We start from the raw sequence: 288,358 nt of genomic DNA on the forward strand, positions 1-288,358 counted from the left end.
AACCAGTAGATTAAATCTATGGATTTGAAACAGCTCCAACTTGCCTGTTAAGTCAAAAGGGAACCAACAACCAATCAGGCGAACATTGGTCCAGCCAGTTGCTAAAGTGATTTGAAATGTGGGTGAAGGGGCCAGGGTACAGGTCTGGAAGGGATTATGGTTACAGGAGACAGGTTGGTCAAATATTTCATATATTCCAGTGGCCCTGTGTTGGCCAGATATCTATTAGGCCCTTGAATCTGGCTTTCTCAGATTCATTATTGCAACTACTTTTACTTTTTAAAATTAAGGTATGGTTGATTTACAATATTTTATAAGTCTCATGTGTACAGCATAGTGATTTACAATTTTTAGATTATACTCCACTTACAGTTATTATGCTGTGTTTAGTCACTCAGTCATGTCCGACTCTGTTACCCCATGGACTATAGCCCACTAGGTGCCTCTGTCCATGGGAGTTCTCCAGGCAAGAATACCGGAGTGGGTTGCCATGCCTTTCTCCAAGGAATCTTCCCAACCCAGTGATTGAACTCAGGTCTCCCGCACTGCAGGTGGATTCTTTAGAATGAATATATGTATATCCGTTCCGTTCCGTCGCTCAGTCATGTCCGACTCTTTGCAACCCCGTGGACTGTAGCCTACAAGGCTTCTCCGTCCATGGGATTCTCCAGGCAAGAATACTGGAGTGGGTTACCGTTTCCTTCTCCAGGGGATCTTTCCGACCCAGGGATCGAACCCGGGTCTCCCGCATTGGAGGCAGATGGTTTAACCTCCGAGCCACCAGGGAAGCCCCTAAGTGCCCGTCAACAGGTGAACAGATAAAAAAGATGTGTATACATTCACATCTTTTTTATCTGTTCACCTGTTGACGGGCACTTAGGTTGCTTCCATATCTTGGCTATTGTAAATAGTGCTGCTATAAACATTAGGGTGCATGGGGATCTTGTTTTTTTTTTTTGGCCACGCTTCATGGCTTTTGGGATCTTTGTTCCTCAGCCAGGGATCAAACCTGTGCCCCCTACCATGGAAGCATGGGAGTCCTAACCCCTGGACTGCCAGGGAATTCCATATGTATATTGGACTGGTCAAAAAGTTCGTTCAGGTTTTTGTAATATCTTACGGGAAAATCCAAACGAACATTTTGGTCAACCCAATATCTTCTCAAATTAATGTTTTTGTTTTCTTCGGATACTCAGGGATGGAATTGCTGGGTTCTATGGTAGTTCTATTTTTAGTTTTTTACAGAAACCTCATAGTGTTTTCCACAGTGGCTAAACCAATTTATATTCTCATCAACAGTGTACACAGGCTCCCTTTTCTCCACATCCTCGCCAACATTTGTTATTTGTGTTCTCTTTGATGAGAGCCATTCTGACATTCTCACTGTGGTTTTGATTTGTATTTTCCTAGTGAATAGGGATGTTGAGCATCTTTTCATATGCCTGTTGGCCATCTGTATGCATGTCTTCTTTGGGAGAATATCTCTTCAAAGCTTCTCACCATTTTTTAATTGGGTTGTTTCTCTTTTTTTGATGTTGAGTTGTATGAGCTTTATATACATTTTGGATATCCATTCTGTATCAGTCTTATTATTTGCAAATATTTTCTCCCATTCAGTAGACTGTCTCAGTTTTGTCAATGGTTTCCTTTGCTATGCAAGTTTTTAAGCTTAATCGGATCCCGTTTGTTTATTTTTTGGCCTTTTTACTTTGTTTTAGGAGACAGATCCAAAAAAGATTGCACTGATTTATGTCAAAGAGTGTTCCACCTGTTTTCTTCTACGGGTTTAATGGTTTCCAGTCTTACATTCAGATCTTTTTAAAAAGAGATGTTTATTTTATTTAGTTGGCCGTGCCAGGTCTTAGTTGTAGCATGTGGGATCTAGTTACCTGACCGGGGATCAAACCCAGGCCCCCTGCATTGACAGCCAGGGGTCGTAGCCACTGGACCACCAGGGAAGTCCTGCATTCAGGTCTTTAATCCGTTTTGAGTTTATTTTTGTATATGGTGTGAGAAAATGTTCCAATTTCATTCTTTTACATGTAGCTGTCCAATTTTCCCAGCATCATTTATTGAAAAAACTATTTTGTCCGTTGTATACTCTAGCTTCCTTTGTCACAGATTAGTGAACAGTGAAGTCACAGTCGTGTCCAACTCTTTGTGACCCCACAGACTGTAGCCTACCAGGCTTCTCTGCCCGTGGGATTTTCCAGGCAAGAGTCCTGGAGTGGGTTGCCGTTTAGTTGACCATAAATGGGTGGATTTATTTCTGGGCTCTCTATTCTGTTCCATTGATCTATGATATATCACTGCTGCTGCGGCTGTTAAGCCGCTTCAGTCGTGTCCGACTCTGTGCAACCCCGTAGACAACAGCCCACCAGTCTCCGCCGTTCCTGGGGTTCTCCAGGCAAGAATACTGGAGTGGGTTGCCATTTCCTTCTCCAATGCAGGAAAGTGAAAAGTGAAAGTGAAGTTGCTCAGTCGTGTCCGACTCTTAGCGACCCCATGAACTACAGCCTACCAGGCTCCTCGGTTCATGGGATTTTCTAGGCAAGAGTATCACAACTACTTTTAATGAATGTGTTCATTATAGGCAAGCTGTTAGGGAACAACTTCTGCTTCCTCCTAGGAGGCAGTGCCCCCTAGTGGTCTATGCCTTGCACAGCACTGAGCTCTTGGGCTCTGCTGCTGCTGCGGCTGCTAAATCGCTTCAGTCGTGTCCAACTCTGTGCGACCCCATAGACAGCAGCCCACCAGGCTCCCCTGTCCCTGGGATTCTCCAGGCAAGAACACTGGAGTGGGTTGCCATTTCCTTCTCCAATGCAGGAAAGTGAAAAGTGAAAGTGAAGTCGCTAAGTCGTGTCCGACCCTTCGCGACCCAATGGACGGCAGCCTACCAGGCTCCTCCGTTCAGGGGATTTTCCAGGCAAGAGTACTGGAGTGGGGTGCCATTGTCTTCTCCTCTTGGGCTCTGCAGCACCTTATAAACCAGGGGGTTTTAGAGAACATCTGGGCCAATCATCTGATTTCCGACGTGGAACTAGAAACCCAGAGAGCTGTTGACGGGATCACTGTCCCTTGGCAGGTTAGCAGCAGCTCTGAAAACGGATCCAGATTAAGGTCTTCAAAACCCTGGAGAGTCACAAATCTGCTCAGAAAGCACAATTGTCACAAGTGGTTAGGGTGCCTCTGCCTTTTCCCCAGGCAGATTATTCACATATTCCAGTGGTCCTGTGTTGGCTGAATATCTATCAGGCCCTTCTATCTGGCTTTCTTAGATCTAGACATCCATATACTGGTTTTATATTTTAAAAATATAATTTCATTCATAGTCTATTTTCTAGGATGACTATTCATTCTTTGTCCCCCACTGTGGGTTAATCACTCTCCGCTCTCCCTCCTGGAAGCCACTGATCCTTTTACTGTCTCCATGGATTTGCCTTCTTCAGTGTGTCATATTGAAACACAGCAGGACACTGCGGTACTTCCCCCCACCTCCCATGTGTTCTGCCTGCCTTTTGTCTGTGGAAAACTTTAGTCAAAGGATAAGTGTAATCACAGAAATGAGAAAATGCAGAAACAAAAGAAAACAGTCAAAGGAGATCAAATAATAATAACAATAATGCAGTCATTAAGCATAGCCAAGGACGTTTAGTTCCTACTCAAGGGCCATCGATAATATTTTGAACCATTGCCTGTGAGCTGTCTTATAGGTACTGAAACCCCCACCAGGTGGAAGAAGTTAACTCCATGATGACTAGACTGTAGCCATGACATAAGCTGCCACAATTTTAAGAACTGGCCTCAAGGAAACGGAAAGAAACTGACCCTGGAACTGAAGATTAACTGAACCAAAAACAATCAAAATGACACTTGTCAGACCACCACATGACCAATTTCAAGATGATTGTCAGAGCTGACTCTGCTGTTTCTGCAGATAGCTCCCTCTCTCAGCCTGCAAAAGTTCTTACCCCGCTGCTTGTCGGTGGTGGGCAGTCAGCCTTTGGATAGACGTCTGCCCTTCCTCCGCAGCTGCCAGCATCTGAAGCAAAGCAAACTTTCCACAAACCCTGCCTGTTCACTGACTTTTGAGCACCAAACAGCCAGACCCTACACCTTTCAGTAACAATACAGTTGGAATCAGATAGCATGTAACTTAAGATCAGCTTCTTCCATGTAGTAATATGCATTGAATGTTTCTCCATGTCTTTTCATGACTTGACAGCCTTTTTATTGCTGAATAATATTCCATCATCTGGATGTATCACAGTTTATTTATCCATTCACCTATTGAAGGACATCTTGCCTGCTTCCAAGTTTTGACAATTCTGCATAAAGCTGCCATAAACGTGTGCAGGTTTTTGTGTGGATATAAGTTTTCAACTCATTTGTATAAATACCAAGGAGCGCAACTGCTGAATCATGTAGTAATAGTTTAGTTTAAATGGCTTAGACTCTGGAATATTATGCTGCCTTAAAAAGAATTCTCACATATGCTACAACTTAGATGAACCTTGAGGACATTATGCTAAATGAGTGTCAGTCACAAAAAGACAAATATATATGATTCTACTTTTATGAGATCCTTAGGGGGTTAAATCATGGAAAGAGAATGCAGAATGACGGTTGACAGGGGCTACGGGGAGGGGGATCAGAAAGCCATGAACAAAGGATGTAGAGTTTCTGTTTTATGAGATGGAGGAGGTGGAGTTATGAGATGGTGTAAGGGGTTATGAAGATGGATGATGGCGATGGTTGGACAACACTGTCAGTGTATTTAGTATCACGGGACTGTACATCCAGAAGATCCTCTGGAGGAGGGCATGGCAACTCACTCCAGTATTCTTGGCTGGAGAATTCCATGGACGGAGGAGTCTGGAGGGCTACAGTCCATAGGGGCACAGAGTCAGACACGACTGAATCTACTTGGTGCACACAAACACGTGCAACGTTTAAGACAGTACATTTTGTATGATGTGTATTTTACCACAGTAAAAGCAATCGGAGGGAAAAGTCACATAAAACAGAGTAATTGTGGGGAAAATGAATACATTTAGTTTTATAAGAAACTGCCAAGCTGTCTTCCAAGGTGGCTGTACTATCTCACACCCCATCAGGCAGTGATGAACGCGAGTTCCTCTTGCTTTGGTCTCACCGGTATTTGGTGTTGTCAGTGTTCCAGATTTTGGCCATTTTAACAGGTACACAGTGGGGTCTCATTGTCATTTTAATTTTTATTTCTCTAGTGACTTACGATGTGGAGCATCTTTTCATATGCTTATTTGCCATCTGCCCCTCTTTTTTGGGTCGTCCTTTGAGTCATCTTTTCAAGTATTTCCTCCACTTTTTAATTGGGTTGTTTGTTTCCTTATTGTTGAGTTTTGAGGGTTCTGTGTATTCTGGAAACAATCCTTTATCAGATATGTACTTTGGAAAGATTTTTCTCCCAGTCTACAGCTTGTCCTTTTATTTTCTGAACAGGTTTCATAAAGCAACTAGAGTTTTATCGTGCCTTCTTGTCTCTGTATATGTTTGTGTGTGTGTGTGTAACGGCCAGGATTTGGAAGAGGAATAGGTACAAGGAATGAATAAAATTTGATTTTGTACAGTTCTTGTACTAGGCTTATGTTGTGCCTTAGGGCTTATATTGTGATTTGAGAGAAAACCACATAGACATTAAATAACCAGACAGGCAGTGTGAGATTCAGGTCAAAATGCCTGGCACCAGGCAATGAGTAGAGATCAGAGGGATTGGAGAGTCCTGGGGATGGAGGGAGCACTCGGAGTCTGGGGGCGGGGCGTGTTATGCATGATGGGGGGAAGAGGGAGAGGAGGGTAAGGACAGACAGGGAGGGAAGAAGTGGGAGGGTGGTCCAGGCTGGGCCGGGCGGTGGTGCTGAAAGACACAGACCTGGGAAACCAGCTTAGTACTTGTTCAAGGAGTTGCCCTGGGACATCTGGGAACAGGCGGGGTGGGCTTGGACGCAGAGCGGACCCTGGATATTTGGCAAAGCCATAGAGCACGGGATAGCAGGTTCTGAAGACCAACTTCGCCCACATTATAATTTTGCTGTTCCCCTCACTCCCCACATGCCCCCTCCACCAGAAAGTCTCCCACTGAGAGAAGATGGAGACTTTCACCTTGCACAGTCATTTAGAGGGAAAAAAAGTAAAAAAAAAAAAAATCAGTCTAAATCTCATTCCCAGACACCTGGCTTCTGCCAGCTCTGACCACCTTGTCTCAAAGATGCAGCTAGAGCAGGGAGAGAGCACACCAGACAAAAATGGGAGCTTTTCTGCCTAGCGATGGGCTGGCATCTGGCAGGGCCCCCACTCTGGCCATAGCCCAGCAAAGCCCTGCGGGTTCCTGGTGCTTCTGTTACGCCTGCCCAGGTTGCTCAGGGTTGGCTGAGGACACAGCCTGACTCTGGTCCATCCCAACCGCTGGCATTTATGAGGTTCCTATGTGCCCAGAGCCAGTTCAGCACTCTGGGGGAGAGAGAGGAAGCAAGAATCCAGCTGTCACCAGCCTCCCACTCCCAAGGAAAAGACCCCCAAGAGCTTGCAAAAGCAAGTGGCTTATTTTAAATATCTGGGAGGGTGGGAGTTTCCAAGGAAGTCATGGTTCCGCAAAAAGGCCCAAATCCCAAGGGCAGGAATGCTGCTGTGGACTGAATTGCGTCCCACTAAGTTTGCGTGTTAAAAGTCCTAATCCTCAATGCGTTGGTGTTTGGAGATGTGTGCACCCAGAGCACTGGCCAATTAACCCAGTCCCCTCTCGACTGATTCCAGTAACTGCTACATTGGAAACCATTCAAATATGTCCCATTCCAAGGACAGAAGCACAACCATTCTTAAGTGATTCACCTGCCACAGGGCTAAGGCCTCAGCCCCATCTGCGGCCAACCCACCTCCCTCCACCCACACCCACCCCTTTGAGAGAGGAGTGCAGGAGGGAAATTGCACATCCTTCTTTTCTCTGGTCGTTCTGCAGAATGTGGAAGAAGGAGGTAGGCAAGGGAGCTCTAAGGCTTCCTTCTTCTTTTTATTTTTTTTTAAGATTTTTGATGTGGACCATTTAAAAGTCTTTAGAGAATTTGTTACAATGTTGCTTCTGTTCTATGTTTTGGTTTTGTGGTTGCCAGGTGCATGGGATCTTAGCTCCCTGACCAGGGATTGAACCCACACCCTCTGCATTGGAAGGCAAAGTCTTAACCACTAGCCAACCAAGGAGGCTCCAAAAGCCCCCTCCTGAAACTCACCAAGCCTTTTGGGGCCATGTGGACTGCCTGCTGTTGGGGGGTGGAGTTCCCACTGGAGATTCAGGCTGTCATGTGATATCTGGGTGGTGTGTGTTCTTATGTGTTGATTGGTGACACGTGTCTTAAAACTTAGAAGGACCATTTTGCACAGAATCTTCACTTTGTTGGTCTTAGGTTTCTGACCCTATTACCATTTACAAGGGCTTCCCTGGTATCTCAGATGGTTAAGAATCCATCTGCAATGCAGGAGACCCAGATTTGATTCCTGGGTCAGGAAGATCCCCTGGAGAAGGCTATCCACTTCAGTATTCTTGGGTTTTTCTGGTGGCTCAGTCAGTAAAGAATCCTCCTGCAATGCGGGAGACCTGGGTTTGACCCCAGGGTTGAGAAGATCCCTTGGAAAAGGGAATGGTTACCCAAACCAGTATTCTTGCCTGGAGAACTTCATGGGCAGAGGAACCTGGCAGGGTACAGTCCATGGGGTCACAAAGAGTTGGACATGACTGAGCAATATTTACTCATTCACCATTTAAAATTGACATTTAACTTTCCAAATCACTGTTGCTGCCTAATCACTTGTTACTAGTTCTACTTTGTTTAAAAAAATTTGTAATGTGTATTTATCCTGTGAGTAGGTCTGGGGAGGGGGGCTTCCCAGGTGGTAAAGAACCTGCTTGCAAATGCAGGAGACATAAGAGACACCAGTTCGATCCCTGAGTTGGGAAGATTCCCTGGAAGAGGGCATGGCAATCCACTCCAGTATTCTTGCCTGGAGAATCCCATGGACAGAGGAGCCTGGTGGTCCATAGTCCACGGGGTCGAAAAGAGTCGGACACGACTGAAGGAAATTAGCATGCAAGCACACGGGTCTGGGGTAGGGTGGGAATGGGGACACAGGGGCCTGTGTTTGTTGCAGCAACATGGAACCTGCAGGCCCCTTTTTACTGGTGTTGGAACTGAACAATAAACAAACAAAAACAGACTTTGTTCCAGTGCCATCTTCTCTGGGAGGACTTTCCTGACTGTAGTATTTTCCCTCCCCTCTCCCCACTTCTCTGGCGTTTCTTATTCACCTTCTCCGCTATGCTACTTGCTTCTCCATTTAGCCTTTAAGCCTTGGAGCATAGAGTGTACATTATTCGTTTCCTTCTCTGCTGGAATGCAAGCTCCACAGCGGCTGGGCTTGCTTTCTTATTTTCCTTATTTTTTCCACTGCTATTTCAAGTACCGTTGTTTAATAAATACTTGTGGAATGAGTGGCTGGATTTCTCTGAGGCCGGAAGTCCTGAGGGGCAGGCACAAAGCTGGCCTTGCTGTCTGCATGGCTTCCCTACCCAGCCTCTCACTCGCCGTCATCTCCTGACTTCTCTCCTTTCGGAAAATCTGAAGTTCATACCTCTCTCAGTGTTTGTGTTTTTAGACACATTCACTGGTTCCCTGCAAAGTCAGGACAAGGCAAGTTCTGTCGGCTTGGTTGAGGAGCAGAGAGAGTACGGATGCTTTTCTGTGATTAGCTGCATTGTGGTAACTGCAGAATTTTTCAGAGTGTGTGTACACGTGTGTTGGGGATTGTTTAATAAAGAATTTGTCTGGGGACTTTTCTGGGGTCTAGAGTCATCAATATTCTTTTAATTGCAAGTGGAAATTGCAGACTCACCAGTTTGAGCTCTCTCAAGTGCAAAAGGAATGTTCCCTGGACCAGCGTGAAGCTTCCCCTCCACACTCTCAGTGCAGGGGGCCTGTGTTCGATTCCTGGTCAGGGAACTAGGATCCCCCATGCCTCAACTAAGTAGGCGCACTGCAACTAGTGCGCCTGCAGGCTGTACAGAGCGTGTACTGCGGCTGGGGGAGCACGCAGTCCACAGTGAAGATCCAGTGCGGCCAACATCAATTAAAAAAAAAACTACCCACTTAAAAAAAAATTGTCTGGTTTTCATCCCTCAGCCTGGACAGAAAGTTTCTAAACCCTTGGCATTTCCCCAGAGATAGGGGTGTTTTTGTTATTCATGGTGGGTCCCTGGAGCCATGCCTGAGTTTATGCTGAGGTGACTCATGGTGGCCCCTGGATAGTTTCAGGATGGGGGCTTGACACTCCAGAAAGACCAATTATGTGATTAAAGGGTTGGGATTTTAGGCTATGTGACATCAATCTGACTTCCCAAACTCTGGAGAAGAGGCCTAGAGATTGAATCATTATGTAGCCAAGGACTCAAATCAATAATGCTTATATAATGCTGCTGCTGCTGCTGCTAAGTCGCTTCAGTCGTGTCTGACTCTGTGCAACCCCATAGACGGCAGCCCACGAGCCTCTGCTGTCCCTGGGATTCTCCAGGCAAGAACACTGGAGTGGGTTGCCATTTCCTTCTCCAATGCATGAAAGTGAAAAGTGAAAATGAAGTCGCTCAGTCGTGTTTGACTCTTCGTGACCCCATGGACTGCAGCCTACCAGGCTCCTCCGTCCATGGGATTGTCCAGGCAAGAGTACTGGAGTGGGTTGCCATTGCCTTCTCCGGCTTATATAATGAAACCCCAATAAAAACTCTGGACACCAAGGCTTGGTGCCTGGAGGGTGATGGATCCTGGAGACATGGAAACTCACTTTGGACCCTTCCAGACCTTCCTTTTCTCATATGTTTCTTCATTGGACTGGTCCTGATTTGTATCCTTTATAATGAAACTGTAACTAAGGACTTCTGTGAGTCATTCTAGAGAATTCTCAAACCTGAGGGTGTCACTGACCTAGAGCCAGACATCTTGGAATGTGAAGTCAAATGGGCCTTAAAAAGCATCACTACGAACAAGGCTAGTGGAGGTGACAGAATTCCAGTTGAGCTATTTCAAATCTTGAAAGATGATGCTATGAAAGTGCTGCACTCAATATGCCAGCAAATTTGGAAAACTCAGCAATGGCCACAGGACAGGAAAAGGTCAGTCTTCATTCCAATCCCAAAGAAAGGCAATGCCAAAGAATGCTCAAACTACCACACAATTGCACTCATCTCACACGCTAGTAAAGTCATGCTCAAAATTCTCCAAGCCAGGCTTCAGCAATACGTGAACCATGAACTCCCAGATGTTCAAACAGGTTTTAGAAAAGGCAGAGGCACCAGAGATCAAATTGCCAACATCTGCTGGATCATGGAGAAAGCAAGAGAGTTCCAGAAAAACATCTATTTCTGCTTCATTGAGTATGCCAACGCCTTTGACTGTGTGGATCACAATAAACTGTGGAAAATTCTGAAAGAAATGGGAATACCAGACCACCTGACCTGCCTCTTGAGAAACCTGTATGCAGGTCAGGAAGCAACAGTCAGAACTGGACAACTGGACATGGAACAACAGACTGGTTCCAAATAGGAAAAAGAGTATGTCAAGGTTGTATATTGTTACCCTGCTTATTTAACTTATATGCAGAGTACATCATGAGGAAGGCTAGGCTGGAAGAAGCACGAGCTGGAATCAAGATTGCTGGGAGAAATATCAATAACCTCAGATATGTAGATGACACCACCCTTATGGCAGAAAGTGAAGAGGAACTCAAAAGCCTCTTGATGAAAGTGAAAGAGGAGAGTGAGAAGGTTGGCTTGAAGCTCACCATTCAGAAAACAAAGATCATGGCATCTGGTCCCATCACTTCATGGGAAATTGATGGGGTAACAGTGGAAATAGTGTCAGACTTTATTTTTTGGGGGCTCCAAAATCACTGCGGATGCTGACTGCAGCCATGAAATTAAAAGACGCTTACTCCTTGGAAGGAAAGTTATGGCCAACCTAGATAGCATATTAAAAAGCAGAGACATTACTTTGTCAACAAAGGTCCGTCTAGTCAGTTCAGTTCAGTCGCTCAGTCGTGTCCGACTCTCCGCGACCCCATGAATCACAGCACGCCAGGCCTCCCTGTCCATCACCAACTCCCGGAGTACACTCAAACTCATGTCCACAGAGTCGGTGATGCCATTCAGCCATCTCATTCTCCAAGGCTACGGTTTTTCCAGTGGTCATGTATGGATGTGAGAGTTGGACTGTGAAGAAAGCTGAGCGCCGAAGAATTGATGCTTTTGAACTGTGGTGCTGGAGAAGACTCTTGAGAGTCCCTTGGACTGCAAGGAGATCCAACCAGTCCATTCTAAAGGAGATCAATCCTGGGTGTTCATTGGAAGGACTGATGCTGAAGCTGAAACTCCAATACTTTGGCCACCTCATGCGACGAGTTGACTCACTAGGAAAGACTCTGATGCTGGGAAGGATTGGGGGCGGGAGGAGAAGGGGACGACAGAGAATGAGATGGCTGGATGGCATCACCGACTCTGTGGACATGAGTTTGAGTGAACTCCGGGATTTGGTGATGGACAGGGAGGCCTGGAGTGCTGTGATTCATGGGGTCGCAGAGAGTCGGACACGACTGAGCAACTGAACTGAACTGAACTGAGGGTATCATGAGAACCCTCAAATTTGCACCCTGTTGGTCAGAAGTATAGAGGCCTGGGGAACCTGGAACCTGCAGCTAGTGTCTGAAGTGAGGGTAGTCTCGTGAGGGGGACTGTGCCCTCAGCCTGTGAAATGTGGCCTAAAAATGGGGAGGTGACCTCAGAATTGCATGGCAAGGGGAACCTCCTGTGGTCATCAGTGGTCTTTTAATTGCAAGTGGAAATTGCAGACTTACAAACTTGAGCGAGCTTAGGCACAAAAGGAAGCATCAGTTCAGTTCAGTCGCTCAGTCGTGACCGATTCTTTGTGACCCCATGAATCACAGCACGCCAGGCCTCCCCGTCCATCCCCAACTCCCGGAGTTCACTCAAACTCATGTCCATCGAGTCGGTGATGCCATCCAGCCATTTCATTCTCTGTCGTCCGCTTCTCCTCCTGCCCTCAATCATTCCCAACCAGTCCATTCTAAAGGAGATTGATCATGGGTGTTCATTGGAAGGACTGATGCTAAAGCTGAAACTCCAATACTTTGGCCACCTCATGCGAAGAGTTGACTCACTGGAAAAGGAAGCATAGTGACTCATTAAACAGGGGAAGCAGGGGCAGGGGGGAGATTCAAGAACAGACTGATTGGAAGCCTGGATGGATCCAGGGACTCGGATGCTCAGGCAGGGAGGCTCCCCACTAAGGCTCTTCGCTAGTGGGGAGCCTGGCCCTACTGACTCCTTTGGACCCCTGGGCTCCCAACACCGAGAGAATACATTTCTGTTGTTTTAAGCCACCCAAATGTGTGGTAAGTTGCTATGGCAGCTATAGGAGAGATCGTGGAAAGCTGGAAAGAGCACCATGCTGGTGGTCAGTAGTGTCTGATTCTTTGCAACCCCTATGGACTATAGCCCATCCATGGGATTCTCCAGGCAAGAAGACTCGGAATGGGTTGCCATTTACTTCTCCAGGGGAATCTTCCTGGCCCAGGGATTGAGCCTGAGTCTCCTCTGTCTCTTGCATTGATAGGCAGATTCTTTACTGCTGAGCCATCGGGAAACCCAATGGCAGCCACAGGAAACTACCTGCTATTCCAGTGGGTTGATCTGAAGTGAATTTTTCCCTACCTGCCACTCACTTCTTACCACCAGTGTTAGGACCCATGTGTGAGAGTGAGGAGTGAGTCTGTCCTTCTTTCCAGGACAGACCTCGGCTCTATAGGCCTCAGGACACCCTCTGCTCTAATGAGCAAGCAGTGGAAACACCCAGAGGAGGGACCAGGGAGACACAGGGAGCCAGTTACCCAGGGAGCCAGCTGGCGGCATTTTCATACCTTTTCTGGTTTCCCGCTAACTGTGGACTTAGATCTCTCTCAGTTTGTACAATTCATGGGACATTTCCGGACTTACAGTGATGAAATGTACTTTTAGTTTGTGATTCCGTTGCAAAGGATACGCTGCTTCTTCAGAAGGGCAGGCTGTTCAGGTCCTCAGAGAAAGAAAAAGGCCAGGGTTAGAGCAGCCACTAGGTGGCGAAATCTCTTTCTGCAGCTAGACAGCAGGTGGACTACAACCCCTGCCACTGGGGTTCTCATAGGATGCTACCCAGATAGGCAGGCCGAGGCTGCACCTAGAAACTTACATTCAAGAAAATGGTGACTCTGATACTTGATTGGTGGTTATTACATGCAGAGGGACTGCCCTAGTGGCTCAAATGGTAAAGAGTCTGCCTGCAATACAGGAGACCTGAGTTTGATCCCCAGGTGGGGAAGATCCCCTGGAGAAGCCACTGCAGTATTCTAGGACTTCCCTGCTGGCTCAGATGGTAAAGAATCCGCCTGCTGCAGGAGACCCAAGTTAGATCCCTGAGTGGGGGAAGATCCCTTGGAGAAGGAAATGGCAATTCACTCCAATATTCTTGCCTGGAGAATTCCCAGGACAGAGGAGCCTGGTGGGCTATAATCCATAGGGTTGCAAAGAGTCAGACATGACTGAGTGACTAACATTTCCACTCTCACACACGCAGAAAGGGGGTGATAAGAAAGAACTCTAGAATGACATGCAGGTTTCTGGTCTGAGTTAGTAGAAAATGCTCAGAGGAAAAAGGTATGGGGGAGGAGGTATGTTCTGTGCGACATTGAAGTAACAGTTGGTAGGAAGTAGAAATAAGGGTAATTCTCGAGTGGAAGGAAATTAAAGGCAGAGGATGGTCTGTAGAGGTGGGATGACCTTCTCTAACATTAGGCCCAGCAGAGTGCAGTGTCTAGAGGAGGGGCTGGCAAATACTGTCCATGGGTGGAATTGGCCTGCCATCCACCTTCTGTAAAGATAAAAACTCATTTACATCTTGTCTATGACTCATTTCACACTACAAAAGCACAGTGAGGTAAGTTTTGGATAGAATTCATATGGGCTGTGAACTGAAAATACTTCCTTTTGGAGAACAATTCTGCTGACTCCTGGTCTAGTTTCTCCCTTCTTGTTAGTCATTCAGCTCCCCCTTTTGTGGGTCATTCATAGCCTATTTTTCTTTTTTCCTTTTTTGGCCATGCTGAGTGGCTTGGGAGATCTTAGTTCCCTGACCAGGGATTGAACCCAGGGCCACAGCAGTGAAAGCACCAAGTCCTAACCACTGCATCACCAGGAAACTCTTCCCATAGCCCAATTTTCTTTGGGCTTTCCTTTTTCTTGCTGATTTCCAAAAAAACCTTTTATAATAATATTAATCCCATTCCAGTTTTAGTCACTGCAAATACCCTCTGGGTTTGCCACCTATTAGTTTTGACTGTGATGGCTGTTGAACAGAAATTCTTATCTTTGATAGAGCTAAATCCATCCTTACCCTCCCCTTGCAGTTGGTGCTTGGGGGTGGGGTTTAAAAGATGAATTAACTTTAGGATAATTTTAAAAGGAAAAAAATTCTGAAGCTATGCTTAGAATACGATCACATACAGAAATTATTTCCTCCAAGCTGCAATTTGTAAAACACTCATCTTAATTTACCTCTACTTATCAATACCTAATTTAGGGATTCTTTTTCCTTTTTTTCCAAGACTACATGGTAAAGAAGGAAGGAAACCACTTGAATTTATTTCTAAGTTTTTCTACATAAAGTTTTAAATTTAAAACTGTACATGGCTTTAAATTTGCATAAAACTGTCATCCAGAAAGAAGACTGAATAAAAGACTTATAAAATATGTATATTGCAAATCCTAGGAACCTAGAGTTACTACTGCCTTGACAAAGAAACCAGATTTTTTTTCTTATACCACAAATATTTATGAAACAGTAGGTGCTGTGTGCGGAGAAGGCAATGGCAAGCCACTCCAGTACTCTTGCCTAGAAAATCCCATGGATGGAGGAGCCTGGTGGGCTACAGTCCATGGGGTCGCTACTAGTCGGACAAGACTGAGCGACTTCACTTTCACTTTTCACTTTCACACATTGGAGAAGGAAACAGCAACCCACTCCAGTGTTCTTGCCTGGAGAATCCCAGGGATGGTGGAGCCTGGTGGGCTGCCGTCTATGGGGTCGCACAGAGTCGGACACGACTGAAGTGACTTAGCAGCAGCAGCAGCAGCAGGTGCTGTGTGGGGTTTTCTTTGTTGGATTAGACATAAACATAGAAATACAGAAAGTAAACACAAGACCCCTCATGATCCACATTCAAAGGGATTTAGGGATGGAGCAGATATACTGATGGACAACAAGGCCACGGAAGGCTAAAGAGGACAGTGTCATTTGAACATTATGGACAACGGCCAGGAACGTCCAAAAAATTCTGTTTTGCTGCCATGACCTAAATAACAAACTTTACAAGGTTGGGTAGAGCCCATTAAACGTTTAAGAGTCTCAGTCTTTTTGAATCTAAAATCTAGGTAATGAATTAAGCTTGTGCCAGGTGGAGATGGACTCTTAGGAGAAAGTGCTGTGTCTGGCCCCTGCAGTTTAAGTCACATGTTATCACAGGCAAGAGGATTAACCCTTCTGAAGTTGCCTCCTTCAAACTCTGATTATCACAAAAAGGATGGAAGATGGTATCAAAATTATCAATTATAAACCCAGGAGCACAGTGAGAAAAGCCAGTCTGGGACTTTCTAGAAATAATACAGTGGAAGAGTTCGTCCCACACTGGGAATTAGGGGGGTGCTCTGTCTTCCAGTGAACCTGGCCACAGACCAACTTTTCCCTCCTCTCCTTTTCTCAGACGAATAGAATCCTTTTCTCTCCCTTGAGTTTCTGTGTTTAAACAAGAAGTCCATCTTCTGTACCCATCACCACCATTGTTCTGTGAGGGGGCTTTCAGCGGTTTTCCTCAGGGTGCAAGTCTCAAGGCTGGGCCTTCTTGTCTGGCTCTCAGACACACAATGGGGCTGTTGACAGAAATGTTTAAGTGGCCGTGAAGTCTGGAGCCCAGATGCAATCCACCTGCCCGACCAGATCAAAGGTGATGGGTGCAGATAGAAGGCCAAGAAGTTCGACCTCCAGCCAGGTTCTCGTCAGCCTTAATGGATGCGCTAACAGAAAGCAGGAGGGAGAGTTGAGCTTGTTGAGGACAAAGGAAAACCTGACAGCTCAATCAACTCTCCTTTTGTTAACAGGGAGCAGATCACAGGCTGGGGCCAGCAGGCTCCCAGACAGGATGCTGCTGGGGAGGACCCTTGGGGTGTAGAATTTCCTCTGGGTGGGAGGCTCACTCCAGGCAAAGCCCCAATCTATACACACTGGGCTTTGGGAAAAAGGGCGCTCCTAAGCTCCTGTGTCTTTGATGACTTTTGGTTAGAAGATACCGTGTCTCAGACAGAGATGACATTCCTGGCTCCCAGGACAGTGAGAGCACTATAAACCCCTCTGTGCAAACGATTAGCATTTTGGGATCTCAGGGGAAAGAAAAAAATCCACTTGTGCATTCCAGACTCATGGGGGAACGGAAACAGATGAAAAACCAAAACCCAAAACTGTTGCCTTGCAGGTCTGTTAACAGGGGCAGTCGGCTGGAAACAGGCACTTATTTCTCTCCCAAGAAGTGGAATAAAATGTAGACATCTCTAGGCTTTGATATAATTTAATGTATTCACCCTCAGGCATAGAGGCCTATATTGTGTCCCCTTGAGAATTATTTAAGCAGGTTTTAACGTTACCGTTCCTTCCTGTGCTCAGTGGATGGTTCCTTGCCCTGCATTCACCGCCCTCCACACGTTCCCACTTGGGTTCTGCCTCCCCCGAACCTACCCTGCTTTTGTTGTTCTTAACAGCCGGTCCCCTTCCTTTCCACCTGTCTGTATCATCTATTTTCAGGTTATGGCTCAGGCCCTTCCTCCTGCAGCCCTATTTAGATATTCTCAAACAGCTGAAAAAGAGGGGCAGCTTCTAATAGTTGCTGGCAACATTAATAACGGGATTCATGCTTCTCTGGAATTAAGCCAATGGCTTTAAATTTAGATCTAATTGCAAAATGGTGTAATATAAGGTCAGCAATTATTTTACTACTTACAAGACAAAAACACATAGTTTGATTTCTTTTCCTTGTATATATATATATATATATATATATATATAGTTAATATGTGCTTCAGTCACTCAGTCGTGTCTGTTTGCAACCCCATGGACTGTAGCACACCAGGCTCCCCTGTCCATGGGATTCTCCAGGCAAGAATACTGGAGTGGGTTGCCTTTCCCTTCTCCAGGGGATCTTCCTGACCCAAGGATCGAACCCAGGTCTCCTGCATTGCAGGCAGATTCTTTACCATCTGAGCCACCAGAGATCTATTTAATGGGTCCTTTAAAATGACAACCTTATAAACAGTAGTCTTTTAACGGCCTTTATTGTTGATGAATGGCTTGGTATTACACCGTGGTGAATGTTTCTCCTCATGAAATATTTGGGTTTCCAGCTGAAGGACACTGGGACCCCTCCCTCCACCACACACAGCAGAGCCTCACTATACGCGCGTCAAATACAGCAAACGCATGGAGTGTGTAGTCAGACTCAGACAATTTATTTTACTGAATTGAGATTCGAGTTCAACTAAGCATTCTAACAGGTAACAAGATTCAAACATCAGAGGAAAATCTCTTTGAAAATCACAAGCAAGCAAGCTCACACAGAATCTATGGGCCACCAGATGAACCTCCATTTTATTCTCAACACCCATCCGTGTGGAGTGTCTTAAGGTGAGGTTGCCAAACACAGAAAATGATACGACAGCACAGTTCCCCGGGGGTAATTATTCTTTGGATGGAAAACACCATTTAAATCAAAAGCATTTAGAGATGCTGCTTTAGTCTGTGTAACCCCTAACCTCGGAATAAAGTCTCATAAAGTCTCAGTGGGAGCACAGACTGCTCCTTGGACACCTCGTTCACCGCAGGAGAGAACAAGCAACAAAAATCGTGAAAAGACAAAACCCTGAAAGAGAAATAAATAACTAAATAATTTACTTACAGGTAGTTCTGCTGCATTCACTGCACGTAACCACAGAGTTCTAAAGCTGATTTTTTTTTTTTTTTAAAAGCTTGGAAAACGCAGTTGCCGGTTTGTTTCCTGCTAAGTGGCGCATGCTTCTTAGAAGAAGTATCCTATATAGGCCTGAGTTTCAGATTTAAACACTGGGTACTCTAGCGCTTTCCCTCCTGGGTGCACAAGTGTGGTGACAGGAGAGCAAGGCGTCTCTCCAGCTTCCAGGGTGGGGAGCTGCAAAAAGCCAGTGGTTTAGGGGGAGAATGTGCAAAAGCCACTGGGACCAATCAGTCTGTTTATGCTTTTACTGTGATGTCCTTGCAGGGACTGTAAAATCTTCAGGAACATTCTCTGGAGGTTTAAAAAGGAGCAGCACAGGTAGGACAATGAACAGAAGCATTTACTTGAGGAATCTTTCCACCAGACAGAGAGCTAACACAGAACACTGCTCTCTGCGAGGCTTTCAGCAAGTTCCCTCCCACCCATCTGATTTCGCCTGCTTTCTGTCACTAAAAGTGTTCACCCTTTACTGCCTTCTTGGCCAGCCCTTAACTGACATTATTTCTTTGCTTCCAGAATTAGGCCCCTCCTGTGCCTGCAGATGTCACAACAGGGCAGAGTGAGCGCCCACCCCCGCAACAGCATGTTTTAAATTTGGGTGGGGGGAGAGGGGGTATGTTACCTGGTTTATTAGAAAACTGATCTTGAAAAGTACCTAGAGAAAAAGATGAGTGAGATTCTGATGCAGCCACAACTACTTTCAGATTGCAGTTGGTCGTGTCTCTGGCCCTTCTTTGTGTGCTCACGCTGCTCGCAGGTACCTCTCTGAACAGAGAGAAGGCACTGGATATCCGTTCTTGAACGGACCGTCTGTGGAGGCTCAGCAGCGTCCTCTGTAAAGGGACACTGAGTAAGTGTCTGAGGCTCTACAGGTCACATGTAGTCTCTGGTGTGTATCGGTTACTTTTCCTTTAATGACCTTAAAAACACTGAAAACACATTCTCAGCTCAAGAGTCTCCCAGATTTTCCCTGTAGGTGATGGCTTGCCAAGCCTCTGCTGGGATTTCTCTGATGGGGTACACAGCTCCGAACTGTGCAAAGTACAAGGCCACTGTGCCTTGGGACCCTAATCTGGGGACTCCTTCTGGAGACTGAGATAGGTCCTGGCAGACAGATGTCAAGCTTGGATCTTCCATGCTGGTCTCTGCTTCACTCCCCAAACATACAGAGCTGGACCACATTAGCACCCTTTATCTAAAAAGTGGCTGTTTATCGTAGGAGGTCTTAAATTTACGCCCATTTAAACCTACCTATGCTAGCTTATCCTTGTCGTGATGTGAAAGGCAAAATCACATATTCCAGGTGCTGGGAAATTTTCATCCTGCAGGTTAGGGTCTTACTACTCCACATGGCTGGTGGGAGAAAAGCTAACGTGTAAACTTACTTTCTGTTCATCACTAATGCCACCTACCGTCCACAGGGCAACCCCTCTAAGAAGTCAAGGAGAAGCATGCCAGCTCTCTCTACCTGGGGTACTCATGACACAACTCATGTGTGGCTGCATCTTGAAAAAGAACGGTGTTTACCAGGAACCAAGGAATTAAACACTTGGAGATCAGCATTTCAGAGGCTGGATTTTTTCGAGAGATACCTGTCTTCACCCTCTCTAAGACAAGTCTCCCTACACACGAGATGCTATGACACCAATGAGCTCCTCCAACATTCTTGATATCTGAGAGGCAAACTTTCTACCAACAATTTTTCCAGCATTAGAATATTCACTTTGAAGAGCAGGATCAGAGGATTCGCATTTCTTTCATAAATCTGTAATCTTTTAAGTTATCAACATATAGTATGTCAGGTTTTTAAGTAATTACTAGACAAGATGAATATCCAAATTTTCTTCTAAATTAAATAAGGGCTTAAGAACCTGAATTATTTCTCTCATCAGCAATTCTTTTAAAAAGTAGCTGATGACTCTCAAAATATAAATCTGTTACCAACTAGATGGATTTATCTGTTCTGGAGTTAAGAAATAGTCTAGGGGTATGCATGCGTGTGTACACACACACAGACCATCTAAAAAATTATGTATGAGAATGTCCAAAGTTTCTGAACTAAATGAATAGGTGAAAAACCACCCATCTCACAGACACCAATCCAGCTATCCTTTTTAGGTTTTTGTTTGAAATTTCAAACATGTTTTCCTCAAAATGTGAGTTGATTCTTCTTTCTCTTAGTCCTGTGGCTTTACAATGGCCCTGCCAGCACCACCTCAACCACAACAGTCAAGCCAAGTCTCTGAAATACGAGAGCAGGAGGGATACCAACTTGTAGGTGGAAGAAACCAGAGCACAATTAAATAACCACAAATGAATGAAAATACGGACATGCCAGCTGGCAGACACCAGCTCCAGTTCTAACAACATTAAAACCAGTGGAACTATGAATTTTCCAACTCAGGCAAAAACATAGTGTTCTAAGGGCGCTGAAAGATGGGATGAAGGAAGTAATGCCTGTGGCTGGTATTGAGGACTCATTTTTTTTCTAAATGAAATGCAACTGTAGACTCTGAAGCGTGTGCTTTTAAAAGTGACAGCACTGCACTCCCTCACTCTCCCCCATTGGTATTTCTCACACACACACACACACACACAGAGCACTCTGGTCATTTTCACATTTTTACACACACACACACACACACACAGAGCACTCTGGTCATTTTCACATTTTTACACACACACACACACACACAGAGCACTCTGGTCATTTTCACATTTTTCCACACACACACACACACACACACACACACACACACGGAGCACTCTGGTCATTTTCACATTTTTCCACACACACACATACACACACACACACACACACAGAGCACTCTGGTCATTTTCACATTTTTCCAGGTCTCTTCCTATCAATTTAAAAAACTGTTACCTCTTGGTGCCTATACGTATCTACTGTGGATATAAATGGTTCTGGTTTTTTAAACCTGCAAAGAAAATAAACAGTAAGAGCCCTGAACAATAAATAAATAAGCATGTCCCTCTTTAGGTGAGAGCTTTCAAGACAGAAACAGGGATGATCGGTCCAGTGAGAACGTGTTCTGGTTCTGTGAAAGTGTCACCCCCCAGTTCCACCTCCCCTGACAGAGGACAGCCTGCTATTTCCCTCCAGTATCAAAGTGCATCTGTTTAAAATTGAATATGCCTTAGAGAACAACCAAAAATCTTTGTAATTTTTGGCAGATAGTCTACGCAGCAAATATGAAGTGATGCTCCCTTTTCCTGACTCCTCCATTCAAAGCTGTACACAGAACAGCTGAACACAATACTTCGAGGACAGCGGAGTTTACCAACAGTGGGGTTTGATTTTGTTTCAAGGAACAAACAGGAAAGGAAAAGCAAAACTAAGTGAGAATGAAGAGGAGAAACCCTGAGGCAAAAATGGCTTTTCCTGTAGAGTCTTCTGGGGGCTCAGAGTCCGGTTCATAAGGTGCCAGCTATCTTCTGGGACGGAAGGCCTTCCTCCAGCCAGACGGTGGCGGCTGAGCTGCTGCGCGGGGCCCGCCGGTGGATGCGCCGCAGCCGCAGCAGGTAGAGGAGGATGGCGAGCAGGACCACCAGGAAGCAGCCGGAGAACAGGTAGTGGTTGTACACAAAGGAGAAGCCCCGCCAGTGCGCATGGTTGGCCCGGAAGGTCTCCTGCTGGATGTCTCTGCCCCGGGGAACAAGGACACACAGGACGGCTAACTAGGCAGGCAGCAGATGCAAGGTGACGGTGCCCAGGGGCAGGGCAGTGGGGACCTGGTTTAGGACTCGGCTCTGCAGACAGAAACTGTCACCCTTGTCCCAGTTCCCTCACCTCTAAAATGGGGGATAATGTGGCCCAGCAGACGGTGGTTCTGAGTATGAAGACGGTAACACAGGAAAGTGTATTCATAAGTCTGCAGCTGTTACCAACACTCAGGTTTGGATAACAAAAATCAGAGAAAGTTAGAACTGTGTTTCACTAATACACAGAAGCCAATGTGGAGTCAAAGCACGTGTTTGTGATCAGTAAGAAGTACTTCTCAGTTTCTGCTGTTAGCCCAGCTAAATGTGCTGCTGGGAAAGGCTTAATTAAATGAAAGGAAAACCAAAACCCAAACCGGCTAACCCCTCACTTATTTCTGAACCAGGGTTCTGATGTGGGGGTCAGCTGACAGCCAGGTCTGATTGTGACAGGGGAGGAAGACTTGTCTTTATGTCATGACTCTGGCTGCAATGCAGTATTTCCACTGAACGTGAAGGCAGACAAACACCACCACAGTGTCAGAAGGACATGCGAGTCTGCTCCGAGTACAACCCACAGATCTTCCACATCACACTGGGGTGTGCTGCAGACACCTCAAAATACTATCACCAGGTATCAACTGCACTGAAATTCCAGAAAGTATGAACTCTGCTGCCAGGTCTTACTATCTAAGGTTCTAATAAGGAAGAACATACACTACAAATCATAAGTTTGTCTTCTGTAATGTTTGGTAAATATATTGCAATATAACAGTTTCCTCTATAAACTTACGCATTTGTATTATGCACTAAAAGCAACATTTCAGGAAGGGGTCCAAGGCCATAGGGTTAAGGACCCTGGAATGGACCCCTCTGTGTCGGGGCTAGGGAATAGACAGCTGATGACAATAGGAGGGGAGGATGCACCAGTGTGGAAGACCAAGTCAGACGCCCCCCTCCCCATGCCCCCAACCCCACCATGCTCCCAATCTGCCCACAGCCAGCATCAACGCCCCAAATGCCCATACCCATGGCTACCAGGATCCCTCAGATGCAGAGAAGCACCTTCGGCTGGATTTCTGTTACCAAATTCCCAGCCCTACCTCAAGGGTAAGAAGCGGGTCCTGTAGAGGATTGCTCCGAGAGTCCACTGCACCTCCTTGTCGTAAACCTGCAAGGCTGTCTTTAAATTTCTGTAGCTGATGGGAAACGAGAAGCCCCTGTGGAACACTTCAAACATCCAGGCAGATTTGAAGCACTGATACCTACAAATGGCACAGACATGAAGGGGACTGAGTCACTGGTCCAAACACACCTGTGTGGTTGGTCTTGCCCTCAGAGATCGACGCGGGTGTGCAGGCTTCACAAGGCTGGTGCTCTGAGGGCCGAATCAGCACCTCCAGTTGATTCGCTTGGTTTATACTCCCTGTCCCACATCTTTCACCTGTCAAATCGATTCGCCCATGAAACCTGATCTCTATATAATTTAATATGTGGTGCCCATGAGAGACTTTTCCCCTTCGGCTTTCCATCATTTAACTCCTTTCTGAATAAATACTGAGCAAGAGTCACCTTCTTTGAACTTTGGTTTCTTTTTTATATAATGAGAACATGGGACGGTCCTTTTTGGCTCTGATAGTCTATGATTTTAAATATTTACCAGATGCTTGCTTTTTGCCAAGTACTGGGCTAAGCAAGTAATACGATATCATCATAAATAAATAATAACATAGCTAATGTGGTTAAGCAAAGGATTTTTAAAAAGCAACAAATACCTATAAAACAAAACAGAATATGATAAATGTGCCAGAGTCATAATGAGGGCACTGGAGGCTCGGAGAGGGGGACGGAGCCTGGCTGAGTGGACAGAGGAAAACAGGACAGAGGAAAACAGCTCTGACCTCTGACCTCTGGGCAGTGCATCAATGGCAAAAGATGCACAGAAGAATCCCAGGTGGAAGCAAGACCAAAACGGAGCCCAAGACTGCAAGACATATTTGGATGAGTCTTTGCCACCCATCTGAAAGGACCCTGGGCAGATGCGGAAGAGCAGGGACCGATGAAGACGCAAAGGCAGACTGGGGCCGAGACCGGACACACAGTTTCTTCAACATACCCTGGGCCCTCTGTCCATGACTTACTTGAGCCTGTGGAGGTCGGCGTGAGAGGCATACAGTCCTCTGTCAAAGCGTTCCCGCAGGATCGACCACTTCGTGGCACAATAATCCTGAAAGAAATTTCACCCCAAGTATAACCCTAGGAAAAGTTTATTAAATTTTTTTCATTAAAAAAATAGTGTTGACCAAATTCATATTCATAAGGAACATATCCTTCCAGTTAGAAACACAAGCTTAATATATGTCCATATCCCACGAGGACACAGCACATGCACTCTGTGAACGCTTCACTGATGAGAGAGACGATGCTTGATTTTCATCTTAAATTTTGGTCAAGATCACTGTTACAGAGAGTTTCACTGCCTACAACCAACCTCTTCCAAAGCTGCTGAGTTTCTCCCCCCGTGACTGCAAGTGACTGGCACAGATTTTTGGAAAAGTGAAGTTGTACCTCAGCTGGTTCAGATTTAACACCTAGGTCCATGGCTACGTGGTATTCTGGGAACTCCATGTGTGTGTTCAGTTGCTCAGTCATATCTGACTCTTTGTGACCCCATGGACTACAGGCTCCTCTGTCCATGGATTCTCTAGGCAAGAAAACTGGAGTGGGTAATCATTTCCTACTCCAGAGGATCTTCCTGCCCCAGGGGTCAAACCTGGGTCTCCTGAGTCTCTTGCATTGGCAGGCGCATTCCTTACCATGTGAGTCACTAGGAAAGCCCCTGGGCACACCAGGATGATTACAAGAGATGGGAAAGAGGTGCCACCTTTCCTGATGTCACTTGTACGGAGGTATATATTAAGAGCGAAGACTTACTGAGTACTGTGTCAGCATCTTTTCTGAATGTCATGCTTAAAACAGCTCCTTGACATGGCTGTTATTCTAACCTCTGTTTAAAGGGTGAAGAAACTGGGGATCAGAGAGGCAGTGACACTCAAGACAGGGGACATAGAGAATACGGTGCTCAGCCTGGGGTGAGAGGGTTCGGACACCTGTCAGGCAGAGGAAACACCACGGCCGAAGGGAGCACTGACGGGAGGGAAACAAATAAATGTCTGATGTGATTAGAGCGTAAAGTGCTCGGTGGGGAGATGAGGCTATGGGGTCGGGGGAGGGGCAGGGGCGGACACACTAAGGTATTTGAAATTCATCCTGGAAGCAAGAGGAAACGCTGAAGACTCTGAAAAGGAGACCAGGTGGCTGCATTTGGGTTTCAGACAGAACACTGGGGAGCGGTGTGGAGAATGAATGATGGGAGGGAGACCAGAGCAGGAGGACCAGAGGGAGGCTCCTGCAACGATGCGAGTGACAGAGTCCAGGACTGGGACATTGAGGATGGGACAGAAAGTAGGGGGAGCAGGGGCTGAAAAGTTATTTCTGACATATAATAATATGCTTGATGATTGCTATAACGGGGTGTACGGGAAGGGATGGATGAGTGACAGGGGGAGGAGAGGGGGACTGGATGGCTTGTGATGCCATGATCGAGACAACACAGCAGAACAGAATGGGGCGACAGGAGGGGTTGTTTGGAATTGGAGGGCTAGCAGGCACTGGGCAGGGATCACATGTGGAGCCTCTTTCTGGGAGGCAGAGCAAACCATGAATTCAGATGAGACCAGCCAAGAACCTACAGGTCAAAGGACCAGGGAGGAGACTGCCCAGGCTTCGAGCCTAGGGGGCTGTCAAAAGGCAGGGAGAACAAGAGAAGAGGGGTGCTGGCAGCAAAGGGCAGGAAGCTGTGAGGAGCTGTTGGACCAGAATTACACTATTACGTGTGGGAGCCACGATGGCAGTGCAGTCCATGGAGTGGGACAGAAATTGGCTCACAGCGGGTGTTCTGGCTTCTGCTGTGATTGTTCCTCTCACCTAACCAAGGCCCAGCCAGGGCTGCTAAGAGACCGCACACAGCCTTTTGCCATCTCCCATGTCCTGCTCCAGTCTGGGCCTGTCGCTGCCTACACCGGCTCCCTGGACAGTTACCTTGGCGGCTCTAGTAAATGCTGCAGCGTCGTAGTCTCCGCCCATCCGTAACACATCTTCCGTGCAGTAGTAGAACTCGGAGAAGCCGTAGAACTCGCTGTTCTGGAAGTGAATTGGAGGCTGGTAGACCCCGTTGAGGGAGGTTTGCGTCTCATTTGTTTTGTTCATGAAAGGCTGGATGGTCTCCCGGCACAGGTCAAAGTTCCCCGTCCCCCGCAGGTACAGAGTCTGTCCGTTTTGCTGGATTTCGTCTTTGATGTCCAGGGGTAGGCAGGGGTCCAGGAATGGAGTGTCAGGAGTTAGTCCAGTCTGTTTCCCCAGGAGCCTACAGGACCAAGAGAAACTTCATCACGAGACTGATAGAAAACTGTGTGAAGAAGAAGGTGGCTGCAAGTCAGCGTTTCCCAAACTCTGTTCCATGGAACACAAAAGGGTTTCAGGAAAAATCAAGTTAGAGAAACACAGACTTGCACCCCTCCAGGAGACTCATAACACACACCTGAGTACAGCAGACACCTAAACGGGGGCCAGTGAAACTACAACCCTGTCAGATCACTGATGCTTTCTGTGCCCTGTGACACAGTCTGATGTCCTTGGCTGTTGAGGGTCCACAGTTAGTAAGCTCTTCCGTGTCTCTTGTTCACTGCAGTCCAACACCCACTCACTGTGTTATTCCCAGCCCCATTTTGGCCACAAATGCCTGTGATTTTAATTACATATAGATGAAATGTGACTGTTAAAAGAAGGTGCTGGTCCTGTGAAAGCTGCGTCAGATACCTTAGAAAAATATGATAAAGGCAAACTGCTAGAAAACTGGTGTCAAATTAGGTATTAGCAAGATTTTTTTTTAAAGTTTGGAAAAATTAGTAAAAATCTAGATAGAAAATAGTGTCAAACTGCTTCACAGATGTCTTTAAGGTCTTGGTATTCTTGAAAGAAAGCCAAAATAGTATCAAATGAGTGGGTGCAGTGCCTGCCAGAGAAATGACAGATGCAGCCTAAGAAAAGCTTTTAGTCCAGAGCGAAAGATTGGCAACTGAATACACAAGTTAGAACAAAATGCTTGAGGTTGATTCTATTTTTACGATTCTCTGCTCTAACTGAATTTTTTAAGTTAACCAACTATTTATCCCAATTGCAGCAGATAACAATTTTACTGTACTATGGGCTCTGAGAAGTCCTGTAGAAATCTTAACATTGTTTACTGAAATGCTCTACACTTACTACCTCCTAATGAAATGTCCAGATCTGGCATCCTACTGTGTATCTTCACCGCTAAAGAAAAGCTCAAGTTATTAGTGTTTGACACCAGGAAGTCCCATGGGCCTAAAAGGTATTTAACTGTTAGGAGGGCACCTGAATTTCACATTCAATCACTGAAATTAAGTCAAGTTTTTACCTGACACTCAACTGACCTAAGATCAGGGCAACTCAAAATGGAAGTGCATGTAATAAATTAATGTCTTTGCCATTAATTTAAAATATTTGAGTAATTTAAAAAATCAATCATCATTACTAATGGCAGAGAGATAAATATGCATTTGAAGGCTCAATTCATGACATATGTAAAAAGTGATGACTAATATTTATAATGATTATATAAATCTAGAATGAGCTAAATGTGTATTTCATGCTACAGGTTTTACTTGCTCTATGTTTAAATTAAGAAGTACCATTCCACAGCCCTCTATACAACCTTCTTGACATTAAAACCAATTAGTAAAAATCAGAGCTGCAGAAGAAGGTATTTCTCCAAAGTTCTAAATTAAATGTCACTTATAAAATATTTCTATTTTAAGAATATTATTAAAAATAATTTTACCAAAGTATGTTATAATAGCCATTTTTAAAAAGAAACTGGGACTACTTACTATCTCTTACCTAACACTATTCAACTAACATCTAAAGCAGACAAAGAACAAGTTTTACTGCTTTTCCTATTCACACATGTGAGTTTCTGGAAAATGAGGAGCTAAATGGCTCTGATTTGGACTTTCTTAAAGTTTAGGCCTCCACAGGTTTATTAAGATTAAACTGTAGTCAATATTTTATAATAACTATAAATGGAGTATAAACTTTAAAAACTGTGAATCACTATGTCGTACATCAACTATACCTCAACAACAAAAAAGGTCAAATTGATTAAAGAAATACACTATCATTTAGCTCTATAAATCAGGATTTTCCCCCTCAAAATTGTTACATCAAAACAAACAAAACAAAGCATAGTAATTAATAACTCTTTACATCTCAGATTTCAGAATTTTTTAAATTCATTCAAATGGCTTTTCTGTTCTAATGGACTAATTTTAAATAAATATTTGGTATATACTTAAATTTATAAAATAAATTTAAATTGATAAGGTGCTTCTGATATTTTCTATACCAGAAATCTTCATAAACTCATTTTAAAAAGTTTTACTGCTAAAGATGCTTAAAATGACAAACTTTGACTTTTGGATCATTTCTTTCTCATGAATAACTTCCTTCCTATGGTCGTATTTACCACATAACCGCCCAGGCTGGTTCCCACAACATTAGGCCATCTCATAACTCAACGCCACCACTGCATCCTGTGGGCCACCAGGAAATCCGAGTGGCCCAGGTGCTGAGTTTCCCCAGGACTTGGCAATCTGGAATAACACCACCCAGGGCTTAAAAGTATTTAATATCCTGAGAGTGAGACCTCTAATCCAGCAGTGAAGAACTCTGGATCTGAGAGCAAGAGCCTCCTTCGGAGCCTGGTAGGCTGGGGCTGAAGGCAGGACCCTGCTGCCCTTGCATTTCTTCCCCAGCTCAGTAGGCTGGGCGGTAAACAGCTAACAGTGGTGATGTTCTTCTGCTGACTGAGGGCTCCCTGCTTCGCCTGGGTATGTCTTCTATGAGGACAGACCTAGATTTCAAAGTCATGGCTGAGCAGTGGAAGGTGCTTTACCTGTTCTTCTGAACTGTGCTTGAAAATATTCTGTCTTCATACCTCTGTCGAGCAGCATTGCCACCAAACCCAAGAAATGTGGCCACATAGACTCGGTACACATGCTCCGTTTGGTGAATGTCACACCCCAAGTTAAATTCAGCCAACAGGTTCTTAGCTACTTCTTCCTGCAGACGTAAGGCCCACAAACTTAAGTATTTTAAGCAAAAATAATTACTTCCTTCTAAAAAGAGGGATCCTGAAAGAGTCTCATCTAAAAGGAGCAAACATTTTGCTCCTGCATTTCCCAAGGATCCTTCTAAGCATCTTTCCTACTTCAACATGACAACCCTGACTTAAAAAATTTCAGGTGAGCTGCACATCTGTGATACCGAAATGACTTTGTAAAAAGGACATTAACAATGTGATCTAGTAAATCTACCGAGGAAATCCTACACTGTGAAAATAATCTTCAACATTGAAAAGTCTCTATACACAACCATGTCCTTTGCAATTCTGTGACAGAAAATACTGGATGGCATTGAAATGTACAATTCCAGGGAGGGGTTAGTTATTATGGTAGCAGTTTATGGAGGAACATGCTTGTGCACTGTTCAATAAAGGATAAAACCCTGGACAAACAGTAAGATTATAACAACCATATTTTTAAAAACTATGAAGAGGTAAAAAAAAGAATGAAAATAAATACACCAGAACAGTATCATTTTTTTTTTTTTTGGATGATGCATCCATGGGAAATTTTTATTTCTGATTTTTCAGTATTTTTTTCCAAATTTACTTTTCTGAGTTTCTTGCTTTGAGGGGAAAACGTGACTTTTTACCGATAGTGTAATAGTTTCTAGAGGCATGCCTGGATGGGAAGTAGGAAACACAAATTGTAATACTTGAATTTACAGGGCATTTTTCTAAGGCGCTTAATAAACACGTCAAAAACACATCAATAATGTTTACTGAGTTGAAACAAGGTGTCTGGCAGGGCGTTAAATATACTAGATGTGCTACCTCAATCAGTTTTGTAATAATCCTCTGTCAGAGACACTTGCGTTCACATTTATAGCTGAAGAGACCTGCTCAAAAAAGTGAAGTGACTTGCATGCTGCTGCTGCTGCTAAGTCACTTCAGTTGTGTCCAACTCTGTGTGACCCCGTAGACTTGCATAAGGTCCCACAATTAGAGAGGACAGGGTGACAACGTAGCCCAAGCTTGTCCCGCTCCACTCTTTTCTAACCACTCACTCTGCTGATATTAATCTACAACTGAACGCAACAGTGAAAGACACAGAGCAATTCAGGAACCCACCTGGACCCCCTCTGCTCTACACAAGGCTGCCCAGCCTACTGGGAAACGAGAGGCAGGGGTGCAGACAAACGACAGAGTGACTCACACGTTGAGAAACCCAGAGCAGTGGATACAAACCTCAGCCTTCACCAGGAAAGTGGAAAGCTGTCTGACCACACGTCCTTGCCCCCACACATAAAAGCAATTTTTCCCAATTACAATTTAAGAAATCTGATGCTATTATATTAAGTTTTACGATACCTGCTGAGAAAAAAAGTGACTGGAAACAGAAATAAAAACTCGTGTGTGGCTGACATACACACCAAAGGAAAATTCTACGTAAGTTCAGAAAACAAACCAGCTGACTTCAATGAACAAACACAAACGGCTTAACGGAGGTTTGCCTTGGTTTCCTCCCATCTCCTGTCGCCTGGGTTGAGAAGGCGGGACCCTCGGCAAGCACAGTAAAGATGTGTTCAGACTCAGAAAACAAAACAAAAATGGATGGAGACATGTTAAATGAAAACCAAACCAAAAGGAAGGAAATTTGTACAGATAATAACCTGCTGTGAGGAGGCAAAGCTTACAGTTTTGGGTACTTCGTATGCTATCTGGGTTGACACGCCTCCCATGTCTAGAATACCAGCTGTTCTTTTACGAAGAATGGCTTCACTGCTTTCGCTACCAGGGACGTTAACTTCCACGACTGCCTCGTCATCTGGAAAGAACAAGAAACACCCACTGGAATGGAACAAATGCAGGGAAGCACGACCTTGCAAACAGTCATCCTGCTTTCCAGGTGGGTCCCAGGGCATCCAGGAGACCCAACCCGCCCCTCCCTACTAGGACCAAGTTCACTAAGGGACAGCAGTGCCTCCCACGCTGCTCCTCCACACCCAGCTGTGTCACCAGACTCAGCTCCTTCTCTACGCTTTGCATGAAACAGAAAAAGACAGAAGACTCAGTTAGACACATCCACTGGAAGCACAATACTTACCATCTTCAATATGCTCAAATCGTCCAAGGACAAAATTAATGCCGATCCAAGCATAGACACCTAAAGACATTGTAAGAAGAGTAAAGCTTAAAAACAGTTTATGCAATTCTGATCAGTGCAATCTGGGCAGACATTTATTTTATCCCGACAAGCTGTGAAAACATTATCTGAAGAAATACACTTTTACTGGTGTATTTTATCTTTTTCCAGTGGTTTTCCAAGAACTCTCAACTTCTAATTTTGTAGTTTCATACCATTTGCATGTTTTGAAAATATAATTCCCTAGGCCCAAGTGTTCCTTTGAAATTTGGAGACTTAATCTGGTATAGAGATCGAACTGACCTTCTTGTTCTGACTCTCCCATTCCAACTCACGCTATTCTCTACTGGACTGATCTATAGAACAAAGTCCAAACTCCAGGGTCCAACAATTCAAGACCTGTCCAACTTTTCAAAACTGAATAAATTTGACGTGTAACACTGTGTAAATTTAAGCGATACAGTGTGCTACTTTGATGCATTTATATATGATTGCCCTTGTAGCAATATTATCTTCACAACATTACAGTACAGTATCATTGTCTCTATTCACTATACCATGCGTTAACCCTCTATGGCTTATTTATCTAGTGTCACAAGTTTCTACCCTTAAACATCATTAATCTTATCTCCTACCCCCATCCCCTGGTAACCAACATTTTACTCTGGTTTCTGACTTTTTCAGATTCTACAAATAAGTGGTGTCACACAGTATTTGTCTTTCTCTGACTTACCTCGCTTAACATAATGTGCAAAGTCCAGCGGATCTACCTTACTCAGACGGTAAAGCGTCTGCCCGCAATGCGGGAGACTCAAGTTCGATTCCCAGGTCGGGAAGATCCCCTGGAGAAGGAAATGGCAACCCACTCCAGTACTCTTGCCTAGAAAATTCCACAGATGGAGGAGCCTGGTGGGCTACAGTCCATGGGGTCGCAAAGAGTTGGACACGACTGAGCGACCTCACTTTCACTTCACTTTCAATGAAATTAGGGGTGCCATATGACACAGCATTTATATTTCTGAGAACTTACTTTATTATTTTCCATAGTGGTGGACCAATTTATATTCCCATCACTAGTGTATAAGGATTCCCTTTTCATCCAATTCTCATCAGAACCTGCTGTCTCTTGTTTTCTTGAGGGCAGCCATTCTAGCAGGTATGAGGTGATGGCTTACTGTGGTTTTATGTTTTCCTGATGATTAGTGATATTGAGCATCTTTTCATGTGCCTGTTGGCCATTTTGACACCCTCTTTTGAAAATGTCTATTTAATTCTTCTGCCCATTTTTAAATCAGATATTGTTGTTATTGTTATTAAAGTTGCATGAGTTCTTTATATATATTTTGGATATTAACCACTTATATGAAAGATGATTTGCAAAAGGTTCCTCCTATTCTGCAGGCTATCTTTTTATTTTGTTAATTATTTCTTTTTCTGTGCAGAAGCTTTTGAGTTTGACATAGCCCATTTGTTGATTTTTACTTTTGGTGTCTTATCCAAAAAAATCATTGCCACAATGAACTTCTTCTCTTACAGGAGCTGTGCGGCATCAAGTCTTATGTGTAAGTGTTTGATCCATGAGACAGGGGTCCAGTTTCATTGCTCTGCATGTGCTTCTCCAGGATTGTGAGTATCATCAGCTGAAGAGACAATTTTTTATCCATTAAGTTTTCCTGGCTCTTTTTTATGAACTGACTGTCTATGCCAGGATTTAATTGCAGGCTCTCTATCCTGTTCCATTGGTTGCTGTGTTAATTTCTGTGCCAGGACCACACTATTTTGATTACTAAGGCTTTGGAGTAGAGTTTGAAACTCAGACACCTGACTGGCTTTGTTGTTTTTTCTCAGGATTGCTTTGGTTATCTGGGGTCCTTTGCAGTGCCACCCACAATTTAGGATTGTTCTATCTCTGTAGATAATGTCTTTAGCATTTTCATGGGGACTGCACTCAATCTGTAGATGGCTTTCAGTAGTAGTAATATTAACTCTTCTGATCCAAGAACACGGAACATCTTTCCATTTGGTTATGGCTTTGATTTGTTTCAGTAAAGTCTTGGCAGTTTTCATTGTACAGATCTTTCACTTCCTTGGTTAAATTTATTCCTAAGTATTTCACATTTTTAATGCTTCTATGGGTGGGATCGTTTTCTTTTTTAGATGCTTCATCATTAGCATAAAGAAATGCTAATGCTAATTTTGCATCCTCTTTACTGAAATAGTTGATAAATACAACAATTAATATTTTTGACTGATTCTTTGGAATTCTTTGTATATGAACATATTATCAGCAAACAGCGTTAAATTTACTTCTTCCTTTAAGGATGCTTTTCTTTGCCTTACCTAACTGCTCTAACTGGGACTTTCAATAATATATTGAATGGGAGTAAGAACAGTGGGCATCCTTGTCTTATTCTTGATCTTTGAGGAAATGCTTTCGGTTTTCTCCATTGAGTATAATGTTAGCTGTGAATCTGTCATATATGGCCTTTATTATGTTGAGGTCTGTTCCTTCTATACCCAATTTATTAAGGGTCTTTTTTTTTTAATCATGAAAGGATATACTTTGTCAAATGCTTTTTCTGCATCTATTGAGATGAAGTGATTTTCATCTTTCATTTTACTGATGTACTACATTTACTGATCTGCATATTTTCAATCATACTTGTATCCCAGGGATAAATCCTACTTGGTCATAGTGTATAATCCTTCTAAGGGATTCTTGTTTTAAAAAATAATTTTATTTATTTTTGGCTGTTCTGGATCTTCACTGCTGCACAGGCTTTTCTTTAGTTGTAGTGAGTCGGGACTACTCTTTAGTTGAGGTTCATGGGTTTCTCACTGTGGTGGCTTCTCCTGTTGGAAAGCACAGGCTCTAGGGCATGTGGGCTTTGGTAGTTGCAGCTTCCAGGCTCTAGAGCACAGGCTCAATAGTTGTGGTACACAGACATGTGGGATCTCATGACATGTGGGATCTTCCTGGAGAAGGGATGGAACCCGTGTCTCCTGCATTGGCAGGTCGATTCTTTACCACTGAGCTACCAGGGAAGCCCTAAGGTGTTCTTGAATTATCTGGAGAAGCCTTTCCTTCTCCTTCATATCTGAAGGATAATTTTATTGGGTAGAGTATTTTTGTCTGGCAAGCTTATTTTTCAATACTTTGAATATGTCATTCCACTCCTTGGCCTCTGTAGAGTTTTCCCAGAAAAATCTGGTGACAGCCTAAAGTAGGTTTCTCTGTAGATTACTGTCTTTTTTCCCTGGCTGTCTTTAAAACTTTTTTCATCACTCTTTTGACACTTTTAATATGTGTCTCAAAGGTCTTTTGTGTTGAAATAACTAAGTGTTTCCGTTAGCTCTGTGGACTGTATATCCGGCTTCTTCCTCAGGTTTCAGAAATTCTCAGCTATTATTTCTCTGGATGCTCTCTGCTCCCCTCTTTCTCTTTCCCTTCTAGGATATCCATGAGTCTTAGTGGCTTTCCTAATGAAGTCTGATAGCTAAGGGGTTCTACACTTTAAGAAAAATCTTAGTTCTCTCTCCTCTTCCACCTGAAACATTTCTATATTCTTACCCATGAGTTCATTTATTCTCTGTTCCATCTGATGTGCTTGACTTCCAAAGCTTTCTAATGCATTCATCTCATTGACTGAGTTCTTCAGCTCCACAATTTGTTTGGTTCTTTTCCAGAATTTCAAACTCTTTGGTAAATTATTTTGTTAATTTTATTCCTGAGATCATTGTACGGTCTTTCTGAGTTTTCTTGTAGCTCGCTGAATTTCTTCCTAACAGCTATTTTGAATTCTTTATCAGTCAGATTGCAATAGTCCATGTCTCTAAATTTAGTTGCTAGAAAACTGTTTTTTTTTTTCTTCTTGTGATATCAAATTACTTGATTTTCACAGTGTTTGATGCAAAGTGTCTCTGTCACAGCATTTGAAGTAGTGAATGACTTTCTTATTTAAGTACAGCTTTGTTTACGTTCATTCTAACAATTCAACACAATGGTAATTCAAAGCCTTTCTTTGTTTTCTACAAGGTGGTGCTACAGCTCAGCTTTTGGTTTGTCTTACCTTAGCTGCCTCATCACTAAGGCGGGGAGCATGAACACAAAAAAAAGCCAGTGGAGAGGGAAAAAAAAATGGATGGTGACACAGCTGGGGAGATGTATGCTTCACACCTGGGTCTTCGGTTGTGTTAAGAGAACAGGATCCTTGAGTCGGGGAGGACATCCCCAGAGGTCTGTGGGCTGTCTTCTTGCAAGAATCCCACAGCAGACAGCAAGAAACTGGTCCCTTCAGTTCTTTCTGCCTTCTTCTCCTCTCTTGCTCTGCTCACAGTAGCTGTGGTCTCTCCAGCTGTACTATTCTCAGTCAGGTTAATTCACCATCCCAACTCATCACCTTCACCCCCCACCACCTCTGCCAGAAAGGTCGTGCTGGCCCAGGGCCACTCCTGCTGCTGCTGCCTCTGCCTGGCTCTGCAGACTCCTCTGGGGTCCAATCTACCCACTTTCTTGGGCACAGATGAACTGATCTCTTGAGTGTCCTGGTGTGCCATGCATAGGCACATTTTTCTGGTTATGGATGTCTGATTAGTTGCAAATCAAAGGGGAGAGAAAAGGAACCATGCATGCTACCATGATGCTGATATCACCAAGACCCATCTAACCTATAACATTACCATGACCTTTCAAAAGGGCCATCATCCCATCGGATTAAAGTATTTTTATTCCTCTGTCCAGGGTACAGCTTTTCTGACCTGCGTTGACTTAAATCATTTTTTCTGCCTAGAATGAGCTTCCTATCCCTCTCTCAGAGCCCTAACCTTACCAGGCTTTGGCATGCTGTGTTTATAATTATCCCTTGATGCCCAGTTCAAATGTCACTTTCTCCGTGACGCTTCTAGCTAGGAAAAAAAAGTCCCCTTGCTTTCAATTCCCATGATAGTACTTCCTTACTTCTGCACGGCATAAGCAGCTGTTTACCTCGCTTGTCAATAAACAGTTCAATGTCAGTATGTGAATTTCATCTAATTTTTGGCGAAATGAAAGATGATTTTGAAATAAATGCTTTTTGGTCTCCATCTCTAACAAGCTATTCCCCAAACAATTACACTGACTTGCCATTTCATTCTCAAGCAGAATTATTTCTTTGAAAACAGAAGATCTTCTCAGTGTATTAAAGTGAAGAATAATTTCCCTTTCTAGCAAGTAAATCAGTAGAAGGTTTCAGCAGCTCGATAATTATCATAATTTCAGAAAGCTGTATAACTTAGGCAAGGAACACAAACCTTTTCTAGCAAAATGAATCCAAAATATGTTTCGTAAATGTGAAGACAAACTTAGTTATTTTTTAATGGCTTAACATTTGGATTATAAAGACTAGTCATGTAAAAAACTAATATTTCCACTGAAAAATTATATTTGAAGGCTATGGTTTCCCAAATTTTAAGATGTTAAGAATAATTTAATAAAGTGTACAAAGTGGAAGACTGGGAGGACTTACAGGAACAGCTTCCCAAATTTCAATTTGAAGACTAATATACTAACCTTCTTGTTTCCCTGAAATTACTTCTGCATGAGAGTCAGAAAACAGGAAGTCAAAGTGCACAGGGATGTCAGTCAGAAGGTCTTCCAGAATGGCTTTCTGCTGACTGTAACACAATCCAAAAATTTACATGTCGATATATTAAATCCTAAGTTTTTCTTTTAAAAAGAAAAAACAAAAACAAAAAACCCAAACCCTATGGCTCTGGTATATCCTGTGTGAAAAAAGTAAAATTTAAAACCAAAAAAATTCACTGAAAAGACTGTTTAAGAAAGAATTTTCAGAAGCTGTGTAAATTATGTGATTCCTAGATGTAGAATTACAACTGCAACAATCCTTAAACTAAGAAAATAAAAAATCAGGGCTTTTTAAATGACAACTTTACAGTTTTACTCTTCACAGTCATATGGAAATACATTAAAAGGTATTTTGTGAGTTCTGACTATACGTCTGGTACTGTTCCAGATTTGAACAAAGAATTTGTAATGTCTTCCTTTTGATGACAATGATGATGGAAGAGGAAGACGAGGAGGCGGGAGAGAAGGGGTAAAAAGGGAGAAAACCCACCACAGCCAACACCACCACTGGCCTGGCAGGCCCCACCCTCGTGGGGAGGATCACCTTTCAGGGAGGATTCTCATTCCAGCCGTGCAGAGAATGTAGAGAGGAGTCTCTTTGTGTTTTGCCCGTGGAACATGCTCCGCAGCAAAGTTCAAGAGTGGAGAAATGTAATCACTGACTTTCTCTGGAGAAGTCGCAAACTCTGAAATGCCTACAGATAAAGGAGAAGTCCTTTAAATTAAAATCGAACATATACTGGGTTGGCTGTAATTGACAGGGATACTACAAGTTCAGTCTCATGCTCTCTTCTTAGTTATCAAACACAGACCTAACTAAGCAATTGCTATGTGTCTGATACTTGGGATCAACTGCATGTCAGCGCATCTCTGCCCCTAAGAAACATACTCACGCTGGCCTCAGGCAAGTTCACTCTGTCTCACAGCTGCCATCACCATCTGTCTCAGATCTCTGAATCTTTTTTTTTTAATTGTTCATACCATTCTTTTATTATGCTTTTAATATTCATGGGAACAACAGTGATGACCACTTTCATTTCTAACAGATCTCCAAATCTTAATCGCAGCCATCCAGATCTCTTCCCTGACCTCTGATCATACTAACTTTATACTGATCATACTGAAAGTTACTGATACCTGTAACTTTCCACGGGACACAGCTGTGTCCTTGACCTCACAGCAATATAGGCAAATCCAAACTCAACTTCCACTGCAATCCTGCTCTTGCTGCCTGCTTCTCACCTTAGCAGCCCCAGCTGAGGGCCCTCATCCCCAATAGATGTTCTGGGTCTCACTGATCACCTATCCTTGGTTCTGCTCACATTATCTCACTTCTCACCATCTCTTCTGGATACCACCAGCCTTGGCCAGCCTGCTGCAGCACAACCTAATCTCCAGTCCTGGCCATCCCCAACCACTCTCTATGCAGAAGGTGTTTCCTGCTCTGAGATACTCCAGTGGCTCAATGCCCTCTGAATAAAGCTCAGCTCTAGAACAGCATAAAACACCCTGTGCACTCACCCATCCCATCTCCTGCCACATTCCTTCCATTTGGTTCCAACTACACTGCATGACATTTCCATAATGCTTCGTATTCAGCCTGAGGGCCCCTGCACCTCCACCAGGAAGAACCTTCTCTTTGACTACCCACCTCCTATCTCCCTGTTCACCTAGTTGACTCCAGCTCACCCACTGAGCTACATCCTCCCTGGAAGTCCTCCCTAACAGAACCCTCCCTGAAGGTGAGCTCTCATTATATTGTATGCTCACCCTCCCCTCTCAGTATATACTCATTCTACGCCACTGAAACTTCCTATTTACTTGTCTGTCACATTTCAACTGGAAGTGTCTCGAGGGCAGAAACTGTTTTGTTCAAAGTTAGTCTCAGCACCTGACACAGTCCCTGGTAAATAGGAGGTGCTCAGCAAATATTTGCTGAGTACGTAAGTGTTCCAGCTGTGATTTAACCTATAACATTAAAGCTGAGGGGGACTTTAGAAATCCAAAATTTATTTCACAAATTAGGAAACTGCGGACTCCAATTAAGTGATCTGTCAAAGCAATGAGCAGCAAACAAACCGAAAGCCAGATTTTTTTTCACTCCATATGCAAGATCATTTCAATGGACACCAAGCCCAAAATTATCCAGTCACTCAGTCGTGTACAACTTTTTGCAACTTCATAGACTGTAGCACACCAGGCTTCCATGTCCATCACCAACTCCTGGAGCTTGCTCAAACTCATGTCCATCAAGTCGGCGATGCCATCCAACCATCTCACCCTCTGTCACCCCCTTCTCCTCCTGCCTTCAATCTTTCCCAGCATAAGGGTCTTTTCCAATGAGTTAGTTCTTCCCATCAGGTGGCCAAAGTACTGGAGTTTCATCTTCAGCATCAGTCCTTCCAATGAATATTCAGGACTGATTACCTTTATGATTGACTGGCTTGATCTCCTTGCAGTCTAAGGGACTCTCAAGAGTCTTCTCCAACACCACAGTTCAAAAGTATCAATTCTTCGGCTCTCAGTTTTCTCTATGGTCCAACTCTCACATTCATACATCACCACTGGAAAAAAAAACCACAGCTTTGATTACACAGACCTTTGCTGGCAAAGTAATGTCTCTGCTTTTTAATATGCTGTCTAGGTTGGTCATAGCTTTTCTTCCAAGGAGCAAGCGTCTTTTAATTTCATGGCTGCAGTCCCCATCTGCAGTGATTTTGGAGCCCAAAAAAATAAAGCCTGTCACTGTTTCCATTGTTTCCCCATCTATTTATCATGAAGTGATAGGACCAGAGGCCATGACGTTAGTTTTCTGAATGTTGAGTTTTAAGCCAACTTTTTCACTCTCCTCTTTCACTTTCATCATGAGGCTCTTTAGTTCTTCTTCGCTTTCTGCCCTAAGGGTGGTGTCATGTGCATATCTGAGGTTATTGATATTTCTCCAGGAAATCTTGATTCCAGCTTGTGCTTCATCCAGCCCAACGTTTCTCATGATGTACTCTGCATATAAGTTAAATAAGCAGGGTGACAATGTACAGTCTTGACAGACTCCCTTCCCGATTTGGAACCAGTCTATTGTCCCATGTCCAATTCTAACTGTTGCTTCTTGACCTGCATACAGATTTCTCAGGAGGCAGGTCAGGTGGTCTGGTATTCCCATCTCTTTCAGAATTACCACAGTTTCTTGTGATCCACACAGTCAAAGGCTTTGGCATAGTCAATAAAGCAGATATAGGTGTTTTTCTGGAACACTCTTGCTTTTTCGATGGTCCAGTGGAGGTTGGCAATTTGATCTCTGGTTCCTCTGCCTTTTCTAAAACCTGCTTGAACATGTGGAAGTTCACGATTCACAAACTGTTGAAGCTGGGCTTGGAGAATTTTTAGCATTACTTTGCTAGCGTGTGAGATGAGTACAATTGTGCAGTAGTTTGAATATTCTTTGGCACTGCTTTTCTTTGGGATTGGAATGAAAACTGACCTTTTCCAGTCCTGTGGCCACTGCTGAGTTTTCCAATTTGCTGGCATATTAAGTGCAACACTTTCATAGCATCATCTTTTAGGATTTGAAATAGCTCAACTGGAATTCCATCACCTCCACTAGCTTTGTTCACAGTGATGCTTCTTAAGGCCCACTTGACTTCGCATTCCAGGATGTCTGGTGAGTGACCACATAATCGGAGTTATCTGGATTGTGAAGCTCTTTTTTGTATAGTTCTTCTGTGTATTCTTGCCACCTCTTAATATCTTCTGCTTCTGTTAGGTCCACACCATTTCTGTCCTTTATTGTGTCCTCTTTGCATGAAATGTTCCCTTGGTATCTCTAATTTTCTTGAAGAGAGCTCTAGTCTTTGCCATTCTATTGTTTTCTTCTATTTCTTTGCACTGATCACTGAGGAAGGCTTTCTTGTCTCTCCTTGCTATTCTTTGGAACTCTGCATTCAAAGGGGTGTATCTTTTCTCCTTTGCCTTTAGCGTCTCTTCTTTTCTCAGCTATTTGTAAGGCAGAGGAATAGGACAGGGAGACCACTTTTCCCCCACAAATTTATCAAAAGATCATTTGAATGCTGAACAACTTCCACAAAACAACTTCTGAACACTGTCGGAGGACACCAGGTACCCAGAAATGCAGCCCATTCTCTTTGAAAGGAGGTAAGACAAAATATAAAAGACAAAAAGAGAGACAAGAGTTAGGGATAGAGACCTGTCCTGGGGAGGGAGTCATGAAGAAGAAGTTTCCACACAGTAGGAAACTCTCTCACAGGTGGGCCTGTGGGGAGCTCTGGAATCTCAAAAAGCAACGTAACTGGGAGGAAAAAAAAACCCCACAGATACACGCCTAACCGCAACTGCGGAAAGGAGAACTTTCCTACGAAAGGTTCTAACCTAACAACATAATAGGCAGCCTGGCCTGCTCACAGAACAACGGAGACGGAATACCAAAGGAGAGCCAGCAGGCTGCCTACCAGCCCCTCCCAGCCCAGAGGCAGAGAGGCAGGCTTGGACAGCCAGAGCTGGAAGGCAAGGGGCTGCTACAATCTCAGCCCCAGGGATGGCATCTTCCACCAAACTGTGAGCAGGCTCCTAGCTGTTAACCATGTCTTCCTGAGATCCTGGATGGCTGACATTCGCCAGGAGGGTCATAGCCTGAGATCAGCTCTCTAGAGGAGACATACGGCACACCTGAGACAGTACTCTCGCGGCACACTGGGGGAAACCAAGCAAACGGGACTGGGGAGGTGATTAAGACGCATGGCCTACTTGGGACAGTGTGCTTGCCAAGTACCTGGTTGCCTGAGTTGCTCAGACCTGGGAAGGGCACGAAAGACACGCCCAACCCACAGAGACTGAGCCAGAACTGTGTCTGAGTGCCTCCTTTGGAGGTTCGGGTCAGCAGTGGCCGGCCTCAGGGGCTATGGGTATGGCAGACCTGGTATGGCATAAGCCCTCTTGGAGGAGGTCACCATTAACCCCACCACAGAACCACCAGAACACACAGGACTGGGGAAACAGACTCTTGGAAGGCATGACTAAACCCTTGTATGCACAAGGACCCAGGAGAAAGGAGAAATGACCCCACAGAAAACTGACTCAGACACGCCCATGAGTATCCAGGCGTCTCCGGGGGAGGGGTGGGTCGGTGTGGCCTGCTGCAGGCTGGGGGCACCGAGTGCAGCCGTGAGTGCACGGACCTTCTGAAGGAGGTCGCCATTACCTCCATCACCTCCACCACAGTTTGGCCTCAGGTCAAGCAACAGGGAGGGAACACAGTCCTTCCCATCAACAAAAAACTGGATTAAAGATTTACTGAACACAGTCCCGCCCATCAGAACAAGACCCAGTTTCCCCCTCAGTCAGTCTCTGCCATCAGGAAGCTTCCATAAGCCTGTTATCCGTCAGAGGGCAGACGGAATGAAAATCACAATCACAGAAAACTAACCAAACTGATCACATGGACCACAGCCTTGTCTAGCTCAATGAAACTATGAGCCATGCCATGTAGGGCCACCCAAGACGGACAGGTCATGGCGGAGAGTTCTGACAAAACACGGTCCACTGGAGAAGGAAATGGCTAACCACTTCAGTATTCTTGCCGTGAGAACCCCACGAACACTATGAAAAAGCAAAAAGGTATGACACTTACAGACGAACTCCCCAGGTTGGTAGGTGCCCAATATGCTACTGAAGAAGAGTGGAGAAATAACTCCAGAAAGAATGAAGAGATGGAGCCAAAGCAAGACCACCAACCAGTTGTGGATGTGACAGGTGATGGAAGTAAAGTCTGATGCTGTAAAGAACAATACTGCATAGGAACCTGGAATGTTAGGTCCATGAATCAAGGCAAATTGGAAGTGGTCAAACAGGAGAAGGCAAGAGTAAACATCGACATTTTAGGAATCAGTGAACTAAAATGGCCTGGAATGGATGAATTTAACTCAGATGACCATTATATCTACTACTGTGGGCAGGAAGCCTTTAGAAGAAATGGAGTAGCCATCATAGTCAACAAGAGTCCGAAATGCAGTACTTGGATGCAATCTCAAAAACAACAGAATGATCTCTGTTGTTTCCAAGGCAAACTATTCAATATCATGGTAATCCAAGTCTATGCCCTGACCAGTAATGCTGAATAAGCTGAAGTTGAACAGTTTTTTGAAGACCTCCAAGACCTTCTAGAATTAACACCCCAAAAAAGATGTCCTCTTCATTATAGGGGACTGAAATGCGAAAGTAGGAAGTCAAGAAACACCTGGAGTAATAGGCAAATTTGGCCCTGGAGTATAGAATGAAGCAGGGCAAAGGCTAATAGAGTTCTGCCAAGAGAACACACTGGTTATAGCAAACACCCTCTTCCAACAACACAAGAGAAGACTACACATGGACATCACCAGATGGTCAACACCAAAATCAGATTGATTATATTCTTTGCAGCCAAAGATGAAGAAGCTCTATACAGTTAGCAAAAACAAGACCGGGAGCTGACTGTGGCTCAGATCATGAACTCCTTATTGCCAAATTCAGACTTAAATTGAAGAAAGTAGGGAAAACCAATAGACTATTCATGGATGACCTAAATCAAATCCCTTATGATTATACAGTGGAAGTGAGAAATAGATTCAAGGGATCAGATCTGATAGAGTGCCTGAAGAACTATGGATGGAGGTTCATGACACTGTACAGGAGGAAGTGATCAAGACCATCCCCAAGAAAAAGAACCTGAAAAAAGCAGATATTTATTGTTTACATACCAGGTTTTATTTTCATGACCACAGGCTTTCGGTTTTTATCCCTCATTTGCCTGATATCCAACAGATCGTGAGGATTGCCATTGTGCCGTGGCCAGCAATAGACAAATATCCGAGACCCGCTGCTCCCACAGTCCACCACGATGCCATAGTTCACGTTGGGGTTATTGGTGTCTGTAGCTTCAATGTCAGTAACTCGTGCCAAGTACCTTGTTTAGAGAAACAAACATACTTTTGCTGAGACAGAGACTATCCATAATGCAATACACAAATACCAAGTCAGTGATCTCTAAGCTATGTGGCACTGTCACCAGAACATTTTGACAACTGTCAAATGATCAAAAAAATCAAAAGAAAACAAAAAAGTGACCACAGTAAAAGTAACCTAAACCAGATACACACTCATCTTTGTTTTAAATAAGTTCAAACAAGTTCTGAAAAGCAAAACTCTCTTTTTCAACTATCGACAGTAACTGAAAAATCAACTTTAAATGGTATCACAGGAGAAACTTATGCTCAAATCCTCTTATGATGTGCATTTGGTGGTTAATAATTAAACAGTTTCAAACAGTTTAGTTTTTCATGCCATGCTGTATTGGGTACAAAATCTGTTTCCTCCAGCCACATGCTCCTTAAATTCCAACCTAATCCCCAAAGTCTTGAAGTCACAGGATGAAGGTATGGCACACCATCTAGAAAACACATTTTTTCCCTCCTACCTTTGAAACTTCTTGTCTTTGGAGAGCCGTCCATACTTATTTCGGATTATGACAACAGAAAAGTATAAAAGTGAGACAGCAGCAGCCAGAAGGCTGATGACGATAATTTGGCGCAGGTTGGTGTTCAGAATTCGGGGACACCCGACTGGAGAGATGCTGAAATGCCAGGAAGCAGGAAAAAGACAGGAGATGCCAATCCTGAAATGCCAAAAGATAGGTTTAGCTAAAGCAGTTTGCTCCACAGAGGCCTCCCCTCACCTCCACTGATCCAAATACAAGACCTTCAGCAGGAGCTGCCCCTATGTTCCTGCTGGAAGGCCTTATGCAGACCAGCCTCTTCCACATTGCTATTGAGTTATGTAAAATAGCAAAAATTATAAAATCAGATGAATGAGAATTAAGTCCTGATGATTATGACTTTTCTGTGTTCCCTTCCTTTCTGGGGAGTATTAGGTAGTTTTTATTTTTACCCTGCCTCATTCCAAAAATAGAATTAGAGATAGTTTCTAAGAATTTAGTTCAATAAAGTAAATAAATAAATGCATAATAAAGCCAGGTTTAAGGATGATGAATTTAGAGCACAAAAAAGCATGTAATAAGGAACGCCTGCAAAGGTGCTTGAGCATGCTAGCGGCCAAAACTTTGCCCGTTACAGTGGAAACATAAGCAGTCCAGGCAGAAGCAGATTCTCTAACACTGAATTCCAAGGCAAATCTCTCCCTGGTGACTGCATGAGAAGATGGGAAATAGTATCTTTAACAACATCCCTGCAACAGTCAATAAATATGTTTTGTGTACTCTGTGTTTTTAGAAATATTCCTGAGACATTTCTCCAATTAAACTTTCTTCTCAGTTTATGTCAGGAACAGGCTTTAAAATTATTTTGCTGCCTTTGGGACAAATTCTATTGTTTTACAGTTAATCGACACTCTTCCCTTTAAAGAGTGTTTCATGGACTAAAGTATCTCACAGAAGGGGGAGGTGGCCTGCTGACCCAGTGGAATCTTCTATTTGTAGTTTCTGGTTACCGTATGGGTTCCTGGGCCACTCCGTGGAGTTCATCACCCCTTCCCATATCTCTGAGGCCTACTGATCTCTCTCCTGTGCTTAATTCAACTCCTCCCAGATCCCAGCATGCCTGCCCTTTATGATAACTTACACTAACCCCTGTCGAATCCACCTGGCATGACCACTTTCCTTCTGTGGCAGGCACCCCACTGGGGCCCTGGAAGAACAAAGGTGTTCAACAGAAGCGTAAAACAACTGAACACGTTTCACTTCAGATTTAGACTTTTCTCCCCATGGAGACCTGTTTCTGAGGCACTGAAATCTAGGGTTTTACAGTGCCAGGGATTTGGCACCATCACTCACCTCCCCATGCTGATGGGTCAGAGGTCAGGCAAGGCTCTGGGAATCAGTCCTCACACACCATCACCGCAGTCCTCCTGGCGTTAGAGCCCTCCTATTCTAGGAAGTGGGAAAAATCACAAAGATGGCACATTCCAACTAAACATCTACGTTACTTATCAAAGGGGTGCTTATTGTATTATTTTAGTTTTTAAGTTATGAAAGTATGATAACACATTTACAGGAGACTTGGAAAACACAGAACAAAGTTACATAGAGTTCCACTATATATTCAGTTCAGTTCAGTTCAGTTCAGTCGCTCAGTCGTGTCCGACTCTCCACAACCCCATGAATCACAGCACGCCAGGCCTCCCTGTCCATCACCAACTCCCGGAGTACACTCAAACTCATGTCCACAGAGTCGGTGATGCCATCCAGCCATCTCATTCTCCGTCGTCCCCTTCTCCTCCCGCCCCCAACCTTTCCCAGCATCAGAGTCTTTTCCAGTGAGTCAACTCGTCTCATGAGGTGGCCAAAGTATTGGAGTTTCAGCTTTAGCATCAGTCCCTCCAATGAACATCCAGGATTGATCTCCTTTAGAATGGACTGGTTGGATCTCCTTGCAGTATAAGGGACTCTCAAGAGTCTTCTCCAACACCACAGTTCAAAAGCATCGATTCTTCGGCGATCAGCTTTCTTCACAGTCCAACTCTCACATCCATACATGACCACGGGAAAAACCATTGCCTTGACTAGACGGACCTTGGTCGGCAAAGTAATGTCTCTGCTTTTTAATATACTATCAAGGTTGGTCATATTAGTAAAATATAAATTGTAGATAAACGAAAAGTAGATAAATTAATGGAGAAGGCAATGGCAAGCCACTCCAGTACTCTTGCCTGGAAAATCCCATGGATGGAGAAGCCTGGTAGGCTACAGTCCGTGGGGTCGCTAAGGGTCAGACACGGCTGAGCGACTTCACTTTCACTTTTCACTTTCACACATTGGAGAAGGAAATGGCAACCCACTCCAGTGTTCTTGACTGGAGAATCCCAGGGATGGGGGAGCCTGGTGGGCTTCCGTCTATGGGGTCACACAGAGTCGGACACGACTGAAGTGACTTAGCAGCAGCAGCAGCAGATAAATTAAGATTTTCAGTTGGAGTTTCAATACCAAACCCCCAAAAATTAAGAAAATGAATATATAGAAAAGTAAAAGGAAACAGGAGACCTGAAAAACACCATGGACCAATTCAACATAATTAAGATTCATATAGTTTTTGCACAACAGTAGGATACAAATTCTGTTCAAGTTCTCAAAAGGGTGTTTAAATCTAAGCATACGTAAACTGATCCATGATCCCAGCATTGGAGCTCTTAGCAGGGTTTATTTCAAGCAACACACTTCTAAGTTAATTTCATGCTGTCAGAGATACAGGCCTAAATCAATAGAGATAATAATAGTCTGGCACTAGTTAATGCTTTCTACCCAAAAGCGAGTCAGTGACTCCAAAATACAGGTCACTAAATGGTCTAAACTACCTAATGGTGCTGCTGTTAAGGGAGATGAGGGGTGGGAGTAGGAGGTGGGCAGAATGACTAACTGAATGGGAATCTGAACTATCCACGCATCTGGTTAATCTAGTAGATCCCTCCTTCATGCACAAAGTCCCAGGTAAGGCACCACGTGCCTAGTGAGTTCTGTCACCTTCACAGTGGCTGCCACTCCTCCACCCGAGACCTCACATCACAGACAGAACACGGGTCTAAGCAAAGGCTTCCTTTCGACTTAATGGATCCAAACGACAAGAGACAGTGGGTCTCTTTCTTTGCCCTGTGGCCCTGCCTCACTGCCCCCAGGCTCTCAGGACAGCTGTCTCCCCTCGTCTGCTTCTCAGCTCTTGATCAATTCCTTCTCAGGACTCTCCAGGTCTCGGTGCCTCTGCACATTCCATCTGTGCTGTTCCCCCTAGGTTTTCTGTCTTGGCTCCAATCTCTCCTAACCCTAATCTCTGTTACTGGTCATCTTCACTTACTGCCTCAATGACCCGAGAGCTGACAACTATACTTTCTCCACCCCAAGCTTCTTCTCTAAGTCACAGATATGTATTGTCCAGCACCTACTGATAACTCCATCTGAACATCGTGCGGACCTGTGAGAAACATTTCTGAAACTGAACCCTTCCACTGTGGTCCCATTCTGCTCCTCCCATGTTCCTCCTTGCTATCTCAATCCCCTAAACACTCAAAGCAGAAAACTAAGGAGCTGGGCCTGACCCCCTCCCTCTCCTTCATCCTCCAGAGCCAATTTCTTACGAAGTCCTTCCATTTCTTTTTTTTTGGAGTCAAGGAATACGACTTTCTTTGGAAAGTCGGCTGACCAAGATGGCAGACTAACATCTCAGAGTCTTCGAGTCCTTCCATTTCTTTAACCTCAGTTTCTCTAAAGTCTGTCTGTCCCTTTTCTTGTCACTTTTGCCTGAGGTCTCTTTCTTATCTCTTATTTCTACCTGGCTTATCCGGACAGCAGCCTAACTAGTCTGTCTCCCACCTGCAGTCTCAACCCAGCAGCTACCCAATCCCTTGCTAATAGCTTCAGGCAGATTCTTCATCCTAAACCGACAGCCACCATCTCTGCTCAGGTCCAGGAGCCTGGTAATCTTGTGCTGGAACTCCTCCAACGGTTCCCCTCCCATGTAAATAAAGGCCAAGGCTGTACCCTGACTTCCGGTCCGATGGGATCCTCCCCCTTTCTCACTCCGCCCCAGCCACACTGGCGTCCTCGCTGTCTTCATGCATGCCAGGTGCTATCTGGTCTTAGGGTCTCTGAATGCGCTGCTCCTCCTGCTTATAAATAACCCATACGGCTTATTTTTTTTTCACTCACTGCAGACTTTTACTCGATGGCACCTTCTCAAGGAGGCCTGCCCTGGCCACCCAATCTATAACTGCAAGCTCTCCATCCAGCTCCCATCCCTGGGTAATTTTTTCTCCTCAGCGTTTACGTATTTACTATCTTCTCATACAGTGCCAGGCCCTGTTCAAATGCTTACAAATACTCATCTATTCCTCCTGTCAATCACCAAGGTAGGTACTATTTGCATAATATTTTATAGATGAACAGACAGGCTAAGTAATGTGCCTGAGGTCACATTGCTAATAAAAGTGATCATAAATAAAAGAGCTGAGATTCAAGTATGTGAATCCATACACCTATCCACATAGTCTTCTAACAAACTGGGTGTGTGTGTGTGTGTGTGTTTGCATTTCTCTTGCCCATGTGTCTCCTCCTCCAGAATGCAAGCCCCACAAGGGGCCAGATTTAGGTCTGCTTGGCTGGTGGCTGCATTCCCAGCATGGCAACCCCTAGGAAAGAGCCTGGCAAGAAGTCAAGCTGCAGAGTTCTGGGATTCAAAAAGGTTACGAACTTACACATCTTTCCAAAACAAGCAGGAATTATGATAACCTCCCAACTTTTTCCTCTCACACAGGAAAATTCCTGTCTTTAGGATGGTAAAGGAAGGCCCACTTGATCTAGCCTTATGTTGTTCCATACAGCAGCCACTGCCACGTGTGGGTAAAATAATTAAAAATTCAATTTCTCCAGGGTCCAGATATAGAAAACAAACTATGTAGTTACCAGTGGGGAGGGAAAAGGAGGGAGAGGCAAGAGAATGGTAGGGAATTAAGAGGTACAAACTACTATGTATAAAACAGACAAGCTACAAGGATATATTGTTCACCACAGGGAATATAGGCAGTATTTTATAATTACTATAAATGGAGCATAATCTTTAAGAATTGTGAATCACTGTGTTGCACACCTGAAACTTACATAATACTCTACGTCAACTCTATTTCAATTTAAGAATTATATAATGGGTAAATAATAACTGCTATATGTAACAATCTTTATGTGTATAGATGCTTTTTTAATGAATGAAATAAAATGTATTTAAAAGGGAGGGAAACAGTTCAGTCTGTCAGCTGCACGAGTCACATGTCAAGTGCTGCAGAGCCTCTGCATCAGAAGGCTTGTTCTGGCCCCTGTCTATCTTTCTAGTCTTATCCTCTGACTGACAGACTAGCCAGACCAGTACCCTGTACTCTAGCCGTTCTAAACACGAGACGAAGGTCACTGGAATGCTTCCATCCCTCTACGTTTGTAGAAAGGCTCTCTGGCTCTGGTCCATCTGTTGGTGCTCCTCTGTGCTCCTCATGCTGCTGGTTCAGCACGATCCCTCTGGGAGGACTTCCCTAGTCCTCATGTCCTTAGAGTACTGGCTCTGTACAGTAGTCAGCTACGATGCTACGCTTATGCTTCACTTTCTCATTACATGGTAAGCCCCTCAATGGCAGGAACAGCCTCTTATCCCTCTGTTTCCCCAGTGACCAGTGCCTGTCACACAAGTGACGAGCAACTACTGCTTGTTTCACGGGTCGCTGGGACCACGAGATATAAAGATTAATCAGATATGGACCCAGCCATTGAAGAATTTACAATGAAGCAGAGGCAACAAAACATACACACAAAGATGTTATAAAATAAAAAGAATTAACAATGCCTACCTGAGGGCATTATTACCCTGACAGGGTAAAATCACTGTAATTAGTTTGGGTTTTGATATGATGTCCATATTGTACCATGTACCCTAAACTTAGGACAAACAGTATGTGTGATTTAAGAGTTCACAAAAAAGAGGGAAAAAATGCCAATATAAATATGTTTTATGTATTTTTATATCTACTTTTAGTATTTGATTACTACAGCATACCTTTTATTAGAATACCAATGGCTCAAAGATTTAAATATCAAATAATCCACAAAAATGTAAGATGAAAATGCAGTATTTATGTAATTCCAGAATAGGTTAAGACTTTTCTTCAAGTGACATCAATGTCTCAAACTATAAATAAAAGACATCTACTTATGAATTTAAGACTTCTGAGAGTTAAAAATGAGCCCTTCTCAAACACACAAAGCTTGGGGAAATTACATGCAATGTACATGACACAAAGTAAATATCCCTTACATATAAAAAGTACAAAAGAGAACACTGGAACAGAAAAATGAGCAAGGACAATTGGAGATGAACAGAAGAAGAACTCTGAATGGTTGACAGAATCTAACTTCACTAGTAGGAGAAGGCAATGGCACCCCCCTCCAGTACTCTTGCCTGCAGAATCCCAGGGACGGGGATCTTGGTGGGCTGCCATCTATGGGGTCCCAAAGAGTTGGACACGACTGAAGTGACTTAGCAGCAGCAGCAGCAACTTCACTAGTATTTCAAGAAATATAAGTAAAAACAAGGTTTCATCACTATCAGTTGGCAAAGATTGAAGTCTGATGATACTGTGCTAACCAGCCGGAGGCGAAAAGGTTGTGAGCACCCCTGGAGAGAATCTAAATATGTACTCACCTTCTGGGGGCGTACAGTTAACACATGTGAAAATTTTAAACATGCTCACCCTCTGCTTTACCCGTCATAGCAATTTGTCTTCAGGAAATAATAAGATAAATTCACTAAAACACATATAAAGATGTTCATCACAGTATTATTTAGAATAGCAAAACACTGTTACTAAGTGACAAAAGTGCCTTTTGGGGGCAGGTTACATTAAACACAGTCCATGTATGCAATGGACTATGACGTGACTATTAAACGTGCTGACACACAGAGCGAAGAGGAGAGGACATTTCAAAAGAGAAACGCACTGTAAGGATGCACCACAGCAAACGCAGGAAATGTTATTTAATCTGGTGTTTGTCTTAGGACTTTTTTTTCCCCAAATATGTGATGACTATGAGGATAAAAAGATATTTTTTTAAGTTACAAAATTTGTGTTTAAAGACAGAGAGAAAATAGGACAGCTTATAAGTTGCTGAAATAATTACGTTTACTTAGGACAATATTTATTTAGTATTACCCAGGAGACAACAATATGGTAATGTGATCTTCAAACGTAAACTCCAGTTGTATTTGCAGCTAAGAATCTTGGCACCACAGTTTAGGAAGGCCAACTCAGCAATATTACATAAAACTGCCATGTTTTTAAGACGCCTAAGCTGTGTGAGACCTATCACCAAAGAGATGCATTAACTCGCATGATTTCAGCTGATGGGGCCCCGCTCAGCTGAACATTTTTTAACAGAATGAGGTACACTAGGCCTGAGTCAAAGTCGTTCTCAGTCAGTCTCTCTCTGACAGCCCTAAGGGAAACAGTGAAAACAATACCAGTCAATTGCAAAGTGAAATGGCTCCCATGGTGAAAAATGCAGGATGCAGTGATACAGATATTAGCAAATACTGAAATCACAGGCAAATAAAACTGCAGACAAAGGAGGATCCAGAAGAGCTAGACCTCTGAGTAAGATGCTGAGATGACACGAGAGTGCTGCAAAAAAGAACGATATGAGTAGCAAAGGATTACAAAAGGGTTTGGAAAAATCAAAGATCATCAACAGGCAGAATTCTGTAAGGAATGACTGTGTCAGTGAGAGGCCGAAGTGAAGGATGAGGTGTGGCACTCAGCTGTGGGAAAAATACATCAAAACGACTTGATTTGTTCATTAAGAAGAACGTATGGTAACAAGTGTTGGCAAGAATGTAGAAAAAGAGGAACTGTGAGCCTTGTTGGCGGAATGTAAATTGGTGTAGCCACTAAGGAAAACAGTAGGGAAGTTCCTCAAAAATATACTGAAACTACCATATGATCCAGCAATCCCATTTCCGGGTATTTTTCCGTAGAGAACAAATACACTAACTTGAAGAGGTATATGCACACCTATGTTCATAGCTGAATTATCAGCAATAGCCATATATGGAAGCAGTCAAAGTGCCCAACAGATGGATAAAACACCTATGGTGTATATACACACAGTGAACTATTACTTGGCCAAAAAAAAGAATGAAATCTTGTCATTTGTGACAACATGGATGGACATGGAGGGCATTCAACTTATATGTGAAATCTAAAACACAAATAACAAAATACAGAGACAAACATACAGAGAGCAAACTGGTGGTTGCCAGAGGGGCAGGGAATGGCAGGAGGAAAGAAATAGGTGAGGAAGATTAAGAGGTAAAAATTCCAGTTACGAAATGAGTCACAGGGATGAAATTTACATATGCAATTCAGCCAACAATATTGTAACAAATCTGTATGGTGACAAAGGGTAACTAGATTTGTGTTCTTTATACATTTTTGTAATGTACAGGGTTATCGAATGGACATATACAGGATTCCCTATGCTGCGCACCTGGAACTAACACAGTGTTGTAGGGCAACTATACTCCAATTTTTTTTAAATAAGGGAGAGGGGGAAGAATGTACATAGCTGCATTTATAATCTACATTTTCTTCATATTTATTTTACATTTTTTTATTTTATTTTTCAATAGCAAGTCCTAACCAAACCTCTTCCTTACCTCTCACCATTCACTTGCAAACTTCTGGTCCCCATTTTAAATGATCTCTTTTCTGGTCACACTTTTCCCTGCATCACCTCTGTAGCTTCCTGGATCTGCAACTCTACCTTCCTTCAAGTTTCAGTTCCACATCCGGGGCTTTCCCTATTATCGCAAACTCGTTTAGTCTAAGTTTGGGCTCACCAGCCTTTGACACAAACTACTACCCCTTTCCAAATTCCCCAGGTCTAAGAGGAGTATCACCATGAACTGGTTACCTGGTTCTCAGCTTTGATTCTCAACTATCTGTATGTTGTAAGTTTATGACGGTCATCAGGTCCCACCAATTCTTCCTCAAATAGTCCACACATCTAAAATGACCACAGCAGACACCGCTAGCTCAAGACAGATCTCTACGTGGAACACCTTTCTTTGGAAACACTTCTTTGTAAAACACTACCTTCACAGTATAACCTGCTCAAGACTCTCCCAGAGCTTACGGGTCAACAACTTCCCTGTGTGGCATCCCTGAGACCTTTCATCCATCAAACAGTCTCTTCTTTAAAAAAAAAAAAAAAAAAAAAAACTTTTTTATATTGGAATATAGCTGATTAACAATGCTGTGTTAGTTTCAGGTGTAAAACAAAATAACTCATTTATATATATACATTATCTATGCTTTTTTCAAATTCTTTTCCCAATTAGGGTGGCACAGAATACTGAGCAGAAGTTCCCTCATTTTATTTCACCAACCTGTTCTCTGCTCGCTCCAGATAACATCTCTCTACTCCTCCAGTGATGCGGGGTGCTCCTCTCCCACACAAGCTGTTCTCATTCTTGCCTCGGGCCTTAACTTAAGTCACTTCCTACTAACTCTTATGTCCTGCTCACAATATTACACTTTTCTCCAAGCACAGGTCAATATTTTTCTTTGCCAAGATTTGACTTGTAATACTTGTTTTCCCACACTCAATCTTTTCTGTATTTGTGTGTAGTCTATTTTAAGTAAACACGCTGAATAAAAATGTAAAGAACATAAATACCTAGATCAACTTTCCTTTCTTCTTTCCAGGCTATATACCCAGGGGTTGAGATCATGTAGTCCTATGAGGCTTGGAAGAATGTAAACCATATTCAAAACGCAACAAATACAAGTGATAAATCAATGTTAAGGTGGACAATGAAATCACCAAACTACTTAGACAAATTAGTGCTCCATTTTATAATTCTGCTAATGTGTCAAACAGAATGAACCGACCTGATACCAAGACATGATAACATTAAATGTAAGATAACACAAAGAATGATTCTCTTCAGCCTCTCCAAGCCTATAAAATTACTTTCATTACACAAAACAGAACACACTAAAGACTTCAATATGACATTAAACTAGGGATTTGAGTCTCTCATTTAGAGTGCTTTAATAACCTAGTGTATCTTCTAGCATGCTGCTACTAAGTCGCATCAGTCGTGTCCGACTCTGTGCGACCCCATAGAGGCAGCTCACCAGGCTCCCCCGTCCCTAGGATTCTCCAGGCAAGAATACTGGAGTGGGTTGCCATTTCCTTCTCCAAAGCATGAAAGTAAAAAGTGAAAGTGAAGTCGCTCAGTCGTGTCCGACTCTTCGCGACCCCATGGACTGCAGCCCACCAGGCTCCTCCATCCATGGGATTTTCCAGGCAAGAGTACTGGAGTGGGTTGCCATTGCCTTCTCCGATCTTCTAGCATGGAAGTTCCTAAATTGTAAGGCATCTCTTTACTTTCCTACTAGTGACAATGTTCTCTGAAAACGCTTTCACACTGGTGTTCCTCTAACTGGGGTCTGAGGAGCCCTCCAGGTTCTGAGACAAACTCCAGAGAATAAGCGAACACATTTCAAAGGTGTTCACGCGTTACTCAAGTTTGAGAAATATAGGTCTTACCATCACTTTATCGCCCAATTAGCTCTATTTTCTCAATGGAGCTACTTAGATTTAGATTTTAGAGAACTCTAAAGCATGAATCGTGGTAAAAGCAGAGCAAAGCAAAAACGATGCTGACTTGTAAATGTCATGACCAGGTGGCAGGTAAAATCCGCAGGGTCCTGAGGGCAGCATCCTTCTCCCCAAGCAGGTCCCTCCCCAGTGCAGGCCAACCCGCGCCCACTACGTGTCGGAGGGGAAATCAACGCGGTCACTGGAGCGGGCGCAACAGCACGGTTGCCAGCTTTCTCCCGCCAGGGGCTGGGGGGAAAGCACCTGCAGCCCAGGGTCACGGGCGCCGACGGCGGGCGCCCGGAGGCGGCCGAGCGGCCCGGGCGGTGGGGAGCCGCTGGCGCGGGGAAGGCCCCCGGGGCAGAGCGGCAGGTCCGCGGCCTCGCCGCCCCGTCGGGCCCCGCTCCAACCGTCCCCACTTCGGCCGCCCACCCTCCCCCTCATCCGCGCCTCACCTGCTCGGCTACGTCCGACTCGGCGGCCGGGGCTCCCGGGAGTGGGGACTCGCAGGTGGCGTGCATCACGGCCACCGCGGCGAGGCGGTGCCAGCAACGCCGACACGACTTCCCGGGGGGGCGGGATAGCTTCCCGGGAGCTGCGCTGCTTTCCGGTAGCCGGCCCGCCACTCCTCCGCCACCCGAATCACGTCACCCGGAGCGCGCACGCCGAGGGGCGGGGCTTGCGTCTGGGGGCGGGGCCTGTACGCGGTGACTGGCATCCGCGGAACCACGCGGAGTCTGCTGCGAGCACACAATGTCAAAAGTGAAAGTGGCAACACGAAAAGTAACACTTACGGTGGCTTGGATACCGCGGATCGTAGCCCTTAGGTTTTCAGCAAGTATCAGTGTGCTGATGACACATTCATCTTTCCTTTGTGCTCTTTATTATTATGGACAGCAGCACTTGAAAACTTAATTAGGCACTTCTGCTCATCTGTTGACATTTTATTTTACAATTTTGCCAGTAACTATCTCTGTTTTACAGACGGAGAAACGAAGCACAAACTCATTCAGTGACTCTCTTAATTAAGGTCCACGTAATTAGTAAGAACCAAGATTTCACTGTTGTCAGAAGTTTCATATACCAGAGCATCTGTTCAGTTCAGTTCAGTTCAGTCGCTCAGTCGTGTCCGACTCTCCGCGACCCCATGAATCACAGCACGCCAGGCCTCCCTGTCCATCACCAACTCCTGGAGTTCACTCAAACTCATGTCCACAGAGTCGGTGATGCCATCCAGCCATCTCATTCTCGGTCGTCCCCTTCTCCTCCCGCCCCCAACCTTTCCCAGCATCAGTCTTTTCCAGTGAGTCAAGTCGTCGCGTGAGGTGGCCAAAGTATTGCAGCTTCAGCTTTAGCATCAGTCCTTCCAATGAACACCCAGGATTGATCTCCTTTAGAATGGCAGAGCATATTCTAGGTTAAACAGAGCGCCCTCAACACACGTAATGGTTTTGAGAAGAAATAGTGAAGTAAGTGAACAATACTGGTTCCTGACATTGACCCCAAGACCTGGTACTTAGCTCAAGGACACATTATTTAGCTTTCTAGCTTGAGCCTCAACCCCCACTCCTCCCCCCAAAAAACCCCAATGCCTTGAAGTCACAGAGCTGGAGACAACCTCGAGAATTGCGGCTTTTTATCCTATTGTCCTCTTAAAAAAAAAAAAAAAGTGGTTTAGGGAAACCACTGCCCAGAGATAGGAAGCGACCAGGCAGCCTAGTCACTTTAATTTGTTATTATTGTTATTGTTCAGTTGCTCAGTTGCGTCCGACTTTTTGTGACCCCATGAACTGCAGCACTCCAGACTTCCCTATTCTTCACCATCTCCTGAAACTTGCTCAAACTCAAGCCCATTGAGTCGGTGATGTCATCCAATCACCTCATCCTCTGTCAGCCCTTTCTCCTGCCTTCAATCTTTCCCAGCATCAGGGCCTTTTCTAATGAGTCCACTCTTTGCATCAGGTGGCCAAAGTATTGGAGCTTCAGCCACTTTAATATATTTTTTTAAAATGAGAGTCCTAGAAACGTCTACTCATTAACTGTGTCAAGTAAAAGAAGCTTAGCCAAAACTAGTAGCTATATATTTTAAGCAGAATCCTTGGTCCAGCACCTGCTTAGGTTAAATCTTGTGGTAACATTTCATCCCTGGATTCGGATACTGTTCATGGAAGAAGGATAGCAGTGACCAAGGAGGCTTGTGCTTTAGAAGTAATACTATCTTTTAATTGTTCCTCCATACTAGAATCATAAAGCCACAGAATGTTCCAACAAAGGGGCCATAGTTATAATCTAGAGGAAACCTCCTCCTTTTTCTGTTAAGGAACTTGGAACCCGAGAGATTGAATATCCTGCCCAAATGCCCCGAGGCAGAGGGGGAAACAAAACCAGTTGTTCAGACTCCTGCTTCAGTGCCCTTTTATGGCAATTGGTTGTTATTTTAAAAAATGACCAGTTTGGACAGATTACACATTAGAAACCTCTGTGACTTCTACCCAAGATTTGTTTCGAGAAGCTGAGGTAGTTGGTCATGAACATGCTATGATTTTAGGGCCAGGCCCCCTCGAAATTATGTGCCTTTCAAAGTCCTTACAATTTGAGATACCGGTTCTTATTACAGTAGACTCTCTCTTAAGAAGTCCTCTACTAAAAGCCAGAATAGTATTATAACATCGTCAATATTCGTTGATGGGGCTTCCCTGGTGGTTCAGTGGTTGGACTTGCAACGCAGTGGACTCAGGTTTGATCCCTGGTCAGGAAACTAAGATCCCATGTGCTGGGTGACAACTAAGACCTCATGCCACAACCAGAGAGATGCCCGTGCGCCCCAGCAAAGATTCTGCAGGCTGCAACTAAAACCTGAGACAGCCAAATAAGTCAATGAAATAAAATAAAAAGTTTAAAAATATTTCTTGAAAATCCATAAGCAACAATAATCTGATAAGAGCTAGGAAGAAGTATAAAGAATGAAAACATAGAACATGGTACACTAGTTTCCTAGAACTATCATAACAAGTTACCCCAACTTGGGTGGCTTAAAACGATAGAAATGTATTCTTTCACAGTTTTGGAGGCTCACAGTCTGAAGTTAGGGTGTTGGCAGGGCCATGCTCTCTGTGAAGAGAATAGGAGATGATCCGTCCTTGTGCTTTCTTAGCTTCTGGTTGTTGCCAATAGTCTTCGGCATTTCTCGGTTTATAGAAGCATCCTCCAATCTCTGTCTTTGTTGTCACATGAAGTTCTCTTGTGTGTCTCTCCAGATTCCCCTCTTCTTAAAAGGACAGCAGTCATATTGGGTTTAGCCCCTCTCTCCCCTCCCCCGCCCCAACCAATCCAATATAGTCTCTGCATTTGTTTTCTTCTTAAGTCTTTATTGGATTTGTTACCACATTGCTTCTGTTTTACCTTTTGGCTTTTTGGCCACAAAGCAATGTGGGATCTTAGCTCCCTGACCAGGAATGGAACCCGAACCCCCTGCATTGGAAGGCAAAGTCTTGACCCCTGGACCACCAGGAAAGTCCCTATAATCTCTTCTCAACATGATTATATCTGCAAAGATCCTATTTCCAAATAAGGTCATGTTCATAAGTTCCAGGTTGACATGAACTTTTGGGGGACACTATCCAACTCAGTATATGAGAGAACCAGCCCTGTTTTGGTCATCTGGGACGGCTTCTTTGAGGAAATGATGTTTGAGGTCACAGCCTCCAGATAAGTAGGAATTAATGGTACGAGGGATGAAGTCTGGGGCTCTGTGAAGTAGTAGCTTCAGGCAATGGATACGGCAAAGAAGTTCTGAAGGAGGGAGAAACACAACTGTCAGGTGAGCCATGGACTTATTCTTGCTTATTAATAGAAGAAACAAAAAACTAAGTCAATAAGAGCCAACTCTTACTGAGTACTTTATGCCTGCCACAGTTCTCAGGGCATTAGAGAACGTTTCAGAGATTTTCCTGGTGGTCAGGTGGTTGAGAATCCACGTTGCAATGCAGAGGGCTTGGGTTCCATCCTTGGTAGGGGAACTAAGATCTCACATGCTGTGAGGCACAGCCAAAAAATGATTTAAGGAAAAAAAAAATGAATGACTTAAAAAAAAAACCTTCAAATAGAATGGAAATGAAAATACAATACATCAAAATTCATGGAATATAGCTAAAGCAGTACTCACAAGATATTTGTAGCTTTAAATGCTTATTTTAGAAAAGGGAAAAAGTTTGAAATCAATTATCTAAGTTTCATCTTAAGAATTTAGGATAAGAAAAGAAAATTAAAACCAACACAAGTAGAAGAAAGGAAGAAGTTTTTAAAAATAGGTTAAAATTAGCAAAGCCACAATTTGGTTCTTTGGAAATATTAATAAACTCCTAGTGAGACTGATCAGGAAGAAAAGAAAGAAAACACAAATAATCAAAATGGAGAATAGAAGAACATCCTTACAGATCCTACAAAAAATTTTTTTAATAATAAGAGAACATTATGAACAACTTCATGCTTATAATTTCAATACTTTAGACGGAATGGGAAAACTTAGAAAAACACAATTTATCAAAATTGATGTGAGAAAAATATCATATGAATAGCCCTGTATCCTTTATGGTTCCCAGATGGTTTCACTAGTAAATTTTATCGACTATTTTAGAAAGAAATCATACCAGTCTTATATAGACTTTTTCAAAAAATATAAAGGAGGGAATACTTCTTAATTCACAATATAAGGTCAGAATAATCTGCATTCCAAGAGATTAAAAAAGAACAAAAGTTACATGCATGTCAACATCCTTTTTTCTAACAAAATATTGGCAATTCAAACCCAGCAATATTTTTAAAAAGTAAGATAGCTTAACCAAATGAGATTTTTTTCCCCAGAAAGGCAAGGCTGGTTTAACATTTTAAAATGATCTGTGTTATTGACTACGTAAATACAATAAAAGAGACAATTCATATAAGTCACATGATCTCAATCAATGTAGAATAAAACCTTTGACAGAGTTTCACACTTATTCATATTTTAAACAAAAAAGCTCTAATCAACTATGAAGGGAATGATCTTCCCTTCATATCCCTCAATTTGATACCCTATCTACAAAAGAACCACAGATAACATGGTCACAAAGTCTAAGTACCTCATCACACGTTTGTATTTCGAAAGTATGAAGTGAAAGTATGAAAAGAGATGTGATGTCCGGATTACAGAAGCCATCTTGTAACCATGAGGCAACATTGGTGCAGCTAAGAAGTCAAAACTACACATGAGGAACTAGAAAGAGAGATTTGCCTAGGTCCATCACAGCAGCACTGAATCACTAAACTGATACCAGCCACTGGATGTACCTCTGACTCCTTGTTATGAGAGGACAATAAAGTCTTTTTTGTTTACATTACTTCTGGCTAGATACTTGATTACTTGCCATTAGGTCTTTAAAAATATTTGTTGACCGGTTGATTAAAAACTGGAAGGGACCACAAGCAATCATATTCCCTAAACATCTTTAGTCAGTTTAGGTTTCATGTACAGTCTATAGATCAGACAGCTAAGATCTCAGAGGCACCGTGTCATATTCAAGTTCCTAAAACTGGAAAGGAGACAGGATGATTGAATATGAAGAGTACTAAACTGAGAGGTAAAAACCTGGATCCCAGTCCCTGGATCCTAGTAAATGAACACATAAACTTAGAAAAAGTTAGTTTACTTCCTTGGTCTTCACCATCCATATGCAGCTAAACAAAGTGAGTGGAGAGGTGGCTAGGCTGACCTCTAAGATCTGAAATCCATGGTTTCTAAGAGGCAGAAGAGAAGATCAGAAACAATGATCATTCTTTCCTCCTCTTTCCCTTTTCTCCCTCCTCCACCTAAAGGAGGAGGTGTTGATTACAGGCACATCAATATCCTTTTTTCTAACAAAATATTGGCAATTCAAACCCAGCAATATTTTTTAAAAATAAGATAACTTAACCAAATGAGATATTTTCCCCCTTTCCCCTCCACCTTTAGATTTGTTATGAAATCTAAGATAAGATAGAACTGTTTCCTTTTTAAATTGAACTCCACGGACTTCCCTGGCAGCCCATTGGTTAAGACTCTGGGCTGCCAATGCAGGGAGCAGAGTTCAATTCCTGGTCCAGGAACTAAGATCCCACATGCTGGCCAAAAAATAAAATAAAATGACAACAAATTGAACTCCAGAGGTTTTTTTTAACTGTGCTTGTAGGAATCTTGATGAATGGATTAGGGCCAATGAAAGCTGAGGCAGGAGGCAGATTGGCCCCCCAGGGTAAAGCAATTGGAGATTCATTCTCTATTGATTGAAACTCCAAGAATAGCAGGGCAATTAAGGAAGGTGACTGGACCCTGCTCAGACGACATATTTCTTGTTCCAGAAGTCAGGAGACCTCCCCAACCACAGAAAGGCTCCCTGGAGGCCAAAGGGGAGTCATGTCAAGGAATATTCTACTCAGATGCCTTTTCAGTAAAATTCAACTTGGCTAAGAGATGGATGAGCACACATAGGAGGATCCTGAGATATACGAAATTTGAACTGTGAACCAAACAATCATAATGATTGGCCAAAGGAAACCTAGAAGAAACACCCCATAAAAGTAATTCAAACCACCATGAGGCTTCGACTCAGGGACTCCTGCTCTGAGTCCGCCAGTGTGTCTATCCACACATATTGTACTTTTTTCCCTCCTAATAAACACTTTACTTGCTTCACTACTTTCTGTCTTTGTGGAAATCCTTTTCTGTAAAACCAAAGGTTCAGGGCCTTGTCACTGACCACTGGTCTAGTGGCTAGGATCTAGTGATTTCACCGCTGCGACCCAGCCGCAATCTCTGGCTGGGAACCCAAGCCCTGCTCCAAGCCATTGCAGGCTGGAGATCAAAAACCATCAGTATTTAGAACCCAAACAAGATTTCCTTTTACTTATCTTTCTGAAAAAACCTACAACACGGCCATAGCTTGGCATTGTATTGGCTTTGCTCTCCAAATGTTTTAACCCATTATTCCAGGGAGCCTGGGTTTTCCCAGTGGCCCAGCAGTAAAGAATGTGCCTGCAATGCAGGAGACACAGCTTCGGTCCCTGGGTGGGGAGGATCCCCTGGAGGAGGGCATGGAAACCCACTCCAGTGTTTTTGCCTGGAGAATCCCATGGACAGAGCAGCCTGGGAGCCTACAGACTATACAGTCATAAAGAGTTGGATACAACTGAAGCAACTAAACAACCACACATGCCAGGGAGCCTAAATTGGCAAACTGGCCCTCTTGGTTGTCTGTGGGCATTGGGAGGAAGTTAACTGTGAGGCACTGGATAGCATAAAAATAAAAGAATCAAATAGTCCTTGAAAACAGTGAGTTCTATTGTTACTGAAAGGTGGGGTCTGGCTGCTCAGCGCTCAAAAGCCAGTGAACATGCCAGGCTGGTGGAAAGAAAAGTTTGCTTTATTTCATATGCTGGCAACTGCGGGGGAGGTCAGACATCTGTCCAAAGCCCAACTCCCTGCCCCAACACACACACACCAACAAATAGGGGATAAGAAATTTTATAGACAGAGAGAAGGGGCTACATGCAGAAACAGCACAGTCAGCTCTGACAGTCATCTTGAAATTGGTCATGTGGTGGTCTGACATACGTCATCTTGATTGTTTTAGGTACAGTTTATCTTCAGCTGACTCATTAGAAAAGACCCTGATGCTGGGAAAGATTGAGGACAGGAGGAAAAGGGGACGACAGAGGATGAGATGGTTGGATGGCATCACTGACTCAATGGATAAGGGTTTGGGTGGACTCCAGGAGTTGGTGATGGACAGGGAGGCCTGGCGTGCTGCGGTTCATGGGGTTGCAAAGAGTCGGACATGACTGAGCAACTGAACTGAACTGAATCTTCAGTTCCAGGGTTGCTTTGTTTCCATTTCCTTGAGGCCAGTTCTTGGAATTGTGGCAGCTTATGTCATGGCTACAGTCTGGTCATCATGAAGTTAACTTCTTCCACCTGGTAGGATTTCAGTATCTATAAGACAACTCATAGGATATGACTCGGAATATTATCTATGGCCCTTGAAAAGGAACTAAAGGTCCTTGACTATGCTTAATGAGTGTACTATTACTATTTGGTCTCCTTTGATTGCTTTCCTTTGTTTCTGCATTTTATCCTTTCTCTGATTATACTTATTCTTTGAGTAAAGTTTTCCACAGACAAAAGGCAGGCAGAGGACATAGGAGCAAGTACTGTAGTGTCCTGCTCTGTTTCACTATTGCCCTCCCCTGGTCCTATTTGCCTTTCAATGCACTCGTGCACAGACTTGTTTTTGAGCAACTTGGCTAATAACCCCATATATTTATACAGCATTTGTCTTCAAGAAGATCATAGAACTATACAGACATGACCTCATTTATGAGCCGAGCATTCCTCAGGCAGGGAATGGGCCAGAAGAAATCTTATTTTATAGTCCTTTGTTATGGAGAGAATGTACTTGAGATTCAGAAAGAGAAAGGGATCTGGTCAAAGCGGCATCAAAATTCAGGGTTTCTTTCAACCTTTTCTCATCGCAGCACATGGATCTTTAGGCAAACACACACACAAAGTATAGAACAAATGTGATTGCTTTTGCTGCCTACAATCCAACCTTCTCTTTTTTTGGTAACAGTACCTTGAATTTCCAAAGGAAAATGCCTATATCTCAGGACTTTCCAGGTGGTGCTAGTGGTAAAGAATCCTCCTGCCAAGGCAGGAGATATAAGAGATGTGGGTTCGATCCCTAGGTTAGGAAGATCCATGGACAGAAGAACCTGGTGGCAACACATGGACAGAAGAACCTGGTGGGCTAGAGTCCATAGGATCACAAAGGATCAGACACGACTGAAGACACTTAGCATGCAGGCCTATCTCTCATTCAGTCCAATTGGCTCAGGACCTTGGCCTTGTTAAGCAGAGTAATTTCATCCCCTGGCCATTATGACAGCTGTCCTGATTAGATATAAGCTACATTCTTTTTAAAATATTTATTAATTTATGTGGCTGTGCCAGTTCTTAGTTGCAGCAGGCAGAATCTTCCATCTTCATTGCAGCATGTGGGATCCAGTTCCCCGACCAGGGTTCTAACCCAGGTCCCCTGCATTGGGAGTGCCGAGTCTTAGCCATTGGACCACCAGAAGTCCCAGAGCTACATTCTTCAATATCAGATTCATCTGCAAAAAAGATTGTATTTTGATTTTTGTGCAGATTTTGTTTCATTTCTCAAACCATTCAGACTTAGGCAGGAAGCAGCAGGTTATTTATTGAATTCCTTGAATCTCAACGTTTCTGTGCTCATTCCTCACGCCAGCTACCATATCATTCTCCTTCTCAGCATCCTTTGTTAGTTCCTCTTCCCCTCTAGGTCAGAGTTGAAATTCCTAGCAAATCGTCTCTGGGAATCAGTAGGCTGATTGGATTTTTATCGACAGATTGACCTCATACCCATCTGCTTAGCATGACACCCCAAGGCCATGATTAAATCCCTTCCAGCTTTTTAAACCTCTTGTCCTAACACTGCTTCATATATTCCCTGTGTTCTAACATGCTTATCTACTTGCCTTCTCCTAGATTGTTTCTTATTTTCATGTCTCTGTGTCTTTACACACATTTCTGATGGCTGGAGTAATTCCTCTTTCTTGACTGCTTGGGGAAAAAACCTTCCTATTCATTCTTTAATTTGCACTTTGCAATTGTGTATGGTCGTTTGGTTGCTAACCCCCCCTGGTAAGAAAGTCTCACTCCTTTACGGCTCAGCACCGTCATTTGGTATAACCACTGTTGGTCTTTGCTGCCATCTTATTCCTCTGTGTATTCCTGCGCCTTGTGTTCAGTCATGTTCGACTCTTTGCGACCCCATGGACTGTAACCTGCCAGGCTCCTCTGTCTATGGGATTTTCCAGGTAAGAATACTGGCATGAGTTGCCATTTCCTTCTCCAGGGAATATTTCTCATCCAGGGATCGAACCTGCCTCTTGTGTGTCTCCTGCACTGCAGGCAGATTCCTTACCTGCTGAGCCATCGGGGAAGCCCTCTGTGTATTCCTAGCCTGGAGCAAACGTGAATTCAATTTAAAAAACACATGCTATCTGCCCATACCTATTCCTCCTATCCCAGCAGAACTGAAAATGTTGTAGCTACCTTGCCTTCCACAGAAAGAAATATTGGGTTGGCCTAAAATTTCATTTGAGTTTTTCATACCATCTTAGAGAAAAACTTATGTGAAATTTTCGGCCAACCCAGTATATTTCACCCCCTTCTACTGTGATGGACTTCTGCCCCAGCTCCAAATCCATCCCTGCTTGAAATCCATGGTCTGCTTTTTTAGCATAGCTTTTCAGTAATGTCTACTAGAACTGAATTGAAGAGTTCATCTTGTTCAAGTCAAGCTGAGTTTCATCTGCCAGAATCTCTGAAATTCATATTCTGCTATCCAATTCTCTTGTTGTCCCTTTTAGTGTTTTTTTAATCTTTCATTCCCAACACCTCCCTAAGGAGAGTTTTTTTAAAAATTCATTTTATTTATTTTTTGAGTGCTTGCCACATGACTTGTGGGATCTAGCTTTGCGACCAGGGGTCGAACTCTGGCCCCCTGCAGTGGAAGTGTGGAGTCCTAACCACTGCACCACCATGGAATGCCCTGTCCTTCTTAGCTTTGAATAATACTTACTTGCACAGACATATCTTATCCCTCTTATCCTCTCCAGTTAGATTATAATTTCTTAGAAGACAGAGACTGTGTTTCCTACATCACACCCTCCGGACTGCTTAGTACGGGGTGAGGCACATACGAGGTGCTCAAAACATGTTTTCTAAGTGATTAATGAGTGAGTGAATGACATAACTTTTCTTCTTGAGCAAAGAGAAACATTGATGAAGGTTAACAGATTTTGGCAAGCGAGGTCTCTTCCCTGTTTACTGCCCTTCCAGTTCCCTGAAGAGAAGGGACAGAAAAGGGAGAGAAAGCAGTGGGTGACCCAGAGATGAGCTGTCTGTGTCTTTGCAAGATGCTGACTCCACTTGCCTTGTGAGCCTAACAGGAAATTTGGGAGTTTTTCTGGACTTGGATGGTGAATTTTTCACTCGTGTGATGCAGGTCGAACCCTATTTTTTACATTTCCTCTTCGTTTCAGTTGGAATTGGACGTAAGGAGTCAAATGTGTGTTTTCAGCCCAACATCCTTCTCTGGGATGCCTTCTCTGACCCCCGTTTGTTAGGCTGGCAAGAAAGTTCATTAGGATTTTCCATCACATCTTAAAGAAAAACCAAAATGAACTTTTTGGCCAACCAAGTGCAGTGGCAAGCTGCCCCCCTTGGACCTCACACCCTCTCCGTGTATCCCTGCTTTCTTTTTTCTCTGTTGAACATATCATCTGACATACTACAGATTTTCTTATTTTGTTAGTTTACTCTTCATCTCCTTGTATCAGTCAGGAGGCGGAAAGCATTTAGGTTATTGAAACAGGAAAAATGTAACATAAAGAGCTGTTGACTAGTTGAAGGTGGTTAATTACTAAAAGAGTTAAAAATGAGGTTTCATGAAGGGGTGCAGAAGAAACAGATGAGAAAAGCAGCTAGTACCTCTGGGCCAGGGTGGGGAGTGGACAGGAAGGAACTGAGGACCCAGGGGGACAGTGCCCAGCCCACTTTCTGTTCTTATCCCCAGGCTGTGGTTCAGGCCTCTTTCAGGAGTGTGTGACTACCCCAGACTGGCTACACAATACACAGTGCGCGCGTGCTGAGTTACTTCAGTCATGTTTGACTCTTTGCGACCCTATTGACTGTAGTCTGCCAGTTTCCTCCGTCCATGGAATTCTCCAGGCAAAAATACTGGAGTGGGGTGCTGTGCCCTCCTCCAGGGGATCTTCCCGACCCAGGGATCGAACCCACACCTCTTCTGTCTCCTGCCCTTGGCAGGCGGGATTCTTTACCACTAGTGCTGCCTGGGAAGCCCTCACATAATACACAGACTCAGTGCAAAACAAAAATGCAAGGCTTCTTGTTGCACAGTTATTAAACATTTCAAGATAGTGGCAGCAGAAGGTGACATCAGTCAATGCAGGGCTTGTCTGAATGTTAGGTCCCATGGCTGACAGTGTAATTGTGTAGCTTTCTAGTGACTGCAGGCTTGAGTAGTCTGATGGCGGCAAAGAAATTTGGCAGAGAGGGCAGGTAGGCCAGGATCTGTGGAAGCTGCTGTTAAGGGTGTGGACTGGCCTGGGCCTCTCTGCTGTGCAGAAACAGGCTGCTGGAGTGGGGACTGCGATGGTTTTTTAAATTTATTTTTGGTTGCACTAGGTTTTCTTTGCTGTACATTGGCTTTCTCTACTTGGGGGCATGCAGGCTTCTCTTGATTGTGGAGGCTTCTCTTGATAAGGAGCATAGCCTCTAGGCACTCAGACTCAGTAGTTGTGGCACATGAGCTTAGTTGCTCAGTGGCAAGTGGAATCTTCCCAGACCAGAGACTGAACCCGTGTCTCCTGCATTGGCAGGCAGATTCTTATCCACTGTGCCACCAGGGAAGTCTGGGAGAGTGTGGTTTAAGGAAAGAGCCAGGCCTTGACAGTTTACCAACCTTCAGGTTTCTAGAAACTGTAGCTTCATATCCTTTGCCATTTCGTTGTCGCAAAGATATATTTCCAAGTTAGAACACATTCTATTCACTCATATATTATCTGGATTTACAATCCTGAACAGGTCTAAACAATGGACATAGTCTTACCCCCAGTCTTACAGATGTTTGTGGCAGTTCTGAAGGGGAGTGAAGAGAAGATCCAGCCCAACAGAAGGGGTGACACAAGATAGGATCACAGATGCGAAAAGAAAAGTTAATGTGAGGAGGGGCAGCAAAGACTTTTTTTTTTATTGTGGCAAAATAAACACAATATAAAATTTACCAACTTGACCATTTTATTTATTTTATTTTTACAGTCTATGGGGTCAGACATGACTTAATGATGAAAACCATTTTATTTTAAAAATACTTGTTTCTTTATTTGGCTGCACCAGCTCTTAGTTGTAGCATACAGGACCCTTTAGTTGCAGCACATGGGATCTAGTTCCTTGACCAGGGATCAAACCCTGATCCCCTGCGTTGGGAGCATGGAGTCTTAGCCACTGGACCACCAGAGAAGTCCTTCAACTTCACCATTTTATGTATAGTTCAATAGTATTAAATACCTTCTTATTGTTGTGTAATCAGTCTCCAAAAATTTCCTTCTGAAGAAGCTCAAAACTGAAACTCAACCCATTAAACAATTCTCATTTCCCTTCTCCCCAGCTTCTGGCAACCACTCTTGTACTTCCTGTCTCTATGAATGTGGCCACTAAACCTTCAATGAGTGGAATCATACAGTATTTTATCTTTTGTGACCAGCTTATTTCACTTAGCATAATGTCCTCAAGTTTCATCCATATTGTAGTGTGTGTCAGAATTTCCTTCCTTTTTAAGGCTGAACAATATTCCATCATTTGCACATATCACATTTTATTTATGCATTCATCTGGTGATGGATGGATACTTGGGTTGCTTCCACAGTTTAGCTACTGCAATGGATAGCAGTGTACAAATATCTCTTTGAAACTCTGCTTTCATTTCTTTCGGGTATACACTCAGAAGCTGGATTGCTGGATTGTACAGTAGTCATATTTTTAATTGATTTGAGGAGCCATCACACTGGGTTTTGTAAGGTTGGCACCAGTTTACATTCCCATCAACAGTGCACAAAGGTTCCTTGTCTCCAAAACTTCACCAACACTTGTGATTAAAAAAAAAAAAATAGCCATCTTGATGGATACAAAGGAATCTCACGGTGGTTTTGAAAACTCCTTTTGAAATAGGAGGGAAAGAGGGCAGGGTGAGTGAAAAGGAAGAAATATTTTGAAGTAAACTGCCTCTTGAGAAACCTGTATGCAGATCAAGAAGCAACAGTTCGAACTGGACATGGAACAACAGACTGGTTCCAAATCAGGAAAGGAGTACGTCAAGGTTGCATATTGTCACCCTGCTTATTTAACTTATATGCAGAATACATCATGAGAAACGCTGGGCTGGAGGAAGCACAAGCTGGAATCAAGACTGCCGGCAGAAATATCAATAACCTCAGATATGCAGATGACACCACCCTTATGGCAGAAAGTGAAGAAGTAAAGAGCCTCTTGATTAAAGTGAAAGAGGAGAGTGAAAAAGTTGGCTTGAAGCTCAACATTCAGAAAACAAAGATCATGGCATCTGGTCCCATCACTTCATGGTAAATAGCTGGGGAAACAGTGGTAACAGTGGCTGACTTTATTTTTCTGGGCTCCAAAATCACTGCAGATGGTGATTGCAGCCATGAAATTAAAAGACGCTTACTCCTTGGAAGGAAAGTTATGGCCAACCTAGACAGCATATTGAAAAGCAGAGACATCACTTTGCCAATAAACGTCCATCTAGCCAAGGCTATGGTTTTTCCAGTGGTCATGTATGGATGCGAGAGTTGGAGTATAAAGAAAGCTTATAGAACAGTCTTTCCGACTCTGTGGGAGAGGGTGAGGGTGGGATGATTTGGGAGAATGGCATTGAAGCATGTATATTACCATATGTGAAACAAATTGCCAGTCCAGGTTCGATGCATGATACAGGATGCTTGGGGCTGGTGCACTGGGATGACCCAGAGGGATGGGATGGGGAGGGAGCGGGGAGGGGGGTTCAGGATGGGGAACACATGTACACCTGTGGCTGATTCATGTCAATGTATGGCAAAACCAATATAATATTGTAAAGTAAAAAATAAATAAATAAATAAAAGAAAGCTGAGCACCAAAGAATTGATGCTTTTGAACTGTGGTGCTGGAGAAGACTCTTGAGAGTCCCTTGGACTGCAAGGAGATCCAACCAGTCCATCCTAAAGGAGATCAGTCCTGGTGTCCATTGGAAGGACTGATGTTGAAGCTGAAACTCCAATACTTTGGTCACCTGATGCAAAGAGCTGACTCATTTGAAAAGACCCTGATGCTGGGAAAGATTGAGAGCAGGAGGAGAAGGGGATGACAGAGGATGAGATGCTTGGATGGCATCACCAACTCAATGGACATGAGTTTGAGTGAACTCCGGGAGTTGGAGACGGACAGGGAGGTCTGGCGTGCTGCAATTCATGGGGTCGCAAAGAGTCGGACATGGCTGAGCAACTGAACTGAACTGAACTGAGAGGGACACTGAGGTAACTTATAGCTGATTTCCATTCTTAACCACTGGACCCATCAGGGAAGTCCCTGGTAATTCTTTTTAAAGCAGCTTCTAGTTTGGTAGGAGAAGGTAAATAGAGACAGAGATGAGGTCTCTATAAATGCCTTTCCCAACCACAGCCTACCCTACACATACATGTTGGACAATCAATATTCATTGCTCCTGAGTCTCTCCTTCACTTTTGTCATATGCTTTGTAGTTGTTTGGTCGTTGTAATTTTCTTCATATTGATATCATCACAAAAATGTCTTCAGATAGGAAGCTAGTGGCCAGGGACTGTGCCTTCTTAGGACTCAGCTCACTGAGACTAGAGCCCCCATGGCTAGCACCACTCCCATGGCTGCAGCCTTTAGGAGGCACTTTAGAAATTAACAAGCCCTGACTTTCCTTGGGTGGCATTGGGGTAAAGAACCCCTGTGCCAATGGAAGAGACATAAAGGATGCAGGTTCGATCCCTAGGTTGACAAGATCCTCAGGAGGAGGGCATGGCAACCCATTCCTGTGCTTTTGCCTGGAGAATCTCATGGACAGAAGAGTCTGGCAGTCTATAGTCCATAGCATCGCACAGAGTTGGACACAACTGAAGTGACTTAGCACACACACACAAATTTCCTTGTTCACACAAGGAAACCAAGGCAGACCCAGGGGAGGTGGCTTACCTGACACAGACAGCAGCATAAAAGCCATGAGTGATGAATACAGCATCTGCTTGCCCAGTTAACCTGTCAGTGTCCGGGAGACAGAGAGCAACAGGTGTTGCCAACCTTCAGGATACAGCCCAGTGCAGTAAAACTCCCACATACACAGAGGGGGTCAGGCAGGTTCAGTGGTGGCCCCCTGGAACCGACCTCCCTGGAAAGGACTTGTGTGTACAGCTGGATTCCTGCTGTGGAAGACCGTGGCCCTCTGACCTACCAGGCTGTTGCTTGTTATGTTTCTAAACAGCATATTCTGATCCTGCTTCCCCAGTCAGGAGCCTGCTGCAATTCCTATCCTGCATCAGGACTTTGGTCCAGAGGTTTATGCTTCTTCCTGCTCTATCCCTTAATATAATGATTATACCTGAAAAGATAATTTAAGGAGGTTAAGGATAATATTGGGGGTGGGAAGAGACGGGGAAGACAGAGAATGAGATGGCTGGATGGCATCACCGACTCGATGGACATGAGTTTGAGTGAACTCCGGGAGTTGGTGATGGACAGGGAGGCCTGGCGTGCTGTGATTCATGGGGTCACAAAGAGTTGGACACGACTGAGCGACTGAACTGAACTGAACTGAAGGATAATATTTACCATGCCTTACCACTGCTTTGCTTCCCTCATAGCTCAGTAGGTTAAAGAATCCGCCTGCAATGCAGGAGACCCCAGTTCGATGCCTGGGTTGGGAAGATCCTCTGGAGAAGGGATAGGCTACCCACCCCAGTATTCTTGGGCTTCCCTTGTGGCTCAGCTGGTAAGGAATCCCCCTGCAACACAGGAGACCTGGATTCGATCCCTGGGTTGGGAAGATCCCCTGGAGAAGGGAAAGGCTACCCACTCCAGTAATCTGGCCTGGAGAATTCCATGGACTGTATAGTCATGGAGTCGCAGAGTTGGACATGACTGAATGACTTTCACTTCACTTCACTTCACCCTTGCTTTATTTTGGGTATATCTCCTTACATATGTACAGACCATTTTACATTTTTGTAATCATGGCACACCTCAGTACATAAGAGCAGTATTATCTACTTTGTGCCATGTGAGTGCGTGCTTAGTTGCGTCCTACTCTTTGCGACCCCATGGGTTGTAGCCCTCCAGATTCCTCTGTCTGTGGAATTTTCTCCAAACAAGAATACTGGAGCAGGTAGCCATTTCCTCCCCCAGAGGCTCTTCCTGACCCAGGTATCAAACCCACTTTTCTTTCGTCTCCTGCATCAGCAGGCAAATTCTTTACCACTGTGCTACCCGGGAAGCCCATATCTACTTTGGCTCCCCTTAGTGACTTGGTTCTTGGTACAATGCCCGTCATAGAGCATGTGGTCAATAGAGGATCACTGAATGAACACCATTCTATCATATGCTTCTTCCATTTCACATGATAAGACTATCTCCCTACTTGTCATAGCAAGAGTAATTGTAATTTTTAATGGTTTGCCTAATGGCATGGAATAATTTTGACTCTGTCATTTTTACTGTTCTAATTTTTTGGTAAAAAATTTCATGTACATTTTATTTAGCTTCTTGGGAATTAGCTTCAAGTAAAAGATTCCAATAGAATGATTGTATTAAAGAGGTTTGGACAACTTCGTGATTCAGTGAGTATTTCTTTTTTAAAATATTTATTTATTTTGGCAGCACTGGGTCTTTGTTTCTGGGCATGGGCTTTCTCTCGTTTCAGTGCATCAGCTTCTCGTTGTGGTGGCTTCTCTTGTGGATCAGGGGCTCTAGAGTGCACAGGCTCAGTATTTGTGGCTCACAGGCTTAGCTGCCCCGAGGCATGTGGAATCTTCTCAGACCAGGGATGGAACCCATGTCCCCTGCATTGACTAGAAGATTCTTAACCATTGGACCACCAGGGAAGTCCCAGTGAATATTCTTAAGGAGACAATGCTTCCTGGTAGAGACAATCCATTTCTGCTTTCTGTATGGTATATATTTATATTTATATTTCTAGAGTGTGTCCTAGTCAATGACGAGGGGCACAGAAACCATCCCCAGGAGCCCCTTAATTCAGAACTCCTTGAAGAGTCTAACAACATTCATCAGAAGCTCTCTTGGTGAGATAGAGTTGATCTTCTGGTTTCTGAGTAATAAAATAGTCTATTGACAGAAATGGCGCCTTTCCCCTAAGTCCTGAAACAAAACTCCAAAAAAATAAGGCTCTGATCAGAGTAACGTCTTTACAGGCAACATCAAAGGAAGGCGGTCCTTGCTTTAATGCTGAATGAGACTTTGAGATCTCAAAACCTAAAAACGTTTGTATGAGTTTTATTGCTCCTCTAACAAGTCCCCACAAAGTTAGTGGCTTAAAACCATGCAAATTATCTTACAGTTCTGCAGAAGTCTGACATGGTCCTCGCTGGGCTAACATCCACAGGCTGCATTCTTGTCTGCAGACTCTAGGGAAAATTCTTTTTCTTGCCTTTCTCAGCTTCTAGAAAGTGAAAGTGTTTGACAGAAAACTCACGTCTGTCTCTTTGGGACCACATGGACTGTATCCTGCCAGGCTCCTCTGTGGGATTTCCCAGGCAAGAATACTGCAGTGGGTTGCCACTTCCTTCTCCAGAGGATAGTCCTGATCCAGGCATTCAGCTTGGGTTTCCTGCATTGCAGACAGTTTCTTTACTGTCAGAGTCACCAGGGAAGCCAGGCAGCTTATAAAGGCTGCCCACATTCCTTGGTTTGGGTATGGACCCCTTTCTCCATGTTCAAAGCCAGCAGTATCACATTTCTCCCAGACCCTTCTCCTGTTGTCATCTCTCTCTCTCTCTCTGATCATAGCCTGGAAAGGTTCTCTGTTTTTAAAGAATTAATGTGTTTAGATAGGGCCCACCTGGATAATCCAAGACACTCACCACCTCAATGTCCTTAACCTTAATCACATCTGTAAAGTCTCTTTGGTTTGGAAAGGTAATGTATTCACAGGTTTGGGGGATAAAAGATGTGGGCATTTTTGGAGGGAGGGATTATTGTGCCAACCACAAGATCTAACCTGGACATATATTTTAAAATTAAAACTATATACAGGACTTTCCTGGTGGTTCAGTGGTTAAAGACTTCCCCTTACAATGCAGGGGATGTGAGTTTGATCCCTGATCAAGGAGCTAAGATCCCACATGCCCCTGGGGCAAAAAACCAGAACATAAACAATAGAAGCAATATTGTAACAAATTCAATAAATACGTTAAAACAGTCCACATCAAAAAAATCTTCAAAGACAGAACATGTAACATTATTCATTCACTTATATAAGGAATGACTAATCAGGACTGATGCTGAAGCTCAAACTCCAATAGTTCGGCCACCTCATGCGAAGAGTTGACTCACTGGAAAAGACCCTGATGCTGGGAGGGACTGGGGGCAGGAGGAGAAGGGGACAACAGAGCATGAGATGGCTGGATGGCATCACCGACTTGATGGATGTGAGTTTGAGTGAACTCCGGGAGTTGGTGATGGACAGGGAAGCCTGGTGTTCTGCAGTCCATGGGTTCGCAAAGAGTCGGACATGACTGAGCGACTGAACTGAACTGAACTGAAACAGGGTGAATCAAGTATAAAAGTCAGCATGAGCATGGAGAACTCTTCAGCAGCCAGTGACACTCAGAAAATCTTCTGGGATGCCTCTCTGTCACCTCTGACACCAAGGTTAAGCCTGCATCTCTGGATGATTGAAACTGCCAGTCTCCCGCCCTGTCCACATCCAGGCTCTGCACAACCACCTACACTGTTGGAAGGGGGACTGGGGCTGAGGAGCAGGGTACCAGGCAAGGAGAAGGGGCAAAGGAGCAGAAGGGAGGCTCTGAAGGGAGCCTGGTGACTTGAGTGTCTGCTGAGGATGCCCCTGTTCCCAGGGCTCTGTTGACGGGGGTTCCTTTTCAAGAACAGCGTTTTCTTCCTCAGTTCAGTTTAGTTTATCAATCATACCCGATTCTTTGCAACCCCATAGACTGCAGCACAACAGGCTTCCCTGTCCATCACCAACTCCCCGAGCCTGCTCAAACTCACGTCCATAACTCGAGTCGGTGATGCCATCCAACCATCTCATCCTCTGTCGTCCCCTCCTCCTCCCGACTTCAATCTTTCCCAGCATCAGGGTCTTTTCCAAGGAGTCAGTTCTTCACATCAGGTGGCCAAAGTATTGGAGTTTCAGCTTCAGCATCAGTCCTTCCAATGAATATTCAGGACTGATTTCCTTTAGGATGGACTGTTTGGATCTCCTTGCAGTCCAAAGGACTCTCAAGAGTCTTCTCCAACACTAGAGTTCAAAAGCATCAATTCTTCGGCACTCACCTTTCTTTATAGTCCAACTCTCACATCCATATATGACTACTGGAAAAACCAAAGTGTTGACTAGATGGACCTTTGTTGGCAAAGTAATGTCTCTGCTTTTTAATATGCTGCCTAGTTTGGTCATAGCTTTTCTTCCAAGGAGCAAGTGTCTTTTAATTTCATGGCTGCATTCACGATCTGCATTGATTTTGGAGCCCCCCCCCAAAAATAATGTCTGTCACTGTATCCATTGTTTCCTTATCTATTTGCCATGAAGTGATGGGACCAGATGTCATGATCTTAGTTTTCTGAATGTTGAGTTTTAAGCCAACTTTTTCTTCCTTGGTGATCCTCATTCTTTTTCCTCCCCAAGCTGCTGGACTCTCCCCACCTGGATCTTGTGTTTAGGAAGAGTTCCTATGGAGAGGCTCTCTGATTAGTGGCCCTGCCAATAAGTGGTGGTGGTGTGTGTGTGTAGCTGAAGAACTAGATTAACTGCTGCTGCTGCTGCTAAGTCACTTCAGTCGTGTCCAACTCTGTGCGACCCCATGGACTGCAGCCCACCAGGCTCGCCTGTCCCTGGGATTCTCCAGGCAAGAACACTGGAATGGGTTGCCATTTCCTTCTCCAATGCATGAAAGTGAAAAGTGAAAGTGAAGTCACTCAGTCGTGTCCGACCCTGAGGTGTGTTGTTTTCCCCTCTCTCTGTGTGACTAAAATGAATGGAAATACAAGGGAGGGAAGCAAATTCAAATTGCTTTCCAGAAAGCCTGAAAGTGAAGCTGTGAGTTGAGAGAGGCCACTGAGTTCTGGAACACGCGTCTGATGGCAAATGAGCAACAGAAGAATTTCTCTGGGGGCGCTGGGATGAGCTCTGGAACCACCTGTTACAGGGAACTCTGAATCTGAGGTCTTCAAGGATCGCGAAGGCCTGTTGACCCCAGATCCTTTTTTGAGCCCTACAGCGAGGCTTCCGACTCACCACTAGATGGCGGGCGAGCTGTGGCTCTCTGCAAGCGGGGCCAGAACCCGACTGATCCTAGGCTCCTCTGAGGTGCTGGGCGGTGCATTGGTAGCTCACAGAGTTCCACCTGGTAAGACAGAAACGCTTCTGTCCGTGGATTGCTGAATTCCACTTTAATATCCCCCCAGCACTACCTAAGCAGTTTTTACTCTATTCTTTGGCCCCAGTCACAGGTTTGAAAAAATGATACTTTCGTCCCTGAGGCTCCAGAAAGGAAAAATAATAATGTGTCCTTCTCATTGAAAACCAATTTGCTTAGTAATCATATTTTGTTTGTTTATGGACAACATGGAGCCAGAGGGACTTGGGTTTGAGCTTTGGCTCTCATTCTCTGGGCAATCTTTTCTGGGCTCCAGTTTTTTGTTGGTTTGTTTGTTTTCCGACTAAAAGGAAATGAATCATCCCTGCCTGATGGGGTTGTCCAAGCATCAAGTGTTACAAGGATGGAGCATGTCAAGCACAGTGCCCAGCACTTAGTAGGCATTTTCCATCCCACTTTTTTTCAGGGAACAGCGGCCCTATTCTCCTCCCCTTCATTGTTCTTGTTGTTTAGTTGCTAAGTCGTGTCTGACTCTTTTGTGACTCCATGGACTCTGACCCACTCCAGTGTTCTTGCCTAGAGAATCCCAGGGATGGGAGAGCCTGGTGGGCTGCTGTCTATGGGGTCGCACAGGGTCAGACACAACTGAAGCGACTTAGCAGCAGAAGCAGCAGGACTGTGATCCACATGGTTCTTCTGTCCATGGGATTTCCCAGGCCAGAATACTGGAGTTGGCTGCCCTTTTTCTCTCCAGGAGATCTTCCCGGCCCAGGGATCAAACCTGTGTCTCCTGCATCGGCAGGTGGATTCTTTACTGCAGAGCCACCTGGGAAGCCCTTTCACCATACTCCCTAGCTGTATCAGTGCCTGGGGTGTGGATGGCAGGCATTGTGAACAAGTGGACAAGCTAGTTCATGAATAGGACTTACCTTGATTTTAATCCAATAGCCTCCTATAACTGAAATACAAGGTTTGTGTGCAGGATTCAGAAGATTACATCATAACACTCCTGCCTGCAGATGCTAACTCTCTGATTAAAGGAGACCAAATTAACCAAAACACATTTAAGAGTGAACACAGAAGCTAATAAATGAAAAGTGATTCAGAATGTATGATACAGACTGGTTATAAATAAGTTTATAGTTCCTCCAATAGGGCTCAGTTTCTCAAATTCGGCCATTCGTGGTGTCAGTTTACATTTTCCCTGTTTGTCAACAGAAGGCTGTTTGTCAGAGTCTGGTCATTTTGATGGGGAAGAAGAGGACTTACTTGGCAGCAGGAACATGATATCTAGAGAGCCGACCCAGCTGAGAATCCAGTGGGTGTCATGACAGCAGCATGGGGATGGGATGGAAGTTCCTGGAGACGGATAAAAGGAGTCAGAAAAGGGAAGTGAGAGGCTGGCAAAGGCAACAGTTAGCCATTGTACTATTTGGCTGATGATTTCTTCCGAGTATGAATCAAGTCACAGAGTTTAAATCTGGAAGCTACCTTAAAAGTGTCTGGCTTGATTTCCAAAATGACGTTTGTTGTTCAGTGGCTAAGTCTTTGCGACCTCATGGACTGTAGCATGCCCAGCTCCTCTGTCCTCCACTGTGTCCCAGAGTGAGTGTTGGGGCTTCCCTGGTGGCTCAGATGGTAAGGAATCTGCCTGCAATGTGGGAGACCTGGGTTCGATCCCTGGGTTGGGCAGATCACTTGGAGAAGGGAGTGGCCACCCGTTCTAGTCTTCTTGCCTGGAGAATCCCATGGACAGAGGAGCCTGGGGGGCTGCAATCCACGGGGTCATGTCTTACTCCATGGCTTCATGGACTATGGTTCATCAGGCTGCTCTGTCCTTCACTGTCTCCCAGAGTTAGCTCAGATTCAATAGGAGCCTTTATATGACATCTCTGACTCAGTTCAGTCACTCGGTCCTGTCCAACTCTTTGAGACCCCATGGCTACAGCATGCCAGGCTTTCTTGTCCATCACCAACTCCTGGAGTTGAACACCAAACTCATGTTCAGTGATGCCATCCAACCATCTCATCCTCTGTCGTCCCCTTCTCCTCCCGCCCTCAATCTTTCCCAACATCAGGGCCTTTTCAAATGAGTCAATTATTCGCATCAGGTGGCCAAAGTATTGGAGTTTCAGCTTCAACATTAGTCGTTCTGATGAACATTCAGGACTGATCTTCTTTAGGATGAACTTGTTGGATCTCCTTGCAGTCCAAGGGACTCTCAAGAGTCTTCTCCCACACCACAGTTCAAAAGCATCAATTCTTCGGTGCTCAGCTTTCTTTATGGTCCAACTCTCACATTCATACATGACCACTGGAAAAACAATAACTTTGACTAGAAGGACCATTGTTGGCAAAGTAATATTTCTGCTTTTTAATATGCTGTCTAGGCTGGTCATAACTTTCCTTCCAAGGGGTAAGTGTCTTTTAATTTCATGGCTGCAATCAGCATCCACAGTGATTTTGGAGCCCCCCAAAATAAAGTCTGACACTGTATCCATTGTTTCACCATCTATTTCCCATGAAGTGATGGGACCGGATACCATGATCTTAGTTTTCTGAATGTTGAGCTTTAAGCCAACTTTTTCACTCTCCTCTTTCACTTTCATCAAGAGGCTCTTTAGTTTGTCTTCACTTTCTGCCATAAGGGTGGTGTCATCTGCATATCTGAGGTTATTGATATTTCTCCTGGCAATCTTGATTCCAGCTTGTGCTTCCTCCAGCCCAGCGTTTCTCATGATGTACTCTGCATATAAGTTAAATAAGCAGGGTGACAATATGCAACCTTGACGTACTCCTTTCCCGATTTGGAACCAGTCTGTTGTTCCATGTCCATTTCTAACTGTTGCTTCCTGACCCACATACAGATTTCTCAAGAGGCAGGTCAGGTGGTCTAGTATTCCCATCTCTTTCAGAATTTTCTACAGTTTCTTGTGATCCACACAGTCAAAGGCTTTGGCATACTCAATAAAGCAGAAATGTTTTTCTGGAACTCTCTTGCTTTTTTGATGATCAGGCGGATGTTGGCAATTTGATCTCTGGTTCCTCTGCCTTTTCTAAAACCAGCTTGAACATCTGGAAGTTCATGGTTCATGTATTGCTGAAGCCTGGCTTGGAGAATTTTGAGCATTACTTTGCTAGCATGTGAGATGAGTGCAATTGTGCAGTAGTTTGAGCATTCTTTGGCATTGCCTTTTTTGGGATTGGAATGAAAACTGACCTTTTCCAGTCCTGTGGCCACTGCCAAGTCTTCCAAATTTGCTGCATATTGAGTGCAGCAGTTTCACAGCATCATCTTTCAGGACTCGAAATAGCTCAACTGGAATTCCATCACCTCCACTAGCTTTGTTCATAGTGATGCTTCTTAAGGCCCACTTGACTTCACATTCCAGGATGTCTGGCTCTAGGTGAGTGATCACACTGTCATGATTATCTTGGTTGTAAAGATCTTTTTTGTACAGTTCTTCTGTGTATTCTTGCTACCTTTTCTTAATATCTTCTGCTTCTGTTAGGTCTATACCATTTCTGTCCTTTATTGAGACCATCTTTGCATGAAATGTTCCCTTGGTGTCTCTAATTTTCTTGAAGAGATCTCTAATCTTTCCCTTTCTGTTTTCTTCCTGTATTTCTTCGCATTGATCACTGAGGAAGGCTTTCTTATTTCTCTTTGCTATTCTTTGGAACTCTGCATTCAGATGCTTATATCTTTCCTTTTCTCCTTTGCTTTTTGCTTCTCTTCTTTTCACAGCTATTTGTAAGGCCTCCTCAGAAGGCCATTTTGCTTTTTTACATTTCTTTTTCTTGGGGATGGTCTTGGTCCCTGTCTCCTATACAGTGTCACGAACCTCCATCCATAGTTCATCAGGCACTCTATCTATAAGATTAGTCCCTTAAATCTATTTCTCACTTCCACTGTATAATAGTAAGGGATTTGATTTAGGTCATATCTGAATGGTCTAGTGGTTTTCCCTACTTTCTTCAATTTAAGTCTGAATTTGGCAATAAGGAGTTAATGATCTGAGCCACAGTCAGCTCCCTGTCTTGTTTTTGCTGACTGTACAGAGCTTCTCCATCTTTGGCTGCAAAGAATATAATCAGTCTGATTTCTGTGTTGAGCATCTGGTGATGTCCATGTGTAGAGTCTTCTCTTGTGTTCTTGTATGAGCGGCCTAGAGGAGATAACCCATGTTCAAGGTCAGAGAAACCCCAGTAAGATGGTAGGCACTGAGAGATGACATTAGCGGGCAGACAGACTGAAACCACAATCACAGAAAACTATCTCTGACTAGAAGCATTCAAATCACTATTTAAACAGTTCTAGGCACAGGGAACTCACTACCTTGGAAGAAAGCCACTTCTACACTAGACAGTTCTGCTTGTAATTATTAGCTCAAAACCTTCCTCCAGCTCTCACACACAGCTGCTGATTTTGCTCTGGAGCCACGTAGATTACCTTGCCTCCTCTTTCTGAGTTCTGCAACTTGCCAAGAGCTGCTATCAATTCCATGGCCCTTAGCTTTTTCTCCCCACTGCTTTCAGACATTTGCAAATGACTCTGTACATCTCCTAGACCACAGACTCCCTGGAGTGGAAGGGGCCGGCCACTACAGGGAGGCCATTTTGTGCCTTGGTTTTCCCTGCTATGTGCCTTGACACAGCACTAGGTGGCGCCATGCCCAAGTTCCCATTCTAGTGCTCTGGGTATTCAGGCTAACATGAAGATTGCCCACTTCCCCTAAGAAGTTATCAGTGCCAACCCTATCATGCCTCATATCCTTGTTTTCCTCAGGGGTCACAAGAAGTCCAAATCCCAGCCTCTGCAGTGATTCAGTATCAACCTGACCCTAGCTGCATCCAGCTATGTAGGTACCCATGTAGATAGCCTGGTGAGTTTCCTGGTGGCTCAGTGGTAAAAATTTGCCTGCCAATGCAGGAGACACGGGTTCCATCACTGGGTCAGAAAGATCCCCTGGAGGAGCAAATGGCAACCCACTCCAGTATTGTGGCCTGGGTAATCCCATGGACAGAGAAGCCTGGTGGAATACTGTCTGTGGGATCACAAAGAGTCAGACACGACTGAGCGACTAAACAACAACATGTGAACAGCCCATGTTTTGCCATCCAGTACCCTGTCCTTCTCTTGATGACAGCATCGCAGTCTTCCTCTGAAGAACCATTCCATTACTCACCAACATGAGGTTCTGGTGGGTTCTGTCTACCAGGGGTGGGCAGTGGACCCAGGACCATGGCCACTTAGAGACACCCCCATGTTAACCATCGTGTATGGCTCAGGTTGGGATTTCATTGGTGTGGAAGGGAAGAAGCAGGCAGTGAGGACCACATCCACCTGGAGATGTTGGGCAGCCATCTGCTCACTGGTTGGGGAGAGGTTGCTTGAGAATAGAGCCAACACAGAGAAGCTGAGAGACTGAGGGGATGCGCCAGACTCACAGAAGACCGTGAACTTGATCAATAAAGGTTGTGTGTGAGTGTTCAGTTGCTCAATTGTGTCCGACTCTTTGCGACCCCATGGACCGCCAGGCTCCTCTGTCTATGGGATTCCCCAGACAAGAATACTGGAGTGGGTTGCTATTACCTTCTCTAGGGGATCATCCCAATCCAGGGATTGAACCCATGTCTCCTGCATTGCAAGTAGATTCTTTACTGCCAGGCTAGCAGGGATAAAGTTTGAGTATGGTATAATTGCTCCACTGCCTGGCTGTTCCCTCATGTCTCTCTCTCCTTTTCTTTTTTTTCCTTCTTCTCTATCCACCTCCCCATCTGTCTCTCCCCCTCTCTTGCTCACCCCGCCCTCTTCAAGTCTCCCTATTCCCTGAGACATAATTACATTGAAATTAGGCCAGTCAGTAACCCTACAATGGCCTCTAAGCATTCAAGGGAAAAGGATTGCATATTTCTTTAAATTAAGAGCTAGAAATGATTAAGCTTAGTGAGGAAGGTATAGTGAAAGCCAAGATAGGATGAAAACTAGACCTCTTGGTCAAACACTTAGGCAAGCTGTATATGCAAAGGAAAGTTTCTTGAAGGAAATTAAAACTGGTATTCCACGGAATATATGAATGATAAGAGAGCAAAACAGTCTCACTGCTGATATGAAGAGAGTTTCAGTAGTCTGGAGAGACAATCAAACCAGCCACAACATTCCCTTAACCAGGGTCTGATCCATGGCATGAACTGGAGCAAACTCCGGGAAATGGTGAAGGACAGGGAAGCCTGGCGAGCTGCAGTCCATGGGGTCACGGAGAGTCAGATGTGACTTAGCAACTGAACACCAGTAGTCCAGAGCAAGGCCCCAGTTCTCTTCAGTTCTATAAAGGTTGAGAGCTAAGGAGGCTGCAGAAGAAAAACTCGAAGCTAGCAGAGGTTGGCTTATGAGGTTTAAGAAAAGAAGCTGTATTTATAGCACAAAAGTACAAGGTGACGCAGCTAGGGCTGGTGTAGAAGCTACAGCGAGTTATCCAGAAGATCTAGCTAAGATGACTAGTGAAGGTGGCTCCACTAAACAACAGATTATCCTTGTAGACAAAACAGGCCCATATTGGAAGAAGATGTCATCTAGGATTTTCAAGGCTAGAGAGGAGAAGTCAGTGCCTGGTTCCTAAGCTTCAAAGGGCAAGCTTACTGTCTTGTTAGAGGCCAGTGCAGCTGGTGATATTAAGTTGAAGCCAGTGCTCATTGACCATTCCAAAAAAGTGCTAAATTAACTCTGCTTGTGCTCTATAAATGGAACAACAAAGCCAGGATGACAGCACATCTGTTTACAACATGGTTTACCAAAAACTTTAAGCCCACTGTTGAGATCTACTGCTCAGGAAAATGTTACTGCTTATTGTCAATGCACTTGGTCACAAGAGCTGTGATGGAGGTAGACAATGAGATTAGTGTTGCTTTTAGTCCTGTTAATACAGCATTCATTCTGTAGCCCAAGAATAAAGGGTTCATTTTGACTTTCAAGTCTTATTATTTAAGAAGTAGATGTTATAAACTTATAACAGTGATTGTTGCAAAAGTTAAAATAGTGATTACATCTGGGGAAAGGAAGAGGTCTCATGAAGAATTAATGTTCTATCATTTCATAATGAGGGTATGTATGAGAACGTGGGTATTTTCTTTACAATTAAAAAAAATATGTGTATGCTTTATATATTCTTTTTTATGGATGATGCATTTCATAATAAAAAGTAAAATAGATTAAAAGTGAATTAAGAGTGAATGGAGTCCAGGAAGTAAAAAAAAAAGAAGTAGATGTTGAAAAGCTATCACTGCTGTAGAGAGTGATTCCTCTGATGGATCTAGGCAAAGGCAATTGAAAACCTTCTAGAGGGAATTTCCCATTCTAGATGCCATTCAGAACATTAGGGGGACTTCCCTTGCTGTCCAGTGGTTCAGACTTCACCTTCAAAAATGCAGGGCATGTGGGTTCAATCCCTGGTTGGGAGGCTGAGATCCCACATGCTTGGTGACCAAAAACTAAAATATAAGGCAAAGCAATATTATAACAAATTCAATGAAGACTTTTTAAATGGTCCACATAAAAAAGAAAGAAAGAAAAGAACATTATGATTCATGTTGCCGCTGCTGCTGCTGCGTCGCTTCAGTCGTGTCCAACTCTGTGCGATCCCATAGACAGCAGCCGACCAGACTCCGCCATCCCCGGGATTCTCCAGGCAAGAACACTGGAGTGGGTTGCCAGTTCCTTCTCCAATATGATTCATGAGACAAGGTCAAAATATCAACATTAACAGGAGTTTGGAATAAGCTGGTTCCAAACCTCATGGATGACTCTGAGGGGCTCAAGACTTCAGTAGCAAAGTCACTGCCAAGGTGGTGGAAATAGCAGGAGAATGAGAAATGAAGCCTGAAGGTGGGATTAAATTGCTGCAATCTCATGATAAAACTTTAATGGACAATGAGTTGCTTATTGACGTGTGAAGAAATTAGTTTCTTGAGATGGAATCTACTCCTGGGGAAGATGCCATGATTTCTGAAATGATAACAAAGGATTGAGAACATTACATAAGCTTAGTTGATAAAGCAGCAGCCGTGTTTGAGAGGATTGACTCCAATTTTGAAAGAATTGTGGGGAAATGCTGTCAAACAGCATTGCATGCTACAGAAAAATCATTTGTGAAAGGAAGAATCAGTCGATGTGGCACACTTCATTGTGGTCTTATTCTTAAAAAAATAGTCACAATTACTCTCACCCCCTCCCCCAGCAACCACCTCCCTGATCGGTCAACAGCCATTAACAACGGGGCCTCTACCAGCAAAATGACAACTCAGATGGTTAGTATTTTCTAGCAATAAAGTGGAGAAGGCAATGGCAGCCCACTCCAGTACTCTTGCCTGGAAAATCCCATGGATGGAGGAGCCTGGTGGGCTGCAGTCCATGGGGTCGCTAAGAGTCAGACACGACTGAGCGCCTTCCCTTTCACTTTTCACTTTCTTGCATTGGAGAAGGAAATGGCAATTCACTCCAGTGTTCTTGCCTGGAGAAACCCAGGGACAGGGAGCCTGGTGGGCTGCCGTATATGGGGTCGCAAAAAGTCGGACACGACTGAAGTGACTTAACAGCAGCATCAGCAATAAAGTATTTTAAATTAGGGTTTCCGAGTGGTAAAGAATCTGCCTCCAATTCAGGAGATTCAGGAGACACAGATTCAATCCTTGGGTCTGGAAGGTCCCCTTGAGAAGGGCATGGCAACCCACTCCAGTATTGTTGCCCAGAGAATTCCATGGACAGAGGAGCCTGGCAGTCTACAGTCCACGAGGTTTCAAAGAGCTGGACACGGCTGAAGCAACTGAGAACACACGCACATTTTAAGAGTGTGTACTCTGTTTTCTTGACAATGATATTATTGCACACAGTGTATAGATACTGTATACTATACAGCTTGCATATTGTAAAAACACAACTTTTATACCTGGAAACCAAAAAAGTTCATGTCACTTACTTTATTGCAATATTCAGTTTATTGCAGTGGCCTGAAATTGAACCCGCAATATCTCTGAGGTCTGCCTGTAGATGAGCAAATAAATTCTCTTAATTAATTAATTTAATTAATCTTCATTAATTAATCTGGCTTGAGTTGGATCTCTGACATTTGCAACTGAAAAGTTGTAATATAATTACAACTAATCTGACTCACCCGTCCCCTCTGGGGATACATTTCATTGTGCCCTCTTGGAACACATGTTGAGTGCCCCGCACGGTCCCCTGTATTCTCACCTCTTCCCTGAATGCCTCTTCCGCCTCTTTTCGTTGGGTTTGAAATATGGCTTTCCCTCCTGTCCCTGGTCCCCACTCCCCACAATGCTCTCAGAAGACAGTCCATTCCACCCACCTCATCCTCAAGTACCTCAGGGCATGAACTGAACAGGAGCCCTCCTTGCTTTCTGTCACCATTTTAAAACCTCTTCTCTTTTTTTCTACTTGAAACTCTCCAGTTCTTTCAAGCTCAGTCTCCACCAGTCCTAACTGCTGTACCTGACAGCTTGCCCGTCACTGCCACACGCTCACAGGGACTTCAGCTCCAGGCTCGCTCACGGACTTTCTCTTTGGTCCCCTCCTGGCCACCATTTTCAGCGACCTCAATATCCATATGAATGATTCTTCCAACTCTGGTCTCCATCACCTCAGTCACCCTAGACCTCCCAATCATCAGTAATCAGAACACAACCCAGACCTCAAATTCATAACCCACTATTATCTTTTATCCTTACAGCTAGCATACTCTAGTGCCTCTAATGCAATAATTCTTTGAGCTTCTCACTGCCGATTCATATGGTCCCCATATTCTGGATTCTATGGTCCATTATGATAGTAACTCCCCTGAAAATACACTAAATCTTTTGTCTCTCTTGTTTTCTATTATCCTTACCATGCTGTATTTTTATATGGGTTTTTATATTATTATTATAAAATTATATTGTTTAAATGATTTTCACTACTATAATATTGACTATATGTCAATCACATTATAATATTATTCATTAATTATAATATTATTATTATTATTATTATTATTTTTTTATTTGACAATATTATATTGGTTGGTTTTGCCATACATTGACATGAATTCACCCCAGGTGTACATGAGTTCCCCCTCCTGAACCCCCCCTCTCACCTCCCTCCTCCCTTTATCCTCCCTCTGGGTCATCCCCGCACACCAGCCCCGAGTATCCTGTAACATGCATTGACCCTGAACTGCTGATTCGTTTCACATATGACAACATACATGTTTCAATGTCATTCTCTCAAATCATCCCACCCTCACCCTCTCCCACAAAGTCCCAAAGACTGTTCGATACAACTGTATCTTTTTTGCTGTCTCGTATACAGGGTTATATTTCCATCTTTCTAAATTCCATATATATGTGTTAGTATACTGTATTGGTGCGTTTCTTTCTGTCTTACTTCACTCTGTATAATAGGCTCCAGTTTCATCCACCTCATTAGAACTGATTCAAATGCATTCTTTTTAATGGCTGAGTAATACTCCATTGCGTATATGTACCAAAGCTTTCTTATCCATTCATCTGCAGATGGACATCTAGGTTGCTTCCATATCCTGGCTATTATAAACAGTGCTGCGATGAACATTGGAGTACATGTGTCTCTTTCAATTCTGGTTTCCTCGGTGTGTATGCCCAGAAGTGCGATTGCTAGATCATATGGCACATATTTTATATGTGCTTTTTTATTATTTACACTGGAAACTATGTTTCCCAGAATCCCTTTGAACAGTTCAGGGTTCAGTTCAGTTCAGTTCAGTTCAGTTGCTCAGTCGTGTCCGACTCTTTGCGACCCCACGAATCACAGCACGCCAGGCCTCCCTGTCCATCACCAACTCCCGGAGTTCACTCAAACTCATGTCCACAGAGTTGGTGATGCCATCCAGCCATCTCATTCTCCGTCGTCCCCTTCTCCTCCCGCCCCCAACCTTTCCCAGCATCAGAGTCTTTTCCAGTGAGTCAACTTGTTGCATGAGGTGGCCAAAGTACTGCAGTTTCAGCTTTAGCATCAGTCCTTCCAATGAACATCCAGGATTGATCTCCTTTAGAATGGACTGGTTGGATGAGCTGACCAAAAGCAAAGCTGTGTAAGAATTGGGAGGCAAAGTGAAAGAGCAGTTGTAACACCCTGAAGGCAGACACAAGAGTGCCAGAGATTCGCTCTGGGTCTCTTCTTCCCAACTGCTGACACTGATGTCCAACAGTGATGCCAGGACACCCGGGACACACTGGTGTGAACTCCAAAGCTGTAGCCACAGAGAACCAACAACTGTGATGGACTTCTATCTCAGCCCCCTTTGTAATCTGACTACAGCAGCTGGATGTGGCTAGCTTACAGAAAGCCTGCCAGTGTCTACATGTCACCAGAGCCAGAGCTGGTTAGTGGCTTTTCTCTCATCCTTCAGCTCCAAATTTGGACATTTCTTCCCCAGCTCCTCCTATGGTTGTGTAAGGTCTAATTAGTGTAATAAGCTCCTATTCCACAGTGTTTACTTAGCTCAGTCCCAATGACCCACTTTCTCTGAGCTCGCCCCAAAGATGCTGAATACTATTGGAGAAAACACAGTCCTACTGACTGGTTTCACTTGAATTTGTGACCACATAGTAGTTACCTGGCTTTGGTCTGTCCAGCATCCTCTCCCTCTTCTTTGTGTGATCACATCACAGATTTCCTGGACAAAGTAGCTGTCCCTCACTGAACAATCTTGATGAAACTTTTAATTAAATCATTGTTCTTGGCTTCCATCTGGCCAATCAGATGCTCTCTCCTTGGGATTTTGATGTGGGGAGAATGGAACTTATTTATCCCAATGTTTGCATTCTACAATTGCCGTCCGTGTGTTCTTGCTCTTGAGATTCCCCAGTGCTAAGCTAGTCCCTGGTGTTCTAGCCTTTCTTTTTCTAGGACCACGTGAACTCTCTCATTCTTCCAACAGATTTTTTACTGAACTTAGTAAGAGCCAATGTCTGAGGCTTGCACAGACCTCAGATGGGCACCCCACTCTGCCCAACAGTCCTGCTAAGTTTCCTCAGTCAACATATATTCTCATATTCCAAGGAATTTATTCCATATCATTTTTTCTCTTCTCAAACCTGTGTTCTGTTCTGCTCAACTTCAGTCTCATACTTCACTAGGGAAAGGGAAGCATTTGACACCTTCCTATCACCAAATCCACAGACCTATTGGGAGCTAAACTCATATTTTCTGGCTGTTTTTCCAGTTACAATGCTGTCCTTGTAAGTATTCTAAATCTCTCTGCTCAAGTCAAAGGCCAAGTCCTCCATCTGTGCTCTGGACCCCTCTCCACTTACCATCTCACAGATTATATGCCTGAGTTTATCACCCTTCCCTCCCTCCTGATCATCGCTTCCCCTTCCTCTATTGGATCTTTCCCATCAGCATACAATTGTGTCCTTTCAGCTTTTAAAATATCTTTTTAAAGATCCTCGAACAACATGGGGGCTATGGGTATGGACCATCTTTGCATTCAAAAATACGAGTATAATTTACAATCAGTGCTTGGTATCCATATTTCCTTCATATCTGTGTTTCTACATTCTTGGATTCAGCCAACTGAGGATCGTGTAGTACTGTAATATTTACTATTAAAAAGTATCCCATGTAATTGGACCCACACAGGTCAAACACATGTTGTTCAAGGGTCAACTGTATGTATATCCTTCCTTAACTCTACGCATATCATTCCATCTTCTGCTCCCTGCTCATGGCCAAACTTTGGGAGAAAGTTGTTTCTATTTTATCACATCTCATTCTCTCTGAAACCTCCTAACTGGGTTTCCATTTTGAGCACTCCAGTGAAAGCTGCTTCTGTGTTCTGGTCACAAACGACATCCATCTTGCCGAATTCTGCAGTTGCTTCTCTGTTCTCATCTTCCTTTTCCTCCCAGCTGCACTCAACACAATCAGTCTTTCCCTCATTTCCTAAGTTTTCTCTGTTTTTGTGACACGCTACACTCTTTTATTTTGGAGGGGGGGATGTGTGGCATGTGCAGCGTTAGTTCCCTGACCAGGGATCAAACTTTTGCCCCCTGCATTGGGAGCACAGTCTTCACCAAAGAACTGCCAGGGAAGTCCCCCCTAGCTCTTGATTTTCCTCTACCTCATAGATTGCTCTAGAGATTATATGCAACGCTCCACATTCCCCCTGTATTTCAGTGTTTGTCATACGGTAATTATCTTGCTATTTTTTTTCATAAGCTATCTTATTTTCAGTCTTTCTCTATATTCACACCAGAATATAAAGCTCTTTGGAACAGGAATTTAATTCTTATTGTCTATACTATTCAATTGGCACATCAGTTCAGTTCAGTTCAGTCGCTCAGTCATGTCCGACTCTCCGCGACCCCATGAATCACAGCACGCCAGGCTTCCCTGTCCATCACCAACTCCCGGAGTACACTCAAACTCATGTAGGAACTAAATGAATGTTTTTTGAAAGAAATCATGTCATGTTTCCCAGACCTTTTATCATCCAGGTCACCTTTCTCTCTGTGACCTCAAGCTGGTCACTATTGCTCTAAAAATGTGGCCCAATTTGGAGGCCCACATGAGCACAATTACTTTTTTTTTTTTGAGATTAAAAAAAAATGTGGACGATTTTTAAAGTCTTTACTGAATTTATTACAATGTCACTTCTGTTTCATGCTTTGGTTTTTTGGCCACAAAACATGTGGGAGCTTAGCTCCCCAACCAGGGATCAAACCAGCATCCCCTGCATTGAAAAGCAAACTCTTAACCACTGGACCACCAGGCAAGTCCCAAGCGTAATTGCTTTGGACCCTGACAAAGATTTACCCCTTGACCTAACTCTAGTCTGGTTCCTGTGAACCCTCTTCTCAACCAGGCCCTGACTTTTGGACTTCCGTGTTCATCTCTGCTTAGTCTAGGCTTAGCAAGAATTCTGCTGTGTCAGTTTAGTGAAAATCACACTTCCTTGATTTCTGAGCAAATTCCTTATCCCATACATTCAGTATCTTACCACTCTGGCCTGCCTTTAGCAAAAATCCTGTCCAGTTGGTTTAGGCAGAGTCCCCGTTACCCCTGAAGTTTCTTCTTAGTAATTTTCCATCTGACGACCCCGTTCCTTGGCTGTAAATCTCCACTGGCCCTTGTTGTATTTGGAGCTCAGCCCAATCTCGCTCCCCTACTATAAAGCTCCATTGTATTATTCCCCTTGAATAAAGTCTGCCTTATCGTCTTTTCTTGTTTGCTTTTAATTAATTTTTATTGGAGTATAGTTGCTTTACAGTGTTGTATCAGTTTCTGCTATACAGCAAAATGAATCAGCTGTATATATACTTTGTTGTTTATTTCCTGTCATGTCTGACTCTTTGCAACGCTATGGACTGTAGCCCATGTATCTAATGCACACCTAGTTTTTAAATAACACACAAAAAAGAATGTTTTCAGAAGGAAAACAATCCAGTTGTATCACATGTGGAAGCAGCATCAAGGCTTTTAGATTTTTATATCTTCATTCTTATCTCTGATACCTACTAGGTCTATGAACTTGCACTAGACACTGAAATTCTCGAATGTACTGTATCTCACCTGTAAAATGGGGATGTGAGTGATTCTGGATCCAGTTACAGGGTGCTGGAGGAATGAACCCCTTGAGGTACAGTAGATCTGTCCAGTTTATTGTTCTTTGACTCCCACTGGCATGGGGTCTTTCTCATGAAAGTAGTGGCCTTTTGGCATCTGCTCTAGTGTCATTTATAATAGTGAAGCACTGGAGGAGGGGATCCCAATAACCACCAATAAGATATAAAGTATGATACAGACACAATGGGCCATTGTGAAAAATGGGCCACTTAGCGGTAACTAAAAATCGTGTTTTAGAAGGATTTTTATTTTAATTATTTATTTTCATTTTTAAATCTTTTGGCTACACTGTGTAGCATGTGGGATCCTAGTTCCCTGACCAGGGATTGAACCCACACCCCCTGAACTGGATGCACGTAGTCTTAACACTGAACCACCAGAAAAGTCCCCTAGAAGCATTTTTAAAGATGTGAAGAAACAAGTGAAAGTAAATGAAAAATATGATTTATGTACACAAAATTATCCCAGAACAATGTGGAGGGAAGTATATGGAAATGTCAAAAGGGGTTATTTGGGGTGCTAAGACTATTATTTTTCCCATTCATTTTACTTAGCTCTACATTTTAACATTTTTATATGTGTATATATTATATATTCTGGAAGAATAAAGCCAGAAAACATTTTGATAGGCCTAATATACGTATAAAAAGTCATAACCATTTATACATTTTAACTATACTAATTCCATTTTGGGGATTCAGTCTAAGGAAATAATTTAAATTACAGAATATACTGTATTCAAACATGTTAATATGATTTTTTTCATAGTAGTGTAAAATTGGAAACAGCCTAATAATGTAGGAATGATTAGCTACATTAGATGAGAACTCATCATCTAACAGAAATCAAAGGCAGACTTTTTTTTTCCCACAGTACTTTTTAAAAATTGGAGTATAGTTGATTTACAATGTGGTATTAACTTTCAGATGTCCAGCAAAGTGATTCAGATATATATATGTATTCTTTTTTAGATTATTTTCCCTTATAAGTTATTACAAAATATTGAGTATAGTTCTCTTGCTATAGAGTAGATCTTTGTTGATTATCTATTTTATATATAGTAGTGTGTGTGTTAATCCCAAACTAACTGCTAATTTCATAATGGCCCCAAATGAAACAACTTGCAATGGATAAGTTAAATACATGTGGTCAAAGGCAGACTTTTACATTGTGTATACAAAGTCTACCATCACAAAAGATTATGAAGTAATATTCAGTGAGAAAGTAGAATAAAATTATATTATTACAACTAGATAATTTTTTACAAAGCAAAAAATGAGGCACTAAAAATCTAGAATATAGGAGATGATCATTTCAGGTGGTGAGACTAACTGTAAATATTATTTTGACTTTCATATACTTTCCAAATAAAAGCATGTATTATGTGTGCAAACATTTTAAACAGTAAAAAGCCCAACTATTTTAAAACAAATAGTATCTGCTCTGCAGGGGGAGACTGACAAGTGAGCATATCTCTCTCTGGGAGGCTCCTGGAGTTGGGTGGAGACGAAAGTAATAATCTGCTGTCCTTATTCCAAGAGCGCGAGGCCCCAACCCCAGAGCAGGGGCTGCCTGGCCCCAGTCTCTTACTGCCAGATGGTACACACTCTCTCCCAGCCACACACAGCCTGGGCCATGAAGGTCCAGCCCAGGATGTGGGTCTCTCCCGCGACTGCCTGAAATCCTCAGAGATGGGGACGGTGCCTTCTATCACTCATTCCCCAGCCTGCTCCAACCAGAAAAGTCCCCCTTCCATCACTGTCACCCTCTCCTGCTCTTCCTCCTTCCTCTAGGGCACTTTCCGTAACCACGTTGATGCTAATGGATAGTGTATCTTACCCAGTTCCTTCGACACAACAGTCACATCACATAGAACATTTTAATGAATCCACAGCGAGGTCTGTACCCACCTTGAGAGACGTGGACAGTTACCCTCATTTTGGGCTTCCCTGGTGGCTCAGTAGTAAAGAATCTGCCTGCCAAGCAGCAGACGCGATTTCGATCTCTCAGGAAGATCCCCTGGAGAAGGAAAAGGCAACCCACTCCAGTATGCTTGCCTGGGAAATCCCATCACAGAGGGGCCTGGTGGGCTACAGTCCATGGGGGTCACACAGAATTGAACACAACTTAGTGACTAAACAACAACAACAAATCCTCACTCCCGATCTCAGGAGATTCAGAGAGAGGAAGCCATCTCCTTAAGGTCACACTGCTACTGAAGGGCAGACCCATTTGGCTGTTATTACTACTCCCAGTCCGTACCCTTGACCAACATCTCTGTGCAGGCCGAACACCCAGCCGGTGCTCTCAGCTATACTGTCTCTCCTCCTCCTGCAAGGGCTACCCCGCTATTTTCACTGGCGATGGCTTTCTTTTCTTATGTCCTTCTCCAGTCATTCTTCCTCCTCCAACTTCCTGAGATCAGAGGCAGCAATTTCAGTAATCTGTGTGTGTGTGTGTATATAGTTTCTTTCCTATTACAGCCCCCACAATGGCACTTACATGATGAAACTGAAGCTTCATAATAAAAGTTCATAAAGCTCCAGTGAACAACTTTAAACTTAAAAACACTCATAACCTAAAAGTTGAGAGTTATGTTTATTCAGTGGAAATTTTTATGACTTAAGCCCAGGAGATAGCATCTCAAGTAACCCTGAGAGAACTGCTCAAGGAGATGGGTTGGAGGGGGGAAGGCAAGGGGGAGCCAAGTTATATAGAAGTTTTGCAACAAAGGGCAGGTAATCTGAACATCAAAAGATTACTGCTAGTTGAAGAAAACCAGATAACCCAAGTTAAGGAATTGAGTGCTTTTCTATGTATGGGAGGATGCAAGAGTCTGGGTTCATTGAAATCATTTTTTTGATACGTGCCTTAGTTATCTGGGGCCAGAATCCTGAGTTTCCTCAGGGCTCGCTGTGGTTGTAGTCTGATGATTGCTAGATGGCAGGTATTCTTTCCTTTCTGAGTTTCCTCTGGGCTCACCAGCTCACCATCCATGGTGGCTGCAATTGCTGATGACTGTGACATACTTCATGGACTGATTTGGCAGGAATTATTCCATTTCTCTGCTTCCCCGGTGGCTCCACAGTAAAGAATCTGCCTGCCGTTTCAGGAGACACAGGTTCGATCCTTGGGTTAGGAAGATCCCCTGGAGGTGGAAATGGCAACCCACTCCAGTATTCTTGGCTGGAGAATCCCATGGACAGAGGAGCCTGGCAGACTACAGTCCGCGGGGTCACAGAGAGTCAACATAGCTTCGCGACGCATGCGTGCTAAGTCTCTTCAGTCACTTTGTGACCCCATGGACTGTAGCCTGCCAGGTTCCTCTGTCCATGGGATTCTCCAGCCAAGAATACTGGAGTGGGTTGCCATTTCCTTCTCCAGGGCATCTTCCTGACCCAGGGGTCAAACCTGCATCTCTTACACCTCCTGCATTGGCAGGCAGGTTCTTTACCACTAGCATCACCTGGGAAGCCCCTGGCTTAGCAACAAACCACAACAACTAAGCGTGACTAAACAGCAACACTCGAGCGTATCAGGCTTATTCAATCTTATTAACTCTTCCGACCACGTGGAGGAAGCATTATCATCCGCATTTCATAGCTGAAAAAATGGAGGCTTAGAAAAGTCAAGAAACTTGTCCACCATCACCCAGCTGGTAAGCGGCTCCCCGGAGCCCCCACCACACTTACCTACATGGGCCAGCCTCACAGTCTGGCTCACTCTTGACAACTTTTCTCCAACCAGTCTGGTGTTCCATCCATCAGTCTTCCCAAGTCAGCCAGTGTCTACAAACCCTAGTCTGGACCTGGGTCCCTGAACATCAGGCAAAGCATAGCCCCTGCCATGGAGTTACTGAGGAGACAGAACAGAGACACACAGAAACTGGACTCCCCTGTGGCCCAGTGGCTAGGACTCCATGCTCCCGATGCAGGGGTCCGGCAACTAGATCCCACGTGCCACGACTAAGACGCAAAGCAACCAATAAATAGATATTTTTTAAAAAGTAGAAAATAATAAAAGACACACAGAAACTTAACACACAACCCCTGGGTGACCCCTGCCAAGCCACTTCCCGTCCCTGAGCCTCAGTTTCCTTATCTGCACAATGAGGGAGTCACACTGGAAGGCTGCAAGTACACAGTCTTCCCCATCTATGATCACCTGAGTGTAACCCATTTAATTACAAGGTGGGGATGCTGAGGCCCAGGGATTAGGGCCGCCCCAGAAAAAAGGGGAGCAAAGCCAGAAAATAAAACCACAAGATTTGACCCTTGGAGAAAATGCTTTGTTGCTAAGAAAAGGACAAACATTCAGGAATGAGCCCAGTGGGGGCCCAGCGAGGGAAGAGGGGGTGCATTTACTGCTCCGTCCTTTTGCATCTGACAAAGCCGGAGAGAGTGTTTCCCCGGTGTGGATTTCTCCTTAGTGTTTGGGCACTCGAGGAAAAGTAAGCTGGTTGCTTCCAATCCTTTCATTTCCAGGGGACCTCAGGGTGCCCAGAGAGCAGAAGGCTACAAAATGAGTCACTTCTAAGCCTCTCTCTTAGGAACAAGATAGAGTGCTTGAGTGTGGAGGAGGGACGGGAGTGAGGCACCTCCAGGTTAGGAGATGAGGAGCCGAAGCAATTTGGAGGCTGCCTTTCCTTCAGGGCGTCTGGGTAGGAATACACGCAGCTCCCAGAGTGGTTGCTCTCCAGGCCATCCTACTTCAGGTGTTGGAGTGTCATCCAAACTTTTCACTGCTGATGCAGCCCCGTCTTCAGTACCAGACCAGGACGCTCACACTGTAATTACGACTTCATCCATCAGAGGTTTATCTTTGCTCCATCTCTTTAAGAAGGTGCCTATAAGTCACAGTGTAGATAAGGTTAGATCAGGACTGTGGTAGGCTGAATAATGGCTCCCTAGGACACAGAGACTAATATATTTACTAGGCAAGGAGAAAAAATTAGCAAGCTAATTCCTCTTACCTGTGTGTGTAAACACACTTCCATCCAAGTGAAGAATTATTTGTTCCATTCGGTCCAGAATGGGGGCATCTACATAGAAATATGTATCTTTTTTAGGCACTAACTTATCAACTTCATATGCATCATATAAACAGCTCATAATTCTAGGTCTTCTAACAAGGCAAATACACTAACCATTAGCTTGGGAACCAGATGTGTAAATAAAAACAAACGCATGTTTTGCTTATCATTCTTTCTTAAGAAGGAGGTAGCATGTGGATTTCAGTTTTGCAGTATGTCTTGGATATGTTTGTGCTTTACATGTAATTATTATTCACAAACATGATGTTTATCACACATGATGGGAATTATCACTGAGTCTACAAATCACTATCTGGAATAATGACTGTTTTGATTGGAATTCTGCTGATGAGCAAAGGTTTGAACAGTATCATACAAAAATCTAACCAGCTCAGGCTAAGGTGCAAGTCATGCTCTAGGAGGAAAGAAACTTTGTATCCTATTATAAGATAATCACTAAAGGAAGGTTGCCCAGAAACTTAAGTCATACACAAAGACTGCAGGAACCCTTCCCCCCAGGTAATGAGCATTAAGCTAAAACACTTTTGTTTAGCTCACAGGAAACATCCTGACCAGGCCCATCTGTGAATAGCTATAGGAAGGAAGAAATTAACACATTTCCACCAAAGTCTGGCTGGAACAAGGTCTTTACTTCCTCCCCTTTTAGTATAAAAGAAGTCTGAACTCTAACAGAGAAGATGGTTTTTTGGGACGCTAGTCCATCTTCTCCAACTGCTGGCTTTCTGAATAAAGTCACTATTCCTTGCCCTAACAACTCATATCTTGATTTATTGTCCTATCTTACAGTGAGCAGTAGGAGCCTGGACTCAGTGGTAACAGTGTTGTCATTAGGTATTAACTCACTTGCTTTCTGAAGCAGCTAGTAAATGTTTACCAGAGCTCATTGTATGAGTCAAATGACAGAGCATGGACAATCACTAGATACTCAGGATGGTCTTTAACATTACTTCCTGGTGACACAACTGTTGGCTTTGTGGAGGTACCAAGATGGGGCTCAAAGAAGTATCATCTGTTCTACCCTAAAGAACGACAATAAAAACCTAAATATGAAACACAGAATGTAAATCGTTAACCAGTTCTGTTAATGAGCTAGTTAAAATCATTAACTAATTCTGACATTGAATTGGAAGAGCAACCAGAGACATCAGTGAAAGCATGAACTGGACTTCCAAAGAGAAAAGATTAACATATATACACTGCTATGTCTAAAATAGTAGGAAGCCTGGCGTGCTGCAGTCCATGGGGTCGCAAAGAGTCGAAAACGACTGAGCAGCTGAACTGAACTGATGTCTAAAACAGATAACAATGAGAACCTACTGTATAGCTCAGGGCACTCTCCTCAGTGCTCTGTGGTGACCTGAATGGGAAGGAAATCCAAAACAGAGGGGATGTATGTATACGTATAGCTGATTCATTTTGCTGTACAGCAGAAACTAACACAACATTGGAGAGCAACTATACTACAATAGAAATTAATATAAGAAAAAGAGAAAGAAATATGATGCCACCCAAGAGAATAAACGCAGCAAATGAGAGGTGGATATGTGGGGTGCATCTGAGGCCTGCGGTTGGATCTGGTGGCCACAAGCAGCTTGCATGCTGTTGAAGTAAGTTGGTGGTGTTGTTATTCAGAATCTCCATCGTGTCTGCTTTGCGACCGCATGGATTGCAGCACACCAGGCTTCCCTGTCCTTCTCTATCTCCCAGAGTTTACCCAAGTTCATGTCCATTGAATCATCTCCTCTGTGCTATCCTCAAGGTAGAATATGTATAAACACTGCCAGACACTATTTTTAAAGGCCCAGCTGCTGTTGCCTGTGGATGGACACTGATAACCTAGAGTGCCCAGGCATGGTTCTGAGTGTCATCCTGTAGTTCCTTCTTTCCAAGGCAGAGGATCACCCCTACAGCATGTTCTTTTACAGCCCAGGCTGGTACTCACACGTAAGGGGTGCATTTTAGGATTTGGTCCTAAATGGGGGTTCTTTGGGGTCCATGGCAATTTAGGATGAGTGTCCTCAAAGACTGTTTCACATAATATGGTTCAGAACTTGCTGTCTGACCTGTCCTGGCTCAGTTTCAGCCCATGAAGTGAGTTTTTCCTGGGCTGGGTCCTCTCTGGACTGGGGAGCCCAGGACCACATCTCATTCTTCTGTTATATCCTCCTCCCTATCTTGCCCAGTGACAGGCCTAGAAGGATACACCCTAAACCTGAACCAAATTACAAAGTTAAATGGATGCCAGTGGAAGGATTTCACGGAATTTGATTTGCCCATGGGCTTTCTCTAGTTGTGGTGAGGAGGGGCTATTCTCTAGCTGCAGTGCACAGGCTTCTTATTGCGGTGGCTTCTCTTGTTGCAGAGCACTGGCTGTATGCACCTGGGCTTCAGAATTGTGGTGCTTGGACTTAGTTGTTCTGTGGCATGTGGGATCTTCCCGGACCAGGGATCAAACTTGTGTCCTCTGCTTTGGCAGGTAGATTCTTAACAACTGGACCACCAGGGAAGCCATTGGTGGAATTTTAGTAGCAACCTATGAACTTGAGAAGCTAGGGAGTAAGGGAGAATGAGACTTCCTACTATTCACATTGTCAGAGTTGCTCTCCTTCCGTAGACTTGCCTTGAAATCACTGCTAGACACATTTCTTGTTTAAAGATAGGTAAGTAACTACCCTCAAACAGACTGGGGATGTCTCTAAAGCTGCCAGGACCATATCTAAAGTTTTAATGGCAATGAGCCACTGATTACTTTTTTGCCTCCATTCCACCTGGGGAAAAATCCCCCAAGTTCACTTTACTCTGAGGTCAATGGACAGATATGTGAAGGGCCTCCAGGTTATGTGGGCTGCTGGACGTGGACAAGGACATGGACAATGGAGCATCTCAGAGCCGAATACATGGAAGACAGTCCAGGCTGGCTTTGTCCTCACACACAGCTCAGGACAAGGCAAAGACTGCCCACCCAGCCGCAGCCTCCCTGTGTGGGGATTGCTGAGCTGGGGATTAGAAGCAGACCTAGAAGCAGTGAGTGTGACAGCCATAGCAAGTTGCTCTAACAGGCATAGGTGGGAAGACCAAACCACCTGCCCCTTCCTGAATGTATTAGGGCAGACATGTAGCTGTAATGTCCCTTCCAGAAGCAAGGACATCTTCTTAACCCTTTGGTTGCATTTGCCTCTTGTAGATGGGCAGTGGGGCTACTCTGGTGGCTGAGTGGGTAAAGAATCTGCCTGCCAGTGCAGAAGATTCATGGGTTTGATCCCTGAGTCAGGGAGATCCCCTGGAGAAGGGCATGACAACCCACTCCAGTATTCTTGCCTGGGAAATCCCATGGACAGAGGAGCCTGGCAGACTATAGTTCATGGGGTCACAAAAGAGTCAGGCATGACTAAGCGACTAAACAACAACAACAGACAGGTTACTGCCCTGGGAGGGGTACATGCCTTGGATCATATAGTAAGAGCCAACGGGGGACCCTTGGCCTGTGGTTGTAACTCCCAACTTTGCCCAGAGGGCCACCCTGCCCTAACCCCACTGGCTGTCACTTGTGCCATCATCAGATCTAACTTCTCTTCTAGAAAGTACTATCCTCCTCCCATTCTTCATTTTTTTTTTTCTGTCCTTGTGGCGATTTGTTTTTGTTTGTTCCTTGTTCATTTTGTTCCAGACACACTGGTTGGGGAAGTAGACTGTGGAGGCCCAGAATCTCTGGGCTATGGGTGGGCTGCTATCTCTGGTGCACAAGTCTCTCTGCAGGGCCCGCCCCTCCCTCGCAGCGGGCAGCTGCAGTGGGGAGATGCCTGCAGTTTGGAATCTGCAGTGGTCCAGCTGAGGGCTGGCTCCCTGCCCCTGCAGATGGTCAGGATGACGACTTGGCCGTGTCAAGCATCCCCCATGTCACCCCCACACATGTGGGGCCCCGCAGACTGTTTCTTCTCTCCCCCTGAGGCTTCTTTTTGCTGTTCTTGGTCGAGAATGAAAGGCTTGGAGATTCCACCTTGTTATCGTGTGACAGTCATTTACAGCCTCAAGCTCTGAGTCAGGGGTCAGGAATGAACCCAAAAGGAGGCATCACTGGGGAGGACTGACCACACTGCTCTAGCTTGGGCCAGGCAGGCAGAGCTGTACATGGAGACCAAGAGCCTTCCCCTTGGTCTTCTGTGCCTCAGTTTCCCCATTTGAACCAATGTCCTCAAATGACAGAGGATGAGATGGTTGGATGGCATCACCAACTCAGTGGACATGAGTTTGAGCAAACTCCAGGAGATAGTGAAGGGCAGGGAAGCCTGAAATGCTGCAGTTCTTTGGATCACAAAGAGTCCATGGGGTCACATGATTGAGCGACTGAACAACAAAAACCTCAAACAACTTCTTGCTCTCAGAGCAGAATACTTGGAAAAACCTAAAAAAATACAAAGAAAAAATCACCCACCATTCACCCATTAATATCTTTCTATTTTCATCTATTTTGCATAACTGAAACACCCTGCCTGTACAATTATGTATCCTGCTTTTAAACAATGTGTGTGTGTGTGTTCAGTCACTCAGTCGTGTCTGACTCTTTGTGACTCCATGGACTGTAGCCCACCTGGCTCCTCTGTCCATGGGATTTCCCAGGCAAGAATACTGGAGTGGGTTGCCATTTCCTTCTCTGGAGGATCTTCCTGATCCAGGGATCCAACCAGTGTTCCTGCATAGCAGGCAGATTCTTCATCACTGAGCCACCCGGGAAGCCCGTTTTTAAACAATAATCTTTCCATAATGAACAAATCATTCCTGTTCATTGCACAATATTCAGAAAATTCAAACACAAAGAATAAAAATGACTTTTTGTTGCTTCTTTGAGAGATAACAAGCATTAATATTTTCATGTTGTCTTTCTGATCTTTCTTTAAAAAAATTTTTTTACCTTTATTTTTTGCCACACCATACCTGTGCTAATCCAAACACCCAATTCTTCTCTCCCCCACCCCACCCTCCTTGGCAACCACAAGTCTGCTCTCTCTGCCTGTGAGTCTGTGTCTGTTTCATAGATAAGTTCATTTGTGTAATAGCTTAGATTTCACACATAAGTGATACCATGTGGTATTTGTCTTTCTCTTTCTGACCTACTTAGTATGATAATCTCTAGGTCCATCCGTGTTGCTGCAAATGGCACGAGTAGTATTCCCCTGCATATATGTACCACATCTTCTTTATCTATTCATCTGTCAATGGACATTTAAGTTGTTTCCATGTCTTGGCTTTTGTGAATAGTGCTGCTATGAACATACGGGTGCATGTATCTTTTCAAATTATGGTTTTGTCCAGACATGCCTAGGAGTAAGATTGTTGGATTATATGGCAACTCCATTTTTAGCTTTTTGAGAAAACTCCATACTGTTTTCCACAGCGGCTATACCAATTTATATTCCCACCCACGATGCAGGAGGGTTCTCTTTTCTCCACACACTCTCCAGCATTTGCTCTTTGTAGACTTTTTATTGATGGCCATGCTGACTGGTGTGAGGTAGCAGTAGTTTTGATTTGCATTCCTCTAATAGTTAGAGATGTTGAGCATCTTTTCATGTGCCTGTCGGCCATCTATATGTCTTCTTTGGAGAAATGTCTACTTAGATATTCTGCCCATTTTTCAATTGGGTTGTTTTTTTCTTTGTTGTATTGCATGGGCTTAATTGGGCTTTCCTAGTGGCTCAGCAGTAAAAGAACCCACCTGCAATGCAGGCGCTACAGGAGATATGGGTTTGATCCCTGGATCGGGAAGATCCCCTGGAGAAGGAAATGGCAACCCACTCCAGTATTCTTGCCTGGTGAATCCCATGGACAGAGGAGCCTGGTGGGCTACAGTCCATAGGGTCACAAAAAGTTGGACATGACTGAAGCAACTTAGCAAGTATGCATATAGCTTGGCTTTTAGATGAGGAAGTTGAGGCACAGAGAGATTAAGTGCTTTGCCTAAGATCACAGAGATAAGAAGTGGTAGAGCTGGTATTCTAAGCCAGTTGGTTTCCAAGTCTCTGCATATAATCCTCTCTCTCTTTTTAAAGATTTTTTTGATGTGGATCATTTTTAAAGTCTTTATTGAATTTGTTACAATATTGTTTCTATTTTAGGCTGTGGTCTTTTGGCTGCAAGGCATGTGGGATTTTAGCTCCCCAGTCAGGGATCAACCCCGCACCCCCTGCGTTTAAAGGTGAAGTGCTAACCACTGGACCACCAGGAAAGTCCCTATAACTCTCTCTTACGAAGCAAGTCCAGCTGAGTGCAGGCAACTGGGAAACTGAGCATAGTGGTAGGGTAAGTATGAACCACAATTTTAGTGCATTCATAGAATCCCACGTCATGGGTAATAGGCACCTGGCCCATGTGTATTTTTGAGGGAGCTCGTTAGCCTTCAGAGTCTGCACAGAAATGATTATTCAAAATGAGATATTTCCCAGTTGCCTGCTCTCAGCTGGACTGGCTTCGTAAGAGAGAGTTATAGGGACTTGCCTGGTGGTCCAGTGATTAAGACTCCCCACTTTTAATGCAGGGTTTGTGGGTCAATCCTTGGTGGTGAAACTAAGATCCCATAAGCTACCCAGTGCCGCCAAGAAATTTAAAAAATAAAAACAACAAAAAACGAGATGTTACCTTTTACAGGGACACTCTATATTTAGGAATAAAATGACGTGACGTGTTTGCTTCCAGATAATCCGGGTTGGGAGCAGGGTGGCATTGCACAATGAACACATGGGGTGTAAGTGATACAAAATCAGCTGTGAGTTGAATGTGTTGAAGTTGAGTGGTAGATCTGTGAGGGCTTTCTTCTCTTGAATTTGCTGAAAATTTGCCATACTAAAACATTTTTAAAAAAATCTCAAATCAGGGACTTCCCTGGTGGTCCAGTGCTAAAGACTTCTTGCCTTTCAATGCAGGGGGTGCAGGTTCAATCACTGGTTGGGGAGCTAAGATTCTGTATGCTTCAGTTCACTTCAGTTCAGTCACTCAGTCGTGTCCGACTCTATGCGACCCCATGAATCACAGCACACCAGGCCTCCCTGTCCATCACCAACTCCCGGAGTTCACTCAAACTCATGTCCATCGAGTCGGTGATGCCATCCAGCCATCTCATTCTCTGTCGTCCCCATCTCCTCACCCCCGATCCCTCCCAACATCAGAGTCTTTTCCAGTGAGTCAACTGGTCGCATGAGGTGGCCAAAGTATCTGTATGCTTAATGGTCAAAGAATCAAAACACTAAAAAATAGCGATACTGTAACAAGGTGGTGCGGTCCACCAGCTGACGAAGAATGGGCCAGGACTTAGGGGCTGAGCGACAACTGCAGCAAACTCAATAAAAAAGACTCTAAAAATGGTCCACGTCAAAACACTCTTTTAAAAAAAGAATCTCAAACCATTAGGTAGCTCAAGAATGACTTTTGAAGGGACATTCTAACCCAGAGTATAAAGGTTCAGAGCAGAATATAAAGATCCAGTTCTTTGCTGGGTTTCTAACTTCTTAATTGAAAATAATATTATTTATTTCTCTCTATAGCAGAGACATTACTTTGCCAACCAAAGTCTGTCTAGTCAAGGCTATGGTTTTCCCGTGGTCATGTATGGATGTGAGAGTTGGACTGTGAAGAAAGCTGATCGCCGAAGAATTGATGCTTTTGAATTGTGGTGCTGGAGAAGACTCTTGAGTGTCCCTTGTACTGCAAGGAGATCCAACCAGTCCATTCTAAAGGAGATCAGTCCTGGGTGTTCATTGGAAGGACTGATGCTAAAGCTGAAACTGCAATACTTTGGCCACCTCATGCGACGACTTGACTCACTGGAAAAGACTCTGATGCTGGGAAAGGTTGGGGGCGGGAGGAGAAGGGGACGACAGAGAATGAGATGGCTGGATGGCATCGCCAACTCTGTGGACATGAGTTTGAGTGAACTCCGGGAGTTGGTGATGGACAGGGAGGCCTGGCATGCTGTGGTTCATGGGGTCGCAGAGAGTCAGATATGACTGAGCGAGTGAACTGAACTGAACTGAACTGATTCTGATCTAAGAAGCTTCCCCAGTGTTGCTCAGTCTGCAGAAACATTCTCAAAGGGCACAGCTCCTCATTAAGAACCTGTCAAATGAGTGTTAGAGGTTTGTTCATTTATTCAAGAACCCTTATTTTTGGAACTTCCCTGGTGGTCCAGTGGCTAAGACTCCGAGCTCCCATTGCAGGGGCCCAGGTTTGATTCCTGGTTGTGGAACTGGATCCCACATACCACAACTAAGACCCAGCACTGCCAAATAAATAAATTTTAAAAAAAAATATCTTTTTTTTAAAAAAAGAACTGTTATTTTCCTCTTGAGCAGAGGGATGAGCTGTGAAGGAGATGGCTGAGTTTGGGAGAAAAGATACATGAAGGAAAAGTTAAGCACCCAAGGTAATTGTTGAGCAAATGTTGTTTCAAACCTTAGTGGAGGCTAAGGGGTGAGGGAGGAGGGCATGGGTGTGTCCCCCAACCAAGGGCTTAGAGTTCCTGAAGGAAGGAGGACCCAGCCTGGAGCCTGGATCCTGGATGGCTCTCTTTTTCATCACTCACATCCTTCTCATCTGACCGTCTTGGGGCTCAGGACTGTACACAGGGCTCAAGATGGTACACTTTGCAAAGACAGATCTGCTTTCTAGCCAGCCAGACCCAAACAAGAAAGCACTGCTCAACAGAGACACAGTCATGGAGAAGAGACTTGTGGACACAGTGGGGTAAGGAGAGTAGGATGGAGTGAGAAGTAGCATCAAAACACATATATAACCATATGTAAAACAGACAGCCAGTGGGAATTGGCTGTATAGTACAGGGAGCTCAACCCCCTGGTCTGTGACAACCTAGAGGGGTGGGAGGGAGATTCAAGAGGGAGGGGATATATGTATACTAACAGCTAGTTCACGTTATTATACAGCAGAGACCAACACATCATTGCAAATCAACTATCCTACAGTTAAATTTTTAAAGAATAAAGCATTCAACACCACCTCTTATCCTTATATGGTAGCAAACATTCAGATAAAACCGGCAGCTGTGTGTTTTTTCAATGACTTTACTTGCCAGGAAGACTAACAGTGTATGGCATGTATGTAACATATTCCAAACTGGATTTTACCTTCTAAGAGATTAGATTAATAGAAAGCAGAGGTGGGACGGGCTCGGCCCACAGATAATAAACTTGTGGAATAAACGTCTGCACACTCTTGCTCAGGGAAGATCCTAGGTCTCTTAGGACCACATGCTCTTGTTCCGCCAATGGAAGTTCAGTGAGTTTCCATCGTCCCCTCCTCCCGCGGGCATCTGGCCTCCTCCCTGCCTGGAAAGCCAGTGTTTAGTTTCTGACGTCACTCACTATGCTGTATGCTAGGATTCAGGGCAACACAGAAAGTTGAGATCCTGAGCACTGTAATTACACCTCTTCCTGGATTTCAAGTAGGACCGATTTGTGAATATGCCAGATTTTTCCGGGTCTGGAGGCAGCAGGCAAGGGCCAATCACACGCGGCTGGTGAGGCTGCCGGTTTCCTGCTCTGCCCCCGCTGCAGTGGCTTGTGCACCCCAGGGCCAGAGCTCAATGGCAGGGTCACTGCAGCCTCCTTCCTGCCCACTCCTGAGCAGTCGGTTTGGGGTGCTGATGGCACAGCTCCACGGGGGAGAGAAATGTAAAGGTGAGCCCAAGGTGGGCATCTCTGGAGTCAGGTTCTCTGTGGATTCGTAAGAAGTGGCCAGGAGGGCCTGATTGAGGCTCTGCAGGACTCTGAAGTTACCAGACTCAGAATAACTGGGGTCCCGAGTAGTAATTTCCATTCTGTTCAGAAAGGCACACACGTTAGCATAGACAAGGCAGAGATTTAAGCTCTCCTTGCTTCCAGTCAGTGGAAAAGGTGGCAAAAACTCAATTTTCAAAAACTGACTGCCTGGGCAGAGACCTTTGCCTGGAGTAAGGCACCCCCACAAGTGAGGCATCCAGGGGTTTCTTCATTGGTGGGCAAACACCGGCTTTCCGTGGGCACTGAAGTTTTCATAGTTCCTCAAATTCCACAACATGGACTCTTCCAGCTTTTACATGGGAAGACCATTCCCCATTTCCCTTATTCTCGGCTTTAAAGACTTCTCCCAATCTCAGTAAAGTCTGTTAAGAGTTTATTTTTGAGATGCAGATGTAGAGAACAAATGTAGGGATACCAAGGAGGAAGGGGTGGTGGTGAGATGAATTGGGAGGTTGGGATTGACATATATACACTAATTTGCATAAAACTGGATAGCACAGGGAACTCTACTCAGTGCTCTGTGGTGACCTAAATGGGAAGGAAATCAAAAAAAGAGGGGATGTATGTATATGTACAGCTGATTCACTTTGTTGTGCAGTAGGAACTAACACAGGTTTCCAGGTGGCACAATGGTAAAGAATCTGCCTGCCAGTGCAGGGGACGAAAGTGATGTGGGCTTGATCCCGGGGTCTGGAAGATCCCCTGGAGAAGGAAATGGCAACCGGCTCCAGTATTCTTGCCTGGGAAATCCCATGGACAGAGGAGTCTGGCCGGCTACAATCCATGGACTCTAGAGAAGTTGGACACAACTGAGCACGTACACACACAGAAACCAACACAACATTGTAAGCAACTATAGCATATTAAAAAACAGAGACATTACTTTGCCAACCAAGGTCCGTCTAGTCAAGGCTATGGTTTTTCCAATGGTCATGTATGGATGTGAGAGTTGGACTGTGAAGAAAGCTGATCGCTGAAGAATTGATGCTTTTGAACTGTGGTGCTGGAGAAGACTCTTGAGAGTCACTTGAACTGCAAGGAGATCCGACCAGTCCATTCTAAAGGAGATCAATCCTGGGTGTTCATTGGAAGGACTGATGCTAGAGCTGAAACTCCAATACTTTGGCCACCTCATGAGACGAGTTGACTCACTGGAAAAGACTCTGATGCTGGGAGGGATTGGGGGCAGGAGGAGACGGGGACGACAGAGAATGAGATGGCTGGATGGCATCACCGACTCAATGGACATGAGTTTGAGTGAACTCCGGGAGTTGGTGATGGACAGGGAGGCCTGGTGTGCTGTGATTCATGGGGTCGCAGAGTCGGACATGACTGAGCGACTGAACTGAACTGAACTGATACTCCAACAAAAATTAAATAAAAAATGTTCATTTCACCTGTGAGATCTGTTCTCTTGCTTAGGTGAAAAGGACCAGGGAAAGACCTTATTTTTCCCTGTTAAGGCTGAACAACTGAAGCTCGAGTCTTGTTATCTTAAACCTGAATGTAACCTGAGGTGTATCCGTTTGAAAAAAATGCCAAGTAAGGAATGAAGTTCTCCCAACTTACTGCACTGGTCAGGTGCAATCTGGAGAATTCTGTTAACTTCTGCATTTCACCTTTAAAAGAAATGCTGTCTATTTTATACTTCCAGAGGAGAGACCGGAATGTGGAGAGATCAAGAACTCTGCTCCAAAAGGACTGATAGGCAATGACAAGTCCAGGGAAGCTAAAACTGGCGGGGACAGGAGAGCCAAGTCCAAAGCAGTGAAGGCCAAGCTTGGCTCAGAAAGGCAGAATCAGGGCAAAGGGTTGGGGAGAGGAATGCTGGAAGACAGATTTTTACTTTCTAGCAGCAAGAACCTTCTAATAATTAGGCTGTTTAAACATGAGATGAGCTCGATGAGTCAGGGCCTGGTCAGGCAGCAACCAAGCAGAGGCTGGACAGCCACTCCTCGGAGAAGTGCTGCAGGGGGATTCCTGGATTGGGCAGGAAATGAACACCAAGATTCTGTTCTTTTGTAACTCTCTGAAATGTCAGTCCTATACATCATAAATTAGGGGACAGATAAAAAATTTCAGCGGCTTTTTAAAAACATAGAGAGTTTTTGTTTATAGAAGTGAAAAATGAATGATGATCAAGAAGTAAAAACCATAGACCATTTTTTCAGGCTCCTTGCAGCACTTTGATTTCCTGTGTCTTTGTGTTCTTCTTAACCTCAGACTCTGTTTTCTTTCTTTTACTTCCACCCATATGTCCTTATATCCTCTTTATCTCTCCTTTTACATAGAAGATTTTCATTTATTCCATGGGTGTTAGGTCTTTGGAACATATTAGAGGAATTTAAGGTCTGGTTACTTGGAAATGGTTAGAGCGAAACCATGATATCTATAATATCTTATCTAACTTGGTAACTGTTATACTTTTTCTCTCTTCTCCAACCACATATTTTGGTCAGGGCAGTGTTTGGGTTTCAGAAAAATCATTAATGCTCATAATATTACAAGTAAAGGAAAAAAAAGGAGAATGGCCAGAATGATTCTGGAGGAATATGCACACAGGGACAACCAAACTAATCTTGACACAAAAAAAGAAAAAGAAAGAAAAGAAATAATGAGAACTTTCCATAATACTAGAATTGCCTACACTGTAATTACAATAATTACGCTGGCAACAGAATACACATCAATTAAACAGAAAAGTCCAGAAAGAGACTCAGTAAGTATATAATTAAAGTTCCATTTAAAAACTGCTTAAGAAAAAGAGGTGACTTTCATGAAATGACTAACTCGTTGGAGAAAAAGAGAGTCCCCCTAAATTTCAAAAATAAACCATGGAAATGGACGTGACTTAGTGACTGAACAAGGTGTCAAAACCACAATAAACCATATGGGCAAATGGCAAAACAAAAAGGAAAGTATTAACAACATACATGAAAAAGACTTAATGTCATAACACATGAAAAGTTGTTACTAATCAATAAGAAAAAGAGGAATGTTTCAGTGGAGGACAGAGTAAAGCACAAGTATAGTAAATCAACTCAGAAGAAACTCAAGTGTCCAGTGAACATGAGGCAGTTGAATCTTGGACTGATGGCAGATTAAAGCTATGAGGTGCTATTTTTAAATCTATCCAGTGGACAACATACTTTTGTTCAAGGTAAATATTTAGCATTGGCTTCAGTTTCATATGGGCTTCTTATACTGAAGTGTGTGTGAATTGATGTAGATTTTTGATAGTATATTTGGCAACACATCTCAAAAGCCTCGAAAATATTCAGCCTCTTTGACAAAGGAAGTTCACTTATGAGAATTTTTTTCTAAAGAATTCATTAGGGGTGTATGCTAGGGTTCAGTTATAGGAATGTTTGCATTGAGCAGAGACTAGAACCAATCTAAATATCTAACAATACGACTCAATAGTGACCATTTAATCAATTTTGACATGTCCTGTGTAGCCATTAAAAATGTTATGCTGCTGCTGCTGCTGCTAAGTCGCTTCAGTCGTGTCCGACTCTGTGCGACCCCATAGACGGCAGCCCACCAGGCTCCCCCCTCCCTGGGATTCTCCAGGCAAGAACACTGGAGTGGGGTGCCATTGCCTTCTCCTAAAAATGTTATACAATAATAAATAAATAAATAAATATAATAAATAAATGCTGGAGAGGGTGTGGAGAAAAGGGAACCCTCCTACACTGTTGGTGGGACTATATATTGGTACAGCTACTTTGGGAAACAATACAGAGGTTTCTCAAAAAACTAAAAATAGGGTTGCCATATGACCCAGCAATCCCACTCCTGGGCATATATCTGTACAGAACCATAATTTAAAAAGATACATGCACCCCTATGCTCATAGCAGCACTATACACAATAGCCAAGACACAAAACTATCTAATTGTCCATCGACAGATGAATGTATAGAAAAGATGTGGTACATATATACAATGGATCGTCCTAACCCAGGGATCAAAACTGGGTCTCCTGCATTGCAGATGGATTCTTTACTGTCTGAGCCACTGGGGAAGCCTCCATACAATAGAATACTATTCAGCTATTAAAAAGAATGAAATAATGCCATTTGAGCCACATAGATGGACCTAGCGATCATACTAAGTGAGGTAAGTCAGAAAGAGAAAGACAAATACATATGATACCATTTATATGTGGAGTCTAAAATACAACACAAATGAACATATCTACAAAACAAAACAGACCCACAGACAGAGAGAACAAACTTGTGGTTGCCAAGGGGAGGAGGGTGTGTGGGGGTGATGGATTAGGAGTTTGGGATCAGCAGTGCAAACTGTTACATGCAGGATGCATAAACGACAAGGACCTACTGTGTAGCACAAGGAACCATTAAGACATTCAATATCCTGTGATAAACCATAATGGAAAAGAATATGGGAAAGAATGTATATATGTATAACTGAGTCACTTGGCTGTACAGCAGAAGTGACTATAACGTTGCTAGTCAACTATACTCCAATAAATTCATTTTAAATGTTATAGAAGAATATTTAATCACATGGAAAGTTGTTCAAAGTGTATATTTCTGTTGTTACAATAAACTACTGTTGTAGTTAGTTTGTCCTTTCTTTAATGGTATACATTTTGAGTAAAAGAAGGAGATTTGGAGCTGGAGCAGAAATGTGGCTCCAGGGTGGGTTGGTGTCCCAAACCATTCTCTTGGACACAGCCCGGAAGCATTCAGCCTCTGGTCTGAAGAACTCCTGGCCACGCTCTGCATTTTGTGTGCTCCATGTTGGTGTACATGGCATGCCAGGGCTGGAAGAATGGACTGAGGGTGAAATATAGCAGCCCGGCCCTCCTGGGAACTTCTCCCTGTCACCTGGCTTCTGTCCCATGTCCTCCAGGCCTGGAGCTGTGCGAGGTCCTGGTCTGTTAATCAAGTTCAATCCAAGATGTCCCAGCCTCCAGTTTACAGTAAACATGCCATCAGGCGCGAGTGCCCACGAGCTGGAGAGCAATACCAGGGCAGGCACAGGGGAGCCAGCATCTTTGGGGAGAGACTTGCTCTCCCCTCGCTTTCCCTCCTCTTCCTTACCCTCCTCTAGGGATAGGTCTGAGGCTAACACAGTTGGGACAGGAAAGCCTCTTTAAAAAAACAAGTACAAAATCACAAAATCAAATTCAAGTACAAGGTTCTGTGGAAGTGAGAGGCTGGAACTTAAGCTTCACAGTTGTTGTTGTTCAATCACCAAGTCGTGTCCAACTCCTTGCCACCCCATGGACTGCAGCACACCAGGCCTCCCTGTCCCTCACCATCCCCCTGAGTTTGCAATACTGTTCTTTACAGCATCGGATTTTACTTTCGTCACCGGATATATCCACACCTGGGTGTCATTTCCGCTTTGGTCCGGCCAATTCATTCTTTCTGGAGCTAATAGTAATTGTCCTCCACTCTTCCCCAGGAGCATGTTGGACACCTTCTGGCCTGGGGGGCTCATCGTTTGGTGTCACCTCTTTTTGCCTTTTTATACAGTTCATGGGGTTCTCATGGCAAGGATTCTGGAGTGGTTTGCCATTCCCTCCGCCAGTGGACCATGTTTTGTTAGAATTCTCCACTATGACCTGTCAGTCTTGGGTGGCCCTACACAGCATGGCTCATAGCTTCACTGAGTTACACAAGGCAGTGATTTCATGGTAAATCCACCTTTAATTCTGAATTTGGTTTTTATCACTTGCATGTATTTCCTTTTAGTTTATACTGCTTATGCAATCCTGCTGCTGCTGCTGCTGCCTGAATTACGTTGAACATTGTTTTTCATATTGTTGAGCTTATAAGTGGTATTCTCCATGAAATTTTTATGCAGCTTGTTTTTCTTCAGTTCGGTTCAGTTCACATCAGTTGCTCAGTCGTGTCTGACTCTCCGCGACCCCATGAATCACAGCACGCCAGGCCTCCCTGTCCATCACCAACTCCCGGAGTTCACTCAACTCAGTGGTAAATTTGGGAAGTTTATCCATGTTGATATGAACAACTTCTGTTTCTTTTGATTGCTGTATTCCATCGTGTGACTCTCAGATTGTACCTACTCTTTCCTGCTGCAGTTTTTCAGTAAAAGCAGCAGGATATGTATATATAGATATAGAAATAGATATAGATGCAAGTTGTAAACAACACACAAACACACTGCAGAGCAGGTAAATCAGTGTCATTTTGTTGTAAGACTAGACTAGAACTAGGCCAAAAAAACTTGATTTAAAAAAGAATTCAGAAACAATCCTAGGAAATTGGTATACAATATAGAAGCATTTCAATTCAATAGAGAAAAATGGACTATTTAATAAATGGTATTGAGAGAATTGGATATATATAGATAAATAAAAGCAAATCTCTACCTTACATGATACATAAAATTACAGTTTAGATGAATTAAAAACTTCAACCCTCAAAAATACAAATTATAAAATATTAGGGAAAAATGTATAGCAAAATATCGTTATGATCCCAGTCATGGAAAGCAAAACTCACACAGTAAAAGTTCTAACAATTTAAATCAAATTAACAAATAAATGTTATCTAAAGTATAAAAAAATGATCTGAAAAATAAAAGATACCCCAACGTAGAAAACAAACATGATTATCAAAGGGGAAACTCAGGGGGAAAGATAAATTCAGAGCTTGGGATTAAAATATACACACTATTATATATAATAGATAACCAACTGCTGCTGCTGCTAAGTCGCTTCAGTCGTGTCCGACTCTGTGCGACCCCATAGACAGCAGCCCACCAGCCTATGACGTCCCTGGGATTCTCCAGTCAAGAACACTGGAGTGGGTTGCCATTTCCTTCTCCAATTCATGAAAGTGAAAAGTGAAAGTGAAGTCGCTCAGTCGTGTCCGACTCTTTGCGACAGCATGGACTGCAGCCTACCAGGCTTCTCCGTCCATGGCATTTTCCAGGCAAGAGTACTGGAGTGGGGTGCCATTGCTTTCTCCAGATAACCAACAAGGACCTACTATATAACATAGGGAACTATATTCAGTATCTTGAGATAACCTATAATGGAAGAGAAAAAAAGAATATATATTTATTTATATATTGTGGTTGTTTGGTCACTGAGTCCTGTCTGACTTTTTTCGGACCCTAAGGATTATAACTTGCCACTCTTCTCTGTCCGTGGGATTTCCCAGGCAAGAATACTGGAGTAGGTTGTCATTTCCTATCCAGGGGGTCTTCCTGACCCAGGGGTGGAACCCATGCCTCCTGCATTAGCAGGCAGGTTTTTTACCACTGAGCCACCACGGAAGTGCATATATATATATGCACACACACATATGTATAGCCAAATCACTTTGCTGTATATTTGAAACTAACACAACATTGTAAATCAACTATATTTCAAAAAAAAATTAAAAAAACAAAACAAAACCAGACATCCCAAACAACATGAAAGGCAAGCTGAAGACTAGGAGAAAATTTTGCAACTTATGTAACAAAGATTGGGTATATAGATATATGTAAGAAAACAAACAAACAAACACCCTTTAGAAAAATGAGCAAAGGATATGAATAGGCAATTCGGGCATCTAACTAATGAAAACATTGAAGAGATACCATTGTATATCTAATATACTGAGCATTTTGAAATGTCTGGTAGGTGAAGCATTATTGAGACTGCTGAGAAGTGGGAACTTGTAGATTCTGTTTTCATACTTCAGGATGGTGGAGCCACTTGAGAAGCAATGTGGGCATAGTCTTGGATCCATAATTTCCTCCTGTAGGAATTTGGAGTCTTGATACACAGAAAAGACACATAGGACATTTATTGCAATGTTGTTGGAGATAGTAAAAAATTGTTAACAATCCTAAATATCCACTAGGGCTTCTCTGGTAGTTCAGATGGTAAAGAATCTGCCTGTAATACAGGAGAGCCAGGTTCAATCCTGGGGTCAGGAAGATCCCCTGTGAAGGGAATGGCTACCCATTCCAGAAATATTGCCTGGAAAATTCCATCGACAGAGGAGCCTGGCAGGTTGCAGTCCATGGGATCGCAAAGAATAAGACACAACTGAGTGATTAACACTTTCACTTTCAAGTATCCACTAAAAAGAGAGAGGATAATAAATAAAATACGGTATAGTAATACAATGGAATACTACTCAGCAGTTAAAAGAAATTCACTTGGTCAATATAGCAACACAATTAGATTCTAAAAATACTGTTAGATTATAAAATCACACCTGTAGTATGATGCCTCTTATGTAAACACAGCACACAAATACATCAGTATACAATGATAAGGTTCTGGAGGGCCTCCCAAGTGGAGCTACTGGTAAAGAACTTGCATGCCAATGCAGGAAACATAGGAGACAAGGGTTTGATCCCTGGGTTGGGAAGATCCCATGGAAGAGGTCATGGCAGCCCACAGGTGTATTCTTGCCTGGAGGATCCCATTGACAGAAGAGCCTGGTGGGCTATAGTCCATGGGGTTAAAAAAGAGTTGGACAGGACCTAGTGACTAAACAACAATATATATTTTTTTCCTAAAATTTTCACAGTATTTGCTCATCATATTCGCAATAGGAAACCAGTTATTTGTCAAGGATTGTTGAAAGTTCAAAAAGTCTTAAAAGGTTAGCTTTAGGTTACCTTTAAATACACCCTTCTTTCCTCTCCTGAGAATTTAAATACATAGCACGTGTTTCGGAAGAATGGCATGTTTTACTGCAAAATTAGGTGCATTCCCCAAACTGTGAAAGTACAGAAAAAGGTTCTGGGAATTATTTAGCTTAGTTTAGGGGGATCGGGGGAAATAGCTCTTATTTTTAACTCACCGATGTTCCATTAACCAGGACACTCCAGAGACTTAAGATTTACTGATAATCAATGTTTAACCACTGTTAAATTTAAGTACTTTCTGGGAATGAAACTTCTCAGACAGCTGAGAGATTTTCATCTCTTTTACATTTTTACATTGTAATGATCTGGAGTAGAAAAATGTCTAGAATGTTTTAGGTACTTCTCTGCCTTCTTCAACAGAAAAGAGTATCGAGTTTCAGCTTTTCCAACTTTGCTATTTCTAAAGGTTGCCATATGGTACACTGTCAGGATCTGTCTTGTAGCAACACTGTCTTTCCTGCTAAGGTTTTAGAAGTCAACTTCTTGGAACTGTTTGTAAAATAATCAGTGTATGGGGCTCACACGAAGAGGACTGCCTCAGATAAAAGAACACACAAACTTCATGGCATCTATTCTGGCTTTTTCACAATCCCCCTTTTCCCCTCTTTATGGTTTTCAGGGCGGTTTTGAAAGTGCTGGCTTCAAGCCTGGAAGGTGATACAGGTAGAGAAGAAAGAACAGGATTATTTCTTGTAAAACAGTGATCTCTATCAAGATCAAAGCTTTAGCTGTTGGCACAGGACTCTTGCTACAGAACTGAGCTACCAATAGATGAAATGCATGCATGTGCTAAATTGCCTCAGTTGTGTCTGACTCTTTGCGACAATATGGACTGTAGCCTGCCAGGCTTCTCTGCCCATGGGATTCTCTGGGCAAGAATACTGGAGTGGGTTGCCATGCCCTCCTCCAGGGGATCTTCCCAACCCAGGGATCGAATACTTCTAAATGAAGACAAAAACCATAACCCTATAGCAGTTCTACAGCATCTGCTAGAAAATTTTGTGATCTTAGACAAGAATTTCCCAAAATACAGCAGGTGATTATTAATGAAGCCTTTGTAAGTAACTGCCTTATACACACATACAAGTGTTGTGCTCAGTCGTGTCCAACTCTTTGCGACCCCATGGACTGTAGCCTGCCATGCTGCTTTGTCCATGGGATTTTCCAGGCAACAATACTGGAGTGCATTGCCATTTCCTTCTTCAGGGGCTCCTTCCAACCCAGGGACTGAACCTGCATCTCAGGAGTCTCCTGAATTGCAGGCAGATTCTTTAGTCACTGAGCCACCTGGGAATAGCCTTGTACATCTAAGTAAAGTGGGGGTCCAAGAGGGTTCATACAGAGCTGGATCTATAATCTCAGGCCTACTCTTTGTAAAACCAGAAAGGGGAAAGGAACAGAGGGTATGAAATGGAGCCACGAACCTCAAGAATCACAGATAATGTCTTTTCTTATGCACGTGTCATGTTCTTCATTTTTCCTTGTATTGCAGTAATCAGGCAGCAACACAGAGAAGTGATGATTCACAACTACATCCCAAGGTTCTGAGTCAGGAAGTTAGGGCTCATTTGATGCTATCAGTTAGCTGGGGGTGGTAGTGACCAAATCTAATAAAAACACAAAGGACAGAAGTTTCAAATTTCTTTCAGAAGCATTGTGCTCACTCTAAAGAGTACAGGACCTGTGCAAATTGCTCTTGCCATATGTTCATGTGAGATAAACTCACAGAACACTGTAGCAGAGAGATGGCCTGTTCAGGTATCTCATACAGAGATACAATGTTCATCGCTAGCAGACACAGAGCAGATGGTGGCTCTGAGTGAGGTGATGTTGTGCTGAAGATTTGAAGAGGATGGAGATGAAAGCATAGGAGTTAGGGTTAGATGGGCTGTCTCTCCCATTTCCCTTTGACTCAGTCCTTTTTCAGTAAATGGGGAAACTTGTCCTTTCCCAGCCTTAGAAAAGGCAAAAATAAATGATGCCTGTGGAAGTGCTTAGAGTCACTTGTAAACAAATGTGACTGTATTATCATATTGTCTCTCCTTGGGCTTCCTTTGGTGGTTCAGTAGTAAAGAATCTGCCTGCCAGTGCAGGAGATACGTGTTTGATCCGTGGCTCAGGAAGATCCCCTGAGAAGGGAATGGCAACCCACTCCAGTATTCTTGCCTGGGAAATCCCATGGCAAGCTAAAGTCCATGGGGTCGCAAAGAGTCAGACACAACTGAGCAACTAAACAACAATTGTCTCTCCCAAGAGACCCAGTCCTCGTAAGGGAACAGGAGAAAGTTCTTTGGTTTATCAACTGTTCCCCTTTAGGGTAAGCTCAGTCTGAAGGTTGGTTCCCATTCTAGGAGATTCAGAACAACCACAGCCTTGGGGGGATATTGTGAAAATGCCCGAACTTCTAGAATATGTGTCCTAGAAAGGGTCTGAAGATCACTTCCCTCACTGTATAGACACAGAAATGAAGGCCCAGAGAGGTGAATGGACTTCTCTGAGGTCACACGACTTTTCTCAAATACACGGCTTCAGTTGAGGAGCCCAGGGCCCTTTTCACAGACTTTCTCAAAGTGAGGTCCTCTGAGATTGCATGTCAGAATCACCTGACATGTATATGGGGGCACCAGGGAGGTATTGGTGAAGAGAGCTGTTTCTATAAATGCACATTCCCTGACCTGAATCACAAGCTTTGGGAGCAAGCACCTGAGAATCTGTATTTTAGGATGAAACAATTCTTTTTTTTGGCTGCACCGAGTCTTCATTACTTCACGTGGGCTTTCTCTAGCTGCGGCAAGCAGTGGCTGCTCTCTAGCTGCAGTGTGCAGGCTTCTCTTTGCGGTGGCTCCTCTTGTGGAACATGGACTCTAGGCGCATGGGCTTCAGTAGTTGTGGTGCATGGGTTTAGTTGCTCCATGGCATGTGGGATCTTCTTGGACCAGGGATCGAACCTGTGTCCCCTGCACTGGCAAGCGGATTCTTAAGCTCTAGACCATCAGGGAAGTCAAGGATGGGGCGATTCATACACAGCTCTGCTCTATTTCAACAATACCTTGAAGTGTTGCTTCTAAATTGCCTACGTAAAATGGTCACCCTTAAGGAATCATGTCCTAGAGAATATGGAAAGAACACACACTATTAGTTGCCACCAGACAATGCCATGTCCTCAATTAGCTACTTTGTATGACAGTCAGTCTCCTGTACGGCACCATCATCTCCTTGAATGTTCTGAACAATCAAAGCACATTTGGGAAACAAACACAGCTCATGTGGTCCCTTTAAGAGCCTCTCTTTGCCTGGGTTTGGGGATGGGTGTGCTGTCTTTTACAGGTCACTCCCAGCTTATCTTACTGTCCCTGCCACCTCTCTAAGACATCTGGTTTCATACACGTGTCTCTGGCCTGAAATTAGATAGATTCTAATACAGGGCTGAACCCACCCTTCCCTTAATCAACCCAGAATGACTGGTCAGGTCCATGTGAGATAAATAAAGCTGAGATCGTCCCTGTAGAAGCCTCTTGGGAGGTTAAATAGGGTATGTAAACAAGTGATGGGGTTGCCAGCAGCTTCCATGTAATGCCCACGAAGGGCTCTTTGCACAAGGACATCAGCTGGACTGGGCACGTCGAAGCAGAGTTCGTCTGAAAGGGATGAAAACCTCTGAACCCAGCTGGATCCCTGGTTACTCCATAAGGGCTCAAAGTTAGGGAGGATCTGTCTCTTGGGTGTTCACGCACTGGATTTCTCCCTTTCTGCCTCCCAGCAGGTCCTTAACCAGGCTTCAGAGTGCCCAGCTGGAGTCAGAGCCAGTACTACTTTCTCCTTTGCCCAGGCAGCAACAGCAAAGATGGAGCCAGATTTCAAGAGCGGCCCCGTCGTAGAGAAGCACTCATTAAAAGACAACCTTCATGTCCCAGGGTGTAACAAAAAAGAACTGCAGAACTTTCCTTTGATCTGCACCTATTTTTTTTAAAAAAGGTAGTTTTTAGGTTTGCAGAGAGGTCAGAAAGGGCTGTTATTTGAATTTCTCTGAAATTTGCTCTAGAAAACAATACCAGAGGCTCCAAGGAAGCAGGGGCCTGGTGTTCCCCAAAACTCAGCTCAGTGTCTAGCAGTTAAGACAGTGCTCAAAAATGTGTTAGATAATAAGCCACTATCTGGGGGTGGGAATTCCCTGGTGGCTCAGTGGTAGAGAATCCACCAGCCAAAGCAAGAGACATGGGTTCTATCCCTAGGTTGGGAAGATCCCCTGGAGAAGGAAATGGCTACCCACTCTAGTATCCTTGCCTGGAGAATCGCATGGACAGAGGAGCCTGGTGGATGACAGTCCATGGGGTCACAAAAGAATCAGATATGGCTGAGAGATTGAACAACAACAATCTGAGGGTGACCACTGGAGGCACGGCCACTTCCTGCTAAATGGCATTCATTGACACACAGTGACTGAACACACAGTCCAGGGTATGAGCTGCAGACTTCTAGATTCAGCAGCCCTGCTTTTGTTGGTGCCTCGAGAGTATTTTGATGATCAGGGGCTGATTTGTATTTATCAGACTCCCAAAACTGATATGTGGGACTGGAATGCCAAGTTACCCAGGAATCACAGTGAGGAATAAATGTGCTGGGACCTCACGTGTCCTCTTTCTGTGAGCTAATTCTCCTAGGAACCAAAGTGTGGCCAGATGGTGACCTAGTGAGCAGACAACCAGAACCAGGGAGACCAAATGAATCACATTTCTCAGGGCAACAAGGTAAGTAACAGGATTTTACACAGCTGTCCAGCCAAAGGCAGGTTTCCCTGGTGGCTCAGAGGTAAAGAATCCTCCTGCCAATGCAGGAGACACGGGTTTGATCCCTGGGTTGGGAAGATCCCCTGGAGAAGGAAATGGAAACCCACTCCAGGGGAAACCTATGGACAGAGGCGCCCGGCAGGCTACAGTCCATGGGGATCGCAAAAGACTGGGGCTTAGCAACTAAACAACAACAATGAAACCAGCTATAGGCACCAAAATACAGTCCTGCCATCAGTGCTCACGGCTCCAATGTGTCCTGGTTTCTGGGGGCTGTCACAGGAGGAGACACTGAGGCTTTGCAGAGGGTGCCTCTTCCTACCTCTCTGCACAGACAGGTGCTGCTGAGGTTTCCATCTCTGACTCTCCTTTCACTTCCAGCTTTCAAGACCATTTCTGAACAGCCCATCCTTTTATTCCCCCAGTTTTATTGAGATGTAATTGACACACAGTTCTGTGTGAGTGTTCAGCTGTTTGCTTAATGACTTGAAGTATGTATGTTGCAAAATGTTAACCACAATAAGTTTAGTTAACATCCATCACCTCATACAATTACAAAATATTTTTTACTCCTGATGAGAACATTAAAGATCTGTATCTCTTACTGCTGCTGCTGCTAAGTCACTTCAGTCGTGTCTGACTCTGTGCGACCCCATAGATGGACTAACTTTCATATATACCACACAGTGGCATTAACTGTAGTCATCACATGGTATATTAATCCCCAGGACTTATTTATCTTATAACTGGAAGTTTGTACCTTTTGACTCCATCCAATTCCCCTCTTCCCCCTACCTCCCGGAAACACAAATCTGTTCTCTTTTCCTGAGTTAGGTTTTATTAGAGTCTACATCTAAATGAGATCATGTGGTATTTGTCTTTTTCTGTCTATTTACTTACAGGTGATGCTAGTGGTAAAGAACTCACCTGCCTGTGCAGATGTAAGAGACCTGGGTTCGATCCCCTGGAGAAGGGAATGGCAACCCACTCCAGTATTCTTGCCTGGAGAATCCCTTTGACAGAGGAGCCTGGTGGGCTCTAGTCCACTGGGTCACAAAGAGTCAGGTTTGCAAAATGTTGGACACAACTGAGTGACTTAGCACTCACACATGCAATGCATTTACTTAACAGAATGCCTTCAAGGTCCATTTTTTTTTCCTTTAATTGGAAAATTGTTACTTTCAATCCATTATCAATCAGATTTTGGGAACCTGGGCATTCTCCCTTCTCTTTCAGGTGATAGCCCACCTCTGATGTGAGCAGACTTTGGACTTATAACACCCAGAAAGAAGCTAAAGTTCCCTCCTTGCCAAAGTGGTGAAGGGTATCGTTCTGTAGCCACCCCATGCCCCCCACCAAATACTGGCGTGCATGCTCAGTCGTGTCTGACTCTTTGCAACTCCATGAATTGTCACCTGCCAGACTCCTCTGTACAAGGAATTTTCCAGGCAAGAATACTGGAGTATTGGGGTTGCCATTTCCTTCTCCAGGGGATTATCCCCACCCAGGAAAATAATCTGAGTCTCTTGCATTAGCAGGCAGATTCTTTACCATTGTGCCACCTAGGAAGCCCCCAAGAACTAACTGACAACAGTTATAAATCATATTTCTAGATAGAAGATCAATTTAGGGATTATTTTTCTCTGTTTGTTTCACCTTTTTCTCCCTCTACCCTCTCAGTGCCATGGGAATATTACAAAGAGCTTAGACGGATGTTGGTCAAAACCTCTAAAGTCAACTAAGGAGGCCGCTGCTACTGAGAAATTCACTAGCATGAACTGTCTGAGCTGCCTGAGGAGTCTCTGGTTTCTTTTGGGGACAGAAATCTTCAATCTGTGAGATCCAGCACATGGCAACAGAGAAACAACCACCCAGAAGTCACAGGGAGCAGAAAACTATAGAATCAGAAGGAAGTGATGATCAGAGAGCACCCAGGACTGTGGTCAGTGCTTCCAGGCACTTGATGTTTGTTGACTGACTGTCTGAAGGACTGAATGAGTACTTGAAAAACCAAACCTCTTCATTACACAGAGGAGGAAACTGAAGCCACAGGGGATGTTGATTTGCTGAGTCACATAGCATAGCAATGGCACCTGGGACTGGCTTGTAGGGGACCTGAGTCTCAGCTCTGTGCTCGTGTTATCACAATGATGGTAACAGGAAAAATTAAGGAGAGCTGGGGTGGAGTGAAGGAAATAAGGAATCATAAAAGAGTAAAATGACTTAAAATACAGGCATACCTTGCTTTATTGCACTGTGCTTTATTGGGCTTCACAGATATTGCGTTGTTTTTTTTTTTAATGAATTGAAGGTTTGTGGCCACCCTGCAAAGTCAGATGATGGTTTGCAGTTTTGACATAATGTTATGTGTGTGTGCTCATCACGTCCAACTCTATGCGACCCCATAGACTGTAGCTTGTCAGGCTCCTCTGATCACGGAATCCTCCAGGTGAGAATACTGGAGTGGGTTGTCACTTCCTACTCCTGGGGATCTTCCCGACCCAGGGATTACCTTCATAGTTAATATACAGTATAGTATGAACACAACTTTTAAAAATTAAAAAAAAAATTATATTGGAGTATAGTTGATTTAACGCTGGGCTGGAAGAAGCACAAGTTGGAATCAAGATTGCTGGGAGAAATATCAATAACCTCAGATATGCAGATGATGCCACCCTTATGGCAGAGAGTGAAGAGGAACTCAAAAGCCTCATGATGAAAGTGAAAGAGGAGAGTGAAAAGGTTGGCTTGAAGCTCAACATTCAGAAAACAAAGATCATGGCATCTGGTCCCATCACTTCATGGGAAATAGATGGGGAAACAGTGGAAACAGTGTCAGACTTTATTTTTTTGGGCTCCAAAATTACTGTGGATGCTGATTGCAGCCATGAAATTAAAAGACGCTTACTCCTTGGAAGGAAAGTTATGACCAGCCTTGATAGTATATTAAAAAGCAGAGATATTACTTTGCCAACCAAGGTCTGTCTAATCAAGGCTATGGTTTTTCCCATCGTCATGTATGGATGTGAGAGTTGGACTGTGAAGAAAGCTGATTGCCGAAGAATTGATGCTTTTGAACTGTGGTGCTGGAGAAGACTCTTGAGAGTCCCTTGGACTGCAAGGGGATCCAACCAGTCCATTCTAGAGGAGATCAATCCTGGATGTTCATTGGAAGGACTGATGCTAAAGCTGAAACTGCAATACTTTGGCCACCTCATGCGACGAGTTGACTCACTGGAAAAGACTCTGATGCTGGGAAGGATTGGGGGCGGGAGGAGAAGGGGACGACAGAGAATGAGATGGCTGGATGGCATCACCGACTCGATGGACATGAGTTTGAGTGAACTCCGGGAGCTGGTGATGGACAGGGAGGCCTGGTGTGCTGTGATTCATGGGGTCGCAAAGAGTCGGACACGACTGAGCGACTGAACTGAACTGAACTGATAGTTGATTTACAGTGTTATATTAGTTTCAGGTGTCAGTTCAATTCAGTTCAGTTGTTCAGCCATGTCTGACTCTTTGTGATTCCATGAATCACAGCACGCCAGGCCTCCCTGTCCATCACCAACTCCCGGAGTTTACCCAAACTCATGTCCATCGAGTCGGTGATTCCATCCAGCCATCTCATCCTCTGTCGTCCCCTTCTCCTCCTGCCCCCAATCCCTCCCAGCATCAGGGTCTTTTCCAATGAGTCAGCTCTTCACGTCAGGTGGCCAAAGTATTGGAGTTTCAGCTTCAGCATCAGTCATTCCAATAAACACCCAGGACTGATCTCCTCTAGAATGGACTGGTTGGATCTCCTTGCAGTCCAAGGGACTCTCAAGAGTCTTCTCCAACACCACAGTTCAAAAGCATCAATTCTTTTTTTCAGGTGTATAGCAAAGCAAATCAGTTATGAATATACATGTATACAGTTTTTTTAGATTCTCTTCCCAAGCAGGCTGTTACAGAGTATTGAGTAGACTTCCTGAAACATGCTTGGTCTAAACTGAGATGTGTTGTGAGTATGAAATATACACCGATTTCAAGGACAATATGAAAAAAGGGTAAAGTGAGCTTGTGGCACAGTGTTAAAGAATCTCCCTGCCAATGCAGAAGATGCAGAAGACACGGGTTCTATCGCTGGGTTGGGAAGATCCCCTGGAGTAGGAAATGGCAACCCACTCTAGTATTTTTGCCTGGAAAATCTCACGGACAGAGGAGCCCGGTGGGCTTCAGCAGACATGACTGAACAACTGAGCATGCATGCTTGAAAAAAGAATGTAAAATATCTCATCATAAATATATTTAATAAATTGGAATAAACAGCATATATTATTAACATTCATTTCTCTGTTTCTTTTACTATTTTTAATGTGGCAACCAGAAAATTTAAAATTACATTCATGGCATTGTATTTCTATTGGGCAGTTCTGGTCGACTCTGCTTCAAAGCCTTTAAAGACCATCTCAAATACAGAGTGCAATGCTCATAAAATTAAAATGGGCATTGAGTGTATGGAAATGGTTTTTTCTCCAGCCATTATTTGCAATCACCTTCTAAGTAAAGAAACATAGAGGTGGTGACATGGGAAACGGTGATGGAAATAACAAGGTAGCCTGCTGATTAATCAGAGAAATTGACCCTGAAAGACAAATGATACAGTCAGTGTTGGTTCAGGCTTTATGCCTCTCATAGGACATCTTGACCTTCATAACATCCTCAGAAGCTGCTGGGGGCACTGATGCCCCCAGGGAGGAGGAATAAAGAGTAGGGAGGTTACTGGAAGACCCGGCTAGCTCAGTGTAGCCTCATATAAGTCACCAAGCCTCTAGGTTTTATCCTCGGGGCAATCTTTGTGCTATACCACAGTGCTGTCTCTGGAGTCTCCATCCTCAGCCTTAGAACCCGGAAGGGCTTGAGCACAAGACGGGAGATCTCTATGCCTCCATGTCCTGTTTATAAGATGGAGACTAGGACAGTGCTTTATTACAGACTGATAGAGACTCAACAAGATAATTCATGCCAGTAAATGCCTCCAAAATGTTAAAAACAAATAAAAACTTAAAAACTGAAAAGGATCTTAAGGGCCACTCAGTCCAACTCCCACCCAAACTCACGAGTGCCATGTATTTCCCCTCATATCTGGCCTCCCTTTGTTCACTGCCAATGGTGAGAATCCTATTATCTCATAGCACAGACCTTGTTTGTCTGTCTTTAAATTTTATTTTATTGTGATTAAGTAGCATAATGTTACCATTTTAATCATTTTAAAGTGTACAGCTCTGTGGCATTAAGTACATTTCCTCGTTGTTAAATTAACTTCCCACACTTCAGCTCCAAAACTTTTTCATTATCTGAAACAGAGACTGAACCTATTAAACAATAGCTCCTCATTCTCTTGTCCCCCCAGACTCTGGTAACCATTGTTGTTTCTGTCTCTATGAATTTGACCACTTTAGGCATCTCAAATAGATGGAACCCAATAGAATTTGTTCTTTTGTGTCTGGCTTATTTCACTTACTATAGTGTCTTTAAGAGTCATCTATGCTGCAGCATGTGTCAGAGTTTCTTTCCTTTTTAAAGTTGTATAATATTCCATGTTATGTGCATACCACATTTGTGTTTATCCACTCATCTGTTGATGGACACTCAGATTTTTTTTTAGACTGTTTTGATGTGGATCATTTTTAAAGACTTTATTGAATTTGTTAACAAATTGCTTTTGTTTTCTGTTTTGGTTTTTTGGCCATGGAGCATGTGGGATCTTAACTCTCTGACCAGGGATCGAACCTGCACCCCCTGTATTGGAAGGGGGAGTCTTAATCACCGGACTGCCATGGAAGTTCTGACCCTCAGGTTTTGAATGTCTCTATCAGTTCTGCCACCAAGTAAGCTCAGCTATGCCTTCCTGTGACTTAAACCCATCTACCCAGGTCTGCCCTTGAGCGAGAGCATCAGACCAGGCCCTTGCCCACAAAAATCCCTGGATGTGAACCACCACCTCCTCAAAGACTGAGCAGTGTTTCCTAATTTCCAGACCTTCTGCCATTGTGGTTTAAGTCTTCGGATCCAGTTAAGTTCTTTGGACTGCAAGGAGATCAAACCAGTCAATCCTAAAGGAAATCAACCCTGAAGGACTGCCAATGGAAGGAGTGTTGCCGAAGTTGAAGCTTCAGTACTTCAGCCACCTGATGCGAAAAGCTGACTCATTGGAAAAGACCCTGATGCTGAGAAAGATGGAAGGCAAAAGGAGAAGGGAGCAGCAGAGGATGAGACGGTTGGATAGCATCACCAACATAATGGACATGAATTTGAACAAACTCTGGGAGATGGTAAGAACAGAGAATCCTGGCATGCTGCAGTCCAAGTGGTCACAGAGAGTCGGACATAGCTTAGTTACTGAACAACAACACTGCTGTGGAGGGGCTTCCCCGGTGGCACAGTGGTAAAGAATCTGCCTACCAATAAAGGATATGCAAGAGACATGGTTTCGATCCCTGGGTCAGGAATATCCCCTGAGTAGGAAATGGCAAGCCACTCCAGGATTCTTGAGTGGGAAATCTCATGGACAGAGGAGCCTAGAGGGCTGCAGTTCATAAGGTCACAAAGAGTCGGACATGACTTAGTGACTGAGCATGCATACATGGAACTTCCTGATCTCATGTTCAAAAGGAATCACCCTAAACACATACATGTAGGAAGCTTCTCATATTCAGAAGGAATGACCATAAACTGAACTGACTCAAACTCTACTCCAGGATTAACCTCCCTTTCCTTGACCCTTTATTCACACAGCTGAAGAATGCATTGCCTTTTCTTGGCAGCCTTATTTCACCAATTCATTTATTGAACATGTTTTATTGGTTGGCTTGTAAAGGTGAGGCAATTCAGTAGTTTAGAGCTTGAACTCAGAGGCCAGATTTCCTAGGTCAGAATCCGAGATCCATCCTTTACAATGAGTCATTGAACTTCAACTTCTCAAGGCCTTGCTTCCTTATCTATAAAATAATAATAATAGTAACAGAACTGGCCTCACTGAGTGGTTGTGAGGATTACATGAATTAGTGCCCATACATGAGAAGAGTGCCTGGCACTCAACAAATGTGCTATTTCTCTGCACAGGGCACTGTGCCGGGTCCTGGGGGTAAGCAGTCAGCCAGGCAGACCAGCTCTGGACTCTTTGTGGTTCCAGTCTAACGAAATGGTCAGACAAGCTAACCATTACATGACAACCAGAATTTATTCATGGTTTGCTAAAGATATGTTTTTAAGTAGAAAAACACCTACTACACTACAGCGTATGAAGTCTTATGAAAAGATTGTAGGGTGAGGTGGGGGCACAGCAGGGGGGCACCTAACTCACCCCCACTTATTCACTTACTCACTAAGAATAAATTCTTATTCGTGCAGCCTCTATGAAGAACTTATGGAGATTCCTCAGAAAACTAAAAACAGTGTTGCCATGTGATTCAGCAAACCCATATATTCTGGGCATATATTCTGAGAAAACCATAATTTGAAAAGATATATGCACCCCAATGTTCACTGCAGTACTATTTACAATAGCCAGGATGTGGAAGCAACCTAAATGTCCATCAACAGATGCATGGATAAAGAAGATGTGATATATATATAGATATATACACACAATGGAATACTAGTCAGCTATAAAAAGAAAATGAAGTAATGCCATTTGCAGCAACATGGATGGATGCAGAGATTATCATACTAAGTGAAGTAAGTCAGAAAGAGAAAGACAAATATCATAGGATATCACTTATACATGTAATCTAAAATACAACACCAATAAGCTTATCTAGTAAACAAAAACAGACTCGCAGAGAGAACAGACTTGTGGTTGCCAAGAGGGAGGGGTTGTGGGGGAAGGATGGATTGGGAGTTTGAAGTTAGCAGCACAAGCTATTATATATATGTACAGCTGAATCACTTGGTTGTATACCAGAAACTAACACAACATTGTAAGTCAACTATATATCAATAAAATAAATATTTTTTTAAAAGCAAAAACTATACTTATTGAGTTCCTACTAGTATTAGATATGATTGCTGATTCTGGGAAGTATTTATGAACAAAACAGAAATCTCTCTCCTGGGAAACTTACATTCTACTGACAGGAGACAGACAACAACATAATAAATGCAACTATGCTGCTGCTGCTAAGTCACTTCAGTCGTGTCCGACTCTGTGTGACCCCAGAGACGGCAGCCCACCAGGCTACCCCATCCCTGGGATTCTCCAGGCAAGAACACTGGAGTGGGTTGCCATTTCCTTCTCCAATGCAACTATAAATAATAATAATTAGTCTGCACATGAATAAATAATAAACACAACTCTACTGTCTGTTGGAGGCACAGCAGGCATGATTCTTGATAAACTGTACATCCTACATGAGTGACAATTAGGACTTTGGGATGACGCCAGAGCTTTCAGCTTGAGAACTAGAAGCAAAGCTCTGAGGTCGGGATGCTTCCCTGAGGAAGTGGCATCTACCTGGGGACTGGAAGGACAAACAGCCACCATCCAAGTGAAGAGAGGCAGGAAAGAATCCAGGGGCTATAGCTTGTCCTCAGCAGACAGGCAACTTCAGTGTCACGTAAAGTCTTATCAGCCAAGGAGGATCCTGTCCTGCCTTGTATGTCCACAAGGCGCAGTATTTAAGGGTTCAATTTTATGTTTTTAGAGATTTTAAACACAACCTTGACTTTCAGCCTTCCAAGGAGCTACTCCTCCTAGTATTGTGTCTTCTAAGGGGTTGATAAGTTTGCATTCCATGACTTTTTCCAGTAGTTGATTAAAAAAAAAAATAGTTGAACTGAACTTGGTCAAGGACAGCGTACTATGTCACACCTCCTTTCTTGCTTATATTAGCCCTATTAATCAACCTCCTTGGGTAGTACAGCTTACAAATCAATCCAACCATAAGATAATGTTACATGGCCTGCATTTCTCCATCTAACTCTACAATAACAGCCCTAAGGGTCAAATAAGATAAGATATGAGAAAGTGCTTAAAAGTTCTCCACAACTGCTAAGTTGTTCAATGAATGCTAACTATCATTGGCCAGAAAGAAAAAAAGTAAAAAAAAGGAAAGAAAGAAAGCGAGGGGAGGGAAGGAGGGAGGAAGGAAGGAGGAAGGGAAAGAAGGACGGGAGAGTGAAAGGAAGGAATAAAGAAAACTCTCCAGAGTTCAACAAGCTGCCATTGCTTAGTATGACTTGGACACCAAACTTCTGGGAATGGAGAGACTCGGAGATTAAATGAGCACACTGCTGTCACAGCCCAGGTGATTAAAGGACAGAGCAGCCTCTTTGTATTTCCCTCTGGATAAATGTGCAACATTGTAAAAAACCTCATACCTGAGTAAGTGCACAGCCTTTTAAAAGAAACATGCTTTACTCACACCAAACTGATGCGCTTTGAGAGAAGGCTATAGCTCTTGCAGTGACTTTTGTGAACATGATGCAAATGGTGAGAGTCTGAACTGGTCCTTTTTATGATCTTAAGGGGGCTTCCCTGATGGCTCAGTGGTAAAGAATCTGTCTGCAATGCAGGGGACGCAGGAGGCGTGGGTTCAATCCCTGAGTCGGGAAAATCCCCAGAAGGAGGAAGTGGCAACCCACTCCAGTATTCTTGCCTGGGGAATCTCACGGACAGAGGAGCCTGGTGGGCTATAGTCCATAGGGTTGCAAAGAGTTGGACACAAATTGAATGACTGAGCAAGCAAGTAAGCAATTATCATATGGAAAAGAAGTCTATTAAATCAGGGGTCTCCAATCTCTAGAATCCAATGCCCAATGATCCGAGTTGGAGCTGATGTAATAATCATAGAAATAAAGTGCACAACAAATGTAATGTGCTTGAATCATCCCAAAACTACCCTCAACCCTGCCCCAAGCCCGTGGAAAAGTTGTCTTCCATGAAACCGGTCCCTGGTGCCAAAAATGTTGGGGACTGTTGTTAAATGTAGCAAGTCGTGTTCATGCCCTGATTAAATATACTTGCATGTATCAAAAACATTTTGATAAAAATGTTATAAACTTTCATTTTTGAAAAAAAAAGAAAAGAAAAGCACACTTAAAAAGCAAAATTAACTGCTGGTTAAGAGACAGAAAATCCTTAACATTAGCATGCTATGAAAAATGTCCATGGCCACAGTAAGAGCTGAGAAACACTTGTCAAACACAAATGAGGAAATGACATTTCTGAATATATATATTGTTGCTGTTGTTTAGTCTCTAAATTGTGTCTGACTTTTTTTTCCCAGGCAAGAATACTGGAGTGAGTAGCCATTTCCTTCTCCAGAGAATCTTCCCAACCCAGGGATTGAACCTTCATCTCCTGCACTGCAGGCAGATTCTTAACCACTGAGCCATCAGGGAAGCCCCCAAATATATTTATGCACACACACACACACACACATATACATATAAAGCGTGCTTTATATTTCTTTTTTAACCCTACAACATAGGAATTAAGGTGTCCATTTTACAATTGAGAAACTAGACCCAGAGATGCTAAGTAATTTTTCCAAGGACACACAGCTAGGTAGTAAGTGATAAGTCAGGACTTCTGAGTTCAAAGTTCAGCTTTTCTGCTATGCTCTGTTTCCTCCTCGATTGATTAAACACAAGCCAGTTACTCCCCTGTTATGTGCGGGAACCTGTGCTAGGTTCTGGGTCTATAAAGGAGCATAAACCAGAGATTCTGCTTTCCAGGACGTAGGATCTAGATGGGGGACTAAGGTGTGTTCTGAAACAAGCTACAGTACAAGGAAGTAAGTGACAAATGTCATGTAGCTGAGGTAGCACACACTCCTAGAGAAGTTCAGTGAAGAAAGATGTGTGTGGGCTGTCAGCATCAGGGAAGGCTTCCTGGAAGAGGTGATTTTTACTAATTCATGTGCATTTATTCAGTCAGAGCCTACTTTGTGCCAAGCATGGTGTTAGGCATGGAGGTCAGAGCTGTGAAGATGTGATATTCAGTGTCTGTTTCCCTGAAACTTACAGTGTGTGTGTATGTGATAGAAAGAGAGAGCAAGAAACAGAATAATCAAATAAGATAATTTAAGAAAGTAATCAGTGCTATACATTTCTAAAAAATGATCATGAGGCTTCTGGGTGGTCCAGTGGTTAAAGAATCTACCTGCCAATGAGGGAACACTGACTGACTCTATCCCTGGTCTGGAGAGACCACACATGCCGCTAGACCACTAAGCCCGCGTGCCACAACTGCTGAGACTGTGCTCTAGAGCCCATGCACTGCCATGAAGAGTGCCCCCACTCACCGGAACCAGAGAAAACCTGAGCAAAAGCAAAGACGACCCAGGGCAGCCAAAACAAAAACAAATAAAAAAGAATCAACATTTTAAAAATGAGATTGTGGGACAGGTTTACATTGTTCTTTCTGAGGAAATGACCTTAGAGTTGAAATTGAAAGACCAGAATCTGTCTATGGGAAGAACAGGCCCTGGAGGTTCCAGACAGGGGAATATCACCTCCTAAGAGTTCCTCCGCTATGCTCAGCCATCTGGAAATATGACAACTATCCTTGAAGGCAATGGCACCCCACTCCACTACTCTTGCCAGGAAAATCCCAAGGATGGAGGAGCCTGGTAGGCTGCAGTCCATGGGGTCACTAAGAGTCGGACATGGCTGAGCGACTTTACTTTCACTTTTCACTTTCAAGGATTGGAGACGGAAATGGCAACCCACTCCAGTGTTCTTGCCTGGAGAATCCCAGGGACGGGGGAGCCTGGTGGACTGCCGTCTATGGGGTCGCACAGAGTCGGACACGACTGAAGTGACTTAACAGCAGCAGCAGCATGCTTCCTGGTGGATCATGAACAACAAATCCTTTACCTTTCCCAAAATTTTAAAAAAAATTATTTATTTTATTTTTGTCTCTGCTGGGTCTTTGTTGCGGTGTGGGCTTTTCTATAGTTGCAGAGAGCAGGGACTACTCTCTAGTTGTGGTGCCCGGGCTTCTCAATGCGGTGGCTTCTCTTATTACAGAGCATGGGCTCTAGAGTGCTAGGTTCAGTAGTTGCGGGGCATGGGCTCAAAAGTTGTGGACCCCGGGCTCTAGAGCATAGCAGTGTCGCACAGGCTTTGTGGCTCTGTGTGGGATCTTCCTGGACCGGGGATCGAGCCTGTGTTTCCTGCATTGGCATGCGGATTCCTTACCACTCAACCACCATGGAAGCCCAACAAATTCTTAATGATGGTAGGGCTCGGTTTGAAACTCTCCTGGGGAATCTGGCAAATATGGCCGTGTGCTAATGTGCTGTGTCATGTCAACATGACTAGAGAGGAGCATTGATGACTATTGATTTTTACCGAACAGGCATCTGAGATAAGACTAATGACAGCAATAAAGGAGTCTTATCAGCTTCCAGGGTTATTTCAAAAGCAGGTGAATGAAAAAGTACTGAATCGAACACCTGGGTTTTTATCCCAATTCTGCCACTATCCACTCCTGTGTCCGTGGACAAGTTATTTTACCTGTTAGATTTCTTTGGGTGAGATGGGTTTATGTTGTCACTAAGTTCTGTCCGACTCTTTTGCAACCCCATGAACTGTAGCCTGCCAGGCTCCTCTGTCCATGGGCTTATAGGCTTTGTCATATTCCAGGTCTCTTTTACTTCTCAAGCTTTGCAAATCCACACTCCCAAGAAAAGTGTAGCACCTTCCTTTAGCATTTGTGACATGCGCTTTGGAAGAAAAGCAAATGTCCCCTTTTTCTCTCTTCTCCACCAAATTTCTGTGTTCAGAGCCTTGGGAGCAACATGGCTTAACTTCTTGGAGATCACAGATGCTTGCAGAATTTTAATGTTATTTTATAGGAATATGGACTTCTTTTGAAGGAAATGCTTATTCCTGCAATAAATATTGATTGTTCACTCAATTTACATCCTCAAGGAACTTAAGACCATATAACTGTAAGAATAAATGGAAGGTTGGGAGAGCCATGAAGGAGGCATGAAGGAGTGGTGGGGTTCAGCTCACTTCTGAGGGTCAGAGGCGGCTTCCTGGAAGGGGAACCATCTGAACTGAGAAATGAGCACCTTTGACAGGTAGAGACCTGAAGAGCCCTCCCTTTGGAGGGTGTAGGACCACGGGTTTAGGGAGGATGTTCAGGGATGGGTACTTACTAAAGTATTCCTGCCTGGAGAAGTCCATGGACAGAGGAGACTGGCAGGCTACAGTCCATGGGTCACAAAGAATTGACAACAACTGAGTGATGAACACTTTCACTTTTCAGGGATGGAAAAGCAGGGTTGGCTAGAAGTATGGTGACCATACCCTAGTTTCTCCAAAGCTACCTTTTTATGTCCTGGTGGAATTCTCACAGATGCCCCTTGTCACTCAAAAAGTATCCCAGTTTGGATGATAAACTACATAGTCACCATAGCTGTAAGTGACATTCTCTCAGAGGCCTGGATCTTACCCTGGCCGAAAGGATCTGAAAGGAGAAGAGTCAGGAATGACTGAACTTGCAGATCTGTCACCTGGTAAAACAGAAGTAAAATGTACAGGAGAAAGTAGCACTAGAAGGAATTGCTAGGAGGAAAGATTATGAATTCAGTTTTAGATCTGAAAGATTCAGCTGGAGGGTGATCGGCACCTCATTGAGTTCAGCTCCTCCTCTCGCAGATCAAAGGATTGGGGGCAAAGGATCTGAGTCAGGACTGGAACCCAGGCCTCTCCCACCTCAGTCTGTAGCTCTAGTCTCTCTGCCTCCCTGTCCTGAGTTCAGTAGTGCCCCTCCAACATGCATGTCTGCTGAGAACCTGTGGTCTGATTTAGAAATATCTCTGCAAATACAATCAAGTTAAGATGAAGTCATCCTGGTGTAGCATGGGTCCCTAATCCAATATGGCTGGTGTTCTAACAAGAAGAGGGAAAGGGGACTTCCCAGTGGTTAAGAATCCGCCTTCCAATGCAGGGGATGCAAGCTCTATCCCTGGTTGGGGAACTAAGATCCCACACGCTGCAGAGCAACTAAGCCCATGTGCCACAACTACTGAGCCTGCACGCTGTAATTAGAGAATCTCTGTCCTGCAATGAAACATTTTGCATGATGCAACAAAAATCCCCTGTGCCACAACTAAAATCTGATGCAGCCAAATAAATTAATTAAATAAATAAATATAGAAAAAAAGAAGAAGGAAATGTACGTGTAGACATGAAGACAAATAGGGATGTGACAATGAAGGAAGAGACTGGAATGACACATCTAAAGCCATGGAATGTCGAAGATTGCCAGGGAGCCACAGGAAGCTAGGAATAGGCCAGGAAGGATACTTCCTTAGACTCTTTGAAAGGAGCGTGGCCCTGCCAATGCCTTGACCTTGGACTTCTAGCCTCTGGAGCTGTGAGACAGTATGATGCTGTTATTTCAAGCTGCCCACTTAGGGTGTTTTGTGAAGATGGCCCTAGGACCCTGCTCCATTGTCTGAGCTTCAGGTGGAGCTAGGTGTCTTAAAACTCAACGTTCAAAAAACTAAGATCATGACATCCAGTCCTATCACTTCATGGCAAATAGATGGGGAACAATGGAAACAGTGACAGACCCAAAATTACTGCAGATGGTGACTGCAGCCATGAAATTAAAAAACGCTTGCTTCTTGACTATGACTAACTTGCTGCTGCTGCTAAGTCAATTCAGTCGTGTCTGACTCTGTGTGACCCCATAGACGGAAGCCCACCAGGCTCCCCCGTCCCTGGAATTCTCCAGGCAAGAACACTGGAGTGGGTTGCCATTTCCTTCTCCAATGTGTGAAAGTGAAAAGTGAAAGTGAAGTTGCTCAGTCGTGTCCGACCCTTAGCGACCCCTAGACAGCATATAAAAAAGCTGAGACATTACTTTACCGACAAAGGTCCATATAGTCAAAGCTATGGTTTTCCCAGTAGTCATGTATGGATGTTAGAGTTGGACCATAGAGAAAGCTGAGCGCTAAAGAATTGATACTTTTGAACTGTGGTGTTGGAGAAGACTCTTGAGGATCACTTGGACTGCAAGGAGATCAAACCAGTCAATCCTAAAGGAAATCAGTGCTGAATATTAATTGTAAGGACTGATGCTGAAGCTGAAGCTCCAATACTTTGGTCACCTGATGTGAAGAACTGACTCACTGGAAAAGACCCATCACTGACTCAATGGACATGAGTTTGAGCAAGCTCCAGGAGTTGGTGATGGACAGGGAAACCTGGCATACTGCAGTCCATGGGGTTGCAAAGAGTTGAACACTACTGAGCAACTGAACTGACTGAGGTATCTGGGAGGCACAAGAAAATATGGGACTGCAGTGCAGAGAAATGGTCAGAATTGAGAACCCAGCCAGGGTTGGGAACAGGAAAATGGAAATTGAAGCGAGGACCAAAGGGAAGGGAAGGGGCGCTGCGGACATCCTATGCAGAGGAAGGAGAGGCGGAGAAGGAGGCAGAGAGCATTGTTAGAAGGGCAGGAAGAGAGTGGCAGTGAGGGAGGGATTCCAGGGGAGGCCGGGTCGAGAGATTTATGCTGGGAGAGGCGGGCTGATCTGGAAGTGTGGTCATGGGTGACCTTTTCAAGAGCTTCTTTAGAAAGGTCCAGGAGATAGAAACCACAGGAAGTCTTCAAGAGTCTAGTGAAGGAGGGGTAGCCAGGACGATCATTCTTTGGGGACTTCAGGATAGAGGAGTAAAATAGGGCAATAGTTCAAGGTGTGGAGCCAGAAAGAGGGATTTTATTAGGCTACAGAGGACTCAGTATATTGTGGGAAAAGGCTGAGGAGAGGGAAAGATTACAGGTGCAACCTCTTTCGGTGGGTGGCCATGCAGGGCTCAAGATCACCATGCAAACACACTGTTCTGGCACACCCTACCCAAAACTCACCCAATATTTTGCTTCCACTGGGGCCTCAGGGCTCTTCTGCCCCCGCTCCCCCTTCCACCCCAGGGCCTTGAGACATCCACTAGGTGATGGGCTCTTGAGTGAGAGTGGAAATGACCACAGTGCAGAGACCATGATGTGAGGACGGGGCAACTGGCATCGTTGAGCCTCACCCATGAATGTGCAGGGGGCAGCTGCTAGGGAGGATGGCACAGGCATCCACAGGACGGGGAGTCTGTGGATTCCACCATGTATCACAGCAAGGGGTTCCAGCCTTATCACAAGGGACTTAAGCAGCAGGGTCTGCAACGAACCGGCAGGCTCCTGGGAGACTGCTATTGTTCAGTCACTCAAGTCGTGTCCAAACTGTGACCTCATGGACTGGAGCATACCAGGCTTCTCTCTCCTTCACTGTCCAGTGGAGCTAGCCAACACTTTTGTCTTAATTCCCTGATTAAACAGCTAGCTCTGACCCTTTCTTGTCACCATCCTTTATAAAAGGAAGACCAGTAAACTGAGGCAGCTCTGTGTCTTCTGTGCCTGGAGGCTTGCCCCTACCCCTTTCTGATTTGGTGGGAGGGCTCTGGAACAAGGCTAGCTTTTTGTCTCCATTTCTTCTTTGGTCTCAAGAGGAGACACATCCCTAAGGATGAATTGCAGAATTCCTCAGCAAGGACAGTGCTGTCCTCGGGAAAGCAAGGGCTTCTGGGATTACAGGGCCAGATGTGTAAATGAGTGAGGGATCCTGCATGTCTAGTGGCCCTCTCAACATATACCCTTGACTTAAAAATAATGAAAATGTGGAGGAGTGCACATTGCGAAACAAACAAAAGCAACATGCACAGCCACACCTGGTACCCAGCACACTATGCTCTAGGAGACATCACGCCATGCAGTTCCTCCATGCACTCCTCCCCCACCACCCGCCCTGGCAGAGGAATTTTAGAGCCCCAGGGGAAGACACTGCATTGACTAAATTCTGGGCAGAGTGTTAATATATACATGTGTTGCATGAGTGGGTAGGCAGATGACAGGACTTGAGTAATTATTGTGAGAAAAGCAAGATTTTGGAGAAAGCCTGAATGTCTTCCCTGTGTAGCATTAACTTCTTTCTGTCTTCCTTCTTCCAAACACCCTCAAATTATATATAATTCATTGTAGGCTTTATTCTTTTTTTTTCTTTTCTGTATTTCGTTCACTGTGTGTCAATTCTAAAGAAAATCAACACTGAGTATTCACTGGAAGGAATGATGATGAAGTTGAAGCTCCAATACTTTGGCCACCTGATGTGAAGAGCCAACTCATTGGAAAAGACCCTGATGCTGGGAAAGATTGAGGGCAGGAGGAGAAGGGGATGACAGAAGATGAGATGGTTGGATGGCATCACTGACTCAATGGACATGAGTCTGAGCAAACTCTGGGAGAGTGAAGGACATGGAAGCCTGGTGTGCTGCAGTCCATGGGGTCACAAAGAGTCAGCCATGACTTAGCCACTGAATAACAACAACGTGTTAATCAGCAATGTTCATCGTCAGCAGGTGAGGAAGCAAGCCAACCAAAAGGGCCAGAGTCACACAACTGGTCAGAGGTGGAACCCAAGCTTGAACATGTCTGTGATTCCAACGCAAGTGCTATTCCCCCTACCTTCTGTGTGGCTTCCTGCTTCTAAGTGGACTCCCAGTTGGGTGAAGGCAGCTGGGAATCAAAGACATCTTCAGAACTTCAACGTTCAAGTACTTTACACAAGATTCGGCTGGAACCAGCAAGTCGTCTGAGTCTCCTGGTTCACCCCGCAGGGCAGGATCACTGCTCTGCCCCTGCATCCCTGTGATGTTCCCTTCCGTTGGCAGTGGGGCCACAGCACTGGGTCACGGTGTCTGGGGATGTCACCCCCCTCCCAGCAGGCCTTCCACAGAGGTTGAGCACCAGGGCTGGCCACTGTATTCTGACATACAGAGATACCTCCCTCATTATGATGCCCATTTGTTACTGTACAGAATATTGCTGAATGGGAAACCTAGGCAGGGTCTCCAGAGATGACTCTCAGACACACAACTTGTAACTGGCTTCCTAAGGGAAGCCCCACCGAATCCTCAAAGGTGTAGGAGGCCACCTATGGAAGCTATGGTGCTGCCATCTTCCCTGCGGCCACTCCCACTGCCACAACTGCCTTTCAACATCCATGAACTTGGGGTCTAGACACTGCGATGCTATTGTAATAGGCAAGCCACTGCCCACCCCAACTGCTCCTGACCCAAGGGTCTAGGATTTCACTAGGCAGCATACAACAGCAAAACAGCAGGATGGTGCTCTCTATCTGCCTTCTACCTCCCAGAACTCTCTAGTTCAGCTGTCAGAATTTAAGTCATATCTAGACTCCAACTGCAAGAAATGTGGTTTAAATTTTCTGGCCACTACAGTACAAGGAGAAGTTTAAGGTATTGAGGGCCTAACCACTATAACTACCACATATGGTGAGAAAAAATATTGAATATTCATAATAAATATTTTGAAGATTTTCTAAATGCTTTGGCTTAACATTTAATGAAATTTTAAAAAAACTGTATGTCTCTGAAGATTATGATAATGTTCACAAATGCCAAGAGTCCTCTTAAGCATCTATGGGCTGACTTTTCTCCACCAATATCACCACTGCAGAGTTCAGGGGTTTTCTCATCCATTAAGAGATTAGATCCTACAAAGAATGATCCACTTTCATTCTTTATATTTTTTTCAATTACAGAAACAATACAAGCATTGTTTGTCTGAAAAATATAGTAAACATAACTATAATCCTACATCACTATCACAATAACCACTTCACTCTTTTTATGTGCATATTTACCTCTTGGTGAATGTAGTGTTCATAGAACTCTGCTTTGTTTTCTTACCTAGAACTGCATCATAATTATTTCCCATGTTGTTGCATAACCACAATTTAATGGCCCCATAATATTTCACTAATACAGGTATCATAATTGCTCAGCTATTCCTCTCTAGTTGAACCCTTAGCTTGTTTCCAATTATTTATTACTATGAACTATGCTTTGAAGAGCATCATGTATTTTCAGAGTGTTGGTCAGTGCAATGAGACGATGAGTTAATACGTACTGGTTAAAGGGTATCCATTTTTAAATGAGTATCAACAGGTTTTGACCAATGCTTCTTGAAAATCACCTTTAGCAAAAGCAGGGAAATTTGTCTCCAGGAATGACTAACTGCAGACCTTGTTTCTATTAGCATTTCTCTTGGGAGCAACTATTGGCAGCTACTGAAAATTTAGAAACAGTCCCCTAGGTCTCGAAGCCTCTATTGACATTGCTCACATCACTGAATCTCAAATCCCGGGGAGCTGTCTGGGTGACTGTGACTCGAATCTTGGGGCCAGGGTGAGGCCAAGGAGGAGATACAGTATTTTCAGGGTCTCCCCCACCCTTTCATATCTCAAAGCATAGCTTTCCTGACCAGAAGTCTTCTCCGGATAAGGTGCAGTAAAAGTTGATCAGCTCAAGCCAAATATCAAGCCCAGAACGTGCACATTTAGACACACATTTCAGGGAGCCTTAGATAAACAGACAGGTTACTCCCCTAATTTTTGATTCCTCCCTCTTCCTCCCAGATGGAGAAGACATTATTATTTAGGTTACAATAAAGTAACCTGGGTTACACTTTATTTAAGAAGATATTTAATAGCTTGGGATGAGTTTATGAAATAGAAGACCAGAGTCTTTAAAGAACTATACATGTGCACTCAGTGGCTCAGTTGTGTCTGACTCTTTGTGACCCCATGGACTGTAGCCCCCCAGGCTCCTCTGTCTATGGGATTTACCAGGCAAGAATACTGGAGTGAGTTGCTATTTCCTCCTCCAGGGGATCTTCTTGACCCAGGGATGGAACTCGGATCTCCTGCTTGGCAGGTGGACTCTTTACTACTGCACCACTGGGGAAGCCCAGGCAGATGAAATACTGCAAGATTTTACTCTCTTTGTCACTTGTCACTCTATTGTGAGGCCAGGCTTTTAAAGCCCTTCCTGCCCCAGGAAAACGTGCTGAAGGTGCTTATTTGGAAGGGTTTCATCCTGGTGACCACTTATCGTCTTCACCAGACCAGGGCCGCGTGGCTTTAGCCCCTTTGTGAGAATCAGGAGGAGTAAACTTTGCTCTATGAATCACATGTTTTCTTTTGAGAAAGAAAAACTTAAGTGTTCGCGCCAACGAAGCAGCCTGGCGCAGCATCTCGAGATTTCATTTTGTTCCCTCCATGGTACATGCTCTTGTGCTGCAGAAAAGGAGGTGCACCCCTCGTATCGCGCAGTGGGTCCTTAATTCTGGAACTCCATCCACCCCCGCGTGCGCCCCCACTCCTCCTCCAGCCACAATAATTGCTCCATAAATGACATTCGCAGTAACTTCCCTGCTCCAGGCCCGAGGAATGCCAAAGCTTGCTGAGCAATACTGTTTGCAACAAAACCCCGGGCTCTGTGGGTAGACTGGCCGCTGTTCAGGATCGCCCTCCAGACTCAAGCATTGCCCCCTCTGCGATCCGGGTGACCCTTCCCAGCAGTTGCCCCCCTGGCCTGCCCCAAGCCAGGCAGCACCACCCCACCAGGAGGTAAGACGACTTCCCGGGACACCCCAGGTCCTCCTCTCGCCCCCGTCCGGTAGCTTGGAAATTTGCACTGGACAGTGACGTCACACAGGGAGGCGGGTCCCCACTACCCTGCACACCAATGGCGCGGCCGCAGCCCGTCTCTTCTTTTTCAGTGATTGGTGTCTCGGGACCCTCTGCTCCACCCCAGCCCGCCATGGCGTCAGGCCTCGCAGCACCGGGGAGGTGGTTCCCACTTTAAAGAAGTGAAGTTTTTCGCCCCCTCCCCCGCCCCACCCGCCTCCTGCAGCCTCCCGCGCCGCGCGGAGCCGGCGAATGGAGCTACGCCGCGGCGGCGTAGGGAGCCAGGCTGGGGCGCGCAGGATGGATGGGGACAGCCGAGATGGCGGCGGCGGCTGCAAGGACGCCGGGTCGGAGGACTATGAGAACCTGCCGACCAGCGCCTCCTTATCCACCCACATGACAGCCGGAGCGATGGCCGGGATCCTGGAGCACTCGGTCATGTACCCGGTAGACTCAGTGAAGGTGAGGCGCCAGGAGACTTTAGAGAACGAGCGAGCGCACGCGTGTGCTTATGCATCCCGCGCGGGAGCCGCCTGGAAGCAGCCCTCTGCAACCGCGCTCTCCTTAGCGCCGCGGCGCCCCCGGACCTCCTGGGTCCCACCGGGAGCTGGCGCGCGCAGCCGGGGCGCCTGGGAGCGCGCCGCGCAGCTCCTTCCGCTGTGCGCTTGGGCCCCCGGGGGTAACCCCCCCCCGCGCCCACAAGGGTGCCCCAGCCGGCGCCCCGCTTCGCGGCTCCCGCCGAGTTCCAGGCCCAGGCTACTGGCGGCGCTGCCGCGGGCGAGGAAAAGGGGAGAGCACCGCTGGCCTCGGCGGTGGCGGCGGGGCTCCAGACGGAGCCGGCCGGTATGGCTTTGAGCCGTCTTACCACGTCTGGCCACGCGATCGGAGGGTTTGCGGTCCCCGCTCGTCGCGGCTCCCACTGGCGCGCTCGGTGTCCGAGCCGCGGCGAGTGGCGTCAGCTAGCCGCTGCCGGGTGATCGGGGCTCCCACACACGTGCGCCGTCCCCGAGGGGCTCGCCGCCGGGAGCGCTAACCACATTAGCGCCGAGAAACGTGGCCCCTACCCGGCTGGCCCGGCTGCCCGCCCTTTGGCAGCCGAGCAGCTGAGAGGCAGTGAGACTTACAGTGATATTTGCCTTCTCATTTTGTTGCAGGGAGGCGGGCAGGCAGGGAGAGCGCGTGCTATGCAGCCTTTCTTATGGGTTGTGTAATAGCCGTTCAGTTTGCTCCGTGCTTCGCGGGTAGTTTTAAATGCATTGCTGTCAGGAGGTAGCTTTAACCGGGCGGATTTTTGCCTGAGCTGCATTAAGTCAGCTTGTTCAGGATACAGAATGACCGGGGGATAGAGTGCTACGGGGAAGTAATACTATTATTGACACATTGCACTTCTGTAGGCAGAACTCATCTAATTCGTACAGCAGCCGTGGGAATTAACATGAAGAAACTGAGGCACGGAGCGGTGAACGGGATTAGCCTGCCAGGGCTCATGCACCACCGGTATCCGCCGACTCCAACCCCGGTGTGCTTCGGACATCTGGGGACTCCTCACCGACTTGATGGACATGAGTTTGAGTGAACTCCGGGAGTTGGTGATGGACAGGGAGGCCTGGCATGCTGTGATTCATGGGGTCGCAGAGTCGGACAGGACTGAGCGACTGAACTGAACTGAACGAGGTGGCAGTTATCTTGGAAGGCAGACGCAACAGAGTTCCCCAACTAGCATCTGTATCTTGTTTCTGATGCTGGCCCCACATGAGCGGTGGGAAGGCCAGAATGTCTAATGCAGAGGGTTTTTTCCCTGCTCTGAGCAGTTCTTAGAGCTGGCAGTCAGTGGCTGCACAGATATGGGTCCAGAGAGAAGGCCATGGGCATTCACATTAAGGTGAGCCCCAAGTCTTATGTTATGCTGCTGGTTCTGAGTCATGACCCCTCTGCTCTCCAGCATGCCAGAGGGAGAGTAAAGGAATGGTCCTTGCCTGCCAGGGTTATGGAGGCCACAGGGAGATCTTTTCTCTTAGGTTTTCAAAGTCACTCCAAGAAAGACCCTGGACGGACACCAGGTGGCATTTGTATAGGAAATAATCCTTCACATGTAATAAAAAGTCCCCATATTTGAAGTTGTTGTCTTAAGTGCCTTGGACAGTGTGGGAAGGTTAGGAGCCAGGAGATGTCATTTGAGCAGGTATGAGTCGTCAAAGAACTAGACCACTTCTGAGGCGCTTGACCTCTGCTGTGAGTTTGGTTCAAGGCATCATCAGAGCTTGTCTTTAGGATTAGTTATGCCTTTTGAGCTCCCTATGACACTCTCGTGTGCGTTCTAAGTGCGTGCTAAGTCACTCAGTCATGTCTGACTGTTTTGCAGCCCTATGGACTGTAATCCATCAGGCTCCTTTGTCTATGGGTTCTCCAGGCAAGAGTACTGGAGTGGGCTTCTATTCTCTTCTCCAGGGCATCTTCCTGACCCAGGGATCTAGGTCTTTTGCATCTCCTGCATGGCAGGTGGATTCTTCACTGCTGAGCCACTGGGGAAGCCCCTTCAGTTCAGTCGCTCAGTCGTGTCCGACTCTTTGCGACCCCATGAAACACAGCACGAAAGGCCTCCCTGTCCATCACCAACTCCCAGAGTTCACTCAAACTCATGTCCATCGAGTCGGTGATGCCATCTAGCCATCTCATTCTCTGTCGTCCCCTTCTCCTCCCGCCCCCAATCCCTCCCAGCATCAGTCTTTTCCAGTGAGTCAACTCGTCGCATGAGGTGGCCAAAGTATTGGAGTTTCAGCTTTAGCATCAGTCCTTACAATGAACACCCAGGATTGATCTCCTTCAGAATGGACTGGTTGGATCTCCTTGCAGTCCAGGGGACTCTCAAGAGTCTTCTCCAGCACCACAGTTCAAAAGCATCAATTCTTCGGCGCTCAGCTTTCTTTACAGTCCAGCTCTCACATCCATACGTGACCGTTCCGTTCCGTCGCTCAGTCGTGTCCGACTCTTTGCGACCCCATGGACTGTAGCCTACCAGGCTTCTCCGTCCATGGGATTCTCCAGGCAAGAATACTGGAGTGGGTTACCGTTTCCTTCTCCAGGGGATCTTCCCTACCCGGGATCGAACCCGGGTCTCCCGCTTTGGAGGCAGACGCTTTAACGTCTGAGCCACCAGGGAAGCCCCCATACATGACCAAGAGGGGTTAATTGCGTGTGTTTGAATTGTGTGATCTGTGTTTAGTTTCTTCCCTGCCCCTGCTTCTGCCCTCTAGCTGTTGGTATGTTTTGATCCACCTGTCACTATGTACTTAGTATTGCTTTCTGTAGCAGTTTTCACTTGTGGACAGGTTAATGTTGTGTGTGGTCGAAGGAGCTGGTTTAGCTGTCCTGGGCAAGTCATTCTGTGGAACTTGACTGTAAAATGAAGGCTTGGGGTACCTTCCCTGGTGGTCCAATGGTTAACTGCGCTTCCGATATAGGGGGCATGAGTTCGATCCCTGGTCGGCGAACTAAGATCCCACGTGCTGTGTGGTGCAGCCAAAAAATAAAGTTTTAAAAATAATAAATAAAATACAGGTTTGGGTTAGCTAACCAGGAACAGTTTCTAGATTCTGGGATTATAATCCTGGCTCTGAATAAAGACCCTTGGGGGTTCTGATTTTGAGCATCCCGGTTTGGCTTTAAAGCACCTGTTGGTGGTTTTTTTGGGTTTTTCTTTTTTGCTACAGTTTCCTTGGATTACTCTTTTCATTTTGCAGTGGAGCTAAAAGGCACAGAGAGAGTTAAGTGGCATGAGCCCCACTGTGTGACCCCCAGCATGGCTACAACAGAGGTGTGCTAAAACCAACACAAGTGTCTGTGTCCAACATGAGATGTCAGGGACCATCCATTCTTCAGATAGGGAAATGCTCCACTTGGGGAGACCTTCACTGTGTTCTTCTTAAATAACAGGGATGGTGGAGACTGTGAGTAACTGAGCCAGGAGCCCTGGCTTGGGGTTCAAGCCAAGCCGCTAACTTGCTTCCTTCTTTAGGCACTGTTCTGTAACTAGTAAAATGGGGGCTATGGACCAGTTCAATATTTCCTATTTTTCACCTATCCACCTTTCTCCGAACACAGAATACTCATTGTGCTCTTTTTATGTTACTTGCAATTTGAAATAATTAATTACACTTGAAGCCCAATCAATGTAAATTGTATCTTAAAAGAATAAATAGGTTTTGTTTTTTTTTGTATTTTATAAGGCACACATTTTTAACCTTGATCTTGTAAGGTTCAGTGAGAGTGTTGGATGGGCCTGTGTTTTCCTGTGTGGTATGGGGACCACAGTGCTCAGGACTGGTCACTTTCAGTTCTGAGCCCAGCAAGCTGCTCTGTTGTGTCTTAAGTGTGGAAAGTCAGCCTGGCTAATGCTTCACATTGTAATATTGCATATACTTTTCTGTGAAATCCCCTCCACCCAATGTCACCTTAATGACTTGCATTTTTCAGAGTGGGTGGTGACCATTAGTGGGAGCAACATTCTTAAAAAGCCAGGTTGGTGAGAGTACAAAATATTAGTACAAGCATGTGTGGCATGCAGTAAGAAGTACTGTTGCTCTGTGACAGTCTGGGTTGTGTGTATGTGTGTTCCCTGAGTGGCTGTGCAAAGTGTACCTCTGGCTAGGCCAAAAAGTCTGGGAAAACACTGAACCTCATCATCACTAACGCCTCTCGAGTTCCAGCAGTCAACAGCCTGTGATTCTTAAGTGGGGATTTAGAAGACTTTCGGCAATGTTTCCCCTCCTTTCTGTGTCTTTCTCTCTCCCTTGGCCCCACGGTGGTGGCATATGACTGCTTACTCATCTGTAAAGGGACAGGCTGCCAGGACCTCGCAGTGGTCCCAAGGGAGGGAGCGAGGGGACCCTGTAGGGCTGTCACCCAGAGGTCGCCATGACTTGTTCCATTCCAGCTGGGGCTTTGCAGGAGCTCTGCCATACACCTCTCTCTCCCTGGTGCTCCAGAGGGGCCAGTGGCGTGGTCGCCTAGACCAGCACTTGGGGTGGACGTGAGAACCCCTGGTCCGGAGCACTCAGGACTGTGGGGAGAATGCCAGGTGGGTGGAGGAGGAAATTCCAACCAGATTAGGCACACCGCTCTCCGACCATGCCGCGTCCCGCGGTGGCGAAAGCAGGGGCAGAAGGAAACAGGAAAGATTTGAAGTGAGAGAACTTCTGCTGACCCTTCTCTTGCTTTGCTTGTCAGGGAAACGCAGTCCCTTTAAGCTCTGTTGGGGGAAGCGCTCCTGCCCCGCTAGGGTGCAGCCGGATGGCAGGGCGCTGACAGCCGGCCGAGCTGGTTGAGTCTAAGCCTTCTCTCTAGGAGCTGTTGGGTGCCGAGCCAGTTGGAAGCCTCGCTTGGCCTCGGGGGTTTCCGTCTCTGGCAGTGCTGAGCTCCCAGGAGCAGCAGCAGCGAAGTGGGCAGGTGCCAGGCAGCTCAGCGTTCCTCCACCTCTGACTTTGCTCATCTTGGTCTCCTCAGTGCCAAGCGGACTGCTAGGGTCCTCAGTACGGGGCGGGGTGACGAAGGCAGCTGCCAGCATCCCTCCCACCCACTCCAGTGCTTTTAAAACCGCATACAGCCCAGGAGATGCCTCTCCGCTTCGAGAGAGTGTGAAATCCCAAGTTGCTCTTGTTTCTTGCGACAAAAGTACGGTTTTTCAGCCTCCTTCCGATCCTGCCCTTCCCTTCTTCTCTATCCTCCTTCAGTGGGAAGGAGCACTTTTCTATAAGGTGGATCTGGGAGTGGCCTGGAATCCAACGAGGAATTCTTCTTGAACTTCTGTACTGTCGTTCGTTTCATGAACGCCCAGGCCGCATGCTGATGCCTGGGCCTGGGGTCTGCTGGAGGAATGGGGGCATGGTCCCAGAGACAGCGTTTGGCCCCCACGTGGACACTTTCCTGCCTGCCGCTGGCCCCCTCTGTCTGGAAATGGGGGAGGGCGAGGCCAGGGCAGCCCTGGAGATTGGAGGGTAGCCCCTGAGATTACAACGGGCAGCCAAGGCGGCCTCAGATCTTTAATAGGGGGAGGCACTGGGGCTAACTTGGAGGAGGGTTCAATTACATTTTTCAAATCACGCCTTGGGGCGCACAAGAGGTAGGGGGCATGCCCTTGAGGTAGGGGGCTTGTCACGTGAGTTGGAGGGCATCGCTCTGTGGAGTGGGCATCCTGTGCCTTTCCTGGTTGCCCCTGGGCATGTTTTAGCCACCTGTGGCCCTTTCATTGATTAGGGCCTTTGTCCCCTCGATCTTTGGGGTGGGGACCAGTCTCCAAACTCTAGTCCTGCTTCCCTTTGTTTACAGGCTTGCGGTCTGGACCCCTCTGGCATTCCCTTACGCCTTGGATGAACTGGCTTGCTTGTGTTCAAGGAAGCCTTTGGCGGTCTCTTTTGAACCCGTGAACTTTCTGGCTTTTTTCCCATTTCCCCTGGTCCCCAAGCTTTCCTGACCAGAGAGTTTTCTTTTTGTTTTTAAATTTTCCTTGTGACTTCTGCTTCACCCAAAGCCTGCCCTCCTCTCCCGGCCAACACCTTGGAATGTTCACTGCTGCTATATTTCATAGGAAGCTTCCTCCAATCACTTTAACTGCAAATGTGCCCTCAGACTCCTTCTGAGCCTGAATTCTCACCGGCAGAGAACTGGCTTGGGGCAATTCATATCCCATGCTTTTGACTTACCGGTTGGGTGGGACACTTAGCTTTCGGAGTTCTGGTCGTTTCCTTATCTATGAAATGCAGAAGCTAATTTTCTTCCTGCATTCTCTTTCCTGAACCAACTTTCCCTGGCTTCCTTCTTTATTTTTCCCCTGGACCCTGTGGAAGTTCCTTGTAATTGACTCCTTCACATCTTCACTGAATGCTCCTTCCTCCTCCCTGATAGACATCCAGCTCTTCTCCTGAGGTCTCTCCCTGATGCCTCTCAGGTAGAGATGATTCCCATTAGTTTAAACCAGGCAGCTTGGGGCTGCTACCCTCCCACTGTTACTTGCTCACCCTATCAAGCGCTCCTTTCCCTTTGAGGCTCCTGCCATCTACTTCCACCAGCGTCTGTCCCTCTTCTCCCTGTGTTACCACTCACCTTCTCCTCCACTGGGATGGCAGGGTGGGTAGGGGGAGGGACTCTTGAGCCAGACTGTGGTCTTGCTTCCCATTTGGGTGTGACCTGGGACAAATGTCTTCAGCTCTCTGCCTGGCTTCTCCATTTATAAAAGAAGAAAAAAATGATACTGATGTCCTGGGTATCTGTGAGGGTTAAGTCCTTACAGGGCTTATCATTGCCTCCTGTGTAGGACTGTCCTCTGGGTGGGAACTTTCAGCTTCAGTACCATCATCGTCAACAACAATGTGATCCAGCCACTTTCTCTTATCCTCTGGATGTTGACATCTGGCTCACAGACTGTTCATCCATCCTGAATTCTATTATCATCCTGAGAGTGTTCCATTTTTAGTCACCACCTGACTAACATCCAAGTACCTCCATTCTTTTTGCTCCACTGCACAGCGTGTGGAACTTCCCCAACCAGGGATCGAACCCATGCCACCTGCATCGGAAGCACCAACCACCAGGGAAGCCCCAAATCCCTCTATTCTTTACGCAACTCAGGTCCGTGGCTGTTACTTCTAAGGGCCTTGTCCTGGCCCTGAACCTTTCTCCCCCTGAAATCGTGCATTCAGACGTCTCAGAGTCTGGCCACAGCTTTCTCATGGTCATACTGTGCGAAGGCTCTCACCTCTTTTCTGTCTCATCTCATCGCATCCCTGCCTTCCTCATGCAGCCTGGCCCCCACAGCCCATCACTGCAGCCACTCCCCAGCCTGCAGTGTCTTTGCCTTTGGTTCTTCCAACACCTGCCTGCCCACATCTGATCCCCGACAACCCACTGCTCACAGGGAAGCCCAGCCCTTCAGGAGAAACCCTCACATTGTGTCCACTGCTGCCCTGTGTGCCAGGCATTTGGGGCCCCAGCCTGGCCTTCCCTGTGCTCTGGTCAGTCGGCTTTCATCCTGCTCAGCAGCTGCTTCAGACCACCGTGCTTCTCAGACTCCCACCCTTCCACTTTTTTCAGCCTCAGTGTGGCATCTTGCTCCCTGTCCCTAGAGGAACCCGGACTCCATCAAATTCTTCTTCCTCTAACTGTCCTTCCTACTAGCCTGCCAACCCCTGCCCCTTCTCCTGTTGTAAAGTAAGAGGGTCCTTCCTTCTTCTAAGGAGAATCAGTGGGTGTAGCAACCACCGATGTACACCTGGGTTTGAATCCTGGCTCTCCACCTGGGCCATCTTACTTGACCTCTCTAAGCTCAGTTTCCTTGTCTACAGATTGGGTATATGAATCCCAAGACCCAGATTCTTTTTTATTGAAAGAATCAAGTGGGCATGACGTATGTAAAGCTTTTGCTGCAGTGTCTGGTGCCTAAGTTCTCAAAAAAGGTCACGGTCATAGTTATTTTGGTCATCTGTCGCAAGTAACCCAGTTCCAGTATCTTGGCCTCTGCTCCACCCCCACCTCCAGCCATTGGTTCCTTCTTAAGAGCAGTTCTGAATCCATACTTGTCTCATCTTAAATAACAAACAAACCCCAGGCAGCTCACCGTGACCCCACGTGCCCCGAGCGTTTTTTCTCCTTAAAATAACAAATGTTGGGAAAGGATGGTTGACACTCAGGCTCTACCTCCTCCCCTTGTCACCTCTCCCCTCCCCCCAGACCTCTGGCACTTTGCATCTATTTAGTCACTGTCTCCTGCAGTTTGTTTAGATTCATGTCTACTGAATTGGTGATGCTCCAACATCTCATCCTCTGCTGCCCCCTTCTCCTTTGGCCTCAGTCTTTCTCAACATCAGGGTCTTTTCCAGTGAGTTGGCTCTTCCTGTTAGGTGGCCAAAGTATTGGAGCTTCAGCTTCAGTATCAGTCCTTTCCAGTGAATATTCAGGGTTGATTTCCTTTGCACCCACCGCTCTGAACCCCACTAGGCTACCAGCGATTTCCTATCTAATAAACTCAGCTACCATTTTCCCGGTCCCTCGTGATGACAGGCAGCCTCCTGGTCTTTCTCAGAATTCTGTCCTCCACCTTCTTTTTGTCTCTCGGGACACATCTCTTTTTCTGCCTGGGTGCTGATAACTCACAAGTTGCACATCTGTGTCTCTGGTCGGGTCTGTCTGGGAGCTGGGTATCCTCTTGCCTTGGAGACATGTCCAGTTGGCTGCCTCAGTGCCCATCATGGACGTCATGCCCAGTCCTCTGGTCTGCTCTTTGGCCTGGGCCCCCTTCCTCAGAAGGTTGGGGATGGTCTTCAGCATTTCCCCCATCTCTGCCGCCCTTCCCCTCTCCCCATATGCTTCCAAGACCTGTCCACTCCTGCACCTGTGATACTCCTTAAATCTGTTTTCTTCTCCCTCCTGCCACTCCTGCCTTGGTTCAGGGGACTCTGCTGCAGTCTCCTTTACATTGCTGGCTTCCCTGATCACAGAGTCACAATTGAATAAACCCGCCCTTTCTCTCCCCTCCTTTTGCTCGCACTTCCCTACTGCCCAGCCCTGCTTTTCTCCACAGCATGTGTTACCCTGTAACCCACAATACCATTAACTTATATGTATTATTTACATAGTTTAGTATTTTTTCATAGTTGTTATATGATCTCCATTGCTCACAGTCTGTCTTCCCTCGTTCGAATGTCAGCTCCCAAAGGGCAGGACTTTTTGACTCCTTTGTTCTCTTGGGTGTTTCCTTTGCCAGAAACAGTTCCGAGCACGTAGCAGGTGCTCAGTTAAGTATTTGTTGAATGAATGCCCACAAATCCTTCTTAGCTGATCCTGCTCATCCCCAGCTTTCTCTCCTTAAACAGGGAAGAGTAATAATACTCATCCTACCTACCTTTCAGATCTACTTAATCGAGTCTTGGAAGAAAATGCAACCAGGTTTGCAGGGATCGCAGTTTATAAAGCTTAAAGCTCTCTGCAGGTGCCAGGCCATGGTATTTATTATCAAATGAGGATCATGTTAAAGGGGCGAAGTTAGCTGATTGGAACTGAAAATCCAGCCTGTTCTGCACGGTGCAGCCGAGCCTGTGAGGGGCCTGAGGGGGTCGAGCGGCAGCCCCATTGTCTCCGTTCACTTTTGGTTATGTCTCTCTCCACCTGACACCACATGGTGTCTGTTGCCTTCAGAATAAACCTGGACTACCTTGAGTGGCATGCTGAGACCCAGACCCTCTCCCTCTCGGACTTACTCCCCAGAGACACGTACAGGTTTTCTGTGACTCTTGGTTGAATGAATCAGTTGTTTTAAAGAGATGTGACATGGGGGTGGGGGAAGTGCTTTAAAACCTGCTATTAAACAAGTGCTACTTTTTATTTTGTTTAGCTTAGCGTTGTTTGGGATCCCTACTGTCCTTGGCCACACAGAGACTCTCTCAGCCCCTTTGTCTGTCCGTTTTTTGTGGTGGAGCCCACAAGCCCCCGATGAGGCTGTTTATTCATCTGACCACCCACTTCATTCGTTGCTCGCTGACTGAGGACCCTCCTTACCCAGGCAACCAAAATAAGTCCTGGCTCCTATTTCCAGAGCCTGCTCCCTGTAATTAGACCCTGAGCTTAGGTGATGAGACCGGTTGGCTTTGGGGAGAAGAATGACCCAACTCGATATTGACTTTCATATGGGTGCGAGGGCCGGGGTGCGTGGACTCAGAAGGGCTCAGGCTGCCATCTTGAAATTCTGGGGCCGGCAGGGCAGTGTCACTGGGGGCTCTTTGCTGGGCACTCTTGAGTTGGCTCCTTCCCCTCTGGGAAACAGTGGCCTTTAGTTGCACTGTGCCGCACCCCCCACCACACACACACATCCTCTTCCTCACCCCTGCGGGTGTTAGTCATTCTGGAAGCTGAAATTGGCTCCCAGAAGGTAACTTTGAAAACCACCACCACCCGCCTGGTAATCCCAGCCTGCCGGGAAGGGCCGTTGTCTGGTCACTAAGAAGTGTTTTGGTTTCACATTCGTGCTTTCTCTCTGAAGAGAAAACAAAACATGTTGAAATAGAGCGAGATCCCAGCAGCAGCTTGGTTGAAGCAAGAGTTGCATAACAGGTTTAGGAAATGTCTGGCCACTGTGGGTCAGGTGGAGGGACTGCCACTTTGTGTCCCCAAGAGGACGTCCTCCGGGGCCACCAGCCTCCGGATCCACTCAATGTCCTGTGTGCAACTCAGAAAGGCGCTGTCCCCTGAGGTCTGGTGGCAAAGGCCCCTGATGGATCTCTCAGTGTGGCCTCAGCCTTTGTTCTCTGGAGATGCTGCTATGGGCAGGCATTGGGGAGTGGGGCATGTGTGTCAGACTTGTGCTGGTATTGGGACCCCTGGAAAGGGCCCTAGGCTGGTAGTGGAGGGGTCAGGCCCCATGAGTTTAAGTCCCCATCCTGCCACTCATCAGCTTGGAAACCTGGATGAGTTATTTCTCTGGCTTGGTGTCTCCTTGTCTCATAGATTATTATTAGTTGCCTGGACTGAGATCATCTGTTTACCTACTGGACAGGGCTGTTGAGTAGCTCAGGTGGGATCACGTTTGCAGGTGGCTTGTCTCAGTTGTGTCCACTTCTTTGTGACCCCGTGGACTCTAGCCACTAGCCTCCTCTGTCCGTAGAATTCTCCCGGCAAGAATTTTGGAGTGAGTAGCCATTTCCTTCTCCAGGGGATCTTCCTGACCCAGGGATCAAACCTGTGTCTCCTGCATTGCAGGCAGATTCTTTATCCTCTGAGACACGGGGAAAGCCCAAACCTTGACAGGCCCCACTAATGACACATGTATCAGAGGTAATATGCTGAATGATTAAGGGCCTTTCAGGGTAACAACACAGGCTCTGAGTCCAGACTGCCTGGCTGGTGCCTGGACAAGTTGCTGAAACCTCTCTCTGCCTTCTTTTTCTCATCTGCGAAATGGAAATAAAACACTACACACCTCATAGTGTGTTGCTATGAAAATGAATCATGCTACAACTAGAATGTTAAGAACATTGTCAGTGGTCAGTGGTAAGCTCTCACTTTATATTCGCTGTTATCATTTCTGAAAGTGTTATTACTTTTTTTAGACTGAGTTTTTAAAATTCATTTTTATTTGCATTGGATCTTAATTGAAGCACACGGGATCTTCGTTGCATCAGGCAGATCTTTCGCTGCCGTGCATGGGCTCTCTAGTTGTGGCAGATGGGCTCAGTAGTGGTGCACACATGGGCTTAGTTGCTCCACGTGTGGGCTCCTGATCCCCTGACCAGGGATCATACCCACGTCCCCTGCTTTGCACGGCGAATTCTTAACCACTGGACCACCCCAGAAAGTGTTATTGCTTGAATGCTTGGTTATGCTTGTATGTTGCTGTTGTAAGCATTATTTTCGTGTTGTTTTAACCTATATTCTGTCACTTGATCCTCTTAGCTCTCCTTTGAAGATAGGAAAAGGCACCCACGGTTTCTCATTTCATAAATGAGAAAGCTAGACTTCAGAACAATAACATGGCCTGGAACTTGCGCCTCTTTCTTCTGTACCAGCGCTGAAGGTACTGGTACAGACCTTTATACCATTGACAAAGTATAAAGCTCTCTGCAGGTGCCAGGCCATGGTATTTATTACCAAACTGGGATCCTGATAAAGGCACGTTGAGGAAAGGAATCAGGTAGGAGCAAGCATGTGAAGTGCTGAGATGTAGACTCATGTTAATGATGGCAGAGCCCTTGAGCTGGGTTCTGAGAGGAGATTTTGGGGTCCCAGCTGCATTTTTGGGAGGGAGAAACTGGAGTTGAGGAAGCTCTGGCAAAAAGTCATAGTTTGGCATGGAACTCGGAGCTCTAACATATAGATAAGAATTCCTTGGTCACTTATTCCAATATGTAGGGCAAGGGGATGATCACAAATGGTTATTGCCATAGGATATTTTTGGTTCTCTCTGGCTTCTTTCTCTGGAGCAAACTGCAGCTGCTATGGCACATTCTCATTTTAGCGGTGAGCCAAAGTTGGACTCAGTATAGTAACTTATTTTGGATTAGCCTAAGGATTCCTTTCCGAAAGACAGCCTAAAAATGACCTATGGAAAGAGTACTACATCTTAGTTCCTTGGTCTGCTAGGGCTGCAGTTTTCTCATCTCAAATAGGGAAGAGTTAACAATGCCCGCTGCACCTCCCTTTCAGTTCTACTTAATACAGGTGGTGAGAAAATACAGCCTGTTTTGCAGTCAACAGACCTTTATGCCATTCACAAAGTATAAAGCTCTCTGCAGGTGCCAGGCCCTGGTATTTGTTATCAAACTGGGATCCTGTTAAAGGGGTAGGTTTAGCTAGTTGGAATGGAAAATACAGGCTCTGGTTCCGGCCACTGCAGGATTCGCCGCAGCTGCATGGCCTTGGGCACTTAGCCTCTCTCCTTACTTGCTGTGTCTCCCATCTGTTGAATAAGACAGGGTGGCTGTCTGCTGCCACCTCTTTGGCTGGGTAATCAGGAAGAGCCAATTATACTCTGGGGCGTGCTCAGAAATACATTTAAAATTGATGATGTCGGACCAGCGATGAGAGGCCTGCATACAACTACTGTGATTAAGGCCAGTGATTAAGGATTCCTCCAGGGAGTGGGGGCCCCTCCCTTTTATCTCCGTGGGGTTATCACCTTAGAGGCTCCATTTCATTTTGCAGGTGAGTCTGTCCCCTTGAGTGGCAGGCAGGTGAGGTTGGAGACTGAGAAAGGTGGCCGATCATCCTGAAGCATGACTCTGTATCTGCTGATGCCCTTACCTGCCTTGGTCCCTGTGCTCTGTGTGCTATGGTTACTCAAGGCCATTGATCATCGAAAGTAAGAAGGGAAGGAGGTAGGGCACAGATGCCTTTGTCCTGGGGTCCCTGGTCCTCCTTTCCTCACACTGCCCACAGGGAGGGGGTTTTGCTGGCACGTTGCCTCACCCTGGGCTCCTGGCAGATGGTGTGGAAGGTGGATGTGAGGGTGGGTGCTAGCAGCTGCAGGAAGCTTGCCAGCCAGCTTGCTAGGAATGGAAACATGCAGGGCCCTGCCTCTGACTTGGCAGTGGGGTGCTCTGCTTCCCTGGAATAGAGGCTGTATCTCATGGGTGTCCCAGGGCTGTCTCCAGCCTGAATTAGAGGAATGAGCGATTGCCTGATGATCAGATCTCAGAAGCCACACTGAAGAAATAGGAGGAAACCTTTCTAAGGGAAAGAAGATGCTGGTGTGTGTGTTCATGAGTGTGAAAGTTACGGATGAACCCAAGGCGTGTCATGGATTGTAGAACCAGCTCTCTTCCCTTAGTCACTGTTTCCACGGCTAGTTTGCTAATTGTTGGCTTGCATAAGCCTGATTCATGGAATTTCTCTACCGAGAAAGAGTTAAAAGGTATGTGTAAAAGTGCAACATCATCCCCTAGTCTTCATTTTAATGACTTCAGAAGTGGGAGCAAGTGGGTGTGACCACATGTGCCAAGCACTGGAAGTCTGGAGGCTTCTCGCCTGTGAGGTCCATCCCCGCAGAAGTCCCCTGTCTGCCAGGAGGACAGAAGTATCATTGAATCATTCCTGGAGCGGGTGATGAGGCTCTTCTCACAGAAACAAAACTTTGTTGAGGGCGGTCAGGAAAAGGGCCCCTGGAAGAAATAATATATCAACATCTATATCTAGACTGAAGGAGATGTAGATGGTAGGACAGAACTGTACGATTCCCTGTCCCCTGGAATGTCACAGCCTGTCCCCAAGCCTGTCCCCAGCCTGGCTACCCCCTGGACACCTGTACCCTCCCCTGTCACTCTGATTTTGGGGTTCTGCTCTGAGCCTTCTGCCCACAGAATCAACCAAGGAAGTTTTTGTGTTTGGTGGGGGGTGGTCACACTGGGGCCTGCCCCCTATTCTGAAATTCCTTCTTCTTCCCCCCCACCCCCACTCTGAATTTTAATTCACTGTTCGACCACCAAGTGACTGCTTGGCAGCATCCAGGGAAGCCCAGCCTCCTCTTGGTGGGGTTTTCCTGCAGAGCTGAGGACCAAAGCAGTCGATAACACAGAGGAAGGGAGGAAAGCTGTCATGTCACAGGCATTTCTGCTCATAATCGGCTCCTAACCGATGGGTGACATGAGTGGCAAATGCCCGCTGGAGCAGCAGCCAGGCAAGCAGCTAAAAATTAAATACAGTCACATGATTTGGTGAGGTTTAGGGTTTGCCTGAGTAACCTTTTCAGGCCCAGATCACAGTTTAGAGGGTGACAAGAGAAACGTGGCAATGACAGAGGTTAATCTCGAGCCCCATATGGGGACCTGTGATGGATACTCAGATTCCTGCCTTATTCCTTGTTACTTCTTTTTAATGACATTTAAAATTTTTTTATTCATTTATTTTTGGCTTTGCTGAGTCTTCACTGCTGCATGGGCTTTTGTCTGGTCACGGCAAGTGGGGGCTGCTCTCTAGTTGCAGTAGGTGGGCTTCTCATTGTAATGGCTTCTCTTGTTGTGGAGCACAGGCTTTAGGGTCACAGGCTTCAGTAGTTGCGGCACATGGGCTCAGTATTTGTGGCTCCTGGGCTCTAGAGCACAGGCTCAGTAGTTATAGCGCAGTGGCTTAGTTGTTTCACTGCATGTGGAATCCTCTAGGACCAGGGATCGAACCTGCGTTTCCTGCATTGGCAGGCGGATTCTTTACTGCGGATCCACCAGGGTTGCCCCCTCCTTGTCACTTTTTAAAGGCAGCTGAATAGTTGGACTTTTTTTTTTTCCCCCTGCCTTCTCTTTTCTTTGAGTCCTTCTGTCTCTGGTGGATCCTTCTCTAAATGCAGAGTTCAGTTCCTAGGGCTTGTCCATCCACCTCCAGTGATTCTGATAAAGGCTGGAAGCTGCTGGCTCTTGAGGATTTTCCTTCTGGTGCCCGTATCGGGCCAGGTTAAGAGAGAAAAGCTCCTAGATCTCCCAGCTTCTAAAAACTGAGTCCTGTTTCTCCACAAGACCAGTGCTGTGACATGGGCAGGACTGACCGACCCCAAGGCCAGCCTTCTCTTTCTGTGTCTGCGGATTTCCCTGGCATCTGAGGTCTGGGTGTTTTGAAGGAGGACGTGCGTGGGCCTTTTTCAGTGTCTCTTAACAATGCCGAGCTGTTCCCCAGGAGAAACAGTTGGGATAGAAGCAAAAGTTGGATCTGCTGGACATTAAACCATAGAAGATACTCTGCTGGAATAGGGGTTGTCAGTGAAAGGGTTAATAACCTAAAATGAGCAAGAGAGACTAGAGAACTCTCTTTTAGTGTAAGTGTGTTTAAAAACTGTTTTCCCTTGAATCTTGGCTTCTCAGACAATCACTGAATTAATGAGTATATTTATGCCAGGAAGTGTGAAGCGTTAAATAAAATTTATTTCGAAAATGACTGAAGATTTATAATTAGTTCTCAGAGCAGCAAGGATATCAGCTTCACTCAGTCACACAGAGCAAGACAAATATCATATGATGTCACTTGTGGAATCTAGAAAAAATGTTACAGATTAACTTATTTATAAGACAGAAACAGACTCAATGACAAAGAAGGCAAATTTATAGTTACCAAAGGGGAAAGGGGATGGGGAAGGGATAAATTAGGAGTTTGGGATTAACAGATACACACTACCATATGTAAAACAGATAAACAACAGGGACCCACTGCATTGCACAGGAAACTATATTCAGTACCTTATAATAACCTATAATGGAAAAGAATCTGAAAAAGTATTATATATATATATATGAATCACTTTGCTATACACCTGAAATTAACATTGCATTGTAAATCAGCTATAATTCAATTTTAAAAATTACCTAAAACAAGATGAAAAATACATTGATTAAAAAAGAAAGAATGTCAGCTTGAGCAATTTTTCTTTGTAAAAACAACGGAATAGTAATAAGGAATGCATTGACAAGTTGGAGTGACACCTAGTTCCTTCTTTGCGTCCAAGAGAGTCTTTTGAGGTTCAGAAGGAGGTAGAGAAGGAGTTGACACTGCAGTTGTCTCCCGGGGGTCTGTAAGGGGACAGTTTTAGTGGTTCTGTTATCCTTGGAGTTAGTGCTGTGCCCTCCGCTGGCGTCTGTGATTGGGCCAGCCGGTGACGCTTCCCCTGACCTGGGGTAAAAGGTCTTATTTTCACCTTCCCTTGAATGTCTCTTCCAGGGTCTTTTGAGTTTTCTGATAATCTAATCATAAGAAAATTTCTGAAATTCCCTTTCAGAACCTAAAAAAACGAAAGTTAACTACAGAGTTGGGCTTTTACTAGAAGTGGCTTTTAAATTGAAAACAGATTTCTGATCCTCTCTGAGCAGCCAGAGTTGAAGGGACAGGAAGAAACTTTGCCAACCCAGAGCTTGAGTATGGAGGGCAGGGAATGAAAGGAGGAAAAACACAGCAAAATGGATCCTTTCTCTGGAGACACACATAGAACATTTAATTTGCATTTTAGGGTGAGTTATAATTAGCTGTGATAACCAGAAGCCCACCAGCTGAGTGACTGTTAGAAAGCATTTCAGTTGTCTGAGTCTCAGTTTATTCATCTGTAAAATGGCAAAATGGAGCTAAAACTATATGGTTTCTTAGGAGGCTTCTAGTTCCAAAAGTTCTACTCTTTGTTTGCATGGGCTGTATAATTTTGGGCACTGTCCTTTGATTAGGGATGTAAAGTATAGACTTACAAGCACTTTGGCTTGAAGGAGGACGCTAGGAAGACAACCCCATCCCCCACCCCAACACACACACCCTGGAATTCTACCAGGGAGCTAGCAGGAAAAGAACTAGATGCCCAAATGCTTTGGGGGGACCTTGTTTCCTAGAGTATCTGACAAGAAATGGTAGTCTGTTTAATTTACTTGAAACCTTTAACTGCAACACTAGAAGACTGCGAACTGTTCATTCAGACAATTCTAGAAATGCTGAATGGCCACAGTCCACCCTGGAATCAAGGGGAGCCGTGTAGCCGATGCTTCTGTTTATAGCTCTCTGACTCCTTCCTGCCTGGGCCATTTTATGAGCTCACTACCAGGAAGCTGAGTCATCAAGGGGTCAGCCGGCACGGCCACGGTCACCCAGCTTTGCCAGCAGCAAGGATGGGTGAGCCCAGACAGCTGGGGCATTTTGGGGGAACTTTGGTGGGAATGACAGGATGAAGGGGCCACTCCTCGCCTTGGAAGGCTTGCTGCCGCCACTCCCATCACGGTGACGGGAACACCATCACTCCCCATGGCTTGTGTTCAGGTCAGAACCAAAGAGACTGAAACATTGCATAGAGGGTCAGCTGACTGTCCTCTTTTCAGGGCTCAGCACAGGCTGCGCTGTGCTCCTGGTACCCAGCTGGCTGCAGTGACATCACCTTCCTCAGGGCCTCTGTTCACATCCCACCTGCCGCTCCCTGCATCCCAAGGTGGCCCCCTTGTTCTCCTGTGCTTCTCCTGCGTGACTCCCCCCAGGCTTCTGGTCACTGCTTCAGAGTTGCTTCCGGGACCTTTGAATCTAAACTCGGTCCCTGCCTTTGTTGTCACAGCATCTTTACCTTGTCCTTTACTTCAGGGTGGTTTGTTGTTGTTGTTGTTGAGTTGCTCAGTTGTGTCCGACTTTGCAGCACCATGGGCTTCAGCACTGTAGGCTTCCCTGTCCTTCCCTGTCTCCTGGAGTTTGCTCAGACTCATGTCCATTGAATCGATGATGTCATCCAACCATTTCATCCTCTGTCACCCCCTTAGTTTGTAATTTTTTATTTGTATGATTTTTGGTTTGCTCTTTCCCTCCCCTCCTGGACTATAACCTCCTTGAAGGCAGGGACTCTGCCTACCCCAAGCATCCCCAGCTCTCCTAGCAGCACACTGTTTGTTGGTGGGAGAATGACTCTTTTTTTACCAACACAAGACTCCTATGGTCTGGCCCCTCACTTTTATCCCCAGCACCCATTCATCTCTCCTCCCTTCTGGAAACCCTTCTTGTCATTTGACTTTGGTTTAAATCATACACCTGAGCTCTGTTTCCAGGATGACGGTTTTCATTGGTATGAAATCTCATCCAGGATCAGACGTTCTTGCCATTCTCTTCGGCATCCAGGGAAACAAAAATAGCTCCCCTCGAACTTAGAAAATTGTCTGTGCAGAAAGCAGTATGTGCAAGTGGATTTTTGAGACTGAAAGGTGAGTATTCAGGACATTACCTTTGGCATCTTTCCTCTGAGACCCTTAGCACGTCAAGCCTGGTGGTTCTGGTCTTTTGTTCTCTTTCTCTGTTATTGTCTGGTAGGAAGGGTGTGTGAAGAAACGGGAGAACATCCCCTCCAGCTGTGTCCTGGCCCCGCCTTCACGTAAATCATTCAGCCTTATGGAGCTGATTTGACAGCAGCGTTTGTGGGAAATCTGGCTTCAGTAATGTCTGGAAAATTTCCCTGTGGCCCGTCCTTCGCCCTCTGGTGTTCCCCTCAACTCTGGAGTTTGGCTGTCACGGGGCTCATATCCTATCCTGCATATTAGGCCCCAGAAAACATGAAATGTCTCGTTCCATGGAACATAGATGCTTAGCAAGCAGATAGCTGTTTGGGGAGGAGAGTGCATCTGGGCCTTAAAATGCCTGCTTTGTGAATGAAATACAGTGTACCTCAGAACCCTCCTCCATTGATTATTTATTATTATTTGTTTATTTTTGGCTGTGCTGGGCCTTAGTTGATGTGCAGGTTTTTCTCTAGTTGCGGTGAGCGGTGGCTTCTCTTGTTGCAGAGCACAGGTTCAATAGTTGTGGCCCGCAGGCTTAGTTGCCCGCCGGCATGTGGGATCCTCCGGGACCAGGGATTGAACCCATGTCTCCTGCATTGGCAGATAGATTCTTTACCACTGAGCTACCAGGGAAGCCCCTCAGTTCTTGAGGTAAAGCACAGCACAGAGATCACGGCATATGAGGCTGCCTCTTCCTTCGTGTTGCTCTCAGACTTTAATAGGAGACAGGCGTGCAGATGCATCACCTGATATAATTAGTAGTAGAGGAATGAGCAAGAGAAGGCTGGCGACAGGGTAGCTTTGAAAAGGTTTTTTTTCCTGTGGATAATAGGCTAATCGTGGGGCTTCCTTTGGAAGGTGTGGTCTCTGTGGAAGGGTGTGGAAGCCAGTCTTGCAGAAGCTGGCAGGACCACTCTTGACTGGGGAACCATGCATGGGGCTTGTGAGGTACCTGGCTCTCTGAGTCTGTCCAGGGTGGATCCGGGAGAGCCGTCACCCACAGCCCTGAGGGGGCCACCTCTGCTCCCTGGCTCTGAAGGCAGGGCGGGAACCACCTGCGTGGTCACCCAGTCTCTCAGATACAAATGTGTGGCTGGTGTTTGGCAGCTACCACCACACCTAAATAGTTGGGATACTGCTTCCTGGCATGATGGCCTTTGGGCGGGGACAGACCTGTGTGTACTGGACAGGGAAGCACTGCATCATCCAGGCGGGAGGTCAGCCTGTGGAGAAGGGTGAGCATCCCAGCTTTGCATCTTAAGCTTTTCTGTTGTGTGTGTGTTTAGCTGCTCAGCTGTGTCTGACTCTTTGTGACCCCATGGAGTGGAGCCCGCCAGGCTCCTCTGTCGTGGGATTCTCCAGGCAAGAATACTGGAGTGGATTACAATGCCCTCCTCTAGCGGATCTCCCCAACCCAGAGATGGAACCCACGTCTCTGCATCTCCTCCATTGGCAGGCAGATTTTTTTTACCACAGTGCCACCTGGGAAGCCCCAAAGCCTTTCTATCTTCCATCAAAGCTTCTGACTTCATTCCGTCTTGGGTGGAATTTCCAGGTACTTCCTTCCAAGGCTGGGAATGTTACTGTGTCCATGGGGATTACATGGTGCATTTGAGACCCCTGACCACCTTCACCAAACAGATAAACAACCCCCAAACTGCTCTCCCAGGTGTTCAAGGAAACTACAGGGAACTATTGGATTGTGGCCAGACTTCAGGCTATGATTTCAGAAATGCATGTGCAGTGAGCTATTGATTAGATTGTTAGTGTTTAAAAATTGTGGTTTTTAGAAAAATTATTTTAAATTTAAAAATGTCTTAAAATTTAAAAAGTTGTGGTTAAAAAACACATAAAACTTGCCATCTTAGCCTTTTTTCAGTGTGCATTTCACTACTGTGGTATATCGACATTATTGTACAACCATCATCCCCATCCGCCTCCAGAACTTTTCTCATCTTTGCAAACGGAAACTGTCCCCATTAAACAGCATCGCCTCATTGTCCCCAGCCCCCTGGCAACCACCGCTCTACTTTCTGTCACTTTGCATTTGACTATTCCAGATACCGCATCTAAGTGCAGTCATACAGTATTTGTCTTTTTGTGACCAGTTTATTTCACTTAGCATCGTGTCTTTGAGGTTCATCTGGGTTGTCGCACATGTCAGAATTTCTTTCCTTTTTGAGGCTGAATAGTGTACCATTGCATGGATAATATCACCTTTTGTTTATTCGTTCATCCATGGATGGGCACTTGGCTTGCTTCCACTTTTTGGCTGCTGTGAGGAATACTGCTGTGAACATGGGTGTATATATGTGTGTCTTTGGGACTCTGCTTTCAGTTCTTCTGGATCTGTACCGAGAGGTGGGATGGCTGGATCATGTGGTAGTTCTGTCTTTAATTCTCTCAGGAGCTTCCATACTGTTCTCCATAGGGGCTACACCTTTTTACACTCCCCTGGCAGTGCACATGGGTTCTCATCTCTGCTGGAATCCCGTTTTTTTTTTTGGCTGTTCTGGGTCTCCGGTGCTTTGTGTGAGCTTTCTCTAGTCGTGGCGAGGGGACACAGGCTTCTCTTGCTGCAGAGCATAGGGTGTTTGGGCTCGGTAGTTGTGGTACGTGCGCTTAGTTGCTTCGAGGCATGTGGAATCTTCCCGAACCAAGGATGGAACCCGTGTCTCCTCCATTGGCAGGTGGATTCGTATCCACTGTGTCACCAGGGAAGTCCAATACAAGTGTTTTTAAGCTGCGGTTCTATAGTACAGATGTATAGTATCTAACGTAACGTACATTTACTGGTGGCTCAGTGGTAAAGAATCTGCCGGCCAATGCAGGAGACACAAAAGATGCAGGTTCAGTCCCTGGGTCAGAAAGATCCCCTGGAGAAGAAAATGGCAACCCACTCCAGTATTCTTGCCTGGAAAGCCCCATGGACAGAGGAACTTGGTGGGCTACAGTCCATAGGGTTGCAAAGAATTGGAAACGACTTAGTAACTGAGCACACAAGCATGCGTCAGATTAAACACTTCCCCTGCCAAGCATTTGTTTTCCAAAGGACTCTTTCGTGGTTTTATAGATTTAGAATGTTAGAGGTCAAAAAGAGACTTAGAGATCATCTGAGACTTAGAGACTCTAAGAATTAAGATCTCTAAGACTTAGAGATCATCTAAGATCAGACTAAGACTTAGTCCTGCTGCTGCTGCTAAGTCGCTTCAGTCGTGTCCGACTCTCTGCGACCCCATAGACGGCAGCCCACCAGGCTCCGCCGTCCCTGGGAATCTCCAGGCGAGAACACTGGAGTGGGTTGCCGTTTCCTTCTCTAATGCATGAAAATGAAAAGTGAAAGTGAAGTCGCCCAGTCATGTCCGACTCTTCGAGACCCCGTGGACTGCAGCCTACCAGGCTCCTCCGCCCATGAGATTTTCCAGGCAAGAATACTGGAGTGGGTTGCCATTGCCTTCTCCGAAGACTTAGTCTTAGAGATCATCTGTTGACTCTATTCACTGGATGTGTGTGCGTGCTAAGTCAACTTTAGTCGTGTCTGACTCTGCGACCCTATGGACTGTAGCCCACCAGGCTTCTCTGTCCATGGGATTCTCCAGGCAAGAATACTGGCAGGGGTTGCCATGCCCTCCTCCAGGAAATCTTCCTGACCCAGGGATTGAACTCATGTCTCTTCTGTCTCCTGCATTGACAGGTGGGTTCTTTACCACTAGCACCACTGGGGAAACCCATTCATTGAACAAGTATTTGCAATTGTAATGGATGGGGACTGCTACTGCTGCTAAGTCACTTCAGTCGTGTCCGACTCTGTGTGACCCCATAGACGGAAGCCCACCAGGCTCCCCCGTCCCTGGGATTCTCCAGGCAAGAACACTGGAGTGGGTTGCCATTTGACGGAGGAAATCTCCCACATCTCGGGTTTACCTGCTGGTGGGAATTCCTGTGGATACCCAGCCAGGAGTTCCTTAGGGACTTGTTGGCAAAGCTGGATGGGCATTGAGGTTTTCTGACTCTTGGCGCAGGACTCTCTCCTTTCTGTGTGAGAACATTTGGGGGGGGTCGCGCTTGTTTGGGAAAGTGAGACATTCTTGGAAATATCTGTGCCCGGCAGTACCGTGTGGGTTTATTTATGCCCAGAATCTGAGGGGCCTGAGAGCCTGTCCCACCTACCGGTAGAGCACAGTGGAGGGAGCAGACCCCTCATAGGGCGCCCTGTGCCCAGTCCTGTAGCTCAGTGTGGCCCCGGCTGCCCGTTTCTCTGCAGTTCAGAGGGTGGAGGGTGCTTGAGCGCTGGGGAGGACCTTCACCCTGTGGTGACCGTGCAGGAATGGGTGCCAGTCAGCAGTGTCAGGGAACCTTGGCACTTAAGGGCCTTACCCTGGCTGGGGCCCTGGACTTCAGCACCAGTTAAAGGTCTGAACTGTCCTGGGCTCTTGGTGAACTTTCTGCAGCTCTTTCATCTTGGGCCCTTTGCACTAGTGTAAATTGACACTAGCTTTTCCCTCCCTCCTCTCTGACTCTCCAAGTTTCCTTCGTTACATAATCAGGATTAATGTAAGCAGCAGGATCCATTCATTTAGAATTGGGGAGCAAAGGAAGGTGAATGTGGAAACACAGTGGGTGGGAGGGACTGAGACCTTTAGAGGCTGTTACGTGCGAATCTCCTCACTTTCCTGGGCTTCAGATTCTCTTCTGTTAAGAGAGACAGCGAGAACTGAAGGGCTGCCGGCCACTCCCAACAATGGCTCAGGTCATCTCATCTAAATAGACAGTGATTTGTGGGGTGTTGCTTCCAACCAGGGTGGATTCTGGGGACATCCTTTTCTCGGAGGTAGTCATCTTGTGAAGGAATTCAAGAAAAAATGACATCTTCCTAGGAATTTGCTATTTATCTCCTTCCCACCCCCACCAAATTGGGAATTCCCTGGTGGCTCAGGAAATCTGCCTGCAATGCAGGATACCTGGGTTCAATCCCTGGTTGGGAAGATCCCCTGGAGAAGGGAGTGGCTACCTCCTCCAGTATTCTTGCCTAGAGAATTCCATGGACAGAGGAGCTTGGTGGGCTACAGTCTATGGCGCAAAGAGTCAGACACGACTGAGCAACTAACACCCCCACCAAAAAGAACCAAAAATGTAAATAAAAGCCCCAGCAGCTGGATGCCAGACCCCAGGCAAAGGGCTTTTCATTCATTGTATTTTTTAATCTTCACAGAGACTAGAAGGTGGGTGCTGCGATGAGCGCCATTTCCAGAGAAGGAAACTGGGCTGGGAGGGATTGAGTAACTTGCCAAAGGTGCAAAGGTGGGAGGAGGAAGCTGCCGGACTGGGATGTAGGTCACGTGGGGATCCAGAGCCTGTTCTGTTGGTCTTTGAGGGTTTGGACTCCATTGGAAACCACAGGGCCACCTCCCCTTTGTCCAGCCTCTTTCTGGTTGGAGGGGGTTAGAGTAGGGATTCCATTGCTATTGCCTTATTTCTTTTTTAAAAATATGTATTTATTTTTGGCGGTGCTGGGTCTTCATTGCTGCTTGCAGGCTTTCTGTAGTTGCAGTGAGTGGGGCCTGCTTTCCAGTTTTGGTGCGCAGGCTTCCCTTGTTGCAGAGTATGGGCTCTAGAGCACGAGCGAGTAGTTGTGTTGCACAGGCTTGGTTGTTCTGCGGCATATGGATTCTTCCCAGAAGGGGGATCAACCTGTGTCCCCTGCATTGGCAGGTAGATTTCTTGCCACCGGATCACCAGGAAAGCCCCCAGCCCTTTATGTTTATTTATTTTACCACACCGTGTGGCATGCGGGATCTTAGGGCTCAAACCTGTGTCCCCTGCAGTAGAAGTTCAGAGTCCTAACCACTGGACTCCTAGAAAAGTGCCCTGTCCCTTTATTGTGAGGTTGTAGGAACTGTGGTCTGGAGTCCTCAGTGTCCTGTGGCTGGTAGCTTCCTTCTGGGACCCTGAGCTCTGTTGTTTAATTTCTGGCCTATCTGATTCTGTAGTCTTAATGATTCAGTTCAAGCCTGTAATGAACATCCTTTGTGCCAAACAGCCATTTATGAGCAAGCAGGGAAAAATACCCACATCTCCTATCTAGGCAAGATTAAGCTAGTTTGGGTGGTGGTTCTTAATGATATTTCAAAGACATTTGTATTAACACAGGCGATTCCATACTTGCTAGAGCCCTTTTACAAAAACTTCTAGTAATGGTCACATTTACCAAGCACCTCCTCTACTGTGTTAGGTGGTTAAATGTGCTTTTTTTGTTGTTCAGTTGCTAAGTCGTGTCTGACTCTTTACAACCCCAAGGACTGTAGCACGCCAGGCTTCCCTGTCCTTCACTATCTCCAGGAGTTTGCTCAAACTTATGTCCATTGAGTTGATGATGCCATCCAACTATCTCATCCTCTGTCATTCCCTTCTCCTCCTGCCCTCAATCTTTCCCAGCATCAGCATTTTTTCCAAAGAGTCAGCTCTTTGCATCAGGTGGCCAAGCATCGCAGCTTCAGCATCAGTCCTTGCAGTGAATACTCAGGGTGGATTTCATGCTGTCAAAGCAGAGACATTACTTTGCCAACAAAGGTCCATCTAGTCAAGGCTATGGTTTTTCCCGTGGTCATGTATGGGTGTGAGAGTTGGACTGTGAAGAAAGCTGATCGCGGAAGAATTGATGCTTTTGAACTGTGGTGCTGGAGAAGACTCGAGTCCCCTGGACTGTAAGGAGATCCAACCAGTCCATTCTAAGGGAGATCAGTCCTGGGTGTTCATTGGAAGGACTGACGCTAAAGCTGAAACTGCAATACTTTGGCCACCTCATGCAACGAGTTGACTCACTGGAAAAGAGTCTGATGCTAGGAGGGATTGGGGGTGGGAGGAGAAGGGGACGACAGAGAATGAGATGGCTGGATGGCATCACCGACTCGATGGACATGGGTTTGAGTGAACTCCGGGATTTGGTGATGGACACGGAGGCCTGGCGTGCTGTGATTCATGGGCTTGCGGAGAGTCGGACATGACTGAGCGACTAAACTGAACTGAACTGAAGGTACTCTCAAGAGTCTTCTCCTACATCACAATTCGAAAGCATCAATTCTTTGGTGCTCAGCCTTCTTTATGGTTCAACTCTCACATCTGTACGTGACTCTTGGAAAAACCATAGCTTTGACTAGACGGACCTTTGTCAGCAAAGTGATGTCCACAAAGTAATGTACTTATTATATTTTCTCATTTGAGCTTCCCAGGTGGAGCTAGTGGTCAAGAATTCACCTGCCAATGCAGGAGACACAAGAGACATGTGTTTGTTATTCATTTCTAGAAGCATATGGAGTAGAGATTTTCACCCATGAGGCCACTGAAAGGCAAAGAATTTTAGTAACTTCGCCAAACGTGTGCAGCTCAAAAATAGTGCAGTGGTTAAGGATGGGGCCATTACTGTGTCCCCAGATCCTAAGAACGGAGTCTGGCGTGTTGTCAGGGCTCAGTATGTGATGGGTGACTGACTGGATGAACTTCAGACCCCAGACACTGTCTGATTGAATGAAATTTCTTTGAGATTCCCCGATAGGGATTTTTATAGCAAAGAGAGTCCCTTATACTGCAAGGAGATCCAACCAGTCCATTCTGGAGGAGATCAATCCTGGATGTTCATTGGAGGGACTGATGCTAAAGCTGAAACTGCAGTACTTTGGCCACCTCATGCGACGAGTTGACTCACTGGAAAAGACTCTGATGCTGGGAAAGGTTGGGGGCGGGAGGAGAAGGGGACGACGGAGAATGAGATGGCTGGATGGCATCACGGACTCTGTGGACATGAGTTTGAGTGAACTCCGGGAGTTGGTGATGGACAGGGAGGCCTGGCGTGCTGTGATTCATGGGGTCGCGGAGAGTCGGACACGACTGAGCGACTGAACTGAACTGAACTGAACAGTTGAAGGAGGGTCCGGTGGGCAGGATCTGGGAGTTGAAGAGCTGTCCTGTCCTGGCGCAATGGTGACCACCTCTGGTAGCTTAGGCAAGTCATGCAACTTTTCCCCCATCAGCCAGGCAGCGCTGCGTGAGCTGGATGGGTGCGACAGGAGAACTCTGAAATCAGAAGGAAGCCCAGAGGAAATCCCCTCCCCACCCCTGTCACGCAGAACAGGTGATGGCTGAGCTTTGGGGGCTGAAGCAGGGAGTGGGACTGTCTGAACTCTGCTTCTTCCACACACAGTCAGTGTGCTAGCGCTCTGAGTGTGGGGAGGGGTATGACCATGAGCTCCCGGGTCACTTCCATGGGGGCACGTGTATTAAACTTCTAACGTGCGCAGTGGTGGCTTAGCAAATTTGCCCAGATGCCAGGAAGACAGAACACCGGGGAGAACGAGGTGTCTTTCCAGTTCTGCCTCTGATGTCTTGTCCTCACTTGTGGCTGGGGTGTTTTTAAGCCAATGACATAGACAAGACCACTGAGTCTGGGGAGGCCTCTGGGAGGCCAGGTGAGTGAAATGCTTCCTTGCAGGCAGCCTGGCCACTGGAGCATTTCGGCTCGCCTGGTTTTGAATGCTGACCGAGTGCTGGACGTTCATTGTCGGTCAGGGTGTCTTTCCAGCCCACAGCCTGAATGGACAGGTGGTTCAGGGTCTTTTCCAGGAGAGAGGTGAGTTCATGTTGAACTACTACTAGTACCCAGTTCTGTGTGAGCCTGGTGGTGAGGCTGACAGCCAGAGTCGGAGAACAGTGATGCTGTGTGACCTCCAAGGGACTAGGTTCTGATGGCCTGTAAGTACCGCCTGGATATAGAGACCTCCACCCATCAACCCTCTGCCCCTGGCCCTTTGTGGACTTCAGCATCAAGGATTTAGGTGTCTTTGAGGCATCAAGGCTACTCGATCTTTAAAAGGTTGTGTACTTGAGCTGGTATACATGTGACTTAGCACAGTTGTAGAAGTGGGGTGGCATCCCTGGTGGCTTAGACGGTAAAGAATCTGCATGCTGTGTGGGAGACGTGGGTTCAATCCCTGGGTTGGGAAGATCCCCTGGAGGAGGGCATAGCAACCCACTCCAGTATTCTTGTCTGGAGAATCCCCATGGACAGAGGAGCCTGGTGGGCTACAGTCCTTGGGGTCACAGAGTCAGACACTACTGAGCAACTAAACACAGCACAGCATAGAAGCAGGGCACATCAGAGATGAGGGAGAAGCTGGAGGTCATAAGTGACCTTTCCAGTCCACATTTTCATGAGGTGGGGATCATGTAGCCTGTTGGTTAAGGGCATGGTTTGGAGCCAGTCCATCTGACTTCCAGTCCTTTCTATACTCTGTGACCTTGGGTCCAGTTGCTTATCCTACTGTGCCTCAGTTTCTTTGTCTGTAAAGTGGGTAGAGTTAACTGGTGATGTGACTGCTTAATTATTATAATTATTTATCTGTAGAGGCACTGGGGCTCAGAAAAGTAAGGCAGTTTGCCTAAGGCCACACAGCCATTTAGGGCTTCCCTAGTGGCTCAGTGGTAAAGAATCCACCTGCCAATTCAGGAGACATGAGTTCGATCCCTGGGTTGGAACGATCCACAGCAGAAGGAAATGGAAACCCACTGTCGTATTCTTGCCTGGAAACTCCCAGAAACAAAGGAGCCTGGCGGGCTGCAGTCCATGGGGTCACAAAGAGTTGGAAATGACTGAGCAACTAAACAGCAACAGCACAGTCCTTCCTGCCGCGTATGGGGCTTGAACACTGGAACCCAGCCCTAGCTTGTCTAGTTTACTAGAGTCAGGCGAGGTGGGTCGCAATGACCAGTGGTCCAGACTTCTGCCGCACCCAGTGCTCCCTGCAACCCCCTCTCTGTTTCTCAGTGAGATCTCCAATCCCTCCCGTGAAATTCCAACCCTGTTACCTGTAATCTTGGGAATTTGGCTGCCTCTAGAGCAGAGGTAATTTAATCCTTTGGGCGGGCCACCAACTAGGTTCTCCGAGCGTGTCCTCGGTATGCTGGATCTGAGCCAGGTACAGATTATTCCATCCCTCCCTCCTGCTATAGACTTTTCTCCAGAAAGGGAAGAAGAAGCAGGTTTGGCTCCCAAGATAAAGGTATGTGGGAATGGCATCCTTAGAGCCACAGGCGAGGTTGTGCTGTGAGCTGCTGCCTGAGGGTGGGGAGGGAGACCTCCATGGCTGTGCTATTACAGTGGCCTTGCAGCCTGTATTTCTTGGACTTCCTTGGTGGCTCAGACAGTAAAAGCATCAGCCTACAATGCTGGAGACCTGGGTTCAATACCTGGATTGGGAAGATCCCCTGGAGAAGGAAATGGCAACCCATTCCAGTGTTCCTTGCTTGGAAAATCCCATGGACAGAGGAGCCTGGCAGGCTACAAAGAGTCGGACACGACTGAGCGGCTTCACTTCACTTGCAGCCTGTAACAGGACGCGGGACCTGGTGGAGAGGACTTCTGTTGCCCGGTGCCTTCTCCCAGATGTGGTGGATCCCAGCTGGCTTGCCTTCTGTGCAACTCTTGTGTCAAGTGAGGGACATAACCATGGAAAACACTTGACTGGAAAGTAAATTCCAAACACCTTAGCAAGCTCTTCAGGCAGGGCCTCTCCTAGTCCAGCCCCGACCTGCCTTTTCTCCCAACCAGCAAATGTGGTGTTGTTGTTGTTGTTTAGTTGCTAACTCTTGTCTTACTCTTTTTTGACCCCATGGACTACAGCCTGTCAGGTTCCTCTGTCCATGGAACTCTCCAGGCAAAAATACTGGAGTGGGTTGCCATTTCCTTCTCCAGGGGATCTTCCTGGACCAAGGATGGAACCTGAGTCTCCTGCATTCTTTACTGCTGAGTCACCCAGGAAGCCCCAGCAAGCGTGTATTCATCCATCATCTAGGGTTCGGCCACTCTCCTGAGTTCCAGGCTCCTTCTCCATCCACATCTCACTGCTGCATCCCCTGACACATGCCCTCTGGCCAGGTCCACCTCCCTTTCCCAGACCCACCACCCCATCCACAGCTCCCTCAGCTAGAATATTCTCTTTCTCTGCTCTGTTTACATTTTGGTTTTTCAATCACAGTGACCCCTACGGCTAAGTCAAAAAATCAAATAGTGTGAAAGAGACTACAGTGACAGTTCCATTTATTGCCAGTGTGAATACCATCCTTCTTTCCAGGTGTGGCTTAACTAACCCCTCTTCTGCCACCCTTTCTGGGTCGAAGGTGCTCTGGGGTTTGTGGCCTGTTACCAAGAGAAGTAGTGTTTGGTGCTGTGGCTTCTTCACTGGGAGGCCAGGAAGGAACTTGGTTTGGGTTGTCTTGGGGGAATTTGTGTATTTCTACCAAATACATCAGGGAAGCTCTTCAGTTAGTCCTGTTTTGTTTTATTTTATTTGAAGTATAGTTGACTTACAACATTGTGTTAGTTTACTGTGTAACTTACAATATTGTGTTAGCTTCAGGTGTGCAGCAATATATATATATTTTTTCAGATTTGTTTCCATTATAGATTATTATAAGATATTATTCCCTGTGTTATACAGTGGGTCTTTGTTGTTTATCTATTTTATATATAGTAGTGTGTATCTGTTAATCCCAAACTCCTAATTTATCCCTTTCTTCCTCTTTCCCCTTTGGGAACCATAAGTTTGTTTTCTATGTCTGTGAGTCCGTTTCTAAGTCAATTCATCCGTATTATTTTTTAGGTTCCACATGTAAGTGGTATCATCGCTTAATCCTTTCATCCCTAGAAATACCAGCACCTCTTAAGTATACTTCTAGTGGGCCTGAAACTTGCAGGATTGTGTTCTGATGATGTGTGTGAATGACAGATGACCTTTGCAGTCCAGGCCCTGAGCTGTAGAGGCAGCAGATAATCAGGAGCATATGAGGCTGGTTGGTCTGATGAGAAGAGAAGTGTGCCTTTGGTGAACATTGGGCTACATGGGAAGTAAGTGAAAAGACAGCTTGGGCCTGAGGGTTTCCTCACCTATGTGTGAACCCACCCTCCCTCCACATGGGGGCCACCTGAAACTCTGGGAGGTCTGGGCCTTCCCGTAGGCGAGGCAGGGACAGTGACGCCTGATTTAGCCGGAAATGTGTTCCTACCACCTCTCATCTTTTTCTGCTCGCCTCTTCTGCCTGGTTTTCCAGTGAGCTGGCCCTTTTGCTGCTCCCATGTTGTTGTTGTTGTTTTTAAGTTGTGTCCGACTGTGACCCCATGGACTGCAACTTGCCAGGCTCCTCTGTCCTTCACTATCTCCCGGAGTTTGCTCAAACTCATGTCTATTGAGTCGGTGATGCCATCCAACCATCTCATCTTTACTGCACCTTTCTCCTTCATTCCCAACATCAGGGACTTCTCCTGATGAGTTGGCTCTTGGCATCAGGTGGCCAAGGTATTGGAGCTTCAGCTTCAGTGTCAGCCCTTCTCTGAATAATGAATATTCAGGATTGATTTCCTTTAGGATTGACTTGTTTAACCTCCTTGCTGTCCACAGGACTCTCACGAGTCGTCTTCAGCACCACAATTTCAAAGCATCAGTTCTTCTTTGCTCAGATTTCTTTATGGTCTAACTCTCACATTCGAACATGACTACTAGAAAATCCATAGCTTTGACCGTATGGACTTTCATCAGCAAAATGATGTCTCCCATGTAGGGGTTCTCAGCAGAGGCTTTCAGAATGCAAAAGCCTGGACCTCCCCATACACCAGCCCCCACATGCATTCTCCCAACAGCATCCTGTTTTTTGCAGGAAGGAAAGGCTGCTTTAGAGGAGTCATTTTTCTCTTTCTGGTTCCTAAGTTTTCCTTTCGATTAAAAAAAAACAAAACAGAAACAAAGTATGTTCTCCTATGTATCCATTTTTGCCAACTTGAGAGACAAAAAGACACCATTTGGAATTTTGAACTTGGAAATATAACCCAGGTTCAATCCCTGGGTTGGGAAGATTCTGCTAGAGGAGGGCATGGCAACCCTGTCCAGTGTTTTTGCCTAGAGAATCCCATGGACAGGAGCCTGACGAGCTACAGTCCATAGGGTCGCAAAGAGCTGGACACGACTGAAGCGACTTAGCACACAGGCATGCACCTCAGATCATCAGGCATTAAGCCTCGGAGGTTGGGCACCCTGGTCTTACGGGATTTTCTATGTTGCTCTGATTCTGGTTCATGTGTGGGGAGTGATGCTGGTGATATCCTCACGCCTGAGTTTTTATGATTTCTGCACATGTTTTTTTCAAAGGGCCAGGGTGTGACTGTTGGAAGCACCACCAGAGTCCATCCCCTGTAATGAATATGATGAAGCCACAGGTTCCGTCTGAGTCAGGACGCTGCTGTTTTGAACTCAAGTGCTGAAAGTTTTACTGTGCTTGATGTGGTTTGGGGTTCTTCATCTGCTATACATGCCTCCTAAGGATTTCTGGAAGGCGAGATAGGGCTTTCCAAGCCCTCGATGAGGTCTGTGGCTTTGCTCCGGAAGACAATCCTTTCCCCACAAAAAAGAAAAGCTAAAAAAATTTAGAAAGTGCCCCCCAAAAGCCTTTCCCTCCTGGGCTGTGTGGGAACCGGCTCCTGGTTGCAGTCTCTGGCACAGGCGGCTATGCAAGAGGGCTGGGGCGTCCACAACAGATAGATCCCACACACGGCGCCGTGGATGGACCGTGGGTAGAAATGGGCTGCAGGGGAAGGCCTTGCACCCATGGGTGGGTGGCTGAAGGGCTTAGAAAACAGGGAGAGGGCTGGGGGCGGGTCCCGAAGTCCAGCTTTGTGGTTTGTTGATGATGTCTGTGCTCCTTGGAAATATTTGGCAGATGGGAGGGAATTAAACTCACCAACTTGATTTCTAATGCTGAAACAGCCACTGGGCGGCAGATGCTAACATTGTTTGGCATTTTCCTAGCACTTCTAGGTGCCTGAACCTTCTATCCTTTCTCCGGGAAGGGGTCTGGAGCCTGAGTGACCTTCTGGAGTGCAGCCCTCGTTCCTTTATGGGAACAGTGACCCCTCATCATGTTTGTTTGTTCACACCATGAACTTGGAGCCCTGTGCATGCCCCTCCCTGCCTGCCTCCCTATCACGCCTGCCTCCGAGAAGGAGTGTGGCAACTGCATTTGAACGGATGGATGGATAGATTTCCCATTATCTTTTTCTGGTCCTGGAAGTGCTGCATGTTAGGGGAAGTTTTATTACTTATTTTTGAGGGATTCAGAAAGAAAGGTTGGGAATCCCCAGCTATGTCCAGGTCAGGTGGAAGACAGTGATGCAGAGATGCTGTGGGAGCTGGGGCCAGGCTGGGCTTTCCTTTGTGGGATATGCTGGGAGGTCTGAAGGCTCCCTCCTGGGCCCAGCGTGCCCCCTTCTTTGCTGGGGGATACAGATCTGTGACTCTTGGGCAAGTCCCTCTCCCATTCTGGGCCACAGTCTCCCAGTGGAAAAGGCAGGTGCTGAGCCAGCTCTGCTCTCCACCTAGCACTTGAAGCCCATGTTATATGATCCTTGGAGCTCGCTCACCTGGGACAGAACACACATTTTCCACTCCCTCCCTGCCCTCTCTATAAGCTAACAGACCTGCAAGGAGGGTTTGTCCTGTTCTGTCTTCTTGGGGGAGAATTTGAGTAAGGGGCTTGTCCCCTCCATTGTGGTCTTTCTGGCCATGATGGAGCCGGTTCAATAAATAGTGTTTATATCATTAATGTGAGCCTTCCTATAGAATTGATGTTCTAGTCCTTGGGACTGCAGGGGATGGGGGTGGTGGGTGGGACCCGGCGGGGAGGGGTACTTGCTCAGATCAGATGCAGTGAGTGGCAAAACCAGTCTCCTAGTCTTGGGTGAGTGCTGAGTCTCATCCAACTCTTTAGGACCTATGGTCTGTAACCCACCAGGCTCCTCTGTCCTTGGGATTCTCCAGGCAAGAATACTGGAGTGGGTTGCCATGCCCTTCTCCAGGGGATCTTCCCAACACAGGGATCGAACCCGCGTCTCCTGCATTGCAGCCGGATTCTTTACCCACTGAGCTACCTTGGGACCCAGGCACTATGCTCCATTCTGCCCTTTTGAGAGCAAAAGCAGTGTGCAAATTGACATGGAGTAAGTAAGCTCTGTCCCAAGCAGCACAGGGCTCGTCCTGCTCATTTGTCCCCCATGCCCCTTCTCAGGTCTGGTCTTCCAAGCTGTTCCCTGCTGCCTACTCTCTGCAGGGGCTCCCCAGGAGATCCTGCTAACCCCTCCAGTGATCTCTGCACTTCCTGCTTCCAGGATGTGTGCCCTTGGCCACAGCTGTGTTTTCTCAAGCGTATTCTGCAAGGTGCAATCCATCATTCAGAGAGAAGAGGCTTCCATGGCCAAAGACAGATGTTGGAGTGCCTTGAAACAAAGCTCCACAGTCGACTTTCCTGCAGAACTTCCCAGAGTCCTGGATGCACTAATGTACATTATGAATTTCCAAGAGAGGAGAATTAAAATGCAAAGAATGGCTGTTTATGATATGGAAATAGGAGAGCTGGACAGCTTGGCAGGAACTGAAACCCCAGGATGAAATTGTTTGTTTTTTTTTTAAATTCTAATTTCTGCTCTCTCTCTGTGCCTCTTCATTCATTCATTTTGTTTTTCCTTCTAGCCCTTACACCCTGCCTTTTTAAAAGATTGTGGTAAAATATGCATAACGTCAACTGTACCATCTTGCCCATTTTCAAGTGTTCTATGCAGTGGTGTTAAGTACGTTTATGTTGTTGTGCTCCCATCACCACCATTCATCCACAGAACTCTACATCTTGCAAAACCCCAAATCCTACCCTTTAAACAATAACTCCTCACATCTGCTCCTGACAGATCATCATTCTGCTGTCTGTCTCTATGGATTAGAGGTCTCTAGGACCTCAATAACCTCAGATATGCAGATGACACCACCCTTATGGCAGAAAGTGAAGAGGAACTCAAAAGCCTCTTGATGAAAGTGAAAGAGGAGAGTGAAAAAGTTGGCTTGAAGCTCAACATTTGGAAAACTAAGATCATGACATCCAGTCCCATCACTTCATGGGAAGTAGATGGAGAAACAGTGGAAACAATGTCAGACTTTATTTTGGGGAGCTCCAAAATCACTGCAAATGGTGATTGCAGCCATGAAATTAAAAGATGCTTACTCCTTGGAAGGAAAGTTATGACCAACCTAGATAGCATATTAAAAAGCAGAGACATTACTTTGTCAGTAAAGGTCCGTCTAGTCAAGGCTATGGTTTTTCCAGTGGTCATGTATGGATGTGAGAGTTGGACTGTGAAGAAAGCTGATTGCCGAAGAATTGATGCTTTTGAACTGTGGTGCTGGAGAAGACTCTTGAGAGTCCCTTGTACTGCAAGGAGATCCAACCAGTCCATCCTAAAGGAGATCAGTCCTGGGTGTTCATTGGAAGGACTGATGCTGAGGCTGAAACTCCAATACTTTGGCAACCTCATGCGAAGAGTTGATTCATTGGAAAAGACCGTGATGCTGGGAGGGATAGGGGGCAGGAGGAGAAAGGGACGACAGAGGATGAGATGGCTGGATGGCATCACCGACTCGATGCACTTGAGTTTGGGTGAACTCCGGGAGTTGGTGATGGACAGGGAGGCCTGGCGTGCTGTGATTCATGGGGTTGCAAAGAGTCGGACATGACTGAACGACGGAACTGAACTGAACTGAGGACCTCATATAAGTGGAATCATACACTATTTGTCTTTCTGTGACTGGCTTATTTAACTTAGCATCATGTCCTCAGAGTTCACTCGTGTTGTAGCATGTGTCAAGCTTTCCAGGTGGTGCCAGTGATAAAGACTGTCTGCCAATGCAGGAGACACTAGAGACATAGGTTTGATCCCTGGATTGGGAAGATCCCCTGGAGGAGGGCATGGCAACCCACTCCAGTATTCTTGTCTGGAGAATCCCAAGGACAGAGGAGCCTGGGGGGCTACAGTCCGTGGGGTTGCAGAGAGTCGGACACAACAGGTTTACTGAGCACAGTAGCATGTGTCACAATTTCCTTCATTTTAAGATGAATTAAATTCCACTGTGTGGGTGGATCACATTCTGTTTATCCATTCATCCATTGATGGACACTTGGGTGTTCCCTCTCCCTCCTACCTTTTTCTCCTTCTCTGGCCGACAGGTAGATAGAAAATGCTGTGTCCTCATTTGTACGTTTTATAGGCAGAGTTACAGAAAAAGAAAAATGGCTACATTGAGTATCTCCTCTCTGGCTTTAGTCCCTGCCACCTCACTCTCCTCTGCCCACCTTGAGCTTCTCTCAGTCTGTCTTCTGAGACTGCTTTCCTGATCTTATGTAAATGGTACAGGTGATGACTTCTGCTCTCTCCTCTGAACTCCTGACAATCCTTGTCATTCTTCCTTTATCTCTACTTTGCCCATTTATTTCCTCGCTGTCTCTTGGTGCCTGACACCGAGTGGGTGCCCCCTGCAGGCAGATTGGAGAAGTGAAGGTGCCACAGGACTCAAGAGGCACTGGATTCAAGCCTGGCTGTGGGGGTTGCCATGGGCTGAGAGGGAGCTTCCCTGGGTCCTCAGTGCTCACGGACCACTTGCTTCTGTTCTGGGCATGGCTTGTTGAATGTGACCTCTCCTTGAGTAGTCCAACACCTGAGGACAGAGAAGTCCAATGAGTGTGCAGACTCCCAGCTGGCCTTTTATAAGAGGATGGTTGAATCCACCTGCCAATGCAGGAGATGCTGTTTCGATTCACTGTGGGAAAGCCCCTGGAGAAGGAAATGGCAACCTACTCCAGTATTCTTGCCTGGGAAATCACATGGACAGAGGAGCCTGGTGGACTATAGTCCACGGGGTTGCAAAGAGTCAGACACAACTAAGTGACTAAACACACATATGTGTGTGTGTGTGAAACAGAATCACCTTGTTGCACACCTGAAACTAACCTCACCTTGTAAATCAACTACACTTCAGTTAAAAAAAAAGTTTTGAATCAGTTCATGTTGGGGTGATGCCCAGATATTTTTAGACATTTTCCAGGTGATTTTGATAATTAGCCACTGTTCTGATCCTCCCATTCGTTTCCCAGTTGAAGGCTCTGGGGACCAGAGAGGTAGATGTCACAGTCGAGGCCACTGGCCTTGTTAGAGCCCTCGAGGACCAGGATCTCTTCTCTTGGCTCCTTGCTGCGGTGCTGAGTGTTTTGTCACACAGCCCACCCTTGCTTGCCAGGGTCTGCTGGGACTGAGAAAGGCCATCCTCCGTAGGCTGGTCTTGCCACCCAGGCTAGAAATCGTGAGGGAGGAGGCCTGGGCCGCTGCTGCACACCTTCCCCAAGGTGGGTCTCTCCTCTGGGAGTGGGCATGGCAGGAGCCACATCTTATTGACAGGCTCCAGCTAGGTCCACAGGGACAGGCTGCTTCTGCTCTCTTGTGGTTCAGAGGCTCACACTCTGGGCTTGAGAAATGCAGCCAAAGAGGATTTTTCTTCAATGAGGAAAGCTCTAGATATAAAGGATGGTGGGAGGGACAGGTAATTCTGGGAAAGTGTGCTTGTATTTAGGGGCGATAAAGGTGGCTCAGAGGTTAAAGCGTCTGCCTCCAATGCGGGAGACCCGGGTTCGATCCCTGGGTCGGGAAGATCCCCTGGAGAAGGAAACGGTAACCCACTCCAGTATTCTTGCCTGGAGAATCCCATGGACGGAGAAGCCTGGTAGGCTACAGTCCACGGGGTCGCAAAGAGTCGGACAGGACTGAGCGATGGAACGGAACGGAAGAGACGTAGTACTGCTTTACCCTCCTTGGTATCTGAAGTTGTGGGTATGTTTGTTTGCTTATCCGTACATTTAACAAATATTGCCGCCTACCCCCACAGGTGGTGCTAGTAGTAAAGAACCAACCTGCTAATGCAGGTGATAGGGGTTTGATCCCTAGTTTGGGAAGATCCCCTGGAGAAGGAAATGGCAAGCCACTCCAGTATTTTTGCCTGGAGAATCCCACAAACAGGGGAGCCTGGTGGGCTACAGTCCCCGGGGTCACAAAGAGTCGGACACAACTTAGTGACTAAAGTATATATTAGTTTATATAGTGACAACAACTAAGTATATAATATATAAAACTGAAATGACTTAGCATGCACGCACCCCATGATTAGACACTATAATAGGCGTTAGAGTGTGCTGTGACTCAGACACAACCCCGCCTCCATGGAACTTTCTGGAACTCCACGGAACGTTCTGGAAGTCTGTGTGAAAGTGAAGTCGCTCAGTCGTGTCCGACCCTTAGCGACCCCATGGACTACAGTCTACCAGGCTCCTCCATCCATGGGATTTTCTAGGCAATAGTACTGGAGTGGCTTGCCATTGTCAGAAGGATAGGAATAGGCATTTAATTTTCTCAGCCATTCTCTAGAAAGAGGAAGCTGAGGCTTAGAGAGGTTAACTGTCTTGTCCAGGGTCACACCATAAGTGATAAGATCAGTTCTGTCTGATAGCAGAGCTTGCCTTCTGGGCCACCTGGTTGTATCACCTCCTGCCTCAGGCTCCTGGTTTTTATCAGAGCAGTGATCAGAAAAGGCCATGGGAAGCAGAAGCTTCATTTGCTGTAAAACTTGGGAAATTTCAAATATCCTTTAGAATTGAATGCTAGAGAACCTCTGCTGTGCCTGAAACACCATTTCTTCCTCTTCCAAGGACGGCACTTTGCATTTTATTTATTGGCTTCCGCCAGCAGGGCACTTTAGAGCAAAGCCTGGGTTTTGAGTCAGCTACAGCCCTGGTTGGCACACTCTCCCACTTCTTCCTTTTGTCTTCTTTGTTTATAGTGTGTCCTCCATTATTGCATGTGCCTGTGTAAGCTCGGTCGTGTCTGACTCTTTGCGACCCCATGGACTGTAGCCTGTCAGGCTCCTCTGTCCATGAGATTTCTCAGGCAAGAATACTGGAATGGGTTCTCATTTCCTTCTCCGGGGGATCTTTCCAACTCAGGGATCAAACTTGGGTCTCCTGCATTGGCAGGCAGATTCTTTACCAACTGCACCACCTGGGAAGCCTTTTGAAATGAGTTGGAGTAAAAACTCGGTTACAAAGATACAGGGACACTGACCCCATCCATTCTACCCTGGGAATGTGGGGCCCAAGTGTCTGGTAGCTTCTTCTGATTAGTTCAGGGGCATTTTCACTAGTCTGTGGTAGAAAAAAAAGGAGAGGGAACTAGTATTTATTAAAGCTAAATTAAAGACCAGTTTGGTAATCAGAAGTAGTCTTGACTCTTTTTTTTTTTTTTTTGAAGCATTAAAATTGTCTTGGGACTATCCTAGCAGTCCAGTGGTTACAACTTTGCACTTCCACTGGAGGGGGCAAGGGTTCAATCCCTGATTGGGGAACTAAGATCCCTCAGGCCATGCAGCACAGCCAGAAAATAAAGTTCTCTCTTTTAGGAAATGTTTATAAAATAGGGCAGTGGTGCCTGTTGCTTATATTGCTATTATGTTTATATCCTTTCTTGGCAAAATGAAAATTTGCCTACAGTGTGCCCATTTTCTTTTAGGTTTTACTAGCTGGCAAAATCCTATGCCTGAAAATGACCACAATTTTTCACATTGTTCCTTTGAGCCCCGGGGTTCCTGGCGGGTGGATTTCGGCTTTGGGGAGTGAGAGGAGGGCACAGAGCATTTTGTCTCATTTACAGTCAGGCTTTTCTGTTTTATGTATTAGTTTCTGTATGATTTTGTCTGGAGGTTGAAGGGTGTTCCTACCAAAGTTTGGAGACGCTCTAGTCTAGACTGTGCGTGGGGAGAGGAGTAGGGGAGAGAATGCTGCTTTTGCAGGACTGAGCCAGTGATCTTTGTCCATAAATATTTCTCACCTGCTGTACTGGGTCAGGGTTCTTCAGAGAAACAGAGCCAATAGGGTATATGTGTGTGTGTGTGCATGTGTGAGAGTTGGTTGACATGATTGTGGAGACTGGCAAGTACAAAATCAGTGGGACAGGCCAGCTGGGGGCTCAGGGATGTGTTGGTGTTATAACCAAAGATTAGAAGCAAAATTCTTTTTTCCTGGGGGACATCAGGATTTGGTCTTTTTACCTTCTTCAGGCCCTCACCTGACTGAGTGAGGCCCACCCATGCAGTGGCAGGTAATCTGCTTTATTCAGAGTCTAACATGAAAGAAAGAAAGTGAAAGTGAAGCCATGTCTGACTTTTTATGACCCAGTGGACTGTAGCCCGCCAGTCTCATCTGTCCATGGGATTCTCCAGGCAAGAATCCTGGAGTGGGTTGTCATTTCCTTCTCCAGGGGATCTTCCCAACCCAGGGATCGAACCCAGGTCTCCCGCATTGCAGGCAGACAAGCTTTATCCTCTGAGCCACCAGGGAATCCCCAATTCAGAGTCTATTGACTTCAAATGTTAATCTCATCTATAAAGTGATGTTAATCTCATCTATAAAATGTTGCTTCACAGCAGCATATTTGATTGTAGTTGGAGCCAGCCTGAGTACTATGACCTTGTCAGGTTGTTGACATATAAGATTAACCATCACACCTACTCAAGTGCCTGGGGGGTGTGATGGGGATGACAGAGATGGGGAAGGCTGGTCTCTGCCTCCAGGAGGCAAGACTGTACTTAGGAAAAAATTAACACATTATTGACCATTGTGATGTGAAAGAGAGTTGGTTCACATGATTGTGGAGACTGGCAAGTACAAAATCAGTGGGACAGGCCAGCTGGGGACTCAGGGAGGAGTTGATGTTATAACATGTATTAACTCCACAGCATTAGTTTTTGCAAAAATCCCCCAGTCTTTAATGTGTTAAGAACATGACCATGTATTTCAGTGCTAACTTGTAATGATGAAATGTAAAAAGTATTTAGAGGAGATGAGGGGGCGAGGGATGGAGGATTCCAAGGAGTGTTATGGTTGAGGCTGAACAGGAACTTTAACAGCACAGAGGACTCAGATAAGTGAGGACAACGAAGTCTTGAGGACAACGAAGTCTTGAGAACCAAGTGGGAACCCTTGGATAATAATAATACTTCTATTTGACTAGGTCTCTGAGTTTATTACCACCTTCCCTGCTGGCTCAGATGGTAAAGCATCTGCCCACAACGCAGGGGACCAGCGTTCAATCCCTGAATCAGGAAGATCCCCTGGAGAAGGAAATGGCTACCCACTCCAGTATTCTTATCTGGGAAATCCCATGGACAGAGGAGCCTGGCGGGCTACAGTCCATGGAGTTGCAAAAAGCTGGACATGACCAAGTGACTAAGCACTGAATTTCTAAAGAGTTTTCAGATCCATTGTTTCATCTGATGCTTGCAGTAACCTTGTTCTTTTCACTGAGGCTCCCAAGGCCCAGAGAGGTTAAGGGATTCATCAGAAGTCACACAGCTTGCCTGGAGGAGGGCATGGCAACCCGCTGTAGTATTCTTGCCTGGAGAATCCCGTGGACAGCAGAGCCTGGTGGGCTGCAGTCCATGAGGTCACAAAGAGTCGGACACAACTGAAGTAACTTGGCATGCACACACTCACAGAGCTTGCCAGTGTCTGGGCACGTCTTTCTACTCCAAATCCTGCCCCTCATCTTTCACTCGCTTTGCTGGGTACAATGAAATCCATGTGGGTGTGTGTGAGTGCATGTATATGTGTGTGTAGGGGTGGAGGGTTACTCCAGGAAGGAGAAGGATAAAAAGTCATCTTCACTCAGAAAATCCTGTGAAACTATAAAAAACGACCTGTTTTTCTCTCCCTCTCTCCCTAGATCTTCCTTTCCCTTCTGACCAGCTTCATTAATCCCTCTCTTTTCTTTTGTTGCTCTCCCCCAGACACGAATGCAGAGTCTGAATCCAGATCCCAAAGCCCATTACACAAGTGTCTACGGAGCCCTCAAGAAAATCATACGGACTGAAGGCTTCTGGAGACCCTTGCGAGGCCTCAACGTGATGATGATGGGCGCGGGGCCAGCCCACGCCATGTATTTTGCCTGCTACGAAAACATGAAAAGGACTTTAAATGCCGTTTTCCACCACCAGGGGAACAGCCACCTAGCCAACGGTATTTGCAAGCGTTTGTCTGGAGTTAGAAAGGTCTCTCCTTCAACAGACCCTTTCCCAGGGTTCTCCTCCCTGTGACCCAGCTGCCTGACGCCTCATCTCCGCCACGCTTGCTTATGAACCAAGGACTTATGTGTGTGCACACACACCCAGACATACGTGCACACACCCACACAGACACATACACACGTTCGCGCGCTTTTTTTTTCTTTCCCCTCCTTCGCTTTCTGAAGCCTGGGGAGAATCAGTGACAGAGGTGTTTCATTGTTGAGTGGGTTTTGCCTTTTTGCTTTTTTTTTTTTTAACATTCAAAAGCAATTAATGATCAGATCTAGGGGGAAAAAAAAAACCCTGAATAGGAACAAAACTTTTGAATGCTGGATTCCAAAAAAAAAAGTTATGTGGACAGCTTCTTTGAGACTATTTAAAAACTGACCCAACAGGTCTCTACAGCGTCAAGATCTAACTAAGCTTTACAAGGTCAAGAAGTTTTATGGCTGACGAAGGATTTGCTCCTGCGCAAAGGACCTTTCCCTCCTAAACTTCGGGGGATCTGGGAATTTCACCCCCAGTCTCTTCCGTTTGTTGCATCTCTCTGCAAGCAAGGGCTGAAATAGTTTTCTTTTGTTCTGAGGGAGCCAGGAGGGCGGTGGGGTGGAAGGGGGAGTGAGTTGGCCACAGGCAACTGATACGTAGGCTTGGCTTACTGGGTTCGGCTCCTGTGGGTTTGGTTCTGATTGGTTTCTGTTTGGGTCTGGAGTGCATCTCTGGCTGGTGGCACCAGGAGTCTTTAACAAATTTATTTTTCAGCAGTGGAGATGTAGATGTAACTGCAGAGCAACTTTTTTTAGCACCTTCTCCAAAGCATCCTTCCCATCAGCAAACCTTGGTAAAAATGACTCCATCTGGCTGGTTTGCAGACATTTATTTTGCTTTTTAAAAATCGGCCCCTACTTTCATTTGTCCAAACGGTCACCAAGATCTGCAGTCTTGATATCTCCAAGTTCATGGTCTCAGGGCCCTGCTTTTGCTAAAACTGCCTCTTTAGCTCCTTGGCGCCTGGACCCCTTGGAGGCGAGTTTATGTTTATGTCAAGGTCTGCCCAGCACAGTTACCGCTTCACTGTGGTGTGCTCTGGTTGCATTCTGATCTTTCTGCAGATGATCCTACGTGTGTGTGGAGGAGGGAGGGGGTTACATAAGCATTTCTGAAGCTTTAGCCTGTGTCCTTCATTTCTCCCACTTTCCAGCGATTGTCTTGATTATTGGGCAGTGTGACCTACAGAGAGAGGAAACCCAGAGTCCAAAGCAAAATTCCAGGCCGGAATCTGGCTTTTGAAGCCAGGCCAGAGGAGACCTGGGCTTGGTTGTCCCTGAGACATGAGACATGGCCACCCCTGAGATATGTCATTGCTTTGCAAACTAACCCGGGTAATCTGCCATCGGCAGGTCTTCTGAGCCTTTTCCCCTTGGCCATTTGCTTTTAAAAAAAAAAAGCCTGGCTTTTATTAAGGAATTTTCTTAAAGCTGCCTCTTTTTTTACCCCCTCCTGTGTGTATGTCATTGTTATTTAATTGGTAAATCATGTCCCACTCTGTGACCCCATGGACTGTAGTAGCTCACCAGTCTCCTCTTTCCATGGGATTCTCTAGGCAAGAATACTGGAGTGGGTTGCTGTTTCCTCCTGTAGGGGATATTCCCGACCCAGGGATCGAACTGGCGTCTCCTGCATTGCAGGTGGATTCTTTAGCACTGAGCCACCTGGGAAACCCCTCTGCTTGTATACATGATATCTCCTTCGATGGCCCCAATTTAAGGGCAGAGTGAGTTAATCTATAGACAAAGGCCAGGGATGAGAAAGAATTAAAATTTCAGTGGTGGAAAAAGCCACCAAAGTGTGGTTTCTGGTAACATCCCGTGTTGGCAGGTCTAGCCTTTTCCTAGGGAAAATGAGGTTTCTGCCGAATTGAAATGTGAGTAACGGTGTCTGTGTTACCTTCCCCATTTTTATCCAGGATTTTCCATGATTGCTTAGGGTTTCAAGAGTCGGTGCTCACCTGGGTGGATGGGTAGTGAGTTTTGCTTCTTAGAAAGCCAGGTCCAGGGTTCTGTCTGACTTTAGGTTCCAGGAACTTCCTGAGAAGCCCCAGTCCCAGAGGGTAATTTTCTGGAGTTTGTTTTACAGGGATAGCTGGGAGCATGGCCACCCTGCTTCACGACGCAGTCATGAATCCAGCAGAAGGTAATGTTTCATGATCCCAGGGAGAGACAGCAGGGCCTGTGCAAAGGGGCAGGAGCAGAAGTAGGGGGTGGGGCAGAAGGTTGGGCAAGGGGACTCCTGGCCCCCAGTCAAAATAAGCAGAATTCTTGACCGTGTTCTCAAAGGCCTCGAGAAGGGATATGAGCGTTTAAGCTCTGGGTTCCTGTTCGCCCAAACAGAGCTTCTCAGGGTGGGATCCATGGACCAGTAGCATCTGTGCCTCCTGGGAGCGTGTTAAAATGCTGATTCACAGATCCCACTCCAGACCTACTAAGTCAGTAGAGCTGCTTAACAAGTTCTCCTGGCGGTTCTTTTATATGCTGTTGTACTACTCTGAAACCTGTGTGTGCACACACACAGACACACACCCTGCTGGCCCTTGTTCACTGTTACCAACCGTAGACAGATTTAGAAGAAACTTGTCTGAGGTCATCCATTAGGGGTTATGTTCAATTTGCTTTTTTAAAAGACATTTGAAATTATTACGGAAAATTTCCAACAGGCAGATGTAGGGAGAAGAGTATGGTGAACCCCTCCCCCCCACCAGGTATGCATCATTCTACTTCATAAATTAACGTTTGGCCACTTTATTGTAGCTGTCTCCTCTCACGTTACCTTTTTTCCCCCCTTCGAATTTTGGGAGCATTATAGAACAATTCTTAGCTGTGCAGATGAGTTCTGTTGGCTTTTTCTATGGCCTCATATCCTTAGCCAGCTCGGGTCTGAGTAGGGAGGGGTGTTTGGACCTGGTGCCGAGCACAGTTTCAGCTGGGTTCATCTCTCTGTAAGATATGGGCCTCTCTCCTGCTTCCTTTCTCATCTGAAAACGGTCCCTTGCCAGAAGGGAGAATCAGAGGTTAAAAAGTGCAACATCTTAAGTATTGTAAGTTTGGTTTTGTCTTTTAAGGTTACAGTTTATCTGCTCTCAGCTGCCTCCCATGCCCCATCAGACAGGAAATGTGTTCTGACCTTCCAGGACGTGAGGGGTCAGATGGGGAGGCGGGCTGCTGCTTCTGTGGGTTTAAGGTGATTCAGTCAATGACCAGTTAGTTAGCCTATGTCAACTGGGCAAGAGTTTTATTTCAATTTGTTTTTTTCAAGAGATAAAAAAAAATGAAGTTCAACTCTCCCCTTTTCTCCTTGACATTATATCTATGTAAGGACTTTATTCCTTTAGAATTAAAGCACACTGTATGTGTTTATCTTGCAGTGCTTGGAGACAATTAAAATTCTAAGCCTAAGGGACCGCAGTATTTGTCCTTTGAACCACCAGTTACTTTTGTATTAACAAAGCCTGAGTCCTCCTTGGAGTTTGTCATCGAACTTGGGCTAACATCATTCGAGTGTCTCTTTCGAGAGCACTGAGACTCAGAAGCTAAAAACGCTGTCAGCGGGGTAGAGACCACTGAGAATAAAAGACAGGCCCCGTGTCCAGTAGACGTAGTGGGACAGAGGAGGGCAAAGGAGCCAGGAAGCAGGATTGAAATCCCCGGCGTGTGTGATCCCCAGGGCAGCCAGGACCTGGGGGATCAGCTCGGGGAGTCTGAAGTGGCTGCCTGGTGTGGGGGCCACGTGAACCAAGAGTCAGGCAGGAGAAACGTCAAGAAAGAGCCACCTCGTGGCTCCTGGCACCGGGTCCCGGAGGCATGTGTTGAACCCGGGATGGCCCGGACCTGGCCCCCTGGCGGTGTCTCGGGCTGGGGCTGGGTGTGTGTGCTAGCTGTCCATGCCCTGTTACCCGTGTCTAAACTTGCTTGTTTCTCTTTATGGCTTGGCTTCCCATCTCACTCCGACCCGGGGTGGGGCCAAACCAACCCCCCTGCGGCCTGACCACAGTCGTGAAGCAACGCATGCAGATGTACAACTCGCCGCACCGGTCGGCCCTCAGCTGCATCCGGACAGTGTGGGGGACGGAGGGCTTGGGGGCCTTCTATCGGAGTTACACCACGCAGCTGACCATGAACATTCCCTTCCAGTCCATCCACTTCATCACCTACGAGTTCCTGCAGGAGCAGATCAACCCCTACCGGGGCTACAACCCACAGTCCCACATCATCTCAGGCGGGCTGGCTGGGGCCCTGGCCGCCGCCGCCACCACCCCCCTGGACGTCTGTAAGACCCTCCTCAACACTCAGGAGAACATGGCCCTCAACCTGGCCAACATCAGCGGCCGGCTGTCGGGCATGGCCAATGCCTTCCGGACGGTGTACCAACTCAACGGCCTGCCCGGGTACTTCAAAGGTGTGCAGGCCCGGGTCATCTACCAGATGCCATCCACCGCCATCTCCTGGTCTGTCTATGAGTTCTTCAAGTACTTCCTCACCAAACACAAGCTGGAGAATCGAACTCCCTACTAAAGGAACGGGCTGTGGGAAGTGACGCTGGCGTCTTTGATTGTGCAAAGGCTCTCTCCCTGCCTGCGCCCACTCCCCTGCCCTCACACTAAGATTATTGGGGCATGGGGTTGGCAGGAGGGGCCTTCTACGCGCCCTGACCCCTTCTTAGAAGGAGGAGAGGACAGGACAGCTGCTTACCCGATGGCCATCTGCCAGGACATACCAGGTGACAGCAGGTGGGGACAAGACTAGCAGGGGAGCGAGAAATTGCTATTTCTCTTCCTCCCCCTGAGAGCGATGTAGCTTTTCCTTCAGTGTAGCATCTCCTCCCCTAGAATCGTCCATAGATCACACAGGAGGGAAGAACGTGTGCAGTGACTGAAAACATTAAAGAGGAAAAAAAAGTTATGTATATAAAAATTCCAGTACACAGTATAAAATAGATGGATAATGTTTATCCTTTATTTTTCTATGTAGAAGTTTTTGAATTTGAGTGTGTGCCTGTGTGTGTGTATAAGCAAGTGTTACAGCTGGGAATATAAAGCTGTTTAAAAAAAAAAATAGAGGGCTGAATTTTTCCATTAGATTCAGTTACAGGGCACCAAAGTAGTAAGTACATTGCTCCATGTGGCCTAAAATTGTGTTGAGCTCCCCATGGAAGTTCCACTTGAATGTAAAATAATAAGTGTAAGATGTATATTTTGAATTTCTCTTTTCATAGGGAAAAAGGTACGTTGGAAAAAAATAATACTTTTAGCTCTTTTTTTTTTTTAACCCTTATTCAATCAGTCACCATCATGTGCCTTTTCCTTTTGTCTTTTGCTGGAAATTCCAGGACCAAAGATCTGACCCTGGGGCTTTTCCTCTAGCTGTGAGCTCACCCCGTGCCACACACACACACACATACTGGACGGCAAGCATGGCTCATTCTGGAGCACAGTGGCCCCCAGTGGAATTAGGGTGGCTGGTTTTACTAAAACTGTTTCCTTCCCTTGTGGGTGACGTGAATGTATGCCTCTCAGGGCTAGCACTTAGGAGCCCTTAAAATGCCAGTGCTTGGCTACTTGTTGGGCAGGCAAATGGGGTCAATCCTACCTTGATCATTGAACTTCATTCTCCATCCACCTTTTAACCCAGGCACTTCAGGTATTCTTGTCTCTGTGTGTGCTGGACTCAGTCCTGATCTGTGTTTCCCTGTGCAGTTTTAGGGATTTTAGAAACACAGGCTGTGTACCTACGACATTTATCTGTTTCCCTTGCCTATCACGAATGTCTCCCTTAAAGAGCCTCTCACCGCCCAGGTCCCCCTAGCAGCTGCTGAAAGGACCTGGGCCCTCGTGCACAGTCAGAATGCTTCTTGAACCATCTTCAACCTCGTGTGGTACATACACACCACCTGGGGACATGCCGCCTTGTTTTCTGAAATGGCACATCTGAGCCAGATTATCCCTGGAAGCAAATGCAAATCTATTTCCTTCAGCCACGCCTTCCCAGGCCTCTCTCCAAGACCCAGTGGCTTCGCAGTTTTCTTTTAAAATGAGTAGAAAGCAAGTGTGTGTTTTCATTCTGACCCAGCCTCGTCCTGACCTTGACCTTTGGCCCTTCACCTTAGGCAGGGTCCATGTTGTGCATTGTCACTGGGCTCAGACCCGGGCTCCTTGGGGGTGCTCTCATTCTCAGGAAGAACTCGGGTAGTCCTGGGACATTAGCATCTTGAGACCTTGCACACTGTGCCTCCCAGAATAGTTTGCAGGTTACGGACAGCAGACACCCACGTCAGACAGCTCCCACATGTGCCCGATGAACAGGGTCTTCTCCTGGGCTGGGAGGTTTGACTGCTGACCTATCCCCTCTCAGAGGTAGCCCCCACTCCCATCTCCCCAGTGGAAGTCTGTTGCAACAAGCTTCCGTCCCACTCAGGGATGCAAAATGCCCATAGAGATCAAGCTGCTGGGGGAAGTGTTTACATCTCCCTAAACATACTCTTTGTTAGTGTTAACGTTTGGCAAATGGAAGAAAGACCAGGTCGAATTCTGAAATAATTATTCAGCCTCCCCTCCTTCATACACCACCGTGCTGCAGAATATTCCTTATTTCTTAAGGATGAGTGTGCCTGTTGAATACAAATGTACTGCTGCTGCTTAACCTGCGAGATGCATGGTGTATGTTACCGTGGTGGGCCAGTGTTGTTTCTTAAATGCTCATTGTAAATATCATGGTTTCTGCCTCTCAAGTCATCACCAACTCTCAGAAGAAGGGGAGAAATGTGTGTTTCTGTGTGGGGATGTTTCTGATGTGCTGCTACAGTTGTGACACTGGAGCTATGGAAAATAAAGCCTTGATCTTTGAAGTGTCGTGGGTTCTGTGGTAGGGACATAGACATGAGAGGGAAGTGGATGGAGAAAAGGAACCTAACTCAGGGGACTTGGGCCTCCTGCAGTCTCGTGCATTAAGGACCAGGATCTGTGGATTAGATGGAGAGTACCCTTCAGCCCACTTATCAAAACTGAAGCAGATTGCCACTTTGGCCAGCCCAGGGATGGTCACGTGAGAAGCCCAGGGTATGGTGGGGAGCCTCCTTGGCTTTTGCTCAGCTCTGCTGGGGAGGGTGGCAGCTCTTCTATCTTTGTGGGACCACGAGGGTGAGAGGCTGATGGTACCTGCGATGCCCAACCCTCCTGCCTGCTACGTTCTTGTCTATCTTCTCTGGCTCTCTCTCTTCCTTCTTCCCTTTGGGCGTGTGCTAAGTCACTTCAGTTGTGTCTGACTCGTTGTGACCCTAGGTACTGTAGCCCACCAGGCTCCTCTGTCCATGGGATTCTTGAGGCAATAATGCTGGAGTGGATTGCCATGCCCTTCTCTAGGGATCTTCCCAACCCAGGGGTTGAACCTGCGTCTCTTTTGTCTCCTGCATTGCAGGCAGATTCTTTTCCAACTGTGCTACCCCTGGCGCTTCTTCTGATTCCTTTCTAAGTTACACCTCCACCAGGTACAGCTGCTTTCCCTCTGAGTGCCATCCTAATGTTCCTGACAATATTCCAATAGCCATCTAAGGCAATAATTGGACAAGTACTCAAAAATGCCCATCCCAGGCTTGTTCATGAAAGTCAAATCTGGAATCACACTGGATATCAATCAAGAAGTTAAATGACTGGGGACTTCCCTGATGGTTCCCTGATGATAAAGACTTCGCCTTCCAATGCAGGGAGTACAGGTCTGATCCCTGGTTGGTAAGCTAAGATCCCATGTGTCTCATGGCCAAAAAATCAAAAGGGAAAGCTGAAGCAATCTTGTAACAAATTCAATAAACTTTTAAAAAGGGAGTTAAATGATTTATAGAGCACCTGAGCTCTCCTGGTATTCTAGTGGGAAGAAGTTTCGCCAGGGATCCCAGATCAGATACATTGTTTAAAAACTTGGACTTCCCAATACATTAATAAAATTCGAGAATACTTCCAAGCTTAGTCATTTCTCTAGTGAAAGTGTTAGTCAGTCATGTCCAAGTCTTTGGGACCACATGAACCTTAGAGGCCACCAGGCTCCTCTGTCCATGGAATTCTGCAGGCAAGAATATCAAGAGTGAGTTGCCATTCCCTTCTTCAGGATCTTTCCGATCCAAAGATCAAACCCAGGTCTCCTGCATTTCAGGCAGATTCATTCCTCTCTGAGGCACCAGGGAAGCCCAGTCATTTCTCTAGCCTTACCTCCTAAAAGTAACATTACTTTGGGGACATGTGAGGCCCCTTTTGTGAAGAGATGGAGGATATGTGATGACTCATCCACGGTTTAGAATTCCATGGTTATCTGTTGACATGGCTTCTTTAAGAAGCTCTTTACTTGTGGTTATTACTGGTGGCAGCCGTAATCTTTCACTTTCCATAGCGTGTGGGCCATCGGAGGGGAACTACTAGAGGATATAGGACACAAGTCCCACCTTAGGAAGGACAGCCCAGCCCGTGACTGCTGTCATCTGAAACTCCTATGTGAGAAGAAAAATTGTAAATTCAAGGTCATAGTGGAGATTTTGGGGTCTCTATGCCAAGGCAGTTGAAACTTGGGCCTTGCCTTAAAGTTCTTGTGAATTTCTGTTGTCAAGGACTCACTGCTGAAAGCTCGTACTACAAAGCAGAACACCTTTGAAGCTCAGGGCGATGGATTGTGAACACTCGGTTCTTTGTCATTGTCACCCTGACCCTGACCCTTGGTGGCTGTCTTTAAGAGAAGTGCTCACTCAATCATGTCCGACTCTTTGTAACACCATGGACTGTATCCCACCAGGCTCCTCTGTCCATGGGATTTCCCCAGGCAAAAATACTAGAGTGGGTTGCCATTTCCTTCTCCAGGGGATCTTCCTGACCCAAGGATCGAACCTGAGTCTCCTGCATTGCAGGCAGATTCTTTACCACAGAGTCACCTGAAAAACCCCCATACTACACTTGATCTTAGCCAAAAGGTTTTGGGAGCCTTTGTTCTCATCATTTGGATGTGTGTGAGTAGATTCTGGCTTCTGCTGAATGTTGAAAATATTCTCTTAAAGGATGCTTCTGGCATTGGTTGACAGGTGACAGATGTATATCTCAAGATTCAAGTTTTGAATTTCATGCAGTCAGGTGAGTGAAATAGGACAACAAATCCTCTCCCTTTGCCTGATTGAATCTGTATAAAGTTTGGAATAAAATAATTACACATTTTAATAAAAGTAATTATGGATACCCATATGCCATTTTTTCCTGTAGGGCTGGACTTCACAAGGTTTTAATGGATGTTGCTTTATAGTAACCACTTTCAATAAGGAGAATCCATGACAACTGAAGTTACCTGGAACTCAAAGGAATGTCCAAACTTCAACTGCCTTGGGTCTAGCACTAAAAGAGCATCACCAGTCTGGAAGCTGGTGACACTCAAGTGCTAGCAGCTTCTTTTGGTTCTTCCTGATTTTCTAGCATCTCCAGTGGTCTTATCCAAGGTTTAATTTAGATAGCTAGGAAAAACCTAAATAGCATAATAAAACCAGAGACATAACTTTGCTGTCAAAGGGCCATCTAGTTAAAGCTATGGTTTTTCCAGTAGTCGTGTATGGATGTGAGAGTTGGACCATAAAAAAAGGCTAAGCAAAGAAGAATTGGTGCTTTTGAACTGTGGTGCTAGAGAAGACTCTTGAGAGACCCTTGAACTGCAAGGAGATCAAACCAGTCAATCCTAAAGGAAATCAACCCTGAATCTTCATTGGAAAGACTGATGCTGAAGCTATAAAACTTTCACCACCTGATGCAAAGAGCTGACTCACTGAGAAGACCCTGATGCTAGGAAAGATTGAGGGTGGGATGAGAAGGGGATGACAGAGATGGTTGGATGGCATCACCAACTCATGGACATAAGTTTGAATAAACTCCACGAGACAGTGAAGGACAGGGAAGCCTGGTGTGCTACAGTCCATAGGGTTGAAAAGAGTCAGAGACAACTGAGTGACTGAACACAACAAAAAATAAGGAAAGTGTATAGTCGGTCTGGTGGCTTAACTGCTAATGAATCCACCTGCCAATGTAGGAGATGCAAGAGATGGAGGTTTGATCCCTGGGTCAGGAAGATTCCCTGGAGAAGGAAATGGCAACCCGCTCCAGTATTCTTGCCTGGAAAATCCCTTGGACAGAGGAGCCTGGAGGGCTGCAGTCTATGGGGTCACAAAGAGTCTCAACTGAACGCACATGCATGCACACACACACAATCTTTAGGCAGGGCCAGGGGCTGAGGGCCAATTGCATGACTCCTCGTGTTTTCCCTCAAGCATTTGATAGTAAATTACACACGAAGAGGATCATGATTAATGGTCCTGAGATGATAATCGTACTGGGAGCAGCAGCCAGGAATAAAGAATGTTCTTGATGGAAATACCGGGCCAAACTCTGAACCTGTTGTTCATTGTGGTAGAAAAAGCCCCTTCACACAGCTTGGAACGCGGGGCTCTAAGCCTCATGGTGTTCCAGTGAGCGAGGGTGGCCGAAAGTACTCATTCACAGAAGTTCCTGGATGCTTACACGCCTCACTCAATCCAGCTTCCTATTTTGAAGAGATTATTTTTGCTGATTTGACCTAGGCCAGAAATCTTAGTTTACTGATGCTATCTTGTAGTTCCACCTTGACCTCTGTAATTCTTTTGTTTTTATGATCAGCAAGTTTCTGAAAGCCAAATTTGAAAAGCATGTAATTACCTCATACTGAATACTAATACAAGAATAAACTTTTATTGCTGGTATAATGAGGTAATTTATTTGCTCTGGTTCATTCTAACCATTGAATCATAGTATATGAGTGCAGTTCAAAGACCTGGACACTGTCCTGTGTGTGTGTTAGTCACTCAGTCGTGTCTGTCTCTTTGAGACCCAGTGGACTGTAGCCAAACAGGCTCCTCTCTCCATGGGATTCTCCAGTCAAGAATACTGGAGTGGGTTGCCATTTCCGTCTCCAGGGGATCTTCCCAATCCAGGAATGGAACCCGGGTCCCCTGCATCGCAGGCAGTTTCTTTACTGTCTGAGCCATCCTGGTGGGTACTAACTAGCTGGGCAATCTTGAGTGACCTTGGACATATCATTTAATCTCTGGTCTAGTTTTCTCACCTGCAACATGAAAGGGTTGGGTCAAATGACCTGTAATAGTTCCTCCAGCTGCGATAGCCTGTGTTCTTCTAGTCCAGGCTCTATTCAGTGTCTTAAGTCTATAATTAAAGTATGATGACATGTTTTTTTATGTGAGATGACAAAGAGAATCTTCGCAGGCCTTTTAGCCTACCTGCCAGAAAGAATCATTCATTATTATTTTGCTTTACTGAGACTCACATCTCACTTCCTAAACTACTCTACAAATGAACTATAAAAAATCAGGAACTCAGTACAGGAAAACGATGGATGTAAGTGTATTTCACATCTTTGTGAAATTTAATGGCTGCATCTCTGTGCAATGGTAATCGAATGATTTGCCTGTGTCATTCTAAATTTTGAGTGAGGGCTGTTGTCTGTGTTGAACTCCAGGTCAGGTGCCTGAAACAAAATAGGTCACCTTGAGAGCCTACAACTTCGGGAACGTGATACCAGCAAACCCTTGTTTTCACGTTGTACATCACTACAGGAAGAAGACAGTGAGGTCTTCCTGTGGCATTTTTTAATTGTAGCGTCTATTATGTCTAAACTTTTTAAAATTACATACTTTAATTTTTAGAACAATTTTTGGCTCACAGTAGAATCGAGGTACAGAGAATTCTCATACCTTCTGATCCTCTGCATATGCAGTCTCCCCCATGATCAGCATTCCCACCGGAGTTGTACATTTGTTACAACTGATGAACTTACGTTGACACATGGGGCTCACTCTTTTTATTGGAGCATAATTTCTTTACCACGTTGTGTTAGTTTCTGCTGTACAAGGAAGTGAATCAGTTATTTGTATACATATATGCCCTCCCTTTCACCCTCCCCCAGCCTCATCCCACCCCTCTAGGTCATCACAGAGCACTGAGCTGAGCTCCTGTTGCTACACAGCAGCTTCCCACTAGCTATCTATTTTATACCTGGTAGTGTATATATGTCAACACTACTCTCCCAGTTTGTTCCACTGTCCCCTTCTTCCCCTGTGGCCACATGTTCATTCTCTATGTCTGCCTCTCTATTCCTGCCCTGCAAATAAATTCATCTGTACCATTATTTGAGATTCCACATATATGCATTAATATATGATATTTGTTTTTCTCTTTCTGACTTCACTCTGTATGACAGACTCTAGATCAATCCACCTCTCTACTAATGACCCAATTTGTTTCCTTTTTATGACTGAGTAATATTCCATTGTAGAAACACTCTTGCACTGTTGGTGGGGATGTGAATTGGTACAGCCACTATGGAGAACAGTATGGAGGTTCCTTTAAAAAACTAAAAATAGGGTTCCTTCCTGGTGTTGTGTCCATTTTATGGGTTTGAACAAATGTGCAATGACGTTTGTCCACTATTACAGTTTCACTGCCCTAAAAATCCTGTGTGCTCTTCTGTTCATCCCTACTTCCCTCTAACCCCTGCAACCGTTGAGCAATTTGCTCCTCCATAGTTAATGACTCTTCCAGAATGTCATTTAGTTGGAATTATACAGTATGTCATCTTTTCAGAGTGGCTTGTTTCAATGTATTTTAATTTTCCTCTATGTCTTTTCATGGCTTGATAACTCATTTATTTTTAGCATGGAATAATATTCCATTGTCTGATTGTCCAATTTTTTAAAATTTATCTTTAATTGGAGGATAATTGCTTTACAATGTTGTGTTGGTTTCTGCCCTATAGCAACGTGAATCGGCCCTAAGTATTGGCCATAAATGCCCCCCATCCCACTCCTCTAGGTTTTCACCAGGTTGAGCTCCCTATATTATACAGCAACTTTCCACTAGCTAGCTCTTCTATATATGGTGATATATATGTTTCAGTGTTACTCTCCAATTTGTCCCACATTCCCCTTCCTCTGCTGTGTTCACAAGTCTATTCCAGTCTTGTCTTTTTTTTAATTCATTCACCTACTGAATGACAACTTGGTGGCTTCCAAGTTTTGGCAATTATGAATAAAGCTGTTAAACACAGGGGGCCCAGTCTGGCGCTCTGTGATAACCTCAAAGGGTGGAATCAGGGCAGGGGAGGGAGGCATAAAAGGGAGGCAATATATGTATACCTGCGACTGATTCGCGTAGTTGTACGGCAGAAACCAACACAATATTGTAAAAATCAAAGAACAAACCAAAAAAAAAGTCGAATAAAGCTGTTATAAATATCTGTGGGCTTTTTTTTTTTTTTGAGGACATAGTTTTCAACTCCTTTGGGTTGAAAGAAATGTGATTATCAAATTATATGGTAAGATTATTTCAGTTTTGTAATAAACTTGCCAAGCTGTCTTTCAAAGGGGCTACCATTTTCCATTCCCATCGCAAGCAAAAATCATCATTGTGTTTTGCAAAACCCTATTGAGTTTGGAATGCCTTAGGGCAGGAGTTCCCAACCTCTGGAATCTAATGCCTGATGATCTGAAATGGAACTGATGTAATAAAAATAGAAATAAAGTACACAGTAAATGTAATGCACTTGAATCATCTCAAAACCATCCCCAGCCCTGGTCTACAGAAGAATCGTCTTCCATGAAACTGGTCCCTGCTGCCAGAAAGGGTGGGGACCACTGCCTTAGGGGTTAATCAACACTGGATTTATGGTAAAATGACCACCAGTCCTGTAAATTAGAGTGGAGGAAGGGGGTGTTCAAGAAGCTTGTAAATGTCGTGTGTGAATTAAGGATTATATCTGTAAGGATGTCATCAATCATTTCAGTCGATCAATTGTGTCTCTTTGTGACCTCATGGACAGAAGCACACCAGGCCTCCCTGTCCATCACCAACTCCCGGAGTTTACCCAAACTCATGTCCATTGAGTTGGTGATACCATCCAACCATCTCATCCTCTGTCCCCTTCTCCTCCCGCCTTCAATCTTTCCCAGCATCAGGGTCTTTTCCAATGAATCATTTCTTTGCATTGGGTGGCCAGAGTACTGGAGTTTCAGCTTCAACATCAGTCCTTCCAATGAATATTCAGGACTGATTTTCTTTAGGATGGACTGGTTGGATCTGCTTGCAGCCCAAGGGAGTCTTCTCCAACACCACAGTTCAAAAGCATCAATTCTTCAGCACTCAGCTTTCTTTATAGTCCAACTCTCACATCCATACATGACTACTGGAAAAACCATAGCTTTGACTAGATGGACCTTTGTTGACAAAGTAATGTCTCTGCTTTTTAATATGCTGTCTAGGTTAATCATAGCTTTTCTTCCAAGGAGCAAGCATCTTTTAATTTCATGGCTGCAGTCACCATCTGTAGTGATTTTGGAGCCCCAAAAAAGAGAATCTCTCACTGTTTCCACTGTTTCCCCATCTATTTGCCATGAAGTGATAGGAGATCCACCAGTCCATTCTAAAGGAGATCAGTCCTGGGTGTTCATTGGAAGGACTGATGCTAAAGCTGAAACTGCAATACTTTGGCCACCACATGCGATGAGTTGACTCACTGGAAAAGACTCTGATGCTGGGAGGGATTGGGGGCAGGAGGAGAAGGGGACGGCAGAGGATGAGATGGCTGGATGGCATCACCAACTTGATGGACATGAGTTTGAGTGAACTCCGGGAGTTGGTGATGGACAGGGAGGCCTGGCGTGCTGTGATTCATGGGGTCGCAAAGAGTCAGACATGACTGAGTGACTGAACTGAACTGATGGGACCAGATGCCATGATCTTAGTTTTCGGAATGTTGAGTTTTAAGCCAACTTTTTCACTTTCCTCTTTCACTTTCATCAAGAGGCTCTTTAGTTCTTCACTTTCTGCCGTAAGGGTGGTGTCATCTGCATGTCTGAGGTTACTGATATTTCTCCTGGCAATCTTGATTCCAGCTTGTGCTTCCTCCAGCCCAGCGTTCCTCATGATGTACTATGCATATAAGTTAAATAAGCACGGTGACAATATACAGCCTTGATGCACTCCTTTTCCTTTTTGCAACCAGTCTGTTGTTCCATGTCCAGTTCTAACTGTTGCTTTTTGACCTGCATACAAATTTCTTAAGAGGCAAATCAGATCTGGTATTCCAATCTCCTTAAGAATTTACCAGAGTTTATTGTGGTCACGATAACGTGATCACTGACCTAGAGCCAGACATCTTGGAATGTGAAGTCAAGTGGGCCTTAGAAAGCATCACTACAAACAAAGCTAGTGGAGGTGATGGAATTCCAGTTGCGCTATTTCAAATCTTGAAAGATGATGCTGTGAAAATGCTGCACTCAATATGCCAGCAAATTTGGAAAACTCAGCAGTGGCCACAGGACTGGAAGAGGTCAGTCTTCATTCTAATCCAAAAGAAAGGCAATGCCAAAGAATGCTCAAACTACCGCACAATTGCACTCATCTCACACGCTAGTAAAGTCATGCTCAAAATTCTCCAAGCCAGGCTTTAGCAATATGTGAACCGTGAACTCCCAGATGTTCAAGCAGGTTTTAGAAAAGGCAGAGGCACCAGAGATCAAATTGCCAACATCCGCTGGATCATGGAGAAAGCAAGAGAGTTCCAGAAAAACATCTATTTCTGCTTTATTGACTATGCCAAAGCCTTTGACTGTGTGGATCACAATAAACTGTGGAACATTCTGAAAGAGATGGGAATCCCAGACCACCTGACCTGCCTCTTGAGAAACCTGTATGCAGGTCAGGAAGCAACAGTCAGAACTGTACATGGAACAACAGACTGGTTCCAAATAGGAAAAGGAGTACGTCAAGGCTGTATATTGTCACCTTGCTTATTTAACTTCTATGCAGAGTACCTCATGAGGAACACTGGGCTGGAAGAACCACAAGCTGGAATCAAGATTGCCGGGAGAAATATCAATAATCTCAGATATGCAGATGACACTACCCTTATGGCAGAAAGTGAAGAGGAACTCAAAAGCCTCTTGATGAAAGTGAAAGAGGAGAGTGAAAAGGTTGGCTTGAAGCTCAACATTCAGAAAACAAAGATCATGGCATCTGGTCCCATCACTTCAAGGGAAATAGATGGAAAAACAGTGGAAACAGTGTCAGACTTTATTTTTTTGGGCTCCAAAATCACTGCAGATGCTGATTGCAGCCATGAAATTAAAAGACGCTTGCTCTTTGGAAGGAAAGTTATGACCAACCTTGATAGTATATTGAAAAGCAGAGACATTACTTTGCCAACAAAGGGCCATCTAGTCAAGGCTATGGTTTTTCCCTTGGTCATGTATGGATGTGAGAGTTGGACTGTGAAGAAAGCTGATCGCCGAAGAATTGATGCTTTTGAACTGTGGTGTTGAAGACTCTTGAGAGTCCCTTGTACTGCCAGGAGATCCAACCAGTCCATTCTAAGGGAGATCAATCCTGGAAGATTGATGGAAGTTCATTGGAAGGACTGATGCTAAAGCTGAAGCTGCAATACTTTGGCCACCTCATGCGACGAGTTGACTCACTGGAAAAGACTCTGATACTGGGAAAGGTTGGGGGCGGGAGGAGAAGGGGACGACCGAGAGTAAGATGGCTGGATGGCATCACCGACTCTGTGGACATGAGTTTGAGTGAACTCCGGGATTTGGTGATGGACAGGGAGGCCTGGCGTGCTGTGATTCATGGGGTCACGGAGAGTCGGACATGACTGAGCGACTGAACTGAACTGAACTGAACTGACTGTGGTCCACATAGTCAAAGGCTTTGGCATAGTCAATAAAGCAGAAGTAGATGTTTTTCTGGAGCTCTCTTGCTTTTTCAATGATCCAATGGATGTTGGCAATTTGATCTCTGGTTCCTCTGCCTTTTCTAAATCCAGCTTGAACATCTGCAAGTTCATGGTTCACATAAGGATGTCACAGATTAGAGCAAAAAAGTGTTTGAGAATTAATGTGGGGACACACTGTCTCCTCATGGATAAACCATGTTACTTATGGATGTAATTCTCTAGTACTAATATTTGATTCTCAGAACAATCTTTTTTTTTTTTCTGAATTTCTATTTCTGACCACAAGGTGGCATCTGATTTTCATTAATACACAAGACACTTCTCATCTCTCACCCTTCAAACTGGAAAGCCACATTTGTCTCAGCTTCTGGACTCTTTAGGTACCAGAATTTTTTCAAATGGCAGCATTTCCAAAGGATATTGCATTCCTGTGGGTTTCTATAGGAGTCTAACTAAATCTTTTGTATCTGTAAGTCAGATCTGTATCAAGGCATGCTTATGAATTTTTATTTTTAAACTGATCACTGTGTTGAAGATACTTCATAGCCTGGGAACGTTTCCCATATGTTTCTTTACCTTAAGCCCAATGGCAGAGATGTGAATTATTTCGATATGTGCTTATTATATGCAACATGCTATTTTGTTTGGGAGTGAGAAAGTACAGAGAAGTCTTTACTCAGAGATCTAACTTGCAAGAAGGGTCTATACAAGGTACATGTATGAAACCACCCGGAAGGAAAAACTCTCAAGGCAGATTGTCTAAGTTGAAGATCATTATGATGAGTAAGGTCTCTAGTAGATCTCTGAGGTAAGTGATAAAGTGTGATAGGTTCGCCACTGTGTCACCTGCACCTTTCACAGTACCTGCAGGAGTCATGACTCAGCTGAAAACTGTGGACTGTGGGGCCACAAGTGTATACCTGCTAAGTTGCTCAGTCGTGTCTGACTCTTTGCAACCCCAAGGGCACTCCTCTGTCCATGGGGATTCTCCAGGCAAGAATACAGGAGTGGGTTGCCATGTCCCCCTGGAGGAGGACAGGGATGGGACACATCTCTCATGTTTCCTGCACTGGCAGGCAGGTTTTTTACCACGAGTGCCACCTGGGAAGCCCTTGGGGCCACGAGTCCTAGATTCAAAAGCCAGCTTGCTATTGGTGGGCCCTTGGACAAGTCGCTATGACTGTGCTCTATGTTTTCTCTCTGTTATGTTTGGTGAGGATGATAATTAAAAGCTTAAAAAGACTGTTGTAAAGATTGAGTGAATAATATAAATGAAACCAACTGCCGGTGGGTGTTAGGGCCCTGAGCTTCTCCTCTATTCAACCAAGTACAAATGTCTTGAGCTGTGTGTACTAAGGATTTGGCTCAGAGGTATCATTCCTGTGTTCTCTTGTGCAAAGCCCTTGTATCTGTTAAGCACTGTAGATTCAGCACCTTAGGAGTGCCAGCTTTACAGAGAACAGTGGGACTGTTTGGAAAACAAAAAGAAATGTATTGATTTCCGAAAATGAAACCAAAGAATCAGCATCAATGGACATTTCATTAAATATCTATAAAATATTCTATCAAATTAAATGCTCCAAGCTCTTATGTCACCATGTAGAAATTATATTTAACATGGATATGAGTAAATTAAAACTTTTTTGAGTCTATGTGAAATGAAGACTTAGGGACACAGGCATAAAAAGTTCTAAAAGTGTTTCTACTCCTATGGCTGGTATAGTCATGGGATCCTTGAGGATGAACCTGGCTTGGCAAGCCAGACGAGGCAGAGCTGGTCTGGGGGCGTTTATCAGTCATCCTGTTACTGTCCCTCAATGTCTAGATCAGATAGCATAGGATGATCCTGACAGAGGATGAAGAATGGATTGGAAAAAGGGTTTGGTGGATTCTTTCTCATTAGTGGATACTTCCTGGCTTCTCAGTCATAAGGCAATTAACAATTTATATTTGACTTATGCTTTATTTTGAAAACCTAGCAGTATCCATCGATCCTTTCCATTTGCCCTGAGAACTCCAGAAAAAGAAAAACTCTTGGTATATGTTGGCAATATGAGAGGACATTCATGCTATAGTCTGTTTCTTCTTATTTACTAAATGTATGCTTTATTGAAGAATATCCAGGCTTCCCTGGTGGCTCAGTGGTAAGGAATCCACCTGCCAGTGCTGGAGACATAGGTTTGATCCCTGGTCCAGGAGGATCCCACCTGCTATGGGGCAGCTAAGCCCGTGTGCCATAAATACTGAGCCCATGCTCTAGAACGCATGCTCTGCAACAAGAGGAGCTGCAGAAATAAGAAACCCACACACTGCAACTAAAGAGTAACCCATGCTGTTGCAACTAGAGGAAAACCCTTGAAGCAGCAAAGACCCAGCATAGCCAGAAATAGATTAATTAATTTAAAAAAGGAATATCTTCCCCTTGGGTTGAGTTGTGCACTACTTTCTCCTTCTGTAAAGGTGGGGAGTGCTGGATGGAACTGAGAGATAAGCAGAAGCATCTGTGTGCCATAGGAAGAGGAGGAAATGCTTCATCAGGAGGTTGGAGCTTCCAGGAGTGGTTTTAATATCCAGCAATTGAGTTCAAGCTTATGCCTCCCAGAATCACCGCATTAAAGCATGGGTAATCTAACGAGCAGCCGATGCAGGTTCAGTCCCTGGATCAAGAAGATCCCCTGGAGAGGCAAGTGGCAACCCACTCCAGTATTCTTGCTTAGGAAATCCCATAGACAGAGGAGCCTGTCAGGCTACAGTCCATGGGAACACAAAAGAGTTGGACACACCTTATCAACTGAACAACAGCAATTTAAGGAACCCAAGAGAGTGACTCCTAGGCTGCTCACCAGACAAAAACCCCACTATATGCCAATAAGGATTTATTTGCCAGAGAAATTGGCGTGTGTGTGTGTGTGTGGTAGGAGGGGTGGATTAGAAAAGTGAAGTGAAGTCGCTCAGTCATGTCCGACTCTTTACAACCCCATGGACCATAGCCCACTAGGATCTTCGGTCCGTGGGATTTTCCAGGCATGAATACTGGAGTGGGTTGCCATTTCCTTCTCCAGGGGATCTTCCCGACCCAGGGATTGAACCCAGGTCTCCCGCACTGTGGGCAGACGCTTTACCGTCTGAGCTACCAGGGAAGCCCCAGATTAGAAAAAGGAGACCTCAATGTGTAGAAGCCACACTGATTTGCTTTACAGAGAAAGGATGTTTATACACTTAGACCTCTATTATGCTCTGTGATTGATAACAGTGAGATTTGTATCCATTGTTTTTCCAGGAAGTTATTGAGCAAAGCAAGGAACATGATCATAGGAGACGCTAAGGCACAGCTATCTGTGATTTTTGAAAGACTACTGAACCTGAAACACAGCTCAGGAAAGTGAGGCCCGAGGAAACGTGACCAGGATGTGCAAACCGAAGAGCAGGGCACCTGAGCTAACTGTGGAGAGGGAGCAGCCAGAACACGGTGCACAGAGCTTACCTGGTTTGTTGAACAGGTGTCATGTCTGTCATACATCACTGAGCCCCAGGTTGATACAAAGGCAACTTCCTCCTTCTTGTGATGTTGCTGTTTGCCCTTGACATCAGGACTGACAGGGTGAGGGAAGAGAGATGGCCATAATTCAGCTGAACTGGGCTCAGGACCCAGTGATCTTTAGCTAAGAGCACAGACTAAGAAAGGGCAAGTCTTGGTGCAACCACGCACCTGAGCCCTGCCTCCCAGTGTCCTCCATACTAAGTCAGAGGATATGGGTGTCTCCAGGTGCTGATCCCAGGGACTTGAACTGCCTAACAGTGCTCTCACTTTTTCTTCCAGTTGTATTGGAAAGGCTCTGAGAATAACTTACCTAGCCTGCCCTTGGTTAGAACTGCAGGAGAAAAAAAGAATATGCTGGAGGATCATCAGAGTTGCAGAGCCACCTCACTTTAAGTGATGGTGATGATGGAGTTCAGAACTCTGGTTTACATAGATAACATCAAGTATCAGAAGCACTAAGTTTATTTCACAAAGGGAAGTACACTAAGATTCTTTTTAAAAGCAAGCTCCTTTGGTAAATTGCTAAATATTGAAATATGCAAGAGTCCCATTTGTACTCAGCTTTTAGAAATATGGATGTTGACTTAAGGAAGGGATATGTGAAAGTGAAGAAATTAACAGACTGATGAATTTTTAAAAATTATTTATAAATTTACATTGAGAATAATGAACTTGTTTGGTGTTCACTTTTGAGTTTTGAGAAATGCATAGAGTCATGTCACCATCATGATCAAGGTGCAGAGTAATTCTATCACTCCCACAAACCTTCTCGTGCTTCCTTTTCATAGTCAGTTTTTTCCACCAACCCTAAACCTTGACAAACTGCGCCACCACGATAGTTTTGAGTTTCGTAGAAGGTCATATAGATTGTAGAACGTTGTCTGTTGTATGGATGCACCTCAGCTTGTTTATCCATTCACCAATTGAAGAACATTTGAATTGTTTCTAGTTTGGTGATTATGAATAAAACTGCTCTAAACATATGCATACAGGTTTTTGTATAAACATAAATTTTTATTTCTCTAAGGTAAATATTTAGGAATGGGATTGTTGAGTTATATGGTAAGTGTATGTTTATCTTTATAAAAAAATAGCTTTCTTTCTACCAAATAGCTTTGTAAAATGGCTATATTGTTTGCATTCTTACCAGCAATGTATGAGAATTCCAGTGGCACTAACCAATATAAAATAATTTTTGTTCTTACTGATCACACATATTTTCAAGAATTGAAGACAAGAAAAATAGATTTTTATTCCAAGTTTTAGAATTTCTGTTGTTCCTCATCTTTCCTCATTCCTGAAGTTCTAGGTTTTCCTTTGGTGTCATTTCCTTTCAGCCTCAAGACCTTCCATTAGCATTTCTTTTAGAACAGGTTCTCTGGCAATGAATTCCTACTTTTTCTTAATCTGCAAATGTCTGCTTTTCCTTGTGGAGTATATTAGTGGGTTTCATGTATGGGTTGACAACTCTTTTGGCGTGTTACAGGTGGCTGTTCCACTGTCTCCTAGCCTCTATGGACCTTGATGAGAAATCTTCAGTCATTTGACGGATGTCTCATACATGTAATGTGTCATTTTTGTCTGTGTTCAAGATTGTTTTCTTCCTATATGTTTTCCATCAATTTAGTTATGATGTTTTGGTTTTCACTGAGTTTGTCTTGCTTGGGATTCACTGATATTTCTGACGATGTAAATCTCTATCTTTCACAAAATTTGGAAAGTTTTTATTCTTATTTCATCAAATATAATTTCTGTACCAAAATCTCTCTTCTTCTCATTTTGGGACTTAAAGACATAAATGTTAAACGTCCAACATCATATCACAAGTCCCTAAAGCTCAGTTTGTTTGTTTTAAAACTTGTTTTTCCTCTCTTCTTCAGATTGGAAAAGCCACTATTGATCTATGCTCACATTCACTTTTACTTTTTTCATCTTCATTCTACTACTGAACTCAAGCAGTGACTTCTCAACTTCAGATATAGTTTTTAGTTCTATATGTTCAACCTTTGCTTTTTAAGTTTTCTTTTCTTTGATAACAATGTCTGTCTTTATATTGTCAAAAGTATATACCTATATCTCATGTAGTATGTTTATAATACTGCTTTAAAGTCTTTGTCTGATCATTCCAACATCTAGGTATTGACAGGGTTGGCATCTGATAATTGTCTCTTGAGAATTGGCCACCATTTCCTAGTTGTTGGCATGCTGAGTAATTTTAGATTGTGTCCTGAACACATTTAATATTATGTAGTGAAAACCCAAGTCCTATGAGAATCCTTTGGAGAATGTTTATTCTTTTTATTCTTTTGTTTTTTTAAGATTTTTTGATGTGGACCATTTTAAAAGTCTTTATTGAATTTGTTATAATATTGTTTCTGTTCTTAAGTTCTGGACTTTGACCCCAAGGCATGTGGGATTTTGGCTCCCCAACCAGGAATTGAACCCACACCCTCTGCATTAGAAGGCAAAGTCTTAAACACAGGATCACCAGGGAAGTCCCAATATTCTTTAAAAAAAATTATTTATGTATTTAGAATGCACAGGGTCTTTGTTGCTCGGCTTGGGCTTTCTCTAGTTGCAGCGCATAAGCTTCTCATTGTGGTGGCTTCTCTTGTTGCAGAGCACAGGCTCTAAGGTACACAGGCTTCAGTAGTTACAGCATAGGGGCTTAGTAGTTGCAGTACCTGGGCTTAGTTTTCCCTTGGCATGTAGACTCTTCCCCAGCCAAGGATCAAACCCATTACCCCTGCATTGGCAGGTGAATTCTTAACCATTGGACCATTGGGAAAGTGCAAAATATGCTTTCTAAAGGAGACAAAACTATCACTATTAAAAAACATCAGGTAAGCATAATGGTTTAGCTATTAATACAAGAAAAGCAGCTAACGAGTCAACAGAATAAAGAATGAATGAATTAAAATATGAAGTTATCCCCAAAGCACCAAAACTTAAAAGCCAGATCAATGTAACAGTATAGAGAGCCCACAAATAAACCCAAGTATGAAAAAAGTTTCATATATAATAAAGGCAAAAATCACATACCAGGAGATGAAGAATCAGGGAGTTAAAGGTGCTAGGCTACTTGGAAATTTTCAATTAAAAAGGAAAAAATTAAATTATATGCCTACCTCACACTCTGCATGGTATACCAAAAATATTCAAATGATTAAATAATTCAGTGTAAAAGATGAAAGTGAAAAATAACCTTTAAACTCAAGGATTATTTTCTGCAAAAATTTAAAATATAAAGCAAAAGATGAATAGAATTGTCTACATGAAAAATTTTAATATATGTATTAAAAAACATACAAGATTGTTAGGGGTAAATGGGAACTCTGTTACCTTTGCAACTTTTATGTAAACCTAAAACAATTCCAAAATAAGTCACAAAAAAATGTCACACACATACACACACTCAGACACACAATATCTATCATAATTATGAATCCATATATCCTTTTCCACTTTTGGGAATTTATTTTCCAAATATACTTGCACATGTACAATGTGACCATTGTCACAAACCCCTGGTTCAGTTCTTGTCTTGTTATTTGCAATAGCAAAATATTGTATACAACCTACATAGCAATTACAAGGAACGGGATTTCCCTGGTGTCTTGCGGTTAATACTCTGAACTCCGATGCAAGGGGCTTGGATTTGATCCCTGGCTGGGGAACTAAGATCCTACATGCCAGGTATCACAGTCAAAAAGAAAAGAATTATAAGGAACTACTTTAAAAATGATGTAATGAAATGCCATCCATCTATTTAAATAATAAGAAAACTTATGATACGAAAGAGTGTCAAAGAAAACCATTTTTTAAGTTGAAAAACACACAGAAATAAAATAAGTGAAGAAAAACCCCCAAGCAAGGCAAAGTTTTATGTTACTTGAGATGTAAAAGATGAGAAAACCTATTGATATTGCTTATCTGTTCAAAAGGAAACTCTAGAAGGAGAACCTGCCATTAGAACCATGCTCTGTCTATCTTTAATGTTGGATGTTGTTTTGGAGTATTTTTCTGGGTAGAGGGTTGCTTCTAGATGCACTGGAGCTTATATTTCAATTTAATTAATTAAAATGGATACTGCATCTACATGGTACAGACATTAAAGACGTAACTTTTCAGGGTGAACACTAATAACATGATGGTACCAGGATATTGACAGCAACTGGACAATGAAGGGCAGGAGTGGGAAGGCGAGATTTTATGGAAATAACTGAAGTAAAAAGCAATGGCTCTAATGGCAGATTCTCAAACATCTGGCATGGGCACATGTGGAAGAAATGTTATTTTTTAGTCCTGGGACTTTCCCTTAGTCCACAGAATCGCTGATCACATCAATACCCATTTGCTCCACCTTCCTGAAGGTTCTACTTTCACTTTTGCATCAGGCTAGTTATTTCAGATTCCATCAGAAACAGAAACTCCAGAAGTGATGAAATTCTTCTCCCAGTCATCTGTGATTCCCAGCTGTTCAGATGTGAACTGAGGTCCTTGTAAACTCAGTAATCAGTCACATACACACACCTGTGCTTCCCAAGAACCACTATCTGGTGTTGAGTGTGTGCGTTGTTGATGTTCAGCCGCTAAGTCATGTCTAACTCTTTGCGACCCCATGGACTATAGCCCTCCAGGATCCTCTGTCCATGGAGTTCTCCAGGCGAGAATACTAGAGTAGGTTACCATTTCTTCTCCAGGGGATCTTCCCAACCCAGGGATCGAACCCACGTCTCCTGCACGGGCAGGTGAATTCTTTACCAATGAGCCACCATGAAGACTTACAACACCTTCTAGGTTGTGTGTGTACGGTAGAGCTATCATATCTGCACCAAAGCAGTATTTCTTTGACTGAGTCTTCTCAAAACTGGATAATCCAACCCCTCATATCTTTCTTGGGTCCTTTGGAGTTTCTGAGTCACATACGGGCTCGGGAATGTTTATCTGAATTTGCCCATCTTGTCCTCGTTTTTATTGTCTCTGAGAATTATGTCCCCAGAGTCCTGTGGTGCCACTGGGTCTCTGGATCACAAGGAGCTAGCAGTGGCTTTGGGTTCTCGTGACTTTGTTACCCTTCCTTTCTGTTCTCCAACAGGTGAAGGCAAAGTGTGGCATCTGCCTTCTACCTTTACAACCTTGAGCTGAGGGCACTGGAAAGCTCTGTGCTCCATATGAGCAACTGGGACTCTGAGCAACCCCAGGCTTCCAGCATCAACCTCTAGAGACAGGTCAAGAGAATAATCCCAATGCATACCTTGCTGTATTTAAAACTGCCCACCCCAGGACTTCCCTGGTAGTCCAGTGGTTAGGAGTTCGCCTTCCAATGCAGGGAATGTGGGTTCGATCCCTGGTAGGGGAACTAAGATCCCACATGTTGCAGGGCAAGTAAGCCCACCTGCCACAACTACAGAGAAGTTCACGCACTGCAATGAAGAGCCTAATGCCACAACTAAGATCCAACACAGTCAATGAATTAATTAATTAAAAAACTACCCATCCCCCATTATTAGCCATTTCTCCCAAACAGTGCTATGATCCTCCTCTCAACACACCCCAGCCTGATAATTTCTATTTTTAATCCATCTGCCTGTCAGGTGAGTCAAAGAGAAGCCTTTATTTTTTATTTTTTCATTTTTATTGGAGGCTAGTTGATTTACAATATTGTATTAGTTGCAGGTGTACAGCAAAATGAATCAATTATGCATACATATATATCCACTCTTTGTTTAGATTCTTTTCCATATACAGTATTGAGTAGAGTTCCCTGTGCTATACAATAGGTCCTTATTAGTTATCCAGAAGTGATGACATAAAGTACTGTGCATATGTCTGTCCCAGTCTCCTAGTTTATCCCTCCCCTCCCTTACTCCCTGGTAACCATAAGTTTGTTTTCCACATCTGTGACTCTGTTTTGTAGATAAGTTCATTGGTATCATTTTTTAAGATTTCATATATAACAAATATTGAGGAATATTTGTCTTTCTCTCTGACTTATTTCACTCAGTATGACAATCTCTAGCTCCACCCACGTTGCAAATGGCATCATTTTGTTCTCTTTATGGCTGAGTAATATTCCATTGTATATAGGTACCACATCTTCTTTATCCATTCCTCTAGAAGCTTGAAGAATCTTGCTCCTGAGGGCTGGGAGCCAGGCTCAGGGGTCATTGACCTGCTTCCCATGAGTATCTCAACATCACCGGATTTGCAGTTAAAGCCTTCCCTCTGTGTCTCCCTAACACACACACACACACACACCTGCAGCAGTTGTACACTTACAGAACTTGCAAAAATCCAAATAGCTTCTAATCGCATTTAGATACATTAATGGGTGCCATCACCAATGCTTGGAATGTTTTTCTTGTTTTTTCCTCCTTATTGCTTATCTCTAGATTCAGGGCTGAACCCAGAAGTAGGGCTGCCCAGAGCAGGCCCGTTAATTGATATCCTGTTACACTATTGTTCTTTAAATGTTTCTTTTAACATTTACATTTATGGAGAGGCTGATGGCTGCCTGGGGGAAGACCAGAGAAGAGAAATGCCAGGGGTGCCCCAGCCTCTTTTAACATTTTTAACAACAGCAATTCTGCTCTCCTCAAAAACCTGAGTTCATCTGGCCCTGCCTTCTCAGAAGGAAGTTAAGTGGTTATGTCTTGCATTTTGGGGGCTTCCCAGGAGGCTCAAGTGGTAAGAACCTACCTGCCAATGCAAGAAATGTAAGACGCTGGTTCAGTCCTTGGGTGGGGAAGATTCCCTGGAGGAGGGCATGGCAACCCACTCCAGTATTTTTGCCTGGAGAATCCCATGGACAGAGGAGCCTGGCAGGCTACAATCCATGGGGCCGCAGAGTTGGACATGACTGAAGTGACTTAGCATGCATGCAGACAAAAGTAGCCTCAGATTGACCCTGAGTCTACTCAGTTTTACAGGTGCACCCTTGGGTAAATCTGTGTGCAGGCTGCTCAGCCTCCTCTCTGGGGATGCTCAGCTCTTGAGGAGCAGCTGCAGCCACAGCCCTGCTTTCACATTTGAAAAACCTGCCATGTGTCCTGTGTTCAGTAGCTTAGGAAATCCACCTGTCAAACATGGGACGGACATGGAATTAACTAATATTTTCTGCAGTGGAATCTCCTGGTATTATTTGTAATCACTGTAATCATCTTAAAAATGTCTCTACTCTCTGCCTTTTCAAATCATACTAGTCCTTTGAGCCACAACTAAAACCCACTTTAAATAAATATATTGAGCATCTGCTATGTGTTAAGTACTTGCTGGACCCATGTCCTCAGACATACAGACGGAGGGAGGGCCATAAATGAATACATAAGTAATTAGAATTCAAGGTTTTAGAATATAAGAATTATATATACAGGGTGACCTAATCTGGACATTTTTTTCTTTTTTCTGGCAGCGCCGCAGGGCATAGGGACCTTAGTTCTTCCGCCAGGGATCGAACCTGCGCCTCCTGCAGGGGAAGTGCTAAGTCTTAAGCTCTGGACCACCAGGGAAGTCCCAGTCTGGACATCTTTGAGAGCAAAAGGAGTGATCAATTAATATATAAGCAGGAGCATCAGGTATAAAAGGGAACCATGGGACTTCCCTGGCAGTCAGGTGGCTAGGACTCCCTGCTCCCAGTACAGGGAGCTCGAGTTTGGCTCCTGCTCAGGGAACTAAGATCCCACATGCTGAAAGGTACAGCCATGAATAAATAAATTAGGACCGTCTCAAGCAAACTGGAATATAGGATCATCCTATTAGTTAATAAAATGTTACAAGAACTTGAAAAACAGAATACAAACTCAGATTGAGAAGATGGTAGGAAGGCTAACTAGAGAATGCAACTTTTGAAATGAAATTTATTTTTTTAATATTTATTTATTTGACTGAACTGGATCTTAGTTGTGGCATGTGGGATCTAGTTCCCTGACCAGGGATCACACCTGGGCCCCCTGCACTGAGAGCCTGGAGTCTTAGCCACTGGACCACAAAGGAAGTTCCTGAAGTGAAATTTAAATAAATATGCTCATGGTTGTCAGATGGAGCCCTCCCAGGAGAGAGAACCCTGCAGGGACATACGTAGTGAATTTTAGGAATACATATAATGAATATTTCAGTGAGATCTGAATGCAGGGTGTAAGGTAGTGACAGATGAATCAGGAAGGTTGGGTCAGGTTCTGATGGTGTGATATCTTAACGTTTTACTAAGATCGTTGTTCAGTCGCTCAATCGTGTCCAGCTCTTTGCAGACCCGTGGACTACAGCATGCCAGGTTTCCCTGTCCTTCACCATCTCCCAGAGTTTGCTCAAACTCATGTCCATTGAATCAGTGATGCCATCCAATCATTTCATCCTCAAGATGTTTGGGCTTTAAAGTGCTAGTGACAAGGAACCACCAAAGATTGTTGAGTATGGGAAGGAGCAGATAAGTAAGACAGAAGACAAATTAGTGATGTCAAAGGCTGGAGTTAGAATATAGATCAATGGTCTAATGGGTGTAAGGCCCGTGAGAGTGAAAAGAGAATGGAATTTCGACCTAGACTAGAAGTCTTGGTTCAGCTGAATATGAAGGAAAGTAGGAGAGGTCTCTGGACCAGCTGCCTGCTTAGTGCTGCCATTACTTGAATCAGTGAACTCTGGAGGAGCTTGTTGAACCTGATGGAGGGATGAGCTAGTGAATTGTGCTTGGCGCTTCTGTTCAGAGACTGAAGGTGAATAACAGCCCAGTTGTCTCCATGGAGTCTCCATGGGGGCCCTATTGGGAGCTGCCCATGGGTGGCATGCTAAGAGATTGCAGTACAGCCCAATCCAGGACCTTGAAGTGGTTCCAGGGACCAGAGGCACGAGCCTGAATAGGACAGGATTCTCGGGAGAACAGACCTCATTGCTGGGAACTGCTGCCAGCTCTTGGGCACTGCAGCTAAGGACAGCTGCACACAGGAGAATGGAAGAACCACTGTAATGGGCCGCAGTTGACAGGGCTCCTTGAAAAATAGCCAACAGGGACTGCTAGGGACACAATATCCATCCACCCGCTCTCTGCTCTCTCTGTCACTATAGGACATCCTCATCAAGGGTAGAAATAGTTGCATTTTCACATGATCCACAATGCTGAAGCAGTACATGTGGTGGATCAGAGGTCTAGGTACTGTGGGCCCCTGAGCCAGGCCTGATAGCATAAAGATGACCCCACTCTCCCTAGCTAGTCCCGACATTGACTGAAAGTGTTGTTGTTCAGTTGCTAAGTTGAGTTTGACTTGGAGACACCATGGCCTGCAGCACGCCAGTCTTCCCTGTCTTTCACTGTCTCCCGGAGTTTGCTCAAATTCATGTCCATTGAGTCAATGATGCCATCCAACCATCTCATTTTCTGTTGTTTCCTTATCCTGCTTCCTTCAATCTTTCCCAGCATCAGGGTCTTTTTCAGTGAGCTGGCTCTTCACATCAGGTGGCCAAATCAGCACTTCAGCTTTAGCATCAGTCTTTACAATGAATATTCAGTGTTGATTTCCTTTAGGACTGACTGGTTTGATCTTCTTGCAGTCCAATGGACTCTCAAAAATCTTCTCCAGCACCACAGTTTGAAAGCATCAATTCTTTAGCACTCAGTCTTCTTTGTGTTTCAACTCTCACATTCATACATGACTACTGGAAAAACCATAGCTTTGACTATATGGGATTTTGTTGGCAAATTGATATCTCTGCTTATTATTATGTTGTCTAAGTTTATCATAGCTTTCCTTCCAAAAAGCAAGTGTCTTTTCATTTCATGGCTATAGTCACCACCCACAGTGATTTGGATCCCAAGAAAATATACCTTCTTGCTGTGTCCTCATGTGGCAGGGAGAAAGAGGAAAAAAAGAGAGAAAGAGTCTCAGAGTACTGGTCTCTCTGCCTCTTCTTTTAAGAACATTTAGATAAGGTCATGAGGGGGCCCCACCCTCATGACTTCATCTAAATCTAATTACCTTCCAAAGCCCGTCATATTGGAGGTTGTGTGAGTGATAGTCGCTCAGTTGTGTCCGACTCTTTGTGACCCCATGGACTGTAGCCTGCCAGGCTCCTCTGTCCATGGAATTCTCCAGGCAAAATACTTGAGTGGGTTGCCATCTCCTTAGGGCTTCAGATATGGATTTTTGGAGGACAAAAACATTCAGCTCATAGCACCTTGGAACTCCTTTCAGCCTTGCATCATCACTTGCTGGAGGGAGAGAGTCAGCAGGGGTGATGATACTGGGAGCATTATGGCTTCTTCTGCGAAGAGCTTCTCTTTTAAAAAGAACTCTCAACCAAACCATCACGATTAATCCCTATCTTAAGTGTGTCTCTTAATTGCACCAAAACACACTTTAAAATGGGCAGGTCTTATCCCTGGAATGTACGTTTTGGATTAGGATCAATTTTAGACATGTCATTTCTTTAGCTAAAGTGAAGGGAAAACAAATTTTATTTGATCTTCCTTAAGATCTTTCCTCTCTTACTTCTTCTCCTGCCATCAAATTCTTACCTCAACTGAAAAGCCATGTTAAGTGCAAGGCAAATTCTTTATCTCTTTGCATAGAGATTAGCAATCTCTGGGTGATGGAGGTCTCAAGTGACTGACTGCTGCCAGTGAGATTTGTGACCTTATGAAAGTGCTATGTTTTCTGGGTTTCAGCCCTTCATCTCTACAATCATAGGTTATCCTTGTTATTGAAAATCATGGGTACAAAATCTACTTGAAATTGGGAATAAATGTCCAAATTAAAGAGTGACAGGGACTGTATCTTGAAGAACCAAACTAAAAATCTAAAAAATAAATTTACTTTGTATATAAAATATATTTTTAAATTTAAACTGTTTTATTGTTAGAATGAACCAAGAATGACGTAAATGGTCATTCCCTTTGGAAGTGTGTGGTTTTTCTGGCAAAACCGTCTGTGGCATAATACCATGGCCTTCACTTCTTGATTGAGTTTAATCCCACAATTACAAAGAGGTTAATTTGGGGGAAAATATTCAAGAACTTCATTAATTTGTTCAAGGGCTTCGCTTAATTCAAAGTTACTCAGGTCATTCTTTTGGGAAATAATTTTTATATCACCCTCTTTACGATTTTCTCTTCTTGCGTTCACCATTGTATTGCCAGCAGCTCTTCATTTATCAACTGTTTTGCATGTGGTTGAGCAGTTCAACACCAATTTGATTCAGTAAGATTTTTTATTTTATTTTTCAACCAGTTAGCATTGTGGTTGGTATTTAAAATGATCAGGGAAAGAGTCGACAACAGAGATGTTGACCCAAAGAGTAAAACTAAACACCAGCATTGAGTGAGGAGGGCTGTTTGAGAGGGCACTCATTTTTAAGTGGAAAATCATTTGTGAACATTTTCTGATTAAAATAAGTTTTGCTTCCTTATATAGCCTGTAGCTTAGTCCCCTGGATGATTCATGTTGGGATAATAAGGATCCACTATAGGTTTTAGAGGGGCTTCCCAAATGGCTCTAGTGATAAAGAGCCCACCTACCAATGCAGGAGACATAAAAGATATGGGTTCGATCCCTGGGTCAGGAAGACCCCCTGGAGAAGGGCAAGGCAACCCACACCAGTATTCTTGCCTACAGAATCCAATGGACAGAGGAGTCTGGCAGACTATAGTCCATAGGGTCATAAAGAGTCTGACACCACTGGGGCGATTTAGCACACACACACATAGGTTTTAAAATTTGAAGCACATTATTGCCATTCCTCTTACATTTGACATGGTTAAGACAAAGTGGGAGATGTATGAATAACATCTCGCTTGTTTTTTTAACCAAAAAAAGTACTAAATAATAAATATCATGTGATATTTCTTATATGTGGAATCTGAAAAAGGGTACAAGTGAACTTATCTATAAAACAGAAATAGAGTCATGGATGTAGAAAACAAGCACGGCTACCCAGTAACAAGGAGAGAAGGGATAAATTGGGAGACTGGGATTAACAGATCCATGCTACTATATGTACAACAGATAACTAATAAGGACCTATTATATAGCACAGGTAGCTCTACTTAATACTCTATAAAAACCTGTATGGAGAAAGAATCTAAAAGAAGAACGGATATGTTTATATGTATAACTGATTCACTTTGCTGTACTGAATAAACTAACATAAGATTGTAAATCAATTGGACTCCAACAAAAATTTTAAAAAGTAAATATTTAACACTTTTCTAAGACCTAACTAGGAACAATCTGCACCTACATGAATGTAAACTCCCTGAGACATTTTCACATCTTGATAAATCCAAAAGTAAGAATTCAAGTTCTTGACACAGGCAACATGCCCAACATAAGCTAGTTGACTACACTGAGCTGGAAGCATGAGAGGGATTCTTTCACTAAATAGTTATGTTATCGTGATAATCTTTTATTTTCCCAAAATCTCAACTGTAAAATGAAGAAAAAGGACTGAAAAACCTCCAAAACTCATATACAGTTCTAAAATTCCATTTTAAGATATTTAGATGAAAATCACTTTCACTGAATTTTCTAGAATCCCAGGGTGAGTCATAATATTTGTGATTTGGAAGAAAACCTTAGAGATATGAGTAGGCAACATTCGAGTGGAAATTTATTGATTTGCTTATTAATTTTTAAAATCTAGGTGGTAAAAGTAATTTTTAAGCTGCGTGGAATTTGATTTTCAAACTAGAACTGCAGGTGGAAATGAGAAGATCCTAAATCTTTTTTTAAAAGATTTTTTTGATGCAGACAAATTTTTTTTTTATTGAGCTGAGTTTTCATTGCTGTGCGTGGGCTTTTTCTAGTTGTGGTGAGCAGGGGCTACTCTTCATTGCAGAGCACAGGCTCTAGGCACACAGGCTTCTGTAATGCAGCACTTGGGCTCAGTAGTTGTGGGGCATGGGCTCAGTTGCTCCAAGGCACGTGGAATCTTTCAAGACCAGGCATGTAACTCATATCCCCTGCATTGGCAGGCATATTCTTATCCACTGAGCCACCAGGGAAGTCCTGATATGGACCATTTTAAAGTCTGTTGAACTTGTTACCACATTGCTTCTGTTTTATGTTTTCGTTTTTTAGCCAAGAGTCATGTGGGATCTTAGCTCCCCGACCAGGGATCAAATCCGCACCCCCTGCCTTGAGAAGACTTAACCACTGGACTGCCAGGGAAGTCCCAAGATTCTTATGCTTAGAGTGAAAAGCAGCCCCCGTACCACTTCACAAAAAGAAAAAGCCAGCTGGCATCGAGGTGGCAGTGCTTTTCACTGAGTGGGGAGATTTGATACATACCCTGAACAAATAAAGTGCACATTTTAAGAATTTCCCAACATAAAAATGCACGACTGCTTGCTCTTCTCAGGCTGTCGTTTGTTCTTGGAGAACGGCGAGGACTTAACGTCCTTAAGACTGGGGTGTGTTTTAATATCTGCCCAATGTTCAGGTCTAACTTAAAGTTTGTTTTGGCCATGACTCTATAGAGGTGTCAAGCCATTTCTAAGCAGGAGATAAATGGGAAGAAAGCTTTGCAAAACCTTTCATAACCCAGCTTGTTTGAAGGTTTGGTTGCATCACAGTTGATGGGCTAACAGTCCTCTTCTTCCACCTGGATCGCGGGATGTTACTGGCATGGGGAACATTTCCTCAATGCTTGTCGTTTAACCAGCAGGTTGCTGGAATAGGGAGTTTTGCTTTTTAGACATTTGTGCATACTTTGATTATAGTATCTTGAAGCAAGTTTGGAGGGAAAGATTCTCTAAGCTCTATTTTCTCTCCTTTGTAAAATGCTCCATTTGGCACTTGTTTCACATGGTTTCTGGGCTTCCCAAGTGGAGCAGTAGTAAAGACTTTGCCTGCCAATGCAGGAGACGAGGGAGACGAGGTTTCAATCCCTGGGTTGGGAAGATCCCCTGGAGAAGGGCATGACAACCCTCTCCAGTATTCTTGCCTGGAAAATCCCATGGACAGAGGAACCTGGTGGACTACAGTCCCTGGGGTCACAAAGTGTGTATCTGTTAGTCGCTCAGTCTTGTCCGACTCTGCGACCCCATGGACTGTAGCCCACCAGATTCCTCTGTTCATGGGATTTCCCAGGCAAGAATACTGGAGTGTGTTGCCATTTCCTTCTCCAGGGGATCTTCCCAAACCAAGGATTGAACCTGAACCTGAGTCTCTTATGTCTCCTGCATTGCCAGGCTCTTCTTTAACCCTAACACCACCTGGGAAGCCCTTATTGAAGCATAACTGATTTACAATGTTGTGTTATTTCTACTGTGTAGCAAAGTGATTCAGTTATTTTAGATTCCTAAAATCAACAATAATTTAAGTGCCTCTTAAAATGCACATAACATTAACATCTTTCATTTGACACATCAGTTGAGCACCAGCTATGTGTATGAATCTGGTTTGGATTCTTTACCTAAACTACACTTGTGTGAAAGTGGTGCCATCAATCTTACAATACAGATAAAGGTGATTGAATGAGAGGCAAAGAAGTATATGATTTGGCCTTCTCCTTAAGAAGCTTCAGTTTAGTTGAGAACACAACATTTGCACATATGAAACAATGGCTAAATAAAAAATATTATAGTAAACATCAACTTTCCAGAACTGTCAAAGGTTAACTCATCCTGGTAAAGTAATTTAGTTTTCTGGGTATCTGAGAGATTGTCCCTTAAAATATAAGATAGTAGCATTAAAGGAAGTTAGTAATTATACTTAGTTCCAAGACAATAGTTCACTTAAGACCTACTGGAGTACGTGTATAAGACAGTTTCTATGTTGGGATCATTTGTTATTTTATTGTACCTATGTTTTATGGTTTTTCTATCTCCCCCCTTGTAATTGGTTTGTCAATGTACTTTTTAATTTACTGATGACAAACTAGCAAAGGTTTGAGAGCAAACTGACTGATTTTTATTAGGTTTGGTTGTAAAACATGCAACAAATTAACCCGAAGTAAGCCTATGGATTTCTTCCTTCAGGAAAATTCCCCAATCTTTGAATGGACTACTCAGAGACCCTCTCCTCCTTGTTTCAAAATTCCTTATCTGATCCTTGCTTTCATTCTGGAAAACTGAGAAATCAAGAAAACTGAGGTGCTAGATAAATGCGGTACATTGCATTGACTATACTGAATATGATTGAGCATTAACATGTGACGGACATGGTTTTTGAAGTTATGAATAGAAAGTAGATGAACAATCTAAAGCAATGTAGTGACAGAAGAGCAGTAATTGTGTAGACATCTTTCCTCTGGAAAGTAAGGAATCATATTTATTGGAAGTATCTTAGGCATTCAGTTCAGTTCAGTCGCTCAGTCGTGTCCGACGCTTTGTGACCCCATGAATCACAGCACGCCAGGCCTCCCTGTCCATCACCAACTCCCAGAGTTCACTCAAACTCATGTCCATTGAGTCGGTGATGCCATCCAGCCATCTCATTCTCTGTCGTCCCCTTCTCCTCCCGCCCCCAATCCTTCCCAGCCTCAGAGTCTTTTCCAGTGAGTCAACTCGTCGCATGAGGTGGCCAAAGTATTGGAGTTTCAGCTTTAGCATCAGTCCTTCCAAGGAACACCCAGGACTGATCTCCTTTAGAATGGACTGGTTGGATCTCCTTGCAGTCCAAGGGACTCTCAAGAGTCTTCTCCAGCACCACAGTTCAAAAGCATCAATTCTTCAGCGATCAGCTTTCTTCACAGTCCAACTCTCACATCCATACATGACCACGGGAAAAACCATAGCCTTGACTGCTAAGTCACTTCAGTCGTGTCCGACTCTGTGTGACCCCATAGACGGAAGCCCACCAGGCTCCCCCGTCCCTGGGATTCTCCAGGCAAGAACACTGGAGTGAGTTACCATTTCCTTCTCCATAGCCTTGACTAGACGGACCTTTGTTGGCAAAGTAATGTCTCTGCTTTTTAATATACTATCTAGGATAGTATTGAAGCCAAGAGAAGTTAAGCGACTTGTTCACTTCTGCAAGCTCACACAGAACCAGTTGTAAAATCTGGTCATTTGATCTTAGGTCCAGGTTTGGGTTAGTTTTTGTCACAATAAATGAACACTTGTTTCTGAGTTGAACCAAAGAAAGTATATCTGAGGGCCCGGCCTCAGACATTTACTTACATGACAGAAGGAAAGAAAGGAGAGAGCCCATGACCGCAACCACAAACCCCCCCACCCCACCCCCACACACACTCCTCTAAACCCACTAAGGAGCCTGGAAGTTTGTGCTCCACCTTCTTTTAGAGACTCTCCAAGAAAATCAGTGACCGACTCCCATTTCTGGTGGTGGCAGGCCTGGACCTTTGGACCAACCTGCCAGAGCTGACACCATACTAAGGAATCACTAGGCTAAAGAAAGAAGGGAAAGGGATGCCTTAGGGAAACAGAAGGATTATGGAAGTTGCTTTTGAAAACAATTTTTAAAACTGCTTTATTAAGGTAAAATATATATTAGATGAAATTCTTCTATTTTAAGTGTAGAGTTTGATAAATTTTCACAAATATCGCATAACCACTTCCACTATCAAGAAAAGTAATATTTCGATTACACCCCAAAGTTTCCTCATGCTCCTTTGCAGTCCATTCCCTGTTTCCATCCCAGGTCCAAACAGTCATTGACCTTCTTGCCACTGTAGTTTTGCCTTTTCTAGATTTCCGTATGAATGGAACCGTGTAGTACAGTCTTATGTCTGACTTCCTGTGTTAATATGATGAAATATATGACTTGATTTTCAAATGCTAAACCAACATTGAATTCCTGGGATGAATTACAGTTGGTCATTGTATATTTTTATCATTAAATTGATGGATTAAACTTGTTAATGCTTTGTAAAGGATTTTGCATCTATGTTCATGAAGGATATGAGTATACAGTTTCCTTCTAAAGTAATGCCTTGTAATGTTCTTGTCTGGTTCTGGTAATGCTAGCTTCATGCATTTTGAATTAGGAATTATTTTCTCCTCCTCTATTTTCCGGACAAATTTGTGTAGAATTGATATATGCATTACTATGTATAAAATAAATAACTAATGAAAACAGACAGTATAGCACAGGAAACTCCACTCGGTGCTCTGTGGTGACTTAAATGTGAAGGAAGTCCAAGGAAGAATGGATACATGTATACATTTATGTATAGCTGATTCACTTTGCTGTACAGCAGAAACTAACACAACATTGTAAAGAAACTGTAGTCCAATAAAAATACTAAGTAACTAGAAAAAGGCAATTATTGTTATATTAGGATGCCAGTGTTTTAAGGACTGGGTTTTCTGAGTGGGTCTTCCCTTTATGGTTTCGGATATTATGTCAACACAGAATAAATAAGAGTGTCTTGTGTGTGTTGTGCTAAGTTTCTTCAGTCATGTCCAGCTCTTTACAATCCCATGGACTGTCACCCACCAGGCTCCTCTGTCCATGGGATTCTCCAGGCAAAAATACTGGAGTGGGTTGCCATGCCCTCCTCCAGGAGATCTTCCTGACTCAGGGATTGAACCCACATCTCTTATGTCTCCTGCATTAGCAGACAGGTTCTTTATCACTAAGGCCACGTGGGAAGCCCAACAGGATCTCATAAAAAGCCAAAACAAAGTGATTTTCAATATTTTCACTGCCAATGACCCATTTTACTTTTTCTCCCTTCTACAAAGAAAGGTTTAAGAGAGATTTTATGCATCAATTATTTTTAATTAATAAAAGTTAATCTGAGACATGCCACAGCCAGTTAGAGTTCCTGGTCAGCATAAACTATCTGGCTGTATTTCATATAATTTCACTAAAAGAAAAAGTCATAATAAGCACTTATCAAGAACTGATTGTGCACAAGGCATTCTTCTAAGTGCCTTCCTTGCATCAGATCAGGTAAGCTTCACAACCATCATGCGAAGTACACAGTGTGGTCATCATTACTTTGCTGGTGAGGAAATTGAAGTTCAAAGAGGATGAGTGGATAGGACAAGGTTCCACAGCTAGTGAGTTGTGCTGCACTGAATTTAAGGCAGTCTGACTCCAGATTCTAAACTCTGAAACCTTTATAATGCAGTGTTGACAGTTGAATTGGATCATGTGGTTACCTGAGTGTAGATAAATGAGTGACCATCCTTCAGTTCAGTTCAGTTCAGTCGCTCAGTCATGTCCGACTCTTTGCGACCCCATGAATCACAGCACGCCAGGCCTCCCTGTCCATCACCAACTCCCGGAGTTCACTCAAACTCATGTCCGTCGAGTCGGTGATGCCATCCAGTCATCTCATTCTCTGTCATCCCCTTCTCCTCCCGCCCCCAATCCTTCCCAGCATCAGAGTCCTTTCCAGTGAGTCAACTCTTCGCATGAGGTGGCCAAAGTATTGGAGTTTCAGCTTTAGCATCGGTCCTTACAATGAACTCCCAGGACTGATCTCCTTTAGAATGGACTGGTTGGATCTCCTTGCAGTCCAAGGGACTCTCAAGAGTCTTCTCCAATCATCCTTAGGCTTTCTGAAATAATAAAAATAGCACACACACATCCATTACTGCTTTAGGGTTACCTAACCAAGGTCTGTCTAGTCAAGGCTATGGTTTTTCCCGTGGTCATGTATGGATGTGAGAGTTGGACTGTGAAGAAAGATGATTACCAAAGAATTGATGCTTTTGAACTGTGGTGCTGGAGAAGACTCTTGAGAGTCCCTTGGACTGCAAGGAGATCCAACCAGTCCATTCTGGAGGAGATAAATCCTGGGTGTTCATTGGAAGGACTGATGCTAAAGCTGAAGCTCCAATACTTTGGCCACCTCATGTGACGAGTTGACTCACTGGAAAAGACTCTGATGCTAGGAGGGATTGGGGGCAGGAGGAGATGGGGATGACAGAGAATGAGATGGCTGGATGGCGTCACCGACTCGATGGACATGAGTTTGAGTGAACTCCGGGAGTTGGTGATGGACAGGGAGGCCTGGCGTGCTGTGATTCATGGGGTCGCAAAGAGTTGGACACGACTGAGTGACTGAACTGAACTGAACTGAAGCAGAAGTCTCTGCTTTAAAATTTAGATACCAGTTAGTATCCTGAACTTTGCCTTGGATGACTGAGTGCAAACTCCACAGCATCCTTAAGGAACCCAAAGAACTCTAAGAGACAATCCTGATGTGATAACTGGTAATAAACAGAAATAGGGACAACCTTCCTCAGTGTTCTCCTAACCTAACCAGAATTTTGTTTGAAAACGATTGGGCTTATTTTCTAGATTCCACATGTATGTGTTAATATATGACTTTTTCTGACTTCTTTCTGTTTGACGCTCATAGGCTGCAGTCCATGGGGTCGCTAAGGGTCGGACATGACTGAGCGACTTCACTTTCACTTTTCACTTTCACGCATTGGAGAAGGAAATGGCAACCCACTCCAGTGTTCTTGCCTGGAGAATTCCAGGGATGGGGAAGCCTGGTGGGCTTCTATCTATGGGGTCACACAGAGTCGGACACGACTGAAGTGACTTAGCAGCAGCAGCAGCAGCAGCAGTTCCATCCACGTCTCTACAAATGACCTAATTTTGTTCCTTTTTATGTCTGAGTAATATTCCATTGTATATATGTATCATGTCTTCTTTATCCATCCCTCTGTTGATGGTCTTATTTGCAAAACAGAAACAGAGACATAGGCATAGAGAACAAATATATGGATACCAAGAGGAAAGGGGAGGTGGGAGGAACTGGAAGATTGGGATTGACACACACACTATTGGCACTGTGTATAAAATAAATAACTAGTGAGAACAAACTGTATAGCACAGGGAATTCTACTTAATGCACTGTGGGTACCTGAATGAGAAGGAAATCCAAAAGGGTGGGGGTATATGCATGTGTGCGTGCTAGATTGCTTCAGTCGTGTCTGACTCTTTGCGACCATGTAGATCGTAGCCCACCAGGCTCATCTGTCCATGGGGATCCTCCAGGCAAGAACACTGGAATGGGTTGTCATGCCCACCCCCAGGGAGTCTTCCTGACTCAGGGATCAAAGCTGCATCTCTTATGTTTTCTGCATTGGCAGACAGGTTCTTTACCACTCGCGCCACCTGGGAAGCCCAGATATATGCCTACGTATGGCCAATCCATTTTGCTGTACAGCAGAATCTAATACAACATTGTAAAGCAACTATACTCCAATAAAAATTGATTTTAAAAACGAATTGGGCTTGTTTAAAAGAGAAACACCTCACCCAATGGTCTGTTAACCTGCAAATATGTATTTAGGGACATTTGAAGTTGTTCTATTTACCTAATCATTACTAATGGCTACTTTGGATCTATGACAGCTCAACGTGTAAATATGGTTCTTAGACATTTCTCAAGGTATGATACTGGCCCAGTCGACCAGAACAGCTTCTTAAGAGAACAGGATTTCCTTGAAGCAAAACCTGAATATCAAACAGAGCTCAGAACGCTTTAGGAGTTTCTTAGTGGGTCATTTTGAACTGCTTCTCCTCAAGCTAAATGCCAAAATTTAGCAGGAAATCTGGGTCCCACTAAGATCTGAACATCGACAAACATGAAAGTCAAACACTGATTTTTAGAAAATGAAAACAGGGTCATCACAATTCTTCATGGGCAATAAATAGATAATAAACAAGGAGACATAATTCAAAAAGAGTCTGTGCAGCCAAACCAAATGGACTAGGTAGCAAAGCTATGGTAGTCCCGATTACTAAATAGTATACTAGAAATTGCTGATATTGTTCAGAGGGAATATAGATGTTATTCCGATATGTTATAGTGTACTGAGAAATGATTAGCTTGTCTGGTGATGCTCACTGCTGACACATTTTTGGGGATCCTAACATCTTCCAAAGAATCGCCTGCCCTTCTCTGCTGTGCCAGTGAGGCACAGTTTCCACGGCCCTGCTCAGATCCCATACTATTTGGACCAGATTCAACAAAGTGGAGATTCACAGGTGGTGCAGTGGTAAAGAATCCACCTGCCAATTCAGGAAATGCAAGAGGTGCAGGTTTAATCCCTGGGTCAGGAAGATCCCCTGGAGTAGGAAATGGCAACCTACTCCAGTATTCTTGCCTGGAAAATCCCATGGACAGAGGAGCCTGGCAGACTACAGTCCATGGGGTCTCAAAGAGTTGGACACGACTTAGCATGCATGTGCGCAAAGTACCACAAACTGGGGACCTTAAAACAACAGAATTTTTTTCTGTTACATTCTAGAGGCGGAAAGTGTGAAATCAACGAGCAGGGCTATTCTCCTTCTGAAATCTGCAGGGGAGGAGGTTTCCCTGACTCTTCCATCTCCTGGTGTTGCCGACAGCCCTTGGGCATCCTTGGATTCAGATGCATCACTCCAGTCTCTGCCTCTGTCATCTCATGGCCTTCTCTCCTCATGTGTGTGTGTGTGTATGGGTGTGTGTATGGGTGTGTGTATATGGGTGTATGTGTATGGGTGTGTGTGTGGGGTGTGTGTGTATGGGTGTGTGTGTGTGTATGGGGGTGTGTGTATGGGGGTGTGTGTGTATGGGTGTGTGTGTATGGGTGTGTGTGTGGGGTGTGTGTGTATGGGTGTGTGTGTGTGTATGGGGGGTGTGTGTGTATGGGGGTGTGTGTGTATGGGTGTGTATGTGTGTGTATGTGTGTGTGTGATTACATGGTCCTCCTTGCCTGAATCTCCCTCTGCCCTTCTTATGAGGACACCAGTCATGTTACGTTAAGGACCCACCCTAATCCAGTGTGTCCTTAATGAATTACATCCTCAAAACCCCTGTTTCCGCTTGAGCCTGTACCTCTCATCTGTTCCTCACCATAATATTATCTCCTATTATTGGCTGGTACTATTCTCTGTATGTCTTGCCTCCCTAATTTTACTGTAAACTCTTTGACTGGTAAATAATTTTTACTCAAACTCCACAAAGCGCTAGAAATAGTGACATGATATCAGTGGCACCTTCTAATCTTAGAGCAACTTTATACTTTTCAAAATTCTTTCCTATACATCATCAAGCGTGCTTCTGTCGATATTCCTGTGGATAGCTGGCATTATCCTAGTTTTATGTCCACGGGAATTAAGATGCACAGAGGGGTAGTGAGACATGTGGCTTGGGCTCAGCCAAGGCATCTTTTGTTGAAAAATGTCTCTTCCCTCCCCCTCATTCCCTATAAATTGATTTTTAATGTGTCAAGAGTCTCCTTGGGGAAAAAAAAAAACCCTCCCCTTGAACATTGCAAAGCAACTGAGCCCATGTTCCACAACTTCCGAGCCTGTGCCCTAGAGGCAGGGAGCTGCAACCACAGAGTTCATGTGCCACAACTACTGAAGCCCAAGTGCCCAAGAGCCTGTGGTCTACAAGAAGGGAAGTCACCACAATGAGAAGCTCGTGCACTGCAGCTAGAGAGGAGCCCTGGCTCGCCACACTTAGAGAAAAGTCCTCGCGGCAACAAAGACCCAGCACGGCCAAAAATGAAACAAATAAAATTATATATATAATTCTCCATACTCTGAAGGCAAAGTGATGAGAACCCAAGTTCTCCCTTTTCCACTGGCACAGCAGTTGGAAGAAAGTCACAAAGCCACCCAACCCTCCTTCTGTTTTCTTGAGCACCTCCCACCCTTCTCCTCCAGCGTAACAGTGGAAAACCTCAACTTTTCTTAGACTTCTAACCCCATCCCCTACCCTCTCAGTCTAAGAAGATAGCTGCTCCTCCTCTGTTATTTGTTTTAATAATAAGTATCAAAATAAGAAAAGGAATACATCAAGGCTGTATTTTGTCACCCTGCTTATTTAACTTATACACAGAGTACATCATGAGAAATGCTGGGCTGGAAGAAGCACAAGCTGGAATCAAGATTGCTGGGAGAAATATCAGTAACTTCAGATATGCAGATGACACCACCCTTATGAAAGAAAGTGAAGAAGAACTAAAGAGCCTCTTGATGAAAGTGAAAGAGGAGAGTGAAAAAGTTGGCTTAAAGCTCAACATTCAGAAAACTAAGATCATGGCATCCGGTCCCATCACTTCATGGCAAATAGATGGGGAAACAGTTGAAACAGTGGCTGACTTTACTTTTTTGGGCTCCAAAATCACTGCAGTGGTGACTGCAGCCATGAAATTAAAAGACACTTACTCCTTGGAAGGAAAGTTATGATCAACCTAGACAGCATATTTAAAAGCAGAGGCATTACTTTGCCAACAAAGGTCTGTCTGGTCAAGGCTATGGTTTTTCCCGTGGTCGTATATGGATGTGAGAGTTGGACTGTGAAGAAAGCTGATCGCCGAAGAATTGATGCTTTTGAACTGTGGTGCTGGAGAAGACTCTTGAGAGTCCCTTGGACTGCAAGGAGATCCAAACAGTCCATCCTAAAGGAGATCAATCCTGGTTGTTCATTGGAAGGACTGATGCTGAAGCTGAAACTGCAATACTTTGGCCACCTCATGTGAAGAGCTGACTCATGTGAAAAGACCCTGATGCCGCAAAAGATTGAAGGCAGGAGGAGAAGGGGATGACAGAGGATCAGATGGTTGGATGGCATCACCGACTCAATGGACATGAGTTTGGGTAAACTCTGGGAGTTGGTGATGGACAGGGAGGCCTGGTGTGCTGAGGTTCATGAGGTCGCAAAGAGTCAGACACGACTGAGCAACTGAACTGAGCTGAACTGAATAAGTATCCGGTGGGAACTCCTTCAGTATCCTCCACCTACCTTACAAATGGCTAGAGGTGGGAAGGGTAGAAGAAAGGAGGTGGGTGTGAGCAGGAACAGGAGTCAGTGGCTTCCTGACTACGGGCTGGTTGGCCAGCCCATGCACAAATACTAAGTACAGGTCCCCAGTCTCCAGACCCAGGGGGTGTGCATGATGGAGGCAGTCCTGCTCTGAGCAGGAGGAGGGCAGGACAGAGGAGCCCTGGTTCAGGAAGAGGCTCTCCTACTGTGAAAGCCTGCTGTGGCCACCTGCTGCCATTGTCTTTCTCTCTTTCCTGGGACTCACAAAGGAGAGCTTGAAAAATTATAATCAGCTTCGAGAAGACAGAAGAGGTCCTTCTCTGGTGGCTCAGATGGTAAAGAATCTGCCTGCAATGCGGGAGACCTGGGTCCGATACCTGGGTTGGGAAGATCCCTGGAAAAGGGAATGGCAACCCACTCCAGTATTCTTGCCTGGAGAATTCCAGGGACAGAGGAGCCTGGTGGGCTACAGTCCATGCTGTCACAAAGAGTCAGAGAGAACTGAGTGCCTAAGACTTTCTTTTCACTTTCTGGTGGGTGGGGGAGAAGTGGAGGGCGGAAGAGGAGGGACAGACAGAGAGGAAAAAAAAGGAAAGAGATAATGAGAAAATTCTAAGTAGAAAAACTCAACAGATTTCTCCAAGTGGTAAGCTCAAATGTGAGAGGCTCTATTACTTCAAATGGATGCATAATAACTAGGCTTTTTGACTCTGAATTCTCACTTTGATTCTTTTGCCTCATGACTTTCTATTCTCATAGCTGGGCATCATCAGGCAGTAAGCAGTAAGAAAGGTGATTTAAAAGAGAGAGAGAGAGAGAGAGAAGTTATATCAACAATGGAACAATTAAAGGTGAAAGGCTCTCCAAGTTTAGAAGGACAATCTGTTTGCACAGGTGAAGAGTGCAAAGAAAATTGGGGGAGCAGGCCAAGTGGGTGGCTGAGGCCCTTAGAGGGAGCACAAAACTCTAAATAAAAAGGTAAGTAGAAGAGTAAGATTTCAGACAATGAGATTCTGTCTGCCCTGCATGCCCACCCTCTGCACACGCCTGTGCTCTGGGACACCCACAGGTAAACACACATGCACTCCACGCCTCTCCAGCATTCCTAGACCTAGGGTCTACCTGGAGTCTAAGGAGTGGAGCTCTGAGTAGGATCAAGCAGGGGCAACTTCACTGCTAAGGGTCGGATAAAATCCCAGGATCCTCATTCGGAAGTGAACACAAAGTCTTTAAAAATGTGCCACAAGTCTTGAGGATTCTAGAAGCCTTAAAACTCTAAAATTAATGAGGGATTCAGGCCATGGGTCCTTGTGCTATGCTACTATGATAAAATAGATCAGAGATAATAAAAAGTTATGAGTCTGGGACTTTCCTGACTGTCTAGTAATTAAAACTTCACCTTCCAATTCAGAAGGTACAGGTTCAATCCCTGGTTGGGAGTGAAGATCCCATATTTCTTAGGGTCAAAAGACCAAAACATAAAAAACAGAAGCAATATGTAAAAAATTAGACAGCGACTTTTATAATGATCCACATCAAGTCATCTTAAAGAAATAAAAGGTTATTAGCCTGGAAAAGCCAGTAAAGGGCTGGACTCTAGGGAACTGAAGTGCCACCCATACCTTTTCCCTGAGTAAAGTGCTATCCTGTGAATCTCCTTCTCCTGAAAGTGTTTCTGTGCTTCCAGACTCCAATGTGCATGCAGATTACTTGGGATATTGATAATGGAAAGATTCCGATTGAGTAGTTCTAGGGCAGACCTTGAGGTCTTGCTTTCATAGAAAGCTCCTGGACAGCCAGTAGTCTACACAATAACTTTGCATGAATTATGTACCCTTCTCTGGGCAGTCTGCATGGGCTTTTGCAAAAAGAATCCTTCTCCCATGTGAACTAGCTAGTGACAAGTAGGTTGGATTTCAGCCCCTGCACTCTTTTGAACAGTACCTTTGAACAGTGCAGAAGCTGCCCAGCTGTACAGAGCCATCCTGAAACCTCATACGCAGCTGTCTCTTAGACTACTGCTAAGACAACCCTGCTCATGGTCCATTGGGGATGGTCTGCTACTCTCTCTCCTTAATGGCACTACCTAGCAAGTTCATCAAGTCATACTTTCTAGCTCTTATTCTTGCACAGGACTACCTATTTTCCTTTGGAGACTGCCAGAATGACACGTGGGAATGAACTGATTCCGTCTCCTACTTAAGGAGAGTTTGGCCCTTTAAGGGTTCCTCACTCTCCAATGTTCGCTTACTCAGCTTAGAGCCCTAAGCAGGGGCCATATTGTTGTTCCCCATTCACTGCTTCTGCTGGAGTCCGTGCATTTGAAGTTTTATACCTGATGGTATGTATTAATCCAGGATTTAAACAATCAAACTCCTGTGCCTATTTTCATATATGATTATTAGTTGGTTTTCTCAAGTCTTTTGTTTCTCATCAAACATAACTCTTTCTTTATACAGGATTGGACATAAAAGCAGAGAGCCAAGGACTTGAAATTTCACTAAGCTGCCTGTTTACCTTGGATGGCGGGACCCAGCTCAGTGCCGGACTTGGAAAAGTTGTCCTAGTCACGCCTCTGCCCACGTTGCCTTGTCCTGTCCTATTACTGGGGAGAAGTCCAAAATATTTGTCTACCAGTGTGGCCAAATTCTTTTCATTATAGGCTCTTAAGGTCAGAACCTTAAGAAGAACCAAGGAACCAGTTAGGAGAGGTGTCCTAGCAAAAGTAATCTCAGTTGTCCTGGGCTTTATTCAAAGCATTTGGTGTTGGCTATTCATATATCTGGCTTCCCTGAAGGCTCAGTGGCAAAGAATCTGCCGGCAATGCAAGAGATGCATGAGACACAGGTTTGAATCCTGGATAGGGAAGATTCCCTGGAGGAGCAGATGGCAACCCACTCTACTATTCTTGCCTGGAGAAACCCATGGACAGAGGAGACTGGCGGGCTACAGACTCAGTTCAGTTCAGTTCAGTTCAGTCGCTCAGTTGTGTCCGACTCTTTGCGACCCCATGAATCACAGCATGCCAGACCTCCCTGTCCATCACCAACTCCCGGAGTTCACTCAAACTCATGTCCATTGAGTCGGTGATGCCATCCAGCCATCTCATTCTCTGTCGTCCCCTTCTCCTCCTGCCCCCAATCCTTCCCAGCATCAGAGTCTTTTCCAGTGAGTCAACTCGTTGCATGAGGTTGCCAAAGTATTGGAGTTTCAGCCTCAGCATCAGTCCTTCCAATGAGCACCCAGGATTGATCTCCTTTAGAATGGACTGGTTGGATCTCCTTGCAGTCCAAGGGACTCTCAAGAGTCTTCTCCAGCACCACAGTTCGAAAGCATCAATTCTTCGGCGATCAGCTTTCTTCACAGTTCAACTCTCACATCCATACATGACCACGGGAAAAACCATAGTCTTGACTAGATGGACCTTGGTTGGCAAAGTAATGTCTCTGCTTTTTAATATACTATCTAGTTTGGTCATAACTTTCCTTCCAAGGAGTAAGTGTCTTTTAATTTCATGGCTGCAATCAGCATCTGCAGTGATTTTGGAGCCCAAAAAAACAAAGTCTGACACTGTTTCCACTGTTTTCCCATCTATTTCCCATGAAGTGATGGGACCAGATGCCATGATCTTTGTTTTCTGAATGTTGAGCTTCAAGCCAACCTTTTCACTCTCCTCTTTCACTTTCATCAAGAGGCTTTTGAGTTCCTCTTCACTTTCTGCCATAAGGGTGGTGTCATCTGCATATCTGAGGTTATTGATATTTCTCCCAGCAATCTTTATTCCAGCTTGTGCTTCTTACAGACTACAGGGTTGCAAAGAGTTGGACATGACTGAAGCGACTGAGCATGCACACACACATTCACATATCTCCTGAAAATAAACTTTCGGCCAAGGACAGAAAATTCTAGTTTCTCTAAGTAGCAGATAAAAGGAGCAACAAAGTAGGATATAAGGATCTCCAGGCTAGCAATTTGAAAGTTTCTATTCTATTCTTTGATTTCTCTTGGTTAAATCTATGTGTATGTGGTAGTCTTCTCTGATAGCTCAGTTGGTAAAGAATCCTCCTGTAATGCGTGAGACCCAGGTTCGATTCCTGGGTGAGGAAGATCTGCTGGAGAAAGGATAGGCTCCCCACTCCAGTATTCTGGCCAGGAGAATTCCATGGACTGTATAGCACACGGGGTCGTAAGGAGTCGGATACGAGTGAGCGACTTTCACTGGCACTGGTGTTAGTTGCTCAGTCGTGTCTGACTCTTTGCAACCCCATGAACTGTAGCCCACCAGGCTCCTCTATCCATGGGATCCTCCAGACAAGAATACTGAAATGGGTTGCCACTGCATACTCCAGGGGATCTTCAGTGAAGCAACAGAATTACATAACGTGGATGATTACTTCTAGTTTTAAGTTGTAAGAATCTATGAAGTTTGGTGGCTTTTGCTTTTTTTTCCTGTTAAATTTATGAACTTAGAAGAAAAGTATTGCATATTAAAAGACAGTGGAATGAATTTGTAATATGTTGAGGTGTAGCTTTCCTAAGGCCCTCTCTGCCAGGTGGTCTCATCCTTTTACCAAAGCATCGCTCTGTTGGAGTGCCTCTTCTTCCAGCTCCCTCAACTTCCTGTACTTGCTCCCTCCATGTCCTTTTTAGATTTCTGCTTGGAGAGAGCCACCCCAAGCTACTTCTGCTCCTTTTCTAAGTTTCAAAATTACCCATTCGGAGAGTTCCACGGGCTTCCTTCCAGGATGATGACTTACATAGACTGCATTTGTAAGGAAGAGTCCTTGAGAGCTGCCGACTTCTGCGGTGGTGGAGGTTTGGTTGCTAAGTCATGTCTGACTGCAACCTCGTGTCCTCCGTTCTCCCCTTCTCCCCTCCTACAAGCAGGTGTGTGCTTAGTTTCTAAGTCGTGTCCAACTCTTTTGTAGCCCCATGGACTGCAGCTCCCCAGGCTCCTCTGTCCATGGGATTTCCCAGGCAAGAATACTGGAAGTGGGTTGCCATTTCCTTCTCCAGGGTTTCTTCTTGACCCAGGGATCAAACCCTTGTCTCCTGCACTGGCAGCCACTTGGGAAACCCCTTTGACTCAAGCCCCCCACATAATCTGTAGCCATTATTTACTCCTCAGCCCCGTCCCAACTGCCATCCAGTATCTTCCTGATCACCATGCTCTGCTACTTTCTCTCTTTGCCACTTTAATTCAACCACAGAAGCCTCCTAGTTGTTCCACAAACTGCTAGACATTTTCCTGCTTAAAGCCTCATTTGGTTCTTTCTCTTATCTGGATCACTCTTCTCCAAGATGGTTTCTTAGCAAAATTGCCCATCCAAACCCAACGTTCTCATTATCTTGCTCAGCATTCTCTCTCTCTCTCTTTTTTTTTTTTCATAGCAATAACTATCTTTGAACATGCCATATGGTTTATTTACTTATATATAGTGCTTATTGTTTATTGTTTGTATAATCGCCATTGCCCTGCTCAAGGCTAGTAGATTTTGTTTATTCACTGATGTATCCTAAGCATCTAGAATGTGTCTGAGACATCTTAGTGACTCAATACATATTTGTTAACTGAATGAACCTTTATTTTTAAAATTCCTATAATTGAGCAAAAAGTAGATGCAAAATAACATATAAGTATAAATAGGTATCATGAATACATGTGTATCCACTACTCAGCTCAAAGGACTTTTTTCAGAAGAAACTACACTACACCAGGATGAGAAGACGACGACATCAGAGGTAGACAGCTTGCCCAAGATGCTGGACCTGATTCGTATGATCATTTATAATGTTTTCTTGACTTCTTCACCCTCTGCATATAAATCAAATGCTTTTCTACCATAGGCCTGATCCTATGCTAGTTTTAGAAATTAATCCAATTGTCGGGTTTGTAGACATGTAAAAGCTCATTCGGCTTATACAAAAACTCTGTTAGACTTGTGCCATCCTAATGTCCTTAAACCATGGCAACAGTCTGCTTCTAAATTGGAAAATTAAAAACAATAGCTGGAAATCAGAGTCAGGGCTATGGGAAATCCAAGATGGCTGCTTGGCTTTTCCCAGCTCCCTGACAAACCTCATTTTTTATTTGATGGGTTAAAGCCTCCCTGGCTAGAGGGCCTCCATAATGAAAAATCACGGAATATTAAGTTTTGTAAATTGTTAAATTAAGTTTCTAGTTTTGGCTCAGAGGTTAAAGCGTCTGCCTCCAATGCGGGAGACCCGGGTTCGATCCCTGGGTCGGGAAGATCCCCTGGAGAAGGAAACGGTAACCCACTCCAGTATTCTTGCCTGGAGAATCCCATGGACGGAGAAGCCTGGTAGGCTACAGTCCACGGGGTCGCAAAGAGTCGGACACGACTGAGCGACGGAACGGAACAGAGTTTTGTTAATGTCTAGTGTTTACTAAGATTCACTGCTGAGACAGTTCCTTGTTACGTGATACTGCTAAAAGATTTAATTAAGTTATTAAAAAGGACACTCTAGGTTAGTTTCTAAGGCTTATCTCAGTAACCAATCTTCAGATAAAGGTCGGATGCTCCATAATGTACAACCAGGAGATTAACACCAGACTATAATCATTTAACGAATGAAGTCAGGTGACTTGGGATATACCAGGCTTTATCTAATGAAAGTTCTTGACTTATAATTCTTATTTTACTAATAACTGCTAGCTATGGCTATATTATTTTCTATGTCACTTGTTTCACTGAGCCTGTGATATAATGCTGAACTGACAGTTCCATATGAGATCAATAATTGTAATAATGTGATTCTGGGTATGGGAAAAAGCAACAAGAGGAAATATTTTCCTGGACCAGGAGGCTAGTAAGACAGTGGTCCAGAGACTTTTGCTACTTGCAAGGCCTGGTCCAATTTTAGCACACTGAGTGGCCTATCACTTCCCTACACCTGGGAATGAGCCTTCCCAGCACTGCGGGACACAATGGCCGTGAAATGGTGTCACATGGTCAGATATGTGGCTATGAAGGGACCCTGCTGACTGGAAGTTGTACTTGCCAGCTGCCTCTACAAAGATTACATCATGACCATTGTAAGCTGCTGACCTTCAACACCCCCTGAAAGAAGTTCAGGGTGAAAATCAGGAATGAGGCACTCTGTGCTCTGAAAAAAAAAAAAAAAAACTGGCAGAACAGGCCTTCAGATAGTTAGATCTTTTCAGAAAAAGGTTTTATGAGTTCCAATTCTTGCATCTTCTCATACCTAGAAAAACACTGACGTCGTTAATGGTGAAATCTGCTTTGGCTATTAAAAAAAAGTTGTTTTTTTTTTTTTTTTTTTTTACAATTTAAAGTCAAAATAGAGTAGCTATGGTTCAGACATCCTGGGAAATAACTATTTCCCAGATATCCCGAAAAATGATATTATGGGTGTGATTTCAGATTAGACGCTGTGACCTAATATAGAACTTAATGCTCCTGTAATGCATTTTTGCTTCTGTACTTTGCTTGCTACTCGTAAAACCAAAGTTACTCCATTTTAAGATAATGTTGTTTTTAAGTAAAGATTCCTAAAATTGTTTTTGAAAAAATAAAAATAAATTAAAAAAAAGAAAAAAAAAAGAAAAAATGACATAACCTTTACCTTTGAAACCTTTCTGTGTACCTCCCTGCATCATTTCCTGTTTTCTTACCACTCAGAAGGGAATTCTGCCATTTTCACCTTATCATTCCTTTGCTTGTCTTCATAGTTTCACCAAATATGTTAGCATCTGTAAACAACATTTTGTTCAGATTTATGTTTATTTGATGTATATTTATTATATATACTTATCACTGATGGCTCAGATGGTAAAGAATCTGCCTGCAATGCAGGAGACCCAGGTTTGATCCCTGGGTCAGGAAGATCCCCTGGAGAAGGAAATGGCAACCCACTCCAGTATTCTTGCCTAGAGAATTCCATGGACAGAGGAGCCTGGTGGGCTATGGTCCAAGGGGTTGAAAAGAGTCAGACATGTCTGAGCGACTAACAATTTCACTTTTTTATTCATATCATTACAAAATGCCATAGGCATTCTTTTTTTTTTTACTTTTTTCATTAATGTTAATTTCTCTATTTTTTAAAATTATGGTAAGAACACTGACATGAAACTTAGTCCCTTAATAGATTTTAAATGTGCAATGCAATATGATTAATCAGAAGAAAATGTTGCAGAGCAAATATCTCTAGGACTCATCCATCTTGTATAGCTCAAATGTACTTGTTTTTCTTGGTAAACATTATGTTCTTAAAGTTCAACTTTGTTTTGGCATATAGCTGTACTTCTCTGCTACAAAGTACTTCACTATAAGACAATGCCATAATGTTTTCATAATAATACTATTGATGAAGACTTGTGCGCTTTCCACTGTCTTTTTTTTTTTGCTATTGCAGAAATGCTACTCTGTCATTCTTTCATCCATGTCCCCAGAGCTTGTGTGCAAGAGTTTCTCTAGCATAACAGACCTAGGAGTAAAATTGCTGAGTCATACGGTTTGTACATCTTTAGCATTACTGTGGATGTCCAGTTGTTTTTCAAAGTAACTGTACCAATTTGCCCAACTCCCAGTGTTCTGGTTGCTCACGTCTTTGTAGAAACTTGATGTTGAAAGAATTTAAGATTTTTGCTAGTCTAATAGGTGAGAAATCTCTTACCACAATTTACATTTTCATTTCTCACTGATTATTTTCTCATGTTTATTGGGTACTTGGCTTTTTTCTTCTATGACATGTCTGTTTGAACCTTGCCCATTTTTTGGATGATTTATGTTTTCCATAGTATGTAGAAATTCTTTAAATATTCTTTATATATATGTACTATATATATAATATCTTTTCTCAATTTGTGGTTTTAATGATGTCCTTTAATTAATTTAAGCTCTTAATTTTACTGTAGTCTTTTAAAGTTTATAACTTTGTTTCCTGTTTAAGAAATCCTTTCCTATCCCTACATCATAAATATACTCTCCTACATAGGCCTCTGAAAGTGTTATAGTTTTGTCCTTCACATTCAAGTCTTGAACCTACGTGGAATTGATTTTTGTGAATTGTGTGAGATAGAGGTTGAATTTCAATTTTTCTATATGGTATCTAATTTCCCCAGCAGACTCATTGGAAAAGACCCTGATGCTGGAAAAGATTGAGGGTAGGAAGGAGAAGGGGGCGACAGGCGGTAAGATGGTTGGATGGCATCACTGACTCGGTGGACATGAATCTGAGAAAACTGCTGTAAATAGTGAAGGACAGGGAAGCTTGACATGCTGCAGTCTGTGGGGTCACAAAGAATTGGACACGACTGAGTGACTGGACAAGATAAGGGAGCCTAAAGTTAAGTTTGCCCCTTCACTATTTTGATTCTGGGTCATAATACATTTGCAAAGACTGATTCTTTTCTTTAATTGAAGTTTAGTTGATTCTCAATGTTTTCATTGAATAGAGAAGTGATTCAGTTATATACATATACACACATATTCATATTCTATTTCAAATTCTTTTACATTATTGGTTATTACAGGATTTTTAATATAGTTTCCTGTGTACACAGTACATCCTTGTTGTTTATCTATTTTATTATAATGGTGTACAGCTGTTAACCTCAATTCCTAATTTATCCCCCTCCCCTTTTCCCTTGGGCTTTCCAGGCGGCACTAGTGGTAAAAGAATCTGCCTGCCAATGCAAGAGACACAGGAGACAAAGTTTCGATCCTTGGGTCGGGAAGATCCCCTGGAGTAGGAGATGGCAACTCGCTCCAATGTTCTTGCCTGGAAAATTCCATGGTCAGAGAAGCCCGGCGGGCTACAGTCCATGGAGCCGCAAAGAGTCGGATGTGACTGAGCACACAGCTTTTCCCTTGGGTAACCGTAAGTTTGTTTTCTATGTGCATAGACTAATTTCTTGATTGTCAATGAAGATTTTATTGCCCTGTTTTTCATTCACGTGAAATGAGCAGGACCCTGCAAGGTGAGGGAACTGAACTCTGAACTCTGATGATCTAGGTCCTCTGGGCCAGAGCTCTTGGCCACTTTCTGAGGCTGACTGTCTTTAATTTGATACACACACCAGAGTGCGCCCCAAGTGATGGCAGAACCAGAGACATAAAGGCCTGAACTGATTTTGACCCCAAGGAGACAGCAACCAAAATGTTCTCTGGGAGCAGCTGCTTTAGTGAGCTAGTTCATTTAGAGACTCATGCATGGCTGACCTGAACACCTGTACTCTAGTGTGTTAGAAGAAAGTAAAAGGATGGCAGTGGTTTATGCATATCAGTGTTTCCACTGGCAAAAGCCTGCTGGGTAGCTTGACCTAAATTTACCAGAGGAAGGTAGGACTTTCTCTGATGATCAGCCTCTCCTGTAGGGCTTCCTGGGTCCCCTCCTCATTTTCTCTTACTGGAAATGCAGCTCTGGGAAGGAGATGTCTCTAAGGAAATAATCAGAGCAGTTGTTACGCAGCTTATAGGTTCAAACTCATGGTTTTAACCAATTGCATGCTATTCCTAGTAATTTCTCTGTTTGGGCTTGTCTTCATTCTTGTTAAAGTCTTTCTTTCCCATGTTCCTTTGAAAAAGGGTTTATATGTACTGTGGCTTATGCTTTCAATGCCCCAGGTCTGCCGGGCAAATAAGACACTATCTCAATACGTTCACTTGGAGAAAGATTTTATTAGGCAAATACAGTATTAAGTCACCTTTTCATCAGAACGCATACAAAGATGTTTGGCCTTTTGTTGTTTTTCCTCCTTTGCCAAAGGAAATGATCCACTCACCTCCCTGAATTGTTCTTCGTGCAGGTTCACAGGAGGCAGATGTCCTTAAGGGGAGGAGATGTGTCATCTACTCAGAAGAAACTTTCAGGGTAGAGGCTTCTGGTTTTAATCTTGTTAGCTGGAGCAGGCAGCATTTCTTTGGCTGTAAAACTGGGTACATTTAGAGACATAAACCTGGGGAAAAATTGAATCAGTGCCTTCGTGCTTGATACACAGAGTTTGCTTCTGAAGTGAGATAGTCACCGTAAGAAAGAAAGAAAGAAAAAAAAATCTCAGGTTCCAGTGTAGGTAATGAACGGGCAACCACACGAATATATCAAAGAGGTAAAGTTATTGCTCAGTCTTTTCCAGAGACTCAGGCTGTGTGTTTTGATTATTTTTCCCCTTTAAACTTATCTGGAAGTTCATTTAACATAATTTCCCTTAAATAAGAATATCATGGAAGCAAAGAATCAGAGAGCAACATGACACAATTTTCTTCTGACTTTTGAAGCCTCTTGGGGCAGGCTCGGGCCCTGGTGACTCAGGTCAAGGTGGAAGCGGGGAAAGAGGAAAGAAAGCAAGTTCTGGCTCTTGCAGCCTGTGCATGGAGATAGCAGAGCAGAGGGGGAAAGACAGAGTCCCTTCTGAAGTTATGAGCTGACCCAGAAGACCTGTATGAAGTCTTGTGGCTTGTTATGTTTTTGAAGTGCTCTCAGAGCCAAGACAACAGTGGTCTGAAAGAAAAGGAGAGTGGTTAGGAACTGTGTGCCTAAGAGGCACCATGTTAACTTCGGTAGTCCTTCTCCTCACCCAGGGAACACACACATCTTTTGCCTGGGTAACCACAAGTTTGTATTCTATGTGCAGTTGGCTGCCTCATCTGGTGGACTTTGCAGTAGACAGTGGGGAGGATGTTTTGTTAATGGAATTCAGCCTAAAGCCTGACCACTGTTTCTCCCAAGGATGAAAGAACTCTCAAGAACACCCACAAGTTCCAACAGCCAAGCCCTCAGCACATTCATTTTACTTACCTTGGTTGCTTTTCTCACTAAATGTTGCCCTGTTGTTGTTTTCAAAAGGGCAACCATGAATAATCCTTGCCTCCTTGAACCCAGCAAAAGGATGGTATTATTGAGAGCAGGTGATTGTTTAGACAGGAATCAGCAGAGTTCTCTCTGGAATGGACTGGACAGTAAATATTTTGGGCCTTCTGAGCCATATGGTGTCTTGCAACTCATCAAATAACTCAATTTGAAGTGAGAAAGCAGTCAATGTGGCTTTGTTCCAGTAAAACCTTAATATTTGAACTTCACATACATTTTATATGTAATTATACTGTGTTCTTCTTTTGATATTTTTCAGCTATCTAAAACTGGTTAAGCCATTCTTAGCATAAAGATCACACACATATAGATGGCAGGCTGGATTTGACCCATGGTCCATGTAGGTTGTCGACTCCTGGTCTAAAGTAATGAAAATCAATATTTTGGAGTAAAAAAAAAAAAAAGCTTTATTTATTTTTAAAATTTACTCAGTTGAATTTTATTAATTATTTATTTTTAACTGCGCTGGATTTTCATTGTTTCTACATGGTCTTTCTCTAGTTGCAGTGAGCGGGCGCTACTCTTCATTGCAGTGGGCAGGCTTTTCATTGCAGTGGCTTCTCTTGTGGAGCACGGGCTCTAGGCACACAGGCTTCAGTAGTTGTGGCTTGCAGGCTTCAGAGCAAAGGCTCAATAAGGTATGTGTTAAGGTATGTGGGCTTAGTTAATCTTTGACACATGGACTCCTTCTAGACCAGGGATCAAACTTGTGTCCCCTCCATTGGCAGGTGGATTCCTATTCACTGTACCAGCTGTTCAAATGGTCAACTGTATTGAGTTATACCTTGTATACAATAAAAAGTACCCATTAAAATTTTTAGTAGACTAATTTTCAGAGCAGTTTTAAGTTCATAGCAAAATTGCATGTGAAGTCCACACATTTCTTATATACCCCACGTCCCTACTCATGCAAAGCCTCTTCCACTGTGAACATCCCCCACCAGAGTGTGCATCTGTCACAGTCAATGAACCTCCACTGATATGTCCCTGTTACTCAATGTCCATACTTTATGTTAGGATCAGCTCCCTGGGTGAGGGCTCAGAAAGTAAAGTGTCTGCCTGCAATGTGGGATACCTGGGTTCGATCCCTGGGTCGGGAAGATCCCCTGGAGAAGGAAATGGCACCACACTCTAGTACTCTTGCCTGGGAAATCCCATGGACGGAGGAGCCTGGTGGGCTACAGTCCACGGGGTCGCAAAGAGCTGGACACGGTGGAGCGACTTCTCTTTCTCTTTTCTTTCTTGGTGATGGACATTCTGTTGGTTTGGGCAAATGTATCATGACATGTGTCTACCATTATAGCAGCATACAGAGTAGCTTCATGGCCCTAAAAATCTTCTGGCTCCACTTCTTCATCCGTCCCTCCCCATTAAATGTACCAATTTAAAATTTACAGTTCAATGCTGCATCTTCGCTCAGTCATATCCAATTCTTCATGACCCTATGAACTGTGCCCACCAGGTTCCTCTGCCAATAGAATTGTCCAGGTAAGAATACTAGAGTGGGTAGCCATTTCCTTCTCCAGGGGATATTCCCCAAGCCAGGGATTGAACCTGGGTCTCCAGCAGTTCAGTAAGTGACAATTAATCCACTCATGTAACCAGACTGCTACAATTTAGACCTTTCTAAAGCCTCATGAAGTTCCCTTGTGCTACTTCCCAGCCACTCTACCATCTAGCCTCAGACAAGAAATGGTCTGATTTTTGTCATTTAATGGTTTAGACTTACCTCTTCTAGAAGTTGATATATAGCATGTACTCTTTTGTGTCTGACTTCTTTCACTTGGTGTGATGTTTTTGAGATTCATCCATGTTGTTACATGAAGCAACAGTAATTCTTTCCTTTCTAAGGCATGGAACAACAGACTGGTTCCAAATACGAAAAGGAGTACATCAAGCCTGTATATTGTCACCTTGCTTATTTAACTTATATGCAGAGTACATCATGAGGAACGCTGGGCTGGAAGAAGCACAAGCTGGAATCAAGATTGCTGGGAGAAATATCAATAACCTCAGATATGCAGATGACACCAGCCTTATGGCAGAAAGTGAAGAGGAACTAAAAAGCCTCTTGATGAAAGAGAAAGAGGAGAGTGAAAAGGTTGGCTTAAAGCTCAACATTCAGAAAACAAAGATCATGGCCTCTGGTCCCATAACTTCATGGGAAATAGATGGAGAAACAGTGGAAACAGTGTCAGACTTTATTTTTTGGGCTCCAAAAACACTGCAGATGCTGATTGCAGCCATGAAATTAAAAGACGCTTACTCCTTGGAAGGAAAGTTATGACCAACCTTGATAGTGTATTAAAAAGCAGAGACATTACTTTGCCAACAAAGGTCCGTCTAGTCAAGGCTATGGTTTTTCCCGTGGTCATGTATGGATGTGAGAGTTGGACTGTGAAGAAAGCTGATCGTCGAAGAATTGATGCTTTTGAACTGTGGTGTTGGAGAAGACTCTTGAGAGTCCCTTGGACTGCAAGGAGATCCAACCAGTCCATTCTAAAGGAGATCAGTCCTGGGTGTTCATTGGAAGGACTGATGCTAAAACTGAAACTCCAATACTTTGGCCACCTCATGCGACGAGTTGACTCACTGGAAAAGACTCTGATGCTAGGAAAGGTTGGGGGCAGGAGGAGAAGGGGACGACAGAGAATGAGATGGCTGGATGGCCTCACCGACTCTGTGGACATGAGTTTGAGTGAACTCTGGGAGTTGGTGATGGACAGGGAGGCCTGGCGTGCTGTGATTCATGGGGTTGCGGAGAGTCGGACACGACTGAGCGAATGAACTGAACTGAACTGAAGGCTGAATACTCTCCATTGTGTGGCTGTACTGCATTTATTTATCCATTTTTCTGTTGATCGACTTCTGGGTTTTTCTTCTTTATTTCCTATTATGAATAAAGCTGCTATGAACTTTGATATACAAATCTTTGCGTTAAACATATATTTTCATGTAGCTTGTTTAGATGCCTAAGAGTGGAATTGCTGCATCATATGATAAGTGTATATTTGACTTTATAAGAAACCACCAAATTTTCCACAGTAATTGTACCATTTTACATTCTTATCAAGATAATTCTTATTTTTCTACATCCTCACCAACACTAGTGGGGTTGCAGAGGTATCAATTTGCATTTATCTGATGATGACAAGTAATGTTGAGCATCTTTTCATGAGTTTATTGGCCATTTGCTTAACATCTTTGTGAACTGTCTGTTCACATTTTTGCCTATTTTAAATTGAGTTGCCTTCTTATACAAGTTGTGAAGTCTATATATTTTAGGTATGTGTCCTTTGTGAGATATATGTATTGCAAATATTGTCTCCCAGTGTGTAGCTTGTCTTTTCATTTCTTGATAAAGTCTTTTGATCAGCTGATGTTTTAAATGTGATGAAGTTATATTTATCAATTATTTTATGACTTTAAGGGAAAAATGCCCTTTCAATATTTAAAAATTCCATGGATGGATCCTCATATGATGATGGGTATATTTTGAGATCTATCAATTGAGAAAATACATAAAACAAAGGCTACTCAAGTTTGTTTCTTTTTTAACAGCTTTCAGTTCAGTTCAGTTAAGTTCAGTCACTCAGTCGTGTCTGAGTCTCTGCGACCCCATGAATCACAGCACGCCAGGCCTCCCTGTCCATCACCAACTCCCGGAGTTCACTCAAACTCATGTCCACAGAGTCGGTGATGCCATCCAGCCATCTCATTCTCTGTCGTCCCCTTCTCCTCCCTCCCCCAACCTTTCCCAGCATCAGAGTCTTTTCCAGTGAGTCAACTCGTCGCATGAGGTGGCCAAAGTATTGGAGTTTCAGCTTTAGCATCAGTCCTTCCAATGAACACCCAGGACTGATCTCCTTTAGAATGGACTGGTTGGATCTCCTTGCAGTCCAAGGGACTCTCAAGAGTCTTCTCCAACACCACAGTTCAAAAGCATCAATTCTTCGGCAATCAGATTTCTTCACAGTCCAACTCTCACATCCATACATGACCACGGGAAAAACCATAGCCTTGACTAGATGGACCTTTGTTGACAAAGTAATGTCTCTGCTTTTTAATACACTATCAAGGTTGGTCATAACTTTCCTTCCAAGGAGTAAGCGTCTTTTAATTTCATGGCTGCAATCAGCACCTGCAGTGATTTTGGAGCCCAAAAAAAAAAAGTCTGACACTGTTTCCACTGTTTTTCCTTCTATTTCCCATGAAGTGATGGGACCAGATGCCATGATCTTTGTTTTCTGAATGTTGAGCTTCAAGCCAACCTTTTCACTCTCTTCTTTCACTTTCATCAAGAGGCTTTTGACTGAGATATAATTCACACACTATATGATTCACCAATTTAAAGTACAAAATTTAGGGACTTTCCTGGTGATCCAGTGGTTAAGACTTCACCTTCCAGTGCAGAGCATGTGGGTTCCAAGCCTGGTCGGGGAGCTAAGATCCCACAAACCTCATGGTCAAAAAAACAAAGCATAAAAAAACAGATGCAATATGGTAACAAATTCAATAAAGACTTTAAAAATGGTTCACATCAAAAAATCTTTTTAAAAAAATTCAGTGTCTTTTTATTATAGTCACAGATATGTGTAACTGTAACCACAGTCAACTATAAAACATATTCATCACCTCAAAAAGAAATCCCATACCTTTAGTCATCACCCTTTCATCTCCCCACTGTTTTCCCCAGGCCTGGGCAACCACTAACCTTCTTTTTGTCTCTATAGGTTTCCCTTTTCTCAATATTTCATGTGAGTAGAATAATATAACAGATACCTTGTGATTGGTTTCTTTCAATTAACATAATATCTTTAATATTCATCCGTGTTATAGCATATAGCAGTACTTCCTTTCCTTTTTATGGTTGTATAATGATGGTGCATTGATGGACATGTCACACTTTGTTTTTACTTTCATCAGCTGATGGACATTTGGGTTGTTTCCATATTTTGGCTATTATTAACAATACTTCTCTAAAAATTTGTGAATAAGCTTTTGTTGGGACATTTGCTTTCATTTCTGTTGGGTATACAACTAGGAATAGAATTGTTGGGTCATATGGTAATGCTGTGTTTAATCATTTGAGGAGCTGTCAGATTGCTAGAGAAAGTGTCTGCGCCATTTTAGTTTCCCACCAGCAGTGAGTGAGGGTTCTGGATTTTCCACATTTTTGTCAACATTTATTATTATCTGAGGGCCTCCCTGGCAGCTCCGTGGTAAAGACTCCCCCTGCCAATGCAGGAGATGCAGGAGATGCAGGTTGACCCCTGGGTTGGGAAGGTTCCCTGGAGGAGGACATGGCGATCCACTTCATTATTCTTGCCTGGGAAATCCCATGGACAGAGGAGCCTGGGGGGTTATAGTCCATGGGAGCACGAAGAGTTGGACAAGACTGAGCGACTAACTGACATACACAGAGTGGATATGAAGAGATTCCATTGTAGTTTCGATTTATATTCTCCTGATGACTGAGGAGGTCAAGCATCTCTTCGTTTATTGTCTGGTTTTATACCTTCCATTGACAAGTCTATTTGTTAATAGATCTTTTGCCTACTTAAAAAATTAGGGTTTCGTCTTTTTATTACTGAATCATAAGGATTCTTTAACTGTCTGGATAAAAGTCTTTCATATATGATTTTCAAATATTTCCTCCTATTATGTGAATTGCCTTTTCACCTTCTTGATGTTGTCCTGTGAAGCACAAAAGCTTTTATTTTTGATGAGGCCCAGTATATCTACTTTTTTCTTTGTTGCTTGTGTTTTTTGTGTGTCATATCTAAGAACTCCATGCTAAATGCAAGGTCATGAAGATTTCCCCTTATGTTTTCTTTTAAGAATTTTATAGTTTTAGTTCTTACATTATATTTTTGCTCCATTTTGTGTTAATTATGTTTATGATTAAGGGTCTGATTTCATTCTTTTGCATGCGGCTATTCAGTTGTCCAGCACCAATTGATGAAAAGACTGTTCTTTGCTCATTGAATGGTCTTGGTACCCTTGTCAAAAATCAGTGGAGCGGAGATGTATGGATTGATTTCTGGACTCTCAATTCTGTTCTATTGGTCTGTGTGTCTATTTTCATGCTGGTACCATATTGTCTTGATTACATTGCTTTGTAGTGAGTTTTGAAATTGAGAAGTGTGAGTCTTTCTACTTTGTTCTTTTTTTCTAGATTGCTTTGGCTCTTGATGGTCTTTTGCAATTCCATATGAATTTTGGAATCAGCCTGCCATTTTCTACAAAGAGTCAGACAGGATTCTTATAGGGATTGCATTAAATCTGTAGATTAATTTGTGAACACGGGATGTTTCTTTCTTTATTTAAATTTCCTTTAATTTTTTTCAGCAATGTTTTAAAGTTTGCAGAGTATAAATTTGCTCTCCTTTGTTAAATGTATTCCTTAGTATTTTAATTCTTTTTGATGTTATTGTAATGGAATCGTCTCTGAAATTTTATTTTTTGGATTGTTCATTGTAAGTATATAGAAATACAATTGATTTTCATATATTGATTTTGTTTCCTGCAACATTGTTGAATTTATTAGTTTTAATACTTTTTAGTGTATTCCTTAGACTTTTCTATATATAAGATAATATTATTCACAATAGAAAGTTATATTAATATATCTTTTCCAAACTGGACAACTTTTTTTTCTTTTTCTTACCTTGTTGTCCTGTGTAGGACCCCCAATGCAATGCTGATTAGTAGTGAGAACAGATATCTTTGTCTTATTCTTGATCTTAATGGAAAAGCATTCGCTCTTTCACCATAAGTGTGGTCTTAGCTCTGTGTTTTTTGCTCATGCCTCTTATCATGTTGAGGAAGTTCCCTTCTATTCCTAGTTGTTTAGTGTTTTTATCATGAAACGGTGTTGATTTTTTTAAAATGCCTTTTCTGCATTTATTAAGATGTTCATGTGATTGTTTTTCACTCAAATTTTTAATAAATTTGTATTATTAATAACAATGATATCTACATAATCAAGAAAAATTATTTCTTCAGTGTACAGACTGATTGGTTCACAAGGTAGCCTGACAAGCTCCTCAGTCCATGGAATTCTTCAGGTAAGAATATTGGAGTGGATCTTCCCCACCCAGGGATCAAACCCAAGTCTCTTGCATTGCAGGCAAATTCTTTACCTTCTGAGCCACCAGGGAAGCCCATTAATAGCAATGGCATCCACACAGTCAGGAAACATTATTTCTTCAGTGTACAGACTGGTTGGTTCACAACAGTGGATTCTTGGTTGTTTTGAAATGCTGCTGTAAATCTCAAATCCTGTAAGCACAAGTTCAGAACCACTTCTCAAGTAACCAGATGTGTTCCTAATAACGGGGAGTGCGCAATGCTTTACTTTGTGCTACTTGTCAGTTTACATGGTGTTGCAGAGTCTTAGAGTTAGAAGAGACTTAACTGCTTAAGCTGTATTCTGTCCAATGCAGGAATCTCCTGTACAGTATCCCTAACACATGGTCATCAGCTTGGAATACACTTAGTTAAGAAAGCAGATATTTTGGAAAAGGAGCAAAGGGCATTCTGTTATAATGCTTTAGTATCATTTTCACAAAGGCACAGGTTGGGTTTTCTGTATATAGTTACTTGATAGAGTCAGAAACAGAATTTCAGGCTTGGCCTTAACCTTGATTTGCTGTGTAACTCTAGCCAAGTCTCAGCTCCACTAAGCCTCAGTTTCTTTCTCTGTTAAATAGTAATAATAATGATAATAACATCTCATTAAGTACATGCATGCTTGCTCAGTTGTTTGTCGTGTCCAACTCTTTGCAAGCCCATGGATCATAGCCCACCAGGCTCCTCCGTCCATGGGATTCTCCAGGGAAGAATACTGGAGTGGGTTGCCATTTCCTCCTCCAGGGGATCTTCCTGACCCAGAGATCAAACCTTCATCTGCTATACCTCCTGCATTGTCAGGCAGGTTCTTTACCACTAGCGCCACATGGGAAGTGACTTTTTCATAGAAACTGGGAGGCTGAAAAGAGTAATTTATATGAAGACAAATAATATAAAATGATCTTCTAAATTCTTAGTATCAGGCTGCTGCTGCTGCTGCTAAGTCACTTCAGTCGTGTCCGACTCTGTGCGACCCCATAGACGGCAGCCCACCAGGCTCCCCCGCCCCTGGGATTCTCCAGGCAAGAACACTGGCCTTGGGATTAATGTCTTTAAAAGCTAGACACTCAGTATTCACATCAATTCCTTAAAATTTCAGAAGAGCAGAGCCCAAGAATTTGTTTTCTGTTGGTGTAGATGAAAAGTTCCATAGGTACTTGGGTTGGAGTTGAAACCTAAGTAAGGTGAACGGGTGTTGGCTGAAGAACTTAATGATAAGGGAGTAGTATGGAGCCGGATGGAACACCCCAGACTCGACTCCAGGACAGAGCTCTTCTTTGAAACTCCTATGGGGCCTCCTCCACCCCTAGTATGTGGCAATATTACTACAAAGAAACCATCCCCACAAAGCACTCATAGTGGCAACATTGCTTTGGCTGTTGCATTTCAAATCTGGAAGGAAGATTATAAATAACCTTCTGACACTAACAGAGACTGGTTTGGAAGACCAGTTTTGTAGATTGTTACCTTATATTCAATAGCTGATTTCTCCTTGTACTGACCTTACCAAGAAGAAGCTGACAAAGAGTGGAGGAGTCAACCCTTTCCTCCTAGAGCATGTAGCTTTGCTTTCCTGGTTCTTCTGCATCTGAGGACTTCGTGTTGGCATTTGCTCTGAAGGGAAAGTAAGAGCTCTCAGAATATTTCTATTTCCCCAAACAAACCATAAACCTCCAGATTTGCTTCTTACGCCTCCCTTTCCTGTCTCTCTCTCTATATATAAATCTTAAATCTAAGTACCCATGGCTGTTGTTCAGTCGCTCAGTCATGTCTGACTCTTTGCGACCCCATGGACTGCAGCACACCAGGCCTCCCTGTCTTTTGCCATCTCCCAGAATTTGCTCAAATTCATGCCCATTGAGTCGGTGATGTCATTCAACCATCTCATCCTCTATTGTCCTCTTTTCCTTTTGGCCATGGGCTCTTATTCAATTTAGACCTTGGGCATGTAGCGCCATGAAAATATTTGAGCTAAAATCTCCCAGAGAGGATCAGCATCACTTGGTTTCCCCTTTCAGGTGCTGTATTCTGAACGCAAGAGCAGAGGAAATCAGATGTGAACTATGGAGAGAGCCCACGCTTCCTTCCCAGTGCCCAGGGGAGGTTCCCTGTCCTGGGAAATTACTTCTTAGGGGGAGAAGAGGGCAGCAAAGAGCCCTTCTGCCTGACCATCTGCAGCAGAAGCTGGTTTGTAAATAGCAGAACAATAGCAGTTGCCGGATTGATCCAGTCAGCTGGAACCCTTGCTCCCCTGAAGAGCTGAGGTTAGCAGTTGTGTTTGTTACTCTGTTGCTGTCCAGTCAAGCTGGAGAACAGTCCAGCATTAAAAGGACCTGGGTGCGTGGGAGCTTAGAGCTCTTAACAGGCGCTGCACTTTTTCAAAGGAGGCACAAGTGTGTTGAAAGTGGAGCACAGCCCTGCCAAGGTCCTTTGCCAGGGATGACAGATTGCATTGTCTGTTCTTTGCTACTTTGCTCTGACGGGGTAGTGGGCATCTCTGAGTCCGTGGGAGGTGCTTGGGCCTTGTAAATGTAACATTTCCTGGGAGCCCATGGCTCCCACCTTCTTTTGCTGTTTTGTCTTGGTTTAAGGACCAAACCAGAGATGATTGCTTGGTTTTCTTTCCCAAACACTCATGAGTCCTGTAAGAACCCTTCAAAGAGTGTATATAGCTGAAGTACTTCCAGAATCTCCTGGGTCTGCCTGGCTGGCACAGCTGGTTGGAATCACAGTAACAAGGGCAAAGTGTGGGTCCTTTTCCTTGTGCTCCATTTAGCTTTGTGCTGTTTCATGGCCATGGGCTATACCCGCTACCTCAAACCCGGTAAAACATCATGGATGAATGAATGAAGATTAAATGTCTAACACAGCACCCAACCAGCAGAAGATATTTAATCTATGTTTGCTCAAGGAATGAAAGCAAATCCATTAGAGAATCTTAGAATGACAACAATAACATTGATTTTAGGGTTTCCCTGGTGGCTCCGTGGTAAGGAATCTCCCTGCCAATGGTGAAGACATGGGTTTGATCCCTGATCTGGGAAGATCCCACATGCTGTGGAGCAACTAAGCCCAGGTGCCACAACTACTGAACCTGAGTTCCCAGCTCTGGAGCCTGGGAACCACAACTGAAGCCTGAGTGCCCAGAGCCCATGCTCTGCAACAAGAGAAGCCACTGCAACGAGAAGCCCACGGACCACAGTAAAGAGTAGCCCTGTCCAATGCTACTAGAGAGGAGACCACACAATGAGAAAAGGACCCAGCACAGCCAAAAACTAAATCATAAAAATAAATAAAGCAAAGGAATCATTCCGAGGAAAATAAAACCTCATTGCAAACCCAAGGTCACATAGCTTTTCTCCTATGTTTCTTCAGAAGTTGTTAGTATTGCATTTTATATTTAGGTCTATGATCAATTTTGAGTTAATCTTTTGTGAAAAGTGTAAGTCTGTGCCTAGATGCTCTCATTTTGTTTTGCATATGGATGTCTAATTGTTGCAGCATCATTATTGAAAAGACTATCCTTTCTGCACTGAATTTCCTTTGGTGCTTCTTTGTCAAAGATTAGTTGGTTATATTTGTGGGGGTCTATTTCTAGGCTTCCCTGGTGGTTCAGCGGTAAAGAATCCACCTGCAATGCAGAAGACGCAAGAGTTTCGGGTTCCTTCCGTGTATTGAGAGGATCCCCTGGAGAAGGAAGTGGCAACCTACTCCAATATTCTCGCTTGGGAAATCTCATGGACAGTGGAGCCTGGCAGGCTGTAGTCCATGGGGTCAAAAGAGCTGGACATGACTTAAGGACTAAATCATCACCGTCAGTAAGTCTTCAGGTCAATAGAGTCAATCCTTCAACTTTGTTCTTGATCAGTATCGTGTCGTCTGTTCTGGGTATTTTGCCTTCCTGTTGTGATTCAAACCTCTTTGACTCTTTGCATCCTAGCTCAGAGCCTTAAATAATCACAAGTTCTAAGTTATTCGTTCACTGTTTGTCTACCCCAGGGTACAGCTATAAAGCCATTTTAATAGTGCTTGAAAAGATTCTTTTTTTTTTTTAAGTTGTCTTAAATTTTCCTTCTGAGACTTTCTCAACACTATAAATTTTGTATGTAATGCAAATGGATTATTATTAGTACTAGGCACCAGAATTATTCTTAGAGAAAAATGTGCGTTGTTTGGGAAAATATATGAAGGCATGAGACAAGACAACAGAAGTGGTGACAATGTTCTGAGATTGAAACAGGGAGAGAACTCTCTGTTCTCAGGGAGAGGGTCCAGAAAGAGGGAAAGAAAGAGAAAGGAAAAAGGAATTAGCAGTTTAAAGGAGGTCCACATTCGATGAAACAAGCAGTAGAAATTCCATAATTTAAGATTAGGGACTTTCAGTGTTAAATTGGGCTTCCCTGTAGTTCAGCTGATAAAGAACCCACTTGCAATGCAGGAGATCCTGATTCGATTCCTGGGTAGGGAGGATCTGCTGAAGAAGGGATAGGCTACCCACTCTAGTATTCTTGAGCTTCCCTGGTGGCTCGGCTGGTAAAAAATCCACCTGCAGTTCAGGAGACCTGGGTTTGATCCCTGGGTTGGGAAGATCCCCTGGAGAAGGGAACGGCTACCCACTCCAGTATACTAGCCTGGAGAATTCTACAGACCGTATAGTACATGGGGTAATTTGAAAATCTTCATGTTGCTATGGTGTAACACCTACTTTCGTCTCTCATCACCTCATTTTCAGGGAAGTTGACCACACTTATGAATGCTTTGAGTGAAAAGTTCTATTTTGTTTTAGGAATTCAAGAACTTAAGTTTTGTTTCTGCAGTGAAGAACAGAGACAGCAAATGTGGAAATTTAAAATAAGATGAATCCACCTAGAAATTGGTAACCATCTTACTGAATGTTAGGATTTTGATGGGGTAGGATGGAGGTTTAAGCTAAGCCTATGTGGCTCTCAAGGGGCCAGGAGTTCCCGGCTAAGCTAGCATCGGCATTATACATATTACAGTAAAAGTAAAGTGAAGTTGCTCAGTCGTGTCCGACTCTTTGCGACCCCATGGACTGTAGCCTACCAGGCTCCTCAGTTCATGGAATTTTCCAGGCAAGAGTACTGGAGTTGGTTGCCATTTCCTTCTCCAGGGGATCTTCCCAACCCAGGGATCGAACCCGGGTCTCCTGCACTGCGGGCAGATGCTTTACCTTCTGAGCCACCAGGGAAGCCCAATAATACAGTAAAGACTTCTTTATAATTCTCAGACTACTCTAATAGTATTTTTTCTTTGACTCCATCAACAATCATGTAAAGGGAATCTTTTCTTTAGATTGTATAAATTTAATTCAACCTAGATTAAACTGGACATTGTGACAAATTACTGAGAATCTGCTTGTATGACATCCTATGAAAGTTTAAAGTGAAAGCGTTAGTGGCTCAGTCATGTCTGACTCTTTGAACTATAGGCCTATGAACTATAGACCCAGTCTGCCCCACTCCTCTGTCCGTGGAATTCTCTGGGCAAGAATACTAGAGTGGGTTGCCATTCCCTTCTCCAGGGGATCTTCCTGACCCGTGGGTCAAACCCAGGTCTCCTGCATGGCAGGCAGATTCTTTACCATTTGAGCCACCAAGGAAGTCCATGACATGTTATATGCAAGCTTAGTTTTTACGTTTTAATACATTCAAACATATGGTAGTAGGAAAGGCCTAAAAGCTTCAAAAATGGAAGAGAAGTCATTGAATGTAGACTGACAGAGCTGGAAGAAAAGTTAGAGACTATCTTACAGATGAAGAAGTTAAGGTAAAGGGAATGAATAATTTTTCTATAGTCACACAACTTTTGAGCAGTAGGTTTACTGGATCAGTTTGAAGAGAAAGTCTTTTTTCTCTGCTACAGGAATTTCTACAGTGGACCACCTCCCTATAGTACTTAAAGATCCTAACTTAGCCTTAGAAGAGAACCTGACCAAGTCAAGAATGTTTATGTCTTTAGATCCTTGCCTCTATTTCATAAAATAATATTGGAGGACGAGGAGGGAGGGAAGGCTCAAGAGAGAAGATATATATATATATGTATATGAATATGACTGATTTGCATTGATGTATAACCGAGATCACCACAACATTGTAAAGCAATTATCCGTCAATAAAAAGTACATAAATAAAATAACACTAGAGGAAAAAATGATCTACGTGATCATAAAACACTGAACTTCAGTTTTTTCAGAAGTACCTCCCTCTCTGAGTCCAGATTTTGGAGGACATTGGTGAATGAGGTGCTGGCAGACAGTGAAGTACTTAGGGAGGCTTTTCCCCACTTACTGTGTCTCCCAGGACTGAAGATAGTCAACGGAAAACCAATCAATATATGTTTCACTTTTGTTTTCTGTATAAATAGTTGTCTTATCTGAAATGACCTTTTCCAAGAGCTAATAGCCATAAATTTTTGCAGCTGGATATGTTTAGAAATGCCTCTTAGCTATTTTTGTTGATTTATTTTCTTTGTCTGTATTTGTGCAGTCCAGCTTTGGGCACGGAAGCAAGCAGCCCTGGGCACTAGACCTTTACCTCAAATGATGTATACTCAGGGAACACAGTCTCTCTCCTGTGGGAAAGACCCCATTTGGAATCCCATAGAGCTATAGCTTAGCCCAGGGGAAATTACTACATGTTGGAGAACCATCTTCAGTTCCCTTCGTGGTAACTTTGGTCTGCTTCTCCCCATGCCTGTTTTGAAATCTTATCTACCTATCTACATGTCTATCTATCTTTCAATCTATCTGTAACTCCAATGTCCAATAATACAGTGGTTATACGTTGAAGTGACACTCAGTTGTGTCTGATTCCATGGACCCCATGGACTGTAGACTGCCAGGCTTCTCTGTCCACGGGATTCTCCAGGCAAGAATACTGGAGTGGGTAGCTGTTCCCTTCTCCTGGGGATCTTCTCAACCCAGGGATCAAACCCAGGTCTCCTGCACTGCAGGTGGATTCGTTACCATCTGAGCCACTGCCTGCCAGTGCAGGGGACACATGTTTGATCCCTGATCTGGAAAGATCCCACATGTCATGGAACAACTAAGCTCGTGTGCTCCCTTATCTAGAGAAACCACTGCAATGAGAAGCCTGTGCACCGCAGCTAGAGAAAGCCTGAGCAGCACTGAAGACCCAGCACAGCCAAAAATAAAGTAAATAAATTTTAAACATTATTTTTAAAAAGGGCCACAAAAATGAAAAGACAGATAGTATTTGCTATGTCACTTCATGGAAAAGCATATGTAAGATATGTTAAGTGACCATTGCATATAATTATAGTATGCAAATTTTATTTATACTTTTGGGCAAAATTTGGACAATTTTCTCAAAAAGAAGAAACTGAGCTGATAAATCTTTTTTAAAAAGTCTTTATTGAATTTGTTATAATATTTTTTTCTGTTTTATATTTTAGTTTTTGGGGGCATACGGGATCTTAACTTCCCAACCAGGGTTTGAACTCACATCCCTGAACTGGAAGACAAAGTCTTAACCACCGGACCACCAGGGAAGTCCCTGACCTAACAATTCTTGATGACCTAATATATGCTGAGTTATCTCACTTAATGCTTATAATAACCCTGTAAAAAGGCATTATTGCCTCCATTTAAAGATGAAGAATCTGAGTCTCAACAAGGTCAAATAACTTGCCAAAGTTCAGATAGCTAATATAAAGGTACAACTAGTGTTCCAGGTCAGTCCTAAAGCTAAAATCCATGCTGTTTTTACTATGCCATGCTGCACTGAGAGAAACCCAACCAATTATTGATTTAGATAAAGAGCTTAGAATTATGACATTTTTTGGTTAAAAATTAAAGTAAAAATAAATACAAAGATATTTTGCTCTCTGTATTCGCTAACTGATTTCTGAGTAAGGGAAGGAAACATGAATGGTACCATGGAGGAAAATCATCATCCATCCGTCTCTTTACTGTTACCCTTTTCTGGACATCCATTTCCCAGGCAACAATATACAGGCTCTGAGGTCTAAAGTCAAAAGGCTTCTATGAAAAGAATGCAGTCATTTAAGCCCTAAACTTAAGACAGAGCAATAAAGCAATCAGAATGGTCAGAACTAAACTTAGATGCAACTTAGAAATAGAAATTTTTTTTCTTTTTAAACCTTCAGCATTCTTTCCCCTATATTTTATAGTGATCCATTTTCAGTATCACAAGCTGTTTCTATTGAAATTAATAAACTTATTCCAGACTTCTGAGTGGTTCCCTGAAGATCATTTGGTTTTAGAAGCTGCTATAGATCCCACCAGGCTTCCCAGGTAACACTAGTGATAAAGAACCCACCTGCCAATGCAGGAGACATGAGATATATGGGCTTGATCCTTGGGTCGGGAAGATCACCTGGAGGAGGGCATGGCAACCCACTCCAGTATTCTTGCCTGGAGAATCCCCATTGACAGAGGAACCTGGCAGGCTATGGTCGTTAGGGTCACAAAGAGTCAGGCATGACTGAATCAACTTAGCATGCATGCACATAGATCCCACCAGCTTCCCTAATGAGTGAGCGGCATGCATCGTAAGTTTTGAACAATAGGTTAACTCTAGGAAGAGTGAAGAAGGTCTAAAGCTACCTTTTGGGTTCTTTAAGTTTGGCTTGGTATTAAATTTGAATTATTAAACAAGTCAGTATATTAAGATAGTCACGATAACGTGATCACTGACCTAGAGCCAGACATCTTGGAATGTGAAGTCAAGTGGGCCTTAGAAAGCATCACTACGAACAAAGCTAGTGGAGGTGATGGAATTCCAGTTGAGCTATTACAAGTCTTGAAAGATGATGCTGTGAAAGTGCTGCACTCAATATGCCAGCAGATTTGGAAAACTCAGCAGTGGCCACAGGACTGGAAGAGGTCAGTCTTCATTCCAATCCCAAAGAAAGGCAATGCCAAAGAATGCTCAAACTACCGGACAATTGCCCTCATCTCACACGCTAGCAAAGTCATGCTCAAAATTCTCCAAGCCAGGCTTCAGCAATATGTAAACCGTGAACTCCCAGATGTTCAAGCAGGTTTTAGAAAAGGCAGAGGCACCAGAGATCAAATTGCCAACATCCGCTGGATCATGGAGAAAGCAAGAGAGTTTCAGAAAAACATCTATTTCTGCTTCATTGACTATGCCAAAGCCTTTGACTGTGTGGATCACAATAAACTGTGGAACATTCTGAAAGAGATGGGAATCCCAGACCACCTGACCTGCCTCTTGAGAAACCTGTATGCAGGTCAGGAAGCAACAGTTAGAACTGGACATGGAACAACAGACTGGTTCCAAATAGGAAAAGGTGTACGTCAAGGTTGTATATTGTCACCTTGCTTATTTAACTTATATGCAGAGTACATCATGAGGAACGCTGGGCTGGAAGAAGCACAAGCTGGAATCAAGATTGCTGGGAGAAATATCAATCACCTCAGATATGCAGATGACACCACCCTTATGGCAGAAAGTGAAGAGGAACTCAAAAGCCTCTTGATGAAAGTGAAAGAGGAGAGTGAAAAGGTTGGTTTGAAGCTCAACATTCAGAAAACAAAGATCATGGCATCTGGTCCCATCACTTCATGGGAAATAGATGGAAAAACAGTGGAAACAGTGTCAGACTTTGTTTTTTTGGGCTCCAAAATCACTGCGGATGCTGATTGCAGCCATGAAATTAAAAGACGCTTGCTCCTTGGAAGGAAAGTTATGACCAACCTTGATAGTATATTAAAAAGCAGAGACATTACTTTGCCAACCAAGGTCTGTCTAGTTAAGGCAATGGTTTTTCCTGTGGTCATGTATGGATGTGAGAGTTGGACTGTGAAGAAGGCTGATCGCCGAAGAATTGTTGCTTTTGAACTGTGGTGTTGGAGAAGACTCTTGAGAGTCCCTTATACTGCAAGGAGATCCAACGAGTCCATTCTAAAGGAGATCAATCCTGGATGTTCATTGGAGGGACTGATGCTAAAGCTGAAACTGCAATACTTTGGCCACCTCATGCGACGAGTTGACTCACTGGAAAAGACTCTGATGCTGGGAAAGGTTGGGGGCGGGAGGAGAAGGGGACGACCGAGAATGAGATGGCTGGATGGCATCACCGACTCTGTGGACATGAGTTTGAGTGTACTCCGGGAGTTGGTGATGGACAGGGAGGCCTGGCGTGCTGTGATTCATGGGGTCGCGGAGAGTCGGACACGACTGAGTGACTGAACTGAACTGAACTGATATTTAAAAAAATAAACACTAATATCAGAGATAAACGATTGAAGTTTAATTCACTTCTTTTCCTAAGATTATTTATATTTTAGCTGGAGATGGAACTCTTAGGGTTCAAGGATGAATCCCTAAGGGTGGGATTTCAGATATCAATCAGCAGGTATCAATTGATCAACAGGCCTCCATTGCTCCTGAAATTGCAAACTTGTTGATTTCCCTTATAAATCAGACATGGGACCTGCCTGGAAAGCTGAATTGATTCAGTTCACCACCATAAGGGTTAATTGACCCATTCAACAAAGGAGTAGCTGAAACTCTGAGGAGTTGTGGAAATTTCCCTGCATTTCACAGTTTGTAGGTGATAAATGGGTTAGAACCCAATACCTCTTCCTATAGGGCTTCCCAGATGGCACTAGTGGTAAAGAACCTACTGGCCAATGCAGGAGACATAAGAGACACGAGTTCAATCCCTGATTGGGAAAATCCCCTGGAGGAGGACGTGGCAACCCACTCCGGTATTTTTGCCTGGAGAATCCCATGGACAGAGGAGCCTGGCAGGCTACAGTCCATGTGGTCGCAAAGAGTCAGACATGACTGGATCAACTTAGCACGCATGCACCTCTCCCTAGAACCAGAGGGTTGGCAAAGTTTTTAAGTTGCAACATGCATGTCTATCCTCCTTAAGACCTCTTCACCGAATAGCTGTCACCTCCCCCAGTGACAGGGAACCTCCATCAGTCCAGTGATTTTTCAGACATTGCTGTTCTGAGTACTGTGTCACCTTAATGACTTCGCTAGGACAACACAGGAAAAGTCTAAAACGTCTCTTCTCTTCTCTGACCCCTCTGTTTCAAATCCTTGCCTTATCCCAATTGTGCTTCTCTGAACTTGCTACAGTTTACCTCCAAATATAGTGCTCAGAACAAACCTAGTGCTGCAGGTGAGGTCTGGACTCATTCACTCAGACCTTCATTCAACAGACATCCGTTTGATCAGCGCTAAATTTCGTTCAACTCAGCACAGAGTAAAGAAGGATGCTTTACCCCATTATTTAGGGCAGGATGTGGTTTGGTTGCTATCCAAGATCAAATTCATTCTGGTTTTAAGGGCTTACGGCCAGCTAGCTCTCCTAGGTTCTTCCCCATGGCCTCCTGTGGCAGTGTGTGCCTCAGTCTTTACCACTCTGTTCCTCTGTGTGGGAAACTCCCCCTGTTTGTATGAAAACCCAGCCTGCAACTCTGGGGCGTGTGCCTACACAGGCTTTTATAAAACCCGTTTGGATTGTAATGAAAACACCTTTCCTCAGATCCTCAGATCCCAGTGCAACTTTTTTTCCTTCCTGATGCCAAAGTTGACATATCCCCAATCTATCTCTGTAATAAAACCTAATTTCCAGGACTGGGAGCCATCTCTGCACTCGAGGGTCAATTCAGGAGCCATGCTCACACGTACATGCAGATATCTTCTGCAGGCTGTGGAAATCCAGTCCCTTTCCCGTGGCTTCCCACTCTGTTCTCCCTCCTTCCCTGCCATTGCTTGTCACATGCACTTAACTGATTCCGAGGAAAAATAGGCAACAGCCCAGTAACAGGGCACATGATTTAAGTCAAGGTCTAAATAGCATTTCTGGAGCCAAGATTCTGGAAACAGGAGGCTGCAGAACTTTGCATCTGTACTATTCTACCTTGCTTGTGTATTTCCTCACTCACACCATCCCTCCTCGCCCTGCTCTTCCCTTCCCTATTGAAAGAGCTCCTTTCAATGGAAGCTCTTGATGCTATTTCCACATTTATGAAGGGTCTTGTCTACCCATTAATCAGATAAGCAAGATTTAAATTCCAGAGAAATAAATCATTTGACCCCATGAACTGCTTTTAATGGTCATGCCCTTCCCCTTCCTACCTGTTGCAAGAGGAATAACAAGCTTCTATCTTTATGACAGGAGGTAGTTCTGCAGCTTAGAAGGAGGTTTTTACCCAGCAACACTCACTTGGAGATAGGGGTGCTGGATCCTTCATACTGTGTATCAAAGAGATGGCTACCAGGTTCTTGACAAAGACATTCCTGAGTCATAATATTGACAAAAGGCCTGTCGAGTCTTCAAAAGGATTTATATGCATTTCAAAGAAATGTTGTTAATATCTATCTTTAGCATCATCGACTCAACGGACATGAGTTTGAGCAAACTCCTAGAGACGGTGAAGAACAGGGGAGCCTGGCGTGCTGCAGCCCATGGGGTCGCAAAGAGTCAAACACAACTTAGCAGCTGCACCACGATGCCAAGGACCCTGGGACTGCTGTCCTAAGCTTCCATCATCAATTCACTCTTTAGTTTGTACATTTCATGAAGGGAAAGAGCTTTTCAAGAGAAAAGCCTGCACCCTCCAGAAGCACCTCCCTTGTTCAGTTCAGAAGCTTCTCACTCTTGTATCTGTGTTTTGTACGTTCTTGTCACAAGAAGGAGATGTGGACCTTCTCACTGAGTCTCTGCTAAAGCTAAATTAGCATCTCCTTGTGTGCATGTGCTGTGGAAAGCCTCCAAGTACCCATTCCTCACCTCACTGTGCAAGGCATGGGACCCGCACGTATTCACCTCTGATGAGTCAGATCTTCCTTGAAGGGTGGGGAGGTTGTCAAGAATCCCGGTATCAACAGACTCTCAGCATGGATTGACGGGGAGATTCCAAACTTTTCTGTGAGAGAGAGACATTTCTGCCCCATCCTCCAAGTTCGTGCTGTGAATATTCCCTGCATTATTTTCCATAAAAGAACTCAACAGAGCCAAATCATTTCTATCACTTTTGTTTTCAGTTGTCATTTGGATCAAGTTTAAGCTTTTCTAGTTTTGAGTTGGAGTTCTGACGCCAAGTCTTTGCAAACAACAAAAACCTACAGTATAGCTCAGGGAACTCTCTGCTCAATACTATGTAACAACCTAAATTGGAGAAGATTTCAAAAAAGAATAGATACAGGTATGGGCTTCCCAGGTGGCTCAGTGGTAAAGAATCCACCTGCCAATGCAGGGTATGCAGTTTGATCCCTAAGTTGGGAAGATCCCCTGGAGAAGGTAAATGGCAACCTACTCCAGTATTCTTACCTGAGAAATCCGTTGGACAGAGGACCCTGGGGGTCTACAATCCATGGGGTCACAAAGAGTCAAACAAGACTGATCAACTAAACAAACAACAATATGTATATGTGTAATTGATTCACTTTGCTATACACCTGAAATGAAGACAACATTGTTAATCAACTGTGGTGAGCTCAGTCACTCAGTTGTTACTTAGTTGAGTCTGACTCTTTGTGACCCCATGGACTGTAGTCTGCCAGGCTCCTCTAACCATGGGGATTCTCTAAGCAGGATTAGGATGAGGTGGGTTGTCACGCCCTCCTCCAGGGAATCTTCCCAACCCAGGGATTGAACCCAGGTCTCCCACACTGCAGGCAGAGTCTTTACCATCTGAACCACCAAGGAAGCCCAAGAATACTGGAGTGGGTAGCCTATCCCTTTTCCAGGGGAACTTTCCAACCCAGGAATCGAACTGGGGTCTCCTGAATTGCAGGCGAATTCTTTACAAGCTGAGTTATCAGTTCAGTTCAGTTCGGTTCATTCACTCAGTCGTGTCCGACTCTTTGTGACCCCATGAATCACAGCACGCCAGGCCTCCCTGTCCATCACCAACTCCCAGAGTTCATTCAAACTCATGTCCATTGAGTCGGTGATGCCATCCAGCCATCTCATCCTCTGTCGTCCCCTTCTCCTCCTGCCCCCAATCCTTCCCAGCATCAGAGTCTTTTCCAGTGAGTCAACTCTTCACATGAGGTGGCAAAATTATTGGAGTTTCAGCTTCAGCATCAGTCCATCCAATGAACACCCAGGACTGATCTCTTTTAGGATGGACTTGTTGGATCTCCTTGCAGTCCAAGGGATTCTCAAGAGTCTTATCCAATACCACAGTTCAAAAGCATCAATTCTTCGGCGATCAGCTTTCTTCACAGTCCAACTCTCACATCCATACATGACCACTGGAAAAACCATAGCCTTGACTAGACAGACCTTTGTTGGCAAAGTAATGTCTCTGCTTTTTAATATGCTATCTAGGTTGGTCATAACTTTCCTTCCAAGGAGTAAGCGTCTTTTAATTTCATGGCTGCAATCAGCATCTGCAGTGATTTTGGAACCCCCCAAAATAAAGTCGGACACTGTTTCCACTGTTTCTCCATCTATTTCCCATGAAGTGATGGGACCAGATGCCATAATCTTCGTTTTCTGAATGTTGAGCTTCAAGCCAAACTTTTCACTCTCCTCTTGTGGATCACAATAAACTGTGGAAAATTCTGAAAGAGATGGGAATACCAGACCACCTGACCTGCCTCTTGAGAAACCTGTATGCAGGTCAGGAAGCTACAGTTAGAACTGGACATGGAACAACAGACTGATTCCAAATAGGAAAAGGAGTACATCAAGGCTGTATCTTGTCACCCTGCTTATTTAACTTACATGCAGAGTACATCATGAAGAATGTTGGGCTGGAAGAAGCACAAGCTGGAATCAAGATTGCTGGGAGAAATATCAATAACCTCAGATATGCAGATGACACCACACTTATGGCAGAAATTGAAGAGGAACTCAAAAGCCTCTTGATGAAAGTGAAAGAGGAGAGTTACCAGAGAAGCCCACCAATCAACTGTAATCCAATTTAAAATTAAAAAGGTTTTTTTAATGGTGCTGTCACAAGGCATAGTGCCTTCCTCACCCTGTGAGTCTTCTCCACCTGATCCAGCTCTGCACACACACTTTTGTAAAAAGTTTAATGTTACTGATTTGGCAGGAGGAAGTGTAAGAAGTATGTCAGTGTTAAGACAGGACTCAGTCCTGAAAACTGTGCTGTCACAGAAGCGTGACAGTGACTGACAGATGTTAAATGACACCCACTGTTCCCAGTGGGGCCCAGACTAGGTGTTTCCAGGTGAAAACTGCTCCACCGGAGTGGGGGCAAGAGTAGGCTTTCCTGTCTTCCAGGGTCGTCAGAGTGTTGTTGTCAGTCTCTTCTGAGTTGAAGAGGGGGTAATAAATGCTTCTGGATTACCAGGTTAGCCAAACATCCAGAAAATTTGAGTCCTTTCAGGATTTTCTAAAATTAATTTTGGCTGCGCTGTGTCTTCATTGCTGTGTGGATTTTCTCTAGTTGTGGTGAGCAGACGTTACTCTCGTGGCAGTGTGTAGGCTTCTCATTGCAGTGAAGTGGCTTCTCTCATTGTGGAGCACAGGATCTAGGGCACCGGGGCTTCAATAACTGTGGCACGTGGTCTCAGTAGTTACGGCTTGTGGGCTCTAGAGCTCAGGATCAGTAGTTGTGGTTCATGAGTCTTGTTGCTCTGCAGCATGTGGGATCTTCCCAGCGAGGGCTTGAACCCATGTCCCCTGCATTGGCAGGCAAATTCTTAACCACTGGACCCTTAAAGAAGTCCTGGATCCTTTCAGTTTTGAGCAGGGGATTAAATAGAATGATCTGGGTTTTCCTGGATTACTGTAAGTCCCGTATATATGAATCTTCAAGTTGTAAACTTTCAAAGATGCGAACACACGTTAGCATGTCCAGTCACCTAAGTTAGTTCGAGTGTCACTTGTAGACAAGTGACTGTGCTTTTGTGAGCTTTGTACTTACAATACTATACAGAGTACAGTCATCCAGTGTCTTTATTTCAAGCCCAGGATATCTGGAAGCAAGTGTAAAAGCGGTGGTGACATATCTGGTATTACTATAGTTTTCAAGGTACAGTTCTGTATGATTAACTGTGTTTTCTTTATTTTTGGTGTATGTTTTTATGCATTATTTGTTTGAAAAGTATTATAAAAACCTATTACAGTACTGTACTATAGAGCCCACTGTGTTCATTGGGTACTTAAGCTAACTTTGTTGGACTTGGAAATAAAATGGATTCACAGCTTGCTCTCAGAATGGAACTCGTTCATATGTAGGGGACCTACTCTCTCGAGGGTTTTTTTCTTCCTTTTTGGCTGCACCGCGGGGCACGTGGAACTTGCCCAGTCGAGGATCGAACAGGTGCCCCCTGCAGTGGAAGCTCAGAGTCTTAACTACTGAATTACCAGGGAAGTCCCCAGAGAGCCTTGTGAAGATGTCAGAAGTTTTAAGAGGAGGAAGCTTGAGAAGATTGTAAGAAAAACTTAACATCTGTTCTCTGTAAAAAGAGATCAAGCCTGATCAAGCCCCACCCCTAACTCCTCCCTTCCTGGCTGGCTTCTCCAGGTAGATCTCTCTTGTCCTGGCACCTGTGAGACTGAGAAGTGCTGCAGTGAATACTGGAGTACATGTGTCTTTTTCAATTATGATTTCCTCAGGGCACGTGCCCAGTACTGGAGTGGTTGTGTCATAGGGTCATTTTAGCCCTAGGTTTTTAAGGAATCTCCACACTGTTCTCCACAGTGACTGTGCCAATCTGCATTCCCACCGACAGTGCAAGAGGGTTCCCTTTTCTCCACACCCTCTCCAGCATTTATTGTTTACCAACATGGATTTTTAGGCTTAAAACAATCCATGACTATCCTTTGATCATTCCAAGGAGAAACTGGAACTTTCCTCTGGCTGTCACCCCTTCCTCTCTGCCCCAACACCTCCGTGTCAAGGACTGTGCCCATCACTGAATTGGCTGGAAACAGGTGAAGATGGTCCAGTTAGAAGGGGCTGCACAGGGCTCCCAACCCAGATCTGTATCCTAGATCTCTCCTAAACCCAGCATCAGGCCCCAAGTAAGCTCAGGAAATAAGTCCAGGCTGTGTCTGGAGCCTTTGTACAGGTCAGAGAAGGACACACGATGGGAGACCAGGGTTTTGCTTTCCCTTGCTGACTTTTGACAAGCTAGACTGTCTGGGAAAGTTTGCACGAAGGCCAAGTCTATGGCTAAACTCGGAGCTCCTCACGTTCCAGGAGTATCATTCCTGACCCTTTTCTTGGACAGTAAATAACTCTTGGCTTTGACAAACCAGTCCTGGTGACACATTGTGATGGCTGTGGGTGAGGCAGAGTCTGGGTGTCTCCAAGCAGAGGCCGCTGCTCTGAGCCTAGTCTCACCCTCTCGACTCCTATTTCCTCATTGCAAAGATGGTGGTGACTGTGGCCCTGAGAGTGACCAAGGCCGGGGTCAGATATCTTACAGTGAATCCTGTGGTGCTCCAGGCTCCGATACAGGGGAGACGCAGCCCCACAGCTGCCAGGAATATCAATGGTGAGGACCCACAGCCTGTCCCTCAGGGGCCAGCACCTCACCTGGAAAGGCACTGGATCACCCAAGGTTACTGCCACATTCAGGAGGTGGCTGATGCTGGGATACGAGTGCCCATCCTTTTCTTAACCTGGGACATGTGGGCTTTGGGGCTTCTTAAAGTATCAGGTGAGGACTCAGTCATAACCTGCCTTAGGGGTCAGCTTCTCCGACTCCTCAACCATGTCATACTCACTTCCTCACAGGCAGGAGAATTTCTTGCGCTCACCTCAACAAAACTACTGCCTGAAGCTTTCCCACCCAGGGCACTCAAACTAAGTGACTTTCTCCTCATGGACATCATTCCCTCAGAGGTCAGCTTTAAGACGCATGGTATTACTTACATGTGTAAAGTTGATAGCTAGTGCGAAGCTGCTGTATAGCACAGGGAGCTCAGCATGGTGCTCTGTGGCAACCTAGGAAGGTGGGAGGGAGGCTCCAGAGGGAGGGGTTATATGTATATATGTGGCTGATTCCTGTGGTACAGAAGAAACCCACACAACATTCTAAAGCAATTATTCTCCAATTAAGAAAATTTTAAAGGTACTAAAAAAAGACACATGGTATTAACATCACCCCAGAAAAATGACTTGTTTTGTAGTTAGAAGGAAAATTTTTTAAAGATGTATATCTTTGATATTTATTTCCCTTTCTGGAAGCTATAGAGCTTCCCAGGTGGCTGAGTAGTAATCTGCCTGCCAATGCAGGAGACGCAAGAGATTCGGGTTTGACCCCTGGATCAGGAAGATCCCCTGGAGGAGGGCATGGCAACCCACTCCAGTATTCTTGCCTGGAGAATCCCATGGACAGAGGAGCCTGGTGGGCTATAGTCCATGGGATTGAAAAGAGTCCTAGACAACTGAGGGACTGAGCACGCACGCACTGGAAGCTATGGCTTTCCTACAGAGGCCTGGGACCTCCAGTGACTCTAAAAATCTGTACATAAAGTAACTTGAGAGACAGATTGAAAAGGAATTCCAAATTCCACTGACTTGCTAAGGTGAGATGTTGGAAGATAGGTGTGAGATTAGCACAGTTTTGAAGGAAAGTTAGGAAAGTGACAAGCAAGGGAAGGTGGGGAACTTTAGAGGGGAGAGATTTTTCTCTAATTTCCTGGATTACTTTTAATGGTTAAAAAAAAATCCACATCTGTTCGTTTACTGCAAGAGTTCTTGTAATTTGAGAGCCTTTCAGGAGAGGGGATGATGGCTGTGGATTTATACAGAGAGTTAAATCTCATGACATGAACACGCAATGGGAGGCCCCACCTGTGTGTACAATGTACTTAAAGGATTAGAGCAAACTTTGGAATTATGATATGTTTTACCTGGAGCAAGCACCTTACTCTTTAAGCTGCTATTTCCTTGAAGGAGGTGGGAGGAAAGAAAACCATCAATTCTCTCAGGTACTCAGGTGCATAAGACTCTCTACTTGTGGAATTTAATGAAGATTTAAGTACAGGTGGATAAAAGATGCATTATTGATATATTTTATTTTAAACCTATTTTTAATACTTGTGATTCCAGTTCCAAGGTGTTGCTTGCCTGTGCCCTAAATGAAAATGACATTATCAGGGAGATACAGAGGCCAAGGGGCCAGGGGAGCAGTTGTAGTCTAAGGGGCTAGTGGGTGTAGAAAGGGGAATTTTTTATTTTTTCTGTCTTGGGTTAAAACTCCATGTGTTCTTGTTTTATGTGAAATTTAAAAACTTTTCTTTAAACTGGAATATAGTTTATATTCGGTGGCTCGGTGGTAAAGAATCCCCTTTAAGGAGACACTGGTTCGATCCCTGATGTAGGAAGATCCCACAGGCTGCGGAGCAACTAAGTCCATGCACCACAACTACTGAAGCCACATACTCTAGAGCCTGGGAGCCGCAACTACTGAGCCAAAGGGCTGCAGCTACTGAAGTCTGCTCGCCCGAGAGCCCGTGCTCTGCAACAAGAGAAGCCACCACAGGGAGAATCTCAAGCACCGTAACTAGAAAGTAGCCCTTACCTGCTGCAACTAGAGAAAAGCCTGAGGACCAAAAAAGACCCAGCACAGCCCCCACCCCCAAAAAATGTGGTGTTAGTTTCAGGTGTACAGCAAAGTGAAGCAGATATACGTATGCATTCATCCCCTCCTTTTTGGATTTCCTTCCCGTTTAGGTCACCACAGAGCACTGAGTATAGTGCCCTGTGCTATCCAGTAGCTTCCCACTAGTTACCTACTTTATACATTTGTTGTTGTTCAGTCACTTAGTCTTGTCCAGCTCTTTGCGACCCCGTGGACTGCAGCATGCCAGGCTTCCCTGTCCTTTCCTATTTCTCCAAGTGTGCTCAAACTCACGTCCATTGAATCGGTGAGGCCAATCAGATACATACGAGCATATATACGCCAGTGAATTTCAAAAGAAGTGTTGCTTCTTTGGAAGTGGTTCCCATGTTCCCTTCAGGGTCTTCAAGAAATAAAAGTAAATACTCAACAGTCTCAATTTTTCCAAATATATCCCTGGGCTAAAGGAGATGGTTATTAAAATGACACAGACATTTCTTTCCCCTCCAGGTGATTAACCAATAACAGAGTGTTGTTGTTGTTGTTGCTGTTTAGTTGCTAAGCTACGTCCAATTCTTTTGCGACCCCATGGACTGTAGCCCCCCAGGTTCCTCTATCCATGGGATTTCCCAGGCAAGGATACTGGAGTGGGTTGCCATTTCCTCCTCCAGAGGATCCTCCCAACCCAGGGATCAAATTCACATCTCCTGCATTGGCAGGTGGATTCTTTACCAGTGAACCACCAGGAAAGCCTGTAGGGTAGAACATTTGTAAATGAATGATCATCCGCTGCTATTCACTAAGCTACTCATTTCCATTATTTACTCTCCATGGATTAGTCAGGCAGGCAGAGGGTGGGAGAACACGGTAACCAGAAAGACAAAAATTCAGTAGCATGCAGTCTTCAGGAAGCAGAAAATCACACACAAACGTCTAAAAATGACACAGTACTTTATTTTAAAAACACTCAGGTGTTACAAAAAATACATAGAAAAATAAGGTTTGATTGGGGTATTTGGCTAAACTTCGACTCACAGATTTGAGTATTAGGATTGGAGCAGAGTTCGTTATACACGTGGAGAACCTAAACCGATTTATTAAATAGGATAGACACAGCTCTGGGTACGGGGTGCACCCTCCAGTGTACCCATCAGGAATGGATATATTAACTCTTCAAATGTTGTTCTACCAGTTTGGCCACGGCTGAGTGACTTTGGGGGAAAATCAAGATGGATTCACCAAACCAAATCATTCTAAACAAAGACTTTTTTTTTTCCTTTTTGCAACACAATGTACATCACAGTAAAATGTTTAATATTTGCAGGTTTGGGGGCTGAAATAATTCAATGCAGAGGGAGGCAGAAAAAGGGTCCTGACCAGAGAGCGAGCACTGAACGCTTATCTTAAGACATGTTAAGCAGGAGAAAGCCCTGCCTCTGTGCTTCCATTTCTGTGCAGGCAACACGTAGTATTGGACAGTATTTCAATGTGGAGCTCAAACGATAGAGAAAGGGGTGAAATGAGCCAACCTTCTATCAGCTTTGGCAGTGTTGCCACAAACAGTAAATTGGACCTTTTTAATAGGAGGAAATTGAAAGGTTTCTCACTGAACAGAATTAAGTAGCGAGATCAAGAGATTTCCAGAGCTTGGGGTACCTCATTAGTAACCGGCTTTTTTTTTCATGCTGATATCTCCCCTCTCCCAGGTCACCTGAGATAACAGAATAAAAACAGAAGCATGGCCCAAGTTTTCCTGTGCCCTCTTCTCATCCTCTCTGAGGTCACCAGGTAACTCAATTGGGGGGAACCTCCACTTTTTTGATAAGCATTAAACACAGTTCCTGAAACATCTAGACAGTTTCATTGGCTTGGTAATGGAAGCCACTATAATGTGTTCTGAAAATGGTTTCCTTTTTTTCTTAGCCTCTTCCAGCAAAGTGTCATCAGCTCCATCAGCTTGCTCATGGGCGGGGCTTCCTAAGGCCCACACCCGCTTCCTTCACACCCGCCCCTCAGCCCTGGATTCCCACCAGACAGCTCCGTGGCACCTGACCCTTCCCCCTGCTGTGTTCTTCCTTACATGTGAAAGCTCACTACCTTTTACCTCCTCTGCCTGCAGGGATCCCAGACGGTTTTGACTTTGAACTGTAACAACAGAGCCACCAGAAAGTCCTATAAAAGCAGCAGTGACCTTCTGGAGCTGTCATGTCTTTAAATAGATTTGGGATTTAATGCTGTATATTTTTAAAAAAAGACATAAGAATTGTTAGGGATTTTTTTAAGGCATGTCTTTTAGCCAATTCAGAATCTGCTCCCCCACTACTTTTCTTTTTTAAACCCAGGAAGAGATAAAACGTTGGTGGGGGGTGGGGGAGACCAGATCTCAAGGCTAAATAAGGAAGGTGTATGTTAGGTGCAGTCATAAAAGTCTGGACTGAAAAGAAGTGCTTCAGTGGGTGACTGCCATGGAAAAGGAACAAAAAATAAAAGCAGGAGGGAAGGAAGGAACTTAAAAGAATTATCTTTCACACTGTAGTATGAATTATAGCCCGAAAACTCCAGGAAACTTCTTATTCTAAATTCTCAGGCCCAGAGCAAAGGGTCCAGAAGAGGATTTTTTTTTTTTTTTTTTTTTTTTTACCTTTTGCTAAGGACTCTTCTTTAGACCACTGTCTTGCATATGCAGAGATGTTCCTGGCCTGGGCTCACCTCCCGCAATAGAGTTTGATTTATACAGCTTGTCTTAAGGCCACAGTGAGTGCTTCTTGTTCTGCATGGGCCACTCCGTAAATACTTAAGTTGGCATATTATTTTAAAAGAAATAATCAAAAGCTTCTATTTTCATCTCCTCCTTCCCATCTCCATATCCTGTGCCAACTTGTGCTGGGCACAAAAGGTTTCTCTGTGAGGTCCTCTGTTTCTGTCTGATCCAGAGACAAAGAGAAACCTTGGCTGTATGTAGTTCAAGGCCAATGAGAGGCTTTTGACCTTCAGTTTATTTCAGTAGGTGACATCCTGAGCCGTCCTCCCCCTCCCCCTTCAGGTTGGCTCTTTCCGAGTGGATGCTCAGTTACACAAGAGGATGGAGTTGGAGGAACAGAATCCTCACAAGGACAGATCCTGTGATGTGGACAGATCCTGAAAAGTCACCCCAAGTGCTAGAAAGAACACTTGGCTCTATCCCTCCCCACTTCAAGCAGGGGTCTAAAAGCAAAAACAATTCCCCCTTCTATGTTGGGGGAACAACTTGGATATGAAATCATCCCTGTCCCAGATCTTTCATTGGCTCACCAGTGAAGAATCTGGGATTTCCACACAAACCTCCATGTGTTCTGGTCTGTGTGTCTCTCAATGCCCAGTCCTTCCTGACCCCGGGGCCCTTCTGCCTTCCAGAGGGGCCACCTAGAGAAGACAGTTCTTGATCTAGCATGGATGTCAGAGCTGGTGTTACCAGAAAGCTGGGCTCCAGCCACCCAGGCAGTAAATGTAGGGGTAGTAAGGGTAGGTATTGTGCACGGAGATGAGGGAGCCCTGTGAGAAGCCCTCCTCTTTGAGAGCTGGCAAGGAAGAGTGCTTCTCCAGGTTGCCCAGGTCCGAGGTGAGCTGCTTCCGCTTGGTCTTATAGCGTCTGTTCTGGAACCATATTTTCACTTGGGTCTCCGTGAGCTTGAGGTTCTTGGCCAGGTGAGCCCTTTCAGGAGCCGACAGATACTTCTGATGGCTGAACTTCCTCTCCAACTCAATGACCTGAGTGTGAGAGAAGGCAGCCCGGGAGCGCTTCTGAGGCTGCTTGGTGGCTGGGGGTAGGCTCTGTAAGGCGCTGGGAGGGTTTTCACAGTCCAGCAGATAAGTCTCTAAGTGCCCATCTGGAAAGGAGAGGGGAGAAGCCGGGAGGGGAAGGAAAATGTTACATGGTAGCAGCAAAGAGAACAGAATTCTATCTACCCTCATCTCTTCTGAGTGAACAAACAGCCCACTGTCAGTTTGGATACATTGCACTAAGGAACTCCTTAGTTCTTATGACCAACCTAGACAGCATATTAAAAAGCAGGGACATTACTTTGTCAACAAAGGTCCGTCTAGTCAAGGCTATGGTTTTTACAGTAGTCGTGTATGGATGTGAGAGTTGGACTAAAAAGAAAGTTGATCGCTGAAGAATTGATGCTTTTAAACTGTGGTGTTGGAGAAAACTCTTGAGAGTCCCTTGGGACTGCAAGGAGATCCAACCAGTCCATTCTAAAGGAAATCAGTCCTGGGTGTTCATTGGAAGGACTGAAGTTGAAGCTGAAACTCCAACACTTTGGCCACCTGATGCGAAGAGCTGACTCATTTGAAAAGACGCTGATATTGGGAAAGATTGAAGGCAGAAGGAGAAGGGGACGACAGAGAATGAGATGGCTGGATGGCATCACCGACTCAGTGCACATGAGTTTGGGTAAACTCCGGGAGTTGGTGATGGACAGGGAGGCCTGGCGTGCTGCAGTTCATGGTGTCGCAAAGAGTCGGACACGACTGAGCAACTAACTGAACTGAACTAAAGCAGTTCTAACTCCTAAGAACTGCTTCAGTTCAGTCGTTCAGTCGTCTCCGACTCTTTGCGACACCATGAATCACAACATTAGGAGTAAGGAACTCCCTGAGTGGGGCTGCTGGCCAGTCATGTAGATTACGTGTTAGTTTCTTAATAGTCATCAAGTCTCCAAAGTAGGAGAAGCTAGTGCTAGAACTTCTTGCCCTATTGCCCTGTAGAATTAAATAGGGATTCTGTATCTTTCTGGAGAAATGGGAGACTGGAGGCAAGAAAGACTGAGAAATAAGATACCAGTAAAGTGGGGTCCCCAAGGCATCCAGAGAGGCATCCAGAGTTAACATTTGAGTGACATGAGAGAGCTAGTGTGGTAGGAGAGTTCATTCTCTGGCTTTAATCCCCTTTTGCTTCCCTTGTGGCTCAGCTGGTAAAGAATCTGCCTGCAATGTGGGAGACATGGGTCCAATCCCTGGGTTGGGAAGATCCCCTGGAGAAGGGAAAGGCTATCCACTCCAGTATTCTGGCCTGGAGAATTCCATGGACTGTATAGTCCATGGGGTCACAAAGAGTCGGACACGACTCAGTGACTTTCACTTCACTTTCCTTCAGTGAACCGTTTCTCTCTGCGCAGTAATGTCCAAACTCTGCAACCCCACAGACTGTAGTCAGGCTCCTCTGTCCAACGGGATTTTCAGTGGGTCACTGCCATACCTCATAGGAAGGGTGCCTATTGTATGGTGAGGGTGGATACCTAGACTTATTGCAGTGATTACCTTGTAGTGTATACAAAGATCAAATTATTATGTTGTACATCTGAAACTAATAACATATTATGTACCAATTTTACCTCAATTAAAAAAACTGATAGGAAAAAAATAAGTCTACTCTAAAGGTTCCCATGAGGTTTTATAGCTCCTGGAGACCAGAGGGGCTCCTTGACTTACTAGTTTGTTTTTTTTTTTTGGCGAGGGGACGGGGCTTATGTGGACCATTTTTAAGTCTTCATTGGAATTGTTACAATATTTCTGTTTTATGTTTAGGTTTTCTGACTGTGATCTTAGCCCCTCAAACAGGGATGGAACCTGTACCCACTGCGTTGGAAGGTGAAGTCTTAACTGGACCCTCAGGGAAGTCCCCAAGCCTTACTGTGTTTTATTGCCCGTGGGACTGGAAAGCAAAGGGCATCTTTGCTGATCAAACCCTAACTTATTAGTATTAATATATTATTTATCAATAACTCGTTATATGTTAGTTATTGTAATTGCCACGAGATAACTGGGGCTGGCGAGGATCAAGGGTCGAGAGGTGGCTGAGATTGGTGTCGGGGTTTCCATCTGGGACTGGAGCGCGGTGGGCGCTGTGTGCGTGCTTGCCTTTGAGCTCTGATGCCCCCCTGCCGCAAGGCACCTTGCGGGGTGAATCAAGTCCATGTCTAAATCCGGCGCAGCCCTGATGCGGGGGCTCAGGGTTAAGCTCCGAGGCTTGCTCGTGGCGGAGACCGTGAAGTCCCTTCGCCTGTCGCCGCGGGGCCCCGCAACCCTGCCTCCGGAGCTCCGGGAGGTCCGCCTAGCACCCGCCCTCACGCGGTTGCAGCCCGTGGGCCTGCCCATTCTTCCTGGGGGACCCAACCCGGCCCAGCCCGGCCGCTCCAGCCTCGCCGGCTTACCTGGCTCGGTCTCCGCCGGCTTCTCGGCCTCCTCGCTCCCGGCGCGGGGCTGGTCGCTCTGCTGGTCCTCCGGCGCCGCGGCGCCGCCGCTTCCTCCCGCGGGCTCCGGCTTCGGGTCTCGCCTCGGGTGCTGCTGACGCGAAGGCTGCGGCTGCGGGCCGTCCGCGTGACCTCCGCGCCGGTCAACGCCGTCCCGAAGGATGTCCTGGATGAGGAAGGAGGTGAGCGGCTTGGTCTGGGCGGGCGGCACAGCCGGGGGGCTGCAGCCCGCGGCCCCCGCGTTCCCCGGCCGTGACTCCGGAGTCCGGAGCATCCCCGCGTCTTGGCCCCGGCGCCCGCCCTCAGGCCGCAGACGCAGCGCAGAGCAGCGCCCGCCGCTCCCGCACCACTTTCACTTTCCGCGGCCCCGCGCACTTATAGCCCTTGGGGCGCGCCGCGCCGCCTTCCCATTGGCCGCGCGCCCGAACCGCGCAGCTGATTGGCCGCCCGGCGCTCCAGGTGAAAGAAAAGGGAAGTCCCTCGCACAGTCTCGGTCCAGTCTTTACCATAAAGGATTTCTTTCACAACAAGTTCCTTCTTCAGGATCCTGGCTCGTTTTACCAGGCTGGGAGAGAAAACCAAAGAGGATCTCCTTTGCTCTAACCCACAATATATTTAGCTGCTTCTGAGGAATCATGATGCAGAAGAGAAATACTCTAGCTCTCAGAGATTGTTAAAGTGACTTTGCGCGCGTGCATAGTCGTGCAGTCGTGTCCGACTCTTTGGGACCCCATGGACTGCAGCCCCCAAGGCTCCTCTGTCCACGGGGATTCTCCAGGGAAGAATGCTGGAGTGGGTTGCCATGCCCTCTTCCAGGGAATCTTCCCAACTCAGGGATGCAGCCCAGGTCTCCTGCGTTGCAGGCGGAATCTTTACTATCTGAGCCACCAGAGAAGCCCAAGAATACTGGAGTGAGTAGCCTATCCCTTCTCCAGGGAATCTTCCCCACCCAGGAATCAAACCGGAGTCTCCTGCATTGCAGGCGGATTCTTCACCAGCTGAGCTACCAGGGAAGTCCAAAGTGGCTTTACTCACAAAGAGGTAGATGGGGCAGTTTATTTCATCCCACCTTACAGATGAGAATTCTGGGTGCCCGTCGACAAGGTGACATCTACTAAATCTAAGGCTGTCAAAGAGACATGACAGCTAAGTGCAGGACCTGACCGCTGGCTGGATCCTCTCTTGCACTTTATTGGGACAGTCGATGAAAGTGGTAATAAGACCAATGGCTTAAAGTGCTGAATCAGTGTTACATTTACTGAAGTTACTAACAGTACTGTGATTGTATAAATGAATATTATTGGGACATAATCACTAATGTATGTAGGGGCAAAGATCCATAATGTATGTAACTTACCATCAATTGGTCGGAACCAATGATATAGATAAATTCTATATGATAAAATGAATGGTTTAAAATATTAATTGGTGAATCCAGAGAAAGGGTATATTGATGTTCTTTTGAACTATTTTTATATAAGCAACTTTTATGTGGGTCCTAGTCTTAAGATACCTTTCATTCAACTGAAAACTTTTCAAGAAGATCATATGTTGTGTGTCTGGGAAGGAGGGAAAGGAAGCAGGTTATCGTGGATAAAGCAATTGCTAAAGGGAACCACACTCTACAATGGGAAGGTCTTTGGCAAAGACAGTTTTCTTCTCTCATTTTTTCATTTAAAAAATTGTTATGTTTTCTTTTGAAATAGTTATAAATTCCCAGGAAGCAAAATCAGCACTCTTAACTTCCCCCAATGGTAACATATTATATAACTGTAGTATAATATTAAAAAACAGGAAATTGACATTGATACACACCATTAACTAGACTACAGACCTTATTTTATTTTTACCATTTAAAAACCTGCATTCATGTGTGTGTGTGTCTGTGTCTGTGTCTGTGTGTGTAGCTCTATGCAATTTTATCACATGAATAGATTCTTGTAAAGCCACAATTAAGATACAGATTGTATTTTTCCAAAAAACACCACCACACACATACACAAAACCACTGAGATTTACAATTTTACCAACATTATTACTTGTACATCCCCTTTTACATTAAATATTCACTTTGTCTTTTTCTGTCATATCCAAAATTCTATTTTTACTTTATTATCTGCATTTCAACTTTGTAAATGATGTTTGTCTTTAATTACATGATAAAAGTAAAAAAAAAAAAAAGGATATGGAATTGTTCCATCACCACAAAAGTACTCCCTGTGCTTTCTCTTTGTTTTTGTGTACGCAAACCCTTTCTCTGCATCAGGCACCTCTGGTAATACTAATCTATTCTGTATAATTTACTACCAGGAGAATATTCTGTAAGTGGAATCAAACGTCATACAGCATATGACCTTGTGGAATTGGGGATTTTTTGCTGAGGATGATGCCTCTGAGGCCACTCAGACTGTTGCATGTATTAATAGTGAATGCTTTTTAAAATTGCTGAATAGTATTCTACTGTATGGATCTGCCAGTTTGTTAATCATCCATCACTGAAAGACAAATGATTTGTGTCCAGGGTTTTTTGGTTTTGCTCTGTTTTTCTATTCTGAATGAAAGTGTTGTAGACATTCATGTACAGATTTTTGTATAAACATGACTTTTCATTTCTCTCAGATAAATGTTCAGGGATGCAGTTGCTGGGCCATATGGTAATTACATGTTTAGTTTTGTAAAAACTGCCAAACTATCTTCCAGAGTGGTTGTACCATTTTTAGATTTCCACCAGCAATGGATGAGAGTTCCACTTTCTCCACATCCTCATCAGCAGCATTTGGTATTATTGTTATTTCTTATTTTAGTCATTCTAATAAAAAGTACTTTGGCCACCTCATGCAAAGAGTTGACTCACTGGAAAAGACTCTGATGCTGGGAGGGATTGGGGGTAGGAGGAGAAGGGGATGACAGAGAATGAGATGGCTGGATGGCATCATCGACTCGATGGACATGAGTTTGAGTGAACTCTGGGAGTTGGTGATGGACAGGGAGGCCTAGCATGCTGTGATTCATGGGGTCGCAAAGAGTCAGTCACAACTGAGCAACTGAACTGAGCTGAACTGAATAAAAAAGAAAGCTGAGCACCGAAGAATTGATGCTTTTGAACTGTGGTTTTGGAGAAGACTCTTGAGAGACTTTTGGACTGCAAGGAGATCAAACCAGTCAATGCTAAAGGAAATCAGTACTGAGTATTCATTGGAAGGACTGATGCTGAAGCTGAAACTCCAATACTTTAGCCACTTGATGCTAAGAACTAACTCATTAGAAAAGAATCTGATGCTGGGAAAGATTGAAGGCAGGAGGAGAAGGGGATGACAGAAGATGAGGTGGTTGGATGGCATCACCAACTCAATGGACATGAGTTTGAGTAATCTCTGGGGTTGGTGGTGGACAGGGAGGTCTGGCATGCTGCAGTTCATGGTGTCGAAGAGTTGGACATGACTGAGCGACTGAACTGAACTGAATAAGTGTGTAGTAATAGCCCACTGGGATTTTAATTTTTAATTTGTATTTCCCAAATGGCTAGTGATGTTGAAAATCTTTTCATGTGCTGTGCCTTGCATATCTCTTCTTTGGTGAAATATCCATTCAACTCTTTATACATGTTGTAATTAAATTTGGGGGCAGTTGTTGAGTTTTGATAGTTTTTTTTTTTTACATATTCTATATATGTCTTTGTTGAATATGTGATTGAAATTATTTTTTCCTAGTCTGTAGCTTGTCTTTCCATCTTTTTAACAGGATATTTCATAGAACAAAAGTTCTTTATTTTGGTGAATTTTTATTTTACAAATTTTGTTATTGTAAGCCTAAGAACTTTTATTGTAAGTTTAAGAACAAAGCCTAAAAACTCTTTGCTTATTCCTAAGTCTAAATATGCACTTCTGCGTTACCATCTAAAAGTTTTGGGTTTAACTTTCAAATTCATGATCCATTTGACTTATTTTTTGCATATGATATGATATTTAGGTTGAGTGGCCTCTTCTCATTTTTAAAATTTAGAGCAGGGTGGCATTTCAAATCAGTGTGGGGAAATGTAAATTATTTAATAACCAGTACTGCCACTTGAAAAAAATTAAGTTCTATTCTTATAACAAAATAAACCCCAGATGGCTCAAAGATTTAAAACATAAACAGGCACAGGAAAAAATAAATAGTTTAACCACACTCAAAATTTTGGAAATACAAATCAAAACCACATTTAGATACCTTCTTTCCTCCTATCAGATTGATAGAGATTAGAAGGATGCATGATGTCTAGTGTTTGTGGGTGTATGAGGAAGAGTTGCTCCCATACTGTTGGAGAGTCAGTTAGTTTTGTATATTTGGATGCCAGCTTGGCAAAATCTGTCAGAATTAAAACTGGGTGTGTCCTTTGACACAGATATTCCATGCTTTGAGATTTACCCTGTGCTGTGCTGTGCTTAGTCACTCAGTCATGTCCAACTCTTTGCAACCCCATGGACTGTAGCCCACCAGGCTCCTCTGTCCGTGGGGATTCTCCAGTCAAGAATACTGGAGTGGGTTGCCTACTCTCCTCCAGGGTATCTTCCCAACACAGGGATGGAACCCAGGTCTCCTGCACTGCAGGTGGATTCTTTACTGTCTGAGCCACCATGAAAGCCAAGATTTATCCTAAAAATCGACAAATACACAACATACCGATTTGAGAATGTGTCTTTAATTTGGTCAGAGTGAGATTCAACTTGAAAAAAGTTATAAAATGAACTCATTTTGTGAAGGAAAAAAAGTAGTCACCAGTTTATCTATAGAATATTTTACGTTTGAGCATTTTAACATACAGAAAATTCTGGAAGAGTATAAACGTCTCAATAGAGCAGTTTCAGTTTCCTCTGGTCAGTGAGATGGAGATAGCAGATTGGGAGAAGAGGAGCAGAACAGAATGCATTTCTTTGAACTGATTATAATTTTTAAAATTAAAAACTGAGAGCCAGAGCTGAGCTTGGGCTCCTTTTTTCCATCACCTCCTCCTCAGGTGTCAGGTGTCCCTTCAGGATGGGCACAGCCCCAGCACTTTCCTTTACCTCGCTTCACACGTGTTCCTTTGGTGCTTAGGGTTTCAGATGTTGTCCTTGTTTGTATAGTGATGAGTAGCTCTACCTGACATGCAGGAGACTGGGGTTCGATTCCCCAGGAAGGAGCCAGGAACTTCCCTGGTGGTGCAGTGGTAAAAAATCTGCCTGCCAGTGCAGGAGACGTGGGTTCAGTCCCTGGGTCAGGAAGATCCCCCGGAGAAGGAAATGACTACCCACTCCAGTGTTCTGGCCTGGGAAATCCCCTCCTTGCTATGTCAGTGCAGCTTAAATTGAGTGAAAATGATGGCATAGGAAGGCACAAGGGGCTATTGCAGGCTTCTTTTGATGGAATAGAGTTCTGGAGAAGACTAAGCACCCCACTTCCAAGATGCCTTGATTGCAACACCTGCAAATGGCAAGGGCGAGTTACGTTGCAGATAGAATTCAGGCTGCTAACCATCTGACCTTGAGATGGGAAGATTATTCTGGATTATCTGTGGTCCTGTGATCACAGGGCTTTTATAAGTGAACGACAGAGAATGAGATGGCTGGATGGCATCACCGACTCTGTGGACATGAGTTTGAGTGAACTCTGGGAGTTGGTGATAGACAGGGAGGCCTGGCGTGCTGTGATTCATGAGGTCACAGAGAGTCTGACACGACTGAGCCACTGAACTGAACTGAACTGAAGGAGGCAAGAGAGTCAGAGTCAAAGGAGGCGAGGTGACACTTAAGTAGGGTTAGAGTGATGGGAAGTGAGAAAAACCCAACTGGCCTTTGCTGGCTTTGAAATGGAAGGCGGGGGGGGGGGGGTGTGAGCTAAGGAATGTGGGCAGCCTCTAGGAGCTGAAAAACACCAGAAGTTTGTTTCCCCACCTTCATGTCCTCCCTTCAGTAAAACCAAAGATTTTCTAGGCCGTGTGGGAAAAGAATTGTTTGAAAGCAGCTTCAGGTAATTCGGTGTGTCTTAGAACGCTAGGCCCTCTGGGAGGTGAGAGGCAGAGTTGCTTTTTTTTGAAAAGAGGACAGTGGCTAGTAGAGTAGCTCTGGATGTGCGACCTGGGGCAAGTTACTTAGTCTTTCTGAGTGTGCCTCAGTTTCCTCATGCAAAATGGATGCGAAAACAATTGTCTTCCCTGGTGGCTCAAACAGTAGAGAATCTGCCTTCAGTGCAGGAGACCCAGGTTTGATCGCTGGATTGAAAAGATCCCCTGGAGGAAGAAATGCAGCCCTCTCCAGTATTCTTGCCTGGGAAATCCCTTGGACAGAGGAGCCTGGCTACAGTCCATGGGGTCGCAGAGTTGGACTTGACTGACGGATAAACACTTTCCCAAGGATTACTGAAAGGAAAGGCGAGGCCTTTCACAACAAAGAACCGCAGCAGCTGCATGTAGAGAGTGCCCAGAAATGGGCCGTTTCCATGAGTAGGGTTAGGTTCTAGACCCGCCTGCACAGTAAACCATCTTTTTAAACTTTTATTTATTCACTTATTTATTTATTTGGCAATATCAATCAGGTCTTAGTTGCAGCACGTGGGCTCTTCCCTGTGTCATGTAGGATCTTTCCTTGTGGCTCCATGTAGGCTCCAGAGTGCATGGGCTCAGCAGTTACAGCGCACAGGCTTAGTTGCTCTGCACCATATGGGCTCTCAGTTACCTGACCAGGGACCAAACCTGTGTCTTCTGCATCTCAAGAGTGGATTTTTAACCACTGGATCACCAGGAAAGTCCCCACAGTAAATCAAATTTGCTTTTTCCAGGCACATTGCACACTCCCCAAACAAATAGGACCTCTGAATCTAGATGTGTCTGTGTTAGTCGAACAGTGGATCAGTTAGTCGGTCACTCTTTGTGACTCCATGGACTGTAGCCTGCCAGGCTCCTCCATCCGTGGAATTCTCCAGGCAAGAATACTGGAGTGGGTGGCCATTTCCTTCTCCAGGGGATCTTTCAGACCCAGAAATCAAACCTGGGTCTCCTGCATTGCAGGCAGATTCTTTACCATCTGAGCCACCAGGGAAGCCCCAGGTAAAACTGGGGAGGAGAGTATGATGAATAAACAAACATTCTTGAGATGTCTATATCATAACAACCCAGTATTCCCGAACCCCCCTTGTGGTCCAATGGCTAAGACTCCACCTTCCCAGTGCAGGGGGCCAGGGTTCGATTCCTGGTTGGGGAACTAGACCCCACATGCCACGACTAAAGATCCCTCATGCCACAACTAAGTCCAGGTGCAGCCAAATAAACTTTTTTTAAAAAAATAAGTAAATAAAATTGTTTAAAACAAATTGATCCAATCAAATGCAACAAAACTTCAGAAATTTTGTTTAAAAAAACTATGGCTGATTCATGCTGATGTATGGCAGAAACCAACACAATATTGTAAAACAGGTATCCATCAACTAAAAAACAGAACAAAAAAAGATCAAAACAAAACCCAGTATCCCAACTCTTCATCTCAGTTTTTCAAGGCCTCCCATGCACAGGCCTCAGCCTCCATGCCTTCTTTCCCCCTTTCCTTCCCCGCCAACATGGGCCCCTGCCTTGACTGACTCTTCTGTCTTGGTTCCCACTGGTGTCCTGCCCAGTCCTATCTCCAGGCCTCCGTGCCTGCTGTGTGTGCATTTACAGTCTCTTGTTCATCTTCACCAGTTCCGTTTCCACCCAGAGACGTTGGAGATTTCTCCAGACTCCATCGCTGGCTCTGCTGCTCGTTGGAGCATTTGATCCTCTACGGCCTTGGAGGATTTCATCATTTTCTGCTTCTCCACTGTGTGGTTGGCCTTCCTGAAGGTCAGGGCTGTGTGTCAGCTCTCCTTGTCCTGCTCCCTGCAAGGAGAGGGGAGAGAATTCACACGTTTTGAGCGCCCACACTGAGCTGGCTCACTATGGACATTTCATTTGCACTGCAACCCACTAGGGATCATTTTTGACCGATAAGTAGATAGAAGCTGAGAGAAAGAAGATAACACACTCAGGTTCTCACTGCTAACCCAGGTTGTTCAGGCTCCAAAGTCAGTGTCTTCCCCATAAGTCATGCACTGGGCACAAAGCAGAGCTTCCCAGGTGGCACTAATGGAAACGAATTTGCCTGCTATTGCAAGAGACATAAGAAATGGGGGTTCGATCCCTCGGTCAGGAAGATCCACTGGAAGAGAAAATATTACCCCATTCCAGTATTCTTGCTGAGAGAATCCCATGGACAGAGGAGCTTGGAGGGCTACAGGCTATGGGATTGCAAAGAGTCGGACACGACTTAGCAAGAGGCAGATAGCACAATCCACAGACATCTATGTGCAGGTTGCGGTGGTGTCTTCCATGGCTTCTCACAGAGTCTGACTTTGTCTGCCCTGTTTCCTTGCTTCTCTCTCTTTTCTCCCATGGGAGCATGATAGCGCCACCAAAAAGACGGACAAGAGGATGAATTAAACCACCTTCGTGGCTCAGATGGTAAAGCGTCTGCCTACAATGTGGGAGACCCGGGTTTGATCCCTGGGTTGGGAAGATCCCCTGGAGAAGGAAATGGCAACCCACTCCAGTACGCTTGCCTAGAGAAGCCCATGGATGGAGGAGCCTGGTGGGGTACAGTCCGTGTGGTCCCAAAGAGTTGGACACGACTGAGCGACTTCACTTTCACTTTCCTTTCCACATAGTTAGCCTGGATCAGAGGCACTGCCCCGCTGCAGTTCAAAGGCATTTCCTACCCCAAGGATATCACTCCAGTAGTACATTTTTTCTCTATGGCATTTAGGTTAAAATGATTTTCCTGGGGATGTCGCTGGTGATCCAGTGGTTAAGAGTCCTTCTACCAATGCAAGAGACACGGGTTCAATCCCTGGTCTGGGAAGATCACACATACCACGGAGAGACTAAGCCTATGGGACATAGCTACTGAGCTTGCATGCCTGGAGCTGGTCCTCTGCAACAAGAGAAGCCACCCAAATGAGAAAACTGTGCATCGCAATAAAGAGGAGCCCCCTGCTCACCGCAACTAGAGAAGGCCAGTGCACAGCAACAAAGACCCAGCACAGCCAAATAAACAAACTAAAGAGAGAAGATTCTTATGTGTAAGTGTGAAGATGCTCGGTGAGTCCCATGACAGTTTAAGCTACCCTCAGTTACCCAATGGCATGATTTAATCAGACTTCTATTTTCCACTCGTTGGTTGGCAGAGTGCATAATTGCAGGATGTGAAGGATGGAGCATGAGAACAGAGGGCAAGGAGGCCAGTCCAGGGCCCAGGAAAGCTAGCCTTGGAGATGGTGTGGGGTGGGGATAGTACCCCTGAGCGGCTGGACCTGTGCTTCTCGGACTTTCAGAGTGTAGAGAGATTATACAGGTATCTTGTTCAAAGGCAGACTCTGCTTTGGGTCTGGGTGGATCCCGAGCGTCTGATTTCTAACAGCTCTAACAGTAATGCACCTGCTCCTGGTCCAAGAACCTGCCTCCTGCCCACCACCGCTAGTAATGAGGACCTGAGGGCTCTGGGAGCAGTATGGGGAGTAGAGGACACTGTGCAGAGGGCATGGAGGCCACTGGAGCCCCACATAATCTACTCCATTTCTTTTGCAGGAACTTCTGAGCTTACATGTGCCTGTGTCCTGTCTCTCCACTTTGAAGTCCATTCATGTTTCAGATGCCATACTTGCCAAAAGACCTCTCTCTCCCTCCATTCCAAGACCCTTTGAAAAGGTCTGTTGGTACTTCCTGATGGTCCAATGGTTAAGAATCTGCCTTCCAAGGCAGGGGACGTGGGTTTGATCCCTGGCCAGGGAACTAAGGTCCCACATGCCATGGGGCAACTAAGACTCGACAAAGCCAGCCAAATTTAGGCGAAAAATAAAAGTTCTGTTCCTCCAACTCTGTACCTGTTTCTGCCAGTTTTCTCTGCAGACTTCTCTGTATGGCAAAAGGGATTTGGGTCTGAGGGAAATTTCGGTAACAGAGAGTGACTCAGCTTTGCTCTGCTCCCATGAGTGCTGATCAACCAAGAAAAGCCATTATGGAGAATTTATTGGGCAATAGGAACCCAAGAGTATTTTGCTAACAGTGCCCCTGGTCACCTGCTCCCTGCCCCCTCCATGGCTGCTTGCTTCTGGGGAGCCCAGGGCTGAGGAGGGGGATCTGCAGAAGATTCCACGGGCTCTAACTGGGTGGCCGTCATCCCTCTGCACTTGGTCTGCTCGACAGCTTAACAAAGGCCCCCACAGGGACATGCGCTGGGGGCTGTTTGTCTAGGGAAGGAGGCTGTGACCTTCTCACAGCGCTCGGCTGCCAGAAGCAATTTGAGACCGACTCTCCCACTCTCAGCTCTCAGCACACCCTTCCCCATAAAACTGGGCAGGCCATCATAGATGGTGCATCAGAATGATGGTATCCAGTGGGGGATGCTGTGGTAAAGAATCCACCCACCAGTGCAGGAGATGCAGGAGACTTGGTTTTGATCTCTGGGTCAGGAAAATCCTCTGGAGAAGGAAATGACAACCCACTCCAGCATTCTTGCCTGGAGAATCCCATGGACAGTAAAGCCTGGTGGGCTACAGTCCATGGGGTTGCAAAAGAGTCAGACTTGACTTCATACACATGCATGCACACATCATCTGAGAAGGGGTAGAACCAATTTCTGAGGATGGGGTGGTTGCACATCCCTCTAGAGTGTGGGGATGGAGGCCAAGACTGTGCTTGGCTCTCCAGAGAGTTCTACTGATCCCCTTGACTGCACAGGGACTGGGGACACGAGAGACTATCCCACAATGAAAACTCCCATCTTCCAGAACTACCAAATGGGGTGTCTCTGATAGACATTTTTCTGAAAATCATTCAGGACAACACAGCCAGAGACCCACTGATAAAGAAAAAAGTCACTCAGCCAGAGGTCCATATTTGGCATGAGACAAGTCTTACCCAATACAAGCAAGATGGTCATGCTGTTTTCACAGTTCATAAGAGAAATGACCACCCAGGCATAGAGGGAAGGATGGGGAAGTACTTCTAGACCACCCTGCAGTGCCCTGATGCTGGAAATGCTTTAGGCATCGGCAAAGGCTTTCATCCCATTCATATATTTATCCAAGTTTCCATTTCCTCTGAAGGGGCTTAGGGAGGGGAAAAAGAGGAGATAGAAAATGAGCTGGAAGGTATGGAGGCAGGATGTGCTAGAGAGGGATATGTTCAGGACCAGGAGGCATCTGGCATTCCTATCTATTTATTTACTTTTGATTGGAGGATAATTGCTTTACAATGTTGTGTTAGTTCCTGCCGTACAACAACGTGAATCAGCCGTTAAGTATACATATATCCCCTCCCTCTTAAACCTCCCTTCCATGCCCCCATCCCACCCCTCCCTTCCACGCCCCCGTCACAGAGCACTGAGCTGAGCTCCCTGTGCCACACAGAAGCTTACCACTAGCTATTTTACACGTGGTAGTGTATATATGTCAATGCTGCATTCCTATTTAAAATTCACAGAATTGGGTGTTGAGAGACCCAAAGAGTCATTTTAGAAGTGTGGAAACTGAGGTTTGGAGAATCAAAATGACTCATGCAAAATCACATGTTAGTGACCAAGTCAGAAAACTTTAACCCATGTCTCTCAATCTTAGGTCAGTTTTGTTTCTATCTCTTAAAACATGTAATTTCTATTATAAGATGTTTGCAGGGACCAAAACATGCAGAGATAATTGCGATCATGTAACTTATGGCAGATTTTTATTTTTTATTTTTTGAGAAATAAAATGTTACAGGCACAGCCAAAGCGTCCTTACCAGGATTTTATTTCTATGACATACCAATGGATGGTAAGACCTTTAAAAAAAAGAAAAACTGTTCATGGATCCTCTTGGCAGTGCCAGCAGGTAGCTGATTGATAAGTAGAAAAACTGATGGGTCAATTCAAGCATGACATTGCTTCTCCCTGGACACTCTGGACAGAATCCACCTGAGTAGAAAAGGCAAGGGACGGGCTGGGGTGGGGGAGTGGGGTAGCAGGAGAAGTCCAGGCTAACCAGGTGGTCTAAGAGATGAGGCTGGGGGTGGAGGCTGCTGACCTCCTGTTGCTGAGCTTGGCTCAAGGCCCCTCAGAAACTAACCCCTGTGGGCATGGTGGGCCCAGCGCATCCCTGATGGCTCTCTCCCTCAAACACAGATAGAAGCCACTGGCGCCATCTGTGTTCCGAGCAGGAGAAAAAGTGTGGAGAGAGTGGCTGGGGATGGGGAAGAAGGCCGGGTAAGATGCTTATCTTGATAAACAGACTTGCCACCTCCTCCATTGAGGGCTCAGCACTGAATGGGGAAACCAGTCCATCCAATGTCTAGCCGTGTTAGGACCACCCAGCATTTCATGTGGATGGCATGAAAGATCTTTCTAAACCAGTGAGATTCAATGATACAGAAATCATTGACCTGGCACTAACACAATAGTAGCTAAAAGTTACCTGACATTTAAAATGTGCTGTTCCAAGTATTGTGCATGCATGCTAAGTGGCTTCAGTCGTGTCTGACTCTTTGCTACCCTATGGATTGTAGCCCGCCAGGCTCCTTTGTCCATGGAATTCTCTAGGCAAGAATACTGCAGTGGGTTGCCATGCCCTCCACCAGGGGATGTTCCCAACCCAGGGACCGAAACTTCATCTCTTATGTCTCCTGCATGGAGCGGGTTCTCTACCACTAGTACCACCTGGGAAGCCCTCCAAGTATTGTATTTTTCTTATATTAACTTAGTCCTCACAACAATCCTCTGAATAGACACTATTTTATTCAAAATATTTATTTATTTATTCCTGGATGCATTGGGTCTTAGTTCCAGCACTCTGGATCTTTCATTGTGGCCTACAGTTCTCTAGTTGTGATGCACAGGCTCAAGTCCTCTGAGGCACCTGGCATCTTAGTTCCCAGGCCAAGAGTGGAACCCATGTCCTCTGCATCAGATGATATATTCTTAACCACTGGACCACCAGGAAGTCCCTGAATAGATACTCTTCTACCTCCACTTTACAGAGGAGAAAACAAGGCACAGATAGGTCGACTAACTTGTCTGCAGTCACTCAGCTAATAGGTGCCCAAACAAGAAGCACACCAAGCAAACTGGCCCTGGATCCTGGCAGCAGGATCATTGTCAGATGAAATTTTACTTGGATGCCAAATATATGACAGATAAAGGCAAACCTGGAGCCGCTGAGCAGAGGCAGGGGGCCGGTGACCCCTCCCCTCCAAACACACTCAGATCCATCTGTCTGTCCCAGCGCTGTCCTGGAACCCCGCATGGTGTTTCAGAAGCTACTTGGAAAACCACTCGATGAGGGGCCTATTCAACCAACTCTCAAAGACTGGCAGCTTCAGGATGGAAGGATTCATGGAGGAGGTGGGCCTTTTCAGGAGCAGGCACATCAAGAAGAGTGGAGTAAGTAGAGCACAGGAGGAAGGGCGTGCCTGGGAAGGGGAGCAGCCTCGACCACCGCACAGGGTTCATACCCACAGGCCACTTGAGGGCTGTGGAGAGTCTGGAGCAGAGAGCAGTGACACTGTCAGATCTGTGTGTCAGGTGACTGCTGTGGGTGTGGGGGTGGAGCAAGTCCTGCTCTAAGTGTTCCCTCACCACCGCTTGTCCCAAATCAACACTAAGACAGTCAGCAGACAACACTGAAGACCCAGAGGCTGGTGTGGATGCCTCAGGGTGTGTCCGGCTACCCTGGGGACAGTGCGTGTGAGTACACACTGTAGCTGGTGTGTTATGGCTTAAGCTGGTCAGATATGCTGGTGTTCATGCATATCACTCTCGGACAATTTTGATCCTCAGCGGGGAGCCATGTCTTCTGATCCTCTCATGGTCCCTCTACATCACTGCCCTATTGCTACTGCCTGCAGCCTAGGAGCACACTTATAGCAGCATCACAGCCTGGCCCACCCTGGGGCCTTGGGCCTGCTCTGTAGTCAGGCTAGTTTTACATCAGGAGGATCTTACACTATTAGGTAGGAGCATATGAAGGGCCCAAGAATTGTTTTGCCTCATTTCTTCACCTCTTAGATAAGAGATGCTGCTATTAAAGGGCTATGATTAATGGGGTTCCATGAGAGGATGGCAGGTTACAAGACCCAAAGATGGGGAAGAAGCTGATAAGATACACCATCCACTCCTCCCAGAGAGATGGAGGAGCATAAAGGTGGCATTAGTGGCAGGTCTTTGGCCACGAGGACGTTTTCACTGTCCCCTGTTTTCTGTTTGGTGCTTCACGGATGATATTGTGAACCCCAGAGACAGACTGAAAGGATGCAAAATCATCCACATCATTCTGAGAGTCTGGATCATTCTCTTTGGATTTATGGAACGTCTCTTAGGCAGCAAGAAGATCAAACCAGTCAATCCTAAAGAAAATCAACCCTGAATATTCACTGGAAGCTGAAACTGAAGCTCCAATACTTTGGCAACCTGATGTGAAGAGCCCACTCATTGGAAAAGACCCTGATGCTGGGAAAGATTGAGGTTAGGAGGAGAAGGGGGCAACAGAGGATGAGATGATTGGATGGGATCATCGATTCAATGGACATGAGTTTGAGCAAACTCTGGGAGATGGTGAAGGACAGGGAAGCCTGGTGTGCTGCAGTTCATGTGGTTACAATGAATTGGATACAATTTAGGGACTGAAAAACAACAGACCCATGGAATCACCTCCTTCCACCAAGGCTGAGGCCTGGGGCGGGGGTTAATATAACCCAACCCAACCCAACAAAATATACTGCACTGCCATTCATCCCCTTCCCCTGTAAGATCTGCTCTCACAAGGAACCATCAAAATGATGGTTATAGGCAAGTGAATTGCCCTGGGGCAGGATAACCCTCAAGAAGAAGTGATTCTGCAGCTGAGGCAGACCTCCCAATGCCCTCCCATATTTGTTATCTTGCCTGGTACTCACTATGTCCTGTGATGAAGAGGAGCTGGCTTGGTCTTTCAACCTGGAGTTGGAAGGAAAATGCCATTTTGTCTCTGACTATGCAGCTGTGAGGATGTGATTCTGAGCTGCCAGGGACTGTGTACTTGGCCATAATTTCAGCCAGTCCAAGATAATGAAATTGACCAGGTAGAGAGAAACAGAAATGAGAAGTGGCTGGGGAAAGACTGGATGAACTCCAATCCCTGCTCTTAGCCAGTTTCACCGTAAGCCTTCCTGCCACTCAGCTCTGGGGGTCAAGAAATTGCCTTGAATTTTTTTGCTTAGGCTGGTATGAGTTGGGTTCTTATCACTTACAACTCAGAGAGTCACAGATCACCACCAGTTTAACTAACTCCATTTCATCCAAGATGAAGTTGAAGCTGGAAGAGATCAAGTAACCAAGTAATTTGCCTTCCTTGGCTGAGTGGGTCAGTGGCAAAGCCAAGACAGATCCAGTCGATTTAATGACATCAATGCTCAAAGCAGTTATCAACTCAGGGAGTCAGGAAACTCTGCTGTGAGTCAAGAACAGTTCAGTGTATATACGTATCTGTTCTCCCCCCAAACCACTCTCCCATTCAGGCTGGCATGTAACATTGACCAGAGTTCCCTGTGCTACACAGTAGGACTTTTCTGGAGGTATATGAATGGCTGAGTCCCTTTGCTGCTCACTACCACAACATCGTTAGTGAGCTGTACCCCAATACAAAATATTTTTGGTGTTTAAAAACAAACAAACAGAAAAAAACAGTTCAGTGTGAAAAGAGTCAATCAGATTTGTTTCCTCCCAGGGTGTTTGGAGCCTGGGGAGAAAAGTGAAAAGGAAGACAAGGTTGCAGGCTAATCTAGTGATATTTGCTTTATCAGCCCTTCAGAGCTAGTATTCTACACCCAGACAGTTGTATTTTATTATACCCAAGTTCCCTGGGCAGTTGTAAATAGAATCAGTGGGTTTATATTCAGACTCAAATTACAAACTCTATGACCTTGGGCAATTCCCTCACTTTCCCTCGTTTCCTTTGTGTGAGAATAATACTTCCGCATATGACTAATAAATGAGGCCGTTTATACGGAGGATATCTAAGCCCTGGAAAGCACCCCACAGATCTTGTAGCCACAAGTATCATAATGCTATCATAATGTTAGGCATCTTTGTCACATTGAAACCACGGCCAACAGCTAGTGTCTACGGAGCCCTCAATCCTTGTTTCACTGTCTCCTTCTGGCCACTCCCAACTGTCAACATCCAAACCAGAAGACAAAGGGGTTGACCTGAAAAAGAAATCTGAAACGCTGCCTTGGAAGCAAAGGCTTTAGGTGGAGGCCCAAGGAATTTGGGGAATTCCCTCCCCCGCCCCCCACCCCCGACCATAGCGGGGAAACTGGAGGCAAGAGTGTCCCCTAGTGGGCAGTTTAAGTGCTGCAATCAGAGGCAGAGGGCTACTTCACTGGTGCTACTGTGTGCTGTTCTTAGTCGCTCAGCTCAGTTCAGTTCAGTCCCTCAGTCATGTCCTTCTCTTTGCAACCCCATGAACAGCAGCATTACAGGCTTCCCTGTCCATCACCAATTCCCAGAGCTCACTCAAACTCATGTCCATCGAGTCAGTGATGCCATCCTATCATCTCATCCTCTGTTGTCCCCTTCTTCTCCCACCTTCAATCTTTCCCAGCATCAGGATCTTTTCCAATGAGTCAATTCTTCACATCAGGTGACCAAAGTATTGGAGTTTCAGCTTCAGCATAAGTCCTTCTAATGAATATTCAGGACTGCTTTCCTTTAGGATGGACTGGTTAGATCTCCTTGCAGTCCAAGGGGCTCTCAAAAGTCTTCCTCAACACCACAGTTCGAAAGCCTCAATTCTTCGGCGATCAGCTTTCTTTATAGTCCAACTCTCACATCCATACATGACCACTGGAAAAACCATAGCCTTGACTAGATGGACCTTTGTTGGCAAAGTAATGTCTCTGCTTTTTAATATGCTGTCTAGGTTGGTCATAGCTTTCCTTCCAAGGAGCAAGCGTCTTTTTTTCATGGCTGCAGTCAGCATCTGCAGTGATTTTGGAGCCCCCCAAAATAAAGTCTAACACTGTTTCCATTGTTTCCATCTCACTCAGCTGTGTCCAACTCTTTGTGACTCCATGAACTATAGCCTGGCAGGCTTCTCTATCCATGTGGATTCTTCAGGCAAGAATGCTGGAGCGAATCGCCATGCCCTCTTGCAAGGGATCTTCCTAACACAGGGATCGAACCCAGGTCTCCTGCATTGCAGGCAGATTCTTTACCGTCTGAGCCACCAAGGAAGCCAATTTATGCTGTTCACTCCCACACAAATGTTTTTGGATTTTTGTTGTTGTTCAGTCACTATGTTGTGTCTAATTATTTGTGACCCCATGGATTGCAGTGTGCCAGGGTTCCCTGTCCTTCACTTGGGTTACATGTAATATTTTATGTAATAAGTCTA

The 288,358-nt window shown here is 44.6% G+C and overlaps 3 protein-coding genes and 1 long non-coding RNA gene across 12 annotated transcripts; 1 reads left to right on the forward strand and 3 right to left on the reverse strand.

The window, feature by feature from the left end:
- Positions 1–13,141: 13,141 nt before the first annotated feature.
- On the reverse strand, positions 13,142–55,735 carry ENTPD4 (ectonucleoside triphosphate diphosphohydrolase 4). Of its 6 annotated transcripts, XM_088838037.1 has the most exons (15): positions 55,534–55,734; positions 45,722–45,817; positions 44,351–44,548; positions 43,635–43,840; positions 37,433–37,583; positions 36,814–36,917; positions 31,227–31,286; positions 30,793–30,947; positions 28,952–29,118; positions 26,017–26,341; positions 24,057–24,142; positions 23,019–23,180; positions 21,080–21,859; positions 18,818–19,028; positions 17,659–18,084 (listed from the first exon to the last, which is right to left on the reverse strand). In XM_088838037.1, exons 2-13 carry the CDS (start codon positions 45,727–45,729, stop codon positions 21,631–21,633), a joined length of 1,851 nt encoding a protein of 616 aa, XP_088694163.1. In that variant the 5' UTR covers positions 45,730–45,817; positions 55,534–55,734; the 3' UTR covers positions 17,659–18,084; positions 18,818–19,028; positions 21,080–21,630. The 6 variants fall into 6 exon arrangements, with proteins under 6 accessions (XP_088694166.1, XP_088694163.1, XP_088694164.1 ...); XM_088838038.1 differs by having other exon boundaries at positions 18,818–21,859; positions 30,817–30,947; positions 55,534–55,735; XM_088838039.1 differs by lacking the exon at positions 21,080–21,859 and having other exon boundaries at positions 55,534–55,735.
- A 16,238-nt stretch (positions 55,736–71,973) lies between these two features.
- LOC148777375 (uncharacterized) lies at positions 71,974–140,940 on the reverse strand. 3 transcript variants are annotated; one of them, XR_016037866.1, is made up of 6 exons: positions 140,704–140,940; positions 95,983–96,051; positions 94,703–95,856; positions 85,324–85,388; positions 77,618–80,517; positions 71,974–76,375 (listed from the first exon to the last, which is right to left on the reverse strand). It is a non-coding gene; the product is annotated as an uncharacterized LOC148777375 (long non-coding RNA). The 3 variants fall into 3 exon arrangements; XR_016037865.1 differs by lacking the exon at positions 71,974–76,375 and having other exon boundaries at positions 77,031–80,517; XR_016037864.1 differs by lacking the exons at positions 71,974–76,375; positions 77,618–80,517 and adding an exon at positions 83,859–84,353.
- Positions 139,947–188,994, forward strand: SLC25A37 (solute carrier family 25 member 37). Of its 2 annotated transcripts, XM_055427234.2 has the most exons (4): positions 139,947–140,300; positions 181,822–182,050; positions 184,234–184,290; positions 186,145–188,994. In XM_055427234.2, exons 1-4 carry the CDS (start codon positions 140,091–140,093, stop codon positions 186,663–186,665), a joined length of 1,017 nt encoding a protein of 338 aa, XP_055283209.1. In that variant the 5' UTR covers positions 139,947–140,090; the 3' UTR covers positions 186,666–188,994. The 2 variants fall into 2 exon arrangements, with proteins under 2 accessions (XP_055283209.1, XP_088694167.1); XM_088838041.1 differs by lacking the exons at positions 139,947–140,300; positions 181,822–182,050 and adding an exon at positions 182,125–182,529.
- Positions 188,995–265,632: 76,638 nt separating this feature from the next.
- On the reverse strand, positions 265,633–271,270 carry NKX3-1 (NK3 homeobox 1). The gene is made up of 2 exons (XM_088837712.1): positions 270,893–271,270; positions 265,633–268,564 (listed from the first exon to the last, which is right to left on the reverse strand). The coding sequence occupies exons 1-2, from the start codon at positions 271,203–271,205 to the stop codon at positions 268,146–268,148; spliced, it is 732 nt and encodes a 243-aa protein (XP_088693838.1). The 5' UTR covers positions 271,206–271,270; the 3' UTR covers positions 265,633–268,145.
- Between the last annotated feature and the right edge of the window lie 17,088 nt (positions 271,271–288,358).

Source organism: Moschus berezovskii, chromosome 7 (assembly GCF_049115385.1).
Source record: "Moschus berezovskii isolate FMDL1 chromosome 7, NW_MosBer_1.0, whole genome shotgun sequence".
NCBI lineage: Eukaryota > Metazoa > Chordata > Mammalia > Artiodactyla > Moschidae > Moschus > Moschus berezovskii.

Bases quoted from the DNA above. Each gene is read 5' to 3' on its own strand.
- ENTPD4 (XM_088838036.1), bottom strand. The intron at 36,918-37,432 runs GTGATCCTCCCC...ATTGTGTTACAG, and splicing joins ATGAGAATCCTCCCTGAAAG to TCAGCAGAAAGCCATTCTGG. The intron at 29,119-30,792 runs GTTATTATCTGT...TTACGTCTGCAG, and splicing joins GCTTTGCCTCCTCACAGCAG to GAAGAAGTAGCTAAGAACCT.
- SLC25A37 (XM_055427234.2), top strand. From the start codon at position 140,091: ATGGAGCTACGCCGCGGCGGCGTAGGGAGCCAGGCTGGGGCGCGCAGG. The intron at 140,301-181,821 runs GTGAGGCGCCAG...GCTCTCCCCCAG, and splicing joins ACCCGGTAGACTCAGTGAAG to ACACGAATGCAGAGTCTGAA. The intron at 184,291-186,144 runs GTAATGTTTCAT...GCCTGACCACAG, and splicing joins AGTCATGAATCCAGCAGAAG to TCGTGAAGCAACGCATGCAG.
- NKX3-1 (XM_088837712.1), bottom strand. From the start codon at position 271,205: ATGCTCCGGACTCCGGAGTCACGGCCGGGGAACGCGGGGGCCGCGGGC. The intron at 268,565-270,892 runs GTAAGCCGGCGA...TCTCCTTTCCAG, and splicing joins GCCGGCGGAGACCGAGCCAG to ATGGGCACTTAGAGACTTAT.